General features: G+C 45.1%; 7 protein-coding genes and 2 pseudogenes across 7 annotated transcripts in view; 5 read left to right on the forward strand and 4 right to left on the reverse strand.

Annotated features, from left to right (window-relative positions):
• Window positions 1-4,774: 4,774 nt before the first annotated feature.
• On the reverse strand, window positions 4,775-17,814 carry LOC132765288 (zinc finger protein 791-like). Its single transcript, XM_060759556.2, has 5 exons — window positions 17,727-17,814; window positions 14,941-15,534; window positions 10,707-10,789; window positions 8,894-9,014; window positions 4,775-6,932 (listed from the first exon to the last, which is right to left on the reverse strand). Exons 2-5 carry the CDS (start codon window positions 15,509-15,511, stop codon window positions 5,134-5,136), a joined length of 2,574 nt encoding a protein of 857 aa, XP_060615539.2. The 5' UTR covers window positions 15,512-15,534; window positions 17,727-17,814; the 3' UTR covers window positions 4,775-5,133.
• A 4,380-nt stretch (window positions 17,815-22,194) lies between these two features.
• On the forward strand, window positions 22,195-42,090 carry LOC132765300 (zinc finger protein 436-like). The gene is made up of 5 exons (XM_060759578.2): window positions 22,195-22,299; window positions 28,394-28,993; window positions 30,417-30,499; window positions 33,050-33,170; window positions 34,995-42,090. The coding sequence occupies exons 2-5, from the start codon at window positions 28,441-28,443 to the stop codon at window positions 36,353-36,355; spliced, it is 2,118 nt and encodes a 705-aa protein (XP_060615561.2). The 5' UTR covers window positions 22,195-22,299; window positions 28,394-28,440; the 3' UTR covers window positions 36,356-42,090.
• Window positions 42,091-45,189: 3,099 nt separating this feature from the next.
• LOC137095990 (zinc finger protein 850-like) lies at window positions 45,190-135,646 on the forward strand (annotated as a pseudogene).
• Window positions 135,647-144,056: 8,410 nt separating this feature from the next.
• Window positions 144,057-154,987, forward strand: LOC132765286 (zinc finger protein 420-like). The gene is made up of 5 exons (XM_060759554.2): window positions 144,057-144,165; window positions 146,579-147,137; window positions 148,428-148,501; window positions 149,770-149,890; window positions 152,262-154,987. The coding sequence occupies exons 2-5, from the start codon at window positions 146,579-146,581 to the stop codon at window positions 154,271-154,273; spliced, it is 2,766 nt and encodes a 921-aa protein (XP_060615537.2). The 5' UTR covers window positions 144,057-144,165; the 3' UTR covers window positions 154,274-154,987.
• Window positions 154,988-160,673: 5,686 nt separating this feature from the next.
• Window positions 160,674-176,781, forward strand: LOC132765287 (zinc finger protein 665-like). Its single transcript, XM_060759555.2, has 5 exons — window positions 160,674-160,848; window positions 166,900-167,502; window positions 168,513-168,595; window positions 169,890-170,010; window positions 171,801-176,781. Exons 1-5 carry the CDS (start codon window positions 160,674-160,676, stop codon window positions 173,678-173,680), a joined length of 2,862 nt encoding a protein of 953 aa, XP_060615538.2. The 3' UTR covers window positions 173,681-176,781.
• A 3,856-nt stretch (window positions 176,782-180,637) lies between these two features.
• LOC132765315 (zinc finger protein with KRAB and SCAN domains 8-like) lies at window positions 180,638-197,692 on the forward strand. The gene is made up of 6 exons (XM_060759599.2): window positions 180,638-180,788; window positions 183,271-183,793; window positions 184,839-184,965; window positions 187,709-187,779; window positions 191,016-191,142; window positions 193,446-197,692. The coding sequence occupies exons 2-6, from the start codon at window positions 183,398-183,400 to the stop codon at window positions 194,288-194,290; spliced, it is 1,566 nt and encodes a 521-aa protein (XP_060615582.2). The 5' UTR covers window positions 180,638-180,788; window positions 183,271-183,397; the 3' UTR covers window positions 194,291-197,692.
• A 3,717-nt stretch (window positions 197,693-201,409) lies between these two features.
• Window positions 201,410-235,309, reverse strand: LOC132765795 (zinc finger protein 721-like). Its single transcript, XM_067463333.1, has 10 exons — window positions 235,037-235,309; window positions 234,288-234,454; window positions 232,766-232,852; window positions 228,655-229,664; window positions 219,959-220,151; window positions 216,853-217,325; window positions 215,377-215,497; window positions 212,246-212,334; window positions 211,934-212,054; window positions 201,410-210,433 (listed from the first exon to the last, which is right to left on the reverse strand). The coding sequence occupies exons 2-10, from the start codon at window positions 234,322-234,324 to the stop codon at window positions 208,890-208,892; spliced, it is 3,675 nt and encodes a 1,224-aa protein (XP_067319434.1). The 5' UTR covers window positions 234,325-234,454; window positions 235,037-235,309; the 3' UTR covers window positions 201,410-208,889.
• A 41,987-nt stretch (window positions 235,310-277,296) lies between these two features.
• LOC132765310 (zinc finger and SCAN domain-containing protein 30-like) overlaps window positions 277,297-288,358 on the reverse strand; it is a 12,619-nt gene continuing 1,557 nt past the window's right edge. Inside the window, exons 2-5 of the mRNA XM_060759591.2 lie at window positions 286,737-287,324; window positions 283,919-283,983; window positions 281,430-281,550; window positions 277,297-278,554 (exon numbers count right to left, since the gene is read on the reverse strand). Coding sequence (XP_060615574.2) covers window positions 277,575-278,554; window positions 281,430-281,550; window positions 283,919-283,983; window positions 286,737-287,301 — 1,731 coding nt within the window. The 5' untranslated portion in view covers window positions 287,302-287,324 and the 3' untranslated portion in view covers window positions 277,297-277,574. The remainder of the gene's footprint in view (window positions 278,555-281,429; window positions 281,551-283,918; window positions 283,984-286,736; window positions 287,325-288,358) is intronic.
• LOC132769544 (U6 spliceosomal RNA) lies at window positions 286,379-286,437 on the reverse strand (annotated as a pseudogene).

A 288,358-nucleotide genomic window follows, 5' to 3' on the forward strand; every position in this document is an offset into this window, starting at 1 on the left:
TGGGATTTATAGTTCACCTACAATCAAAGAGCATTCTGAACTCCACCAATGATGGAATTGAACTAAACTTGACACACAGAACTCCCTTGACCAACGGGAAATACTGGAAGGGTTTAGTGGGCATTGACCTTGAGTTTTGGAGTTGTAGTTCACCTACATCCAGAGAGCACTGTGGACCCAAACAATGATGGACCTGCACCAAACTTGGCACAGATACTCAATATGCCCAAATGTGAACACTGGTGGAGTTTGGGGGAAATAGACCTTGACATTTGGGAGTTGTATTTGCTGGGATTTATAGTTCACCTACAATCAAAGAGCATTCTGAACTCCACCAATGATGGAATTGAACTAAACTTGACACACAGAACTCCCTTGACCAACGGAAAATACTGGAAGGGTTTAGTGGGCATTGACCTTGAGTTTTGGAGTTGTAGTTCACCTACATCCAGAGAACACTGTGGACTCAAACAATGATAGATCTGGACCAAATTTGGCACGAATACTCAATATGTTCAAATATGAACACTAATGGAGTTTGGGGGAAATAGATCTTGACATTTGAGAGTTGTAATTGCTGGATTTATAGTTCACATACAATCAAAGCACGTTCTGAACCCCGCCAATGAGAGATTTGGGCCAAACTTAGAATCATAGAATCTTAGAATCAAAGAGTTGGAAGAGACCTCATGGGCCATCCAGTCCAACCCCATTCTGCCAAGAAGCAGGAATATTGCATTCAAATCATCCCTGATAGATGGCCATCAAGCCTCTGCTTAAAAGCTTCCAAAGAAGGAGCCTCCACCACACTCCGGGGCAGAGAGTTCCACTGCTGAACGGCTCTCACAGTCAGGAAGTTCTTCCTAATGTTCAGATGGAATCTCCTCTCTTGTAGTTTGAAGCCATTGTTCCGCGTCCTAGTCTCCAAGGAAGCGGAAAACAAGCTTGCTCCCTCCTCCTCCCTGTGGCTTCCTCTCACATATTTATACATGGCTATTATATCTCCTCTCAGCCTTCTCTTCTTCAGGCTAAACATGCCCAGCTCCTTAAGCCGCTCCTCATAGGGCTTGTTCTCCAGACCCTTGATCATTTTAGTCGCCCTCCTCTGGACACATTCCAGCTTGTCAATATCTCTCTTGAATTGTGGTGCCCAGAATTGGACACAATATTCCAGATGTGGTCTAACCAAAGCGGAATAGAGGGGTAGCATTACTTCCTTAGATCTAGACACTATGCTCCTCTTGATGCAGGCCAAAATCCCATTGGCTTTTTTTGCTGCCACATCACATTGTTGGCTCATGTTTAACTTGTTGTCCACGAGGACTCCAAGATCTTTTTCACACGTACTGCTCTCGAGCCAGGCATCATCGTCCCCCATTCTGTATCTTTGCATTTCATTTTTTTCTGCCAAAGTGGAGTCTCTTGCATTTGTCACTGTTGAACTTCATTTTGTTAGTTTTGGCCCATCTCTCTAATCTGTCAAGATCGTTTTGAATTCTGCTCCTGTCCTCTGGACTATTGGCTCTCCCTCCCAATTTGGTGTCGTCTGCAAACTTGATGATCCTGCCTTCTAGCCCTTCATCTAAGTCATTAATAAAGATGTTGAACAGGACCGGGCCCAGGACGGAACCCTGCGGCACTCCACTTGTCACTTCTTTCCAAGATGAAGAGGAAGCATTGGTGAGCACTCTCTGTGTTTGTCCACTTAACCAATTCCAGATCCACCTCACCGTAGTTTTGCCTAGCCCACATTGGACTCGTTTCCTTGCCAGAAATACTATTTTCTGATGGTCTTTGGTGACCCCTCTGACACCCCCTCGCGACCCCCCGAGGGGTCCCGACCCCCAGGTTGAGAAACACTGCTTTACTGCATAGCCATAGCAATAGCAACAAACATGCACACAAGGAGTGCATTCAAAGGGTTTGTCGCAATCCCCAATGGGGCTGCAGAGCTTTCTGCCAGTTAACTGAATATACATTCTCATTGGTTCCCAAAGACAAATCAGGAACACCTAATCACCTCTCAACAAAAGATTCTCCCAGGCAGTAAGAAGCCAGACCTTGAAACTGCTGGGCCACTAAATGCTAATCTCCCTGGGGAGGGAGTTCCAGAGACGAGGGGCCACCACCGAGAATGCCCTTTCCCTCGTCCCCACCAGCCGTGCCTGAGACGGGGGTGGGAGCGAGAGAAGAGCATTCCCAGAAGATCTTAAGGACCGTGTGGGCTCATAGGGGAGGATGCGGTCTTGAAGATAGGCAGGCCCTGAACTGTTTAGAGCTTTAGAGTTGAGAACCTGCACTTTGAATTGGGACCGGAAACTTATCGGCAGCAGGAGAAAGAAGAGAGAGGAGTCCCTCACAAAACAGCCCTATTGCCAGGAGAGGGAAGGAGGGTAGGGGAAAGGGAGCCCATGTTTCTGTCTCCATGAGGCATCCTTCCAGGTCCTACCTGGTTCAGAGGCCAAGCAGTGCCAGTCCTGGATGAAGATGGATGGGAGGCCAGCACTGCGTCCCAGGGTGGGAGGGAGGTCATTGTGCAAAAGAAGGAAGGAAGGAGCTGCAAAGCCATCACAGAAAAAACCTACAACAACCCAACTAGATGTATTGTTGAAGGCTTTCATGGCTGGAATCACTGGGTTGTTGTTTTTTTCAGGCTATATGGCCATGTTCTAGAGGCATTCTCTCCTGACGTTTCGCCTGCATCTATGGCAAGAATCCTCAGAGGTTGTGACCTCACAATATCTCAGGATGTTTGCCATAGATGCAGGCGAAACATCAGGAGAGAATGCTTCTAGAACATGGCCATATAGCCCGAAAAAACCTACAACAACCCAATTAGATGTATGTTGGAGAGAGGAAAATGAAGCAGCAAGGGGATGAATGCCTGGTTTTTGGGTACCCACCATTTGAAAAACTATTCAGGATATGAGGGGCATCAAAGCAGATACACCAGTGGTTCTCAGCCTGTGGGTCCCCAGATGTTTTGGCCTTCAACTCCCAGAAATCCTAACAGCTGATAAACTGGCTGGGAATTCTGGGAGTTGTAGGCCAAAACACCTGGGGACCACAGGTTGAGAACCACTGAGATACACCATTAGATGTTCAGGACTTCTCAAGGTTCACTGTGAAGTCTAAGTTTCTTCTGTCAATAGACTGAGTAAAGATATTCACTGAAACTAGAGCATATTTCCATGCTGGAGAAAAGGTATGTTCACAAGATACACTAATTTCATGCCCTTAAGACCTGTATCCATTTTGTGGCTCTTTCCATACTCACAGGATTGATATGGCTTCATGTCTACCTGAAGGCAAAGGTAAATGAAATCCCAAGGTGAGGAAACCTTCTTCCATCCGCCAAGCATTTCTGCAAGGGGAGGGGAACACAGTCCTTGCTGCAGGTGAAGCTTAAATAGCCAGGGAGGCCAAAGCTCCCCCTTATCACTACAGATACATTTTATTTTATAATAATTTATAATATTATAATGTAATGCAATATTACAAAGCCATGGTCTTCCCTGTAGTAACCTACGATGTGAGAGCTGGACCTTAGGGAAGGCGGAGCGAAGGAAGAGAGATGCTTTTGAGCTGTGGTGTTGGAGGAAAGTGCTGAGAGTGCCTTGGACTGCGAGAAGATCCAACCAGTCCATCCTCCAGGAAATAAAGCCCGACTGCTCATTGGGGGGAAGGATACTAGAGACAAAGTTGAAGTACTTTGGCCACATCATGAGGAGACAGGAAAGCCTAGAGAAGACAATTATGCTGGGGAAAGTGGAAGGCAAAAGGAAGAGGGGCCGACCAAGGGCAAGATGAATGGATGGCATCCTTAAAGTGACTGAACTGACCTTGAAGGAGCTGGGGGTGGTGACGGCCGACAGGGAGCTCTGGCGTGGGCTGGTCCATGAGGTCACGAAGAGTCAGAGACGACTGAACGAATGAACAACAACAACAATGCAATATAATAATATGATATTATAATTATATATTTATATTACATGTAATATAAATAATATTACGATATAGCGGTATGGTGCAATATAGCAATGTTTAATGCTGATATTGTACTATGCTAACAATACAATATATTGTATGTAATATATACCTTGTAAGCCACTCTGTGTCCCCTTCAAGGTGAGAAGGGAGGCATATAAATGTCATAAATAAATAAAAAATAAATAAATACGGACTTCCATTCTCTAACTGTATTGGATTGGGAGGCTCTCTTTCCAGAAGATTAAACCAAAGGGTAGGTAACATTTGGCTCATGGCTTGCATGTTGTCCTTGATGGCCAGGAAGCCTCTACCTCAAGTTTTTAAAATGTCCTTTTCAGGGTTGTTGTTGTTTTGTTTTTTTGCCCCCAAACCAGCCAAGGCACCCCAAACAACCTGAAGTTGTGGAAGTGTGAGTCTCCTACCTGGCAGAGCAACCCAGTTCTTCTCAACAAACTTAATAGGCTTCATAGGCCAATTAGGACAAATTGGTTTAGGCCCAGGAAGTCTGAAGATTTTGCCATGCTGCTGGATCAGGGATGGAGATTTTGCCTATTGAATGACAGAGGATGCCTATTTATCTGACTGAATCTGTAATATGTCTCCCCAAACATAATATTCTTTGCCTTATAAGTTGTTTCAGCTGTATATGGTTGGCTTGGCAGGGTTTGTCCACCTTGCCATTCGTAACGACAGAATAAAACCTGCTCACAGCCAAGTGGTGGGCTTCCAGAGTCAAGTAGGGCTTCAAGCTCTGATTTCAAATGCTCAAATAATTACACCACAAGGCCATAAAATAGCTTTATTACACTATAAAAGAGATAGAGGAAGCTGAGGAAATTTCAGTGGACATTCTAAAACAAGCACAAAAGAGAACTTACATCTAAAAAGGAGGAAAATTATTTATTTATTTACAATATTTCTATCCCGCCTTTCTCAAGCCCGAAGGCGACTCAAAATAGTGTGGATACCACATCATATTAGCTGGTGAGGCATCAACAATTCCAGAAGGCCAGTACTATTCCTTAAAGTGTGCCAAAAAAAGATCCAAGATACCTTGAATAAACTGTTCGACACTGACCACAAGGGAATAAATACAAAGACCAGAACGGCCTTCTGTCCAAATGTGTTTTCTTCATCGTGTGACTATTTTGAAGACTGAACTCTCCCCACACTCTTGGCATGCGCATGCTTTCTGTCCTGGTGACTTTTGAGACCTGATTTGAACATAAAACTCTTCCCACATTCCAGACATTGATAGGGATTCTCTCCTCTGTGGTGCCTTTCGTGCCCCGTGAGATATTTCCTCTGAGAAAAGGCTTTCCCACACTCCAGGCATTTATATGGCTTCTCTCCTGTGTGGGTTTTGAGGTGGTACCTGAAGCTTTCTATCCAACTGAAACTCTTCCCACATTCCAGGCACGTGTGTGGCTTTTCTTCTACGTGAGTGTTCTGGTGATTTTTGAGGACCGATTCGCAGTTAAAGCTCTTCCCACATTTTAGGCAACAATAGGGTTTCTCTCCTCGGTGATTCATCTCATGCAGGAAGAGACCTCTCTTGTGGATGAAGCCCTTGCCACACTCCAGGCACTTATAGGGTGCCTCTCCCCTGTGGTTCATTACATGACCAATGAAACTGATCTTGTCAATATAGCCCTTTCCACACTCCAGGCATTTATACGGCTTTTCTCCAGTGTGAATTTTTTCGTGTCTACTTAGGGCTTCCTTTCGATTAAAGCATTTCCCACACTCCGGGCATTTATACGGTTTCTCTCCTGTGTGAATTTTTTCATGCGAGCTTAGGGCTCCTTTTTGATTAAAGCATTTCCCACACTCCAGGCATTTATACGGCTTCTCTCCGGTGTGTATTTTTTGGTGTGATCTTAGGGCTCCTTTTTGATGAAAGCATTTCTCACACTCTAGGCATTGGTATGGCTTCTCTCCTGCGTGAATTTTTTCGTGTCTGCTTAGAGCTCCTTTTTGATGAAAGCATTTCTCACACTCCAGGCATTTATATGGCTTCTCTCTCGTGTGAATTTTTTCATGTATGCTTAGGGCTTCTTTCTCACAGAAGCATTTCCCGCACTCCAGGCATTTATAGGGTGTCTCTCCTCTGTGATTCATTTCATGTCCAATAAGACTTCTCTTTTCCGTAAATCCTTTTCCACACTCCAGGCATTTATATGGATTCTCTCCCAAGTGGGATTTTCGGTGTCTTCTCAGGCTTCCTTTATGATGGAAACAGTTCCCACACTCCAGGCATTTATATGGCTTCTCTCCAGTGTGAATTTTTTCGTGTCTGCTTAGAGCTTCTTTCTGACAGAAGCATTTCCCGCACTCCGGGCATTTATAGGGTGTCTCTCCTCTGTGATTCATTTCATGTCCAATAAGACTTCTCTTTTCAGTAAACCCTTTCCCACACTCCAAGCATTTATATGGTTTCTCTCCCAAGTGAGATTTTCGGTGTCTTCTCAGGCTTCCTTTACAATGAAAACATTTTCCACACTCCAGGCATTTATGTGGTTTCTCTCCCGTGTGGGTTTTTTGGTGTGTGTTGAAGACTCCTTCATGATGGAAACATTTTCCACACTCTGGGCATATATATGGCACGTCCATAATTTGTGATTTCTCATAATTTATAAGGTGTATACTAGATTCAAAACTTTCTTCAAATTGCTGGTATTTATCTTGTTCTTCCTCTGTAATGTTTGTGATATCATCATTCAAGCATGATGACTTATGGAAGAAGCCATTCTCAAAGACAAAGCTGTTTTCGTCAATAGATTCTTGGATTGTGATTTCCCTGGTGTCAGCAGAGCGCTGGTTCTTTGTATATTTTTCAACTTCCATTTCCAGGTTTCCTTCTTCCCCCTCTTTATATCTTGAGGTTTTCAACCACACTTTACATGGTGCTCCCCCACTTTCACTCTCTTTTCCAGCATCATCTTGAAGAAAAGAGAGAACAAGAAAACAGAAACACGAAATCAGTCAACTAGCTAGCAGCCCAGACCATCCTAACAGGCCCGTAGCCAGGATTTCGATTGGGGGGGGGTGAGTTTTTTCGGGGTGGGGGGGGGTGGGGGGGTGAATTTCCGGGGGGGGGGGCTGAGTCTGAGAGATAGAGGGTCTACCCTAGCAAACCTTTTGTATCATTACCCCAATACCCCCATGCATATGGGATATATTGAGTATGGTGATCAGATCATGATATGAATAAACATAACAATTTAAACAATGCACCAGTAAGGCCTTTTCGCGAACCACCATGAGAATTTGGGGAGGGGGGGGGCTGAAGCCCCTCAAGCCCCCCCCCCCCCCCCCCCCCCGGCTACATGCCTGCATCCTAATCTCAGTCTCCTTATGCATACTCCCTTCAAAAATAAATGTAACTGATACTTTTCTCATCATGTAACAACACTTTCAATTTTCCAATTCAATGGCCCTGTTGTTAAATGTTAAACAACACCAGAGCAACTGGATTATGATACAAAACTGTTTTGCATAAAAATGTCATGTTTCTTAATTTAAGTTATAGATTTAGACATCAAAAACATTTTAGTTCTGGATAATTTCTCCCTGTTGAAATTCTCAGAAATATTAAAAAATTAACTAGGTATTTTTAATTACAAAAGTGTGAGTCAAGCACTGAAAGGGTTAAATGAATGCAACAACTCAGCAAAAGCTGTAGTTCAGTATAAGCAGGTGTGCCTGTTGCATAGCAATGCCTCAGTCTGAGAGAAGCCTATGTGAGAGAAAGCCTCAGTGGGAGAATAGGTTTCAGTGTTATTAGGCCTCACAGTGTGAGGTAAGCCTCGTTCTTGTAAATAGTGCAACTATATTATTTTACTACAAAGAAAAGCTTCTTGAGGAAGAGATAACATTGGTCGGTGCATTTTTGTTCTTTTTAAGCCAACTTGAGTCCTCATTCGGGGTGTAGAGAGACAGAAGGATAGTCAATTTTATTGGGGGGGGGGTACTTGAAGGAGGAAAACAGTTCCTGCCCCCACCCTGCCCCCCCCCCACCCCAGTTTTCATTAGTTATTCCCCTTCCCCACTTCCCATTTCATAAACAAGGGTTGTTTCCATGACTGGGGCATGGGTGGGGAGAATAACAAAAACAGGAGGAAATGGTTTTCCTCCTTCAACCCACCCTTCAACTCCATAAAATGGACTATACTTCTCTCTCTAATCATAGAATCAAAGAGTTGGAAGAGACCTCATGGGCCATCCAGTCCAACCCCATTCTGCCAAGAAGCAGGAATATTGCATTCAAATCACCCCTGACAGATGGCCATCCAGCCTCTGTTTAAAAGCTTCCAAAGAAGGAGCCTCCACCACACTCCAGGGCAGAGAGTTCCACTGCTGAACGGCTCTCACAGTCAGGAAGTTCTTCCTCATGTTCAGATGGAATCTCCTCTGTTGAAGTTTGAAGCCATTGTTCCATTACGTCCTAGTCTCCAAGGAAGCAGAAAACAAGCTTGCTCCCTCCTCCCTGTGGCTTCCTCTCACATATTTATACATGGCTATCATATCTCCTCTCAGCCTTCTCTTCTTCAAGCTAAACATGCCCAGCTCCTTAAGCCGCTCCTCATAGGGCTTGTTCTCTAGACCCTTGATCATTTTAGTCGCCCTCCTCTGGACACATTGTGGTCTCTGCCCAGATAATGGAACAGTACCAAAGTGCAAATTTATTTCAGGGAGTGATCATTTGATACAACATGGAGGAAAAACATGAGAAAGACTGTATGATTAAATGGCCTCAAAATATAGATACACAAATTCATCTGGAACAATGGAAAAAAGTTTGGATGAAGAATCATGATCCTAAGCTACGTAGCAAGACTGCGGAAACAGATGACATTTCTGAAACTGATTTCTACGGACCAAGACTCAGAGGGATCCTTACCGAAAGAGGCCAACATCTTATAATTCTCTCCCATGACCTCCCAGTGCAGGGTCCGTTGATCCGGATCCAGCAGGACCCACTCTTCCTCACTGAAAAGTACAGACACATCCTCAAAAGTCACCTGAAAGAGGAGGATTAGGATACACAGATCAGCAATGCCTTTTGCAGTCCTAGGCGGAATCGGATGTAAATCAAAGCCATCTAATAGAAGTCAGAATTCAGCATTTGAAGAGAGGGTTTGGGATTTTTGGAGTAGAATTCCCAGCATTCCTAAGCAGAACATTTAAATATTATTAAAATGGAAAGCACAATGGACACAAATTACTCTTTTTCTGTTGTCGTTCCTATTTTCATCCCTGTTGGGGAATTAAGAAAGTTTACAGCCGATTAAAACAGCTCTAGTTAACATTCACAAATCCAGTAGTTAAAAAAAGAGCTATCAAATAAATCAATCAATAAATAATAAAACTGATCGTGCCATTACTGCTCAAGCAGGGAGCTTTGAGACGGTAGAACAGAAGCTCTCCGAAGCTCTAGGTGCTCTTACTGCCTACTACAGGGGAAACCAGCTGATCCCCAACCCATCTAAAACACAGACATGTGCTTTTTATCTCAAGAACAGAGAAGCATCCCGAGCTCTGAGGATGACCTGGGAAGGAATCCCACTGGAGCATTGCAGCGCACCCAAATACCTGGGAGTCACTCTGGACCGTGCTCTTACCTACAAGAAGGACTGCCTGAACATCAAGCAAAAAGTGGGCGCTAGAAACAATATCATACGAAAACTGACCGGCACAACCTGGGGATCACAACCAGATACAGTGAAGACATCTGCCCTTGCGCTATGCTACTCTGCTGCTGAGTATGCATGCCTGGTGTGGAACACATCTCACCACCTAAAACAGTGGATGTGGCTCTTAATGAGACATGCCGCATTATCATGGGGTGTCTGCGCCCTACACCACTGGAGAAATTACACTATTTAGCCGGTATTGCACCACCTGACATATGCCAGGAAGAAGCAGCCAATAGTGAAAGGACCAAGGCAGAGACATCTCCAGCTCATCCCTTGTTTGGGTATCAGCCAGCACGTCAATGACTTAAATCAAGAAATAGTTTTCTAAGATCTACAGAGACACTCGCTGGAACACCTCAGCAAGCGAGAGTCCAAAAGTGGCAGGCTCAAACCCAGAAGCTCAACCAATGGCTGATACCAAATGAGAGACTCTCTTCTGAGCACACAGAAAACTGGGCGACTTGGAAGGCGCTGAACAGACTGCGCTCTGGCACCACGAGATGCAGAGCCAACCTTAAGAAATGGGGCCACAAAGTGGAATCCTTGACATGCGAGTGTGGAGAAGAGCAAACCACTGACCACCTGCTGCAATGCAACCTGAGCCCTGCCACATGCACAAGGGAGGACCTTCTTGCAGCAACACCAGAGGCACTCCAAGTGGCCAGATACTGGTCAAAGGACATTTAACCAACTACCAAGCTTGCAAACTCTGTTTTGTCTCTTTGTTAAAAATTTGTTTAAAATGTAATACAATTATCTGGTTGATACTGACACGATAAATAAACCAAATAAACTCTGCTACTCCGATTAGGTTGTGATCCTAACAGTTCGTGATCTATATCCCAATGGTCAGTGATCCTAACAGGTCATGATCCATTATCCCCAATAAAGATCTCTTAAAAGGAAACTTGGGCAGAATTGGAAAACAAACCAATGAAATAACCTTTCCTGACCCATGATGCAGCCCTGGACAATTCCAGAATTATCTCTACTTCATTTCTACTTCCATCCTTTTACCTGATCTTGTTCGACTGAGGCCATTTCACCTGCTTCAGAAAGAGATATGCTATTGCGGCTTCCCAGCATCCTTGGCTCCTCCCCTGTGAAGTGCCAAAGAAAGGAAGGAAAGAGAAGCATAAGTGTCCATTCAATGCAGTCAGTTTCATACAATACCAACTTGGATGTATATATTCTTAAAACTATTCTTAAAAACATTGAAACAGTCCAGCTACTGAAGACAAGTCTTACTGGGGACATAATAATAATAATAATAATAATAATAATAATAATAATAAGTCAATAATCGGAAACTTCTCAAAGCACAGCAGACAAAGAGTCAGTACAAGAAAACTGCACTACAAACCAGAGCTGACAGCTGGCACAACAAAGCCTTGCATGGGCAGTTCCTTGAGAAGACTGAAGGAAAAGTTGATGAGAAGAAGACCTGGTGATGGCTCACAAATGGAACACTGAAGAAGGAGACAGAAGGCCTGATTCTTGCATCCCAGGAGCAAGACATCAGGACAAATGCCATTAAGGCCAGGATTGAAAAATCAGCAGATGACCCCAAATGCAGACTGTGCAAGGAAACGGATGAAACCATAGGCTATATCCTCAGCTGTTGCAAGAAAATCACACAGACGGACTACAAACAAAGAAACAACTCTGTGGCCCAAATGATTCATTGGAACTTATTTCACAAGTACCACCTGACACCAGTAAAGAATTGGTGGGATCATAAACCCACAAAGGTCATGGAAAATGAACATGCAAAAATACTGTGGGACTTTCGAATCCAGACTGACAAAGTTTTGGAACACAACACACCAGACATCACGATTGTGGAAAAGAAAAAAGTCTGGATTATTGATGTTGCCATTCCATTGAGGAAAAACAACAGGAAAAACTCAACCGCTATCAAGATCTCAAAATCGAACTGCAAAGACTCTGTCATAAACCTGTACAGGTGGTCCCAGTGGTGATCGGCACACTGGGTGCCGTGCCAAAAGACCTCAGCTGGCATTTGGAAACAATAAACATTGACAAAATCACAATCTGTCAACTGCAAAAGGCCACCTGACTTGGATCTGCGCACATCATTCGAAAATACATCACACAGTCCTAGACGCTTGGGAAGTGTTCGACTTGTGATTTTGTGACATGAAATCCAGCATATAGATCTCGTTTGCTGTGATATACTGTGTATAATAATAATAAAATATATTTCTTGCTACCTTTCCTCATGACTCAAGGCAGGTTACAACACTGTAAAACACACATTCCCCTAAAAACATTCTTTAAAATAAACATTAAAACATATTTCCACAAGATATATATTAAAATTCATAAAACAGAGATTGAACATAAGATGCAGGTTTAAAATTTGTCATTAAAACTGTCTGGGTAGGCCTGCCAGAAGAGATAGGTCTTCACTTGTGTCTGAAATTATGACCGTTGATCTAGCTGCTGGAGCTCTTCCTGCAGGTCGTTCCACAGTCTTGGGGTGGCCAATGAAAAGGTCCTCAGAGTGAAGGTCACCAGTTGGACGGGGTTCGCAGCTTGGGAGTGATCCTGGACTCATCGCTGAGCCTGGAACCCCAGGTCTCAGCGGTGGCCGGGAGAGCTTTCCCACAATTAAAACTTGTGCGCCAGCTGCGCCCGTACCTTGGGAAGTCGGATCTGGCCACGGTGGTCCATGCTCTTGTCACATCCCGGTTGGATTACTGCAACGCACTCTATGTGGGGTTGCCTTTGAAGACTGCTCGGAAACTACAATTAGTCCAGCGAGAAGCAGCCAGATTGCTCACTGGAGCGATGTACAGGGAGCACACCACCCCCCTGCTACATCAGCTCCACTGGCTGCCGATCCAATTCCGAGCACAATTCAAAGTGCTGGTTTTAACCTACAAAACCCTATACGGTTCCGGCCCAGTGTATTTGTCCGAACGGATCTCCCTCTACGCCCCACCTCGGAGTTTAAGATCATCTGGGGAGGCCCTGCTCTCGACCCCGCCTCTATCTCAAGCGAGGCTGGCGGGGACGAGGAGCAGGGCCTTCTCGGTGGTGGCCCCTCACCTATGGAACTCACTCCCCGGGGAGATCAGATCAGCGACCTCCCTTCTGTCGTTCAGAAAAAACTGAAGACCTGGATCTGGGACCAAGTTTTTGGACATTCTGGCAGCTAAAATAAGGACCCATTGATGAGCAGGAATTGTTGGAATGAATGGACATTTCGGAACTCTGAATTTCACTGTGCATGAAATTGTTTTTATTATATGATGTAGTGATGTGTTTTAATGCTGTTAAATGTTTATACTGTTTTATATATGCTGTATATTTTGACAGGCATCGAATTTGTGCCTTTGTTTGTAAGCCGCCCTGAGTCCCCCCTCGGGGGTGAGAAGGGCGGGGTATAAGTAACTGCAATAAATAAAATAAATAAATAAATTGGGTTCTGGCTGGTGGGAGTACCTGCCCTCCAGAGGGTTCTGGGTGGATTGTACAGAAGAAGGTGATCCTGTAGGTAACCTGGACCCAAACCATGTAGGGCTTTAATGGTCAAAACTGACACTTTGCACTTTGTCCAGAAACTAATTGGCAGGCAGTGAAGTCACTTTAGGATAGGTGTGCTATTTTCACTCCTGGATGTTCCTGTAATCAATCTGGCTGCTGTATTTTGAACCAGCTGGAGTTTCTGAACTTGGTACAAAGGTAGCCCAATGTAAAGCGCATTGCAGAAGCCAAACCTTGAGGTTACTAGCACACGCACTACCATCTTTAGGTCCTCCAAACCTAGGAAGGGGCACAACTGGCATATCAGCCAAAACTGATAGTGCTCCTGACTGCCACATCTACCTGGGCTGACATTTTGAGAGACGGATCCAGGAACACAGTCTTTCAGGGGGAGTGTAATCCCACCCAGATGCACCTCTACACCCAGATGAGGGCCCTTGATGGCCACTGACTTGTCTGGATTCAGTTTCAATTTGTTTTTTCTCATCCAGCCCATTGCCTCCTCCAGGCATTCATTCAGAGGAGACACACTGTCCTTAGCAGAAGCTGTTTTTGAAGGCACGGAGAAATATATTTGGGTGTCATCAGCATACTGATAACACCCCACCCCATGTTTACAGATGAACTTTCCCAGCAGTTTCATGTAAATATTAAAGAAGATTGGGGATAGAACAGCACCTTGTGGGGCACCATGTAACAGCTCCTTTTTTGAGGAACAGCTATCCCCAAGCAGCACCATCTAGAACTTGCCTGAGAGGTACAACCAGAACCACTGCAGTACAGTGCCTCCAATACCCATCCCACCCAGGCATTCCAGAAGGATACCATGGTCAATGGTATCAAAGGCTGTTGAGAGGTCTAGAACAGGGACACAAACCCCTAGTCAGTTTTGAGACGGAGATCATCCACTAAGGCAACCATAGCAATCTCAACTCCATATTCTGCTCTGAAGCCAATTTGAAATGGGTCAAGGAAGTGTGTATCAACCGAAACTGCCTGGAGTTGGAGGACAACTTCCTTCTCAATCACCTTGCCCAAAAAAGGGAGGTTAGACACTGATCTGTAATTATTAAGGTCCAGGGAACTGCATCTCCTTCCTGGACAAAGAGCAAAGATGGACAGGGATCAAGAGAGAAAGTTGTCTTTGTTACTTGCCCCAGCACCTTGTCCACATCAACAGTACTCGCCAATTTAACTGATCCAGTGTAATCCCACTCAAAGAGTTGTGGGACACCTCATTGTTGGCTTCTGCTCCAATGATAACATTTAAGTCGGCTCTTATGCGAGGAATTTTGTTTAAAGCACCACAGTGAGCTACTGAAGGTTCTAATAATGGGTTTTGAGGGAAGGGCACCTGGTTTAAGCCTCTTATTATAATGAACAGCTCAGCTGGATGTGAATCTGCAGACACAATGCGTGCGGAGAAGAATGTTTTCTTTGCTGTATTATAGGAGTGTAGGTGCCCCTTTATACCGTGTCTTGTTGAATAGAAGTTGAGTTTTATGCCATCTGCACTCTAGTCGCTGTGCTTCCCATTTCATTTCTCTGAGAGTCTCTGTATACCAGGGATCCTGTTTTGTCATGGGTCAAAGTGGACATTTGTAAGCAATAGTATCAAAAGCCCTGGTTAGATTTTAGTTCCACTTTTTGACCAGGGATTGAACAGTATAGTTGGTGATGCCAGCCATAGACCCAAAGACCATATATTTGGGGAACAAAGCAAAAGAAAGGTTCTTACCCACTGAAGCAATCCCTCTATCCTCCTCCAATTTGATCCACCTGGAAGGGAAGCCCTGGCTGGTGCCTGGTGGGGCCTCCTGGGCCTGAAGGACCTCTCTCTCCTGCCGCTCTTCCTGCAGCACCTTCTCCTCTTCAGCTCGACTCAGGAGAAAGCCTTCAGCCAAGGCCACGGCCTGGGCGCTGGTCTCTGCCCCACATTCCCTCACCCAGCGCTCCATCTCCGCAGGAAGGACGGCCAGGAACTGCTCCAGGATGACCAAGTCCAGCATCTCCGCCTTGGAGTGTTGCTCAGGCTTCAGCCACAGGCGGCAGAGAGAGTGGAGGTGGCTGCAAACTTCTCGGGGCCCCAAGATCTCCTCATAATGGATATGCCGGAAGCGCTGGCACTGAAGGGCTGCGCTGAAGGCCTTCTCACCCAAGGCATGCTGACCCATTCTGCCTGGGAACCCAACACTTCTCCTGCCCCACGTTTCATAGGAATCTCTTCCCCCTTCAGGGCTGGTCTGGTCTGGCTCCTCCATCTTCACTCTTGGCTCCATCAGGACAGAAGAACCTCTTCCCTTCTCCATCTGAAGATGTCACGAAGCAAAGGCTACATAGACAAAGGGAAGGTGAAGGCCAGGTTAATGATCTACTACCGTCAAGAGAAAAGGGGTCTTTATCACCCACTACATGGCTTCCCTGAAAAAAAAGCAGAGTCCTGGTGGTTTACAGCAAAGTTCATGAAGTAACACTATGGGAATCCCCTCGCATTGCTCTTCCCTTCCCCTTCCTCTCACTCTCACCTTCAGCCCCACTCCCCTGGTTTCCCTGTATATACAGTACTGAAACTGAGAGGAATCCTGGTAGTTGTGGGGTGACACAGTCCTTCGTCTTCTCTGCCAAAAAGTGCTGGTTCTATGGCTGGCATCACCAACCGGTGCCTCACCAACCTGCCCCCTCCCCTCCCAGGATGGCAGACAATTCAGACAATACAGTCCAAGTGGCCCCAAAATGCATTCATTCTATAAGGCAGATGCCTCATATGAGAAAATAGCATTTTTCATTGTTGGGATTCAATCCCACACTGCCCAAGTCTCAAGTCTTGGACAACAAGTTAAACATGAGCCGACAATGTGATGTGGTGGCAAAAAAAGCCAATGGGATGTTGGCCTGCATCAAGAGGAGCATAGTGTCTAGATCTCGGGAAGTCATGCTACCCCTCTATTCTGCTTTGGTTAGACCATACCTGGAATATTGTGTCCAATTCTGGGCACCACAATTCAAGAGAGATATTGACAAGCTGGAATGTGTCCAGAGGAGGGCGACTAAAATGATCAAGGATCTGGAGAACAAGCCCTATGAGGAGTGGCTTAAGGAGCTGGGCATGTTTAGCCTGAAGAAGAGAAGGCTGAAAGGAGATATGATAGCCATGTATAAATATGTGAGAGGAAGCCACAGGGAGGAGGGAGCAAGCTTGTTTTCTGCTTCCCTGGAGACTAGGGCGCAATGGAACAATGGCTTCAAACTACAAGAAAGGAGATTCCACCTGAACATGAGGAAGAACTTCCTGATTGCGAGAGCCGTTCAGCAGTGGAACTCTCTGCCCCGGAGTGTGATGGAGGCTCCTTCTTTGGAAGCTTTTAAACAGAGGCTGGATGGTCATCTGTCAGGGGTGATTTGAATGCAATATTCCTGCTTCTTGGCAGAATGGGGTTGGACTGGATGGCCCATGAGGTCTCTTCCAACTCTTTGATTCTATGATTCTATGAATGAAGGGCAAAAGAGAGAAATGTGCCAAGAGGAAGGCGTGTCAAGCCAACCCTGACCGGGACCACCTTCCACCTGCGGGAGAACATGCAGGTCAAGAATAGGGTTCCACAGTCACCTACGGACCCACTGACAGGACACCGACCTTGGAGGACAATCTTACTCGGACAACGAGGGGTTGCCTAAGTAAGTAAAAGTAAGTAAGTAAAGGAGCCTTAGGGTCCCAGACTGAAAGGGAAGGAGAGGAGGGGAAGGGAAGGGAGGGTGAATGAGAACCATGAGGAAGGAAGGAAGGAAGGAAGGAAGGAAGGAAGGAAGGAGAGGGAATGGCCTGGTTAGGTGGGAGGGTCAGCTGCAGAGTCCACCTCCCTCCTGGACAGCTTCTTGTCTCCTGAGCTTCCTGGGAGTTGTAGTCCGCAGCCCTGCTCCATGTTCCTTGGTGGGCCTTTGTTTCCTCTCCCTCTTCCCTTCTTCCTTGGGGCAGACCACCATTCCCTTCCCTCCAAGCAGGGTAATGAAAAGGGGGGGCTCCTCCTCCATCCCCCTCCAGTTCTGGGGTCTCCCCAAAATCCACCCCTCTTTCCTCGGATGTGTTCCAACAGCACTGGGCTCCTTTCCCCCTTTTGTCTGTCTGCATCTCTTGCAATTGTATCTCTCCCCCTTTTCCTCCAGCTCTGACCAGGCTCTGGCTCCACCTCGGAGGGAGGGGGATGTTTTGCCTCTCTGGATGCCCTGCCTCCACCCCCAGCTCCTTGCCCATGGCTCAGGTTTTCCTCTCCCATTGGAGACTTACAAGCCCTTCTCCTGGCCAGGCTCAAAGGGGAGGAGGAAGAGAAAGGGAATGGAGGCTGAAGGAGGAAGGAAGAGAAGAAAGGGAGGGATGGAGGAAGCAAGCAAGCTGGAAGGGGCACCTAACGAGCCCTCCTCCCTCCTTGGGTTTTCTAACAGAGGGTCTCCTGTCTCCCCCTCCCCTCCATATCTGGGTCCCCCCCCCCATAAAACCCCAAAGAAGGGGGGGGGGGAAAGAGGCCTCACCGTGTGGCCCTGCCAGGCAAGAGGCGGGGAAGATTAGCTTCTGCTTCTTCTCCCTGCAACTCTTCTCTGCTGGGGGTGGGACCTCTGCTCCCTGGCCACTCCCCTTTCCCCCTCCCTCTCCCTCCCTCTTTGGGATTTAACTCTTTGGCCCTTCCTGTCCTCTGGCAGGCCTTGCTTTCCCACTTTGGGGCCCTAGAGGGACAAGCAGCCTCTTCATCCTCCTTGGCCCCTCACAAACCCTATGAGGAGCGGCTTAAAGAGCTGAGCATGTTTAGCCTGAAGCAGAGAAGGCTGAGAGGAGACATGATGGCCATAGATAAATATGTGAGGGGAAGCCATAGGGAGGAAGGAGCAAGCTTGGTTTGATCTTGCAGTCCAAGGCACTCTCATCACTTTGCTTCAGCACCACAGTTCAAAAGCATCTCTCTTTGCTCAGCCTTCCTTATGGTCCAGCTCTCACATCCATAGGTTGCTATGGGGAATACCATTGCTTTAATTATGCGGATCTCTATTACCATTTTGATGTCTCTACTCTTCACTATTTTACTGAGATGGGTCCTTGCTCTCCTCCCAAGAAGGAAACATCTTCTGGTTTCCTGGCTGCAGTTTGTGTCTGCAATCATCTTTGCACCTAGAAATACAAAGTCTGTCACAGCCTTGCATTAGTCAAGCCCCAGCATGATGTGCTCTGCATACAAGTTGAATAGGTTGGGTGGGAGGATACAACCCTGCTGTACGCCTTTCCCAATCTTGAACCAGTCTGTTGTTCCGTTGGTCAGTTCTGACTGTTGCTCCTTGGTCTTTGTACAGATTCCTCAGGAGAGAGACAAGGTGGCTTGGGATGCCCATCCCACCAAGAACTTGCCACAGTTTATTATGATCCACACAGTCAAAGGCTTTAGAATAGTCAATGAAGCAGAAATAGATGTTTTTCTGAAACTCCCTGCCTTTCTCCAATATCCAGTGGATATTGGCAATGTGGTCTCTCGGTCCTCTGCCTTTTCTAAACCCAGTTTGAACGTCTGGCCACTCTCTCTCCATGTATTGCTGGAGTCTTCTTTGCAGGATCTTGAGCATTACCTTCCTTGCATGAGAAATAAGTGCCACTGTATGAAAGTTTGAGCAGTCTTTTGCATTTCCCTTTTTTGATATGGGGATATAAGTGGATTTTTTCCCAGTCTGATGGCCATTCTTGCTTTTTCCATATTTATTTATTTCTTTGGCATATTTGTACCCTGTCTTCCTCACCCCTGGAGGGGGACTCAGGGCGGCTTCATAACAGGCATTCATTCAATGCCAACAACAGTAATAAATGATAAAAGCAATTAAAACATAAAATTCCCAAAACTCGCGCAGGTTCGAAATCATAATCCAGGTCAGTCCATTGTCATTAGCACAAATTGGGACTCATTCTAAATTGCTACCTCTACTGTTTGAACACTTGGTTCCATAAGCAGCTTTTGAGTTTCATTCTGAAGGACGGGGGGGGGGGGGGGGTGGGGTGTCAATCTAATGTCATATTTCCATATTAGCTGACATGTGGCAGCAAGATTTTAAACAGCTCAGCTGGGATCCCATCGTCTCCTGCTGCCTTGTTGTTAGCAATGCTTCTTAAGGCCCATTCAACCTCACTCCTCAGGATGTCTGGTTCTAATTCACTCACCACACCATCAAACCTATCCTCAATATGATTATCCTTCCTATACAGGTCTTCTGTTTAGTCTCGCCACCTTCTCTTGATCTTTTCAGCTTCTGTTAGGTCCTTGCCATATTTGTTTTTAATCATGCCCATTTTTGCCTACAATTTACCTCTGATATTTCTTGTCCTTCCTATTCTGTTGTCTTCTTCCACTTCCATGCATTGTTTGTTTAAAAATAGTTCCTTATCTCTTCTGGCTAACCTCTGAAATTGTGCATTTAACTGGGCATATCTCCTCCTATCACTGTTTCCTTTTGCTTTCCTTCTTTCTTGGGCTACTTCCAGTGTCTCAGCAGACAACCATCTTGCCTTCTTGGTTTTCTTTTCTTTCTTTTTTTGAATGTACTTTGTTGCCATCTCCTGAACAATGTTGCGAACTTCTGTCCCTATAGTTCTTCTGGGACTCTATTCACAAACTTCTTCTTGTACAACTAGCCATCCCCTGCCACGGGTTGCTGTGGCCCACATGGGGGTTCTGTGTGGGAGGTTTGGCCCAATTCTATCCTTGGTGGGGTTCAGAATGTTCCGTGATTGTAGGTGAACTATAAATCCCAGCAACTACAACTCCCAAATGTCAAGATTCTATTTTCCCCAAACTCCACCAGTGTCCACATTTGAGCATATTGAGTATTCATGTAGAGTTTGGTCCAGATCCATCATTGTTTGAGTCCACAGTGATCTCTGGATGTAGGTGAACTACAACTCCAAAACCAAAAAAACACTGCCCACCAAACCCTTCCAGTATTTTCTGTTGGTCATGAGAGAACTATGTGTCAAGTTTGGTTCAATTCCATCGATGGTGAGGTTTAGAATGCTCTTTGTTTGTAGGTGAACTATAAATTCCAGAAACTACAACTCCCAAATGACAAAATCTTTTTTTTTTTTTGAGTGAAGGACATTGGGTTGTTGGGTTGTTAGGTGTCTTGTGTCCAAATTTGGTGTCAATTCATCCAGTGGTTTTTGAGTTCTGTTAATCCCACAAACGAACAGAACATTTTTATTTATATAGATTTCGAGTCATATTAAAGAGAATAGGTCTCCTATTCCTAGTGAATATGCCGTGGAGGTGAAGAGTAAAATTAAGAGACTAGATTTAATAACTAGAGTCCCAGAAGAACTATGGATAAAAGTTTACAACATTATTCAGGATTTGGCACAGAAACTATCTCAAACATATCTGTAAATGACCGATAAGTTGTGTACCTGTGTATGCTGAACACATGAAGGTCGTGAGTAAACCAAATATGTTTTTTTAACCAAAGTCTATTTTTAAATATTGTTTATTGTATTCATATGTTTTGTACTTTATTGCGATGTTGTTTATTTTATTGTAACTTGTATCTTATTTTATTGTAATTTGTTGTTTGGGTAACAAACAACATGTAAGCCGCCCTGAGTTCCCGTTAGGGGAGATGTGGTGGGGTATAAATAAAGCTTATTATTATATTATTATTATTTTTTCTGTATTGTCAAAAGCTTTCATGGTTGGAATCACTGGGTTGTTGTAGGTTTTTTCGGGCTATATGGCCATGGTCTAGAGGCATTCTCTCCTGACGTTTCGTCTGCATCTATGGCAAGCATCCTCAGAGGTAGTGAGGTCACATATGCTAGCCAGGCAGGATCTATTGATGCCCTGTGTTTCCTCCACTTTGGAGCTCAGGGCAGCCCTTGGCCTCTTCTACACTTCCCTATATCCCAGGATCTCTTCCCAGATAATCTGTTTATCCCAGATTATCAACAGCAGAGACTCATATAATCCAAAGCAGATAACCCGGGTAGTGACCTCACAATCTCTGAGGATGCTTGCCATAGATGCAGGCAAAACATCAGGAAAGAATGCCTCTAGACCAGTGGTTCTCAACCTGGGGTCCCCAGAAGTTTTTGGCCTACAACTCCCAGAAACTCCAGCCAGTTTACCAGTTGTTAGGATTTCTGGGAGTTGTAGGCCAAAAACTTCTGGGGACCCCAGGTTGAGAACCACTGCTCTAGACCATGGCCATATAGCCCGAAAAAACCTACAACAACCCATTATTTTGTCTCTTTAATGCATAGTTGTTTTAAGGGAGAGTAGACACCGTATATATATTTTGGACACTGAAAAACACTTCTGAAGAGTGGCTATTTTTATGCAGTGGCATCTGTCCTAACAGATCAAAGACAACAGGTTGTTCAGTCTAACAACTGAAGCCAATGGCCTTGCATAATTACATTTGGTTGTATAGCACTTGAGGAGATTCTACTCAAGCAGGTTTGTGGCTCTTCTCCAAAAGGTTACAATCTCGAAAAGATCATGTTTTTTGTAAAACATCTATGGGTCCTCCCTAGTTGGGAGAGCTTCTGTGACTCTATGGGCCCACCAATCTCAAGTCACAGGGCCACGAAGCATTCACAAGGGCCCCTTCTGTACTATCCTTCTGCCCCAGGATGGGATTCCGGGTTATCTGCTTTGGATTATATGAATCTCTGCTGTTGGTAGTCTGGGATAAACAGATTATCTGGGAAGAGATCCTGGTGTGTAGGGAAGTGTGGAAGGGGCCAAGATCTGAGCTCCAAAGTGGAGGAAACGCAGGACATGCAGAGATCCTGCCTGGCCAGCCTATTGTCGCCCTGCCTGGCCCAACTGGTTTCCATGGCTGTAGGTCTTGTGTGAAACAAGGCTGGGTTGTGGGCTCCATTGGGTTGGAGGCAACTGGGAGGGGCTGTGTGGAGGAGGCCAGGGCTGGCACAGAGAGGCCCCTCCCTCCTTCCCTCCTTCCTCCCTCCCTCCGCCCTGGAAAGGAGTCCGGAAGAGAAGAAGCAGAGCCTACAAAGAGAGGAAGGAAGGGCAGGCGGGCTGCTCTCGCTCGTTGCCTTTGCTGCCTTCCAGGCCATGGGGTGAGTCCTCCTCCCACCTTCCCCGCGCTTTGGGGGACCCAGATCTGCCCGAGGAGAGGGGTGAGCCTTGGGGAGAAGGGGAGGGGGAACAAAGGCCCACCGGTGCCCATGGGGCAGGGCTGGAGGGGCACCCCCCACTCTCCCTGGCCAGGAGGGAGGCTCAGCCGAAGGACTACTGGGGGGCCAAAGGGGTTCCCTCCCTAAGCTGTCCAGGAAGGAGGTGAGCCTCTGCAGTTGGCCCTCTCTCCTACCTGGGCCCCCTTCCTTCCTTCCTTCCTTCCTTCCTTCCTTCTCTCTATCCTCCTTCCCTCCCTTCTCTCCTTCCCTTCCTTCCTTCTCTCTATCCTCCTTCCCTCCCTTCCCTCCTTCTTTCCTTCCTTCTCTCCTTCCTTCCTTCCTTGCTTCCATCCTTGCTTCCATTCTTCCTTTCTTCTCTTCTTCTTTCCTTCTCCCCTTCCTTCCTTCTCTTCCTTCCTTGCTTCCATCCTTCTCTCCTTCCTTCCTCCTTCGCTTCTCTCCTTCTCTACTTTGTTCCCTCTCTTTTCTTCCTTCCTGCTCTTTCCTTCTCCTTCCTTCTCTCCCCTCCTCCTTCCTCCCTTCCTTTCTTCCTTCTCTCCATTCCTTTCCCTCCCTTCTCTCCTTCTTCCCTTCCTTCTTTGCTTCCATCCTTCCTTTCTTCTCGCCTTCTTTTCTTCTCCCCTTCCTTCCCTCCTTCTCTTCCTTCCTTGCTTCCATCCTTCTCTCCTTCCTTCTAGCCTTCCTCCCTCTTTCACTTCTCTCCTTCCTTCCTTCTCTTCTTTCTTCCCTTTCATTTCTTCCTTCCTGCTCTTTCCTTCTCCTTCCTCCTCTCCTCTCTTCCTTCCTCCCTCCCTTCCTTCTCTCCATTCCTTTCCCTCCCTTCTCTCCTTCTTTCCTTCCTTCCTTGCTTCCATCCTTGCTGCCTTCTTTCCTTCTCCCCTTCCTTCCTTCCTTCCTTCCTTCTATCCTTCCTTCCTCCTTTGCTTCTCTTCTTTCTTCCCTCTCTCATTTCTTCTTTCCTTCTCCTTCCTTCTCTCCTCTATTCCTTTCTTCCTTCTTTCTCTCCTTTCTTTCTATCCTCCTTCCCTCCCTTCTCTCCTTCTTTCCTTCCTTCCTTCCTTCCTTCCTTATCTCCTTCCTTCCTTCTTTCCTTCCTTCCTTCCTTGTCCTCTTTCTTGCTTCCTTCTCTCCTTCCTTCCTTCTTTGATTCCATCCTTCTTGCTCTTCTCCATTCCCTTCCTCCTTCTCTTTGAGCCTGGCCTCCCTCGCAGGAGGAGGAGTGACAAGACCCCAGTGGAAAGGTTCCAATGAGTCCTGTGCAGTTGGGTCAAACTTGAGGAAGAAAGGCATGTAGAGGCATACAAAATGAAATATCAGTCTCTCTACAGTGGAGCAAAAGTCAAGCTTTGGGACTCTTCGGGGCTTGGAGATGGGGATTTGAAGTTGGAGGAAACCCTTTGGGACTCAGACTTCAAAACAGAAAAAAAACTCAACATTTTGTATCAATATATGTTTTAAAACTATTAATCTCATAACGATATGGTGTAAACACAATGTTTTTAATGAGCAGGGGATGAGGGGCATGTTGGGTTCTGTTAGTCTTGGCTTTTGTATATTCTTTAGGTTTACAGTCTATCCTATGTCTATGTATAAATCTGTGAGAGGAAGTCACAGGGAGGAGGGAGCAGGCTTGTTTCCTGTTGCCCAGGAGACTAGGACGCAGTGGAACAATGGCTTCAAACAGCAGGAAAGGAGATGCCACCTGAACATGAGGAAGAACTTCCTGACTGGGAACGAGAACTGTTCAGCAGTGGAACTCTTTGCCCAGGAATGTGGTGGAATCATAGAATCATAGAATCAAAGAGTTGGAAGACACCTCATGGGCCATCCAGTCCAACCCCATTCTTCCAAGAAGCAGGAATATTGCATTCAAATCACCCCTGACAGATGGCCATCCGGCCTCTGTTTTTCAAAGCTTCCAAAGAAGGAGCCTCCACCACACTCCGGGGCAGAGAGTTCCACTGCTGAATGGCTTTCACAGTCAGGAAGTTCTTCCTCGTGTTCAGATGGAATCTCCTCTCTTGTAGTTTGAAGCCATTGTTCCGCGCCCTAGTCTCCAAGGAAGCAGAAAACAAGCTTGCTCCCTCCTCCCTGTGGCTTCCTCTCACATATTTATACATGGCTATCATATCCCCTCTCAGCCTTCTCTTCTTCAGGCTAAACATGCCCAGCTCCTTAATCCGCTCCTCATAGGGCTTGTTCTCCAGACCCTTGATCATTTTAGTCGTCCTCCTTTGGACACATTCCAGCTTGTCAATATCTCTCTTGAATTGTGGTGCCCAGAATAGGACACAATATCCATAGTGTGGTCTAACCAAGGCAGAATAGAGCATAGGTAGCCTGACTTGCTTCCCTAGATCTACACACTAGGCTCCTCTTGATGCAGGCCAAAATCCCATTGGCTTTTTTTGCTGCCGCATCACATTGTTGGCTCATGTTTAACTTGTTGTCCACGAAGACTCCAAGATCTTTTTCACACGTACTGCTCTCGAATAACATGGTGGAGGCCCCTTCTTTGCAGGCTTTGAAGCAGAGCCTGGATGGCCATCTGTTGGGAGTGCTTTGAATGCAATTTTCCTGCTTCTTGGCAGAACAGGGTTGGACTGGATGGCTCATGAGGTCTCCTCCAACTCTGTGATTCTAGAGTTGGGAGTGACCAATTGGAAGAGGCCATCCAGTACTAACCCCCTGCCATGGAGGAAAAGCACACTCAAATCACCCCTGACAGATGGCCATCCAGCCTCTGTTTAAAAGTTTCCAAAGCAGGGGCCTCCACCACACTCCCAAGGCAGATAATTCCACTACTGAACAGTTCTTACTGTGAGGAAGTTCTTCCTAATGTTTAGTTGGAATCTCCTTCCCTGTAATTTGAGCCCACGGCTCCGAGTCCCGGTCTCCCGGGCAGCAGAAAACAAGCCTGTTCCCTCTTCCTTATGACACCCGTTCAAATATTTAAGCATGGCTATCGAGTCTCCTCCTAACCTTCTCTTCTGCAGGCTAAACATAGCCAGCTCTTTAGGCCACTCCTCATATCTCCTGCACAAGGCATTGAAACAGGGGTGAGAATCAAGCCGTTCACTGAATACATTGTATGAATCTCTTCTGAGCGTCCATTGAAACACATAACAGTTACTTTTATAAGGTCTCATTTCAGCTCCTTTGCTACATGAAGACTTCTGCTTTTGCTGAGCATAGCACCCAATACAGATTCTGCAAGTAGAATTCATTGTGAGATATATATATATAGATATTTATTTATTTATTATTTATTTAGCAGTTTTGTATACCGGTCTTCTCACCTCTGTCGAGGGACTTAGGCCGGTTTCCAACAGTAATATCACAAACAGTCATTAAAAAACATCATATTACATATTAAGCTAAAACATTAAAATAGTAATGCAGTCAAATAATTACAATGGTCAGTCGTCACAATAAAATTGTTGTTCGTCATTCGTCATCATCCATCCATATCACAGAATATTGACTCACTCGTCGAATGCCAATTTCCAGAGCCAAGTTTTCACCTGTTTTCTGAACATCAAGATAGAAGAGGCAGATCTGATCTCCAGTGGGAGAGAGTTCCAGAGCCGAGGGGCCACCACCGAGAAGGCCCTGTCCCTCGTCCCCACCAGACGCGATTGCGAGGGTGGTGGGACTGAGAGCAGGGCCCCTCCAGACGATCTTAACAATCTAGATGGTTCGTAGGGGAGGATACGTTCGGACAGGTAAATTGGGCTGGAGTCATTTAGGGCTTTATAGGTTAAGACCAGCACTTTGAATTGTGCTCGGAAGCTAATTGGCAGCCACTGGAGCTGGTGCAACAGAGGAGTAGTATGCTCCCTGTACCCCGCTCGTGTTAGTATTCTGGCTGCCGCTCGTTGGACTAATTGGAGCTTCCGGGCAGTCTTCAGAGGCAACCCCACGTAGAGAGCGTTGCAGTAATCTAAACGGGATGTAACCAAAGTGTGGACCACCATGGCCAAGTTAGACTTCCCAAGGTACGAGCACAGCTGGCGCACAAGTTTTAATTGTGCAAAAGCTCCCCTGACCACCGCTGAAACCTGGGGCTCCAGGCTCAGCGATGAGTCCAGGATATATTTGATTCTATATGTGGTAAACTTCCAGGAGAACATCTGTGACTCTCCTTTTCCCCACTTTATATTCTCCCTAATACACTGTTACTCAACCTGGGGGTTGGGACCCCTGTGGGGGTCGCGAGGGGGTGTCAGTGGAGTCACCAAAGACCATCAGAAAATGCTGTATATTTTTTTGGTTATGGGGATTCTGTATGGGAAGTTTGGCCCAATTCTATCATTACTGGGGTTCAGAATGCTCTTGGATTGTAGGTGAACTATAAATCCCAGCAACTACAACTCCAAAATGTCAAAATCTAATTTCTCCAAATTCCACCAGTGTTCACATTTGGGCATATTGCGTATCCATGCCAAATTTGGTCCAGATCCATTATTATTTGAGTCCACAGTGCTCTCTGGATGTAGGTGAACTACAACTCCAAACTCAAGGTCAATGCCCACCAAATCCTTTCAGTGTTTTCTGTTGGTCATGGGAGGCCTGTGTGCCAAGTTTAGTTCAATTCCGTCGTTGGTGGAGTTCAGAATGCTCTTTGATTGTCGGAGAACTATAAATCCCAGCAACTACAACTCCCAAGTGACAAAAGCAACTCCCCCTTCCAAACCCACCAGTATTCCAATTCGGGTGTTTGTGCCAAATTTGGTCCAGTGAATGAAAATACATCCTGCATATCCTATATTTACATTACAATTCATAACAGTAGCAAAATTACAGTTATGAAGTAGCAACAAAAATAATGTTATGGTTGGGGGTCACCACAACATGAAGAACTGTATTAAGGGGTTGCAGCATTAGGAAGGTTGAGGACCACTGATCTAGTAGGTCAGGCTGAGAAGTAAACTAACCAGAGATGACCAGGTGGGCTTCCTAACTGCACAGAGACCAGACTCTTGATCTCACGAATCCAAGCCCAGCTCTCCTAAACATTAAACCAGATTGGATTTCAGTATGCACACAGATGTCTAATAACAGATATGTTGGGCGAGTGGGCTTATTAACAAAAGATCCTCCTCATAAATGCTCAGCAGAGCAACTCAGCAGGAGCAGGACCCAGTACCAGCAGTCCAAAGTGATAAAAGAACATAAACACACAGACCTGTGTTATCTCTTCCATAGGAGGCTTTTCTTTAAAGCAAAACAATATGATTGCACTACTTACAAAACTAGGTTTCCATAACACAAAGTTCTTTACGCTTCCTTCTTTGCTTCCACATTGGGCTTCTTTCTAATGCAGATAAACAGCTTCGCTCTCACGGAGCCTCTTCTTACACCGATGTTACACAGGAACTCCACACAGTAGGTTTTTACACACAGCAGCCTTCACACTTGAGTGTCCTCTCACACTGAGACATTCTCATACTGAGAATACTAACACTCATACTAACACTGAGGCCCTCTCACACTGAAGAATCTCTCATACTGAGGCCTACTAACACACTGAGAGCTCTCTCATACTGAGGGTTCTCTCACACTGAGGCCTACCTCACACTGAGGGCTCTCTCTTACCGAGGCCAACTAAACCCTGAGGCGCTTCTCCCACAGAGACTTCTCACAGAGGCTACTAAACTACAGACACACACCTGCTTATATTGAACTACAGCTTTTCTGAGTCATTGCATCCATCTAACCATTTCAGTGCTTGACTCACATTTCTGTAATTTAAAATACCTAGTTATTTTTTAACATTTCTGACAAGTTAGATGCCATTTAAGCGAGATCTGATACCTCCCCTGAATAATTCTTAACTATTAGTTTGTTCGTTGACCGTACTCTAAATCAGTCATATCTTGGTGTTTCCTACAAGAAGTATCTACGGAAGCCACTCAAAAATGGATTATAAAATCGCTTCTTCTCTGGAGAGTGTTACGTGTATTACAGATCTTGTTAACTAACCTGGACTTAATTTCTCCATTACCTTCTGTAGCCTTTGATTCATGACATAATACGACGGGAAGAGGTTCTTCATCCGGAATGGAAACTAGTTTGGAGTCTAGAGTGAAGATGGAGGAGCCAAACCCACTCAGCTCTGATGGAGAAAAAGAGCCCAATGCAGCATGGGATAGGAAAAGGGTTCTTTCCTGCAAGAGAACTGCAGTGCATGTCCTGGATGAAAGAGCGTTGAACTCGGATGTCCAGTGCCAACGTTTCCGCTGCTTCCGCTTCCAGGAGGCCGAGGGCCCTCGCGAAGTTTGCAACCAGCTTCATGCTCTTTGCAGCCAGTGGCTGAAACCAGAGCAACACACCAAGGCGGAGATGCTGGACCTGGTGATTCTGGAGCAGTTCCTGGATGTCCTCCCCCCGGAGATGGAGAGCTGGGTCAGGGAATGTGGGGCGGAGACCACTTCCCAGGCGGTGGCCCTGGCTGAAGGCTTCCTCCTGACTCAGGCAGAGGTGAAGAAGATGAGGCAGGAAAAGCAGCAGGAAAGTCATCTCCTCCAGGCCCAGGAGGTCCCACCTGAAGTCGGTCAGAGATTCCCTTCCAGGTGGGTCAAGCTGGAAGGGGACAGAAGAGCCGCTCCACTGGGTAAGAGTCCTTCTTTCACTTGGTCCATCACACTCAAGGATTCCCCAAATATATGGTCTTCTGTTATGTCCACCAAAATATTTGCCTTCAATAGCCATTTTGCTAAAATGTCTTAAGCATAGTTTTGAGAATGTAAACATCTCAGATGGTCTTGTATGAAACTGGCTGCACCTCATGAATGCTTCTGCCACAGATTTTATTTATCGTATCAAGAGCGAACCGAGGATACAGTTGTAATGTATTTTAAAAGCACAAAGTTAAAAAAACTTGGCATTCTACTAAATGTCCTTTGGCCTGTGGCTGGCCACTTGGAGTACCTGTGGTGTTGCTGTAGGAAGGTCCATTGTGCATGTGGCAGGGCTCAGACAACATTGTAGTAGGTGGTCTGTGGTCTGCTCTTCTCCACACTCGCATGTTGTGGATTCAATTTTTTAAGGTTGGCTCTGCATCTCGTGGTGCCTGTTCAGCACCTTCCAAGTCGCCCAGTCTTCTGTGTGCCCAGGGGGGAGTCTCTCATTTGGTATCAGCCACTGATTGAGGTTCTGGGTTTTTGCCTGCCACTTTTGACCTCTCGCTTGCTGAGGTGTTAATGCAAGTATCTCTGTAGATCTTAGAAATCTATTCTTTGATTTAAAGCATTGGTGTGCTGGTTGATATCCAAACAGGAGTTGGGCTGGAGATGTCTCTGCCTTGGTCCTTTCACTATTGGCTGCCACTTCCCGGCGGATGTCAGGTGGTGCAGTACCGGCTAAACAGTGTAATGTCTCCAGTGGTGTAAGATGCAGACATCCTGTGATAATGCGGCATGTCTCATTAAGAGCCACATCCACTGTTTTAGCGTGGTGAGATGTATTCCACACTGGGCATGCAGAGTAGCAAAGCACAAGGGCAGATGCCTTCGCTGTTTCTGGTTGTGATCCCCAGGTTGTGCCAGCTAAACAATATAATTTCTTCAGTGGTGTAAGAGACAGGCATTCTGTGATAATGCGGCATGTCTCATTAAGAGCCACATCCACTGTTTTAGCATGGTGAGATGTGTTCCACACTGGGCATGCGTACTCAGCAGCAGAGTAGCACAGCGCAAGGGCAGATATCTTCACTGTGTCTAGTTGTGATCCCCAGGTTGTGCCAGTCAGCCTTCATATGATGCTGTTTCTAGCACCCACCTTTTGCTTGATAGGCAGTGCTTCTTGTAAGTCAGCACCCGGTCCAAGGCAACTCCCAGGTATTTGGGTGTGCTGCAATACTCCAGTGGGATTCCTTCCCACGTCATCCTCAGAGCCCGAGATTATAAAACCTTCTTTTGGTTCCTTCTGTTCCTCCCCTTGAGAATCTCCCAGAGTTCCTTTTTGTGTTGTTTAAATTGTCAACCACTTTGAAACTTAAAAACAGCATTTCTCTTCTTTTCTTTGGCATTTCACAGGAGACGAATTCAGGAAGCTGGAAAGATATAATAGCTCATCTCGTTATGAATCAGGAGAAATGGCCTCAGTGGAACAGGATCAGGTAAAAGGATGGAAGTAGAAATGAACTGGAGATAATTGTGGGATTGTTTGCAACACCTCATGTGGCCTGAAAGTTTGGTTTGGTTTGTTTGTTTTCTGTTTCTGACCAAGTTTTCTTTTAAGAAATCTCAAGAACGTTGTATTGTCAAAGACTTTCATGGTTGGTTGTTGTGAGTTTTCCAGACTGTATGGCCATGTTCCAGATGCATTCTCTCCTGACGTTTTGTCCACATCTATGGCAGGCATGCTCAGAGGTTGTGAGGTCTGTTGGAAACTAGGAAAATGGGGTTAAATACCTCTGGAATGTCCAGGGTGGGAGAAAGAACTCTTGTCTGTTGGAGGTAGGTGTGAATGTTGCAATTGGCCTTGCAGTTTCAAGGCCAGGCTTCTTACTGCCTGGGGGAATCCTTTGTTGGGTGGTGATTAGCTGGCTCTGATTGTTTCTTGTCTGGAATTCCCCTATTTTTTAGTGTTGCTCTTTCTTTACTGTCCTGATTTTACAGATTTTTAATGCTGGTAGCCAGATTTTGTTCATTCTCATGATTTTCTCCTTTCTGTTAAATTGCCCACATGGTTGGGGATTTCAATGTGTGTAGCCTGACCTGTTGGTTGTGAGAGCGGTCCAGCTTTTCTGTGTTCTCAAATAATATGTTGTGTTCAGGTTGGTTCATCCGGTGCAATGCTATGGTTGAATCTCTGACTGAGTTAATCTGCAGTGCCTTTCATGCGCCTTGATTCGTGTTTGGGTGCTGCGTTTGGTAGTCCCTATGTAGACCTCTTGTCCACAGCTGCATGGTCCATACCTCACAACCTCTGAAGATGCCTGCCATAGATGTGAGTGAAATGTCAGGAGAGAATGCTTCTGGAACATGGCCATACAACCTGGAAAAGTCATAGCAACCCAGTAATTCTGGCCCTGAAAGCTTTTGACAACACATTTTTCATCCTGTTTGTCATGTATTTCTGTTCCATCTGGTTTGTCCTTTCATTTCCCTGGGCAATACTTGTGGCAATGAGGAAAAGGAAAAGGAATATAGATCAACAGGGAAAGTGAGGTGACACATGAGGCCAGATCCTCTTTCATCCTCTTCCATTTCCTTTTTACGACCATGGTGAGTTGACCCCCAGATCCCACCCATGGACAGCAACAGCATTGCCCCATCTTCCTCATCTGAGATAACCATGTTTGTTTGTTTTTTGCAATTTTTCACAGAAAAGCTTCACCCATAATCCCTGCAAAAGTGGAAAGATGACTGTAGAGAGACTGTGCTGAGCTAATAATATAATGTATATACATATAATATTGATAATATTATAATGTTATACAACACAATACTACTACTAATAATATGATATTATAATTATATATTTTATATCACATATAATATTACTAATAATATTACAATATAATGGTATAGCACAATATAATAATATATAATACTAATATCATAGAATCAAAGAATCAAAGAGTTGGAAGAGACCTCATGTTGGAAGAGACCTCATGGGCCATCCAGTCCAACCCCCTGCCAAGAAGCAGGAATATTGCATTCAAATCACCCCTGACAGATGGCCATCCAGTCTCTGTTTACATATATACATTATATTATTTACATATATACATTATATTATTAGCTCAGCACAGTCTCTCTGCAGTCATATCTCCACTTTTGCAGGGATTATGGGTGAAGCTTTTCTGTGAAAAATTGCAAAAAACAAACAAACATGGTTATCTCAGATGAGGAAGATGGGGCAATGCTGTTGCTGTCCATGGGTGGGATCTGGGGGTCAACTCACCATGGTCGTAAAAAGGAAATGGAAGAGGATGAAAGAGGATCTGGCCTCATGTGTCACCTCACTTTCCCTGTTGATCCGTGTTCCTTTTCCTCATTGCCATAAGTATTGCCCAGGGAAATGAAAGCTTCCCAAGAAGGAGCCCCCACCACACTCTGGGGCAGAGAGTTCCACTGCTGAACGGCTCTCACAGTCAGGAAGTTCTTCCTCATGTTCAGATGGAATCTCCTCTCTTGTAGTTTGAAGCCATTGTTCCATTGCGTCCTAATCTCCAAGGAAGCAGAAAACAAGTTTGCTCCCTCCTCCCTGTGGCTTCCTCTCAAATATTTATATATGGCTACCATATCTCCTCTCAGCCTTCTCTTCTTCAGGCTAAACATGCCCAACTCCTTAAGCCGCTCCTCATAGGGCTTGTTCTCCAGACCCTTGATCATTTAATTGATGTAATTGATAATATTGTGCTAAGCTAATAATATAATATATTGTATTTACACATTACTTGTAAGCAGCTCTGAGTCCCCTTTGTGCTGAGAAAGGCGGCATATAAATGTCGTAAATAAATAAACAAATAACATGGTTCTTTCCACATTTTTGTGCAGATTCTGCTTAAGAAAGCTGTGGACGCTCCTACAGAGAGCACAAGTGCCCTCTTTGTATCATGTGTTCCAGCTTGCATGGAATCAGCTTTGGTATACATTGGATTCTGCTTAGCAGTGGAAGAAGCATTTTCAATCTGTGTGTATAAAATCTCTTCTTTCAGGTGACGTTTGAGGATGTGGCTGTACATTTCAGCGAGGAGGAGTGGGCCCTGCTGGGTCTGGATCAACGGAGCCTCCACTGGGAGGTCATGGAAGAAAATTATAAGATGGTGGCTTCTCTGGGTAAGAATCCCTTAGACTCTTCGGTCAGGGGAAATCATTTTTGGAATTTATTTCACCTTGTGTATAATTGTATCTTGTGATATCCTTTAGGGTTAAGAATCAAAGAATGTTGACAAGGAAGGTTGAGATTTTGACAAGCTGGAAAGTGTCCAGAGGAGGGCAACTAAAACAATCAAGGGTCTGTAGAATAAGCCCTATGAGGAGCGACCCAAAGAGCAGAGCATGTTTAACTTGCAGAAGAGAAGGCTGAGAGGAGACATGATGAGGGCCATGGATCAAGATGTGAGAGGAAGTCATAGGAAAGAGGGAGAAAGGTTGTTTTGTGCTGCCCTGGAAACTAGGATGCAACTAGGATGCAACAGGGCAATGGAGCTGTGTACAGGGAGCATACCACCCTTCTGCTACGTCAGCTCCACTAGCTGCCAATCTGCTACCAAGCACAATTCAAGGTCCTGGCCTTGGCCTATAAAGCCTTAAATAGTTCCGGACCAGCTTCCTTGTCCAACTATATCTCCCTCTACGACCTTCCTTGGAGACTAAGATCATCAGGAGAGGCCCTTCTCTTGATCCCACTCCCTCGCAAGTGCTGCTGGTTTTATAATTGATATATTAGCTGTTGTTTTAAATGTAAATTGTTATTATAATTGTCTTTGTTTGGACATAGAATCATAGAATGAAAGAGTTGGAAGAGACCTCATGGGCCATCCAGTCCAACCCCATTCTGCCAAGAAGCAGGAATATTGCATTCAAAGCACCCCTGACAGATGGCCACCCAGCCTCTGTTTAAAAGCTTCCAAAGAAGGAGCCTCCATCACACTCCGGGGCAGAGAGTTCCACTACTGAACGGCTCTCACAGTCAGGAAGTTCTTCCTCATGTTCAGATGGAATCTCCTCTCTTGTAGTTTGAAGCCATTGTTCCATTGCGTTCTAGTCTCCAGGGAAGCAGAAAACAAGCTTGCTCCCTCCTCTCTGTGGCTTCCTCTCACATATTTATACATGGCTATCATATCCCCTCTCAGCCTTCTCTTCTTCAGGCTAAACATGCCCAGCTCCTTAAGCCGCTCCTCATAGGGCTTGTTCTCCAGACCCTTGATCATTTTAGTCGCCCTCCTCTGGACACATTCCAGCTTGTCAATATCTCTCTTGAATTGTGGTGCCCAGAATTGGACACAATATTCCAGGTGTGGTCTAACCAAAGCAGAATAGAGCATGGGGAGCATGACTTCCCTTGATCTAGACACTATGCTCCTATTGATGCAGGCCAAAATCCCATTGGCTTTTTTTGCCGCAATCTTGTGGTTGCTGATTGTGAGGCCACCCTGAATCCCTCTCCAGGAGTGTGAAGGACAGGATACAAATGTATGAAGTAAAGAAATAATAAATACCTCACACTGTGGCTTCTCTCACAGGCTTAGACCTTTCTCCCACTGAGGTTTACCTCAGACTGTCAGCTACTAAGCTGCAGGCATACCTGCTTATATATAACTCCAGCTTTTGCTGAGTCATTGCATCCATTTAACCCTTTCAGTGCTTGACCCAAATTTTTGTAATTAAAAATGCCTAGCTAATTTTTAATATTTCTGACAAGTTATATTTCTGGATTGCATGTCGCATCATTCCCCACTTTGAACTGTACTATAATGGGAGCTATCTCCCAACAACGTCCAGAAGACCACAAGTTCCTCAAGCCTTAGATTAGACTGGTCTCTCTCCTCCATAACAAGATTCCCACTGCTCCTTTTTTCCTCATTCTCTTACAATATTTGCACTCATTTATTGATTTCCCCCTTCCATTTTCTCATGCATTCTTACTCTTCTTTTAAGGTGGTGATGGGCAGGGGAGTGAAAATGGAGAAGCGCCATATAAAGTGTGGATTAAAACAGAGAAATGTGAAGAAGAGGAAGAGGAGAACCTAAGAATGGAAGCAGAAGAAGACGGAATGAACCAGTGTTTTGTTGATATCTGGGAAATTCAAGAAAAATCAGATGAAACCAGGGAGATCTGGAACTACCTTGCCTATGAGAAAGGCTTCCTCCATGAGGGATCGCACATTAAAGATGACATCACAAACCACATAGAGGAAGGGCAACCTAATTGCTACCAGTCAGGAGAAAGCTTTGGGTGTAGCATATATCTTACGAACCATGAGGAATTCCATATGGTCGAGAAGCCATATAAATGCCTGGAGTGCGGGAAAGGCTTCTATCACAGTGCAAATCTTAGTAGACACAAAAAAACGCACATGGTTGAGAAACCCTATAAATGCCTGGAGTGTGGAAAGGGCTTTGCTGAAAAGAGGAATCTCATAGGGCATGAAATGAATCACAGGGGAGAGAAACCCTATAAGTGCCTGCAATGTGGGAAGGGCTTTAGCTACAAATCAGTCCTCAAGAGCCACCAGAACAGTCATATGGAAGAGAAATCATACACATGCCAGGAGTGTGGGAAGAGCTTCAGTTGGAGATCGACCCTCACGCGGCACCAAAAAACGCACTTGGGAGCGAAGCCATATGCATGCCTGGAGTGTGGGAAATGCTTTGCCGAAAAGAGAACTCTCCTTGGGCACGAAATGAACCACAGAGGAGAGAAACCCTATCAATGTTCGAAATGCGGGAAGTGCTTCAGCTTCAAGTCAGTCCTCAAAACTCACCAGAATAGTCACACGGAAGAGAAATCGTACACGTGCCTGGAGTGTGGGAAGAGCTTCAATCAGAGAGCAACTCTCAAGAGGCACCAAAACAGCCACTTTGGAGAAAAGCCGCACAAATGCCTGGAGTGTGGAAAGTGCTTTCACCAAAGAGGAGACCTCAGTCGGCACGAAAAGACCCACATCGGAGAGAAGCCGTTTAAATGCCTGGAGTGTGGGAAAGGCTTTGCTGAAAAGAGGAGCCTCCTTGGGCACGAAATGATCCACAGGGGAGAGAAACCCTATAAATGCCTGGAGTGTGGGAAGAGCTATAGTTACAAATCAGTCCTCAAAACTCACCAGGAGAGCCATAGAGCAGAGAAGGCGTACATCTGCCAAGAGTGTGGAAAGAGCTTTAGTAAGAGGTCGGCCCTCGCTAGACACCAGAATATTCACGCCATGAAGAAAACACAGACAGATGAAAAGCCACCATGGCTTTTGTGTAATTTCCCTCCAGCTGATGCAAGCAGTCTTGGATCATCTTTTGACACAAGTTGAGTACTGGTCTTGTGATACTATTTGTGCTTTTCTGACTGATATGATGTTTTCTTTTCTGCGGTAAGTTCTTTTGTTTGGTGCTTGTTTTGGAAACTTTGTTATGATTCGTTCAGTTTCTTCTCAGCTTTTGCAGATTTGGACAAATCAAGGTTTTATGTGGCCTCAGGGTGTAATGGTTTGAGCATTGGACTGCCACTCTGGAGACGAGGGCTCGAAGTCTCATGTGGGAATGGAAACTCACTGGATGACCTTGATCAAGTCGCCTTCTCTCAGCCTCAGTGGAAGGCAGAAGCAAAGCCCCTTGGACACATCCTGTCAAGAAGTTCCTGTGCTAGCGTTGCCTTAGAGTAGTATCTCTCAACCTTCAAAATGCCGCAACCCCTTAATACAGGTCCTCATGTTGTGGTTGTTGCACAGCAAGTGGATCTTAGCCACGTCCCAAGCACAAGACATACAGGCAAGAGTAGAAATGAATAGAAAATCTTTATTCTTAGTAGCAGCGATGAAACACAAACTTGTGCATACAAAAACAAACAGTGCAGGAAACTTGCATAGTCTTTGTAAGTAACACAAAATAAGGCATCTTCATCTTAAGTCAAATGAGAAAGCAAAACATAAACCTTGAGAAAAAGCTCTCCAGAACTGTATTCTAAAAACCCATACAGTTATACCCTATCAGGTGTGGTCCAAGATTGCTGGTTGACCTACATTACCAGCTGCACATGATAATTACCATCATAAGATTTTTCTTCAACACACACACACACACACACGGTCCTGCTACAACTTACTTTAACAGTGATGACTCCCAACCATGACATTATTGTCGAAGGCTTTCATGGCTGGAATCACTGAGTTGTTGTGTGTCCAAGATTGCTGGTTGACCTACATTACCAGCTGCACATAATAATTACCATCATAAGGTTTTTCTTCAACACACACACCCACACACACACACACTTGGTCCTGCTGCAACTTACTGTAACAGTGGTGACCCCCAACCATGACATTATTGTCGAAGGCTTTCATGGCTGGAATCACTGAGTTGTTGTGCGTTTTCTGGGCTGTCTGGCCATGTTTCAGGAGCATTCTCTCCTGACGTTTTGCCCACATTTATGGCAGGCACCCTCAGAGGTTAAGGGGTCTGTTGGAAACTAGGCAAGTGGTGTTTATATATCTGTGGAATAATGTCCAGGGTGGGAGAAAGAATTCTTGTCTGTTTGAGGAAAGTGTGAATGTTGCAGTTGGCCATCTTGATTAGCATTGAATGGCTTTGCTGCTTCAAAGCTTGGCTGCTTCCATCCTGGGGGGAATTCTTTGTTGGGAGGTAAACACACAACCCATAAAATTATTTCCATTGCTACTTCATAACTGTAATTCTGCTACTGTTATGAATTGTCATGTAAATATCTGAGATGCAGGATGTATTTTCATTCACTTGACCAAATTTGGCACAAATACCTGGTACACCCAAATTTGAATACTGTTTGGGTTGGAGAGGGGGATTGATTTTGTCGTTTGGGAGTTGTAGTTGCTGGGATTTCTAGTTAACCTACAATCAGAGGGCATTCTGAACTCCACCAACAATGGAATTGAACCAAACTTAGCACACAAAACTCCCACAACTAACAAAAAATATTGGAAGGGTTTGGTGGGCATTGACCTTGAGTTTTGGAGTTGTCGTTCACCTACATCCAGAGAGTACTGTGGACCCAAACAATGGCAGGAATAATCAATATGCCCAAATGTGAACATGGATGGAGTTTGGGGGAAACAGACCTTGACATTTGGGAGTTGTAGTTGCTGGGATTTATAGTTCACATGCAATCAAAGAGCATTCTGAACCCCACTGATGACAGAATTGGGCCAAACTTCCCACACAGAACCCCCATGACCAATGGAAAATACTGTGTTTTCTAGTGGTCTTTGGCATTCCTTCTGACACCCCCTCATGAACCCCGCCCTGGGGTCCCAACCCCCAGGTGGAGAAACGCTGCCTTTAGAATCACTGTAATTTGGCATTGACTTGGAAGGCATGGAATAACATGTTAGTGGAGATGTAATACAGGCTCGATCAGATTAATATATATCCTCTGTCGTTCAGTAAATGAAAGCGGCCCTAGGACAGTCCATAGAATCATAGAATCAAAGAGTTGGAAGAGACCTCATGGGCCATCCAGTCCAACCCCCCGCCAAGAAGCAGGAAAACTGCATTCAAAGCACATCCAACAGATGGCCATCCAGCCTTTGTTTAATAGCTTCCAAAGAAGGAGCCTCCACCACACTCAGGGGCAGAGAGTTCCACTGCTGAACGGCTCTCACAGTCAGGAAGTTCTTCCTCATGTTCAGGTGGAATCTCCTCTCTTGTAGTTTGAAGCCATTGTTTCATGTCCTAGTCTCCAGGGAAGCAGAAAACAAGCTTGCGCCGTCCTCTCTGTAGCTTCCTCTCACATATTTATACATGGCTATCATATCTCCTCTCGGCCTTCTCTTCTTCAGGCTAAACATGCCCAGCTCCTTAAGCCGCTCCTCATAGGGCTTGTTCTCCAGACCCTTGATCATTTTAGTTGCCCTCTTCTGGACACATTCCAGTTTGTCAATATCTCTCTTGAATTGTGGTGCCCAGAATTGGACACAGTATTCCAGGTGTGGTCTAACCAAGGCAGAATAGAGCATGGGGAGCATGACTTCCCTAGATCTAGACACCACACTCCTATTGATGCAGGCCAAAATCCCATTGGCTTTTTTTGCCGCTGCATCACATTGTTGGCTTATGTTTAACTTGTCCAAAGCAGAAATAAGTTGTCCTGGAGGCCACAGAGCTGTTCGTCTTCTGTTCCTGATCCAGCAGCTGTGGGGTAGAGTCTTTATGTCAGAACCAATTTGGCATCGTTGGACCATCGACCTTACCACTTTTTGTCATGGTTGCTGTTGCCAGACAGCCACAAAGCTCTGGGAGAACTCCTAGAAGTGGATGTACAATCCCTTCCCTGTGTGGTCACAGGGGCACCTTTTGTGATGTCAACAAAGGTTGTGTTGTCCAGAATCTCCTTTGAGTTCTGTGGCCACAGAAATGGGTGTGACATAAGTCCAATCAGTCACTTTTTCTCTGTACGGAAAAGTGAAGGGAAATGTGGTTGGTAGCATTGTCTCACTCTGGTTCTAGACTGGAAGTTCCTGGACATCATGTGGATTTCCAGAAGTGAGTTCTGGTCTGCTTTGAGGTTTAGGTTCAGTATAGATCACTTTAGTTTGCACATAAATCGTTGTCTTAAATCAGTATTTCTCAACCTGGGGGTCAGGACCCCTGGAGGGGTCGCCAGGGGGTGTCAAAGGACCATCACCAAAGACCATCAGAAAACACAGTATTTTCTATTGGTCATGGGGATTCTGTATGGGAAGTTTGGCCCAATTCTATCATTGGGGGGCTTCAGAGTGCTCTTGGATTGTAGGTGAACTATAAATCCCAGCAGCTACAACTCCCACATGTCAAGGTCTATTTTCCCCAAAGTCCACTAGTGTTCACATTTGGGCATATTGAGTATTGTTGCCTAGTTTCATCCAGATCCATCATTGTTTGAATTTACAGTGCTCTCTGGATGTAGGTGAACTACAACTCCAAAACTCAAGGTCAGTTCTCATCAAACACTTCCAGTATTTTCTGTTGGTCATTGAAGTTCTGTGCGCTAAGTTTGATTCAATTCCATCGTTGGTGGAGTTCAGAGCGCTCTTTAATTGTAGGTGAACTATAAATCCCAGCAACTACAACTCCCACATGTCAAGGTCTATTTTCCCCAAAGTCCACCAGTGTTCAAATTTGGGCATATTGAGTATTGGTGCCAAATTTGGTCCAGATCCATCATTGTTTGAGTTTACAGTGCTCTCTGGAAGCCACCTTGGCAGCCACCTCTCTACCAAAGTCAACATCGACACCGAAATACAACACTGCCTGAGCTCTGCAAGCGCAGCATTTTTCCGAATGAAGCAGAGAGTGTTTGAGGACCGAGACATCCGTAGGGAGACCAAGGTGCTTGTTTATAAAGCTATTGTCCTCCCAACCGTGCTGTATGCCTGCGAAATTTGGACTGTCTACAGACATCACATGCAACTCCTGGAACGATTCCATCAGCATTGCCTCTGGAAAATCCTGCAAATCTCTTGGGAGGACAGGTGGACAAACGTCAGCGTGCTGGAAGAAGCAAAGACCACCAGCATTGAAGCGATGTTCCTCCACCATCAACTCTGCTGGACCGGCCACATTGTCCGGATGCCCGACCACCGTCTCCTAAAGCAGTTGCTCTACTCAAAAACAAAAAACGGAATGTTGTGGACAGGAAAAGAGATTTAAAGATGGGCTCAAGTCCAACCTTAAAAACTCTGGCATAGACACTGAGAAGTGAGAATCCCTGGCCCTTGAGCGCTCCAGTTGGAGGTCAGCTGTGACCAGCAGTGCTGCAGAATTTGAAGAGGCACGAATGGAGGGTGAAAGAGAAACGTGCCAAGAGGAAGGCGCGTCAAGCCAACCCCGACCGTGACCGCCTTCCACCTGGAAACCAATGCCCTCACTGCGGAAGAAGATGCAGAGCAAGAATAGGGCTCCACAGCCACCTACAGACTCACAAGAATTCTGCTCCTGGAAGACTATCCGACTTGGCCAACGAGAGATCGCCTAAGTAAGTAAGTAAGCTCTCTGGATGTAGGTGAACTACAACTCCAAAACTCAAGGAAAATTCTCAAACTCCTCCAGTGTTCACATGTCAGCATATTGAGTATTTGTGCCAAATTTGGTCCAGATCCTCAATGTTTGAGTCCACAGTGCTCTCTGGATGTAGGCGAACTACAACTCCAAAAATTCAAGGTCAATGTCCACCAGATCCTCCCAGTATTTTCTGTTGGTCATTGAAGTTCTGTGTGCCAAGTTTGGTTCAATTCCATCATTGGTGGAGTTCAGAGCGCTCTTTGATTGTAGGTGAACTATAAATCCCAGCAACTACAACTCCCAAATGACAAAATCAATCCCCACTAACCCCACCAATATTCAAACTTGGGTGTATCGAGTATTTGTGCCAAATTTGGTCCAGTGAATGAAAATACATCTTGCATATCAGATATTTAGATTATGATTCATAACAGTGGCAAAATTACAGTTATGAAGTAGCAACGAAAATAATGTTATGGTTGGGGGGTCAACACAACAAGAGGAACTGTTTTGAGGGCTCGCAGCATTAGGAAGGTTGAGAAACCCTGTCTTAAGTGGAAAAGAAGAAAGGTGAAAGTATGAGAAATGGGTAAGTTCAAGAAGACACCAAAGAGTCTCCCCAAGGTAGAAACCGTCCTAGTGGAATGGGAAGACCTTTGATGTGATGAGGACATATCTCGGCCCACCCCAAAGCATCCAGACAGCAAGACCTAGCTTCAGCACATTTCTCCAGATCTCCTGCTGTGTTATGGCAACTCCATGAATTCCTCCCACCATTGCTCATTATGGACTTAGTAGAAATGGATTGCTGGGGATGTTGTGATTGGGGGTTTGGGCTGGCTATATAGTTTCTAATGCATTATTAATATTTTATGCTTAATTGTTTAACGATACAGAGGTTTGAATTGTATTTTAATTTTTATACTCCTATTTTAATGCGTTTGGTTTGCATTGTGCCCTATTTATTGCCAGCCCCCTTGAGGCCCTATACCAATGGAATTAAATATATCTATATATAAATAAAAATATAATGTTCTTTTGTGGGATTATCCTAACTCAAAAACCATTGGACGCATTGACACCAGGTTTGGACACAAGACACCGATCAAGCCAACGAGTGACCATCACTCATAAAAACACTGAAAAACACAGCGGAAAAGAATTAAAAAGCCAAGAAATAAATAATACATTAGAACGCATGCACAAAAACACATACACATACATACAGACACAAAACACATATACACAGACTGGGCCACAGAACGTGTAGCAGGGGATGTCTAGTATAAAATATAAATAAAATCATAAAATACTAGAGTTGGAAGTGACCTCATGGGCCATCCAGTCCAACCCCATTCTGCCAAGAAGCAAGAAAATTGCATTCAGAGCAAGTTCCAAAAGGGAGGCTCCTCCCACCGCACCGCCCCCGAAGGGTGAGTCCTCCTTTGCCTCCAGAGTCTTTGGGGTTTTGGGGGTCACTCAGCCAAGAAGGCAGGAAGGGAAGGGAATGCTGCCTCTGGGAGGAGGAGGGAAGAGGGAGAGGAAAGCAAGGCCCATTGGGGAGCATACTGGGACTGCAACTCCCAGTATGCCTGGCCAGGAGGGAGCAGGAGCCAAAGCACACGTGGAGGGTGATAAGCTCTATGGTGGGCCTCTTCCTTCCTCTCTTCCTTCCTTCCCCTTCTTGAGCCTTCAGTCCTTGCCTCTTCCTCCAATGGAGAGAGAAAACATCCAGGTGCTGCAGGAATACATTGCAGAAAGAAAGGGATGTCGAGAGAAGGAAGGCATCCTTACAATGTCACTCTCCAAACTGAAGCAAAGGCCAGGTTTGAATCCTAGAGTTGGGAGAGACCTCGTGGGCCATCCAGTCCAACCCCATTCTGCCAAGAAGCAGGAAAATCACATTCAAAGCACCCCCGACAGATGGCCATCCAGCCTCTGTTTAAAAGCTTCTAAAGAAGGAGCCTCCACCACTCTCCAGGGCAGAGAGTTCCATTGATGTTGTTGTTCATTCGTTCAGTCGTTTCCAACTCTTCGTGACTACATGGACCAGTCCATGCCAGAGTTCCCTGTCAGTCGTCAATCCAGTCACTTCAAGGATGCCATCCATCCATCTTGCCATTGGTTGGCCCCTCTTCCTTTTGCCTTCCACTTTCCCCAGCATCATTGTCTTCTCCAGGCTTTGCTGTCTCCTCATGATGTGGCCAAAGTACTTCAACTTTGTCTCTAGTCTCCTTCCCTCCAATGAGCAGTCGGGCTTTCTTTCCTGGAGGATGGACTGGTTGGATCTTCTCGCAGTCCAAGGCACTCTCAGCACTTTCCTCCAGCACCACAGCTCAAAAGCATCTCTCTTCCTTCGCTCTGCCTTCCCCAAGGTCCAGCTCTCACATCCGTAGGTGACTACAGGGAAGACCATGGCTTTAATAGGCAATTGATCTTGGTTGCCAGTCTGATGTCTCTACTCTTTACTATTTTATCGAGATTGGACATTGCTCTCCTCCCAAGAAGGAAGCGTCTCCTGATTTCCTGGCCACAGTCTGCATATATGCAAAACTCATATAGCAAACCAATAAACATTAAAGCAATAACAGTAAAACATCAAAACAATACATCGTGACACTTAAAACTAGGGCCGGGCCAAATGTAATGAATAAATTAAAAGTGCTAGACATGACAGGTTTGAATCCTAGAATTTCAAAACCTAAAATCCCATTGGCTTTTTTTGGAGCCAACAATGTGATGTGGCGGCAAAAAAAGCCAATGGGATTTTGGCCTGCATCAATAGGAGCATAGTGTCTAGATCTAGGGAAGTCATGCTCCCCATGCTCTATTCTGCTTTGGTTAGACCACATCTGAAATACTGTGTCCAATTCTGGGCACCACAATTCAAGAGAGATATTGACAAGCTGGAATGTGTCCAGAGGAGGGTGACTAAAACGATCAAGGGTCTGGAGAACAAGCCCTATGAGGAGCGGCTTAAGGAGCTGGGCATGTTTAGCCTGAAGAAGAGAAGGCTGAGAGGGGATATGATAGCCATGTATAAATATGTGAGAGGAAGCCACAGGGAGGAGGGAGCAAGCTTGTTTTCTGCTTCCCTGGAGACTAGGACGCAATGGAACAATGGCTTCAAACTACAAGAGAGGAGATTCCATCTGAACATGAGGAAGAACTTCCTGACTGTGAGAGCCGTTCAGCAGTGGAACTCTCTGCCCCGGAGTGTGGTGGAGGCTCCTTCTTTGGAAGCTTTTAAACAGAGGCTGGATGGCCATCTGTCAGGGGTGATTTGAATGCAATATTCCTGCTTCTTGGCAGGGGGTTGGACTGGATGGCCCATGAGGTCTCGTCCAACTCTTTGATTCTATGATTCTATGAGTTGGAAGAGACCTCATGGGCCATCCAGTCCAACCCCGTTCGGCCAAGAAGGAGGAAAATCGCATTCAAAGCACCCCTGACAGATGGCCATCCAGCCTCTGCTTAAAGGTTCCCAAGAAGGAACTCCATTCTGCCAAGAAGCAGGAATATCGCATTCAAAGCACCCCCGACAGATCGTTATTATTATTATTATTATTATTATTATTATTATTATTAAACTTTATTTGTACCCCACTAGCATCTCCCGAAGGACTCGATGCAGCTTACAAAGGCCAAGGCCTCAATACACAACATAACAATACAAAAACTAAAGCAAATTAAAAACAATTAAAGCAATATAAACAACAAGCAATAAACAATACATTAAGACACAATAAAACTGGGCCGGGCCAGAGTAATGGGCACTCAAGGGCTGGGCTTCTCAGTGTCTATGCCAGAGTTTTTAAGGTTGGCTTTGAGCCCATCTTTAAATCTCTTTTCCTGCCCACCAACATTTCGTTTCCCGTTCTTGAGTACTGATTAGAGTAACTGCTTTGGTTCTCCTTGTCTAAAAAACACTAAGGTGATGGTGTCTGTGTTCTGGGATAAGGAGGGCTTGCTGCTAGTGGACTACCTTCAAAATGGTTCCACCATCAATGCACGGTATTACATTGAACTTTTGGACAAATTGAAGGCAGCTTTGAACGCCAAAAGGTGTGGCAAGCTGTCCAAAGGAATATTGTTCCTACAAGACAACACCTCCACTCACACTGCACAATCAACCATGGCAAAACTGGTGGAGCTAGGCTTCCACCTGGTTGACCATCTACCTTATTCACCAGATCTAGTTCCATCCGACTATCATCTATTTCCAAACCTGAAGAAACACCTCAACGGTGCCAAATTTCACACTATTTCTGATGTTGTGGCTGCTACGGAAGACAGGTTTGAGGCACAACTGAATAGATTACTGCAACGCACTCTACATGGGGTTGCCTTTGAAACTGCAACTAGTCCAACAGTCGGCAGCCAGACTGCTCACTGAAGTGTCATACAGGGAGCATACCACCCCCTGTTACGTCAACTCCACTGGCTGCCAGTCCATTTCCGAGCACAATTCAAAGTGCTGGTCTTGGCCTATAAAGCCCTATATGACTCTGGACCAGCTTACTTGTCCAAACATATCTCCCTCTACGTTCTGCCTCGTAGTTTAAGATCTGCCGGGGAGGCCCTGCTCTTGGTCCAACCAGCTTCGCCAACGCGGCTGGTGGGGACAAGGGACAGGGCCTTCTCGGTAGTGACCTCCCACCTGTGGAATTCGCTCTCCAGCGAAATTAGATCAGTGTCCTCCCTCCTTTCTTTCAGAAGAAAACTGAGACGTGGTTGTGGAACCAGGCTTTTGGCTAATGGATATAACGGCACCTGAACAGTGAATTGGACCAGACAACGGTTGTTATAATGAAAATGTTTGTATGATTGATAATTAATGTTGTTTTAATGTGTTGATATGATTTTATTCTGCTTTTATAATTGTAAATATTGCAGCATCGAATCGCTGCCATTGTGAGCCGCTCTGAGCCCCCCTGCAGGGGTGAGAAGAGCGGAGTAAAAATGATGTAAATAAATAAAATCCTTCTTTTTGCAAGGCTTACAGAATGTGGAATATCGATGTAAGAAGTGTGTTGATATCAGTGGAGAGTGTTCCGTCTCCCAAGAAACGTGTTTTGTTTCAGAGCTGCTGCAGTTTTGCAAAGCCTAAAGAGCAGCCAGAGGTAGGAGAGCCAGTTTGCAAAGCCAGTCTGCAGGCCTTCTCTGCAATGATTGGCCCAGAGAGTAACTTTAGAGCCCGCCCTTCGTCCCGGGGAGAGTCTCCATTTTAGAAGCCTGTTCAGTTCTAAAGAAGCAATTGGATGTGCTGGAGGCCAAGAAAAGGTAGCTCTGACAAACCACTGCAAAAACAATTGAGAACAATTAAGAATTGAGTTAGAGAATTGAGATAGAAGCTAAATTGAGTTATAGAATTGGGAATTAGAGAAGACAATTGAGATATTAGTTAGATAAGCTTAATTGAGCTATAGACAGGAATTGAGAAGAGTTAGTATAGATAGTATTTTGTGTTTATGGTTATAGAGAGAGTTGACACTCATAGAATCAAAGAGTTGGAAGAGACCTCATGGGCCATCCAGTCCAACCTCATTCTGCCAAGAAGCAGGAATATTGCATTCAAATCACCCCTGACAAATGGCCATCCAGCCTCTGCTTAAAAGCTTCCAAAGAAGGAGCCTCCACCACACTCTGGGGCAGAGAGTTCCACTGCTGAACAGCTCTCACAGTCAGGAAGTTCTTCCTCATGTTCAGGTGGAATCTCCTCTCTTGTAGTTTGAAGCCATTGTTCCCTTGCGTCCTAGTCTCCAAGGAAGCAGAAAACAAGCTTGCTCCCTCCTCCCTGTGACTTGCTCTCACATATTTATACATGGCCCTCATCATATCTCCTCTCAGCCTTCTCCTCTTCAGGCTAAACATGCCCAGCTCCTTAAGCCGTTCTTCATAGGGCTTGTTCTCCAGTCACCCTCCTCTGGAGACATTCCAGCTTGTCAATATCTCTCTTGAATTGTGGTATTGACAAGCTGGAATGTGTCCAGAGGAGGGCAACTAAAATGATCAAGGGTCTGGAGAACAAGCCCTATGAGGAGCGTCTTAAAGAGCTGGGCATGTTTAGCCTGAAGAAGAGAAGGCTGAAAGGTGACATGATAGCCATGTATAAATATGTGAGAGTAAGCCACAGGGAGGAGGGAGCAAGCCTGTTTTCTGCTTCCTTGGAGACTAGGACGCAATGGAACAATGGCTTCAAACTACAAGAGAGGAGATTCCATCTGAACATGAGGAAGAACTTCCTGACTGTGAGAGCCGTTCAGCAGTGGAACTCTCTGCCCCGGAGTGTGGTGGAGGCTCCTTCTTTGGAAGCTTTTAAGCAGAGGCTGGAGAGTATGTGGAATAAATATCAAGTTTCATCTTCCTATCTCATTACTTTCTGGGTAAAGCCAAAGACTTATCAGCAGCCCCTCGTATTCTTTATTTTTGCCTTGGAGTATCTTGCAGAAGACATTGAAACAAGGTGGGAATCACACAGTATATGTCCAGTTATCTCTTCTGGGAGTCCAACTAGACACACAACAATTACTTTTAAAATGTCATTCCTCCAAGAAAACAATAAAGCTCTCCTTCTCTTCACTTTAAATCTAAAACCTCCTTGGGAGGGTCTGGCTTAAAGAAAAGGACCATTTAAAGGTGATGAGATGGGACTGATGGCTTCATAGAATCATAGAATCAAAGAGTTGGAAGAGACCTCATGGGCCATCCAGTCCAACCCCATTCTGCCAAGGAGCAGGAATATTGCATTCAAATCACCCCTGACAGATGGCCATCTAGCCTCTGTTCCAAAGCCTCCAGAGAAGGAGCCTCCACCACACTCCGGGGCAGAGAGTTCCACTGCTGAACGGCTCTCACAGTCAGAAAGTTCTTCCTCATGTTCAGATGGAATCTCCTCTCTTGTAGTTTGAAGCCATTGTTCCGTGTCCTAGTCTCCAGGGAAGCAGAAAACAAGCTTGCTCCCTCCTCCCTGTGGCTTCCTCTCACATATTTATACATGGCTATCCTATCTCCTCTCAGCCTTCTCTTCTTCAGGCTAAACATGTCCAGCTCCTTAAGCCGCTCCTCATAGGGCTTGTTCACATAGGGCTTCACAGAGACTGGACTCTGGATCCTTCAAATCCCAGCCCTAAGCACTAAAATGCAGTGGGTGTCGAAATGTATCCAAATCAATTAAAATTAGATTCCATTAATTTTTCATTTCAAAAGCATCCACTCCCTGTTAAATTCTGTTCCAGGAGGTTCTCATCCCCCTGCTGAGTGAAGACAAATTTTGTGAGTCCCGTAGAGGGAAAAGCTCAGGCCAAGATTGCTTTCCTGTCTCCCAGCTGCATATATAGCATAACAAGGGAAGTGAGGCTAAAGGCAAAGGGAGGGGAAAAGCAAGAGGAGTCCTTCCTTGCATTGTTTCACTCTAAAGCAGCCCCAGGACATTGTCTTTCCTGGCCAAAAAAACATACAGCAGCAACAGTAAGGACATCTCTCCTTGCGCTATGCTACTCTGCTGCTGAGTATGCATGCCCAATGTGGAACACATCTCACCACGCTAAAACAGTGGATGTGGCTCTTAATGAGACATGCCGCATTATCACGGGGTGTCTGCGCCCTACACCACTGGAGAAATTACACTGTCTAGCCGGTATCGCACCACCTGACATCCGCTGGGAAGTAGCAGCCAATAGTGAAAGGACCAAGGCAGAGACATCTCCAGCCCACCCGCTGTTTGGGTATCAGCCAGCACGTCAACAACTTAAATCAAGACATAGTTTTCTAAGATCTACAGAGACACTCACTGGAACATCTCAGCAAGTGAGAGTCCAAACGTGGCAGGCTCAAACCCAGAACCTCAACCAACGGCTGAGAGACTCCCCCCTGGGCACACAGAAGACTGGGCGACTTGGAAGGCGCTGAACAGACTGTGCTCTGGCACCACAAGATGCAGAGCCAGCCTTCAGAAATGGGGCCACAAAGTGGAATCCACAACATGCGAGTGTGGAGAAGAGCAAACCACTGACCACCTGCTGCAACACAACCTGAGCCCTGCCACATGCACAAGGGAGGACCTTCTTGCGGCAACACCAGAGGCACTCCAAGTGGCCAGATACTGGTCAAAGGACATTTAATCAACCACCAAGCTTGCAAACTTTGTGTTTTGTCTGTTTGTTTTTGTTAAAAATGTAATACAAATGTCTGGTTGCTACTGACACGATAAATAAATAGCAACACTAAAGGGTGACTGTAAAGTCCTTTTTCACTTGAAAGTGTCAGTGGTTAACGTATCTTGCTAATGAACCCAATTAATGTGTTGTCAAAGGCTTTCATGGCCGGAATCATTGGGTTGCTGTGAGTTTTATGGGCTGTTTTGCCATGTTCCAAAAGCATTCTCTCCTGACATTTCACCCACATCTACGGCAGGCATTCTCAGAGGTTGTGGGGTCTGTTGGAAACTAGGCAAGCGGGGTTTATGTATCAGTGGAATGTCCAGAGTGGGAGAAAGAACTTTTGTCTGTTGGAAGCAAGTGTAAATGTTGCAATTGGCCAGCTTGATTAGAATTGAATAGCCTGGAAGCTCCAAAGCCTGCCTACTTCCTGCCTGGGGGAATCCTTTGTTGGGATGTGTTAGCTGGTCCTTAAATCAAGAAATAGTTTTCTAAGATCTACAGACACACTCGCTGGAACACCCCAGCAAGCGAGAGTCCAAAAGTGGCAGGCTCGAACCCAGAGCCTCAATCAATGGCTGATACCAAATGAGAGACTCCCCCCTGGGCACACAGAGGACTGGGCGACTTGGAAGGCGCTGAACAGACTGCGCTCTGGCACCACAAGATGCAGAGCCAATCTTAAGAAATGGGGCCACAAAGTGGAATCCACGACATGCGAGTGCGGAGAAGAGCAAACCACTGACCACCTGCTGCAATGCAACCTGAGCCCTGCCACATGCACAAGGGAGGACCTTCTTGCGGCAACACCAGAGGCACCCCAAGTGGCCAGATACTGGTCAAAGGACATCTAATCAACTACCAATACAAATGTCTGGTTGCTGATGACACAATAAATAAGCTGGCCCTGGTTGTTTTATGTTTGGGTTTCCCCTGTTTCTGAGTGTTGTTCTTTATTTACTGTCTTGATTTTAGAGGTTTTTTTAATACTAGTAACAAGATTTTGTTCATTTTCATGGGTTCCTCTTTTCTGTTAAAACTGTCCACATGCATGTGGATTTCAATGGCTTCTCTGTGTAGTCCGGCATGGTGGTTGTTAGAGTTGTTCAACATATCTATGTTCTAATTGACCTAATTAACTTCATCTCCCCATTGTACAGTATTATGTAGCCTTGCTTCATGACACTATTTGAAGGTAAAGATTCCTCAGTCCGAATGGAAATCGTTTGGAGCCCAGACTGAAGATGGAGAAGCCAAATCCACCAAACCCTGTTGATGAAAGAGACAGCAATAAAGTGTGTAGAACAAGAAGTGTTGAATTTTGTGGAAAAATGGAACAAGATGCCCTGGAGGAGACAGAGTTAAGCGCAAACCTTCCGGGCCAACGCTTCCGGCGCTTCTGCTTCCAGGAGACCATGGAGCCCCGAGAGATTTGCAGCTGCCTCCACTCTCTCTGTGGACTGTGGCTGAAGCCTGAGCAACACTCCAAGGCGGAGATGCTGGACCTGGTGATCCTGGAGCAGTTCCTGGCCATCCTTCCTCCAGAGATGGAGCGCTGGGTGAGGGAATGTGGGGCAGAGACCAGTTCCCAGGCTGTGGCTTTGGCGGAAGGATTCCTCCTGAGTCGGGCAGAAGAAGAGAAGGCGCTGCAGGAAGAGCAGCAGGAGAGAGAGGTCCTTCAGGTCCAGGAAGTCCCATTGGAAGCCAGCAAGGCATTCCCTTCCAGGTGGATCAAGCTGGAGGAGGACGAGGACATAAGAGCTGCTCCACCAGGTGAGAGGTCTTTTACTTAGTTTTTCATTCTCAAGGATGTGGGTAAATTGTAGACTGCTTTGAGCAGTGTTTCTCAACCTGGGGGTCGCAACGGGGGATATCAGAGGGGTCACCAAAGACCATCAGAAAACACAATCTTTTCTATTGCTCATGGAAGTTTCGCGTGCCAGGCTTGGTCCAATTCCGTTGTTGGTGGAGTTCAGAATGCTCTTTGATTGTAGGTGAACTATAAATCCCACCAACTACAACTCCCAAAAGACAAAATCATTTATTGCGGGTGTTATGTTCCAGGATCACCCACGATAAGTGAAAATCCACGAAGTAGGGATGTTTGTGCGGGGAAGGAAGAAAAGGAAGCAAGCCCTCCTACTCCTTTCCCCCTCCTCCTTCCCCTCACGATCTTTTGGTGCAGTGGTTCTCAACCTTCCTAATGCCACTACCCCTTAATATGCTTCCTCATGTTATGGTGACCCCCAACCATAAAATTAGTTTCGTTGCTACTTCATAACTCATTTTGCTGCTGTTATGAATAGTAACAGACTGGGGGAGGGTATTGATTTTGTCCTGTGGGGAGTTGTAGTTGCTGGGATTTATAGTTCACCTACAATCAAAGAGCATTCTGAACTCTACCAGCGATGGAACTGAATCAAACTTGGCACACAGAATTGCCATGACCAACGGAAAATACTGGAAGGGTTTGGTGGGCACTGACCTTGAGTTTTGGGAGTTGTAGTTTACCTACATCCAGAGAGAACTGTAGACTCAAACAATGATGGATCTGGACCAAACTTGGCATGAATTCTCAGTATGCCCAAATGTAAACACTAGTAGAGTTTGGGGAAATAGACGTTGACATTGGGAGTTGGGAGTTGTAGTTGCTGCGATTTATAGTTCACTTACAATCAAAGAGCATTCAAACCCTACCAAGGATTGAATTGGGCCAAACCTCCCACACAGAACCTCAATGACCAACAGAAAACACTGTGTTTTCTGGTGGTCTTTTGTGACCCTCTGACACCCCCTCGCGACCCCTCCAGGGGTCCCGACCCCCAGGTTGAGAAACACTGTTTTGGTGCCTTCGGCTTGCACAACTCTGAACCTTTGGAAAGGAAGCAAGCTCTCCTCTTCCTCCTTTCCCCCCTCCTCCTTCCCTGCTTGCATTGGGAAGGGAAGGGAAGGGAAGTAAGCAAGCCTCCCTCCTCCTCCTTTTCCCTCTACTCTTTCCCCACATGATCTTCTGGTGGCTTCATCTTGCACAACTTCAAACCTTTGGAAAGAAGCAAGCCCTCCTTCTCCTTTTCCACCTCCTTCCCCGCAAAACAGCAAGAAAGCGAACCGCGATATAGCGAGGAAACACTATATCTGGTATTTGTGCCAAATTTGATCCAGTGAATGAAAACCCATCCTGCATATCAGATATTTACATTACGATTCATAATGTAAGAGTAGCAAAGTTACAGTTATGAAGTAGTGATATCGAGCTCTTTTGGGAGGGTCTTCCCAGCGGGGAAGATCCCTGGAGATCGCAAAAGGGATCTTTGACCTTGGTGAGCTGCCAGCAAAAGCCAATCCAAAGCGCAAAATATTAAGACTTAATCCCACCAGAGGCTGAAGAGGTATCCAGTGACCGAAGCGTTTATTTAGCGATTCAGCTGAAAAGGATGCATTACAGGGATATTTCCTCTATAAGCATGCAGTACAGTGAATTTCAGGTATATTTATACAGGCAAAACAAAGAAATCCCGGTTTGAATCTTCCGCCCGCCTCCTGTCAGTCCCCTCTGTCCTGATTGGCCGGCTCCAGAACAGCTGGGAGGAGGCTTGGCCGCTGGTCCCGCCTTCCCTCCAATCGCCGGCCGCTGTCGCTTCCAGGGGGCCAATCAGAGCCCTTGGAGCACCTCCGGAGATTGTCCAATCAGCGGCCAGGAGGCGGGACGTATCTTGACAGCGCAGAGGGGCGGATTGCCTGGAGGCGTCCGCCAGCTGATTGAACACCTTTTGTTCTTCGCATGGCAGGGAGGCGGAAGGGGAGACAAGGGATTTCCTGGGTTCCGATAAAAGATGTGTATAGGCAAAAAAAGGGTGGCTATGGGTGGTGTCTGGATCTCAACCCTGTGGCAAAGAGAGTCCTTTGTCTCAAGGGAGCGTACACAAAACACCATGATTGATTTAATCAGTCTGTTTTTCCGGGCTTTTTGGCTGACAAATCTCTGGCTTTTGTTCGTCTGACTCTGAAAACAAAGCCATAAGATTTGCCAGTACTGATCCATGCAATGTCAATATGAATGGAGTTTCTTCCAAGGAAATTGGATTTCCTTAACTGTAATCCCCAGGTCACATACTCTTTTATAGGGTAAAGTTCAAGAGGGGAGAAGCAAGGAAAGGGGCGAGGGTACATCTCATTTCATTTCATTACAGATCATATATTTCATATAGATATTCTTCATGGACTTTTATAACTCATAGATTTCATAGGAAAGATCCCCGTCCCATCCCCATAAAGTTTATTAGAAGAACACAGCAATTTAATAAGGGCAACCAGCAGAGTTCTTGAGGTTTGATCCTTTGCAACAAGAGCACGCACACACAGGCGGGGGGGCTCCTTTCCCCCAAGCGGCTTGGGTTTGAGTTCAGAAAGGAAGCCCGTGGAGCCAGGGCACCAAGTCAATCAGAAAGGGCAGAAAAGGTCCGCAGAGAGTCCGCAAATGGTGGAGAGTGGGGCAATGTCCTTTGGGGAACTGCATTTCCCTGATCAGGGGCCAGGGTCCAGTGCACAAGCCAGAGAATTCACAGAGAGAAAACAGGAACCCAGTTATGTGTGCTGGGTCAGGAAGCAGCAGAATCCATTGTCCGGCCCTTGGTGAACTACAAATGCTTGGGGGGGGGGGGGGGGAAGATGCTCTGCATCAGTAGCAATGAAAATAATGTTATCGTTGGGGGCCACCACAACATGAGGCACTGTATTAAGGGGTTGCAGCATTAGAAAGTTTGAGAACCACTGGCTTAGAGCCATCAAAATGAACTCTGAAAAACACATAAATTGACTTTCTCTATATTGTTTGGCCTTTTGCAGAAGATGAATTAAGGATGCTGGGAAGATGTGAAACAAGCAAAATGGCTTCCTTGGGCCAGGAACAGGTAAAAGGGTGGAAGTAGAAATGAACTGCATCCCACGACATTTGTTTTGTATAGCTCTGCGAAGTTTCTTCTCACAATATTTTTTGTCGTGTCAGGAGCGTCCTGTTGTGAGAGAATTGGCCGTCTGCAAGGACGTTGCCCAGGGGACGCCCGGATGATTTTTGATGTTTTATCATCCTTGTGGGAGGCTTCTCTCATGTCCCCGCATGAGGAGCTGGAGCTGATAGAGGGAGCTCATCCGCCTCTCCCCGGATTCGAACCTGCAACCTGTCGGTCTTCAGTCCTGCCTGCACAGGGGTTTAACCCACTGCGTCACAATATATTCCGTATCCATTTTGGCACATGCTGTCTTGACATCACGTCCTCTCCATAAATTGAAACGATTTCACGATGAATCACAGTGGCGTTCATGCCCTTAGCATTTAGGTAGCGTATTATAGCTTGAACTTCGTACTTGGAGGGAAAGGGAATGAGGACGCTCATCTCTAACCATCACTACAATGGCAGTTGATGAGCTACTGACGACTGGCACTGCTCGTTCACTTCCGCTGGGTTCTGTTGTATGTCAGCCCATTCAGCCTGTGATTGTGTCTAATGATCAGGCTGCTTTGGATGATGGGAATGACAATGTTGTGTCTAATGATCAGGTTGCTTTGGATGATGGGAATGACAATGTTAGGTTCTTGTGGGTTTTTTCGGGCTATAGGGCCATGTTCTAGAGGCATTTCTCCTGACGTTTCGCCTGCATCTATGGCAAGCATCCTCTGAGGTAGTGAGGTCTGTTGGAATTAGGACAATGGGTTTATATATCTGTGGAATGGCTGGGGTGGGGCACAGAGCTCTTCTCTGTCCTGAGTCCCCATGGGGTAATAGGGCGGGATAGAAATAAAGTTTCTTGTTATTGTTATTATTACTATTATTGATCTGTGTGTCCAAAATCTCTTCTTTCAGGAGATGTTTGGGGATGTGTCTATACATTTCAGTGAGGCGGAGTGGGCCCTGCTGGATCCATCTCAACGGACCCTGCATTGGGAGGTCATGGAGGAGAATTATAAGATGGTAGCTTCTCTTGGTAAGGAGCCCTCAGCCTCTTGGTTGATAAAACTCTGTTAAGCAGTCCCATCTCTTTTTACAATCTTGCTGCATAGAATGTCAAGTGATGAAGCTTCTTTTCTGCTGCTTTGCAGTAAGGGCCATTGGGCAGTGGAATATGCTACCAAGGAGTGTGGTGGATGGCCGTCAGTTGGACATGCTTTGATTATGTATTTTGGCAGGGCAGGAGGTTGGATTTGATGGATCTTGTGATCTCTTCCTGTTGGAAATTACAACCTTCTTCGAGTCTCTTTTAGTAATTCATTTATAATACCGTTGCTTATTTATTGTGCGTATGTTCTGGTATGCAGCTTTCTTTCCTTGCTCTATGTTTTTTCGTGAGAAGTTGTGGGAGGGGCTGCAGACCGCATGATCCACTCTGAGAAGAACACAGAGCACAGACTTCTTTAGACTAGACTTTGGAACTGCTCAGATCGCAGACTTGAAAAGACTTGCCTGCTGTTATTGTAAGAGATGGCACAGAAACTATCTCAAACATATCTGTAACTGACTGATAAGTTGTGTACCTGTGTATGCTGAACACATGAAGGTTGTGAGTAAACCAAATATGTCATTTTTACCAAAGTCTACTTTATTTTGTCTCTTGAGTGCATAATATAAAACAAGTTGTTTTATGGGGGAGTAGATATATTTTTGGGCACTAAAAAACACTTCTGAGGAACTGCTATGCTTTATGCCCTGGCAAATCTCTGTTTCCTAACAGATCAGACACAACAGGTTGGTCAGTCTAACAACTGAAGCCAATTGCCTTACATAATTACATTTGGTTGCCTACCACTTGAGAGATTCTACTCAAACAGGTTTTTGGCTCTACTCTAAAAGGTTATGATCTCTAAAAGGTCATGCTTTTTCTAAAACTTCCAACTTTATGATTCTAGGGAGGGAATAAACCAGTGGTTCTCAACTTATGGGTCCCCAGGTGTTTTGACCTACAACTCCCAGAAACCTCCGCCAGTTTACCAGGATTTCTGGGAGTTGGAGGCCAAAACATCTGGGGACACGCAGGTTGAGAACCACTGGAATAAACTATTCCCATCTGGGTGCTATTTCTGAGGAGATACTCTTCACAGGGAATGTTTTCTCAAAAACATAAGACGGTTGGACTGAATGGCCCATGAGGTCTCTTCAAACTCTATGATTCTAAAGAAGGAGCCTCCACCACACTCCAGGGCAGAGAGTTCCACTGTTAAACAGCTCTCAGGAAGTTCTTCCTCATGTTCAGGTGGAATCTCTTTTTCTGTAGTCTGAAGCCATTGTTCTGCGTCCTAGTGTAAGCTATGCTGTGATGGGAGTTATTACCCAAAAACTTCCAGAAATGCCACAGGTTCCCCATTCCTTGCATAAAGCAGGATTGCCTCCTCCATAGCAAAAATCTCATCTCTCCTACTTTATCATTCTCTCAGTCACAACATTTCTGGTAGGTGACTGAGGTCATGTATTTCTTTTCTAATGCTTTCCTACTGTTTTGTCTCTGTTCTCTCAAGGTGGTGATGGACAGGAGAGTAAAAATGGTGGAGTGTGGCTGGAACCATCAAGATGTTATGAGGAGGAAGAGGAGGGCATGAGAATGGAAACAGAAAACAAAAGAAACCAGTGTCCTTCTGATACCTGGGAAATCCCAATTCACAAAGAAACAGATCAAAGCAGGGATATCTGGGACTGCCTTGACTACGAGAGCGACTTCTTCAATCAGGCATTATATCTTGATAGTAATAGTACAAAACATATTGAGAGCGGACGGCCTGAATGCCATCAATTGGAAGAAAGCTTTGGATATAATATAGATCTTTCTGACAGTCAGAAATCCCATATAGTGGAAAAGTCCTGTGCTCGCCTGGAATATGGGAAAGGCCTCGTTCAAAATGGAGACCCCGACAGGCATCAGAATAGTCCCACAGAAGGAAAAACATACACAGGTCTGGCTTGTGTGAAGAGTTTCAGTGAGAAATCGGACTCTTTGCGCCATCAAAAAACCCACATGGATGAAAAGCAACATAAATGCCAAGAGTGTGGGAAATGTTTCCGTCATAAAGGACACCTTAACGTACACCAAAGAACCCACACAGGAGAGAAGCCATATAAATGCCTGGAGTGTGGGAAAAGCTTTCCTGAGAAAAGAAATCTTCCTAGGCATGAAATGAATCACAGAGGAGAGAAACCCTATAGATGCCTGGTGTGTGGGAAGAGATATATCTTAAAACCAGACCTTGAAACTCACCTGGAGAGTCACGGAGGATTAAAACCACACACATGTCTGGCGTGTGGAAAGAGTTTCAGTCAGAAAGGATGCCTCAAAAGACATGAAAGAACCCACACAGGAGAGAAGCCATATAAATGCCTGGAGTGTGGGAAAGGCTTTGCTGAAAAGAGCAATTTCACTGTGCACTTAAGGATTCATACAGGAGAGAAACCCTATAAATGCTTGGAGTGCGGGAAGGGTTTTCGCTTCCTATCATTCCTTAAAGGTCACCAGAATACTCACACAGGAGCAAAACCATATACATGCCTGGAGTGTGGGAAGAGTTTCAGTCTGAGAGAAAACTTCAACAGACACAAAAAAACTCCACGCAGAAGAGAAGCCATATAAATGCCTAGAGTGTGGGAAAGAATTTACTCAGAAGAGAAGTCTCATTGGGCATGAAATGAATCACCGAGGAGAGAAACCCTATAAATGCCTGGCGTGTGGGAAGGGCTACATTTTCAAATCGGATCTCAAGGCTCACCAGAAAAATCATAAAGGAGTGGAATTGTACATAATCCAAGAGTGTGGGACAGATTTCAGTCAGGAATCAGCCTTCAGTAAGCACCAAAATATTCACAAAATGCCAAAAACACGTAGACAAAAGTTGATCTAGTTTTTGTATGGATTCTCCTCTGTTTAATCTTAAAGTTGGTTCAAGATGTCTTGGGTCTTATTTCGGCAGACTTTAAGGAAGAGCCTGGCAAGTTCAGTTCAGTATTGGCCTTCTGGCACTGTTCATGCTTTACTGGCTGATATGATAGTCACGTGCATTCAGAACTTAGCTTGATCTATTTTGTGTCCTGGCTTTCGGTGGGGCCCCAATCCGTTTTGGGAGGTCAGATATTTGGGTTGTTGTAGGTTTTTTGGGTTGTATGGCCAAGTTCTAGAAATTGTTGCAACCCAGATCAGGAAACGAGACCATAAGATTAAGTCCATAAGATTAAATTAAACACTTGACTGTGGGAAAAAACAATAATTTTTTATTGATGAAAAATGGTTACAAAATAGAGGAAAATGCAAAGTCAAAAAGCCACAGTAAAATTCAGCAGTCAGGAATATCTCTGAACTAGATCAAAATTCCAAAAGCAACATTATAAAAACCTGGAACCTGTTAGCATCTCACTAACCGTACTTGGAAACTAGAAGCCTCTGGGAATGCAGGCCATGGGAAATGGGAACTCTGCCAAGGTAATGCCTCAGTCTAAACGATGCTTGATCTAACGAGACTGCGTGGGGGAATCATAGAATCATAGAATCAAAGACTTGGAAGAGACCTCATGGGCCATCCAGTCCAACCCCATTCTGCCAAGAAACAGGAATATTGCATTCAAATCACCCCTGACAGATGGCCATCCAGCCTCTGTTTCAAAGCTTCCAAAGAAGGAGCCTCCACCACACTCCGGGGCAGAGAGTTCCACTGCTGAACGGCTTTCACAGTCAGGAAGTTCTTCCTCATGTTCAGATGGAATCTCCTCTCTTGTAGTTTGAAGCCATTGTTCCGCGTCCTAGTCTCCAAGGAAGAAGTAAACAAGCTTGCTCCCTCCTCCCTGTGGCTTCCTCTCACATATTTATACATGGCTATCATATCCCCTCTCAGCCTTCTCTTCTTCAGGCTAAACATGCCCAGCTCCTTAAGACACTTAAAACTAAATAAACTGTTTCCAGACACGCCTCCAGGCTTGGAAGCCTCCTTTTCCTTTAATCTACTTGACCTTCGCAGACTCTGTGATTCACTCCTGTTTTTCCAAATCTGCCCTCTCCTATCCTCATTAAAAAAGGCAGGTGTTAGCTCCTCTGGAGAGTTATCACCACTTGATTCTGAAACATTCTCATCACTATGTCTAGTTTCACTTTCCCAGCCACTGCCCTCAGAATCAACAGTTTCCAAACCATCAGGGAAAAATACATGTTCAGTAGCCTGTTCAGTTGCATCAGGAAATACAATCAAAGAATCAGGTTCTGGTTCACACGGAGGCTGAGGGTCAGATTCACACGGAGGCTGAACCCCAACAGAAATATTCTCTCCTGATGTTTCACCTGCATCTGTGGCAGGCATCCTCAGAGGTAGTGAGGTCAGAATTTGTTTTCCATTTTCATTTTCAATTACATTATTTGGTGGGGAGGTGGAACCTCACTCATAGGCTCAAAACGCCTGGTCCTATGGTTGCAGGCCTTGGGTCTACGTACTGGGTCTTGCAGGGTCTGCAGCCAAATGTGTCGAGTTCGAAGCGTTCCTTACTTGGCGCTCGGTTGCAGACCCTGCAAGCCTGGGTGTGTAGGCCCGAGGCATGCACCCGTGGGCCTGGGTGCTTTGAGCCTACGGGTGCTTCTTCGTCTACATGTCCAGGCCTGGCAGGGCCTGCAGTTGAGCACCGAGTAAGGAGTGCTCCATACTTCCTTTCGTATTGATTGCATTTTTGTTTGTTTCCGTTTCGTGCCATCCGAATGAACGGAGCAGAACGGAAACATGAATGAAACGAATGGGGCAAATTTTGGGCCCATGACTAGTATCCACATTGGATTCTTCCTTATGTTTTATTTTTATTTTAGTAAAAGTTTACTGAAAGTTGCCTGCTTTCTTATATAACTTTGTACAATTATACAGACAAGGGTTGCATGCGGCTTTATGATATAATGGTTTGAGCTTGGGTGAATAGGGCTATAAGTCCCACTAGGCCATGGAAACCCACCTGATGACCTTGATGTAGTCATATTCTCTAAGCCTCAGAGAAGTCAAAAGAGAAAACCCTGCACTGGGGTCCCCTTAGGGTCACCATAAGCTGGAAATGGTTTTTAGACATAGAACAAAATCTCTGAGGAAACATACTATAGGCTCAGTCAGAGAAGTGTGCACCCTCTGTTAATCAGTAGACAAAAGGTGTCTTATTTACACCTGCCATATATACTGGAACCATCCAGAAACAAAACACTCCTGCGGGGAATGCCGTGGATGTAGCGTACCTGGATTTCAGTAAGGCCTTCGACAAGGTCCCCCATGACCTTCTGGCAAGGAAACTAGTCCAATGTGGGCTAGGCAAAACTACGGTGAGGTGGATCTGTAATTGGTTAAGTGGACGAACACAGAGAGTGCTCACTAATGCTTCCTCTTCATCTTGGAAAGAAGTGATAAGTGGAGTGCCGCAGGGTTCACCCCTGGGCCCGGTCTTGTTCAACATCTTTATTAATGACTTAGATGAAGGGCTAGAAGGCATGATCATCAAGTTTGCAGACGACACCAAATTGGGAGGGATAGCCAATAGTCCAGAGGACAGGAGCAGAATTCAAAACGATCTTGACAGATTAGAGAGATGGGCCAAAACTAACAAAATGAAGTTCAACAGTGACAAATGCAAGATACTCCACTTTGGCAGAAAAAAGGAAATGCAAAGATATAGAATGGGGGACAATGCCTGGCTCGAGAGCAGTACGTGTGAAAAAGATCTTGGAGTCCTCATGGACAACAAGTTAAACATGAGCCAACAATGTGATATGGCGGCAAAAAAAGCCAGTGGGATTTTGGCCTGCATCAAGAGGAGCATAGTGTCTAGATCTAAGGAAGTAATGCTACCCCTCTATTCTGCTCTGGTTAAACCACACCTGGAATATTGTGTCCAATTCTGGGCACCACAATTCAAGAGAGATATTGACAAGCTGGAATGTGTCCAGAGGAGGGCGACTAAAATGATCAAGGGTCTGGAGAACGAGCCCTATGAGGAGCGGCTTAGGGAACTGGGCATGTTTAGCCTGAAGAAGAGAAGGCTGAGAGGAGATATGATAGCCATGTATAAATATGTGAGAGGAAGCCACAGGGAGGAGGGAGCAAGCTTGTTTTCTGCTTCCTTGGAGACTAGGACGCGGAACAATGGCTTCAAACTACAAGAGAGGAGATTCCATCTGAACATTAGGAAGAACTTCCTGACTGTGAGAGCCGTTCAGCAGTGGAACTCTCTGCCCCGGAGTGTGGTGGAGGCTCCTTCTTTGGAAGCTTTTAAACAGAGGCTGGATGGCCATCTGTCAGGGGTGATTTGAATGCAATATTCCTGCTTCTTGGCAGAATGGGGTTGGACTGGATGGCCCAGGAGGTCTCTTCCAACTCTTTGATTCTATGATTCTATGATTCTGTGAATGCCATGAGCTGTTGCGAGGCGTAATTCCTAATCCAGCAGCAGCAAGGAGGAAAATTCATGGTCCAGCTGGCAAAACCTATTCAGCCCAACTGGACCTTCGGCCATACTTTTCCTGACACTGTCGCCATTGCCAGACTCCCTTCCCTTTGTTGGGCAAGGGGACTTATTAACAAAAGACCCTCCTCATAGATGTACAGCAGAGTGACTTAGCAGCAGCAGTGTGACCCAGTACCAGTAGCTCAAAGTGATAAAAAAGAAGAGAAACACACAGACCACTGTTATCTCTTCCCTAGGAGGCTTTTCTTTATAGCAAAATAATGTGGTTGCACTACTTAGAAGAACAAGGTTTCTATAAATAAAGTTCAACTTTCACACTGGAGCTTCATACGCAGGGGCGGCTCAACCCATTACGCAAAGTAAGCCTTTGCAGTATAGTTGGTTTTGCCCAGGGGCGCTCTTGAGGCGCTCTTGGGGGAAAATAGACCTTGACATATGCAAGTTGTAGTTACTGGGATGTATAGTTCACCTACAATCAAAAAGCATTCTGAACTCCACCAGTGATGGAATTGAACCAAATATGGCACACAGAACTCCCACGAAAAACAGAAAATATATATATCAGTGATTGGTTGTGTGGTCTGACCCACTTCCTGTGGTCAAAATACTGTGTGCTTACCATTGAAAATTACTTAGGGCCGCCTCTGTTCATATGTGACTTAGATGAAGGGCTAGAAGGCAGGATCATCAAGTTTGCAGACAACACCAAATTGGGAGGGAGAGCCAATACTCCAGAGGACAGGAACAGAATTCAAAACAATCTTGACAGATTACAGAGATGGGCCAAAACTAACAAAATGAAGTTCAACAGTGACAAATGCAAGATACTCCACTTTGGCAGAAAAAATGAAATGCAAAGATACAGAATGGGGGACGAGGCCTGGCTCGAGAGCAGTACGTGTGAAAAAGATCTTGGAGTCCTCGTGGACAACAAGTTAAACATGAGCCAACAATGTGATGTGGCAGCAAAAAAAGCCAATGGGATTTTGGCCTGCATCAATAGGAGCATAGTGTCTAGATCTAAGGAAGTAATGCTACCCTTCTATTCTGCTTTGGTTAGACCACATCTGGAATATTGTGTCCAATTCTGGGCACTACAATTCAAGAGAGATATTGACAAGCTGGAATGTGTCCAGAGGAGGGCGACTAAAATGATCAAGGGTCTGGAGAACAAGCCCTATGAGGAGCGGCTTAAGGAGCTGGGCGTGTTTCGCCTGAAGAAGAGAAGGCTGAGAGGAGATATCATAGCCGTGTATAAATATGTGAGAGGAAGCCACAGGGAGGAGGGAGCAAGCTTGTTTTCTGGAGACTAGGACGTGGAGCAATGGCTTCAAACTACAAGAGAGGAGATTCCACCTTGTATAGAAATGTTTATTATAAAGTGTTTATTATACTGTGTTTAAACTGTATTTATGTTTTACATTGGTTGCCGTGGCCTAGCTGTGAGAGATAGGTTGCCATGGTGACAAGGCAGAAGAGGAGGTGGGCGGAGCTTAAGGAGAAAAAGGTTTGAAAGTGACAGTTAATTTTCAGTCAGGAGGATGAGACCCTGAGAGGAGGAGCAGAGTCAGATAGGACTCTGGGAAAGTAGCAGAGTCAAGTAGGGACTCTGAGAAAGTAGTTCAGTCAGGAGGAAGAGACCCTGAGAAGAGGGCAGAGTCAGTTAGGGCTCTGTGGTGTGAAGCAGTATAGATTCAGTTAGTTCTTGGTATTTGTGAATATTTCTTCAGCAAGGGAGCTGAAGGAGAAACCTCGTTAGATTGCTTGAGTTAAAAAGAATCTAACAGAGGGGGTTTTAGGATCGCCAGTAGTGGAAGACTGGAGATCAGTGGTTTGATCCAGTATAGGACAAACAGTGAGAATATTCACAACAAGGAACACTGAAATAATAAAGCACTTCACTGAAGAAGGAGTTTATAAGATTGTAACATCAGAAGTCTGAATGTATCTCAACCAAGCCATATTGTAACCATCAAGCATATGCCAAGTTCAACATCTCAATATTGCAACAATACGCTCTGTTTAACAATAAACTTGTTCTCTTTGTATTTTAAACCTGCCTCCTCCATTGATTTTACGTTCGGTGCATTCCACTCTACCAAAGTTACCTTACAACGCAAATAGGGATAAACAGAGACTTTAAGACCAGTGTCTCTAAACATATTGGTGGCAGTTTAATTTAATAGCAGTCTCGGAACTTTCTTACATTTTTGGTGATCCCATTTGGTGGGATTAACGCACGACTTTACTTTTTATTGGTGGCATTGATACGTCTTTACACACCTGAACACGAGGAAGAACTTCCTGACTGTGAGAGCCATTCAGCAGTGGAACTCTCTGCCCCGGAGTGTGGTGGAGGCTCCTCCTTTGGAAGCTTTTAAACAGAGGCTGGGTGGCCATCTGTGGGGGGGGGGGGGGGCTGTGAATGGGGATGGCAGAAGGGGGTTGGACTGGATGGCCCATGAGGTCTCTTCCAACTCTTTGATTCTATGATTGTTCAGCAATGGAACTCTCTGCCCCGGAGTGTGGTGGAGGCTCCTTCTTTGGAAGCTTTTAAACAGAGGCTGGGTGGCCATCTGTCAGGGGTGATTTGAATGCAATATTCCTTCTTCTTGGCAGAATGGGGTTGGACTGGATGGCCCAGGAGGTCTCTTCCAACTCTAGGATTCTATGATTGTTCAGCAGTGGAACTCTCTGCCCCGGAGTGTGGTGGAGGCTCCTTCTTTGGAAGCTTTGAAACAGAGGCTGGATGGCCATCTGTCGGGGGTGCTTTGAATGCAATATTCCTGCTTCTTGGCAGATTGGGGTTGGACTGGATGGCCCAGGAGGTCTCTTCCAGCTCTTTGATTTGCAAGGGGAGGAGGTTGCCTCTTAGAGCAGAAAGGAGCCAAAGGGTTAAGTACCAGAGGGAGGGGCGTGGGAAGGGGCGTATCTTCCGCAGGAGAGAAGCTGGACCCGGCAAAGGAAAGAGAGAGCTGGGAAAGAGAGAGGAAGAGGAGAGACTTGGCTTTCCTTCTGCTCCTTGCTTCCCCTCCAGGGAGATGGGGTGAGTCATCCTCTCCCTACTGTCACATCTTTAGGGTTTTTGGGGGTCCCCAAATCTGGATGGAAGGGGGGTGAGGATGGCAGAAGGGGGAGAGAAGGGCAGAGAGGAAGGGGCACCCCACTCCCCAGTGGGTCACTCATCTAGGAAGCCAGGCTGCCTCTGGCACTGGAAGGCAAGTGGGAGAGGAGGAGGAGACAAAGGCCCTCCAGAGTCCATGGGGCAGGGCTGGGGACTACAACTCCCGGGATGCCTTTCGAGGCTGGAGGCGGGGCCTAAGGGCACGTGGGAAGGCAAAAGGGTGCTGGTGGACATTGCAGTGCCCCCCTCCCTTCCATTCAAGATTTCCCCTGACCCATTTCCTATAGACTGAGAGCAATGAAACTTGGCCCACAATGATGACTCTTTCTCTACCTAGGATGGGATATTTGTTTATCACTAGCCATCCCCTGCCATGCTTTGCAGTTGGTGGGGTTCAGAATGCTCTTTGATTGTAGGTGAACTAGAAATCCCAGCAACTCCAACTCCCAAAGGTCAAGATTCTATTTCCCCCCAAACTCCACCAAGGTTCACATTTGGGCATATTGAGTATTCGTGTGGAGTTTGGTCCAGATCCATCATTGTTTGAGTCCACAGTGAAGTTCTGTGTGCCCAGTTTGATTCAATTCCATCGTTGGTAGAATTCAGAGCGCTCTTTAATTGTAGGTGAACTAGAAATCCCAGCAACTACAACTCCCAAATGTCAAGATTCTATTTTCCCCAATCTCTTCCAGTATTTTCTGTTGCTCATGGGAGAACTGTGTACCAAGTTTGGTTCAATTCCATCGTTGGTGGGGTTCAGAATGCTCTGTGATTGTAGGTGTACTATAAATCCCAGCAACTACAACTCCCAAACGTCAAGATTCCATTTTCCCCAATCTCTACCAGTTTGGGCATATTGAGTATTCGTGTAGAGTTTGTTCCAGATCTATCATTGTTTGAGTCCGCAGTGATCTCTGGATGTAGGTGAACTACAACTCCCAAACCAAAGGACACTGCCCACCAAACCTTTGCAGTATTTTCTGTTGGTCATGGGAGAACTGTGTACCAAGTTTGGTTCAATTCCATCGTTGGTGGGGTTCAGAATGATCTGTGTTTGTAGGTGTACTATAAATCCCAGCAACTACAACTCCCAAATGTAAAGATTCCATTTTCCACAAACTCCACCAGTGTTCACATTTGGGCATATTGAGTATTCATGTAGAGTTTGGTCCAGATCCATCATTGTTTGAGTCCGCAGTGATCTCTGGATGTAGGTGAACTACAACTCCAAAACCAAAGGACACTGCCTACCAAACCTTTCCAGTATTTTCTGTTGCTCATGGGAGAACTGTGTACCAAGTTTGGTTCAATTCCATCGTTGGTGGGGTTCAGAATGCTCTGTGATTGTAGATGAACTATAAATCCCAGCAACTCCAACTCCCAAATGTCAAGATTCTATTTTCCCCAATCTCTTGCAGTATTTTCTGTTGGTCATGGGAGAACTGTGTACCAAGTTTGGTTCAATTCCATCGTTGGTGGGGTTCAGAATGCTCTGTGATTGTAGGTGAACTAGAAATCCCAGCAACTACAACTCCCAAAGGTCAAGATTCTATTTCCCCCCAAACTCCACCAAGGTTCACATTTGGGCATATTGAGTATTCGTGTAGAGTTTGGTCCAGATCCATCATTGTTTGAGTCCACAGTGACCTCTGGATGTGGGTGAACTACAACTCCAAAACCAAAGGACACTGCCCACCAAACCCTTCCAGTATTTTCTGTTGGTCATGGGAGAACTGTGTGCTAAGTTTGGTTCAATTTCATCGTAGGTGAGGTTCAGAATGCTCTGTGATTGTAGGTGTACTATAAATCCCAGCAACTACAACTCCCAAACGTCAAGATTCCATTTTCCCCAATCTCTACCAGTTTGGGCATATTGAGTATTCGTGTAGAGTTTGTTCCAGATCTATCATTGTTTGAGTCCGCAGTGATCTCTGGATGTAGGTGAACTACAACTCCAAAACCAAAGGACACTGCCCACCAAACCTTTCCAGTATTTTCTGTTGGTCATGGGACAACTGTGTGTCAAGTTTGGTTCAATTCCATCGTTGGTGGGGTTCAGAATGCTCTGTGATTGTAGGTGAACTAGAAATCCCAGCAACTACAACTCCCAAACGTCAAGACTCCATTTCCCCCAATCTCTACCAGTGTTCACATTTGGGCATACTGAGTATTCGTGTGGAGTTTGGTCCAGATCTATCGTTGTTTGAGTCCACAGTGATCTTTGGATGTGGGTGAACTACAACTCCAAAACCAAAGGACACTGCCCACCAAACCTTTCCAGTATTTTCTGTTGGTCATGGGAGAACTGTGTACCAAGTTTGGTTCAATTCCATCGTTGGTGGGGTTCAGAATGCTCTTTGATTGTAGGTGAACTATAAATCCCAGCAATTACAACTCCCAAATGACAAAATCATTTTTTTTTGAGTGAAGGACATACATTGGGTTGTTAGGTGTCTTGTGTCCAAATTTGGTGTCAATTCGTCCAGTGGTTTTTGAGTTCTGTCAATCCCACAAACGAACATAACGTTTTTATTTATATAGATATCAGGAGCGAACCAAGGGCACCGTTGGGATGTATTTTGAGGGTTGGCTCTGCATCTCGTGGTGCCAGAGCGCAGTCTGTTCAGCGCCTTCCAATTCGCCCAGTCTTCTGTGTGCCCAGGGGGGAGTCTCTCATTTGGTATCAGCCATTGGTTGAGGTTCTGGGTTTAAGCCTGCCACTTTTGGACTCTCGCTTGCTGGGGTGTTCCAGCGAGTATCTCTGTAGATCTTAGAAAACTATTTCTTGATTTAAGTTGTTGACGTGCTGGCTGATACCCAAACAAGGGATGAGCTGGAGATGTCTCTGCCTTGGTCCTTTCACTATTGGCTGCTACTTCCCGGCGGATGTCAGGTGGTGCAATACCAGCTAAACAGTGTAATTTCTCCAGTGGTGTAGGGCGCAGACACCCCGTGATAATGCGGCATGTCTAATTAAGAACCACATCCACTGTTAGTGTGGTGAGATGTGTTCCACACTGGGCATGCATACTCAGCAGCAGAGTAGCACAGCGCAAGGGCAGATGTCTTCACTGTGTCTGGTTGTGATCCCCAGGTTGTGCTAGTCAGCTTTTGTATGATATTATTTCTAGCACCCACTTTTTTGCTTGGTATTCCTGCAGTGCTTCTTGTAGCTCAGAGAACGGTCCAGGTTAATTCGTAGGTATTTGGGTGTGCTGCAATGCTCCAGTGGGATTCCTTCCCTGGTAATCCTCAGAACTTGAGATGCTTATCTCTTCTTAAGATGAAAAGCACATGTTTGTGTCTTAGATGGATTAGGAATTAGCTAGTTATCCCTGCAATAGTCAGTAAGAGCACCTAGAGCAGTGGTTCTCAACCTGTGAGTCCCAGATGTTTTGGCCTTCAACTCCCAGAAATCCTAACAGCTGGTAAACTCCTGGGATTTCTGGGAGTTGTAGGTCAAAACACCTGGAGACCCACAGGTTGAGAACCACTGACCTAGAGCTTTGGAGAGCTTCTGTTCAACCATCTCGAAGCTCCCTGCTTGAGTGGTGATGGCATGATCATCAGCGTAGATGAAACGTAGAAACACTATATCTTCTGGCAGTGGCTGATCATTTGTGTAAATGTTGAAACATTGATGGAGCAAGCACGCTCGCCTGAAGCAGACCGTTCTTCTGTTTTCGCCCTCTGCTTCTCTGGCCCTGGAACTCAACAAAAAAGCTCCTGTTTTGTAGCAGATTTCCTATGAGGCGGGTGAGGTGGTCGTCCTTTGTGATATTATAAATTTTCCTCAGGAGAAAGTGGTGATTTACAGTGTGATAGGTGGCAGACAGGTCTATGAAGACAGCTCCTGTAATCTGCTACCTTTTAAAACCGTCTTCTATGCGCTGAGTCAGGTTCAACACTTGTGATGTGCAGCTTTTGCCTTTTCTGAAGCCAGTTTGCTGTGGAATCATACATGGGTCTGTTTTTTCCATGATTCTCTGCTAGCTAGAGACAAACACTTCTCCCATTTTTTTAAGCAATTGAGAACACCTCGCTTGTAGAAGTCGACGGGTTGCGCCAAAAGCCACGTTGTGAGTTCGGAAATCACAGCCTCATCATCTGAAAAAGGCTTACTCTTCAAAAATAACGTCATGGACCAGCCCAGGCCAGACCATCACCACCTGCAGCTCCTTCAAGGTCAAGCCACTCTGTGCAGGTACAGCTGTACCAGGAGCTCCAATTTTATTTGCTTTGCACTGAATGTTTGTTGCAGTCCTAAGTTTCAGGGACTCTGCAGATAGGTGGCTTCTTTTGGCTGCAATCATAGGGCAAGCCGCCTGTCAAGCCGCCTGGTCCCACCCCCTTTTGGGTTTTTTGGAGGGAATAGGAGCCTTTTTGAGTTCAGTCCACACAGAGAAGCCTTTCGCACAGGACATAAAACGAAGAGCTCCTGTAGAAAGCTTCGTCTTCTACGGCTTGGCCGGGGAGATATACAGCCTACACCTTGGCCGGGGTTATACAGCCCACAGTTTGGCCGAGGATCATACAGCCTTACAGCTCCTTTGCTGAAGGACTTCAGCCAGCCATCACTGAAACCTGAACTCCTTCTTTTCCCCTGGCAGACTACAAAGCTCTGCTTGGTAAGGGTCGCTCGCGGAAGCCAGACGCAGTTGGTACCGGGTGCAGGGGCTCCACGCCAACAGAGGCAAAGACAGACTGCCCAGATTAGAAGTTAAGGATTTCCCCATTAGTTAATTACAGTTAAGAAGATAGTGCCTGTTCCCAGTGAACAAGATTGAGAGAGCCAATAGACTATTAAGAAAGTCTTGAAGTACCTGTTTGTTTTCATCAATAAAGAACTTTGTTGGACTTACTTTAAGCCTCTACAGAACTTTGTTTTGGGGAGGTCCAAGGGCCTTTAATCTGAGGCAGCCCCGGCATCCCGTTGGGCACACAGAATTTATGTCCTGTCTACAGTCATATGCACAGGCCCAGCATGCGACAGCACACACTCCCTTCAAGGATACCATCCATCCATCTTGCCCTTGGTCGGCCCCTCTTCCTTTTGCCTTCCACCTTCCCCAGCATAATTGTCTTCTCTAGGCTTTGCTGTCTCCTCATGATGTGGCCAAAGGACTTCAACTTTGCCTCTAGTCTCCTTCCCTCCAGTGAGCAGTCGGGCTTTATTTCCTGGAGGATGGACTGGTTGGATCTTCTCGCAGTCCAAGGCACTCTCAGCACTTTCCTCCAGCCCCACAGCTCAAAAGCATCTCTCTTCCTTCGCTCAGCCTTCCTTATGGTCCAGCTCTCACATCCGTAGGTTACTACTGGGAATAGTGTTGCTTTAACTATGCAGATCTTCGTTGCCAGTGTGATGTCTCTACTCTTCACCATTTTATCGAGATTGGTCCTTGCTCTCCTCCCAAGAAGGAAACGTCTTCTGATTACCTGGCTGCAGTCATCTTTGCACCTAGAAATACAAAATCTGTCACAGCCTCCATGTTTTCTCCCTCTCTTTGCCATCTCTTTGCCGTCATCTTGATTTTTGATGTTTAACTGCAACCCAGCTTTTGCCCTTTCTTATTTCACCTTGGTTAGAAGGCTCCTCCTCGCTTTCAGCCATCAGCTACTCCATGCTGGTCCCAAAATACTGTGAGCATGACCTTGCCTGCTGAGAGTTGGGCACGTTCCTTCTTTGGAGGCGGTGAGTCCTGATGCTTCCATTGCATCGACTGGACTTTAGTCTCAGGATCAGAGCGATGGACACAGCTTTCTTCCTGTGGGATCAGTCTGTTGAAAAGGTCCTCCTGGTTTCCATGGCACATCAGTGTCCAAGAGAGCCTGAAAATATTCGACTCGTTCCTACTTCTGGAAAGGTGTGAGCAGCTGGGGGACTCACCAAGCGGATACCTTATGCAGGTGAAGATGTTCTTGAATTATTTTCTTCCACGGACCCCACACTCATCTTGACATTTTGATCTAGGTGGTGAATGGTTACATGGTGATTTTCCAAAATGGTGTGTGTCAGAATATAATGTTTTCGGATGTGAGAATTGCTTATAGTTTAAACTGTATGGTGTCAGAAATGCATGGGTTAAAGCAATAGAGAGGTGTAGAATTGGTAGAGGGCCACTTTTGGACGTCCTGTGCAAACCGGAAAAGAAGGTCAGCAATGGAGCTGGGCATGTTTAGCCTGAAGAAGAGAAGGCTGAGAGGAGACATGGTGGTCATGTATAAATATGTGAGAGGAAGCCACAGGGAGGAGGAGGGAGCAAGCTTGTTTGAAGATTAGGACACAAAACAATGGCTTCAGACTACAAGAAAGGAGATTCCATCTGAACTTGAGGAAGAACTTCCTGACTGTGAGAGCCATTCAGCAGTGGAACTCTCTGCCCTGGAGTGTGGTGGAGGCTCCTTCTTTGGAGGCTTTGAAACAGAGGCTGGATGGCCATCTGTCGGGGGTGTTTTGAATGCGATTTTCCTGCTTCTTGGCAGAATGGGGTTGGACTCGATGGCCCACGAGGTCTCTTCCAACTCTAGGATTCTATTTGGGAGTGATTCTGGATTCATTGCTCAGCCTGGAACTCCAGGTTTCGGTGGTGGCCAGGGAAGCTTTTGCACAATTTAAACTTGTGCACCAGCTTTGCCTGTACCTTGGGAAGTCTGATCTGGCCACGGTGGTCCATGCTCTGGTTACATCCTGAATACATCAGTTTATTATGTGTGTGTATATATTGAGGAGGGCGACTAAAATGATCAAGGGTCTGGACAACAAGCCCTATGAGGAGTGGCTTAAGGAGCTGGGCATGTTTTGCCTGAAGAAGAGAAGGCTGAAAGGAAGCCACAGGGAGGAGGGAGCAAACTTGTTTTCTGCTTCCTTGGAGACTAGGACGCAATGGAACAATGGCTTCAAACTACAAGAGAGGAGGTTCCATCTGAACACGAGGAAGAACTTCCTGACTGTGAGAGCCGTTCAGCAGTGGAACTCTCTGCCCCGGAGTGTGATGGAGGCTCCTTCTTTGGAAGCTTTTAAACAGAGGCTGGATGGCCATCTGTTAGGGGTGATTTGAATGCAATATTCCTGCTTCTTGGCAGAATGGGGTTGGAATGGATGGCTCATGAGGTCTCTTCCAACTCTTGGATTCTATGATTCCGCCTTTGTCACCCCTCGGGGGACTCAGGACGGATCCCAATGTACATATACAACATTCCATGCCATAGACACACAACATATAGAATCATAGAATCATAGAATCAAAGAGTTGGAAGAGACCTCATGGGCCATCCAGTTCAACCCCATTCTGCCAAGAAGCAGGAATATTTCATTCAAATCACCCCTGACAGATGGCCATCCAGCCTCTGTTTAAAAGCTTCCAAAGAAGGAGCCTCCACCACACTCCGGGGCAGAGAGTTCCACTGCTGAACTAGACAGGGACACAGAAGCTATTTAACTTTCCAGCTTCATGAGGGAATGCTTTTTGAATTCTGGCCACCGGGGGAGCTGTTGCTTCACCATCCACATGTGACACCGTAGGAGTACTTCCTCATTCTTTTGCACGCTGCTGGAGTGTTTTATGATGTCGTAAATTAGTTATATCAGCTTCCCCGCATAAGCGGTACCTAAATTTCCTCCTTGACAGATGCAAAGGTTGACAGCAAGCAAGCAAATGGCCGGAAACTCACTCCGACTGGGTCTGGCTTTGCACTCATAAGCTCTTAGTCAGTAGTGATTTTAATGCAGCCAACCAGCTGTGCCACAACCCGGTCATAGAATCATAGAATCAAAGAGTTGGAAGAGACCTCATGGGCCATCCAGTCCAACCCCATTCTGCCAAGAAGCAGGAATATTGCATTCAAATCACCCCTGAGAGATGGCCATCCAGCCTCTGTTTAAAAGCTTCCAAAGAAGGAGCCTCCACCACACTCCGGGGCAGAGAGTTCCACTGCTGAACGGCTCTCACAGTCAGGAAGTTCTTCCTAGTGTTCAGATGGAATCTCCTCTCTTGCAGTTTGAAGCCATTGTTTCATTGCGTCCTAGTCTCCAAGGAAGCAGAAAACAAGCTTGCTCCCTCCTCCCTGTGGCTTCCTCTCACATATTTATACATGGCTATCCTATCTCCTCTCAGCCTTCTCTTCTTCAGGCTAAACATGCCCAGCTCCTTAAGCCGCTCCTCATAGGGCTTGTTCTCCAGACCCTTGATCATTTTAGTCGCCCTCCTCTGGACACATTCCAGCTTGTCAATATCTCTCTTGAATTGTGGTGCCCAGAATTGGACACAATATTCCAGATGTGGTCTAACCAAAGCAGAATAGAGGGGTAGCATTACTTCCTTAGATCTAGACACTATGCTCCTCTTGATGCAGGCCAAAATCCCATTGGTTTTTTTTGCCGCCACATCACATTGTTGGCTCATGTATAACTCGTTGTCCACGAGGACTCCAAGATCTTTTTCACACGTACTGCTCTCGAGCCAGGCGTCACCCATTCTGTATCTTTGCATTTCATTTTTTCTGCCAAAGTGGAGTATCTTGCATTTGTCACTGTTGAACTTCATTTTGTTAGTTTTGGCCCATCTCTCTAATCTTTCAAGATCGTTTTGAATCCTGCTCCTGTCCTCTGGACTATTGGCTATCCCTCCCAATTTGGTGTCGTCTGCAAACTTGATGATCATGCCTTCTAGCCCTTCATCTAAGTCATTAGTCCCTGCCAAGACACATTCCAGCTTGTCAATGGCTCTCCCTCCAGTAAGCTGTTAAGAATTGTGGGTGTTGAAATCCAAAACACTTGGAGGGAGGGCCGAAGTTGGCCCATGCCTGATCTACACCATAGAATGAATGCTTGTTAACTAATCTTGTTAATTCACCTATTGTCTTGTGTAGCCTTCGCTTCCTGACATATTAAGAAGGGAAGAGGTTCTTCAACCAGGATGGAAGATATTTTGGAGCCCAGGTTGGAGATGGAGGAGCCAGACCCACCCAGCCCCGAAAGAGGAAGCGAGCCCAGTAAAATGCTGGGTAGGAGGAATGTTCTATCCAAGGGAAGAACAGCGCAAGATGCTCTAGATGAGAAGGGGTTCAGCTCAGTCCTCCAGTGTCAACGCTTCCGGCGCTTCCGCTTCCAGGAGGCCGATGGACCCCGAGAGGTTTGCAGCCGACTCCATACGCTCTGCTCCCAGTGGCTGAAGCCTGAGGAACATACAAAGGCGGAGATGCTGGACCTGGTGATCCTGGAGCAGTTCCTGGCCATCCTTCCTCTGGAGATGAAGCGTTGGGTGAGGGAATGTGGGGCAGAGACCAGCTCCCAGGCTGTAGCTTTGGCTGAAGGCTTCCTCCTGAGTCGGGCAGAAGAGGTGAAGATGCAAGAAGAGCAGCAGGAGAGAGAGATCCTTCAGACCCAGGAGTCCCCATCAGACACCAGTCAGAGTTTGCCTTCCAGGTGGATTCAACTGGAGGGTGACAGAAGTATCGCACCACTGGGTAAGATGGATCTCTTCTTCTGCTTGGTTCCTTTCTATGCTGTTATAAGAATATATATGTACCCATGGTGGTATTGTATGGAATTGGCTGCATCCCATGAAAGCTTATAAAGCCTTCTCTTGGGTTCTTCTGATCCTTCCCTTGAGAACACCACAAAGTGCCATTTTTGTGTTGTTTACATTGTAAACCCTTGGATATTTATTTATTATTAGCCATCCCCTGCCACGCATTGCTGTGGCCCAGTCTGTGTATATGTGTTTTGTGTGTGTATATATTTGTGTAAATGTGTATATGTGTGTTTGCGTATATATATGTATATGGATTTTGAAGCATTTACTAGCCATCCCCTGCCACGCATTGCTGTCACGCATTGCTGTGGCCCAGTCTGTGCCTAGAGAAGACAATTATGCTGGGGAAAGTGGAAGGCAAAAGGAAGAGGGGCCGATCTAGGGCAAGATGGATGGATGGCATCCTTGAAGTGACTGGACTGACCTTGAAGGAGCTGGGGGTGGTGACGGCCGACAGGGAGCTCTGGCGTGGGCTGGTCCATGAGGTCACGAAGAGTCGGAGACGACTGAACGAATGAACAACAACAACAATGGATTTTTAAGTATTTACTAGCCGTCCCCTGCCACGTGTTTCTGTGGCCCAGTCTGTGTATATGTGTTTTGTGTGTGTATATATTTGTGTAAATGTGTATATGTGTGTTTGCGTATATATATGGATTTTTAAGTATTTACTAACCGTCCCCTGTCACGCGTTGCTGTGGCCCAGTCTGTGTATATGTGTTTTGTGTGTGTATATATTTGTGTAAATGTGTATATGTGTGTTTGCGTATATATATGGATTTTTAAGTATTTACTAGCCGTCCCCTGCCACGTGTTGCTGTGGCACAGTCTGTGTATATGTGTTTTGTGTGTGTATATATTTGTGTAAATGTGTATATGTGTGTTTGCGTATATATATGAATTTTTAAGTATTTACTAGCCGTCCCCTGCCACGCGTTGCTGTGGCCCAGTCTGTGTATATGTGTTTTGTGTGTGTATATATTTGTGTAAATGTGTATATGTGTGTTTTTGCGGCATTTATATGCCGCCCTTCTCATCCCGAAGGGGACTCAGAGCGGCTTACAATATATATTTTCATACACTATATTATATTATTAGCATAGTACAATATCAGTATATATTACTATATTGCACTATACCATTATATTGATTTATTTACACTACTTATATTCTGCCCTTCTCACCTCGAAGGGGACTCAGGGCAGATCACTGAACACATATACGGCATATGCCGATTATGCAATGACAAGACAGACAACAGATACCAGTATATATAGGCTTTCCTATCGTTCGGCATGATCAAAATGTCATGCCTAAATACCTCCCTGATTTAACGCGGTACCTGTTTATCTACTCGCATCTATTTTCGATCTGCTAGGTAGGCAGGGAGCTGGGTTAAAGGTCAGGAGCTCACCCTGACCCTGGCTTTGAATGGTTAACCTTCCGGTTAGCAAGATTTATTTAACCCCCCCAAAAAGAAATGAAGTTGATTGAAATGTCATGCCTAAATACCTCCCTGCTTTAACGCGGTACCTATTTATCTACTCGCATCTATTTTTGATCTGCTAGGTAGGCAGGGAGCTGGGTTAAAGGTCAGGAGCTCACCCTGACCTGGGCTTCGAATTGTTAACCTTCTGGTTAGCAAGATTTATTGCTAAAAAAGAAATGAAGTTTGAAAAATAAATAAAGAAATTGAACTTTATTTCTCTTCCCTTTCTTTGGCATTTCACAGGAGATGAAACGAGAATACCGGGAAGGCATGATAGCTCATTGCTTTCTGAAGGAAGAGAAACGGGCTTTCTGGAACAGGATCAGGTAAAAGAATTGAAACAGACGTGAACTAAACGTAATTGTGGAATTCTCCAGGGCGACTTCATGTTGCTTGAAAGCTTCTTTCGTTTGTGTTTTTGCTTCTGCCGGAGTTTCCTAAAAGGAAAGGTCAGAGAACTGCCCTAATAAGACTCAAAATGTGTTAAGTATTTAAGTAGGAACAAGAACACCACTAGAGTCTTGAAACTTGCAAATGCGAAGAGATGACTGTAGTAGCATTTTCTAGGCATGGGAAATCCGTGGTTGTAAATGGTTCTAAAGTACTTACAAAACTAGGGGGCTCTGGTGCTTTCCTTCTAAAGTGTTTCTAAAGTTCTAGTGGTGAAAATTTCAGAACTCTAACAAAACTTTCAAGATTTAGAATCATAGAATCAAAGAGTTGGAAGAGACCTCCTTGGCCATCCAGTCCAACCCCATTCTGCCAAGAAGCAGGAATATTGCATTCAAATCACCCCTGACAGATGGCCATCCAGCCTCTGTTTAAAAGCTTCCAAAGAAGGAGCCTCCACCACACTCCGGGGCAGAGAGTTCCACTGCTGAATGGCTCTCACAGTCAGGAAGTTCTTCCTCATGTTCAGATGGAATCTCCTCTCTTGTAGTTTGAAGCCATTGTTCCTTGTCCTAATCTCCAAACAAGCTTGCTCCCTCCTCCCTGTGACTTCCTCTCACATATTTATACATGGCTATCATATCTCCTCTCAGCCTTCTCTTCTTCAGGCTAAACATGCCCAGCTCCTTAAGCCGCTCCTCATAGGGCTTGTTCTCCAGACCCTTGATCATTTTAGTCGCCTTCCTCTGGACACATTCCAGCTTGTCAATGTCTCTCTTGAATTGTGGTGTCCAGAATTGGACACAATATTCCAGGTGTGGTCTAACCAAAGCAGAATAGAGGGGACTCACACTTTTGTAATAAAAAATACCCAGTTATTTTTAATATTTCTGACAGAACATAGATACATAGCACACATACATGTTACCCTTCTATTCTGTCTTGGTCAGACTAACCAGGAATACTGTTGTTCAAGTCTGAACACCACAACTTAAGGGAGATGTTGACAAACTTGAATATGTCCAGAGGAGGGTGACTAAAATAACCAAGGGTTTGGAGAACAAGCCCTATGAGGAGCGGCTTAAAGAGCTGGGCATGTTTAGCCTGCAGAAGAGAAGGCTGAGAGAAGACATGATGATGGCTAGGGATCAAGAGGTGAGGGGAAGTCATAGGGAGGAGGGAGCAAGCTTGTTTTTTGCTGCCCTGGAGACAAGAACGCAATGGAACAATGGCTTCGAACTACAGGAAAGGAAGGAGATGCCACCTAAACATTAGGAAGAACTGGGTTGTTGTAGTTTTTTTCGGGCTATATGGCCATGTTCCTAGAACATGGCCATATAGGGCGAAAAAACCTACAACAACCCAGTGATTCTGGCCATGAAAGCCTTCGACAATGCATTAGGAAGAGCTTCCTAACTGTGAGATATGTTCAGCAGTGGGACTCTCTGCCCTGGAGTGTGGTGGAGGCTCCTTCTTTGGAGGCTTTTAAGCAGAAGCTGGATGGCCTTATGTTGTGTTGCTTTAATGACCTCTGAGCGTCTGCTCAAAGGCACAAAAGCAAATAATGAAGCGAACTATCTCAGTGAGTTCCAAAGCCCAGAGCGGCTCTTATCTTTTATTGCAGTTAACACTTTATACAGGAGCAGAATAAAATACGTCCATTCACTTAGCTGTACGTCGCTGGAAGCAGGAACACATGGTTATCTGATTTCTGTGGAATGTAAACACATCACCGGAACACTCCAAAGTTATGCTCTAGGAATCAAGCACAGCTCTGTGCATTTAACTCTTACATTGCATTGCTACACCACACAGATTAAACTATTACAATATTTCGTTTCATTTAAACCACCATATTCCGACATGTTTGGGGGTGCTTTGAATGTGATTTTCCTGCTTCTTGGCAGGGGGTTGGACTGGCTGGCCCACGAGGTCTCTTCCAGCTCGGTGTTTTTATGATTCTACTAGCCGTCCCCTGCCACGCGCTGCTGTGGCCCACTCTGGTAGTCATGGGGGTTCTGTGTGGGAGATTTGTCCCAATTCTATGATTGGTGGAATTCAGAATGCTCTGTGATTGTAGGTGAACTACAAATCCCAGCAACTACAACTCCCAAATGTCAAGATTCTATTTTCTCCAAACTCCACCAGTGTTCATATTTGGGCATATTGAGGATTCGTGTAGAGTTTGGTCCAGATCTATCCTTGTTTGAGTCCACAGTGCTCTCTGGATGTAGGTGAACTACAGCTCCAAAACCAAAGGACACTGCCCACCAAACCCTTCCAGTATTTTCTGTTGGTCATGGGAGAACTGTGTGCCAAGTTTGGTTCAATTCCATCGTTGGTGGGGTGAACTATAAATCCCGGAGCCCCGGTGGCGCAGTGGGTTAAAGCCTTGTGTTGGCGGGACTGAAGACCGACAGGTCGCAGGTTTGAATCCCGGGAGAGGCGGATGAGCTCCCTTTATCGGCTCTAGCTCCTCATGCGGGGATATGAGAGAAGCCTCCCACTAGGATGATAAAACATCAGAAATCATCCGGGCGTCCCCTGGGCAACGTCCTTGCAGACGGTCAAGTCTCTCACAACAGAAGTGGTTGCTCCTGACACCACAAAAAAACCCCCACAAAACTATAAATCCCAGCAACTACAACTCCCAAATGACAAAATCAATTTGTTTGAGTGAAGGACATATATTGGGTTGTTAGGTGTCTTGTGTCCAAATTTGGTATCAATTCGTCCAGTGGTTTTTGAGTTCTGTTAATCCCACAAATGAACATTACATTTTTATTTATATAGATTATTTTAAGAAGAGGAGGACACAGGCAACTATAGGATGAATTACATTGTGGAAGAGTATGAATGGGGCCAATTTCTCCTACTCATTGTTGCTGTGTGTTTCCATTTTGCCCGCTTTCTTTCTTTTTAATCCTGTGTTCAGACTTCATAGAATCATAGAATCAAAGAATTGGAAGAGACCTCCTGGGCCATCCAGTCCAACCCCATTCGGCCAAGAAGCAGGAATATTGCATTCAAATCACCCCTGACAGATGGCCATTCAGCCTCTGTTTAAAAGCTTCCAAAGAAGGAGCCTCCACCACACTCCAGGGCAGAGAGTTCCACTGCTGAACGGCTCTCACAGTCAGGAAGTTCTTCCTCATGTTCAAGTGGAATCTCCTCTCTTGTAGTTTGAAGCCATTGTTCCTTGTCCTAATCTCCAAACAAGCTTGCTCCCTCCTCCCTGTGGCTTCCTCTCACATATTTATACATGGCTATCATATCTCCTCTCAGCCTTCTCTTTTTCAGGCTAAACATGCCCAGCTCCTTAAGCCGCTCCTCATAGGGCTTGTTCTCCAGACCCTTGAATGAAACTTGCTGAACGAAAGGACGGGGGTTCGAATCCAGGGAGCGGGGTGAACACAGGAAGTTCTTCCTCATGTTCAGATGGAATCTTCTCTCTTGTAGTTTGAAGCCATTGTTCCATTGCGTCCTAGTCTCCAGGGAAGCAGAAAACAAGCTTGCTCCCTCCTCCCTGTGGCTTCCTCTCACATATTCATACATGGCTATCATATCTCCTCTCAGCCTTCTCTTCTTCAGGCTAAACATGCCCAGTTCCCTAAGCCGCTCCTCATAGGGCTTGTTCTCCAGACCCTTGATCATTTGAGTCGCCCTCCTCTGGACACATTCCAGCTTGTCAATATCTCCCTTGAATTGTGGTGCCCAGAATTGGACACAATATTCCAGATGTGGTCTAACCAAAACAGAATAGAGGGGTAGCATGACTTCCCTAGATCTAGACACTATGCTCCTATTGGATTGACTGTGGTATATATTGGAGTCTGCTTAACAGCAGAAGACACATTATTGATCTGTGTGTCTAAAATTCTCTTCTTTCAGGTGTTGTTTGAGGACGTGTCTGTCCGTTTCAGTGAGGTGGAGTGGGCCCTGCTGAATCCTGATCAACAGATCCTGCACTGGGAGGTCATGGAGGAGAATTATATGATGGTGGCTTCTCTTGGTAGGGATCCTTTGCCTCTTGTTTATCATTTATTTCTCTTCTGTATTTGTATACCGCCTTTCCACAGGCGACTCTTGTTGGTCAGTAGACTAGAATAACTTTATTGGCATTGTACAACGAAATTAAATTCTTCCCTAGCACATCTCACAAAACAACACACCCTTCCCTCCACACTCCCACCACCACTGCACAGCCCCCAATGCCACATCAATGTGAGTTCAATATACCATATATAGTTGAATATAAGCCGAGATTTTCAGCCTGAAAAAGTCTCCCTTGGCTTATATTGGAGTCAAGCCTGGAAGAGACGCTCTGAAGCTGGCTGGCCTTCGCTTCCATGGAGCAACCTGTGTGCAACCTCCAAGTGTGCAACCTGCCTTTCTGCCTGATTTCTGGGTTTCTGCTGGAGGGAGTCAGGGCTGGTTATGTCACGGGTCACCTTAAAGCAGGGTTCCTCAACCTGGGTGTTGGAACCACTGGGGAGGGTCACGAGGAGGTTTCAGAAGTGTCACCAAACACATATTTCTGATGGTCTTCTGAACCCCTTTGGCAGAGACAGCTGGAGATCTCCCCATCTGTCCTTCTCTTACTTTTTGGAAACAGAATGTGAATCCTCCCACCCTCCTTCTCCTGAATTATAAATCCCAGCAACTACAACTCCCAAATGTCAAGTCTCTCCCCCCCCCCCCCCCATACTCCACATTTGGACATATTGAGTATTCGTGCCAAGTTTGGTCCAGATCCATCACTGTTTGAGTCCACAATGCTCTCTGGGTGTAGATGAACTACAACTCCAAAACTCAAGCCCAATACCCACTAAACTCTTCCAGTATTTTCTGTTGGTCATGGGAGTTCCATTATTTACTCTATTGTTATTTTTATCACATGTTATTACATTTATTATTTTATTCTATCATTATAGGTAATGGGTAAGCACATTTACATTGAAGGAGGTTAGAATAATGGTTGAATCAGAGTTGGGCAGTCTTATCTTAAATTACAGTTTGGTGTAAATACGCAAAAACATTTAACCTACTGACGATTACCAGTAGCAGCTACATTTCTCACCCTCGGCTTATACACGAGTCAATATGTTTTTCCAGTTTTTTGTGGTAAAATTAGGTCCCTCGGCTTATACTCGGGCCGGCTTATACTCGAGTATATACGGTATGTCTATTTTATTATTATTATTATTATTAAACTTGTACCCCGCTAGCATCTCCCGAAGGATTCGATGCGGCTTACACAGGCCGAGGCCTCAACACACAACACAACAATACAATCTAAGCAAATCAAACAATTAAAAACAGAATAAAGCAAAATAAACAGGCACAATACACTAAAACACAATAAAACTGGGCCGGGCCAGAGAATGGGTACAAAGATTAAAAGTGCTGATGTGACAGGAGGTGTATATAAGGCTTCTAGGGCAAGTACGATGTGCGATGTGCAGCAATCATTGGTTCTGATAAAGTGCTTATGGGACTTGGTGGTGGAGATTTCCTAATCTGGGAAGGCGCATCGGAAAAGCCAGGTCTTCAAGTTCTTTCTGAAGACTGCCAATGTAGGGGCCTGTCTAAGGTCTTTGGGGAGGGTGTTCCAGAGTCGGGGGGCCACCACGGAAAAGGCCATGTCCCGCGTCCCCACCAAGCGCGCTTGCGACGCCGGTGGGATCACGAGCAGGGCCTCTCCAGATGACGGAAGTGAACGTGTGGATTCGTAGATGGAAATGCGGTCACGCAGGTAGCTTTTGGGACATATACAAAACAGTTTTGTTTTGTTTTTTTGATAGCAGGAGAAATTAACACATTCCCAGATGTGCCAACATTTTGTGTATTACCATAAGTGGGGAAATTCTGGGCACTTTTTCCTTTATTGGTACGTTTGTCCCCTTAACATTATTGCTCAAAGTTGCATTTAGATCCATCTCAAAAAGGGTACTGTATATTCGCCAAGCCCTTCGGGCATGACCTTGGAAATATCTGGCTGTAGAATTATTATTATTATTATTATTATTAACTTTATTTATACCCCGCTAGCATCTCCCGAAGGACTCGATGCGGCTTACAAAGGCCAAGGCCTCAAAACACAACACAACAATACAACACCTAAAGCAAATTAAAAACAGTTAAAAGCAATATTAACGACATGCAATAAACAATACTACAAGACACTATAAAACTGGGCCGGCCAGAGTAACGGGTACAGAAATTAAAAGTGCTGATGTGGCAGGTGGTACATGAGGATTATAGGCAAGTGCAGTGTGCAGTGTGCAATAATCATGGTACTACTAAAGTGCATCTGGGACTTGTTATTGGAGATTCCTATTCTGGAAAGGCGCATCGGAACAGCCACGTCTTCAAGTTCTTTCTGAAGACAGCCAATGTAGGGGCCTGTCTAAGATCTTTTGGGAGGGTTTTCCAGAGTTGGGGGGGCCACCACAGAAAAGGCCCTGTCTCGTGTCCCCACGAAACGCGCCTGTGGTGCAGGTGGAATCACGAGCAGGGCCTCTCCAGATGACTGAAGTGAACATGTGGGTTCGTAGATGGAAATGCGGTCACGCAGGTAGCTTTTGGGACATATACAGAACACGTTTTTTGTTTTGTTTTGTTTTGGTTTTTTTGATAGCAGGAGAAATTAACACATTCCCAGATGTGCCAACATTTTGTGTATTACCATAAGTGGGGAAATTCTGGGCACTTTTTCCTTTATTGGTACGTTTGTCCCCTTAACATTATTGCTCAAAGTTGCATTTAGATCCATCTCAAAAAGGGTACTGTATATTCGCTAAGCCCTTCGGGCATGACCTTGGAAATATCTGGCTGTAGAAGGCTGCCTTGGATGTTAGGAAAGGGCAGCCGTCTTGGATATTGGGAGAGGAAATAAGGAGTGGAGAACATACTTTTTTCAAAATCTTTTCTTTATCCTGTTAGAAATGGAGCCCTGGACTTCTGCCTGTAATCCTGGAGCGAAACAAAAACGCAGGTCATACGAAGCCGGTTTCAAACTTAAGGTTGTGGCGAGAGCGGAAGAAAGCAATAACAGTATTGCAAGTAGGGAATTCTGTGTGGACGAAAAGCAAGTGAGGGAGTGGCGGAAGAGGAAAGCTGACTTGGAAAAGATTCCAAAGTCGAGGAAAGCTCAACGCGGCCTAACAACTTCGTTTGGGGCTCTGGAGACTGCATTGAGCAGCTGGGTTATGGAATGTCGACAAAACGGTTACGGCGTAACACGCATGGAAATTCGCTTACGTGCCCTTGAAATGGCTAAAGATGACCAATTTAAAGCACCGGGCATTGAAAATTTTGTGGCGTCCGCAGGATGGTGTACCCGCTTCATGAACAGGTTTGCCCTATGTTTGCGGCAAAGGACCAAAGTTTCACAAAAGTTGCCAAAATACCTTGATGAAAAAGTGATGTCCTTCCATTCATTCGTCATGCAACAAAGAAGGATCCATAACTACGACTTGGGGGATATTGGGAATATGAACGAGACCCCGATGACCTTTGATCTTCCAAGCAAAAAAACTGTGGCAAGCTTGGGAGACAACGCTATTTTCCTCAGAACCACCGGAAACGAAAAAAACCATTTCACGGTCGTTCTGTCCTGTTTGGCGAATGGGACGAAGCTGCGGCCTGTCGTCATTTTCAAAAGGAAGGCCTTGCCTAAAAAGGTCAAATTCCCGCCACGAATTACAGTGCGCGCACATGTTAAAGGCTGGATGGATGAAGACGGAACCAAAAAATGGATGGAAGAAATTTGGAACGGACGACCGGGAGCAGACTTGGAGAAAAAACCATCATTGCTAATTTGGGATATGTTCAGAGCCCACACCTCTGATGACGTCAAACAATTGGCAATGTCTTCTCAAGTTACTTTGGCCGTCATTCCAGGTGGGCTGACGTCTGTATTGCAGCCCCTCAATGTGTGCTTAAATAAACCTTTCAAAGACCGCGTGCGAAAGATGTGGCATGAATGGATGGCGTCTGGTCAAGCCCAGCTGACCAAAGGTGGGAATCTGATGAAGCCCGACCTAGAACTGATAGCGAAGTGGGTTCGCGATGCATGGGAAGAGATTCCAGAGGACATGGTGCAATGCGCCTTCAGGAAATGTGGCATTGTCAATTCCATGGGTGGCAGTGAAGACATCGCTTTGTACGAGAACAACAGCAGTGATGGGGATGACTGCGAAATCAGCGATGATGACAATGTCTATGCTGATAACCTCACACCAGCTACAGCCGAAGCTCTGTTTGGACAGACAGATGAGGAGGAGGAACCCGGCTTTGAATGAGTTCAACTCTTGTGTTCAGCTTGGTTGCTGGTGGAGCTAAGGTTTTTGTACCTTTAAATGGAAAGGGAACTGATGTGACACTACCTCTGCTGTTTTTTTTAAAAAAATAATTATTTAATGCAACTGTTTGTTTTCACTTACTGTAAAATGTTTAGTATAGTCTTATGTTCAATTTTTTATGGTTTGATGTTTATGTAGGCATTGAATGGAGTGTGGTGGAGACTCCTTCTTTGGAGGCTTTTAAACAGAGGCTGAATGGCCATCTGTCATAGAATCATAGAATCAAAGAGTTGGAAGAGACCTCATGGGCCATCCAGTCCAACCCCATTCTGCCAAGAAGCAGGAATATTGCATTCAAATCACCCCTGACAGATGGCCCCGAAATAGGAACTGCTCCGGTAGGAAGGTAACAGCGGTCATGTCAGTGGCCACATGACCTTGGAGGTGTCTAAGGACAACGCCAGCTCTTTGGCTTAGAAATGAAGATGAGCACCACCCCCTAGAGTCATAGAATCATAGAATCAAAGAGTTGGAAGAGACCTCATGGGCCATCCAGTCCAACCCCATTCTGCCAAGAAGTAGGAATATTGCATTCAAATCACCCCTGACAAATGGCCATCCAGCCTCTGTTTAAAAGCTTCCAAAGAAGGAACATCCACCACACTCCGGGACAGAGAGTTCCCCTGCTGAACGGCTCTCACAGTCAGGAAGTTCTTCCTCGTGTTCAGATGGAATCTCCTCTCTTGTAGTTTGAAGCCATTGTTCCATTGCGTCCTAGTCTCCAAGGAATCAGAAAACAAGCTTGCTCCCTCCTCCCTGTGGCTTGCTCTCACATATTTATACATGCTATCACATCTCCTCTCAGCTTTCTCTTCTTCAGGCTAAACATTCCCAGCTCCTTAAGCCACTCCTCATAGGACTTGTTCTCCAGACCTTTTATCATTTTAGTCGCTCTCCTCTGGACACATTCCAGCTTGTCAATATCTCTCTTGAATTGTGGTGCCCAGAGTTGGACACAATATTCCAGGTGTGGTCTAACCAAAGCAGAATAGAGCATGGGGAGCATGACTTCCCTAGATCTAGACACTCGGCTCCTCTTGATGCAGGCCAAAATCCCATTGGCTTTTTTTGCCGCCACATCACATTGTTGGCTCATGTTTAACTTGTTGTCCACGAGGACTCCAAGATCTTTTTCACACGTACTGCTCTCGAGCCAGGCATTGTCCCCCATTCTGTATCTTTGCATTTCGTTTTTCCTGCCAAAGTGGAGTATCTTGCATTTTTCACTGTTGAACTTCATTTTGCTAGTTTTGGCCCATCTCTCTAATCTGTCAAGATAGTTTTGAATCCTGCTCCTGTCCTCTGGAGTATTGTCTGTCCCTCCTAATTTAGTGTCGTCTGCAAACTTGATGATCCTGCCTTCTAACCCTTCACCTAAGTCATTAATAAAGATGTTGAACAGGACCGGGCCCAGGACAGAACCCTGCAGATGGCACTCCACTCATCACTACTTTCCAAGATAAAGAGGAAGCATTAGTGAGCACCCTCTGCGTTCGTCCATTTAACCAATTACAGATCCACCTCACCATAGTTTTGCCTAGCCCACATTGGACTAGTTCATTGGATCTGTTGGGGGTGCTTTGAAGGTGATTTTCCTGCTTCTTGGCAGGGAATTGGCCCGGATGGCCCACGAGGTCTCTTCCAATTCTATGATTCCATAATTCTATGAATGTTTGCCTTTTACTATGTTGGAAGCCGGCCTGCGTACCCTTGGGAAAATAGGGCAGGAAATGAATTATTATTATTATTATTATTATTATTATTATTATTATTGTTATTAGTATTTGAAAAACAACAAGATTAGCACACAGCAGTCATAGAATCATAGAATCAAAGAGTTGGAAGAGACCTCATGGGCCATCCAGTCCAACCCCATTCTGCCAAGAAGCAGGAATATTGCATTCAAATCACCCCTGACAGATGGCCATCCAGCCTCTGCTTAAAAGCCTCCAAAGAAGGAGCCTCCACCACACTCCGGGGCAGAGAGTTCCACTGCTGAACGGCTCTCACAGTCAGGAAGTTCTTCCTCATGTTCAGATGGAATCTCCTCTCTTGTAGTTTGAAGCCATTGTTCCGCGTCCTAGTCTCCAGGGAAGCAGAAAACAAGCTTGCTCCCTCCTCCCTGTGGCTTCCTCTCACATATTTATACATGGCTATCATATCTCCTCTCAGCCTTCTCTTCTTCAGGCTAAACATGCCCAGCTCCTTAAGCCGCTCCTCATAGGGCTTGTTCTCCAGACCTTTTATCATTTTAGTCGCTCTCCTCTGGACACATTCCAGCTTGTCAATATCTCTCTTGAATTGTGGTGCCCAGAACTGGACACAATATTCCAGATGTGGTCTAACCAAAACAGAATAGAGGGGTAGCATTACTTCCCTAGATCTAGACACTATCAAGACACAGTCAAGATCACTCTGCTGGTTGTTGTATTGGATCACACGACAGACACTTCCCAAGTGTCTAGGACTATGTGAATTATCGGCAAATAATGTGTGCAGATCCCAGTAGGGTGGCCTTTTGCAGCTGGCAGATGGTAATTTTGTTGGCGCCAATTGTGTTTAAGTGCAGGCCAAGGTCTATAGGCACTGCACCCAGTGTGCCAATCAACACTGGGACCACCTTTACTAGCTTGTGCCACAGTCTTTATTATTATTATGATTTTATTGTTGATACCATATTGTTTTTGTTGACCTTCCTTTTCCACCGACAGAGCTAGTTTTCTGTTTTTCTTTGAAATACAGTAAATATTAAAAAAAACATATAAACTATCAATGCCTCAATTAATATTATTTTATTGGTATCTATTTTTATTTTTGAAATTTACCACCCTCGGCTTATACTCGAGTCAATAAGTTTTCTCAGTTCTTTGTAGTAAAATTGGGTGCCTCAGCTTATATTCGGGTTGACTTACACCCGAGTATATACAGTAGGATAAAAGCTGTCTCTCAGTCTGTTTGTCCTTTCCTTTGTCGCCCTGTACTGTCTGCCAGGCAGTAATAATTATTTTAAAAGAATATGTTGGGTGAGATGGATCCCCAGGAATGCTCTGAACTTTCTTAAAGCTTAATCTATGTCAGCCCACGGTAGCGCAGTGAGTTAAACCCCTGTGCTGGCAGGACTGAAGACCGACAGGTCGCAGGTTCGAATCCGGGGAGAGGTGGATGAGCTCCCTCTATCAGCTCCAGCTTCTCATACGGGGACATGAGAGAAGCCTCGCAGAAGGATGATAAAAACATCAAATCATCCGGGCATCCCCTGGGCAATATCCTTGCAGACGGCTAAGTCTCTCACACCAGAAGCGACTTGCAGTTTCTCAAGTTGCTCCTGACAGGTCAGCGTTTTTCAACCTGGGGATTGGGCCACCCAAGGAGTTGTGATGGGGTGTCAGGGGGGTCGCCAAAAACCATCAAAAATACAGTATTTTCTGTTGGTCATGAGGGTTTTGTATGGTAACTTTGGCCTAATTCTACTCTTGGTGTGGTTCAGAATGTGCTTTGATTGTAGGTGAACTATAAATCCCAGCAACTACAACTCCCAAATGTCAAGGTCTAATCCCCCTTAGACTCCACCAGTGTCCACATTTGGGCATATTGAGTATCCGTGCCAAGTTTGGTCCAGATCCATCATTGTTTGAGTCCACAGTGATCTCTGGATGTAGGTGAACTACAACTCCAAAACTCAAGGTCAATACCCACCAAACCCTTTCAGTATTTTCTGTTGGTCATTGGAGTTCTGTGTGCGAAGTTGGGTTCAATTCCATTGTTGGTGGAGTTCAGAATGCTCTTTGATTGTAGGTGAACTATAAATCCCAGCAACTACAACTCCCAAATGTCAAGGTCTAATTCCCTTAGACTCCACCAGTGTCCACATTTGGGCATACTGAGTATCTGTGCCAAGTTTGGTCATTGTTTGGGTCCACAGTGCTCTCTGGATGTAGGTGAACTACAACTCCAAAACTCAAGGGCAATGCCCACTAAACCCTTCCAGTAATTTCTGTTGGTCATGGGAGTTCTGTGTGCCAAGTTTGGTTCAATTCCATTGTTGGTGGAGTTCAGGATGCTCTTTGATTGTAGGTGAACTATAAACCCCAGCAACTCCAACTCCCAAATGACACAATCAATCCCCCCAACCTCATCAGGATTCAAATTTGAACGTATCATGTATTTGTGCCAAATTTGGTCCAGTCATTGAAAATACATCTTGCATATCAAATATTTACATGACGATTATAACAGTGGCAAAATTACAGTTATGAAGTAGCCATGAAAATAATGTTATGGTTGGGGGTCACCACAACATGAGGAGCTGTATTAAGGGGTCACGGCATTAGGAAGGTTGAGAAACACTGGTGTAGTTATTGCCACCTCTTTTTACAGTCTTGCCGCATAGAATCATAGAATCAAAGAGTTGGAAGAGACCTCCTGGGCCATCCAGTCCAACCCCATTCTGCCAAGAAGCAGGAATATTGCATTCAAATCACCCCTGACAGATGGCCATCCAGCCTCTGTTTAAAAGCTTCCAAAGAAGGAGCCTCCACCACACTCCGGGGCAGAGAGTTCCACTGCTGAACGGCTCTCACAGTCAGGAAGTTCCTCCTCATGTTCAGATGGAATCTCCTCTCTTGTAGTTTGAAGCCATTGCTCCATTGCGTCCTAGTCTCCAAACAAGCTTGCTCCCTCCTCCCTGTGGCTTCCTCTCACATATTTATACATGGCTATCATATCTCCTCTCAGCCTTCTCTTCTTCAGGCTAAACATGCCCAGCTCCTTAAGCCGCTCCTCATAGGGCTTGTTCTCCAGACCCTTGATCATTTTAGTCGCCCTCCTCTGGACACATTCCAGCTTGTCAATATCTCTCTTGAATTGTGGTGCCCAGAATTGGACACAATATTCCAGGTGTGGTCTAACCAAAGCGGAATAGAGCATGGGGAGCATGACTTCCCTAGATCTAGACACTATGCTCCTATTGATGCAGGCCAAAATCCCATTGGCTTTTTTTGCTGCCACATCACATTGGACACTACTAGACTTAATGTCAGGGGAAATCTTTACTTTTTCTTTGTCCTTTGGTTTGATTTGAATTATCATTGCAGATTGCGCCAAATAATGTTAGTATTTGTTTCCTGATTATATTGGTCTGAAATGTGTTTAAGTGCACCAATTGTCACCAAGATGGAGTAATTGGCTTTATTTTCACATTGTTCCATCTGAATAGGTTCTACTAATAAAAATAAACCATTACTTGTATAGATCCCTTTCTCTTTCCTTAAATGGACTATATTTATTTCCATGCTTGATATTCTAAAAATGGACAGAGAGGTGATGGAGATGGAGCAAGAATGTTCTCATATTGGGATCATATACTAATTAAGTCCTCGACAAAAGGGTTGTCTAACTTTGCTTTGGTTTTTCCTCCTTTGCTTTTTCTTGTCATAATACCTTTCAGTGCTTTGCTTCTTTCCATTGGTATCCTTAAAATAGAGTTGTTATGCTTAATTGATTTCCCTAGGTGAACTAGCTGAAATAGATCATAATATAGGGTTGTTGTAGGTTTTTCGGGCTGTATGGCCATGTTCTAGAAGCATTTTCTCCTGACATTTCGCCTGCATCTATGGCAAGCATCCTCAGAGGTAGTGAGGTCTAGGAAAATGGGTTTATATATCTGTGGAATGGCTGGGGTGGGACAAAGGACTCTTGTCTGCTGGAGCTAGGTGTGAATGTTTCAACTGACCACCTTAATTAGCATATAATTATAGAATTTAGAATTATAGAATCATAGAATTGGAAGAGACCTCATGGGCCATCCAGTCCAACTCCCTGCCAAGAAGCAGGAATATTGCATTCAAATCACCCCTGAAAGATGGCCATCCAGCCTCTGTTTAAAAGCTTCCAAAGATGGCTTGGCAGTGCCTGGGGGAATCTTTTGTTGAGAGGTGATTAGATGTGCCTGATTGTTTCCTCTCTGTTGTTTTGCTGTTGTAATTTTAGAGTTTTTTTTAATACTGGTAGCCAGATTTTGTTCATTTTCATGATTTCCTCCTTTCTGTTGCAATTGTCCACATGCTTGTGGATTTCAATGGCTTTTCTGTGTTGTCTGACATGGTAGTTGTGAGAGTGGTCATTCCACAGATATATAAACCCATTTTCCTACTTCCAACAGACCTCACTACCTCTGAGGATGCTTGCCATAGATGCAGGCGAAACGTCAGGAGAGAATGCCTCTAGAACATGGCCATATAACCCAGAAAAACCTACAACAACCCAGTGATTCCGGCCATGAAAGCCTTCGACAATATAATATAGGGTTGTTGTAGGTTTTTCAGGCTGTATGGCCGTGTTCTAGAAGCATTTTCTCCTGATGTTTCACCTGCATCTATGGCAGGCATCCTCAGAGGTTGTGAAGTAAGGATGCCTGCCATAGATGCAGGTGGAACGTCAGAAGAGAATGCTTCTAGAACATGACCATACAGCCCAGAAAACCTATAACAATCCAGTGATTCCAGCAATGAAAACCTTCGAGAATACATCATAATATACCCTGTTTCCTCAAAATTAAGACATACCCATAAAATAAGCCATAGAAGGATTTCTGAGCATTTGCTAAACATAAGTCATATCCCGAAAATAAGACATAGTGATAGGCATGGCTCCCCCTGTCAGGTCATAGAATCATAGAATGAAAGAGTTGGAAGAGACCTCCTGGGCCATCCAGTCCAACCCCCTTCTGCCAAGAAGCAGGAATATTGCATTCAAATCACCCCTGACAGATGGCCATCCAGCCTCTGTTTAAAAGCTTCCAAAGAAGGAGCCTCCACCACACTCCGGGGCAGAGAGTTCCACTGCTGAACGGCTCTCACAGTCAGGAAGTTCTTCCTCATGTTCAGATGGAATCTCCTTTCTTGTAGTTTGAAGCCATTGTACCATTGTTTGAAGCCAAGGTCCCGGTTGTTCTGTGCGTGCTGCAAACTGAGGCATAGAGGGAGACATAGAAAGTGGAAGTAAAAGTCTCCTTAGTGAAGTGAGGAGCAGGACACTCTGCTTTAGGTATTGTATGTCCTCAGAGGAAAGAAGTAAAGCTGTGGCTGCTGTTTAACTCACCACTGTGGGTCTCTCTCCCCCAGCACCAAACAGCAACACTCTGTGGGGTTCACTCACCCCTGCAAACACCATTAAAGCTGCTGCTCCCCAGCCCAGACCAGCAACAGTCTGTGTCTTTCTCACCCCACACAAACACCAGTGGATAGGGAAAAGCTATACTCCGAACATAAGACATAGTGATAAGCGTGCCTTCCCATGTCAGGTCCCAGTTGATTTGTTCGCGCTGCAAGCTGAGGCATAGAGGGAAGCATAGGAAGTGGAAGTAAAAGCCTCCTCAGTGAAGCGAGGAGCAGGACGCTCTGCTTTAGGTATTGTGTGTCCTCAGGGGAAAGAAGTAAAGCTGGGCATGAATAGAATCATAGAATCAAAGAGTTGGAAGAGACCTCCTGGGCCATCCAGTCCAACCCCATTCTGCCAAGAAGCAGGAATATTGCATTCAAATCACCCCTGACAGATGGCCATCCAGCCCCTGTTTAAAAGCTTCCAAAGAAGGAGCCTCCACCACACTCCGGGGCAGAGAGTTCCACTGCTGAACGGCTCTCACAGTCAGGAAGTTCTTCCTCATGTTCAGATGGAATCTCTTTACTTGTAGTTTGAAGCCATTGTTCCATTGCGTCCTAGTCTCCAAGGAAGCAGAAAACAAGCTTGCTCCCTCCTCCCTGTGGCTTCCTCTCACATATTTATACATGGCTATCATATCTCATTACTAAGAGAAGATATGAAATCTACCTAAAACTGTATTAATCTAAGTTTGAGGCAGAGAGTTCCACTGCTGAACAGCTCTCACAGTCAGGAAGTTCTTCCTCATGTTCAGATGGAATACGGGAAAAGTTTCAACAAGCAGTCTGCTACTGAGCCCAGAGATATGATCTCATAAATGCAGATTGTTGTATCTTCTATATAAATAAAAATGTTGTGTTCGTTTGTGGGATTAATACAACTCAAAAACAACTGAGTGAATTGACACCAAATTTGGACACAATACACCTATCAGGCCAACGAGTGACCATTGTTAGAGACTGGGAGTTTTTGGGGTGACAGACCAGAAGGCAATCAGGAGATGAGATCCGATGAGGTTTTCAACAAGTCTTTTATTTCAAGCTGATCAGCATGAGACGGTACAGCCCTTGGCCATTTTAGGCCAGAGAACAAAGACTGCCCGCCCAGATCTCGTTTCAAACAAAGCCTTTATACTCCAGCAATTAAAAAAACACTCAAGCAACTTCTGATTGGATACAATTTACCTATGCTTACTGTCTATGAGTATATGCGCTCATCTTACATGAATGCAGTAGCCTAGCGACTATCTCTTCTGTGCTTCGCCTCCCTAAGAAGGGGAGGGGTAACTCTACTTTTGGTTTCTTGGTCCCTATATTCCCTCCTCTTCTAGTTGCTAAGCGAAGCCTTTTAAGCAAGCGTTGCAATCCTTTATTATTCTTGTCATGTGATCTCTGACACTGTCTCTATCTTTGTTCTATTTTATCATGTGAGCTTGGCAGTGTTGACATTCGCATGTATAGGGTTCTATGCAGGGACATCATATTTTTAGCAGTTATTGAATCTACAAGGCTTTGAATATATTTTCTAATTATTGGAACTATACAGGGGATTATAAGCATTGCAATCAGTAGTATAAACAATATCATCGTTCCAGTTATCAAGACTTCTTTTAACCATGAAATATTTGGGAGCCATGAAGTCAACCATGAGAATGGGGATGGGCTTTTCACATTATTTTGTATCATATGTTGTAATTTTTCTAGCTCATCTTCTATAGTCTGGTTTAGGTTATGAAAATATACTAGGCAGTTTCCTTTTATCATTGCACAGAATCCCCCCTTTGCAGCCAACAAATAGTCAAGAGCCAATCTATGTTGCATCATCATCTGGCTTAGTTCTTCAATCTCAGTTTGTAAGGCTCTAACTATCTCTCCAGTGGCATTAATGGACTTTTCTAGGCGGCAGGTAAGCCCCAATATGCTTTTACGGTTCTCTTGGGCTATTATTCCTGGGTAGGACCCTAGGGTCAGGGTTCCTGTGATGGCTCCAGCTCCTACCCTTTGAGCTTTGGTGGCAGACAGTTGATTCTCGATGATAACGGTGTCATCACATCCGGTACCCAAGACTCCGGCTGGTAATTCTCTCTTTCGTCTTCTTCCGAGTTGGGTTGTCTTCTTTTTGATGACACGCACCGGCAGGGTCAGGTAGCCTACACCAACACATTGATAGCTTCCAGGATGATAATTGGTTGCCCATTTGTCAAAGAAAAACCACATATTGGGATCTCTTATCTGCCAACCCGAGCACACACTGCCACCAGAGAGAGAAGTAGTGTTGGTTTCGAACATTGGGTATTCGGGGTATAATTCTTTCCACTCAGTATCTGATAAATTCTGACTTGTGGTATAGCTAACATTGTAACCATCATGTAAATAAAAATGGTCTGTGCAATGAGTATAATTCTTGAGTCTTAAAAAGAATTTTTGGTGTTTGTCCCACTCTTTCCACTTCTTATTCCAAGTTTGTTTGTTTCCACAACAATAACACATACCCGGGGTTGTTGTTTTATATCTCATTTTACGAAATCGAGTATGGTTTAACCCTTCTGGTACCGTTGAGAACATTTTAGGTGGACCGTGTATGGTTGACTGCAGCCCTCCTAGTATTACCTGAGGGTCTTTGATTAAGGCTGGGAGAAAAGAAAATGATCCTATTGTTTCTGGATGAGCATATACTAGTATACTCTCCTTTCCGTGTTGTTTGAACATATGATATGCATGAGTTTTTATCCAATTGGCTCCTTCTGTGTATGTCATTCCCCATATCACACAAAGCAATATAATGTTCATTATGACCTGTTGGCGGAGGCCTATAAAGGATCTCCTTATACCACCAACAGGTTATGATATCTCCAACAATTTAAACAATATCCAAATCACCCAATCTTCCCCCCACTGTTTAACTGTCTATGTATTTATTTCTGTGAAGTTCTCGACCAGTTTATGTAGGGGAGGCTCTAGGTGGCCTGGTCCCCTTCCTCTTCGCAAGACTGTTCCTCTTCGCAAGACTGTTCCTCTTCGCAAGACTGTTCCTCTTCGCAAGACTGTTCTGGAACCACTGGAACAGGTGGAAGCCTCGTAATACGCACCTTTAATGGATTGTCTGGATCATGATGTACTTGCCACTCAGGCTCTTTATCTTCAGTTGTATCTCTCTTAACACGAGTATAATGGACCCAAGGCTTGACTCCCACGAGCTTTACTGCAGTAGGGGTTGTCAACAAGATCTCATATGGTCCTTTCCATTTAGGTCCTAGCGGATCGGTTTTCCAGTCTTTCAGCCACACTGAGTCTCCTGGGGAAAAAGAATGCAAGGCAGTAATAGGGAAAGGGTATCTCAGCACGCCGGTATATTGGAACAAGTTTTTAAGGACTGTCCCTAACACTTGTACTTCTTTCATCAATTCTCTCTTCCCTATCTCATTTGGATCTCCCCGCAGCGGTCTCAACCCCAATGGTGGTCTTCCATACATTAGTTCATAAGGGGAAAGCGCCAACATTCGGGTAGGTGTACATCTGATTTTTAGCAGGGCCATTGGGAGCACCTGTAACCAATTTAGGTCAGTTTCTTGACACATCTTTGATAGAGTTCCTTTTAAGGTTCTGTTCATCCTTTCTACTTTTCCTGACGACTGGGGTCTATAAGCACAATGTAGCTTCCAGGTGGTTCCTAAGAGTTGAACTAAGGTCTGTATCACTTGTTGTACAAAGGCTGGTCCGTTGTCAGTCCCAATGTGTAGTGGGATGCCATATCGAGGAATAATGTCTCTCATAAAGGCTCTGCTCACCTCTATTGCCTTTTCTGTGGCAGTAGGATAGGCCTCTACCCATCCAGTATAGGTACAAACCATTACCAACAAGTAGCGAAATCTTCTGACTCTTGGCAGTTCGGTGAAATCGATCTCAAGTGATTCAAAAGGAGTGGTCCCTGTATATTGGACTCCAGGTGGCAGTAGAGGTCCCACTCTCGGATTGTTTTTTGCACATATGTCACATCTGGCCGCTGCCATCCGAGTGAGGCCATCTAGTCCATTGATGTATATCTGTCTTCCAATTAATGTTGCTAATCCTGTCGCTCCCAAGTGGGCCTGATGATGCATTTCTCTAATCAGTTCCCATCCTAACTGTTTAGGCAAAAAGATTCTATTATCTGGTAACACGTATGCTCCTCTAGTGAATTTTGCTCCTTCTTCTTCAGCCCAATTTTTTTCTGCGTTGGAATATGTAATGTGTTTTGGCAACAAGTCTGTAGTGTTTAACACTTGTTCTCTGCTAGTAGGCAACTTCTTTTTGGCTGCTTCCTTTGCGGCCTTGTCCGCCCATCGATTTCCTTGTGTCACCGGATCCTCTCCTTTTTGGTGGCCTTTGCAGTGCATCACTGCTAACTTGTGTGGTTCCCATACCGCTTCCAATAGGTCAGTAATTTCTTCTGCATTTTTGATTTGCTTTCCTGACGAGGTCAACAGTCCTCTTTCTTTGTATACTGCTCCATGGGCATGTAGAGTAGTGAAGGCGTATCTAGAATCTGTATATATATTTGCAGTCTTTCCTTTTGCAAGTCGCAAAGCTCGAGTCAATGCAATGAGTTCTGCTCTTTGGGCTGAAGTTCCTGGGTCCAGGGGTTCTGCTTCTAATATTTTCCCTTTTTCATCCACTATGGCATATCCTGCTTTTCGGACTCCTGTATCAACATAACTGCTGCCATCTGTAAACAGGACCATATCTGGTTTCTTCCAGGGTGTGTCTTTTAAGTCAGGTCTGCTTGAATAAGTTTCATCCATTATCTCTAAACAATCATGCTGAATCAGGGTCCCATCTGCTACTGGGAGCAAGGTTGCTGGATTGAGGGTTGTAGAAACAGATAAGGTAATATTTGGATTATCTACCAAGATACTTTCATATTTTAGCATACGGCTATTTGTGAGCCAATGATGTCCCTTCTGTTCTATCAGGGTTATAACTGAATGGGGACATCTAAGTTCCATGGGCTGTCCCAGTGTCAACTTAGAAGCTTCTTCTGCAAGCAGTGCAGCAGCTGCTACCGCTCTTAGACAGGAAGGCCATCCTTTTGCCACCATATCCAGTTGTTTGGAAAGATAAGCCACAGGTCGTGGCCAACTTCCAACCATCTGTGTGAGTACTCCTATTGCAGTCCCTTCTCTCTCTCCCACGTATAACGTGAACGGTTTATCCAAGTCAGGTAATCCCAAGGCTGGTGCCCGCATCAAGGCTTCTTTTAGTGCTTCAAAACTCTTTTGTTGTTCCTCTCCCCAATGGAAGGGTTCTTTACTGCTACCCTTGGTAGATTCATAAAGAGGCTTTGCTAGTAAGGCGAAACCCGATATCCAAAGTCTGCAAAACCCCGCACAGCCTAAAAATTCGCGTGTCTGTTTTCTCGAACTAGGTACAGGTATTGAACATATAGTCTCTTTTCTCTCTATGCCCAAGCTCCTCATTCCCTGGGATATTCGAAATCCCAGGTATCGGACTTCTCTCTGGACCAATTGGGCCTTTTTCTTGGATACTCGATATCCCTTTTGCTCCAGATGTTTTAATAACATTTCTGTTCCTTCTATGCACTCTTCTCTAGTTCCAGCAGCTAATAATAGGTCATCTGCATATTGCAGAATCATCCAAGTCTGATTTCCTTGTTGTAGTGGCAGCAGATCTTGGGCTAGGGCTTGTCCAAATATTGATGGTGAATGGGAATAACCTTGAGGAAGTCGACACCACGTTACCTGTATTTTTTGTCCAGTATCTGGGTTTTCCCACTGGAAAGCAAAAATGGGCTGACTCTGAGGGGCCAACCTTAAACAGAAAAACGCATCCTTAAGGTCCAAGACTGAGAACCACGCTGCTTTAGCTGGTATCAAGCTCAATAAGGTATATGGATTTGGAACAACTGGATGGAGGGGGACCACTAACTTGTTGATGGCTCTCAGGTCCTGAACGGGCCTAAAATCATCCGGGCCTTTCTGGACTGGAAGCAAAGGAGTATTCCAAGGAGATTGACATAAAGTCAAAATGTGATGTTCATATAACCGTTGCAAATGTTTGTGTATCCCTATGATGGCTTGTCGTGGTAGAGGATACTGTGGAATGCGCACTGGGGTGGCCCCTGGCTTCAGTTCTATATAGATTGGTGGTATATCAATTGCCAAGCCAGGTGGGTTGTCTTCTGCCCAGACTCCGGGGACGTTGAAAGTAGCCCAATCTTGCCGGGTTTCTATTACTGTGTACAGTCTCCATTCTTCTTCCATAGGTGCTGTCAAAGTTAATAAATGCTGTTGAGATTGTGGTCCTCTGAAGTTTAAATGTGTCATTCCATCTTCTTCAAATGCCAAAGTAGCTCTCATTTTACACAACATATCCCTTCCCAACAGAGGCAATGGACATTCTGGCACATATAAGAACCTATGTATCACTTCATGTTGTCCTAATTTACATTCCCTTTCTTCTAGTATAGGGTAGGTCCGTCTTTGTCCCGTTGCTCCTATTACATTTATCTGTTCTTTTGTCTTTGGTGCCAATTTCTGACAGACAACTGATCGATCTGCTCCAGTATCAATTAAGAAATTAGTTGGATGGCCCCCTACATCAATACAGACCATTGGCTCCCTGGGGCCTGTCATTATCAAAGTGTCCACTTGGGGGCCAGGAGCCGGTCTGTCCTAATTATAATTTAATTCTTCCATTACAGCCATTCCATACATGCATTCTCCTGATCCACCAGCTGGTGGCACACTAGCCCAAGGAGAGGGCTGGGCCGCTCCTCGGCCTCCTCTTTCTCCCCAACTTTTCTCTGGACCGCCTCTGCCACGTCCTCGCCTTTCACTTCCGCCTCTTCCCTCACTCTGCTGTATGCCTCTGGGCTCGCCTGATCCTCCTTGTTGCCGCTGCATACAATCTCTTTTCCAGTGACCCATCTGTCCACAGGAAAAACATGGATCACGGTGCCGGCCTCTGCCTCTTCCCCATCCTTTCTTTTGCCCTCTTGCAACCGTTCCTCCTCTCTCTGGGGACTGGTTATTTGCAAATGCAGCAGCTAATACTTTTGCCTTCTTCTTTGTCTTTTCCTCTTCTTCCTTCTTCTCTATATCCTCCCTCTCAATATAAGCCCTTGAGGCTATCTCCATAACTCTTCCCAACGTCATATGTTCCAACCCTGGCTGTTTCTGAATCTTCCTTCTAATATCTGGGGCACACTGACTGATAAAACTATTTTTCAATGCTAAATTACCGACATCTTTTTCATCTGTAGATTCCATATTATAAGGTGAATATTTTCGGTACGCCTCTCGCAGTCTCTCTAGATATGTCCCTGGGGTTTCTTCCCTTTCTTGTTCAACCTTATAAATCTTTCGCAAATTAATTGCCTTGGGGGGGCCCTTGCGAAGTGCTTTTATCAATAGTTGCTGAAAGTTCCTCAAGGCTTGGAGACCTTCTGCATCATTTGGATTCCATCTTGGGTCTATAGAAGTAGGGAACTTTTCATCCTGGTATGTTACTGGATCATTACCTCTATAATTTTCTAAGGCCAAATTTCTCCCCTCAGTGTATACTTGAGTCCGCTCTTCAGGAGTTAGTAACACAATTAATAACTGACGACAATCTCCCCAACTGGGATTATGTGTTCCCATTATCCCTTCCATAAACATGGCCATTCCGGATGGATCCTCTGACCATGGGAGTCTAGAACTCTTCCAATTAAGCAGATCTGAACTGGTAAAAGGCACATGCTGATATACAGTCTGAGTCCTATACGTAGGATCCCCAGCTGCATTAGGCCTTCCAGGTAATAATTGGGGCACCTCTCTGAGAGGATTTAAATTTATTGTCTTTGTTTCCTTCCTTTGTCTCATCTCGTATCTCTTAGATCCCTCTGGAGTCTTTTGCCATATCACTTCCTCATCCTCTTCCTCATCTGTCTCAGGGTCTCTTAAATCTGGCAACCCTGAAGGGGATGATGGAACCTGAACTTCAATCTTTACTCCTTTTCTTTCCTCGGGTGTGGGGCCTCCCCCTTCTGCCCCTTGTATAGGCGGTAATGCCGGATACAGAACTGCAGGGGGCACATAGGGAGGGGGTCTTGGTTCATCTTCTGGAGACCCCGAATCTGGCAGGATTGGATTTTTGGACTTTTTAACCTCTTCCTGCCCCTTTTTCTCTACTGGGGCGGTTGGATTCGCCTGCATAGTCATGCAATAACCCTTTGAACATTTTTGAAGCCAACTCGGCTGTGCAGTAACAACAGAACACCATGCAGATGCATACCCAAACTCATCCGGATGGTTTTGTGCTACATATCGTTCTAATTGCTCAACTATAGAACGGTCATATGTTCCCACATCAGGCCAACGATGATTGAGGTGGTAGGTTGGCCAATCCAGTTCACATAGACTTTTTAATTTATTTGGATTGTTACACTTCCCTGACGCAGCAAACCGTTTAAACTTAGAAAAATGAGTGAGCATGCATTTCAAGGGGGTGAACTCCCCCCCCTCTTCTTTAAACTTTCCCTGTCTGTTTCCCATTTTTTCCACTAGGGGGCACTGCTGACCCGGTATAGGGGCACCCTCACGGATCAGCTATCTGGGGGAATGTCTGTTCCTTCCCCCTCCCTGCCTCCCTCTTTAGCTAGCTTTTTCTCCAGGAAGATAGGCCTTATATTCCCCACACTCGCCTGTGTATTTGGAAACGCCTCCTTCTCCTTCCTCCTCCGACCGGTCGGCTGTCCTCTAATAAGAGTTGTTGAACCTCTTTCTCGGCAGAGACAGACAGGACACACCTGGGGGCTGCGACAAGCAGAGCCACTGGTCAGTCAGTGGGGGCCCCCTTTTCTCAGCGCACTCCAATAGCCGCTGTCACCAGATGGGTGCTGCTGCTCTGGGCCTCCAAAGGCCACCTCTTGTCCTCCAGCCAATGGCAATCACCACCCAGATCTCGGTGGAACCTCCAAAAATGTTAGAGACTGGGAGTTTTTGGGGTGACAGACCAGAAGGCAATCAGGAGATGAGATCCAATGAGGTTTTCAACAAGTCTTTTATTTCAAGCTGATCAGCATGAGACGGTACAGCCCTTGGCCATTTTAGGCCAGAGAACAAAGACTGCCCGCCCAGATCTCGTTTCAAACAAAGCCTTTATACTCCAGCAATTAAAAAAACACTCAAGCAACTTCTGATTGGATACAATTTACCTATGCTTACTGTCTATGAGTATATGCGCTCATCTTACATGAATGCAGTAGCCTAGCGACTATCTCTTCTGTGCTTCGCCTCCCTAAGAAGGGGAGGGGTAACTCTACTTTTGGTTTCTTGGTCCCTATACCATCACTCATAAAAACACTGAAAAACACAACCGAAAGGACTTAGAAAGCCAAAAAAGAAAAAATACATTACAACGCATGCGCAAAATCACATATATACACACACAAAACACATATACACAAATTGGGCAACAGCAACGCGTCGCAGGGGGTGGCTAGTAATAGTAATAATAATAATAATAATAATAATAACAACAACACTTTATTTATACCCCACTACCATCTCCCCAAGGGACTCAGTGAGACTTACATGAGGCTGAGCCCAAAATACAACAATACAATCAATAACAACAACAATACAAGCAATTTAAAACAACAAAACAATAAAACAATAACATAGCATTATCAAATAGGACACATACTTTAAAATCTATGGGTAGGCCAAAAGTAATTAAAATTAAAAATTCCTATTTTAGTTGTTTTGGACAGTGTTTTTGGATTTCCCTCATCTCTAGTTTTGCATATCTTGTTGTTTTTCTTCCACCCCGACATTGCCTTCCCAACTCTGATTTTTCCTTCACTTCTGTCAGTGAAATTGCTTCCATCTTCCTTATTTACTTTCCTTTCTTACCTTTTGTTCGTGGTTTTTATTGCTTTGCATCTTGGCCAATTTCCTTGCTGATTATTTCTTGTCATGCTCCAATTTATTATTCTTGAAATTGATTCTTAATCCAGCGGAAAAGCAGAGCTTATTCTTCCATCTCCCAGAATACGCCCCCCACCCAAGATATGATGAAAGTTATGCTGGCAAAAGAATGATTTAGCACCCATAACAAATAAATATAAATAGACTTCGTTCAACACAGCGCACATTTAAATAACAATAAGAGAAGTTGAATTAACTGAAGAATGTTTTACTACATTTTTGGATTGTAAGTAGTGCAGCTATCTGGGAGTCAGCTACATTAAATCACCACTGACCGAAAAGACATGAGTTCGAAGCCAGCCTGAGTTTGAGTAAGCTCCTGACCATTTGTCTAGCTTGCTGTTGACCTCTGCAGCCTGAAAGACAGTTGCATCTCTCAAGTAGAAAATGTAGGTACCGCTTATGCGGGGAGGCTAATTTAACTAATTTATGATGCCATAAAAATCTCCAGCAGCGGGCGAAAGAATGAGGAAGTACTCCATCAAGGATTCTGTGTTGCAATTGGACGGTGAAGCAACAGCTCCCCCAGTGGCCAGAATTCGAACATACCTTCGTGAAGCTGGAAAGTTAAATAGCCTCTGTGTATCTGTCTATATATGTTGTGTGTCTATGGCATTGAATGTTTGCCATGTATATGTATATTGTAATCTGCCCTGAGTCCCCTGTGGGGTGAGAAGGGCGGAATATCAATACTGTAAATAAATAAGTCACATCATGCCCCATACTATTTTGTGTACTTCCAAAAGACCACAGCTTCCCCACCTCTTGGATGAGACAAGGTTCTCTCCTCCATAGCAAGATCTCACATCTTCTTTCTCACTCTCTCCCATTGGAGCATTGCAGCACACCCAAATACCTGGGAGTCACTCTGGACCGTGCGCGGACTTACAAGAAGCACTGCTTGAATATCAAGCAAAAAGTGGGTGTTAGAAATAATGTAGTACGAAAGCTGACTGGCACAACTTGGGGGTCACAACAGGATACAGTGAAGACATCTGCCGTTGCGCTTTGCTACTATGTCCAGTATAGAATACATCTCAACAGTGAATGTGGCTCTTAATGAGACATGACGCATTATCACAGGTAGTCTGCGCACTACACCACTGGAGAAATTATATGGTTTAGCTGGTATTGCACCACCTGACATCCGCCAGGAAGTAGCAGCCAGCATTGAAAGGACCAAGTCAGTGACATCCGCTGTTCGGATATCAGCCGGCATGCCAATGGCTTAAATCAAGAAACAACTTCCTAAGACAGAGAGAGATAATCGCAGGAACACCTCAGCAAGTAAGAATCCAAAAGTGGCAGGCTAAAATCCAGCACCTTAATCAATGGCTGAGACCGGATGAGAAACTCCCTCCTGCGCACACAGATGATTGAGCGACCTGGAAGACATTGAACGGGCTGTGCTCTGGCACCACGAGATGCAGAGCTAACCTTAAGAAATGGGGCTACAAAGTGGAGTCCACAACATGCGAATGCGGAGAAGAGCAAACCACAGACCGCCTACTACAATACCGCCTGAGCTCAGACAATTGTGGGCACCACAATTCAAGAGAGATATTGACAAGCTGGAATGTGTCCAGAGGAGAGTGACTAAAATGATAAAAGGTCTGGAGAACAAGCCCTATGAGGAGCGGCTAAAGGAGCGGGGCATGTTTAGCCTGAAGAAGAGAAGGCTGAGAGGGGATATGATAGCCATGTATAAATATGTGAGAGGAAGCCACAGGGAGGAGGGAGCAAGCTTGTTTTCTGCTTCCCTGGAGACTAGGACGCAGTGGAACACTGGCTTCAAACTACAAGAGAGGAGATTCCATCTGAACATGAGGAAGAACTTCCTGACTGTGAGAGCCGTTCAGCAGTGGAACTCTCTGCCCCAGAGTGTGGTGGAGGCTCCTTCTTTAGAAGCTTTGAAACAGAGGCTGGATGGCCATCTGTCAGGGGTGATTTGAATGCAATATTCCTGCTTCTTGGCAGAATGGGGTTGGACTGGATGGCCCATGAGGTCTCTTCCAACTCTTTGATTCTATGATTCTATGATTCTACATGCACAATGGAGGACCTTCTTGCAACAATACCAGAAGCACTCCAAGTTGCCAACTTCTGGTCAAAGGACATTTAGCATAGGGTTGTTGTAGGTTTTTGGGGCTGTATGGCCATGTTCTAGATGCATTCTCTCCTGACGTTTCACCTGCATCTGTGGCAAGCATCCTCAGAGGTTGTGAGGTCTGTTGGAAACTAGGGAAATTGGGTTGATATATCTGTGAAATGTCCAATTGGCCACCTTGATTAACATTCGATGGCCTGACAGTTTTAAGGAGTGGCTTGTTTTTGCCTGGGGGAATCCATTATTGAGAGGTGATTAGGTGTTCCTGATTGTTTCTTGTCTGGAGTTCTCCTGTGTTTGAGTTTTGTTTTTTATTTATTGTTATAATTTTAGAGTTTTTTTAGTAGCGGTAGGCAGATTTTGTTCATTTTTATGGTTTCTTCCTTTCTGTTGGAATTGTCCACATGTTTGTGAATTTCAATGGCTTCTACACACCTCACAACCTCTGAGGATGCTTGCCACAGATGCAGGTGAAACATCAGGTGAGAATACCTCTAGAACATAGCCATACAGCCCCAAAAACCTACAACAACCCTGTGATTCTGGCCATGAAAGCCTCCGACAAGACATTTAGCATAATGCCAAGTTTTGCTTCTGACACAATAAATTAACAAATCCTAACATTAGGTTCTTGTGGGGTTTTTCGGGCTATAGGGCCATGTTCTAGAGGCATTTCTCCTGACGTTTCGCCTGCATCTATGGCAAGCATCCTCAGAGGTAGTGAGGTCTGTTGGAATTAGGACAATGGGTTTATATATCTGTGGAAAGGCTGGGGTGGGGGAAAGAGCTCTTCTCTGCTGGAGCTAGGTGTGAATGTTTCAACTGACCACCTTCATTAGCATTTGAAGGCCTGGCTGAGCCTGGGAAAATCTTTTGTTGAGAGTTGTTTTAATACCAGTATTAAAAAAACTCTAAAATTACAACAGCAGAACAGCAGAGAGGAAACAACCAAGCACAGCTTAACACCTCTCAACAAAAGATTTTCCCAGGCTCAGCCAGGCCTTCAAATGCTAATGAAGGTGGTCAGTTGAAACATTCACACCTAGTTCCAGCAGGGAAGAGCTCTTTGCCCCACCCCAGCCATTCCACAGATATATAAACCCATTGTCCTATTTCCAACAGACCTCACTACCTCTGAGGATGCTTGCCATAGATGCAGGCGAAACGTCAGGAGAAATGCCTCTAGAACATGGCCCTATAGCCCGAAAAAACCCACAAGAACCTAGTGATTCCAGCCATCGACAATACACAGTACTTTCTGTTGGTTCTGGGGGTTCTGGGTGGGAAGTTTGGCCCAATTCTATCGTTGGTAGGGTTCAGAATATTCTTTGAATGTAAGTGAACTATAAATCCCAGCAACTACTACTCCCAAATGTCAAGGTCTATTTTCCTCAAACTCCACTAGTGTTCGCATTTGGGCATATTGAGTATCCGTGCCAAGTTTGGTCCAGACCACCTTCATGAGCATTTGAAGGCCTGGCTGAGCCTGGGAAAATCCCCTGTTGAGAGGTGTTAAGCTGTGCCTGGTTGTTTCCTCTCTGCTAAAAATCCTAACATTTTTGCTAATTGACTGATTTCGTGCTCCCTTTTCTCACTGCTTCTTTGTGTTTTTCTTTCAAGGTGGTGATGGACCGGGAAGTCAAAATGGGGAAGCGCCTTGTGAAGTGTTGCCGCAAGTTGAGAGATGTGAAGAGGAGGAAGAGGAGAGCACGAGAACGGATGCAGAAGAAGAGAGAATGCGCCCGCTTCCTTCTGGTACCTGGGAAATCCCAATCCAAGAAATAACCGTCGAAAATGGAGATATCTGGAACTGCCTTGTCTACGAGAACGACTTCTTCCACCAGGCATTATATCTGAACGATCATGTCGCAGATAATATACAGAAAGGACAGCCTACATGCCATCAAATGGAAGACGGCTTCGGATATAGTATACACCTTATTAACTGTGAAGAATCCCATATGGTAGAGAAGTTGTATAAATGCCTGGAGTGCGGGAAAACTTTCCATCATAGCGGCAACCTTAGTCGACACAAAAAAACACACATGGGGGAAAAACCGTATAAATGCCTGGAGTGTGGGAAAGGCTTTGCCGAAAAGAGGAATCTCATCGGACATGAGATGAATCACAGAGGAGACAAACCTTATAAATGCCTGAAGTGCGGGAAGGGTTTCAGCTACAAATCAGTCCTCAAGAGTCACCAGAATAGTCACACGGAAGAAAATTCTTACTCGTGCCTGCAGTGTGGGAAGAGTTTCAGGTGGAGATCAACTCTCACACGGCACCAAAAAAAACACATAGGAGCGAAGCCATATGTATGCCTCGAGTGTGGGAAAGGCTTTGCCGAAAAGAGAACTCTCATAGGGCATGAGATGAATCACAGGGGAGAGAAACCCTATCAATGCCTGAAGTGTGGGAAGAGCTTCAGCTTGAAATCGGTCCTCAAAACTCACCTGAATAGTCACACGGAAGAGAAATCGTACACATGCCTTGTGTGTGGGAAGAGTTTCAATCACAGCTCAGCCCTCAAGAGGCACCAAAACAGCCACTTCGGAGAGAAGACGCATAAATGCCCCGAGTGTGGAAAGTGCTTCCATCAAAGAGGAGACCTCAGTCGGCACCAAAAGATCCACACCAAAGAGAAGCCACATAAATGCCTGGAGTGTGGGAAAGGCTTCCATCAAAAAGGAGAGCTCTGCAGGCACCAAAAGAACCACATGGGAGAGAAGCCACTCAAATGCCTGGAGTGTGGGAAAGGCTTTCATTACAATGCAGACCTCAGCAGACACCTCACCACGCACATGAAAGAGAAGCCATATAAATGCCTGGAGTGCGGGAAAGGCTTCACCCAAAAGAGAAGTCTCCTTGGGCACGAAATGAATCACAGAGGCCAGAAACCCTATAAGTGCCTAGACTGTGGGAAGAGCTTTAGCTTGAAATCGGTCCTCAAAAACCACCGAACTAGTCACATCGAAGAGAAACCGTACGCATGCCTGGAGTGTGAGAAGAGTTTCCGTTGGAGCGCAAGCCTCAAGATGCACCAGAAATCCCACAGAGGAGAGAAGCCACATAAATGCCTGGAGTGTGGGAGAGGCTTTACGCATAAGAGAAATCTCATTGGGCATGAAATGTATCACAGAGGAGAGAAACCTTATAAATGCCTGGAGTGTGGAAAGAGTTATATTTCGATCACAGGCTTCAAAACTCACCAGGAGAAAAATCATCCAGTGCCAAGAGTGTGGGAAGAGACCCAATCACATCAGCCCTCGGTAGACACCGAAATATGCCCACAATGAAGGAAATACACATGGACAGAAAGATGTTACAGCTTTTGTATAGTCTTACATTTGTTTCAAGACATCTTATGTCTTCTTTTGACACGCTTTTGGCAGGTTCGTCAGCTGATATGATGTGGTATCCACACTGGACTTTTTTTTTTCCCTTTTCAGCTGCAAGTTCTTATGTTTTGTGCTTGTTTTAGAACAGGGATCCTCAAACTTTTTAAGCCAAGGGCCGAATCAAAGTATCTCAGACTATTGGGGGGCTGGACTGTAGTTTGAAAAAAAAAATCAACAAATTCCTATGCACATTGCACATCTCTTATTTGTAGGAACAATAGTAACCAACCGAAATGTACCAGTATTTCAATGGGGAGTGTGGGCCTACTTTTGGCTGATAATAATAATAATAATAATAATAATAATAATAATAATCTATATAAATAAAATTGTAATGTTCATTTGTGGGATTAACATAACTCAAAAAAACCACTGGGTGAATTGACACCAAATTTGGACACAACACACCTGTCAGGCCAATGATTGACCATCACTCATAAAACACTGGAAAATACAAAGGGGCAAAAGTATGATAGCTGGGACCCTACACTATGCTACTTGTGCAACGCAGGTCAGAATTAACGAAGGGAAGACGTGCACAACGCAGGTCAGAAAGGGGGGACAGAAAAGGGGTGGGGGACAACAAACAGCCAAGCATTATGCTTAAGGCAAGTGAAGTGATGTTAGAGTTATTTACTGTTAAAGGATAAACAATGGCTTACCAAGACGATAAACGGGATAGAAATGTTTTGTCTCCCCCTTTATGGCAAACAATGTTCCCAGGACTCTGACGCAGTTGCGTCTCTAACTCGCTGTGCTGTCTCACGCACATGTTCCCCTCATTAATGCAAAAAAACCTACAACGCATGCACAAACCACATATATACACCTATACACAAATATATACACACATATATACACATACAAAGCACATATACAAAAGTATCTCAGACTATTGGAGGGCTGGACTATAGTTTGAAAAAATATATCAACAAATTCCTATTACTTTATGATAATAAAGCTGATAATAATAATAATAATAATAATAATAATAATAAACATCATCATCTATATAAATAAAATTGTAATGTTCAATTGTGGGATTGACATAACTCAAAAACCACTCGGTGAATTGACATCAGATTTGGAGACAACACACCTATCAGGCCAATGATTGACATCACTCATAAAAACACTGAAAAATACAATGGGGCAAAAGTATGACAGCTGGGACCGTACACTACGCTACTTGCGCACTGCGGGTCAGAATTAATGAAGGGAAGACATGCACAACGCAGGTCAGAAAGGGGAGGACAGAAAAGGGGTGGGGGACAACAAACAGCAAAGCAAGTGAAGTCATGTTATTTACTGTTAAATGATAAACAATGGCTTACCAAGACGATAAACGGGATAGAAATGTTTCATCTCCCCCTTTATGGCGAACAATGTTCCCAGGACTCTGACGCAGCTGCATCTCTCACTCGCTGTGCTGTCTCACACAGATGTTCCCCTCATTAATGCAGACCCACGTTGCGCAACCAGTGTAGGGTCCCAGCTATCATACTTTTACCCACAGCGGAAGAGACTTAAAAAGCCAAAAAAAAACCTACATTACAACGCATGCGCAAAACCACATATATACACCTATACACAAATATATACACACATATATACACATACAAAACACATATACACAGACTGGGCCACAGCAACGTGTGGCAGGGATGGCTAGTCTATACATAAAAACATGTAATGTTCGTTTGTGGGACGCACATAACTCAAAAGGCACTGGATGAAATGACACCAGATTTGGCCACAAGACACCTACTAATCCAAGGAGTGACCTTGACTCAAAAAAATCACCCCAAAACAGCGAAAGAAGTATTAAAATCCAAAAAAGGTAGAGTACAACACAACGCATGCACACAAATGAATTCCATGGCCCCGGCCCCTCCTGCGCAAGGACACAGCATGTACGAGAGGCACTGCTGACCATCCTCCCTCTTCCGGCCAGAGCAGGAGCTAGAAACAGGGCAAAATGGTGGGTCTGGTGAGGGAGGGAGCTTCATCCGCTACCAGGGAAGAAAGAAGAGAAGGAAAGAATGAGAGAGAGAAGGAAGAAAGGAGAGAAAGAAAAGGGGTGGGAAAGGAAGGCAAGAGGTAGAAAAGGAAGGAAGGGAAGGAAGGAGAGAAAGAGGGAAGGTTGGCCACAGCAATGCATGGCGGGTACAGCAGCTTCTTTTTTTTTTTTTTAGTCATGTCAGGTGTGACCTGAGAAACTGCAAGTCGCTTCTGGTGTGAGAGAATTGGCCGTCTGCAAGAATTGGCCGTTGTCCAGGGGACGCCTGGATGATTTTTTGATGTTTTTATCATCCTTGTGGGAGGCTTCTCTCACGTCCCCGCATGAGGAGCTGGAGCTGATAGAGGGAGCTCATCCGCCTCTTCCCCATTCGAACCTGCGACCTGTCGGTCTTCAGTCCTACCGGCACAGGGGTTTAACCCACTGCACCACCGGGGGCTCCTTACAGCTAATAATAATAATAATAATAATAATAATAATAATAATAATAATAATGTTATTTCTTACCTGTCTCTCCTTGTAGCTTGAAGTGGGTTACAGAATAATTAAAACACATAAACTTTGAAAAAAAATACTACCAATACACATAATAAAATGTTTTTCTATAAAAGCCTGCAAGTCCTTTCAGACTTACGGCAACCCTAAGTCTAAAGTTTAGGGTGGGGGCCGGGTAAATAACCTTGTAGGGCCTCATCTGTGCCCATGGACCATCGTTTGGGGACCCCTGTTTTAGAAAGCTCACTGAAACTTCTGCAGCTTCTTCTACTTCAGTTTTGTAGATTTTGAGAAACAAATAAAGTTTTCACGTGGCTAAATGGTGTAATGGTTTGAGCATTGGACAACCTCTTTGGAGAACAGAGCTCAAAGCCCGACTTGGCACTAGAAACACACTGGACGACCTTGAGCAAATCACATTCTCTTAGAGCAGTGGTTCTCAACCTGTGGGTCCCCAGGTGTTTTTGCCTACAACTCCCAGAAATCCTAACAGCTGGTAAACTGGCTGGAATTTCTGGGAGTTGTAGGCCAAAACCATCTGGGAACCCCAGGTTGAGAACCACTGTCTTAGAGGAAGGCAAAAGCAAAGCCCCTCTGGATAAATCCTACTAAGAAGGTGTGAAGAAGACCGTTTTAATGCCACCGAATACCACCAATTTGTGAAGAAGTGTGGTTAAAGCTTACTGCTACCTAATCTGTGAGGAAAGCCGGGCAACAATCAATATCGGCTTAGGAGCTATTTTATAAAGGGACTATTAATTACAGAAGGCTTTATTCATTTGATAGCGTAGCGCCCACTGTCCCTGGCTTGACCTTACTTCTTATGTAGGCTTTTTGCCTTGAGAGAAACTGTATCAGGCAAGGCTTGAGGAAAACAGTAACAAGTTTATTTTAAACAGGAGTATAACATGTTTAACTGTTTCTTCACAAGAGGCACAAATCTTGACTGGTTACATGAGTAATCTCAGGCACAGACTTCAAGAGGTTTCTATAAGCAGATGTAACTCTTCTGGACAACTGTCCTAATAAAACAAATAAGCTAAAAGGCTTATTAACAGAATTGGCTCCCAGCCAAACCTTGATTCTTAACTCAGAATCAATAACCCCCTGTAGTTTTATCACTACTGGGTCCTTTTCTGTAACCCCTTTGGTCACCAATTAATTCCCTGAATCTCCACCCAGAGATTCAGTCTTCCCTATAGCACACCGGCTACAGACACATTCCCTGAATCTCCACCCAGAGACTCAGTCTTCTCAGTAGCTCACCGGCTTACTGACTGACTTTCAAAACAGCTGCCTCCTGAAGAGGCAGTTGGCTCCGCCCCTGTTGCTATGGCAACCCAGCTAACGCCAAGTCACCATCTCCAACAAAATATATTCCTTCATACTTACCATCCATAAACTACTGTTTAAATTACACATAACCAAAGGAATAAAATTTACACATCGTCACAGAAGGGTTGCCTTCAAGTTGCCTTCAAGTCACCATTAATCAGAAATGAAGTCATAGCATAACTAGTTTGAGAAGGCACAGACAGATAAATATGCACATAGGCAGCAGCTCCTGGGAAGAGCTGAGTAATTCACATTGTCTTAATAATAAATAATAATAAACTTTATTTGTACCCCACTACCATTTCCCCAAGGGACTTGGTGCGGCTTACATGAGGCCAAGCCCAAAGTACATCAAACAAAACATCAATAAACAAAATATCAATATTAACAATCAATTAAATACAAATCGTATAAATCACATAAACAAAAAACAATCAGTTGTGACATAAACAATTTTAAAAATGGCCGGGCCAAATGTAATAGATTAAAATTGAAAATATGCTGAGGTGAACAAGGTAAAATAGAACTAGGATAGGATTTTCTGGAGAGAAATGAGGGAGCACAGTCCATCCTAAGTCAGTATTAAAGTGCATTGTGAGGAGGACATATTGCTGAGAGTTCTCCTTATTCTGGGAAGGCACACTGGAACAACCACGTTTTCAGGCTCCTCCTAAAGACATCCTCTTCCAAGATTTTAAACAGTTCAGCTGGGATCCCGTCGTCTCCTGCTGCCTTGTTGTTAGCAAGGAGAGGGGCATTAAAGTGGAGTCTCTCTAAAAGAGCAGGGGGCTGGACTGGATGGCCATGATGGCCCCTTCCAAGGCTATGAGTCTAGGAACCAATCAGAGGAAGGGGCGGGGAAGCGAGGGAGGGAGGCCCCTCCCACCTCCGCGAGAGAGCAGCCTGGACCCAGGAAAGGGGCGCCTGGCCTGGAAAGAGGAGTTCCCCCCTCTCTGGACAATGGGTGAGCCCTCTTTCCCTGTCTTTGGGCTTTTGGGGAGCCCGGATCTGCAAGGAAAAAGGGGAGGTGAGGCATAGCAGAAGGGAGAGGGGAGGGAAGATGGGGAGGCTCCCCCTCCCCCGCTTTGATCACTCATTTAGGAGGAGAAAGGAGGAGGGAGGGAAAGGGAGGCCCACCTACTGGGCTTGGGACTACACCTCCCAGTATCCCTGGCCAGGAAGGGAGGATACATCAGGACACATGAAATGCCTGGGGGGGGGGGGGGGAGATGACCCTCTTCCCCCAAACCTGGCCAAGAGGGAGGGATCTCTGCAGTTCCTCCTCCCTTCCTTCCTATCTCCCTCCCTTCCTGCCTGCTTTGCCTTGAACCTTGACTTGGAGGTCCAGCCTTGGGCTTTTCAGGGTCAGATTGGTTGAAAGGAGGTCTCTCCATGCCTTCCTCTGCGGCTGAGAAAGTGTGGCTTTCAACAGGAAGGAAGAGACCTTGAAAATGAACAAAATCTGGCTACCAGTATTAAAAAAAACTCTAAAATTACAACAGCAAAACAGCAGAGAGGAAACAACCAGGCACATCTTAACACCTCTCAACAGGGGACTTTCCCAGGCTCAGCCAGGCCTTCAAATGCTAATGAAGGTGGTCAGTTGAAGCATTCACACCTAGCTCCAGCAGAGAAGAGCTCTTTGCCCCACCCCAGCCATTCCACAGATATATAAACCCCTTTTCCTAGTTCCAACAGACCTCACTACCTCTGAGGATGCTTGCCATAGATGCAGGCGAAACGTCAGGAGAGAATGCCTCTAGAACATGGCCCTATAGCCGAAAAAACCCACAAGAACCTAAAGTGTGGCTTGTCCAGTGTTATGCCATAAACGAGCAGGGTTTTCAACCCCGGTCCCAAATTCGCACAACACTGTTGCAGCTAGGAATCAAAGTCACTTTGTATCCCCACAGTTTCCCTTTTTAAACCAGTACTCCAAATTGGAAACAGTGTGGCTTACTGGAATATGCTGGGGATCAAGACACATCTCTCTCCTTGTGAAAATCGCATTCAAAGCACCCCCCACAGATGACCATTCAGCCTCTGTTTAAAAGCCTCAAAAGAAGGAGCCTCCACCACACTCTGGGGCGGAGAGTTCCACTGCTAAACAGCTCTCACAGTTAGGAAGATCATAGAATGTTAGAGTTGGAAGAGACCTCGTTGGCCATCCAGTCAAACCCCATTCTGCCAAGAAGCAGGACAATCGCATTCAAAGCACTCCTGACAGATGGCCATCCAGCCTCTGTTTAAAAGCCTCCAAAGAAGGGGTCTTCACCACACTCTGGGGCAGAGAGTTCCACTGCTGAACAGCTCTCACAGTCAGGAAGTTCTACCTAAGGTTCAGGTGGAATCTCCTTTCTTGTAACCTAGAATCATAGAATAAGACTTGGGAGAGACAACAGGAGCCAACTTGTCAAACTCTCTGTCACGCAGGAAATATAATATAATGTATATCACATAGTTGGCTCATGTTTAACTTGCTGCCATGAGGACTCCAAGATCTTTTTCACACATACTGCTCTCGAGCCAGGCGTCCCCCATTCTGTCTCTTTGCATTTCCTTTTTTCTGCCTTAGTGGAGTATCTTGCATTTGTCCTCATTGAACTTCATTGTGTTAGTTCTGGCTCATCATCTCTCTAATCTGTTCAGATCGTTTTGAATTCTGTTCCTGTCTTCTCAAGCATTGGCTCTCTCTCCCAATTTGGTCCTGTCTGCAAATGTGATGATTATGCCTTCTAACCCTTCCTCTAAGTCATTAATAAAGACGTTTGAACAGAACCGGGCCCAGGTGCCCCATCATGACTCCAGGCTGATCATGCAAACCACCGTGGCTTACTAGTTTGAGCGCCCAGATATGGATGAGCAGGTAAGTGTCCAGAGAAGGGCAACCAAAACGATCTTAACATATTAGAGAGATGGGCCAAAACTAACAAAATGAAGTTCAGCAGGGACAAATGCAAGATACTCCACTTAGGCAGAAAAAAATGAAATGCAAAGAGACAGAATGGGGGACGATGCCTGACTAGACAGCAGTACATGTGAAAAAGATCTTGGAGTCCTCGTGGACAGCAAGTTAAACATGAGCCAACAATGTGATGCGGCAGCAAAAAAAAGCCAACGGGATTTTGGCCTGCATCAGTAGGAGTCTAGTGTCTAGATCCAGGGAAGTCATGCTACCCCTCTATTCAGCATTGGTTAGACCACTTAACCTGGAATCACACTGTGTTCAATTCTGGGCACCACAATTGGAGCGAGATATTGACAAGCTGGAATGTGTCCAGAGGAGGACAACTAAAATGATCAAGGCTCTGGAGGACAAGCCCTATGAAGAGCGGCTTAAGGAGTTGGGCATGTTTAGCCTGAAGAAGAGAAGACTGAGAGGAGACATGATAGCCATGTATAAATACGTGAGAGGAAGTCATAGGGAGGAGGGAGCAAGCTTCTTTTCTGCTGCCCTGGAGACTAGGACTTGCAAGAATGGCTTCAAACTACAAGAAAGGAGATTCCATCTGAACATGAGGAAGAACTTCCTGACTGTGAGAGCTGTTCAGCAGTGGAACTCTCTGCCCCAGAGTGTGGTGGAGGCTCCTTCTTTGGAGGCTTTTAAACAGAGGCTGGATGGCCATCTGTCGGGGGTGCTTTCCTTCTTCTTTGCAGGGGGTTGGACTGGATGGCCTTTGAGGTCTCTTCCAACTCTAGGATTCTATTTGAAAAGATGTCACCTTTCAAATATTTGGACATTGAGCAATGGGTTTAAACTGCAGGAGAAGAGACTCCACCTAAACATTGGGAAGATATCTCTGGAGTTGGAACATTTCCGCATGGGATTTGATGCCACTTGGGAGTGTGGTGGAGTGTCCTTCTCTGGAGGGCTTTAAGCAGGATGGCCATTTATTGGGACTGCTTGGATTATGTATTTCTGCTGCAGAAGGGGGTTGGACTGGATGGCCCTTGGGGTCTCTTCCAACACTATCATTCTGATTCCTTCTCTGTCCTATTGTTCAGTGTATTGTGGGAATGACCTTCTTCTCTCTGACTGGGCATGTTTGGGGAAGAGTGTAATCTCCCCAATGGGCACCTCTGTCACTTTGCATGGAGGGAACCTGCAAAGTTGGAAGGAAATTTTGGGTAAGATATCATCTAGGGAGCTAAGAGAGGAATTGGTAGGAGTCAGGTTGTAAGCCACCCTGATGGGCTAGGAAGTTTTTCAGTCATCTTAGGATCGCTTCTCTTCTCTTTCAGCCTAACTTGCCTCACAGGGAGGTTGTAATGTTATTTGAATATATTGGAGGCAAGATGGGATACAGATCAAACTCATAAATACATAATGAATAGATCTCCTAGATCAGTGGTTCTCAACCTTCCTAATACCGCAACCCCCTAATAGAGTTCCTCATGTTGTGGTGACCCCCAACCATAAAATTACTTTCATTGCTACTTCATAACTGTAATTTTGCTACTGTTACGAATCGTAATAGAAATAACTGATATGCCGGATGCATTTTCATCCACTGAACCAAATTTGGCAGAAATACCTGACACGTCTAAATTTGAATACTGGTGGGGTTGCAGGGCAGGGACTGATTTTGTCATTTGGAAGTTGTAGTTGCTGGGATTTTTAGTTAACCTACAATCAAAGAGCATTCTGAACTCCACCAATGATGGAACTGAACCAATCTTGGCACACAGAGCTCCAATGACCAGCAGAAAATACTGGAAGGGTTTGGTGGGCATTGACCTTGAGTTTTGGAGTTGTAGTTCACCTACATCCAGAGAGCCCTGTGGACTCAAACAAGGATGGATCTGGACCAAACTTGGCACAAATACTCAATATGCACAAATGTGAAGGTTAGGGGAAATAGACCTTGACATTTGGGAGTTGGGATTTATAGTTCACCTACACTCAAAAGACCATTCTGAACCCCACCAACGACAAAATTGAGCCAAACTTCCTACACAGAACTCCCACGCCTTGAAGGAATTCGCTGGCATGAGCCTCCCTCCAACCTTGCATTATCTCCCTTGCCCAAGCAGGCGTACCATGCTGCCATGCGCCAAGCATGCCTGCTCTCCTCTCCCCACTTGGAGTCTCAGAAACAGACTCCCAATGATGGATCTGGACCAAACTTGGGATATTCAATATGCCCAAATGAAAACACTGGTGGAGTTTGGGGAAAATATACCTTAACATTTGGGAGTTGTAGTTGCTGGGGTTTTTTGGTTTACATGCAATCAAAGAGCATTCTGAACCCCACCAACAATAGAATTGGGCCAAATTCCCATACAGAACCCCAATGACCAAGAAAAAATACTGTGTTTTCTGGTGGTCTTTGGTGACCCCTCTGACACTCCCTTGTGACCCCCCTAGGGGTCCCGACCCCCAGGTTGAGAAACACTGTCCTAGATGGAACAAAAGCTAGGATTGGTGTCTGGCCAAGGCCTAGAGCAGAGCTTTCCAAACTGCACGTTGCAACATGTTAGTGTGTCACTTGCAGTGTGTAGGTGTGGTGCCGTAATGAGAAACCTCTGAGTCTATGTAAAATAAGCAATAAATCATATATTCTTTTAAAAAATGAATGAATGGTTTTCACGAGGTATGTTGTGTCCCCATACATTTCATTATTGAAGTTTATGTATGCGTCTGGATCTCTTGTAAAGGGTTGGTTTACTAGTAAAACGGAATTACTGTATTGCAAAATGATGCAAGACTAAAGCGTGTGCCGACAACAGGAAATGTTTGGAAAGCACTGGCCTAGAGAGAAGGCAAGGCTGTGGTGCCAGAGTTGGATTTGGAGAGCTGCAGATTTAGGTGGAGCTACAGTTGGTGGAAATGTACCCACTATGGCAGTGGTTCTCAACCTGGGGTCCCCAGATGTTTTTGGCCTACAACTCCCAGAAATCCCAGCCAGTATACCAGCTGTTAGGATTTCTGGGAGTTGAAGGCCAAAAACATCTGGGGACCCCAGGTTGAGAACCACTGCACTATGGCTTCAAAATAAAAAAATCATACTATTATACGCTCCATAGAAAAATGCTCTGTTGATGGCCACTGCATATCATAGAATCATAGAATCAAAGAGTTGGAAGAGACCTCGTGGGCCATCCAGTCCAACCCCATTCTGCCAAGAAGCAGGAATATTGCATTCAAATCACCCCTGACAGATGGCCATCCAGCCTCTGTTTAAAAGCTTCCAAAGAAGGAGCCTCCATCACACTCCGGGGCAGAGAGTTCCACTGCTGAACGGCTCTCACAGTCAGGAAGTTCTTCCTCATTTTCAGATGGAATCTCCTCTCTTGTAGTTTGAAGCCATTGTTCCATTGCGTCCTAGTCTCCAGGGAAGCAGAAAACAAGCTTGCTCCCTCCTCCCTGTGGCTTCCTCTCACATTTATACATGGCCCTCATATCTCCTCTCAGCCTTCTCTTCTTCAGGCTAAACATGCCCAGCTCCTTAAGCCACTCCTCATAGGGCTTGTTCTCCAGACCCTTGATCATTTTAGTCGCCCTCCTCTGGACACATTCCAGCTTGTCAATATCTCTCTCCAATTGTGGTGCCCAGAATTGGACACAATATTCCAGGTGTGGTCTGACCAAGGCAGAATAGAGGGGTAGCTCTACTTCCCTAGATCTAGACACTATGCTCCTCTTGATGCAGGCCAAAATCCCATTGGCTTTTTTTGCCACCACATCACATTGTTGGCTCATGTTTAACTTGTTGTCCACGAGGACTCCAAGATCTTTTTCACACGCTCAACATAATGCTCAACATAACTCCCAATCTGCAAATATAATAGCGCTGTGAGATATATGTGGTGGAGACTTCTTCTGTGTGGTGGAGACTCCTTCTTTGGACCCTTCTAAACATTAGGAAGAACTTCCTGACTGTGAGAGCTGTTCAGCAGTGGAACTCTCTGCACCGGAGTGTAGTGAAGGCCCCTTCTGTGGAGGCTTTGAAACAAGCTGGATGACTATCTGTTGGGGGTGCTTCGAATGCGATTTTCCTACTTCTTGGCAGGGGGTTGGACTGGATAGCCGACGAGGTCTCTTCCAACTCTATGATTCTATATGTATGTAAATACACCAGTTGTAATTACATTGCTCCTGTGGGTCTCCCAGTCTCTATTTTATATCCATAATTTCCCTTGTAGGCAAGAATGGGGGAAATGAATAAGCTAAAAGTGACTGGGTTGGAATGGGGGCTCCAAATTGGATTCTGGAACCTCCAGATCTCAGCCTAGCACTCTAAGGACTAAAACACATTGAGTCTCAAAATGCATCCAAACATTATGTTGTTGTTTTTGTTGTTTATGCCCTGCTTTTCTCTCTTGATCAAGACCCAAAGTGGTTCATAATGATTACAAAATGCAATTTAAAATCCACCAAGGCGACTACAGCAGTCTCAACTGCGTATCCTGCTCTGAAGGTGGTTTGAAATGGGTCAAGAAAGTGTTTGCCATCCAAAAATGCTTGGAGATGGAGTGTAACTGCCTTCTCAATTACTCTGCCCAAAAAAGGAAGCTGAAACTTGTCTATAGGTCCTTGTGGGTTTTTTCGGGCTATATGGCCATGTTCTAGAGGCATTTTCTCCTGACGTTTCGCCTGCATCTATGACAAGCATCCTCAGAGGTAGTGAGGTCTGTTGGAATTAGGACAATGGGTTTATATATCTGTGGAATGACTGGGGTGGGGCAAAGAGCTCTTCTCTGCTGGAGCTAGGTGTGAATGTTTCAACTGACCACCTTCATTAGCATTTGAAGGCCTGGCTGAGCCTGGTTGTTGGAGTGGTCCAGCATTTCTGTGTTCTCAAATAATATGCTGTGTCCAGCATATTATTTAAGATATAGGGACCACCAAACGCAGCACCCAAACACGAATCAAGGAACATGAAAGGCACTGCAGACTACTTCAACCAGAGAAATCAGCCATAGCAGAGCACCTGATGAACCAACCTGGACACAGCATATTAGTTGAGAACACGGAAATGCTGGACCACTCCAACAACCACCATGTCAGACTACACAGAGAAGCCATTGAAATCCACAAGCACGTGGACAATTTCAACAGAAAGGAGGAGAGCATGAAAATGAACAAAATCTGGCTACCAGTATTAAAAAACTCAAAAATTACAACAGCAGAACAGCAGAGAGGAAACAACCAAGCACAGCTTAACACCTCTCAACAAAAGATTCTCCCAGGCTCAGCCAGGCCTTCAAATGCTAATGAAGGTGGTCAGTTGAAACATTCAGACCTAGCTCCAGCAGAGAAGAGCTCTTTGCCCCACCCCATCATTCCACAATATAAACCCATTGTCCTAGTTTCAACAGAAATCACTACCTCTGAGGATGCTTGCCATAGATGCAGGCGAAACGTCAGGAGAAAATGCCTCTAGAACATGGCCATATAGCCCGAAAAAACCCACAAGAACCTATTGATTCCAGCCATGAAAGCCTTCGACAATATATTGAAACTTGTCTGTTATTATTAAGGTTCAAAGGACCAAGGAAAGTGGGTTGCTGTGAGTTTTCTGAGCTGTATGTCCACCTTCCAGAACCATTCTCTCTTGATATTTTGCTCACGTCTATAGCAGACAACCTCTGAGGTTGAGAGCTCTCAACCTCTAAGGATGGCTTCCATAGCCATCCGCAGAGGGACTCAGGAGTCAAGAAAGAAGAGAAAGAGGGAGGGAAGGTTGGCCAAAGCAACGCGTGGCGGGTACAACTAGTAAATAAATACAAATAAATAAATTAGATGAATTTGTTGGCTAGTTCCATCAGCCAACAAGATGCTTATATCTGACTGGATGACTCCCTCTCACAGTTGATGATGAGTGAGGAGCTCTCAAAATGTGCTTTTGAAGGGTCTTTGCTTTCTCTATGGGAAAAAGACTTGCAGACCCCCCCCCCCCCCCAAATTGCAAATAACTCTTTTCTCTTGAGACTGGTAGTTTATTAACCTGGACTTGATATATCTATTGCATTGTGTAGCCTTCGGATGAAGAAGGAAAGAGGTGCTTCAGCCCAGATAGAGCCCAGAGTGAAGATGGAGGAAGCAAACCAAATCAGTCCTGAAGGAAGAAGAGGGCCCGTTGAAATGTGGGACAGAAGAAGTGCTGGATTTTGGGGGGGAACAAGGCAGGATGCTCTAGATGAGAAGGCATTCAGTTCAGATGTTCTATGCCAACTCTTCCGGCGTGCCCATTTCCACAAGGATAAGGGTCCTCGAGCACTTTGCAGCCAACTCCACGCTCTCTGCCATCGGTGGCTGAAGCCAGAGCGCCACTCCAAGGCGGAGATGCTGGACCTGGTGATCCTGGAGCAGTTCCTGGCCGTCCTTCCTGCCGAGATGGAGAGCTGGGTGAGGGAATGTGGGGCAGAGACCAGCTCCCAGGCTGTGGCTTTGGCTGAAGGTTTCCTCCTAAGTCAGGAAGAAGAGGAGAAGACACTGCAGGAAGAGCAGCAGGAGAGTGATATCCTTCAGGCCCAGGATGTTCCTCCATATACCAGCAGGAGCTTGCCTTCCAGATGGATCAAACTGGAGGAGGACACGGGAGGAGCTCCACTAGGTAAGATGTCTTTATTCACACCCAAAGATCTCCTAAAGGTAGAATATTTTGTCATGTCTCCCCAAATATGTGTTTCCATTGCTGTTTTCTTATAATATTTTGAGAACAGTTTTAAGAATGTATACATCTAATGCAGTCATGCCAGCCACATGACATTGGACAACACCGGCTCTTCGGCTTAGAAATGGAAATGAGCACCAACCCCAGAGTCCAGAGGAGGGCGACTAAAATGATCAGGGGTCTGGAGAACAAGCCCTATGAGGAGCGGCTTAAAGAGCTGGGCAGGTTTAGCCTGATGAAGAGACAGCTGAGAGGGGACATGATAACCATGTATAAATATGTGAAAGAAAGGCATGTTTAGCCTTCAGAAGAGGAGGTGTGAGGGGAGACACCATAGCCATGTATAAATACATGAGAGGAAGTCATAGGGAGGAGGGAGCAATCTTGTTTTCTGCTGCCCTGGAACAATGGCTTCAATCTACAAGAAAGGAGATTCCATCTGAACTTTAGGAAGGACTTCCTGACTGTGAGAGAGAGCTGTTCAGCAATGGAACTCTCTTCCCCAGAGTGTAGTGGAGGCTCCTTCTTTGGAAGCTTCCAAACAGAGGCTGGATGGCCATCTGTCAGGGGTGATTTGAATGCAATATTCCTGCTTCTTGGCAGAATGGGGATGGACTGGATGGCCCATGAGGTCTCTTCCAACTCTTTGATTCTATCATTCTATGATTCTAAGAACTTCCTGACTGTGAGAGAGAGCTGTTCAGCAATGGAACTCTCTTCCCCAGAGTGTGGTAGAGGCTCCTTCTTTGGAAGCTTTCAATAAGGCTGGATGGCCATCTGTCGGGGGTGCTTTGAATGCTTCTTGGCAGGGGGTTGGACTGGATGGCCCAGGAGGTCTTTTCCAACGCTATGATTCTGAGTTGGATACGACTGGACTTAATGTCAGGGGAAAACCTTTACTTTTACCTAAGATGGCACTTATAATATTTTGAGAACAGTTTTGAGAATGTATACATCTAAGATGGCATTATATGAAACAGTCTGCATTTCATGAAAACTGATACCAGAAAAACCTTTCTGGCAATTCCTTATTTGCTTTCACTTGACAATCCCTTATACAGCCAGTCTTCCATATTTTCACGTTTGGCTTTTTGCAGATTTGATTTAATGTTATCTTTGGGAGACTTTAGCTCCTCCAGCTTGATTAACCATCTGTCAGGGGTGATTTGAACGCAATATTCCTGCTTCTTGGCAGAATGGGGTTGGACTGGATGGCCCATGAGGTCTCTTCCAACTCTTTGATTCTATGATTCTAACCATTGTCCTAGCAAAAGACCTAGAGCAGGTCTGCACAACTTTTGGCTCTCCAGGTGTTTTGAACTTCAGCTCCCAGAACTCCTGAGTATTGAAACAGCTGGCTGGGCCTTCTGGGAGCTGGAGGCCCAAACACCTGGAGGACTGCTAGTTGTGCAGGCCACAACTATGCAAGATACTCCACTTTGGGAGAAAAAATGAAATGCAAAGATACAGAATGGGGGACAATGCCTGGCTCGAGAGCAGTACGTGTGAAAAAGGTCTTGGAGTCCTCGTGGACAACAAGTTAAACATGAGCCAACAATGTGATGTGGCGGCAAAAAAAGCCAATGGGATTTTGGCCTGCATCAAGAGGAGCATAGTGTCTAGATCTAGGGAAGTAATGCTACCCCTCTATTCTGCTTTGGTTAGACCACACCTGGAATATTGTGTCCAATTCTGGGCACCACAATTCCAGAGAGATATTGACAAGCTGGAATGTGTCCAGAGGAGGGCGACTAAAATGATCAAGGGTCTGGAGAACAAGCCCTATGAGGAGCGGCTTAAAGAGCTGGGCATGTTTAGCCTGAAGAAGAGAAGGCAGAGAGGAGATATGATAGCCATGTATAAATATGTGAGAGGAAGCCACAGGGAGGAGGGAGCAAGCTTGTTTTCTGCTTCCTTGGAGACTAGGACGCAATGGGACAATGGCTTCAAACTACAAGAGAGGAGATTCCATCTGAACATAAGGAAGAACTTCCTGACTGTGAGAGCCGTTTAGCAGTGGAACTCTCTGCCCCGGGGTGTGGTGGAGGCTCCTTCTTTGGAAGCTTTTAAACAGAGGCTGGATGGCCATCTGTCAGGGGTGATTTGAATGCGATGTTCCTGCTTCTTGGCAGAATGGGGTTGGACTGGATGGCCCATGAGGTCTCTTCCAACTCTTTGATTCTATGATTCTATGATTCTATGACTTAGAGGTTCCTATGGAGAACAGTTGTTGGCCATTTATAGGTTCTCCAGTGCAATCTTAATGGCCAGCTTTCGATAATAATAATAATAATAATAATAATAATAATAATAATAATAATACTTTATATTCTGCTCTGTCTCCCCAAAGGGACTCAGGGCAGATTCCAAACATAAAAGGCAAACATTCAATGCCCGAATACAACAACAATACATCCATAGAGTTGTTGTAGGTTCTTTTGGGCTATATGGCCATGGTCTAGAGGTATTTTCTAGACCATGGCCATATAGACCATAGAGAAAATGCCTCTAGACCATGGCCATATAGCCCGAAAAAACCTACAACAACCCAGTGATTCCGGCCATGAAAGCCTTCGACAATACATCAATACATCCATACTAACAAAATTTGTACAACCCAACAGATAAATACGAATTATAACTTAACAAACTAAAATTAAATAAAAAGCACAGCTTGTTATAACAGACATAAGACAAAACATCAAATGAGAGCAATAATTTCCCATTTCTTTGGGGCAAATCGATTAATCATTGCTCAAGGTATCTATTGAGCTGGTGGGGTGAGCAGGGCACGGATACGGATGGAGGTATAAGGGTGGTATTACCAACTACTATTTCTCCTTCTCATAAGCCAGTGAGCAAAGGTATGTCTTCAGCGGGGAGGGAGGGGGCCATCTTTAACTCCTTAGGAAGGTAGTTTCAGAGGTGGGGGGCAGCCACAGAGAAGGCCCTTTCTCTCGTTCCCACCAGCCATGCTTGGGAAGGGGGTGGAACTGAGAGGAGGACCTCCTCCGATGACCGCAGTGTCCAAGTTGGTCTGTATAGGGAGATGCAGTTTGTCAAATAGTCTGGACCTATGATATTTAGGGCTTTAAGGGTAAGAACCAGCACTTTGTATTTAGCTCGGATGCAGACTGGCAGCCAGTGGAGCTGGTTCTCTCCCTGAATGGTGCTCCAGTTAATAACCTGGCTGCTAATCTCTGGATGGAAGGTCACCTTAGAGAAATATAGAAATTCCTAAAGAAATGTTCTCTGAGATTAAAACAAGTAGAATCATAGAATCAAAGAGTTGGAAGAGACCTCAGGGGCCATCCAGTCCAACCCCATTCTGCCAAGAAGCAGGAATATTGCATTCAAATCACCCCTGACAGATGGCCATCCAGCCTCTGTTTAAAAGCTTCCAAAGAAGGAGCCTCCACCACACTCCGGGGCAGAGAGTTCCACTGCTGAACGGCTCTCACAGTCAGGAAGTTCTTCCTCATGTTCAGATGGAATCTCCTCTCTTGTAGTTTGAAGCCATTGCTCCATTGCGTCCTAGTCTCCAGGGAAGCAGAAAACAAGCTTGCTCCCTCCTCCTCCCTGTGGCTTCCTCTCACATATTTATACATGGCTATCATATCCCCTCTCAACCTTCTCTTCTTCAGGCTAAACATGCCCAGCTCCTTAAGCTGCTTCTCATAGGGCTTGTTCTCCAGACCCTTGATCATTTTAGTTGCCCTTCTCTGGACACATTCCAGCTTGTCAATATCCTTCTTGAATTGTGGTGCCCAGAATTGGACGCAATATTCCAGGTGTGGTCTAACCAAAGCGGATTAGAGCATGGGGAGCATTACTTCCTTAGATCTAGACACTATGCTCCTATTGATGCAGGCCAAAATCCCATTGGCTTTTTTTGCTGCCACATCCCAATGTTGGCTCATGTTTAACTTGTTGTCCACGAGGACTCCAAGATCTTTTCCACACGTACTGCTCTCGAGCGAGGCGTCACCCATTCTGTCTCTTTGCATTTCGTTTTTACTGCCAAAGGGGAGTATCTTGCATTTGTCACTGTTGAACTTCATTTTGTTAGTTTTGGCCCATCTCTCTAATTTGTGAAATGCAGACTGGCAGCCAGTGGAGCTGGTTCTCTCCCTAAACGGTGCTCCAGTTAATAACCTGGCAGCTAATCTCTGGATGGAAGGTCACCTTAGAGAAATATAGAAATTCCTAAAGAAACTAGCTGTGCCCTGCCACGCGTTGCTGTGACCTATAGTAAAACTTATCAAAGTTGAGGTAGATATCTGGACTATTATGAAAGAGAGGTCCCTACCTATTCCTTCCCCCTTTTCCTCCCCCTTTCTCTCCTTTCTTCCTTCTCTACCTCTTTCTTTCTTTCTTTCCTTCTTTCACTACTTGGTTTCATCCTTCTCTTTCCTTCATTCCCTCCCCCTTCCTTCCTTTGCCTTTCTTCCCTCCCTGTTTGCTTCCTTCTTTCTCTTTTTATTTCCTTTTATTTCACCACCATCATAACAATAACAATAATGCAATGCATTGCCTCTGGGACCTGACACCTCTCCCATTCCCCCTAAAAGGGTCTCATAGGAAGAATAATAGCATCATAATAATCATAGAAATAACAACCTTTACCCGCCACGCGTTGCTGTGGCCAACCTTCCCTCTTTCTCTCCTTCTTTCCCTCCTTCCTTCCTTCCCTCCCATCTTTCCTTCTCCTCTTCCTTCTCTATCTCCTTCCTTCCCCCTTTTTCTTTCTCTTCTGGCCTCTTTCCTTCCTTCTCTCTTTCCTTCTTTCCTTCCCTCCCTCTTTCTCTACATCTTCCCCCTTCCTTCACTCCCTCTTTCCTTCCTTCATTCCCTTTTTTCTTTCCTTCTCTCCTTCCTTCTTTCCCCTTTTTTCTTTCCCTCCCTCTATCTTTCATTTCTTCCTTCTCTACCTCTTTCCTTCCTTCCCCCCTTTTCTTTCTCTTCTGCTGTCTCTCTTTTCTTTCCTTCCATCTTTCCTTTTCTTTCCTTTTCTTCTTCCTTCTTTCTCTAACTTTCCTTCCTTCCCCCTTTTCTTTATCTCCCTTTCTCTTTCTTCCTTCTTTCCTTCCCTCCTGTCTTTCCTGGATTTTGACAGGGCGGGAAGGGGCGGGGTGGGGTTTGGAGGTGGCGTGAAGTAAAAGGAGGTAAGATTGGGGCAGGCGAGTGATGGAGCGTGAGGTTGTGTGTGTGTGTGCGGCAGCGGGGGGAGTGATGGAGTGTGAGGTTGCGTGTGTGTGTGCGGCAGCGGGGGGGAGTGGGGTTGCACGTGTGTGTGTGGCGGTGGGGGGAGTGATGGAGTGTGGGGTTGCGTGTGTGTGTGCGGCAGCGGGGGGAGTGGGGTTGCGCGTGTGTGTGTGGCGGTGGGGGGAGTGATGGAGCGTGGGGTTGTGTGTGTGCGTGCGGCAGGGGGTGTGTGTGTGCGGGAAGCGGCGCGGCGGGGCTTGGAGTGGGCATGGCTTCCACAGAGGGAACTGTGTGCGCACGCCAGGGAACTTGTGGCTGGGCACCAATGCGCATGCTCAGTTGTTTTGCCATTTTGTGAGTGTGTTGTTGTGTTGTTTTTCATTTTGAGTAGATATGTTCGTACCTTATGGGTTGTGTTATGGGCATGGGAATTTTGGTTAAGTTTCGTTGGGGGGTTTGTGAGTTTTGTTGATTTGCCCTTTTGTGAGTGTGTTGTTGTGTTGTTTTTCATTTTCAGTAGATATGTTTGTACCTTGTGGGTTGTGTTATGGGCATGGCAATTTTGGTTAAGTTTCGTTGGTTTTTTTTTTAGTTTTGTTGTTTTGCCGTTTTGTGAGTGTGTTGTTGTGTTGTTTTTCATTTTGAGTAGATATGTTTGTACCTTGTGGGTTGTGTTATGGGCATGGCAATTTTGGTTAAGTTTGGTCGGGTTTTTTTGAGTTTTGTTGTTTTGCCGTTTTGTGAGTGTGTTGTTGTGTTGTTTTTCATTTTGAGTAGATATGTTTGTACCTTGTGGGTTGTGTTATGGGCATGGCAATTTTTGTTAAGTTTCGTTGGGGTTTTTTGAGTTTTGTTGTTTTGCCGTTTTGTGAGTGTGTTGTTGTGTTGTTTTTCATTTTGAGTAGATATGTTTGTACCTTGTGGGTTGTGTTATGGGCATGGCAATTTTGGTACAGTTTCGTTGGGGGGTTGTGGAGTTTTGCTGTCCGGTTGAACCAACCTAACAGATTTATATATATAGATGTTCTCTGAGATTAAAACAAGTACTTTTAAATTTGTGGTGTTCCCAATTTTGCAGGGGTCCTGTGCCACTAACCCTAGAATATGTGGAGGGCTGGTCATCTGTTCTTTTTGTGTTGTTTGAATTGTAAACTTCTTTGGGGCTTAAAAATAGACTTCAAAAAACAAAGAAATTAAGCTTCCCCTCCCATCTTTGGCGTTTCACAGGAGATGAGCCAAGGATGCTGGGAAGACGTTCATCTCTTTGTGGTGCAGGAGAAATGGCTTCGGTGGAACAAGATCAGGTAAAAGAATGGAAATGGAAGTGAACTGGATGTAATAGTGAAAGTCTCCATGGTTGACAAGCTTGGATTTTTGTTGTTTGTTTGTTAAGAAGTCTCAGTTCGCTGTCCTTGAAGGCCTTCATCTTCCACTAGGAGCCAAATGGTGCATTCTGCTCCAGTCCTAATCCTGTATTTAGTATTTCATTGGCTCAACCTGGAGTAAACGTGCACATTATTGCAGTTTGACACTATTGTAACTGCCATGGTTCAGTGATGTGCAATCCTGGGATTTGTAGTGTGACGAAACGCCATCACCCTTTGGCAAAGAGGGCTGACGAACTTGTAAAATTACAATGCTATTGCCTTGAGACATATAACCTTGAGCCTAAAGTGCTGATAGACCTGAGAAGATTAATTATTTATTTACTTACTTACTTCATTGCTTTTCTCAGCCCTTAGGCGACTCAGAGCAGTTAACAATAGCAGTTAACAATAGCAAAATTAGGTTCTTGTGGGTTTTTTTGGGCTATAGAGCCATGTTCTAGAGGCATTTCTCCTGACGTTTCGCCTGCATCTATGGCAAGCATCCTCAGAGGTTGTGAGGTCTGTTGGAAATGGGAAAAATGGGTTCGTATATCTGTGGAATGGCTGGGGTGGGGCAAGGAGCTCTTCCCTGCTGCAGTTAAGTGTGAATGTTTCAACTGATCACCTTCATTAGCATTTGAAGGCCTGTCTGAGCCTGGGAAAATCTGTTGCTGGAAGGTGTTAATCTGTGCCTGGTTTTTTCCTCTCTGTTGTTTAGCTGTTATAATTTTAGAGTTTTTTAATACTGGTAGCCAGATTTTGTTCATTTTCATGGTCTCTTCCTTTCTGTTGAAATTGTCCACATGCTTGTGGATTTCAATGGCTTCTCTGTGTAGTCTGACATGGTGGTTGTTGGTGTGGTCCAGCATTTCTGTGTTCTCAAATAATATGCTGTGTCCAGGCTGGTTCATCAGGTGCTCTGCTATGGCTGACTAAAATTATAACAGCTAAACAACAGAGAGGAAAAAACCAGGCACAGATTAACACCTCCCAGCAACAGATTTTCCCAGGCTCAGGCAGGCCTTCAAATGCTAATGAAGGTGATCAGCTAAACATTCACACCTAACTGCAGCAGGGAAGAGCTCCTTGCCCCACCCCAGCCATTCCACAGATATATGAACCCATTTTTCCCACTTCCAACAGACCTCACAACCTCTGAGGATGCTTGCCATAGATGCAGGCGAAACGTCAGGAGAAATGCCTCTAGAACATGGCTCTATAGCCTGAAAAAACCCACAAGAACCTAGTGATTCCAGCCGTGAAAGCCTTCGACAATACAATAGCAAAATTCAATGCTCCACATCATAAAAACAGTTAAAAACGATTAAAACAATAAAATAATAAACAAACATCAATATAACATCTCATTAGTGTCTCATAAGTAGAATCAAGATCCAATCTCATCATCCGTTGTTTCCTGTATTCCTATATTCATTACACTGCCTATTCAAATGCCTGCTCAAACAACCAGGTCTTCACCTTCCTCCGAAATGCCAATAGGGAGGGGGCCGATCTAATATCTGTAGGAAGGGTGTTTCACAGCTGAGGGGCCACCACTGAGAAGGCCCTGTCTCTCGTCCCTGCCAGACGTGCCTGTGTTGCAGGCGGGACCGAGAGCAGGGCCTCCACAGATGATCTTAATGTCCTAGCTGGTTCATAGGAGGAGATGTTTTCGGACAGGTAAGTTGGGCCAGAACTGTTTAGGGCTTTATAGACTAATGCCAGCACTTTGAATTGTGCCCGGTAGCAGACTGGTAGCCAGTGGAGCTGGCGCAACAGAGGAGTTGTATGCTCCCTGAGTGCCGCTCCTGTTAGTATCCTGCCTGATGAGCGTTGGACCATTTGAAGCTTCCGAGCAGTCTTCAAAGGCAACCCCACGTAGAGCGGTTGAAACTATTTGCTAAGAAGAGAGTGTCTGTATCCAATAACATCAACAATACGCATCCACTCCATCCCACACAGTGCTCCTCACTTTTAGCATTTTTTAAGATTATGGATAGAAAGGTCACAAATCCTACTCCAGAAGGCCCATCTTCTCCCTTTGAACCCTGGGTTCACACTTTCATTGAGATGGCTTGTGTATATGTTGGCATGGAATGAGCGGTATCAATCTCTATATCCAAACTCTCTTCTTTCAGCTGACTTTTGAAGATGTGGGTGTGAATTTCAATGATGCGGAGTGGGCTCTGCTGGATCCGGGTCAACGGGCCCTGCACTGGGAGGTCATGGAGGAGAATTATAAAATGATGGTTTCTTTGGGTAAGGATCCTTCTGTTACTTGGTCATAAAAATCAGTTTAGGAATTGCCATTTCTTTCTACAGTGTTGCTCAGGGTCATGGATCACCTGTGAACCTGAGTCCCCCCTCGGGGGTGAGAAGGGCGGGATATGTAGTTGTTGTTCATTCGTTCAGTCGTCTCCGACTCTTCGTGACCTCATGGACCAGCCCACGCCAGAGCTCCCTGTCGGCCATTACCACCCCCAGCTCCCTCAAGGTCAGTCCAGTCACTTCAAGGATGCCATCCATCCATCTTGCCCTTGGTCGGCCCCTCTTCCTTTTTCCTTCCACTTTCCCCAGCATCATTGTCTTCTCTAGGCTTTGCTGTCTCCTCATGATGTGGCCAAAGGACTTCAACTTTGTCTCTAGTCTCCTTCCCTCCAGTGAGCAGTCGGGCTTTATTTCCTGGAGGATGGACTGGTTGGATCTTCTCGCAGTCCAAGGCACTCTCAGAACTTTCCTCCAGCACCACAGCTCAAAAGCATCTCTCTTCCTTCGCTCAGCCTTCCCTAAGGTCCAGCTCTCACATCCGTAGGTGACTACAGGGAAGACCGTGGCTTTGACTAGGCGGATCTTTGTTGCCAGTCTGATGTCTCTACTCTTCACTATTTTATCGAGACTGGACATTGCTCTCCTCCCAAGAAGGAAGCGTCTTCTGATTTCCTGGCCACAGTCTGCATCTGCAGTCATCTTTGCACCTAGAAATACAAAGTCTGTCACGGCCTCCACATTTTCTCCCTCTATTTCCCAGTTGTCAATCATTCTTGTTGCCATAATCTTGGTTTTTTTGACGTTTAGCTGCAACCCGGCTTTTGCGCTTTCTTCTTTCACCTTGATTAGAAGGCTCCTCAGCTCCTCCTCGCTTTCGGCCATCAGAGTGGTGTCATCTGCATATGTGAGGTTGTTAATGTTTCTTCCAGCAATTTTCACCCCAGCTTTGCATTCATCCAGCCCCGCACATCCTCGCATGATGTGTTCTGCATACAAGTTGAAAAGGTTGGGTGAGAGGATGCAGCCTTGCCGTACGCCTTTCCCAATCTTGAACCAGTCTGTTGTTCCGTGGTCGGTTCTTACTGTTGCTACTTGTTTTAAGTTGTTTTACTTGTTTTAGGGTGGGGTATAAGTACACAAAATAAAAAAATAAAATAAATTTCTGGTTTCTGATCAAAGTGGTAAAACTCCACTTGCGCTATATGGCTGCCACGATACATCTTAAAGGAACACCAGCGCCAGCCATTTTTAATGTAACTGCATTTTGAACTGCTCTGAGAGTATTCATTATAATGTTTATTTATGTTTCAGTTAATTATGACTCACTGACTGTGTTATAGTTTTATCTTAATGCTTAATCCTTCGTGGTAAATTTACTGTTATTATTGTTCTCTACTGTAGTGAGGTCTGTTGGAATTAGGGCAATGGGTTTATATATCTGTGGAATGGCTGGGGTGGGGCAAAGAGCTCTTCCCTGCTGGAGCTAGGTGTGAATGTTTCAACTGACCACCTTCATTAGCATTTGAAGGCCTGGCTGAGCCTGGAAAAATCTTTTGTTGAGAGGTGTTAAGCTGTGTCTGGTTGTTTCCTCTCTGCTGTTTTGCTGTTGTAATTTTAGAGTTTTTAAATACTGGTATTAAAACAACTCTCAACAAAGGATTTTCCCAGGCTCAGCCAGGCCTTCAAATGCTAATGAAGGTGGTCAGTTGAAACATCCACACCTAGCTCCAGCAGAGAAGAGCTCTTTGCCCCACCCCAGCCATTCCACAGATATATAAACCCATTGTCCTAATTCCAACAGACCTCACTACCTCTGAGGATGCTTGCCATAGATGCAGGCGAAACGTCAGGAGAAATGCCTCTAGAACATGGCCCTATAGCCCGAAAAAACCCACAAGAACCTCGAAAGTACTGTGTTTTCTGATGGTCTTTGGTGACCCAAGAAGAAGAGAAGGCTGAGAGGAGACATGATAGCCATGTATAAATATGTGAGAGGAAGCCACAGGGAGGAGGGAGCAAGCTTGTTTTCTGCTTCCTTGGAGACTAGGACACAGAGCAATGGCTTCAAACTACAAGAGGGGAGATTCCATCTGAACATGAGGAAGAACTTCCTGACTGTGAGAGCCGTTCAGCAGTGGAACTCTCTGCCCCGGAGTGTGGTGGAGGCTCCTTCTTTGGAAGCTTTTAAGCAGAGGCTGGATGGCCATCTGTCAGGGGTGATTTGAATGCAATATTCCTGCTTCTTGGCAGAATGGGGTTGGACTGGATGGCCCATGAGGTCTCTTCCAACTCTTTGATTCTATGATTCTATGACCCCTCTGACACACCCTTGCTACCCCCCCCCCCCCCCCTCCAAGGGTCCCGACCCCCAGGTTGAGAAACACTGGCTTAGATGATGGTTCTCTCATCCATTGCAAGAATTCACAACTTCTTTCTCATGCTCTCTCATTGTATTTGTGCTAGTTGATTGATTTCCTGCTCTTTTTTTCACTCCTTCTTACTGTTTATGTCTCTTCTTTCAAGGTGGTGATGGGCGAGGGAATGAAAATGGAGAAGTGCCATGTGATGTGTTGCTACAAACAGAGGAATGTGAAAAGGAGGAAGAAGCGAGAATGGAAGCAGAAGAAGGTAGAAGGGACCAGTGCCCTGCTGACACCTCAGAATTGCCAATCCAAGGAGTAACAGACAAAAGCAGGGAGTTTGGGGACTGCCTTGTCTATGAAAATGACTCCTTCAATCAGGCAACATACCTGATTGATCATATCACAGACCATATAGATCAACCACAACCTAAATTCCATCAATCGGAAGAAAACTTTGGAATTAGCGTACACCTTACTAGCAACGAAGAATGCAATAATAGTAAGACTATTGACATTGATAATAATCCATATAAATGCCTAGAGTGTGGGAAAAGCTTCCATCATAACGGAGCCCTCACCAGACACCAGAAAACCCACATGGCAGACAAACCGTATAAATGCCTGGAGTGTGGGAAAGGCTTTATTGACAAGACAAGCCTCGTAGGTCATGAAATGAATCACAGAGGAGAGAAACCCTATAAATGCCTGCAGTGTGGGAAAAGTTTCAGCTACAAGTCAGTCCTTAAGAATCACCAGGATAGACACACAGAAGATAAACCATTCAAATGTCTGGATTGTGGGAAATGCTTCCATCATAACGGAGCCCTCACGAGACACCAGAAAACCCACACAGGAGAAAAACCATACAAATGCCTGGAGTGTGGAAAAGGCTTTATTGACAAGACAAGTCTTGTGGGTCATGAAATGAATCACAGAGGAGAGAAACCCTATAAATGCCTGCAGTGTGGGAAGAGTTTTAGCTTCAAATCGGTCCTTAAAAATCACCAGGATAGGCATACAGAAGAGAAACCATACAAATGCCTCGATTGTGGGAAAAGCTTTCATCATAACGGAGACCTTAGTAGACACAAAAAGACCCACATCGGAGAGAAACCATATAAATGCCTGGAGTGTGGGAAATGCTTTACCGAAAAGAGAAGCCTCATAGGGCATGGCATGATTCACCGAGGAGAGAAGCCCTATCAGTGCCTGGAGTGTGGGAAGAGTTTCAGCTACAAATCAGGCCTCAAGAGTCACCAGAATAGTCATACAGAAGAGAAGTCATACACGTGTCTCGAGTGTGGGAAGAGTTTCAGTCAGGGAATACTCCTCAAGAGGCACCAAAAAACGCACACGGGGGAGAAGCCATATAAATGCCTGGAGTGTGGGAAAGGCTTCAGTCAAAAGAGAAGCCTCATAGGGCATGAAATGAATCACAGAGGAGAGAAGCCCTATAAATACCAGGAGAGTCACACAGAAGAGAAATCTTACACGTATCTCCTTGGAGATTTGGCAGAGGCCATTCCATGTGCTGATTCTTCCATAGGCACCTGCACATTCCCTGACGACAACTTGCGTTGCACCACTCCTTGTTCTGATACAGGAGAAACCCTCAAGTTGATTCTGTAGCTCCAAATTACAGAATTATTCCTGGTCTACCTCCTGTGTTTGCACAGTCACCTCCTCTCCAGAGAGATCCCATGTGTGTTTTTCACCTGCTTTGCTGAATCCAAGAGGAAGTCTCCCTCCCCAATACGTATAAATATGTGAGAGGAAGCCACAGGGAGGAGGGAGCAAGCTTGTTTTCTGCTTCCTTGGAAACTAGGACGCGAAACAATGGCTTCAAACTACAAGAGAGGAGATTCCATCTGAACATGAGGAAGAACTTCCTGACTGTGAGAGCCGTTCAGCAGTGGAACTCTCTGCCCCGGAGTGTGGTGGAGGCTTCTTCTTTGGAAGCTTTTAAACAGTAGCTGGATGGCCATCTGTCAGGGGTGATTTGAATGCAATATTCCTGCTTCTTGGCAGGGGGTTGGACTAGATGGCCCATGAGGTCTCTTCCAACTCTTTGATTCCATGATTCTATGATGGAGTGTGGATACCTGGATCTCTAGACACTGAACCTTCTCTTCCAAGAAGGCCACTATCTAACTTGCTTTTGGTGCAAATCTAGATACCCACATTCTCATACAGTCACCTGCATGAGTTCCCTCACCTTCCCATTCTAAGAGAATTAAGACGAGAATTGGGTAGAGAAAGGAACAGAGATCTGGGCCTCCTCCACACTCTTCCCTGCTAAATATCCCCATAAGCATCCTAGTTTGTGCGTTGTTGTAGGTATTTTTAGGCTGTATGGCCATGTTCTAGAGCAGGGGTCCTCAAACTAAGGCCTGGGGCCAGATACGGCCCTCCAAGGTCATTTACCTTGCTCAGGGTCAACCTAAGTTTGAAACCACTTGAAAGCTCACAACAACAACAACAATCCTATCTCATGAGCCAAAAGCAGACCCACACTTTCCACTGAAATACTAATCTATATATATAAAAATGCTTTGTGCGTAATGAGTACCTTAAAAACAAAAGAACTAATGAACGAAATCACACCAAATTTGGCAACAAAAAGTCTTACAACACAAGGAGTGACCATCACTCAAACAATTATGATATTGTCATTTGAGAGTTGTAGTTGCTGAGATTTATAGTTCACCTATAATCAAAGAGCATTCTGAACTCCACTAACAATGGAATTGATCCAAACTTGGCACACAGGACTCCCCTGACCAACAGAAAACACCAGAAGCATTTGGTGGGCATTGACCTTGAGTTTGAGAGTTGTAGTTCACCTACATCTAGAGAGCACTGTAGACTCAAAACAATGATGGATCTGGACCAAACTTGGCACAAATACTCCATATGGCCAAATGTGAACACAGATAGAGTTTGGGGAAAATAGACCTTGACATTTGGGAGTTGTAGTTACTGGGATTTATAGTTCACCTACAATCAGGGAGCATTCTGAACCCCACAAATGACAGAATTGGGGCAAACCTCCCACACAGAACCCGCATACTTAAGGCCATCCAGTCCAACTCCCTTCACCAGGACAAGAAAACGTAATCAAAGCCCTCCTGACAAAGGGCCATCCAGTCATAGATATAGATAGATATATATGATTCACACACACATATATGTATATGACAGATATAGTATCATAGATTTGAAAGGGACCCCTAAAGAAGGACAATTATATGTTGCATGTTCCAGATTAGGCAAACCAGACAATATCTACATCAACACTGACAAAGAAACAACAGGCAATATTCTTTACCCACAAGCATAAAAAATTACATATATTAGAAACCAACACTTTCTCAGTACTTTATTTTCCAGATCACCAGACTGGGCCACAGCAAGGTGGCCAATTGAAACATTCACACCTAGCTCCAACAGACAAGAGTTCTTTCTCCCACCCTGGACTTCCCATAGATATATAAACCCAGTTTTTCCTAGTTTCCAACAGAACTCACAACCTCTGAAAATACTTGCCATAGATGCAGGTGAAACGTCAGGTGAGAATGCTTCTAGAACATGGCCAACAGTCCCAAAAAACCAACAATCACCCAGTGAATCTGGACATGAAAGCCTTCGACAATACATCCTAGTTTGTCTCGCCTGTTTATCTAGTCCTGAATGCCGAGATTCAGAAACTTGTAGTGTAGCAGGAATTTCAATTGGCGATCAACCCTCACATTGCACCCCCCTCAAAAAAAAAACCATCACAGGAGAGACGCCATATAAATACATGGAGTGTATTGTAAATACTTTGCTGAGAGGAGAAGTTTCATTGTGCATGAAATGAATCAGAGGGATTAAACCAGGGGCGGCTCGTCCATTACGCGAAGTAAGCGGTTGCAGAACACTTTTTTTTGCCAGGGGCGCAGAGGTGCCTCTGTAAATGCCCTCGACTGCCACTTGAGGAGCGCCCCTCAGCTCACAACAGCCCTAGCAGTCTGGGGGGAGCCTCGGCTTTCTTGCCTGGCTGCCGGGCGATCCCCTTCCCAAAGGGGCCGGGCCCTTGAGCCTCGCCTAGCCCCTCTCGTTCCTGCTCCACCCGGCCACCGGGTGCACAAGCAGAGCCGGCGCTCAATCGTTCTCCGCGTTCGATCCCTTCCCCATGACCGGCTCCCTTTCCTGTTCCCCCGGTGCTGCACCCACCTCCTCTCCCCAATCCGTGGGTGGGCCAAGGGGCGGAGCCGCCGCGCCTGGCCCGCTTCGGGTCCGGAGGCGTGTCTGAAGACCCCAGCATGCGTACCAAGAGTCGCCTCTTCTCCTGACTTTCTCTTCAGCCATTGGGACCAAGAGAGAGAGAGAGAGAGAGAGAGACCCTCCGGCTGGAGGTATCTGCCACCTCCGCTCCCTCCTTTGTTTTTGCGCCTACCTTCAGGAAAGGTGGGCATCTCCACCTCTCTCTCTCTCTTGGTCCCAATGGCTGAGGAGAAAGTCAGGAGAAGAGGTGACTTTTGGTGCACACGCCGGGGTCTTCAGGCACGCCTCCAGACCCAAAGCAGGCCAGGCAAGGGAGCAAATGTGGCAAGTGTAGTTACTGGGATGTATAGTTCACCTACAATCAAAGAGCATTCCGAACTCCACCAATGATGGAATTGAACCAAATATGGCACACAGAACTCCCACGACAAACAGAAAATATATATCAATGATTGGTTGGGGGGGGGGGGCTTGCTTACCGTTGAAAATTACCTAGGGCCGCCTCTGGATTAAACCATATAAATGCCTGGAGTGTAGGAAGAATTATATTGATATCAGGCTACAACATTCTCCAGGTTAGAACTCACACTAGTGCCACGATTATGGGAAGAGCTTCAGCTTTTGAATCACTTCCAATAGACACCTAAGTATTCACACAATGAAGAAAACATCTGGACAAAAAACTCTGTATCTTTTGTATAAATCTTTTGTATATATTCCCTCCCATTTAATAACAATAACAATAATAATACTTTATTTGTATTCTTCCCAATCTCCCCAAAGGGACTTTTATTTGATCCAAATTACCTTGGGTCATCTTTTGATACTCTTTCAAGAAGAACCTAACAGGTTCAGCTTAATACAGGCCTTGTGGTGCTCTTGATGCTTCACCGACTGATATGATGTGGTATCCACACCTTGTCCCACCTTTTCAGCTGCATGTTCTTATGTTTTGTGCTTGTTTTAGAAAAGTGACTGATTTTTTAAATTTTTTTGCAATTTCTTCTACAGTTTTGCGGATTTTGACAGACAAATAAAGTTTTCATGTGGTCACATGGTGCAATTGTTTGAATATTGAATTTGGTCCAACCTGAGCTTTCCTGTCACTGCTACTGATGCCTCTAGGAGAGCTAATCATTGATTGTTGAGACTAGATGGCCATCTGTCAGGGATCCTGAAAAGAAGCAAGGGAGCGGAGGGATGATTTATTGTTGCCACCAATTTGAAAGGAACCAGTATTCAGGAGATTTTACCCCAGTTCCCAATTTTAAAAGAACTGGCCGATTTGCAATGGAGGTTGCCGATTAGGAACCAAATTTATCATCAAGTTGGAAGGGAGGCTGTTCAATTGCACCTCCTCATTATTAAGAAAGTAATAACTTAGTAGTAATTACACTGTATATACTGTAGCGTGACTGGAGAGAAGAATGTAGTTTTATTTGGTTACTTTTCCCTGCGTTTCTGCCACCACATGAGGTAAGTTGTAATATTGTGAGAAATTGCACTTTGGACACAGAATAGACGGAGCTGAGGCAATTCAAATAAAAGTTAACAATTTTATTAAGTACACAGCGTGTGGTTGCAAGACGTAACTTTTCCTTGTTGCACTTGGAATAATACTTGTAACTTTAACAGTTCATTCTTTCAAGTAACACAGTATCTTTCTGATGTAGAGCACTTGTTTCAGACAAAGTTTCAATACAGGGATGTTTCCCTTGTTTGATCCTCCCTAGATCAAATTCTAAGTAAACTATTCTTTAGCCTCTCCTTAGACTAAAAGAATACCAGCTCTGTTTCACCATTTGGCTGCACTAGCCTGATAAACTTTCAATAGCCAAACCCAGCTTTTCAAAGCCTCAAAGCTTTGCTTCACAAGTCACTCCGCCACCTTTCCTTTCCTTCTCTCCCAACTCCTACCTCCTCACTCCTCTGAACCTAAGTCCTCTAAACCTAAACCCTAACTGATTTTTAACTGTCGTTTTTTCAAACTCTCCTCTCTAAGCTCCTCCCACTTCCCTCTCTCCTGCATCGGTCTCCATGGCAACACACATGGAGGACTCCTCTGACTTAGGCCGCTCCAGCATTACTGCAGCCAATCTAAACACAAATACAGTTAAAATCATACAATTTATAATCAACTCCTGTACAGATCCTTTTGTTGTGCAAGTAAGTGTAAGGAATGTGCCCTGAGGTGAATTTGTTGACTAGTTCCATCAGCCAACAAGATGCTGTTGGTAGCATATATACCCCCTTGTTGAAGGAGCTCCACTGGCTGCCATTTATTTTTCGGTCCCAATTCAAGGTTCAGTTTATCACCTACAAAGCCCTGAATTGGTTTGGGACCTGCCTACCTTCGTGACCGCATTTCCTTCTACGCACCTACACGATTCCTTTGATCTTCCAGGGAGGTCCTCCTCTCGCTTCCACCTCCATCGCAAGTGCGACTTATGAGGATGACGGAGAGGGCCTTCTCGGTGGTTGCCCCTCGACTCCGGAACTCACTTCCCGGAGATATTAGGCAAACACCCATCTTGGCAATCTTCAGGAAGAGCCTAAAAACCTGGCTGTTCCAGTGTGCCTTTGAACAATGAACAGTTCCCCATACCGTGTGTGCTGTCGCACGCTGGGCCTGTGCATATGACTGTAGACAGGACATAAATTCTGTGTGCCCAACAGGACGCCGGGGCTGCCTCAGATTAAAGGCCCTTGGACCTCCCCAAAACAAAGTTCTGTAGAGGCTTAAAGTAAGTCCAACAAAGTTCTTTTCCCCTGAAAGTCTTGAAAGCTCTGCTTGGTAAGGGTCGCTCGTGGAAGCCAGACGCAGTTGGTATCGGGTGCAGGGGCTCCACGCCAACAGAGGCAAAGACAGACTTCCCAGATTAGAAGTTAAGGATTTCCCCATTAGTTAATTACAGTTAAGAAGATAGTGCCTGTTCCCAGTGAACAAGATTCCAAGAGCCAATAGACTGTTAAGAAAGCTTGAAAGTACTTGCTTGTTTTTCATCAATAAAGAACTTTGTTGGACTTACTTTAAGCCTCTACAGCAGTGGTTCTCAACCTTCCTAATGCCGCGACCCCTTAAGACATTTCCTCATGTTGTGGTGACCCCCAACCAGCAAATTATTTTCATGACAACTTCACAACTGTAATTTTGCTACTGTTATGAAGCAGAATGTAAATATCTGAAATGCAGGATGTATTTTCATTCAGTGGACCAAATTTGGCAAAAATACTCGATACACCCAAATTTGAACACTGGTGGTGTTGGGTGGGGGATTGATTTTGTCATTTGGGAGTTGTCGTTGCTGGGATTTATAGTTCACCTACAATCAAAGAGCATTCCAAACTCCACCAATGATGGAATTGAACCAAACTTGGCACACAGAATTCCCATTACCAACAGAAAATACTGGAAGGGTGGGATGGGCATTGACCTTGAGTTTTGGAGTTGTAGTTCACCTACATCCAGAGAGCACTGTGGATTCAAACAATAATGAATCTGGACCAAATTTGACATGAAAATCAATATGCCCAAATGTGAACTCTGCTGGAGTTTGGGGAAAATAGACCTTGACATTGGAAGTTGTAGTTACTGGGATTTATAGTTCACCTACAATCGAAAAGAGCATCCTGAACCCCACCAAGGTTAGAATTGGGCCAAACTTCCCACAAAGAACCCCCATGACTAACAGAAAATACTGTGTCTTTGGCGACCCCTCTGACACCCCCTTGCGACCCCTCCAGGGGTCCCGACCCCCAGGTTGAGAAACGCTGACGTAGAGCTTTGGAAAGCTTCTGTTCTACCATCTCAAAGCTCCGTGCTTGAGCGGTAATGGCATGATCATCAGCATAGATGAAGCTCTCTGTCCCTTCTGGCAGTGGCTGGTCATTTGTGTAAATGTTGGACATGGATGGAGCAAGCACACTCCCCTGAGGCAGACCATTCTTCTGTTTCCGCCATCTGCTTCTCTGGCCCTGGAACTCAACAAAAAAGCTCCTGTTTTGTAGCAGGATTGATACTGTATGGTAACCAGTGAGTCATACTTGGAGACCTAGACATGCACACAGAGGTGTTCTCCTTGGTTTCAAAACAAATCAAATTTCCAAAACATACCCATCATCAACAATGTCCAAAACATACCCATCATCAACAATGAAAAAATCTTCAAAATTTGGCAAAAAGATATTTCAAAGTTTATTTGGGCTGGGAAAAAACCAAGAGTAAAAATGAAGATACTTAATGACGATAAAACAAGCGGCGGCCTTTCTCTTCCAAATCTCCAACTCTATTTTCACGCATGCTGTTTTGATTGGATTAAAGAATGGGTGACCTTAGAAGACAATGAACTACTCGATCTAGAAGGTCTAAATCTCCCAATCGGATGGCATGCATATCTGGACATACAAAAGGCCAAACCAACAGGCATATTTAATGATCACTATATACGGAGACCAATTCTAAATACCTGGAACAGATATAAAAACAGAATTTACACAAAGACACCGGAGTGGATGTCCCCGCATGAAGCATATTATAAAAAGGAGAATATCCTCCAAGGGAAATGGCTAACCTACAGGGAACTGATCCAGACTGATTTAGAAAAACCAGAAATGAAATCCCTAGACCAGTGTTTCTCAACCTTCCTAATGGCGCGACCCCTTCATACAGTTCCTCCTGTTGTGGTGACCCCCAAACATAAAATCATTTTCGTTGCTACTTTAAACTGTAATTTTGCTACTGTTATCAATTGTAATAATAAAATCTGATGTATTCACTGGACCAAATTTGGCATAAATATCCAATACACACAAATTTGAATACTGGTGGAGTTGGAGGGGGTTGATTTTGTCATTTGGGAGTTGTAGTTGCTGGGATTTATAGTTCACCTACAATCAAGGGGCATTCTGAAATCTATCAATGATGGAATTGAACCAAACTTAGCACTTAGAACTTCTATGACCAACAGGGAAAAAAAACTGGAAAAGTTTGGTGGGCATTGAACTTGAGTTTGGGAGTTGTAATTCACCTACATCCGGAGAGCACTGTGGACTCAAACAATGATGGATCTGGACCAACTTGGCACAAATACTCAATATACCCAAAAGTTAACACTGGTGGAGTTTGGAGGAAATAGACCTTGACACTTGGGAGCTGTAGTTGCTGGAATGTATAGTTCACCTACAATCAAAGAGCATTCTGAACCCTACCAACGATAGAATTGGGCCAAACTTCCCACACAGAAACCCCATGACCAACAAAAATACTGTTTTTTCTGATGGTCTTTGGTGACCCCTCTGACACCCCCTTGCGACCCTTCCAGGGGTCCCGACCCCCAGGTTGAGAAACACTGCCCTAGAAGAATTGAACCAAAAGGGCCTTAAATGCAATTGGCTTCTGCATAGACAACTGCGAGAGAAATTTAAAGAACAACTTAGAACCTCAGGCTTCCAGACAGCGAAAACATGGTTTGATGTGGCAATGTTTCAGAAACCAAAAGGTCTTATATCATATATATACAAAAATTTACTGACTTGGCACACGGAAGAGGAAATAGTAAAGGATTCTATGGTTAGATTTGCCCAAAATATAGGCCAAGAGATAAAAATGTCCCAGTGGGAAAAGACATGGAGGAGAAGAATGAAATACACGGCATGTCAAAACTTAAAGGAAAATGTTTATAAAATGCATTTGCGATGGTATCTCTCTCCAGAGAGACTAGCTAAGATGTACAATTGTTCCAACAAATGTTGGAAATGTGGGAAAGAAAAAGGTACATTCTACCACACATGGTGGTCTTATAGCAAAGTAAAAAATTACTGGAAACAGATCCACGTATATCTTGAAAAAATGTTAAACACAAATTTCAAAATGACACCTCAAATGTACCTTTTGAATATGCCCGAGGAAGAATTAGAAAGAAAATTTGGAAAAAATTTGTTTTACACAACAGTGGCAGCTCGAATAGTATATGCTAGATATTGGAAAACCCCAGAGATACCTCCTTTAGAAGAATGGGGAAAATATGTGATAGATATCCTGATAATGGACAAAATAACTGTATTATTAAGAGGAGAAATACTAGACAACTCAGTTCTTGTGGGTTTTTTCGGGCTATATGGCCATGTTCTAGAGGCATTTCTCCTGACGTTTCGCCTGCATCTATGGCAAGCATCCTCAGAGGTAGTGAGGTCTGCTGGAGCTGGGAAAAAAGGGGTTTATATATCTGTGGAATGGCCAGGGTGGGACAAAGGACTTTTGTAAGTTGGGCTAGGTGTGAATCTTTCAACTGACCACCTGATTGGCATACAATGGGCTGAATGTGCCTGGAGCAAACTCTTCTTGAAAGGTGATTAGATGTCCCTGGCTATTTCCTCTCTGCTGTTTTGCTGTTGCAATTTTAGAATTTTTTAAATACTAGTAGCCAGATTTTGTTCATTTTCATGGTTTCTTCCTTTCTGTTGAAATTGTCCACATGTTTGTGGATTTCAATGGCTTCTCTGTGTAGTCTGACATGGTGGTTGTGAAAGTGGTCCAGCATTTCTGTGTTCTCAAATAATATGCTGTGTCCAGGTTGGTTCATCAGGTGCTCTGCTATGGCTGACTTCTCTGGTTGAAGGAGTCTGCAGTGCCTTTCATGTTCCTTGATGCGTGTCTGGGCAATGCTGCGTTTGGTGGTCCCTCTGTAGACTTGTCCACAGCTGCATGGTATACGGTAGACTCCTGCAGAGGTGAGAGGATCCCTCTTGTCCTTTGCTGAACGTAGCATTTGTTGGATTTTCTTGGTGGGTCTGTAGATTGTTTGTATGTTGTGTTTCCTCATCAGCTTCCCTCTGCGGTCAGTGGTTCCCTTGATGTATGGCAGGAACACTTTTCCTCTGGTTGGATCTTCATCTTTACTCTTGTGGCTTGTTCTTGGTCTTGCAGCTCTTCTGATGTCTGAGGTGGAGTCTCCATTGGCCTGGAGAGCCCAGTTGAGGTGGTTCAGTTCATCTTGGAGGAGGTGGGGTTCGCAGATTCTTTTTGCACGGTCTGCCAAGGCTTTAATTGGGCTTCTTTTTTTGACTTGGGTGATGGTTGGAGTTTCTATGTAGATATCTATCTGTGTGTGTGTGGGTTTTCTGTAGACAGTGTGACCCAATTGTTGATCTGGTTTGCGGATGACTAGGACATCTAGAAAAGGCAGTCTCCCTTCATTTTCTTTTTCCATGGTGAACTGGATGTTTGGGTGGATGCTGTTCAGATGGTCCAGGAACCTGTTGAGTTCTTCTTCTCCGTGGCTCCAAATGGTGAAGGTGTCATCCACATATCTGAACCATATCATGGGCTTTTTGGTTGCTGTCTCCAGAGCTTGTTCTTCAAAGTGTTCCATGTAGAAGTTAGCTATGACTGGGCTGAGAGGGCTCCCCATCGCTACTCCCTACTTCGACAATACAATACTAGACAACTTCGTTAATGAATGGCAACCAATGATTCAACACCTTAATGTAAAGCTAAATTAAAAATGTATATAGAGGATCCTATAAGACTGTAGACAAGGAAGAAGTGGATGCAAAGTAAGAATCTATGATATCTTTTTATGTAATACAGGGTTAGTCAAAATGCATAGGCCAATAAGCCATTCAATTGAATGGCTTATTGGCCTATGCATTTTGACTAACCCTGTATTTAGATAGTAGACTGTCACCCCTTAATAGAAAAATACTATGAGATAAAGGATTATAGAACATTAATAGATAGAAAGTATTGCACTATATGCAACAAACACTTGCAAATGTATGTTTACTTAAATAATAATAATAATAAAAAAATCAAATTTGAAAGAAGTTTGCCCAGGCCTAGAGTAGAGGGTGAGCTGGATGGCCCTTGTGGTCTCTTGCAAGGCTATGAGTCTATGAACCAATCAAAGCAAGGAAGGGAGGGGAAGGGGCGTGTCTTACGAGGGCGAGCCCCCTCCCACTTCCTCGAGAAAGAGCCACCTGGACCCAGGAAAGAGGGAAGCCTGTCCTTTTCCCTCTCCTAGATCAATGGGTGAGCCCTCTTTCCACGTCTTTGGGGTTTGGGGGTTTCCCACGTCTTTGGGGTGCAGGATCTGCAAGGAAAAAAGGGCGTGAAGCAGAGCAAAAGGAAGGGAGGAAGGAAGATGGGGAGACCTCCCCTACTCCCATTGATTACTCATCTAGGAGGCAAGGAGGAAAGGCAAGGCTACCACTGGGAAGAAGGGAAGGGGGAGGAAAGGACTGGGTTTTGGACTACACCTCCCAGTATCCCTGTCCAGGAGGGAGGGGGAGCCTCAGGACACATGGGCCCCCATCTTATTCTGGTTGACCCACAGCTTCTAAACCAGACATGGGCCAACTTGGGCCCTCCAGGTGTTTTGGACTTCAACTCCCACCATTCCTAACTGCCGGTAGGCAGTTAGGAATGGTGGGAGTTGAAGTCCAAAACACCTGGAAGCCCAAGTTGGCCCATGTCTGGTCTGAAACCTTCGGTCACCTACTAGTGACCGAAAGGCAACCAAGTCATAGTTCTGGAATACTGTGTCCAATTCTGGGCACCGCAATTGAAGAGCTGGAATGTGTCCAGAGGAGGGTGACTAAAACGTTCAAGGGTCTGGAGAACAAACCCTATGAGGAGCGGCTTAAAGAGCTGGGCATGTTTAGCCTGCAAAAGAGAAGGAAAGAGAATTATTATTATTATTATTTATTTCAGAGTTTTATATACCAACCTTCTCACCTCCTTTGAGGGACTCAGACCGGTTTCCAACCATAAAAACACATACAATCGGTAAAAACATCATAGTTCTTATTACAATAACACATTAAAACAACAAATATATCCAAAACTACAGTGGTCAGTCGTCATACTAAAAAACAATTATACATCATCTTCCATCCATGTCTTAGGGTGTTGTCTCACTCATCAAAAGCCTGTCTCCATAACCACGTCTTCACTGTTTCCTAAAAGTCAGGATAGAAGGGGCGGTTCTGATCTCCGGTGGGAGAGAGTTCCAGAGAGTCACGGGGCCACCACCAAGAAGGCCCTGTCCCTCGTCCCCACCAGACGCACTTGTGAGGCCGGTGGGACCGAGAGCAGGGCCTCTCCAGACGATCTTAATAATCTTGATGGGAGCACGGTCCCGTTTAGAGAAGGCTGAGAGGAGACATGATAGCCACGTGAGGGGAAGTCATAGGGAAGAGGGAGCAAGCTTGTTTTCTGCTGCCCTGGAGACTAGGACACAATGGAGCAATGGCTTCAAACTACAGGAAAGGAGATTCCACCTGAACATGAAGAAGAACTTCCTGACTGTGAGAGCTGTTCAGCAGTGGAACTCTCTTCCCCAGAGTGTGGTAGAGGCTCCTTCTTTGGAAGCTTTTAAACAGAGGCTGGATGGCCATCTGTCGGGGATGCTTTGAATGCGATTTTCCTGCTTCTTGTCAGAATGGGGTTGGACTGGATGGCCCATGAGGTCTCTTCCAACTCTAGAATTCTATGATTCGTTCAGGTCCAGATGGTTCAAAGAAGGTCTGCCCTTGCAATCCTCTGTTGCAGAAAGAGAGTGACCAGTCCAGTTTTATGCCATTGATGAGCCAGATTATGAACCCCAGCCCCAGCTTGCACAACAGGGCTATAGTGATGAAACAGGCCAGGCTGCATCCCCCAGTTTCCCTTCCAGCACTTTTAACCAGTACTCCAAACTGGAACGAGTGTGACTCCTCATAGGGCTTGTTCTCCAGAATCATAGAATCAAAGAGTTGGAAGAGACCTCATGGGCCATCCAGTCCAACCCCATTCTGCCAAGAAGCAGGAATATTGCATTCAAATCACCCCTGACAGATGGCCATCCAGCCTCTGTTTAAAAGCTTCCAAAGAAGGAGCCTCCACCACTCTGAGGCAGAGAGTTCCACTCCTGAACGTCTCTCACAGTCAGGAAGTTCTTCCTCATGTTCAGATGGAATCTCCTCTCTTGTACTTTGAAGCCATTGTTCCGCGTCCTAGTCTCCAGGGAAGCAGAAGACAAGCTTGCTCCCTCCTCCCTGTGGCTTCCTCTCACATATTTATACATGGCTATCATATCTCCTCTCAGCCTTCTCTTCTTCAGGCTAAACATGCCCAGCTCCTTAAGCCGCTCCTCATAGGGCTTGTTCTCCAGACCCTTGATCATTTTAGTCGCCCTCCTCTGGACACATTCCAGCTTGTCAATATCTCTCTTGAATTGTGGTGCCCAGAATTGGACACAATATTCCAGATGTGGTCTAACCAAAGCAGAATAGAGGGGTAGCATGACTTCCTTAGATCTAGACACTATGCTCCTCTTGATGCAGGCCAAAATCCCATTGGCTTTTTTTGCCACCACATCACATTGTTGGTTCATGTTAATCTGTTAACCTGGACTTGATCTCCCCATATTTATTCTGTAATCTTTGCTTCATGGCATAATCAGATGGAGAAGGGAAGGGATTCTTCAGCCCAGATGGAGCCCAGAGTGAAGATGAAGCATCCAAACCAGACCAGCCCTGAAGGGGGAAGAAAGCCCCATGAAATGTGGGGCAGGAGAAGTGTGGGGTTCCCAGACAGAATGGGTCAGGATGGCCAAAATGAGAAGGCCTTCAGCGCAGATCTTCAGGGCCAACGCTTCCGGTGCTTCCGCTTCCAGGAGGCCTTGGGGCCCCGAGAGGTCTGCAGCCGCCTCCACTCTCTCTGCCGCCTGTGGCTGAAGCCTGAGGAACACTCCAAGGCGGAGATGCTGGACCTGGTCATCCTGGAGCAGTTCCTGGCCATCCTTCCTGCGGAGATGGAGTGCTGGGTCAGGGAATGTGGGGCAGAGACCAGCTCCCAGGCCGTGGCCTTGGCAGAAGGCTTCCTCTTGAGTTGGGCCGAAAATGAGAAGGCATTGCAGGAGAAAGAGATCCTTCAGACCCAGGAGGCCCCATGGGATACCACCCAGGGGTTCCCTTCCAGGTGGATTGAACTAGAGGACAACAGAGGAGAGTCTCCACTCGGTAAGATGTCCTTATTCGCTTGGTCCCTTGCTCTCAGGAGTCCCCCAAATTTTGGGTCTACTGTTATGTCCCCAAATACATGTTTCCATTGTTATTTTATTAAAATATTTTAAGAACAGTTTTAAGAATGTACAGGCAGCCTCCAAGTTATGTAGAAGATAGGTTCTATAGGTGTGTTCTTAAGTTGAATTGGTATGTAACTCAGAAGGAGTACAATTTTAAATGTAACTGCAGCCAATGTATATATCCCTGTCCTTGTGACAACTGGATTTTGCTATCGGCTTCCCAAGCAGATAAAATTCATGTTTCATTTCAAATATGACTTTTAATAATATAGAATCATAGAATAATAGAATCAAAGAGTTGGAAGAGACCTCATGGGCCATCCAGTCCAACCCCATTCTGCCAAGAAGCAGGAATATTGCATTCAAAGCACCCCTGGCAGATGGCCCTCCCGCCTCTGTTTAAAAGCTTCCAAAAAAGGAGCCTCCACCACACTCCGGGGCAGAGAGTTCCACTGCTGAACGGCTCTCACAGTCAGGAAGTTTTTCCTCGTGTTCAGGTGGAATCTCCTCTCTTGTAGTTTGAAGCCATTGTTCCACGTCCTAGTCTCCAAGGAAGCACAAAACAAGCTTGCTCCCTCCTCCCTGTGGCTTCCTCTCACGTATTTATACATGGCTATCATATCCCCTCTCAGCCTTCTCTTCTTCAGGCTAAACATGCCCAGCTCCTTAAGCCGCTCCTCATAGGGCTTGTTCTCCAGACCCTTGATCATTTTAGTCGCCCTCCTCTGGACAAATTCCAGCTTGTCAATATCTCTCTTCAATTGTGGTGCCCAGAATTGGACACAATATTCCAGGTGTGGTCTAACCAAAGCAGAATAGAGGGGTAGCGTGACTTCCCTGGATCTGGACACTATGCTCCTATTGATGCAGGCCAAAATCCCATTGGCTTTTTTTGCCGCCACATCACATTGTTGGCTCATGTTTAACTTGTTGTCCACGAAGACTCCAAGACCTTTTTCCCACGTACTGCTCTCGAGCCAGGCATTGTCCCCCATTCTGTCTCTTTGCATTTGATTTTCCTGCCAAAGTGGAGTATCTTGCATTTGTCCCTGTTGAACTTCATTTTGTTAGTTTTGGCCCATCTCTGTAATCTGTCAAGATGGTTTTGAATCCTGCAGGTGAAATGTCAGAAGAGAATACCTCTAGAACATGGCCATATAGCCCGAAAAAACTTACAACAACCCAAAGAAATTAATCTTCCTCTCCCTTCTTTGGTATTTCACAGGAGATGAGCCAAGGATGCTGGGGAGAAGTCATGGTTCATCTCTTTGTGGTGCAAGACAAATGGCTTCTGATCAGGTAAAAAAATCATAGAGTTGGAAATATTTACATATTGTGTTTACATATTACTTGCAAGCCGCTCTGAGTCCCCTTTGGGGTGAGAAGGGTGGCATATAAATGTTGTAAATAAATAAATAAAAGACCACATGGGCCATCTAGTCCAACCTCCTGTCATGCAATAAAAGCACAATCAGAGTATCCCTGACAGATGGCCATCCAGCCTCTGTTTAAAAGCCTCCAAAGAAGGAGCTTCCACCACACTCTGAGGCAGAGAGTTCCACTGTTGAACAGCTCTTCTTAGTCAGGAAGTTCTTCCTAACGTTCAGATGGATTCTCCTTTCCTGTCATTTGACCCCGTTGCTCTGAGCCCTAGTCTCCAGGGCAGCAGAAAACAAGGCTGCTCCCTCTTCCTTATGACGTCCTTTAGCATATTTATATATGAATCTCATGTCTCCTCTCAACCTTCCCTTCTGCAGGCTAAACAGACCCCGCTCTTTAAGACACTCCTCATAGGGATTCATAGTCTCCAGTCCTTTAGTTGCCCTCTGGACACCTTCCGGTCAATATCTCTTTTAAGTGGTGATGCCCAGAGTTAGACACAGTGTTTTTCCAGGTGAGATCCAACCAGTGGATCAAATTTGGAGACTGAATTACTTGGGGAACTATATAGTCGAAGGCACAATGGAACATCCACATCTTACGTTCTTTCCGGAAGGTGGACAAGGTGGGTACCAGTCTAATCTCCCTGGGAAGAGAATTCCAGAGCCAGTGGGCCACCACTGAGAAGGCCCTCTCTCTCCTCCCCACCAGCCGCATTTGTGATGGGGGTGGAAGCAAGAGAAGGGCCTTCCCAGAAGATCTTAGAGATCGTTTAGGTTCATAGAGAAATATACGGTCATGAATATAACCTGGTCCTGAACCATGTAGGCCTTTACAGGTGATAACCTGCACCTTGAATTGGGACCGGAAAGTTATCGGCAGCCAGTGGATAACTGGACCACTCCCTGTAGTTCGCTCCAGTTATCAACATGGCCGCTGATCTTTGCACTAACTGTGGTTTCAGGACTGTCTTCAGGGGCAGCCCCATGTAGAATGCATTGCAGTAATCCAATCTTGAGGTAACTAAGGCGTGGACCACCATAGTCAAGTCAGACTTCTTGATGTACAGTTGCAAGTCTCAGTTGCACAAAGGTCCTCCCAGCCACCGCCGACACCTCAGCATCAGATTCTTCTTAGCAGTAGAAGGAGCATTCTTAATCTGCATTGCCGAAATCTCTTCTTTCCAGGTGACTTTTGAAGATGTGGCTGTAACTTTCAGTGATGCTGAGTGGGCTCTGCTGGATCCAGATCAACAGGTCCTGTACAAGGAGGTCACAAAGGAGAACTATCAGATGGTGGTTTCTTTCGGTAAGGATCCCTCTGCCCCTTGGTCATAAACATCAGTTTAGGAATTTCCACCTGTTTGTTTCTACTTATTTATTAGTCGTGTCAGAGCAACCAGTCCATTATATTACATTTCTAACAGAACAAAGCAAACAAACAGAAAAATACACAACTTGTGAGTTTGGTAGCTGGTTAAATGTCCTTTGACCAGTATCTGGCCACTTGGAGTGCTTCCGGTGTTGCCGCAAGAAGGTCCTCCATGGTGCATGTGGCAGGGCTCAGGTTGCATTGCAGCAGGTGGTCAGTGGTTTGTTCTTCTCCACACTCGCATGTCGAGGATTCTACTTTGTGGCCCCATTTCTGAAGGTTGGCCCTGCATCTTGTGGTGCCAGAGCGCAGTCTGTTCAATGCCTTCCAAGTCGCCCAGTCTTCTGTGTGCCCAGGAGGGAGTCTCTCATTTGGTATCAGCCATTGGTTAAGGTGCTGGGTTTGAGCCTGCCACTTTTGGACTCTTGCTTGCTGAGGTGTTCCAGCTAGTGTCTCTGTAGATCTTAGAAAACTATGTCTAGATTTAAGTTGTTGGCGTGCTGGCTGATACCCAAAAAGCGGATGAGCTGGAGATGTCTCTGCCTTGGTCCTTTCACTATTGGCTGCTACTTCCCGGCGGATGTCAGGTGGTGCAATACCGGCTAAGCAGTGTAATTTCTCCAGTGGTGTAGGGTGCAGACACCCCGTGATAATGTGGCATGTCTCATTAAGAGCCACATCCACTGCTTTAGTGTGGTGAGATGTGTTCCACACTGGGCATACATACTCAGCAGCAGAGTAGCACAGCACAAGGGTAGATGTCTTCACTGTATCTGGTTGTGATCCCCAGGTTGTGCCAGTCAGCTTTTGTATGATATTGTTTCTAGCACCCACTTTTTGCTTGATGTTCAGGCAGTGCTTCTTGTAGGTAAGAGCACAGTCCAGAGTGACTCCCAGGTATTTGGGTGCGCTGCAATGCTCCAGTGGGATTCCTTCCCAGGTGATCTTCAGAGCTCGGGATGCTTCTCTGTTCTTGAGATGAAAGGCACATGTCTGTGTTTCTACAGTGTTGCTGCATAAATTCATTGTCATGACTCACCTGTGTCCAGTACCTCTGGTTTCTGATCAGAGTAGTAAGAAAGGATTCCCCTCTGAATCATTTCTTGTAAAGGGACACTCAATGTTTACTTGAACATGCCGATTAATATTTTGCTCTCAGATATCTTTGTCATGTCATCCTCCAGTGCAGATGATACCCAACAACGTCCAAAAGACCATGTGTTCCCCATGACTTGGATGGCGCTCTCCTCCATAGCAAGAATTCATTTGAAATCAATGTGAATAGATGTATTGTCGAAGGCTTTCATGGCTGGAATTGCTGGGTTGTTGTAGGTTTTCAGGCTGTATGGCCATGTTCTAGAAGCATTCTCTCCTGATGTTTCGCCTGCATCTATGGAAAGCATCCTCAGTGGTTGTGAGGTCTTAACCTCTGAAGATGCTTGCCATAGATGCAGGTGAAACATCAGGAGAGAATGCTTCTGGAATCTGGAACATTGCCATACAGCCCAGAAAACTTACAACAACCCAGACAGGAAAGGAGATTCCACCTGAGCATGAGGAAGAACTTCCTGACTGTGAGAGAGAGCTGTTCAGTAGTGGAACTATCTGCCCTGGAGTGTGGTGGAGGCTCCTTCTTTGGAGGCTTTTAAGTAGAGGCTGAATGGCCATCTGTCAGGGATGCTTTGAATGTGCTTTTCCTGCTTCTTGGCAGAATGGGGTTGGACTGGATGGCCCACGATGTCTCTTCCAAGTCTAGGATTCTAGGACTAACAAAAGACCCTCCCCATGAATGTATAGCAGAGTACTCGGTTGAGCGGGCTGCATTAGCCAGCTGCATTAAATCACTACTGACCGAGAGGTCATGAGTTCGAAGCCAGCCCGGGTCTGAGTGAGTTTCCGGCCATTAGTCTAGCTTGCTGTCAACCTATGCAGTCTGAAAGACAGTTGCACCTGTCAAATAGGAAATTTAGGTACCTGTGTTGTTGTAGGTTTTTCGGGCTGTATGACCATTTTCTAGAAGCATTATATCCTGACATTTTGCCTGCATCTATGGCAGGCATCCTCAAAGACCTCACAACCTCTGAGGATGCTTGCCATAGATGCAGGCGAAACATCAGGAGAGAATGCTTCTAGAACATGGCCATATAGCCTGAAAAACCTACAACAACCCAATGTGGATAAAGATAGTTCTCCATAGCAAGAATTCTTATCTTCCTTCTCATTCTCTCTCATAGCATTTGTGGTATTTGGCTGATTTCATGCTCTCTTTTTTCATTCCTTTTTTACTGTTTCTGTCTCTTCTTTCAAGGTGTTGGTGGGCAGGAGAGTGAAAATGGACAAATGCAATGTGATGCATTACTGCAAACAGAGAAATGTGAAGAGGACAAAGAGGAGAGCATGAAAATGGAAGCAAAAGAAGATAGAAGGACTCCGTGCCCTGCTGACATCTCTGAATTGCCAATCCAAGACCTCACCCGACACCAGAAAACCAATACGGTAGAGAAACCATATAAATGCCCAGAGTCTGGAAAATGCTTTATTAACAAGACAAGTCTCGTAGGGCATGATATGAATCACAAAGGAGAAAAACCCTATCAATGCCCGGAGTGTGGGAAGAATTTCAATTTGAAATCAGTCCTTAAAAATCACCAGGTTAGTCATAAAGAAGAGAAACCATACAAATGTCTGGATTGTGGGGAAAGCTTTCATTATAATGGATCCCTCACCACACACCAGAAAACCCACACTGGAGAGAAACCATACAAGTGCCTGGAGTGTGGAAAGAGTTTCAGCTACAAATCAGTCCTTAAACATCACCAGGTTAGGCATAAAGAAGAGAAACCATACAAGTGCCTGGAGTGTGGGAAAAGTTTCAGCTACAAATCAGTCCTTAAAAATCACCAGGTTAGGCATAAAGAAGAGAAACCATACAAATGTCTGGATTGTGGGAAAAGCTTTCATCTTAACGGAGCTCTCAGTCGACACCAGAAAACCCACACGGGAGAGAAACCATATCAATGCCTGGAGTGTGGGAAATGCTTTACTCAAAAGAGAAGCCTCATAGGGCATGGAATGATTCACAGAGGAGAGAAACCCTATCAATGCTTGGAGTGTGGGAAGGGGTTCAGCTTGAAATCAGTGCTTAATAATCACCAGGCTAGGCACACCGCAGAGAAATCATACAAATGCCTCGATTGTGGGAAAAGCTTCCATAATAACGGAGCTCTCCGTCGACACCAGAAGATCCACACTGGAGAGAAACCCTATAAATGCCTGCAGTGTGGGAAGGGTTTCAGCTACAGATCACTCCTTAAGAATCACCAGGTTAGACATAAACAATACAGATGTCTGGATTGTGGGAAAAGCTTTGATCACAACGACTCCCTCATTACACACCAGAAAACCCATACGGGAGAGAAGCCCTATCAATGCCCAGAGTGTGGGAAGAGTTTCAGCTCGAAATCAGTCCTTAAAAATCACCAGGTTAGGCATAAAGAAGAGAAACCATACAAATGTCTGGATTGTGGGAAAAGCTTTCATCTTAACAGAGCTCTCAGTCGACACCAGAAGACCCACACGGGAGAGAAACCATATCAATGCCTGGATTGTGGGAAATGCTTTACTCAAAAGAGAAGCCTTGTAGGGCATGGAATGATTCACAGAGGCGACAAATCCTATCAATGCTTGGAGTGTGGGAAGGGGTTCAGCTTGAAATCGGTGCTTAAGAATCACCAGGCTAGGCACACAGCAGAGAAATCATATAAATGCCTCGATTGTGGGAAAAGCTTTCATAATAACGGAGCTCTCAGTCGACACCAGAAGACCCACACAGGAGAGAAACCATATCAATGCCTGGAGTGTGGGAAATGCTTTACTCAAAAGAGAAGTCTCGTAGGGCATGGAATGATTCATAGAGGAGAGAAGCCCTATCAGTGCCTGGAGTGTGGAAAGAGTTTCAGGTACAAATCAGTTCTGAAAAATCACCAGGATAGCCACACAGAAGAGAAACCATACAAATGCCTGGACTGTGGGAAAAGCTTTCATCATAACAGTGCCCTCAGTAGGCACAAAAAAACCCACACAGGGGAGAAGCCATATAAATGCCCAGAGTGTGGGAAAGGCTTTACTAAAAAGAGAAGTCTCATAAGGCATGGAATGGATCACAGAAGAGAGAAACCCTATAAATACCAGGAGAGTTGTGCAGGAGATCTTCTTGGAGATGGTGACTCTTCCAATGGCGCCTGCACATTCCCTGACGACAACCTCTCTTGCACTTCTCCTTGCTCTAATACTGGAGAGATCATCACGTTGATTCTATAGCTCCATGTTCATCCGTTCAGTCGTCTCCGACTCTTCGTGACCTCATGGACCAGCCCACGCCAGCGCTCCCTGTCGGCCGTCACCACCCCCAGCTCCTTCAAGGTCAGTCCATGAGTCCAGTCACTTCAAGGATGCCATCCATCTTGCCCTTGGTCGGCTCCTCTCCATACCTACAGAATAATTCCTGGTTCTTCTACTTCTATGTATAGCAATCCTCCAGAGGTCTGTTTATTTCGCATATTTGTATCCCGTCCTTCTCACCCCTGAGCTCAGGGAAGCTGTTGTGACTCAGCTGGAGCCACAGAGTGATGCTGTTGTTGCTCTGATGGGATCTCAAGGTGATTCTGATTAGGATGATGGGATTCAGGTTCACAATCAGGTTCAAGATGTCCCTGTTGTAGACAATGAGGAACAGGGTGTGCAAGTTCAGTTTCCCACAGCAGGGAATGATGTTGTTGATACTGAAACTAGCCAGGTGCAAAGTGACTCAGAAAAGGAGGACAGTTCTCAGCCTGATAGTAAGCAGGAAGGCATTCGGTCTGAGACTAACAAGCAGCCTGGCCTTGACAAAAAGGGAACCTTAGATCGGGCTGATCGTTTGGAATTCAGAGTTCGAAGGAGTGTGAGAATAGCTAACAGGAAGAAGGTGCGACAAGGCCAAAGAAATGCTTTCATGTTTTCCAAAGGGTATTAAACAGAGTGTTTGAAAACAAACCTTTGTCAGAGTATCTTTTCACTTAGAATCATAGAATCAAAGAGTTGGAAGAGACCTCATGGGCCATCCAGTCCAACCCCCTGCCAAGAAGCAGGAATATTGCATTCAAATCACCCCTGACAGATGGCCATCCAGCCCCTGTTTAAAAGCTTCAGAAGGAGCCTCCACCACACTCCGGGGCAGAGAGTTCCACTGCTGAACGGCTCTCACAGTCAGGAAGTTCTTCCTCATGTTCAGATGGAATCTCCTCTCTTGTAGTTTGAGCCAAGAAACTTGTGCTAGTTTGCCTGGATTATCTTGCAGTTCTTGTGTTCATGGTCTCAGGACTTTGTCATGTTCTCATGGGATTTTGCTTTTCTGGTGCCTTTTTAAAATCATGTTTCATAGTCCTATTTTGTATTGATCTTTTGGAACATTACTTTTTCTTTTAAGAACTTTTTTATATTTTACTTTTTAATACACTACAAAGACTTCAACCTGTGTCCAGTTTGGTGTTTTCAGCAAAGTGAATCTATTCTGAGGTGCGACAGCAGCTTACAACAGGCAAGTATTTGATACCATCATGCAAATTTATAAATAAAAATTACAGTTAAAACAGTTAATTAAATCAATTATTAAAACATTCATTTCTGTGTTATCGAAGGCTTTCATGGCCGGAATCACTGGGTTGTTGTGTGTTTTCCAGGCTGTATGGCTGTTGCAATCCAGAGCAGGAAACGAGGCCCTAAGATAACTATCCACCACACTTGACTGTGAAAAAACAATCCTTTTTTATTGAAGAAAAATGGTTACAAAATAAAGGAAAAATGCAAAGTCAAATGCCACAGCAAAATCAGCAAACATGAATTTCCATGAACAAGATCAAAACCCAAAGCCACACTGTAAAATACTGGAACCTGTTAGCAATCCAATAACCGTACTTGGTGTCCTAGAAATCTTTCAAGACGATGGCCAGGGAAACCGGGAGAACTGCCAAGGTCTTCATCAATCTAAAACGATGCCTGAACTGAGAAAGTCAGCCCGGCGAAAGGCACTTAAAGCCGAGGAATTGGTTTCGTGAAACACCTCCCTGCTTTGAAGCTGTTGTTTGTATTTCTTTTAATCGGGAAGACCTTCGCAAGCTGAGTGATTTACTCCTGTCTTGCCAGATCTGGCCCCTTCTATTCTCATGAAGGTTCCCAGGTGCAGAAGGGAGTGAAAGGTCATGGCTTCCCTCTGAAACATTCTCATGAACACTGGTACTTTCATTTTCCAAATCTACAGAAGTTTCTTCTTCAATAATTTCAGGAGCATTGACATCAAGAAGTACATTTTCATTAGCATCAGGAAGTACATTTTCATTAGCATCAGGAAGTACATTTTCATTAGCATCAGTAAATATATTTTCATTAGCATCAGGAGGAACAAACAGAGAATCAGGTTCAAGTTCAAACTCAGGCTGAACCCCAACACTGGCCATGTTTCAGCAGTATTCACTCCTGACATTTCGCCTGCATCTATGCCAGGCATCTTCAGAGGTTGTGAGGTTTGTTGGAAACTAGGGAAGCTGATGAAGAAACACAACCTAGAAGCAATCTACAGACCCACTAAGAAAATCCAACAAATGCTATGTTCAGCAAAAGACAAGAGGGATCCTCTCACTTCTGCAAGAGTCTCCCATATAGCATGCAGCTGTGGACAAGTTTACATAGGGACCCCCAAATGCAGCAGCATTGCCCAGACACAAATCAAGGAACATGGAAGGCAACCAGAGAAGTCAGCCATAGCAGAACACCTGATGAACCAACCTGGACACAGCATATTATTTGAAACACAGAAATGCTGGACCACTCTCATAACTATCAATTCATGCTACACAAGAGAAGCCATGTGGTCAATGTCAATAGAAAGGAAGAAACCATGAAAATGAACAAACTATGGCTATTGGTATGAAAAAAATGCTAAAACCTTAACAACAACAACAATCATAATAATAATAATAACAACAACACTTTATATTCTGCCCTTCTCACCTTGAAGGGGACTCAGGGCGGATCACAGTACACATACGCAGCAAACATTCATTGCCACTTTGTATAGACAATACACAGACAGAACAGAAGGAGGGGGTTTGTTTCAGCTGTTTTTGGTGCCATGGGCTTGAGTCCAAGGGGTGCTGTTCCTCTATCCTCTGTGACGAGCTGTCAGGACTTCCTCCTTCCTTTTGATCGCCCAGCATTTTCTGATCTTCTTTATGGCATAAAACACCTGTCCCACTTTTAGCGGTACCTTATTTCTCTAATCGCAGCTAAAGCTCAGGTAAATAATGAGCTAGGCTGACAGTTGGCAGCTCACGCCAACCTGGGGCTTTGAACTTGCCACCTTTTGGTTGATAGATCTTATAATTGCTGATGATTTATCAGCTGTGCTAAACCTCTGGCCCACAAATACATAAAGCAAATAAAGAACAACATGGGAATTCCAGACAAGAAACAATCAGGGCCAGCTAATAACCTCCCATCAAAGGATTCCCCCAGGCAGTAAGAAGCCAGACGTTGAAAACTGCCAGGCTATTAATTGTTAATCAAGGTGGCCAATTACTACATTCACACCTACCTTAAACAGACAAGAGTTCTTTCTCCCACCATGGACATTATGTATATATATTACCCTCATTTTCCTAGTTTCCAACAGACCTCACAACCTCTGAGGATGCCTGCCGGAGATGCAGGTGAAACATCAGGAGAGAATTTTATTTATTTATTTATTTACAGTATTTGTATACTGCTTTTCTCACCCCGAGGGGGACTCAAAGCAGTATACACATAATGCTTCTTCTTCATCCTGGAAGGAAGTGACAAGTGGAGTGCCATCCGCAGGGTTCCGTCCTGGGCCCGGTCCTGTTCAACATCTTTATTAATGACTTAGATGAAGGGCTAGAAGGCAGGATCATCCAGTTTGCAGACGACACCAAATTGGGAGGGATAGCCAATACTCCAGAGGACAGGAGCAGAATTCAAAACGATCTTGAGAGATTAGAGAGATAAATGGCCAAAACTAACAAAATGAAGTTCAACAGTGACAAATGCAAGATACTCCACTTTGGCAGGAAAAACGAAATGCAAAGATACAGAATGGGGGACAATGCCTGGCTCGAGAGCAGTACGTGTGAAAAAGATCTTGGAGTCCTCGTGGACAACAAGTTAAACATGAGCCAACAATGTGATGTGGCGGCAAAAAAAGCCAATGGGATTTTGGCCTGCATCAAGAGGAGCATAGTGTCTAGATCTAGGGAAGTAATGCTACCCATGCTCTATTCTGCTTTGGTTAGACCACTTTACCTGGAATATTGTGTCCAATTCTGGCACCACAATTCAAGAGAGATATTGACAAGCTGGAATGTGTCCAGAGGAGGGCGACTAAAATGATCAAGGGTTTGGAGCACAAGCCCTATGAGGAGCGGCTTAAGGAGCTGGGCATGTTTAGCCTGAAGAAGAGAAGGCTGAGAGGAGATATGATAGCCATGTATAAATATGTGAGAGGAAGCCACAGGGAGGAGGGAGCAAGCTTGTTTTCTGCTTCCTTGGAGACTAGGACGCGGAACAATGGCTTCAAACTACAAGAGAGATTCCATCTGAACATTAGGAAGAACTTCCTGACTGTGAGAGCTGTTCAGCAGTGGAACTCTCTGCCCCGGAGTGTGGTAGAGGCTCCTTCTTTGGAGGCTTTTAAGCAGAGGCTGGATGACCATCTGTCAGGGGTGCTTTGAATGCAATATTCCTGCTTCTTGGCAGAATGGGGTTGGACTGGATGGTATCAAATACTTGCCTGTTGTAAGCTGCTGTCGCACCTCAGAATAGATTCACTTTGCTGAAAACACCAAACTGGACACAGGTTGAAGTCTTTGTAGTTTATTAAAAAGTAAAATATAAAAAAGTTCTTAAAAGAAAAAGTAATGTTCCAAAAGATCAATACAAAATAGGACTATGAAACATGATTTTAAAAAGGCACCAGAAAAGCAAAATCCCATGAGAACATGACAAAGTCCTGAGACCATGAACACAAGAACTGCAAGATAATCCAGGCAAACTAGCACAAGTTTCTTGGCTCAAACTACAAGAGAGGAGATTCCATCTGAACATGAGGAAGAACTTCCTGACTGTGAGAGCCGTTCAGCAGTGGAACTCTCTGCCTTGGAGTGTGGTGGAGGCTCCTTCTTTGGAAGCTTTGAAACAGAGGCTGGATGGCCATCTGTCAGGGGTGCTTTGAATGCAATATTCCTGCTTCTTGGCAGAATGGGGTTGGACTGGATGGCCCATGAGGTCTCTTCCAACTCTTTGATTCTATGATTCCATGATTCTAAGTAATGGCAAAAATTCAATACCAGTACAAACAATTACAATTCTACACTACATAAATTAAATTAAAAAATACATTCATGAGCAATAAAACAATCATTAAAACAATAAAACAAGCTCCAGGAACCAATGGTGTAGATCAGGCATCCTCAAACTGTGGCCCTCTGACCGTTTTGCCCTTCCACTCCCAGAATTATAATCATAGAATCCTAGAGTTGGAGGAGACCTCATGGGCCATCCAGTCCAACCCCATTCTGCCAAGAAGCAGGAATATTGCATCAAAGCACCCCCGAGAGATGGCCATCCAGCCTCTGTTTAAAAGCCTCCGTAGAAGGAGCCTCCACCACACTCCAGGACAGAGAGTTCCACAGAGGAGTAATGTAGTATATGAAGACTTATGTGGATATTAGGCTTACCTGTACCTTTTGTATTCCGGTATTCATTACACATAAATCCATGTCCATCTATTGCACTGTATTATTTACCAAAGGCTTGATCCCAAAGCCATGTTTTCACCTCTCTCTGAACTTCAGGAGGGAAGGGGCTGATCTGATATCGCTGGGGAGGGAGTTCCATAGCCGAGGGACACCACTGAAAAGGCCTCTCTCATTCCCACCAACAAAAGATTTTCCCAGGCTCAGCCAGGCCTTCAAATGCTAATGAAGGTGGTCAGTTGAAACATTCACACCTAGCTCCAGCAGAGAAGAGCTCTTTGCCCCACCCCAGCCATTCCACAGATATATAAACCCATTGTCCTAATTCCAACAGACCTCACTACCTCTGAGGATGCTTGCCATAGATGCAGGCGAAACGGCAGGAGAAAATGCCTCTAGAACATGGCCCTATAGCCCGAAAAAACCCACAAGAACCTAGTGATTCCAGCCATGAAAGCCTTCGACAATACATTGAACAAGAAATACTGTTTACTCACAAGCATAAAGGAATTACATATTTTTAGAAACCAACACTTTCTCATTACTTTATTTTCCAGATCACCAGACTGGGCCACAGCAACGCCTGGCAGGGGACGGCTAGTAGTCAATAAAACAGAAATACCGTAGATGTTTTTTTTCTGAAACTCCCAGCCTCTCTCCATTATCCAGCGGATGTTGGCAATGTGGCCTCTCCTTCCTCTACCTTTTCTAAACCCAGCTTGTCCATCTGGCCACTCTCTCTCCATGTCTTGCTGGAGTCTTCCTGGCAGTATCTTGAGCATGACCTTCCTGGCATGTGAAATGAATGCCACTGTACCAAAGTTTGAGCCTTCTTTAGCATTTCCCTTTTTTGGTTTGGGGATAGAAGTTGAATGGAAGTTGAGTCTCCCTAAAAGAGGAGGGGGCTGGACTGGATGACCCTGGGGGTCCCCTTGCAAAGCTATGAGCCTATGAACCAATGGAAGGAGAGAAGGGGCGTGGAAAGGGGAGGCCCCTCCCACCCCGCGAGAGAGCAGCCTGGACCCAGGAAAGGGGAGCCAGGCCTGGAAAGAGGGGGGCCTGCCCTGTTTCCCCCAGTTTGGGCAATGGGTGAGTCCTCCTTCCCTGCCTTGGGGATTTTGGGGAGGTCCTGGATCTGCAAGGAAAAGGGGGAGGGGAAGCATAGCAAAAGGGAGGGGAGGGAAGAAGGGGAGACCTCCCATTGATTACTCATGGAGGAGGAAAGAAGGAAAGGCTGGAGAGGAGGAAAAAGGGAGAGGAGACAAAGGCCCACCAACTGGGTTTTGGACTACACCTCCCAGTATCCCTGGCCAGGGGGGACACAAGGAGGGCCTCAGGCATCCTCCACCCCTTCTCCCAAATGTTATTTGTTCTTAAACCTGGGGGAACACCTCTGTGTGCATGGCTAGGTCCCCAAGTATGACTCACTGGTTCCCATACAGTCTCAATCCTCCAAAACTAAACCCACCCAATGTGCAGGACCACCTGTGTCCCTCTGCCTTGGAAAGCCCACCTTGGGCAAGGCACACACTCCCAGCCTCAGATCAGCAGAGCTTTCCCAATGTATTGGTGTGTTGCAACAATGTATTGGTGTGTTGCGCAAATGTAACAAGCAACCTCTAAGTCTATGAGAAATATACAATGTTGTTGTTGTTCATTCATTCAGTCGTCTCCGACTCCTCGTGACCTCATGGACCAGCCCACGCCAGAGCTCCCTGTCGGCCGTTACCACCCCCAGCTCCCTCCAGGTCAGTCCAGTCACTTCAAGGATGCCATCCATCCATCTTGCCCTTGGTCAGCCCCTCTTCCTTTTGCCTTCCACTTTCCCCAGCATCATTGTCTTCTCTAGGCTTTCCTGTCTCCTCATGATGTGGCCAAAGGACTTCAACTTTGTCTCTAGTATCTTTCCCTCCAGTGAGCAGTCGGGCTTTATTTCCTGGAGGATGGACTGGTTGGATCTTCTCGCAGTCCAAGGCACTCTCAGCACTTTCCTCCAACACCACAGCTCAAAAGCATCTCTCTTCCTTCGCTCAGCCTTCCCTAAGGTCCAGCTCTCACATCATAGGTTACTACAGGGAATACCATGGCCTTGACTAGGCAATGGATCTTTGTTGCCAGTCTGATGTCTCTACTCTTTACTATTTTATCGAGATTGGACATTGCTCTCCTCCCAAGAAGTAAGCGTCTTCTGATTTCCTGGCCACAGTCTGCATCTGCAGTAATCTTTGCACCTAGAAATACAAAGTCTGTCACGGCCTCCACGGTTTCTCCCTCTATTTTCCAGTTGTCAATCATTCTTGTTGCCATAATCTTGGTTTTTTTGACATTTAGCTGCAACCCGGCTTTTGCGCTTTCTTCTTTCACCTTGGTTAGAAGGCTCCTCAGCTCCTCCTCGCTTTCGGCCATCAGAGTGGTGTCATCTGCATATCTGAGGTTGTGAATGTTTCTTCCAGTAATTTTCACCCCAGCTTTGCATTCATCCAGCCCCGCACATCCTCGCATGATGTGTTCTGCATACAAGTTAAAAAGGTTGGGTGAGAGGATGCAGCCTTGCCGTACGCCTTTCCCAATCTTGAACCAGTCTGTTGTTCCGTGGTCAGTTCTGACTGTTGCTCCTTGGTCCTTGTACAGATTCCTCAGGAGAGAGACAAGGTGGCTTGGGATGCCCATCCCACCAAGAACTTGCCACAATTTATGATGATCCACACGGTCAAAGGCTTTAGAATAGTCAATGAAGCAGAAGTAGATGTTTTTCTGAAACTCCCTGCCTTTCTCCATTATCCAGCGGATATTGGCAATCTGGTCTCTCGTTCCTCTGCCTTTTCTAAACCCAGCTTGAACATCTGGCAACTCTCGCTCCATGTATTGCTGGAGTCTTCCTTGCAGGATCTTGAGCATTACTTTACTGGCATGAGAAATATACAATACATTGTATATTTTCAAATGTATAAATGAAAGGTTTTCATGAGATACATAGTATCCTCATATATTTCATTATGAGTTGGCTGTGGCACAGCTAGCTGATGGTCAGCTTCATTAAAATCACTACTGACCAAGAGGTCATGAGTTTGAAGCCAGCCCGGGTCGGGGGGAGCTTCCGGCCATTAGTCTAGCTTGCTGTCGACCTATGCGGTCTGAAAGATAGTTGCACCTGTCAAGTAGGAAATTTAGGTACCTGGGTTGTTGTAGGTTTTTCAGGCTGTGTCACCATGTTCTTGAAGCATTATATCCTGACTACTGACCGAGAGGTCATGAGTTTGAAGCCAGCCCTGGTCAGAGTGAGCTTCCGGCCATTAGTCGACCTATGCTTGCTGTCGACCTATGCAGCCTGAAAGACAGTTGCACCTGTCAAGTAGGAAATTTAGAATCATAGAGATGGAAGAGACCTCATCAGCCATCCAGTCCAACCCCATTTGGCCAAGAAGCAGGAAAATTGCATTCAAAACACCCCCGCCAGATAGCCATCCAACCTCTGTTTAAAAGCTTCCAAAGACGGAGCCTCCACCACACTCCGGGGCAGAGAGTTCCACTGCTGAACGGCTCTCACAATCAGGAAGTTATCTATTCCGCTGCATTCTCAAAAGCTTGCTCAAAGAGCCAGGTCTTTACTTTTTTTTTGGGAAGTCAGGAGGGAGGCGGCCGATCTTATATCCCTGGGGAGGGAGTTCCATAGCTGGGGGGCCACCACTGAGAAGGCCCTGTCCTTCGTCTCAACCAATCGCACTTGCGAGGCAGGTGGGATCAAAAGCAAGGCCTCCCCAGACAATCTTAAGCTCCTAGATGGTTCATAGGAGGAAATACATTCGGACAGGTAAGCTTAGGCTCTTAGGCTTGTCTCTTTTCTCACAGGGAGGTTGTAAAGCTCAAGTTGGAAGCAGACAGGAACTGCATGCTGTTTGAATAAATTGGAGGCAAGATGTGATAGAGATCGAAGTCACAAATACATAACAGACAAGTCTCCTAGGTGGAGCAAAAGCTTGGATTGGAGTCTGGCCAAGGCCTAAAGCAGAGCTTTTCAGACGGCGTGTTGCAACATGTTAGTGTCAGCTGCAGCGTGTAGGTGTGTCATGCAAATTTTACGAGAGGTCTCTGAATCTATGTGAAATAAGCAATAAATCATTAAAAAACAAACAAATGAAAGGTGTGCTGCATCCTCATATGTATGTACTGTATTTATGTGACTGTATCTTGTGTAAAGGGTTGGTTTAACTTCAGGTTTTACTGTGTTGCAAAATGATGGAATACAGAAACATTATAAATGAAAGAGTTTCATGTGATATGGTGTATGGCCATAAATGTCATTACTTACTTAGGCAACCCTAACAGTCCAATGAGTGTTCATCACCCCTAAACTCTCTCTCTCACACACACACAACCCAGCAGGATGGACTTAAAACCCCCAAAATACACCATATATACATATACACTCATATACATATACACATGCATACATACATACACACACACATATATACACAAGCACACACAAATATACACACATACATATACATAGACACATATTGTTGTGATGGAGTCTTCGAGTAGTGATACTACTGGGAGTATTAAGAGGGGAAGAAAGACTACTCATGAGCAAGACTCCGATGAGGGGCAACAGAGAAAGTGGTTCAGGGAAATACATATGGAATCCAGTGATGATGAATCATTTGAGGGCTTCGCAGGGAATAATGGGTCTGAGACTGAGGAGAGTGGTATGGCAAGTTCAGAGGATGAAGAAATGGATTGGACTAAAGTGCGGGAGGTTCAGAACGTTTGTGAAGAGACCACAAGTAGCGACACGTTTGTGGTGTTCTCTTGTTGGCACAGTGGGGATCTGGCTGAGTCTTGGGGAGTTATGGGTCTGGATAGAAGATGGAGAGATTGGAGAGATCAGTAAAGGGCTTCAGGTGAAAGGAGGTCTGGTGGGGCAGGCATTGTCTGATTCCAGTTCTGAGGAGGAATTGGGGCAAGAGGTTTCAGCTGATAACAGGGTGTCGGCTGGTTCCAGTTCAGAGGATGATTTGTGAATAAAAGTGGGGTTGGGAGATGGGGTTCCTTGCAGTCGGCAAGGTGTTGATGGGTATTTGTGTGTCCTTGAGAGCTGTTTCAAAAAAACATGTTTGGGAAGACTTCTGTGGACCTGCTGCACGGCCGTTCTTCGTTTTGGCTCTGTATATGACCTAGACTAGATTATCATGTTTGCTGCCTTCTCCTTCCTCGACCTGGATTGGATTCGCAACGACAACTACATCACGTTTGGATTGACTTGGTAGACGACTTCGGCCTTGCTGTTCAACCCTTCATATTCGCTAATGTCCTGCTGCAGATTGGAGTGCCCTTTTCCTGCTGATTGCATAGCTTTAAGTTTAAACCGGATTATATTCCTGTTTAATCTGGGTTATTTTCCAGGTCCTGTTTTTTGGGTTAACTGTGGGTAATACTGTGTTTCACACTGAAGAATAAGTGTTTTGAGCCTTTTGGTTTGTTTTTTGGACTTTCTTGGTTGTGAACTAATAAACTTTACTTTTATTAAATACTGGTCTGGCACTTTAAGGGGTACACATGCACAATACATTCACACATATATACACACAAATATGCATATAGACAAGCACAGACATATACACAATATACATATACACACATGAACACACAAATATACACACACATATACTCATATATACACACACATATGCATACCTATATATATGTGTGTGCAAACACACATATATACACATATACACAAAAATATCCACACATATATACACACACAAAACACATATACACAGTGGAGCTGGGACGCCTCTGCTGTCCCAGCTCCACTGGCTGCCGATTCGCTACCGGGCCCAATTTAAGGTGCTGGTGTTATCCTACAAAGCCCTAAACGGTTCCGGCCCAAAGTACCTTGCAGACCGCATCTCGGCCTACGAGCCCACGAGGGCCTTGAGATCATCCGGGGAGGCCCTTCTCTCGGTCCCGCCTGCCTCACAGGCTCGTCTGGCGGGGACGAGAGAGCGGGCCTTCTCGGTGGTGGCCCCCCGGCTGTGGAACACCCTCCCTGCTGAAGTTAGACAGGCGCCCTCCTTGATGGCCTTTCGTAGGAGCCTGAAAACATGGCTCTTCGAGCAGGCCTTCAACTGAGTGTATCTTGGAATGACATTGGAATGAACTAGGACTATGAATTTTCGGCTATGACCCCAGGACTCGACGAAGCGGATTTTTAGTATAAGTATATGTTATGTTGTATCTGTCTGGTTTGTATTGTCGTGATTTACTGTACACTGTTTTTCCTTGTTGCTGTTCACCGCCCCGAGTCGCCCTCGGGCTGAGAGGGGCGGTCAATAAATGCAAGAAATAAATAAATAAATAATAAATAAATATATGCAGACTGGGCCACAGTAACGCATGGCAGGGGATGGCTAGTGAATAATAAGATGGAATTAAATTAAAATAGACTTACTGTATATAAATGAGACTTACCTCATTCCCCCTTTAAAAAGAATCCAAACTTAGATTAATACAGTTTTAGGTAGATTTCATATCTTCTCTTAGTAGTGAGATTTGATAGCCATGTATAAATATGTGAGAGGAAGCCACAGGGAGGAGGGAGCAAGCTTGTTTTCTGCTTCCCTGGAGACTAGGACGCAGTGGAACAATGGCTTCAAACTACAAGAGAGGAGATTCCATCTGAACACGAGGAAGAACTTCCTGACTGTGAGAGCCGTTCAGCAGTGGAACTCTCTGCCCTGGAGTGTGGTGGAGGCTCCTTCTTTGGAGGCTTTTAAACAGAGGCTGGATGGCCAGCTGTCAGGGGTGATTTGAATGCAATATTCCTGCTTCTTGGCTGAATGGGGTTGGACTGGATGGCCCCTGAGGTCTCTTCCAACTCTAGGATTCTATGATTCTATGACTATGCAATGTGTTGCTTACTGGAGAGGGGAAGAGATTTAAGACAGGATTCTTACCTCCTTCTCAACTCGCAGAGTGGTGCTTCCCAAAATGTACATTAAACCAGCCAGGGCTTTGTTTTTCCTACAGGAAAGACATGCAGAACCCATGTAAAAAATGAATTTCAATGTCCCCTTTTCTCTTGAGAATGGTAATTAATTAACCTGGACTTCATCTCGCTTTTGTCTTGCCTAGACTTTGCTTCACAACATCTTCAGATGGAGAAGGGAAGAGCTTCTTCAGTCTTGATGGAGCCAAAGATGGTGAAGCCAGACCAGGCCAGCCCTGAAGGCGGAAGAGAGCCCAATGAAATGTGGGGCAGGAGAAGGGTTGGGTTCCCAGGTGAAATGGGTCAGGATGTCCTGGAGGAGAAGACCTTCAGCGCAGACCTTCAGTGCCAACGCTTCCGGTGCTTCTGGTATGAGGAGGCCTTGGGTCCCCGAGAGGTTTGCAGCCACCTCCACTCTCTGTGCCGCCTGTGGCTGAAGCCCGAGCGACACTCCAAGGCGGAGATGCTGGACCTGGTCATCCTGGAGCAGTTCCTGGCTTTCCTTCCGGCCGAGATGGAGCGCTGGGTGAGGGAATGTGGGGCAGAGACCAGCTCCCAGGCCGTGGCCTTGGCTGAAGGATTCCTCCTGAGTCGGGCGGAAGAGGAGAAGGTGCTTCAGGAAGAGCGGCAGGAGAGAGATGTCCTTCAGGCCCAGGAGGCCCCACCAGGCACCAGCCAGGGCTTCTCTTCCAGGTGGAGCAAGCTGGAGGAGGAGGAGGAGGAGGAGGACACAAGGGCTGCTCCACCAGGTGAGAGGCCTTTTGTTTGTTCTCTTGCTCTCAAGGGTCCATCAAATGTAGGGTCTACTGTTATGTCCCCACAAATACTACTTTCCATTGCTGCTTTGAGAACATTTTTAGGAACATGCAGTATGCATTGTAGAATCATAAAATCATAGAATCTTAGAGTTGGAAGAGACCTCGTGGGCCATCCAGTCCAACCCCATTCTGCTAAGAATCAGGAAAATTGCATTCAAAGCACCCCTGACAGATGGCCATCCAGCCTCTCCTTAAAAGCCTCCAAAGAAGGAGCCTCCACCACACTCCGGAGCAGGGAGAGAGTTCTACTGAAGTTCTTCCTCATGTTCAGGTGGAATCTCCTTTCCTGTAGTTGGAAGCCATTGTTCCATTGCGTCCTAGTCTCCAGGGCAGCAGAAAACAAGCTTGCTCCCTCCTCCCTAGGACTTCCCCTCACATCTTGATCCATGGCCCTCATCATGTCTCCTCTCAGCCTTCTCTCCTTCAGGCTAAACATGCCCATCTCTTTAAGCCGTTCCTCATAGGGCTTGTTCTCCAGACCCTTGATCATTTTAGTCGCCCTCCTCTGGGCACATTCCAGCTTAGAGTCAACATCTCCCTTCAAATGCGGTGCCCAATCAGCCTACCACAATTTCAAATTTCACTTTTTGCAAAATTGATTAGAAGCAAAACTTCTATGTTATCTTTAGGGGTCTTCAGGTTCTCCAGGATGATACATTCATAGTGCGGGACCTAGAGATTCTCATTGAGAACAGTTCTCAATGTGTGATTTTACATATATTGTGCTGGAGGATTTAGAGACATCTAGAGACACGCTCTCCCAGATTAGAATGAATGGTGTGTTTCTACTTTGCAGGGGTTCTGTGCCCCTCACTCTAGAGTCTAGATTATGCAATGACTGCAACAATCTGTATTGTTCGGATTGCAAACCTCTTGAGGACTTAAGGAAGTTTGAGAAACAAATAAATTAAACTCCCATTCCCTTCTTTGCCATTTTACAGGCAATGAGCCAAGGATGCTGGAAAGAAGCAATAGTTCAGCTCTTTGTGGTGCAGGAGAAATAGCGTCTGTGGAACAGGATCAGGTAAAAAGATGGAAATGGATTTGAACTAGACATAATAGTAAACGTGTCCATGGCCCAAAAGCTTGGGGTGTTGTTGTTTTATGCTTAATAAGTAGTCTCAGAATGGCAATTAAAGCAGTGTGAAACTTTCCTGGATATTCCACAGATATATAAACCCCATTTTCCTAGTTTCCAACAGACCTCCCAACCTCTGAGGGTGCCTGCCATAGATGCAGGTAAAACATCAGGAGAGAATGCTTCTGGAACATGGCCAGACAGCCTGGAAAATTCACAACAACCCAATGATTCTGGCCATGAAAGTACTGGCAGTGGGTCAGTAGGTGACTGCGAAGCCCTGTTCTTGACCTGCATCTCCTCCCGCAGTGAGAGCATTGGTTTCCAGGTGGAAGGCGGTCCCGGTCGGGGTTGGCTTGATGTGCCTTCCTCTTGGCACATTTCTCCCTTTCGCCCTCCATTCGTGCCTCTTCAAATTCTACAGCACTGCTGGTCACAGCTGACCTCCAGCTAGAGTAGTCGAGGGCCAGGACTTCCCAGTTATCTGTGTCTATGCCAGAGCATTTAAGGTTGCTTTGAGCCCATCTTTCAATCTCTTTTCCTGCCCACCAACATTTAGTTTTCCGTTCTTGAGTTTGGAATAGAGCAACTGCTTTGGGAGACGGTGGTCGGGCATCCGGACAGCGTGGCCGGTCCATCGGAGTTGATGGCGGAGGAGCATCGCTTCAATGCTGGTGGTCTTTGCTTCTTCCAGCACGCTGACATTTGTCTGCTTGTCTTCCCAAGAGATGTGCAGGATTTTTCAGAGGCAGTGCTGATGGAATAGTTCCAGGAGTTGCATGTGACATCTGTAGACAGTCCACGTCTCGCAGGCGTCTAGCAGGGTTGGGAGGACAATGGCTTTATAAACAAGCACCTTGGTCTCCCTACGGATGTCCTGGTTCACAAACACTCTCTGCTTCATTCTGTTGCACGTTTATGGTTTTATCTTATTGATATATTCATTTAATTTTTTAACTTAAGTATTTTGTGAATACAGTGTTTTTTAATCCTTTGTGACTTGTCTCAAACTGGGATAAGGCTGGATATAAAAAACAATATCATCAACAATATACATCCACCAAGACCTATACAGTGCTCTCCATTTCAGGCATATTTACAGTTAGGAAGGCTGGAAATACACTGCCAGAAGGCCCATCTGTCTTTAGAATTTCATTGAGCTGGTTTGTGTATACATTGGATTCTGCTTAGCAGCAGAAGAAGCATTATTGATCTCTGTGTCCAAATTCTCTTCTTTCAGGTGACTTTTGAAGATGTGGCTGTGACTTTCAGTGATGCTGAGTGGGCTCTGCTGGATCCGGATCACCAAGTCTTGTACAAGGAGGTCATGGATCAGAATTATCAGATGGTGGTTTCTTTCGGTAAGGATCCCTCTGTCCCTTGATCATAAAAATCAGTTTAGGCATTTCCACCCATTCCTACAGTGTCACTGTATAAGTTCATGGTCATGACTCACCTGTGTGAGTCACTTCTGGTTTCTGATCAGAATGGTAAGAAACGATTCTCCTCTGGGCTTCAAAGTGACACTTAAGGCAATTCAATACTACATAACTCATGGCGTCTCTTAGTTAAAATCAAGATTCAATCTCGTCATCCAGTCGTTTCATGTTCCAATATTTGCTACACTGCCTTTTTGAATGCCTGCTCGAATAACCAGGTTTTAACCTTCCTAAGAAATGCTAACAGAGAAGGGGCTGATCTAATATCTCTGGGAAGAGCATTCCATAGCTGAGGGGCCACCACTGAGAAGGCCTTGTCTCTCGTCCCCGCCAAACGTATTTGTGACGCAGGCGGGATCGAGAGCAGGGCCTCCCCAGACAATCTTAACATCCTATCTGGTTCATAGGAGGAGATACGTTCGAACAGGTAAGTTGGGCCAGAACCATTTAGAGCTTTATAGGCTAGAGCCAGCACTTTGAATTGTGCCTGGTAGCAAACTGGTAGCCAGTGGAGCTGGCGCAACAGAGGAGTTGTATGCTCCCTGAGCGCCCCTCCTGTTAGTAACCTGGCTGCCGCCCGTTGAACTATTTGAAGCTTCCAGACAGTCTTCAAAGGCAAGCCCACGTTGAGACTGTTGCAGTAGTCTATATGGGATGTAACTAGAGCGTGGACTACCGTGGCCAAGTCAGACTTCCCAAGGTACAGGTGCAGGCTGGCACATGAGTTTTAACTGTGCGAATGCTCCCCTGCTCACCACTGACACCTGGGGTTCCAGGCTCAGGGATGAGTCCAGGATCACACCCAGGCTGCGAACCTGCGTCTTCATGGGGAGTATAACCCCATCCAGCACAGGCTGTAACCCTATACCTTGTTCGACCTTATGAATGACCAGGAGGACCTCTGTCTTGTATGGATTCAATTTCAATTTGTTCGCCCTCATCCAGTCCATCACAGTGGCCAAGCACCAGTAAAGGACCTGGACAACCTCCTTAGTAACAGGTAGGAAGGAGTGACAGAGTTGGACGCCATCTGCATACAGGTGACACCGCACCCTGAAACTCCGGATGAGCTCCCCCAGCGGCTTCATGTAGATGTTAAACAATATGGGAGACAGTATTGATCCCTGAGGAACCCCACAAGACAATGGTTGTGGGGTTGAACAGGTGTCTCCCAATAACACCTTCTGGGTGCAACCCTCCAGAAAGGACCGGAGCCACTGTAAAATAGTACCTCCAAGGCCCATTCCAGAGAGGCATCCCAGAAGGATACCATGATTGACAGTATTGGCCACTGAGAGGTCCAGCAGAACCAACAGGGACACACTCCCACTGTCCAACTCCCGGCATAGATCATCAACTAAGGCGACCAAGGCTTAGTGTTGAGTATTGCTCTCAAATATTTTTGGATTGCAAGTCTCATCATTCCCCACTGTGGATTCTGCTATGCTGGTAGTTGTCACCCAACAACTTCTGAAAGACCACATCCCACAACTTCTCAGGAAAAAATAAGAGCAAGGAAAGAAAGCTGCATACTAGAACATACATACAATAAGTAAACAATAGGATTATAGCTAAACAAATGACTTGAGGAGGCTTGAAGGAGGTTGTAATTTCCAACACTTTCTCATTCTCTCTCTTGACATTTCTGCCTGTGGACTGATGCCATGCTCCCTTTTCTCGCTTCTTCTTATTCTTTGTGTTTTTCTTTCAAGGTGGAGATGGGTTGCAAACAGACAGATGTGTAGAGGAGAGCATAACAACGGAAGCAGAGGAAGATAGACGGAGCCAGCACCCTGCCAACTGTGATTATATCACAAAACACATAGAGCAAGCACAACCAAAAAGCCATCCATCAGAAGAAACATTTGAATTTAGTAAACATGACAAGTACAATCATCATCACTATCCATATACACACCTGGAGTGTGGGAAAAGCTTCCATCAAAACAGAGCCCTCAGTAGGCACCACAAAACCCACACGGGAGTGAAACCATATAAATGCCTGGAGTGTGGAAAAGCCTTTGTTTACAAGACAAGCCTCGTAGGGCATGAAATGAATCACAGAGGAGAGAAACCCTATCAATGCTTGGAGTGTGGGAAGAGTTTCAGCTACAAATCAGTCCTTAAAAACCACCAGGAGAGGCATAAAGAAGAGAAACCATATAAATGTCTGGATTGTGGGAAAAGCTTTCATCGTAATGGAGACCTCAGCAGACACCAGAAAATCCACACGGGACAGAAGCCATATAAATGCCTGGAGTGTGGGAAATGCTTTACCGAAAAGAGAAGCCTCATACGGCATGGAGTGATTCACAGAGGAGAGAAACCTTATCAATGCCTGGAGTGTGGGAAGGTCTTCAGTTACAAATCACGCCTCAAGAGTCACCAGAATAGTCATACGGAAGAGAAATCCTACACATATCTTCAGTGTGAGGAGAATCTCGAACCAGTCCTTAAAAATCACCAGGATAGGCCTACAGAAGAGAAACCTTTCAAGTGTTTCGACTGTGGGAAAAGCTTCCATCATAATGGAACGCTCACTAGGCACCAGAAAACCCACACGGGAGAGAAACCACATAAATGCCAGGTGTGTGGAAAAGCTTTTATTGACAAGACGAGTCTCGTAGGTCACGAAATGAACCACAGAGGAGAGAAACCCTATCAATGCCTGGAGTGTGGGAAGAGCTATAGCTTTAAATCAGTCCTCAAAAACCACCTGGATAGGCATGCAGGAGGGAAACCATACACATGCCTGGATTGTGGGAAAAGCTTCCATCATAATGGAGACCTTAGTAGACACAAAAAAACCCACATCGGAGAGAAACCATATAAATGCCTGGAGTGTGGGAAAGGCTTTACTAGAAAGAGAAGTCTCGTACAACACAGAATGACTCACGGAGGAGAGGAGTCGTATCAATGCCTGGAGTGTGGTAAGAGTTTCGGCTGCGAATCACACCTCAATCGTCACCAGAAGAGTCATAGAGAAGAGAAACCATACATATGTCTGTATTGTGGGAAAAGCTTCAATCATAATGGAACCCTCCTTAGGCACCAAAAAACTCACACAGGAGAGAAACCATATAAATGCCAGGTGTGTGGAAAAGGTTTTATTGACAAGACGAGTCTCGTAGGTCACGAAATGAATCACAGAGGAGAGAAGCCCTATCAGTGCCTGGAGTGTGGGAAGGGTTTTAGCTTCAAATCGGTCCTTAAAAACCACCGGGATAGACATACAGAAGAGAAACCATACACATGCCTGGATTGTGGGAAAAGCTTTCATCGTAACGGAGACCTTAGCAGGCACAAAAAAACCCACACGGGAGGGAAACCATATAAATGCCTGGAGTGTGGGAAAGGCTTTAGTCAAAAGAGAAGTCTCATCGGGCACGAAATGAATCACAGAGGAGAGAAGCCCTATAAATACCAGGAAAGTAATACAAAACAGAAATCTTACACATACCTTCTTGGAGATTCGGCAGAGGCTGTTCCATGTGCTGAGTCTTCCATGGGGACCTGCACATTTCCTGATGACAACCTCTGTTGCACCTCTCCTTGTTCTGAAGCTGGAGAGACCTTCAAGTTGATTCTGTAGCTTTAAACTTATAGAGTTATTCCTGTGTGTAATATTCCTCCAAGGGTCTACTCCTGGGAAGCCCTGGCCATTGAATGTGCTAACTGGAGGTCAGCTGTAACCAGCAGTGCTGCAGAATTCGAAGAGGCACAAATGGAGGGCAAAAACATGCAGATCAAAAGGGAGAAATGTGCCAAGAGGAAGGCGCTTCAAGCTAACTTTGACCGGGACTGCCTTCCTCCTCAAAACCAATGTCCTTACTGCGGGAAAACATGCAGATCAAGAATAGGGCTCCACAGTCAGCAACAGACCTACCGCCAAGACACAATACTTGGAGGACCATCATCCTTGAGCTACGAGGGATCGCCTAACTCAACTCATAGAATGCTGACATGGGTGGGATGCATTGGGAAATATGGAGGACCACAGTTTGTGGATGCCTGGTCTACACTATATGTAAAACCGAAGTAGACCAGAAGTCCTGCCTTCCACCTGGAAACCAATGTCCTCACTGCGGGAGAAGATGTGGATCAAGAATAGGGCTCCACAGACACCTGTGGACCCATCGCCAAGACACTACATGTGGAGACCATCATCTTCAGGCTACGAGGATCGTCTAATGCAACGTAACATAACTACTCCTGTGTTTGGGGTATGACCTCCTCCTCAGACAGATCCGATGTGTGTTTCTCCTGTAAGACAGTCTGCTCTGCTAGATTCAAGGCAACCTCTTCCTTCCGTCCTAGGCCCAATGTTATTCCACATCCTCATTCATGGTTTGGATGAAGGTTTAGAGTAGGCATGTGCCATGGTTCTAAATGGTTCTAAAGTACTTACAAAACTAAAGTTCTGATGGTGAAAACTAGGGGATGCTGGTGCTTTGCTTCTACAGTGTTGCTAAAGTTTTGGTGGTGAAACTTTCAGAACTCTTAACACAACGTTCAAAATTTCATTATAAATGGCAGTTCCTAATAGGTTCTGTCATAAAGATCACCAATAATGAAATAATGACATTTTGAAAGTTTTGTTAAAGTTCTGAAATTTTCACCACCAGAACTTTAGCAACACTGTAGAAGCAAAGCACCAGCACCCCCTTCTCCCTTCTTCCTAGGCATAACCCAACCAATCAGCTTCGTGCATGCTTCTCTCTCCTTCACTCTCTACTGCTCCAAGCACCTGCATAGCTCAAGCCTGAACAAAAATGTAACCGTATCCAAAATCCCAGGCTCAGCCTTCGCCCTGGGCAAAACCCAACCAATCAACTTCATGCATGCTTCTCTCTCCTTCACTCTCTACTGCTCCAAGCACCTGAATAGCTCAAGCCTGAGCAAAAATGTAACAGTATCCAGGCTCAGCCTTCTACCCAGGCATAGCCCAACCAATGGGCTTCATGCATGCTTCTCTCTCCTTCACTCTCTACTGCTCCAAGCACCTGCATAGCTCAAGCCTGAACAAAAATGTAACAGTATCCAAAAGTTCCAGGCTCAGCCTTCTCCCCGGGCATAGCCCACCAATCAACTTCATGCATGTTTCTCTCTCCTTCACTCTCTACTGTTCCAAGCACCTGCATAGCTCAAGCCTGAACAAAATGTAACAGTATCCAGGCTCAGCCTTCTACCTGGGCATAGCCCAACCAATCAGCTTTATGCATGCTTAGCTCAAGCCTGAACAAAAATGTAACAGTATCAAAAAGTCCCAGGCTCAGCCTTCTCCCCGGGCATAGCCTAACCAACCAGCTTCATGCATGCTTCTTTCTCCTTCACTCTCTACTGCTCCAAGCACCTGCACAAAAATGTAACAGTACCAAAAGTCCCAGGCTCAGCCTTCTCCCCGGGCGTAGCCCAACCAATCAGCTTCATGCATGCTTCTCTCTCCTTCACTTTCTACTGCTCCAAGCACCTGCAAAGCTCAAGCCTGAACAAAAATGTAACAGTATCCAAAAGTCCCAGGCTCAGCCTTCTCCCCGGGCATAGCTCAACCAACCGGCTTCATGCATGCTTTTCTCTCCTTCACTCTCTACTGCTCCAAGCACCTGCACAAAAATGTAACAGTACCAAAAGTCCCAGGCTCAGCCTTCTCCCTGGGCATAGTCCAACCAATCAGCTTCATGCATGCTTCTCTCTCCTTCACTCTCTACTGCTCAAAGCACCTGCATAGCTCAAGCTTGAACAAAAATGTAACAGTATCCAAAAGTCTCAGGCTCAGCCTGCTCTCCGGGCATAGCCCACCAATCAGCTTCATGCATGCTTCTCTCCACTCTCTACTGCTTGAAGCACCTGCATAGCTCAAACCTGAACAAAAATGTAACAGTACCCAAAAGTTCCAGGCTCAGCCTTCTCCCCAGGCATAGCCCAACCAATCAGCTTCATGCATGCTTCTCTCTCCTTCACTGTTCCAAGCACCTGCACAAAAATGTAACAGTATCAAAAAGTCCCAGGCTCAGCCTTCTCCCCGGGCATAGCCCAACCAATCAGCTTCATGCATCTTATTTTACAGTTGACACACACACACTCACTGATTCCTTGAATGCTCCAACAGTATCCACACTGTTTCTTTCCTTTTCAGGTCCAAGTTCTTATGTTTTGTGTTTGTTTTCGAAAGTTCAGTGAATTTTTTGCACTTCCTTTTAAAGATTTTGGCAAAGTTTTCATGGGGCCACATGGTGTAAAGGTTTGAATCTTGGATTTGGTCCATTTGGACTGTCAGTTTGAGCTTTCCTATCATTGCCACTGATGCCACACAGCCATAGAGTTCCAGGAGAGCTCATCATTGATGGGCAATTCCTTCCCCTCTTTGGTCTTTCTGCCAAAGTTTCCTTAGAGTTCGGTGGTCCTTTGTCAGAAGTTACCGTCCTGCTCCTCCTCAGCCATTGGAGGGTGGGAATCTGCATTGGGAGTGGGGAACACTCTCCCATTGGCTGACGAGTGGTGAGGTCCCGCCTCTGCAGGGAATCCTCATGACGTCAACAGAGCCTAGCCAATCATGGTGAAGCCAGTTCCAGCTGGGGTGGCCGCGGGGAATTTCAATGGATTGTATAAACATGTCTGTTTTGCAATGTATGGTATCTCAGCTTACTTTGGTGGACTACTGAATTGAATAAAATACCTCGGTAGCTTCTTCAACTTGGTGAGATTATTCATTGGGAAATTATTGGGTTGTAGCTTCTTCATCTCACCAAGTCCATGGATGGCCCATTGCTGGTGCCGGTATCCACTTATTAGGACTCGGTATCCGCGTTTCGGGTTTCATCATCTGCAACTTGGATCTCGCCATCCACGGTCAGTCTAAATTGCTTTATTTCAGTGGAGCCCCCGGTGGCGCAGTGTGCCGGCAGGACTGAAGACCGACAGGTCACAGGTTCGAATCCGGGGAGAGGCGGATGAGCTCCCTCTATCAGCTCCAGCTCCTCATGCAAGGACATGAGGGAAACCTCCCACAAGGATGATAAAAACATCACAATCATCCCAGCGTCCCCTGGGCAACGTCCTTGCAGACGGACAATTCTCTCACACCAGAAGCCACTTGCAGTTTCTCAAGTCGCTCCTGACACGACAATAAAAAGTGAATGTTTTCGCCACTTGCTGACTTACTGCATCACCCTAAATTTGATAGGATCTTAGAATCGTAGAATCAAAGAATCATAGAATCATAGAATCAAAGAGTTGGAAGAGACCTCATGGGCCATTATCCAGTCCAACCCCATTCTGCCAAGAAGCAGGAATATTGCATTCAAAGCACCCCTGACAGATGGCCATCCAGCCTCTGTTTCAAAGCTTCCAAAGAAGGAGCCTCCACCACACTCCAGGGCAGAGAGTTCCACTGCTGAATGGCTCTCACAGTCAGGTTCAGATGGATTCTCCTCTCTTGTAGTTTGAAGCCATTGTTCCATTGCGTCCTAGTCTCCAGGGAAGCAGAAAGCAAGCTTGCTCCCTCCTCCCTGTGGCTTCCTCTCAGCCTTCTCTTTTTCAGGCTAAACATGCCCAGTTCCCTAAGCCGCTCCTCATAGGGCTTGTTCTCCAGACCCTTGATCATTTTAGTCGCCCTCCTCTGGACACATTCCAGCTTGTCAATATCTCTCTTGAATTGTGGTGCCCAGAATTGGACACAATATTCCAGGTGTGGTCTAACCAAAGCGGAATAGAGCATGGGGAGCATTACTTCCCTAGATCTAGACACTATGCTCCTCTTGATGCAGGCCAAAATCCCATTGGCTTTTTTTGCCGCCACATCACATTGTTGGCTCATGTTTAACTTGTTGTCCATGAGGACTCCAAGATCTTTTTCACACGTACTGCTCTCGAGCCAGGCCTCGTCCCCCATTCTGTATCTTCATACCAAAGTAAAGCCTCCATGGGTTGTTTTTCTGGGCTATATGGCCATGTTCTAGAGGCATTTTCTCCTGATGTTTCGCCTGCATCTATGGCAAGCATCCTCAGAGGTAGTGAGGTCTGTTAGAAGTAGGAAAATGGGTTTATATATCCGTGGAGTCACCTGGGTGGGACAAAGGACTTTTGTCTGCTGGAGCTAGGTGTGAATGTTTCAACTGACCACCTAGCTCCAGCAGACAAGAGTTCTTTGTCCCACCCTGGTCATTCCACAGATATATAAACCCTTTTTCCGACTTCCAACAGACCTCACTACCTCTGAGGGTGCTTGTCATAGATGCAGGTGAAACGTCAGGAGAAAATGCCTCTAGAACATGGTAGTTGTGAATCCTGTAAACACAACACAAATACAAACAGCTCCCAAGCCCTGTAACACACAACTGAGCACCTTCGGCAATACATTAGACACACTTTGATTTAATGGTGGGACAGGCAGGCTCTTGTACCTGGTAGTTGTGAATCCTGTAAACACAACACAAATACAACCAGGTCCTTGGTTACCAATCTGAAAATTGGCACAACAACCCCTCTTCCACACAGCCATCGAAACAAAGGCGCCTTCTACACTGCCATATAATCCAGAGTATCAAAACTGGATTATCTGCTTTAATAATCTGGTTAATTATATAGTAGTGTAGAAGGGACCTAGAGCCAGCATCAGATTGGATGTACACCGCCATATAATCCATATTATCAAATAAGATAATGCAGATAATGAAGTCAGATAATCCAGATTGTCAAATCAATTAATCCAGATTATGAAATCAGATAATCCGGATTGTCATATCAAATAATCCAGATTGTCAAATCAGATAATCCATATTGTCAAATCAGTTAATCCAGATTGCCAAATCAGATAATCCGGATTATGAAATCAGATAATCCAGATTATCAAATCAGATAGTCCAGATTGCCAAATCAGTTAATCCAGATTGTCAAATCAGGTAATCCAGATTATCAAATCAAATAATCCAGATTGTCAAATCAAATAATTCAGATTGTCAAATCAGATAATTCAGATTGTCCAATCAGATAATCCAGATTATCTGCTTTGAACTGGAATATATGAGTCTGGATCTACACTGCCATATAAAATCCAGATTATCTGCTTTGAACTGGATTATACGGCAGTATAGATTCATATAATCCAGTTCAAAGCAGATAATGTGGATTATCTGCTTTGATAGTCTGGATTATATGGCAGTGTAGATCCAGCCTGAGGCCTCTTCTACACTGCCATATAATCCAGGTTGTTGTTGTTGATGGTTTTGTTTTTGTTTTTTTTTGTTGTTGTGTCAGGATTGACTTGAGAAACTGCAAGTCACTTCTGGTGTGAGGCCTTCAGTCCTTCCGGCACAGGGGTTTAACCCATTGCGCCACCAGGGGTTCCTATAATCCAGTCAAAGCAAACAATTCACATTATCTGGTTTAACTGGATTATATGAGTCTACACTGCCAGTCTACACTGTCTACAAACTGTCTGTCTGTCTGTTTTGTTAAAAATGTAATACAAATGTCTGGTTGCTCCTGACATGATAAATAAATAAAACACTGCCAAATAATCTGGGATAAGAAGATAACCTGGGATCAGATCCTGGGATATAGGGCAGTGCAGATACTCAGGTCCTGTCCCTAAGATATCTCACAGTAAAGGTAAAGTTTTTCCCCTTTACATTAAGTCCAGTCGTGTCCGACTCTGGGGTGTGTTGCTCATCTCCATTTCTAAGCCGAAGAGCCGGTGTTGTCTGTTGACACCTCCAAGGTCATGTGGCTGGCATGACTGTATGGAGCACCGTTACCTTCCTGCTGGAGCAGTACCTATTGATCTACTCACATTTGCATGTTTTCGAACTGCTAGGTTGGCAGAAGCTGGGGCCGACAGCGGAAGCTCAGGCTGCTCCCTGGATTCGAACCTGCGACGTTGTCTGTAGACACCTCCAAGGTCATGTGGCCAGCATGACTGCATGGAGCGCTGTTACCTTCCCACCGAAGCGGTACCTATTGATCTACTCACATATGCATGTTTCCGAACTGCTAGGTTGGCAGAAGCTGGGGCCGACAGCGGAAGCTCACACCGCTCCCCGGATTCGAACCTGCGACGTTGCCTGTAGACACCTCCAAGGTCATGTGGCCAGCATGACTGCATGGAGTGCCATTACCTTCCTACCGGAGCGGTACCTATTAATCTACTCACATTTGCATGTTTTCGGACTGCTAGGTTGGCAGAAGCTGGGGCCGACAGCGGAAGCTCACGCCGCTCCCCGGATTTGAACCTGCAATCTTTCAGTCCAAAAGCTCAGCAGCTCAGCACTTTAACCCACTGCGCCATGGGGGGGGGGGGGGGGGGGGCTCACAGTAGAAATGCAAATATTCCCAAATCTGGGGGGATGGCCTAGGAAAACCCTGAACCCCAAGCATTTCAGATCCTCAGAAGGCAGGGCCAAGGGTGGAGAGCAAGATCAGGAGGAGCGCTGTCCATCCTTTCCCTTTGATCTGCATCTCCCTGTTCCTCTTTCTTCCCTGATGTGGATACATTCTAGCCTGTGGCAGGGCATCCTTCCTTCCTTCTCTTCCTTGTGTTGCCTGCCTGCCTGTCCTGGCCCAGCGAGGGTTAAAGGCAGGGAGCTGCAGCTTCCTAGAGGCTCTCCTTCCTTCCTTCCCATTTGCCTTGCCTGCCTCCCTTCAGACCCACTCACTCCAGGCTGGGATTGATTGGAGCTTTCCCCCCATTGCAACCCCATCAGGTGAGTGGGAAGGGGTCTTTGGTGTGGATGAATGGTGCAAAAGTGGGGAGAAGGCGGGGGTCCAAGCAAGGGCAGGAAAGCAATCCCTGAACAGAGCCAGAGCCCTGGAGAATATGATGCTCTGCAAGACCCCAAAGCACTTCCTGCATATTAGGATTTTTCAGTATGGGATTCACTTTTACGCAGAGATACGGCTCTGTGGATTCAATGGGTCTAAGCATCCTATTCATCTAACTCTCCAAAATCCAGAGGATTTGGGTGGAAAGGCACATTGCATTTTCTCCCAGGATGGGGATAGTATCTGCCGTTGGCCTATCTAGATCACATCTTCCAAGATTTCGGGAATGGCAGGCCCTTGGTGCCCATTGCGGTTTGGTGAAGTCCCATCCAAATACGGAGGAATTCGATTTGGTTCCAAAGGTGCAAAGCGGTGGAGATGGGATTCGGGATTTGGGGGAAAACCCAAGACATTCCCAAACTTGTTTGGCATCAACGCAGTGGGTCAATAGGAGGTTCTCATGGCTGGAATCACTGGGTTGCTGTGAGTTTTCCGGGCGGTATGGCCATGTTCAAGAAGCATTCTCTCCTGACGTTTCGCCCACATCTATGGCAGGCATCCTCAGAGGTTAAAGCAATTTGTTGTTCATTCGTTCAGTCGTCTCCAACTCTTTGTGACCTCATGGACCAGCCCTGTTGGCCGTCACCACCCCCAGCTCCTTCAAGGTCAGTCCAGTCACTCCAAGGATGCCATCCATCCATCTTGCCCTTGGTCGGCCCCTCTTCCTTTTACCTTCCACTTTCCCCAGCATCATTGTCTTCTCTAGGCTTTGCTGTCTCCTCATGATGTGGCCAAAGGACTTCAGCTTTGTCTCTAGTCTCCTTCCCTCCAATGAGCAGCCGGGCTTTATTTCCTGGAGGATGGACTGGTTGGATCTTCTCGCAGTCCAAGGCACTCTCAGCACTTTCCTCCAACACCACAGCTCAAAAGCATCTCTCTTCCTTCGCTCAGCCTTCCCGAAGGTCCAGCTCTCACATCCGTAGGTGACTACAGGGAAGACCATGGCTTTGACTAGGCAATGGATCTTGGTTGCCAGTGTGATGTCTCTTCTCTTTACTATTTTATCGAGACTGGACATTGCTCTCCTCCCAAGAAGGAAGCGTCTTCTGATTTCCTGGCCACAGTCTGCATCTGCACTCATCTTTGCACCTAGAAATACAAAATCTGTCACGGCCTCCACGGTTTCTCCCTCTATTTCCCAGTTGTCAATAATTCTTGTTGCCATAATCTTGGTTTTTTTGACGTTTAGCTGCAACCCGGCTTTTGCGCTTTCTTCTTTCACCTTGATTAGAAGGCTCCTCAGCTCCTCCTCGCTTTCGGCCATCAGAGTGGTGTCATCTGCATATCTGAGGTTGTTAATGTTTCTTCCAGCAATTTTCACCCCAGCTTTGCATTCCTCAAGCCCCGCACATCCTCGCATGATGTGTTCTGCATACAAGTTAAAGAGGTTGGGTGAGAGTATGCAGCCTTGCCGGACGCCTTTCCCAATCTTGAACCAGTCTGTTGTTCCGTGGTCAGTTCTGACTGTTGCCACTTGGTCCTTGTACAGATTCCTCAGGAGAGAGGGAAGGGGGCTTGGGATGCCCATCCCACCAAGAACTTTAAAGTATTAAAGCAATACTTTAACTAAAAAATAAAACAAAAACACAGGGATCACTGTTCCCTCTTTCATAGGTTTTTTGAAGTAAAATAATATGGTTGCACTATTTACAAAAAAAAAAAAAAAGGTTTCCATAACACAAAGAAACAAATACATAGTATCTTGACTCACAACAGCCTTCAAACTGGAGCCTTCTCACACAAAGCTTCTCTCACACTGAGGTCTACCTCACACTCTTATCTTTGGCCCAGTGACTCTCACAGGCTTCAGCCTACTCACCCTTTCAGTGTTTGACTCACAATTTTTTAATCAAAAATATCTAGTAATTTTTTAATATTTTTGACTGATCCACCCTTCATTAGCTGGAAGCGGGTAATGATGGAAATCTGACGTAACAATATTGGACAGCGTAAATCGGGCATCGACAAACTTGGGCCCGTCTTCCAGGTGTTTTGGACTCCAACTCCCACAATTCCTAACAGCCTCAGGCCCCTTCCTTTTCCCCCTCAGCTGCAAAGGGCCTGAGGCTGTTAGGAATTGTGGGAGTTGGAGTCCAAAACAGGCCCAAGTTTGCCCATGCCTGAATTAAAACATCTTCCTCAATTTGGTTGAGTCCTATCAGGAGTTTGATCCGTTCAAACAGTTTGTAAACATTGTGTAGAGACCAAGGTTCAAATCCCCACCAGCAATGAAGTGGTATCAATCTCCATTACTTTGCCGGTGTAAATGCACTCTCGGTCTGTAATTTCTTTTCTTGTCATCTTGTTTTCTGCTTCCTACAGGCAGAACTATCTCTGAGTAAAATACTATCTCTTTTTCTCAAGGGTGCAATAGTTCCCGCATCGCAATACCCCGCTTGCTTGGTGGGAGTCCTCCCAAAGTCTCCGTCCAAGTGCAAGCCTCCATTCAAGAAAGGCGGTGTCTGAAGTCGACTTAGAGACTGGGTCAGAAATGGAAGGCTTGCACACAGTTGACTCTGATGTGATCAAGATTGAGATCAGTGATGAAATCTGGGATAAGATGGCACCCCAGAGCCAGAGTGAGGACAGCCTGGGCTCCGATGCCTGCTGTCGGCGCTTCCGGCACTTCCGGTATCATGACGCCAAGGGACCCCGAGAGGTTTGCAGCCAGCTCCACGCTCTCTGCCGACTGTGGCTGAAACCGGATCAACACACCAAGACGCAGATCCTGGACCTGGTGATCCTGGAGCAGTTCCTGACCATCCTTCCCCTGGAGATGGAGCGCTGGGTGAGGGAATGTGGGCCGGAGACCAGTTCCCAGGCCGTGGCCTTGGCTGAAGGCTTCCTCCTGAGCCAGACGGAGGAGAAGAAGCAGAAAAAGCAGCAGGTGAGAATGGATTTTTCGTAAAATTTCAAAGTTGCTGAAAATAATTCCAAGTACAGTAGAATCTCGCTTATCCGACATAAACAGACTGGCAGAATGTCATATAAATGAAAATGTCACGTAATATGGAATCTCCTACTGTTACCCGTCCAATGTGGGGCACTAGACTCATAGAATACTAACAACAAGGACTCAAAGGTTATGCCGTTGCACCTGGAGGCTATAACTCTTAGTGGAGTCCCCAGATGTTTTTGGCCTTCAACTCCCAGAAATCTTAATAGCTGGTAAACTGGCTGGGATTTCTGGGAGTTGTAAGTCAAAAACATCTGGGGACCCCAGGTTGAGAACCACTTGAGTAGCTGCAAAGTTAATCAGTGAGGGTATCTGCATACAGGTAGGCCAGGCAAGAGAGGACAGGCTACTGCTAAGGTGGGTAGTAAGCTAGGCTTAACAGTCAGGTGCTCAATCTGACTCGGGCTTCAAACTTACCACCTTCCTGTTGGCAGTGATCTGTTGCAGCTGGTGATTAACCAGTTGTGCTGCAGCCTGGCTTCTTTGCATGCTTTTTTGCATGTCCCTTCTATTATTATTATTATTATTATTATTATTATTATTATTATTACTTTATTTCTACCCCGCTAGCATCTCCCGCAGGATTCGATGCGGCTCACAATTCGATGCGGCTCTGTTCCACATTATCATCCGCTTAACACTTTAGTAAGTGTGTGACCACATGTCCATTAGAACTGTATTTTCCAACCAGTTTTGCACAATGGAGTTACAGTCAATGCATTCCTATCTAACAGTGCTTCATCTATCTATGTTTTTAAACTGAGGTTGGATAGGCATTTGTCGAGTGGGCTTCAGCTGTGCCTTACCGCCTGCCCAAAGAGAGTTGGATGGATGGTCTTCTAATTCTATTTTCTTTCCTAAGTAGCCAGTCTAAAATGTGCTTCACTCAGGATCACATCTATTTCATTCAAGGAGGTATCTTTGTCCTGTTCCTTTTCCAATCCCTCGGTGTTTATACACGTTCCTTTTGGGGCAGATGCTGTTTGGAGGGGTGCCCAATGATTTTCCCGAGATCAAGTTCCTGCATTCCCCATTTGACATCAACTGTCGGCTGTCACCCTGCTGGAGCCTGAAGCAGGATATGGAAAGGTTCACCTCACTAGGTAAGGAGTCATAAGATCTATTCCAATCGAGCTTTGGAACGGACTTAAATTAAGTGGGCTGCATTTATGTTCCTCTGCTCCAGGCACGGGCCAACTTCGGCCCTCCCTCCAGCTGTTTTGGTGGGCTGTTAGGAATTGTGGGAGTTGAAGTTCGAAACACCTGGAGGGCCAAAGTTCCCGCTCGGCATGGTTTCCTCTGGTTTAAAAAGTTCAAAGTATCTATTTTCCGTAATCCTTAGAAGCCTTCATTCTGGCTGGATAACTAAATTAAAAACAATTGAACATAATGTATGAGGAGTACAGAAAACAGCTCCTTAAAAGCCTCTTCTTCTGCTGCCACTCTGTTGCTCAAAGTCTCCATAAATAAATAGTGCATTTCCCTTCCAGAAGAATGACGACAGGAAGTGAACTCAGAGCGTCCGGCAGGAAAAGGAGAAGAGAATTGACCACAAACTTCCATTCACCACACCCCAAATTTCTATTCATTCTTCCCCCAATTGTTATTACTTGCTGTGAGGACAGATTTGTCACATAAGGACGTATCTAGACTGAAGAATTATATATAACAATTTGACACAACTTTGTTGTGGAATGAAAATCACACGTAGTTCAAGTCTTTACCAATCTACACACTGTCTTGCTAGAGAAAAGATATGCCACACAGATGTTCAGCCTCTCAGGCGTGGCCCAACTAATCAGAAAATATTCTAACTTGTCTTGGCAAGCTCCTGCACAGAAAAGCTAAACATGTAACTGTTGACAAAACTCCCAGGCTCAGCTAAACCTCTCAGGCGTGACCCAACCAATCAGCTTGGTGCTTTGCATTTTTCAGTTAACAGTAAATAATAAGTTGTTTACTCTTTGTTATGCAGAGCAAGATATATACAGTCATGTGAACAGTTGCATTGACTCACACAATGTCCACAGAGAGAGATTCAAATGTTCCTTGAGTGTCCATGTGAAAGATCTCTTTCCAGCAGCCCAGAAGCAGAAAATATACAAACTTGTCTTGGCAAGCTCCTGCACAGAAAACCTAAACAAGTAACTGTTGCCAAAACTCCCAGGCTCAGCTAGCCTCTCAGGCATGACCTAACCAATCAGAAAATATTCTAACTTGTCTTGGCAAGCTCCTGCACAGAAAAGCTAAACATGTAACTGTTGCCAAGACTCCCAGGCTCAGCTAGGCTCTCAGTTGTGGCCCAACCAATCAGAAAATATTCTAACTTGTCTTGGCAAGCTCCTGCACAGAAAAGCTAAACATGTAACTGTTGCCAAAACTCCCAGGCTCAGCTAGCCTCTCGGGCATGGCCTAACCAATCAGAAAATATTCTAACTTGTCTTGGCAAGCTCCTGCACAGAAAACCTAAACATGTAACTGTTGCCAAAACTCCAGGCTCAGCTAGCTTCTCAAGTGTGGCCCAACCAATCAGAAAATATTCTAACTTGTCTTGGCAAGCTCCTGCACAGAAATCTAAACATGTAACTGTTGCCAAAACTCCAGGCTCAGCTAGCCTCTTGGTTGTGGCCCAACCAATCAGAAAATATTTTAACTTGTCTTGGCAAGCTCCTGCACAGAAAACCTAAACATGTAACTGTTGCCAAGACTCCCAGGCTCAGCTAGCCTCTCGGGCGTGGCCCAACCAATCAGAAAATATTCTAACTTGTCTTGGCAAGCTCCTGCACAGAAAACCTAAACATGTAACTGTTGCCAAAACTCCCAGGCTCAGCTAGCCTCTCGGGCGTGGCCCAACCAATCAGAAAATATTCTAACTTGTCTTGGCAAGCTCCTGCACAGAAAACCTAAACATGTAACTGTTGCCAAAACTCCCAGGCTCAGCTAGCCTCTCGGGCATGGCCTAACCAATCAGAAAATATTCTAACTTGTCTTGGCAAGCTCCTGCACAGAAAACCTAAACAAGTAACTGTTGCCAAAACTCCCAGGCTCAGCTAGCTTCTCAAGTGTGGCCCAACCAATCAGAAAATATTCTAACTTGTCTTGGCAAGCTCCTGCACAGAAAACCTAAGCATGTAACTGTTGCCAAAACTCCCAGGCTCAGCTAGCCTCTTGGACGTGGCTCAGCCAATCAGCTTGGTGCTTTGCATTTTAACACACTCACCAACTGATTTTTTCATGTTCCAATGAACTCTTCAGACATTTCTCTCTATAAAAGCCAAAGGCCCCTTCCACACAGATGAATACAATCCTAGGTAATTGCTAGGTTCTCCAGTATATCTCTGTGGCCAATTTCTGTCATAGAAGTTGACCACAGAGTCACATGTAGAGGTTTCCTGCCACAACATTGTGATCAAACTCATGGATAATCAAATCCACAAAAGTAGAACCCCCCCCCCCCGGTGGTGCAGCAGGTTAAACCGCTGAGTTGCTGAACTTGCTGACTGAAAGGTTGATAGTTCGAATCCAGGGAGCAGGGTGAGCTCCCACTGTTAACCCCAGCTTCTGCCAACCTAGCAGTTCGAAAACATGCAAATGTGAGTAGGTCAATAGGTACCGCTCCATCGGGAAGGTAACGGCGCTCCATGCAGTCATGCCGGCCGCATGACCTTGGAGGTGTCTATGGACAACGCCGGCTCTTCGGCTTAGAACTGGAGGGGAACATCACCCCCCAGAGTCAGACTCAACTAGACTTAATGTCAAGGGGAAACCTTTACCTTTTTAGAACCTGCAAATGTGAAGGGCTGACTTCATATAAAGAGAATCAAGCCCCTTTCCCTTTGCTCACAGGTGGGGAGATGACCTCAGTGGCCCATTCACTTCACGATGGAGTTGAAACGGCTTTCATGCAACTCGATCAGGTAGGGAAGTGAATCGGTCAGAAGAACAGGTAAGATCGTGTCTCTGGGTATTTCTCTGGGCCCATCCCTTTCCATTGGGAGTGTATTGTTGTCTTTGTGAATTGGAAGCTGAAAGGGGTCAATGTCATTAAATACAGCAATATGAGAAAATCCTTATATTTGTGGGGCCAGGACTTGTGGTTTCGCTCTGACAAATAAATCCTCTCTAGGGATTTTCTAGGCCTGACTGTATAATATGCTTCATCCGAAGTATTAGGCTTCAGGATTATCAGTATTCAGTATTATATAAGCAATATATTCATTTCCAAGCAAATCCGGCTTGTGAGTGATCATTTAATATTGCTATATAAAACCTTTGTGTTGTTGTTGTTCAGTCATCTCCGACTCTTCGTGACCTCATGGACCAGCCCACGCCAGAGCTCCCTGTCGGCCGTCACCACCCCCAGCTCCTTCAAGGTCAGTCCAGTCACTTCAAGGATGCCATCCATCCATCTTGCCCTTGGTCAGCCCCTCTTCCTTTTGCCTTCCACTTTCCCCAGCATCATTGTCTTCTCTAAGCTTTGCTGTCTCCTCATGATGTGGCCAAAGGACTTCAACTTTGTCTCTAGTCTCCTTCCCTCCAGTGAGCAGTCGGGCTTTATTTCCTGGAGGATGGACTGGTTGGATCTTCTCGCAGTCCAAGGCACTCTCAGAACTTTCCTCCAGCACCACAGTTCAAAAGCATCTCTCTTCCTTCGCTCAGCCTTCCCTAAGGTCCAGCTCTCACATCCGTAGGTTACTACAGGGAAGACCATGGCTTTGACTATGCGGATCTTTGTTGCCAGTGTGATGTCTCTGTTGTTGTTGTTCATTCGTTCAGTCGTCTCCGACTCTTCGTGACCTCATGGACCAGCCCACGCCAGAGCTCCCTGTCGGCCGTTACCACCCCCAGCTCCCTCAAGGTCAGTCCAGTCACTTCAAGGATGCCATCCATCCATCTTGCCCTTGGTCGGCCCCTCTTCCTTTTGCCTTCCACTTTCCCCAGCATAATTGTCTTCTCTAGGCTTTCCTGTCTCCTCATGATGTGGTCAAAGTACTTCAACTTTGTCTCTAGTATCTTTCCCTCCAGTGAGCAGTCAGGCTTTATTTCCTGGAGGATGGACTGGTTGGATCTTCTCGCTACTCTTTACTATTTTATCGAGACTGGACATTGCTCTCCTCCCAAGAAGGAAGCGTCTTCTGATTTCCTGGTCACAGTCTGCATCTGCAGTAATCTTTGCACCTAGAAATACAAAGTCTGTCACAATATAAAACCTACAGTCTTACATTAAGACCCTACTGACTTTTCCCCACCACCACTTCCTTTTATACACCTTTCCTGCCCATCTCCCCCCCCCCCCCCTCTTCTCAGTTTCCTTATTAGAGCTTGTTGCTTCCCAAATTCCAATACAAGGTTTCCAGCGTCCTCTGCTGGCTTCAAAATGTCACAGAGAGAAAACTGAGGCAGCCAGGATGATTCAGTCAGAATGCCACGGAGGGAATTTGTGATGTCTTCAGGCTGTCAGAAATTGACTCCTGACACCTGTGTTTTCAGGCATTATTTATTTACTTATTTATACTACTTATATTCCGCCCTTCTCACCCCAAAAGGGACTCAGAGCAGATCACAGAACACATATACGGCAAACATTAATGCCGGTATACATTGACAAGACAGACAGCTGTACGTAGATAGAGGTATATATATAGGTTTTCTCATATTCGGCATATTGGAGGCTTGTGCTTGTTTCTAGCCACAAGGGAGTGCTGTCGCTCCATCTTCCTTGCGGAAGAGCTTCGTTCAAAACTTCCTCCTTGATTGAATTGCCGGTATTTTTGTGGCATTTCCTAAATACCTTCCTGCTTTAAAGCGGAACCTATTTATTGTGGTAGGATGAAAATCACACATCACGTTTTACCAGTCCACACACTCTTGCCAGAGAAAGAAAATATGCCACACAGTTCAGTAAAAAACCAAAAATTTTACTTGTTGTAATGCAGAGCGACATATATACAATCATGAGAATAGTTGCGTTGACTCACACAATGTCTTTTGAGAGAGATTCAAATGGTATCTCACCCCAGGGGTGAGAAAGGAGATATATAAATACAGTAAGTAACTAAGTATTTAGGTGTCCATGTGGGGGATCGTCTTCCTGCACCTCATGAAGCTAGAACGGTCTCTCTCTGTAAGCTCCTGCACATGTAAAACCTAAACATGTAACTGTTGCCAAAACTCCCAGGCTCAGCTAGCTCATTTGGCAATGGGACGATGGGACATACTGCCTTGGAGTCTGGTGGAGTCTCCTTCTCTGGAGGTTTTCAAGCAGAAGTTGAATGGCTATCTGTCAGGAGTGCTCTGATGTTGTATTTCTGATTGGCAGGGGGTTGGATTGGCTGGCCCTTGGGGTATCTTCTAGCTCTGTGATTTTGTGATTCTAATTACCAAACAGTAATATAAATAATCATCAAACACATACAAGACAAACTCCAGAATTTTATTTGCTGTAATTGATAGATGGGCAACATGGAGAAAGGAAGAAAAAAAACCATGGAAGAAATCCGCAATATATGATCATGGTTGCAAGATTACTCTATGCACAAAAATGGAAAGCTCTTGAAGAAGCATTACATTGCAGAGATGGATACAGGCAGAAGCTAGGGCTGGCAGCGGGAGCTCACCCTGACCCATGGCTTTGAATTGCCAACCTTACGGTTAGCAGTATTTTCTGCAGCTGGCGGTTCAAACTGCTATGTCACCGCACAGCGGGAACAAACTTACAAAATCGATATTGTTTGCAACTGAGAGACTGCCTGTATATGAAGATACAGGTATTCCCAAATCTGTATACTCTTGGTCCTCCATATAAAGCAAGTTTCACTTTGATTATTTGTGGTTTTGATTCATATGTTCTCTTAAGGAATTGCTCACTCCTCCAGTGCAATGCCAAGTCGTGGAGGAGGACATAGAAACTCTCCAGGTGCTTGTATGTCATCTAGATCATGCAAGATGTTCTGGAGGACCTAGACCAGGCCTGGGCCAACTTGGACCTTCCAGGTGTTTTGGACTTCAACTCCCACAATTCCTAACAGCCGGTAGGCTGTTAGGAATTGTGGGAGTTGAAGTCCAAAACACCTGGAAGGCCCAAGTTGGCCCAGGCCTGACCTAGACTAGAGATTCATGACTTGACTTCCCAATGATTCCCTCCTTCTTCCAGGGTCTGTTAACCTTTGAGGACGTGGCTGTGTATTTTGATGAGGAGGATTTGGTGCTGTTGGATCCGGACCAAAGGGCCCTCCATCGAGCAGTCATGGAGGAGAACTTCTGGAATGTGGTCTCCCTGGGTAAGCCCTGCCATTTTTCCCCTCTTGGTTGAGTGTTCATGGCACACTTGTGTGTATTATAGGCTACAATGGGTATTATAATCTTTGTCATGCTACTGAGATCTGCGTGAAGCACCTAAACTAATTATTTATACATTAATTAACCAGACAATCAATTAGTTAATTATTTTGACCACACCTTTCCCCCAAATTGGGACTCCAGGAGGCTTCCAAATTAAGATGATTACAACATACCTAAAAACATGCTGCAAGTCACTTCTGCTTCCATCTAAAACACAGACGTGTGCTTTCCATCTTAAGAACAGACAAGCTTCCCGAGCTCCGAGGATGACCTGGGAAGGAATCCCACTGGAGCATTGCAGCACGTCCAAATAGCCAGGAGTCACTCTGGATCGTGATCTGACTTACAAGAAGCACTGCTTGGATATCAAGCAAAAAGTGGGTGCTAGAAACAATATTGTATGAAAGTTGACTAGCACAACCTGGGGATCACAACTAGACACAGTGAAGGCATCTGCTCTTGTGCTTTGCTACTCTGCTGCTGGAATATATCTCACCACGTGTGGAATTCGTTTCACCACGTTAAAACAGTGGATGTGGCTCCTAATGAGACATGCTGCATTATAACAGGATATCTATGTCCTACACTGCTGGAGAAATTACACTGGTTAGCTCAGTGTTTCTCAACCTTCCTAATGCTGCGAACCATTAAATTATTTTTGTTGCTACTTCACAGCTGTAATTTTGCTACTGTTACGAATTATCATATAAATATCTGATATGCAGGATGTATTTGATACAAATACGTGATATGCCCAAATATGAATAGTGGTGGGGTTTGGGTGGGGATAATTGATTTGGGAGTTGTAGTTGCTGGGATTTATAGTTTACTTACAATCAAAGAGCATTCTGACCTCCACCAATGAGGGAATTGAACCAAACTTGGCACACAGGACTCCCATGACCAACAGAAAATACTGGAAGGGTTTGGTGGGCATTGACCTTGAGTTTGGGAGTTGTAGTTCACCTACATCACCTACATCACCTACATCCAGAGAGCACTGTGGACTCAAGCAATGATGTCTTGTATGTGTTTGATGATTATTTATATTACTGTTTGGTAATTAGAATCACAGAATCACAGAGCTAGAAGATGTTGTTGTTCATTCGTTCAGTCGTCTCTGACTCTTCGTGACCTCATGGACCAGCCCACGCCAGAGCTCCCTGTCGGCCGTCACCACCCCCAGCTCCTTCAAGGTCAGTCCAGTCACTTCAAGGATGCCATCCATCCATCTTGCCCTTGGTCGGCCCCCTCTTCCTTTTGCCTTCCACTTTCCCCAGCATAATTGTCTTCTCTAGAGCTAGAAGATACCCCAAGCCAATCCAACCCCCTGCCATTCAGAAATGCAACATCAGAGCACTCCTGACAGATAGCCATTCAACTTCTGCTTGAAAACCTCCAGAGAAGGAGACTCCACCAGACTCCAAGGCAGTATGTCCCATTGCCAAACAGTTCTTACTGTCAGAAAGAGCTTCCTAACGTTTAGGTGGAATCTCTACTATAGTTTGACTCCATTGCTCCGTGTCCTGCTCTCCAGAGCAGCAGAAAACAAGCTTACCTCCTCCTCCATGTATATCCTTTCTGCTTCCCCACATAGTCTCTTAACACACTGTATTGTCGAAGGCTTTCATGGCCGGGATCACTGGGTTGTTGTAGGTTTTTCCGGGCTATATGGCCATGTTCTGGAGGCAATTTTTCTCCTGACATTTCGCCTGCATCTATGGCAAGCATCCTCAGAGGTAGTGAGGTCTGTTGGAAGTAGGAAAAATGGGTTTATATATCTGTGGAATGGCCAGGGTAATGTTTCAGCTGATCACCTTGATTTGCATTCAATGGCCTGGAAGCGCCTGGGGGGAATCTCTTGTTGAGAGTGATTTTATGTGCCTGTTTGTTTCCCCTCTGTTGTTTTGCTGTTGTAATTTTTGAGTTTTTTAATACTGGTAGCCAGATTTTGTTCATCTTCATGGTTTCCTCCTTTCTGTTGAAATTGTCCACATGCTTGTGGGTTTCAATGGCTTCTCTGTGTCGTCTGACATGGTGGTTGTGAGAGTGGTCCAGCATTTCTGTGTTCTCAAATAATATGCTGTGTCCAGGTTGGTTCATCAGGTGCTCTGCTATGGCTGACTTCTCTGGTTGGAGTAGTTTGCAGTGCTTTTCATGTTCCTTGATGCGTGTCTGGGCGCTGCGAGTGGTGGTCCCTTAACACCAAACACACTTTTAACACACTCTTTTATTTCCACAGGCACCGAAATCCTGAGGACCACAAAAGAGATGGAAAATGAGTCAGAAATCCACGGGATGGTGTTGGAAAGAGCCCGATGCAGAGGGACCAAAGAGCGGAGGAGGAAAACGGAAGTAAAGCAGAAGCGAAGGAAGAAACCTGTGTTTTGTCCGGAGGGCGGCTACCAGGAGATCTCAATCCATGACCGAATGGACAAAGGAAAGAAAAGGTACAAGTGCCCGCTGTGCGCGAAGGGCTTCAGCTCCAAATCCACGCTGAATCTCCACTGGAGGATCCACACCGGGGAGAAGCTCTTCCAGTGCTTGGAGTGTGGAAAGAGCTTCAGCTGCAACTCCAGCCTGAAGACCCACAAGCGAACCCACACCGGGGAGAAGCCTTTCAAGTGCCCTCTGTGTGGGAAGGACTTCAGCCAGAGCATCAACCTCACTTGCCACCTGAGGATCCACACAGGAGAGAAACCCTTCAAGTGCTTCGAGTGCGGGAAGCGCTTCAATAAGAAGGGGGACCTCAGCAGGCATCAGAGGATCCACACCGGGGAGAAGCCCTACTCGTGCCTGGACTGCGGCATGAGTTTCCGCCACAAGGAGAGCCTCAAGAACCACCAGAGACTCCACACGGGGGAGCAGCCCTACAAATGCTTGGAGTGTGGGAAGAACTACTCTAGCGCCACGAGTTTAACGAAGCACCAAAGGATCCACACCGGAGAAAAGCCGTACAGATGCTCAGAGTGCGGAAAGAGCTTCCAGGCAAACGGGGACCTCACGAGACACCAGAGAGTCCATGTTGGGGAGAAGCCCTATAGATGCCTGGAGTGTGGCAAGACCTGCAGTCAAAGTGAAGTCTAACCTTTCCATTGGAGTATCTGCACCAGGGGTGTCAAACCTGTTGCACAGCAGTGAATATTAGCCAACATCACATTCAAAAGACACACAGGCAAGAGGAAAAAATGAACAGAAAAACTCTTATTAGCAGAGGCAAAACATAAACTGGCAGTGTTGCATACAAAATAAACTGTACAACAATCGTCCTTGTAAGTAACACAAAATAAGGCTTCTTCATCTTCAATCAAATGAGAGAGCAAAACATAAACCTTGAGTAAATACCTATTCCACCATAGCCTCCTTCAGAGCAACGTATTACTTCTCCAAACTGCTCCCAAAGCTCTCCAAACTGTATTCTAAAAACCATACAGTTATATCCCACCGGATGTGGCCCAAACATGCTGGCTGACCTACATTACCAGCTGCACGTCATAATTTCTTTAACACACACACTTGATCCTGCTGTGACTTACAGTAATAAAACCCATTTCTAGTGAGGCCACATCTGCATCATGGTTGCCTTCAAAGGGCCACTGACTCCATTGACGGAGAATCCGTGGATACAAGAGGGCCAACTATAATATTTTTACATAGTGGTCACTGCTCTGCAAAACATAAACCTTGAGTAAATAGCTATTCCACCATAGCCTTCTTCAGAGCAGCGTATTCCTTCTCCAAACTGCTCCCAAAGCTCTCCAAACTGTATTCTAAAATCCATACAGTTATACCGCACCAGGTGTGGCCCAAACATGCTGGCTGACCTACATTACCAGCTTCACATAATAATTAACATCATAAGGTTTTTCTTTTAACACACACACTTGATCCTGCTGTGACTTACTGTAACAAAACCCATTTCTAGTGAGGCCACATCTGCATCATGGTTGCCTTCAAAGGGCCACTGACTCCATTGACAGAGAATCTGTGGATACAAGAGGGCCAACTATAATATTTTTACATAGTAGTCACTGCTCTTAAGTTCTTACCCAGTTTGGTTACCCAGATGTTGTTGAATGATAGCTCTCATCACTTTTAATTATCTGCCATGCAGGCTGGGAATGGTAGGAAGTGCAATCCAACAGCACTTGTGGATCTGAGGTTGGGGAATGGTTGAAGGACAGTTTGAAGTCCAACATCACATCCATAAGTGTAGTATCTAAATTCAGACCACACTCTCCTGACTCAACAGACCAAACAGCAGTCTTCTATTTTCCATCAGGTCTAGTCATGATATCCAATGATGAAGAATACAGGAACTATAGCCCAGCATCTGAAGGGTCGCATAAAATGACATGATGGATCGAATTTGGCCTGCAGAATGTGATCTAGGTAAAGGTAAAGGTTTTCCCCTGACATTAAGTCCAGTCGTGTCCAACTCTGGGGATTGGTGCTCATCTCCATTTCTAAGCCGAAGAGCCGGTGTTGTCCTTAGACACATCCAAGGTCATGTGGTCGGCATGAGTGCATGGAGTGCCATTACCTTCCTGCCAGAGTGGTACCTATTGATCTACTTACATTTGCATGTTTTCTAACTAGGTTGGCAGAAGCTGGGGCTTACAGCAGGAGCTTATGCTGCTCCCCGGATTTGAACCTGCGAGCTCTCGATCAGCAAGTTCAGCAGCTCAGCAGTTTAACCCACTGCGCCACTGGAGGCTCCATAGAAGGTGATCTACAGATATCAATTATGCCTTTGTCTAGAAGTATACAAAGAAGTACAATCCACCTTCTACATTTATTGAGGTTAGGGAGAGGGGCCCCCACGAAAGTGGGAAAAGCACATTAAATTGCTGTTTTCTTAACATTTCTAGCAATCTCTGTATCTCATAGAGTAACTCTGTGGTCACATTCTAATGGATGTTAACCATAGAATTGTGCCAGATGGCCTAGAGATTTTGTGAGAAGCATTCTTTCTAGGAATCTTTAGATCAGCAGTTTCCAACCTTTTATTTGACCAGGGACCACTCTCCAATATGAGTACCAAAAGGGTTACGAATCAGTTTTTGATCAACTTTAGATTTGGTTTGGTAATTTGGGGTTATGATTCAGAAAATTGAATTGGATAGACCACATAAGCTCATTCAGAAAATTACATTGGATAGACCACACCAGCTGATTCAGAAAATTGCATTGGATAGACTACATCAGCTGATTCAGAAAATTGCATTGGATAGACCACATCAGCTGATTCAGAACATTACATTGGATAGACCACATCAGCTGATTCAGAAAATTGCATTGGATAGACCACATCAGCTGATTCAGAAAACTGCATTGGAGAGACCACATCAGGTGATCCAGAAAATGGCATTGGATAGATCACATCAGTTGATTCAGAAAGTTGCATTGGATAGATCACATCAGTCGATTCAGAAAGTTGCACTGGATGAACCACATCAGCTGATTCAGAAAATTACATTGGATAGACCACATCAGCTGGTTCAGAAAATTGCATTGGATAGACCACATCAGCTAATTCAGAAAATTGCATTGGATGAACCACATCAGCTGATTCAGAAAATTGCATTGGATAGGCCACAGCTGATTCAGAAAATTGCATTGGATAAACCACATCAGCTGATTCAGAAAATTGCATTGGATAAACCATATCAACTAATTCAGAAAATTGCATAGGATAGATCACATCAGCTGATTCAGAAAATTGCATAGGATAGACCACATCAGCTGATTCACAAAACTGCATTGGATAGACGACATCAGCTGATTCAGAAAATTGCATTGGATAGACCACATCAGCTGGTTCAAAAAATTGCATAGGATAGACCACATCAGCTCTAGTTTCTGATACAGAACATAGGCCACCCAGTAATCACCATCTGCTCACTCACAGAAAATCATATTTAATAATCTAGAGTTGATGTGGTAGTAAGAGTCTTTCCTGGGTAGTCAGCCTCTCTCCTCCCGACATCCCTGTTGCCTTGGCACAGTAAGAGGGTTTCTTGAGACCAGTTGCTCTCGTTACCACGTGGTTTCGAGACAACGGTGTAGTAATGGTGAGTAATGGTGAGGACCACTGGTGGTCCACGGAGTACAGGTTGGGAACCACTGCTTTAGAGCCTCTTGCACATCTCTGTCATCAGTGTCTTCTGCATTTGACCAGATAGTTGCAACAGAGGACTACAGATTCCTATTAACCAAATCCGTGAATAATCAAATCCACAAAAGCGAAATCCACAGATGTGGAGGGTCAACTCCATATGTGAAAACTCTTTCAAAGACTCTTTTTATTTCCAGCCCAGAATCTTGAAGAGTAAAACATTGCAATTTTTGGATATTAAGGCAACAATTGATATTGCAATAGCTTCAGCTAGTGGTGAATGTGTGTCTCGAACCAACGCCTTTTGTACGCTATGCAGCACTTACAGTTGTGTTATTTATTATTAAAGTATTGTATCTTCCAACTCAAAAGACCTACTCTCCATTTGTTCTCATAAATTATGCATTAATAATATACTTAGGCAAAGGTAAAGGTTGTCCCCTAACATTAAGTCCAGTCGCGTCCGACGCCTGGGTTATTTGAGAAAGGAATTGTGTATCAAGGTTGGTCTTTATCAATTATTTATATGGCTTGCAGTGGTCTCAGGTAGTTAGTGAAGGTATTGAAGTCCCATCATCTGTGGTTCATCATCCTCCAAACTGCACCAGGATGGAGAGTGGGTCATGGGGGCTCTGTGTGCCAAGTTTGGTCTTGATCAGTCATTGGATGAGGGTCACAGTGGTCTCAGAAAATGAGTTAAGGTACTGCAAGTCCCATCATCCATAGTCTGTTCTTCCCCAAACCTCACCAGAATGTTGAGTTGGCCATGGGGGCTCTCTGTGCCAAGTTTGGTCTTTATTGGTAACTGGATGAATGTTGCTGTGGTCTCAGGAAGTGAGTGAAGGTACTGAAAGTCCCATCATCCATGGTCCATCTTCCTCCAAACAGCACCAGATGTAGAGTGGGTCATGGGGGCTCTGTGTGCCAAGTTTGGTCTTGATCAGTCATTGGATGAGGGTCACAGCGGTCTCAGAAAGTGAGTGATGGTACTGCAAGTCCCATTATCCATGGCCCATCCTCCTCCAAACTGCAGTAGGATGTAGAGTGGGTGTTGCAGGCTCTGTGTGCCAAGTTCGGTCTGTATTGGTAATTTTCTGACACAGCCTCAGGCCTCTTCCTGTCCTCTCTGTCACCTCAGAATCTTGGAGCTTTGAGGATGTCCAATCAGAGACCATATGCAAATTGTACCACAGTGGCAGCCAATCAGAAAGCTGCCACATACACCTCCACTATACGTCCTCCCTCCATCCGCTGCACTTCCGCCCTCCACATACAAACACCGACTTTTATTATATACATAGATTTGCAGTATTTATATCCTGCCCTTCTCACCCCGCAGGGGACTCAGGGTGGATCACAATGCACATACACATGGCAAACATTCAATGCCATAGACACACAACATATATAGACAGACACACAGTGGCTACTTAACATTCCAGCATCATGAGGGTATGCTTTGAATTCTGGCCACCAGGGGAGCTGTCGCTTCACCGTCCACTTGTGACGCCGAAGGAGTACTTCCCCATTCTTGCTGCTGGAGAGTTTTATGGCATTGTAAATTAGTTAAACTAACCTCCCTGCATAAGCGGTACCTAAATTTCCTACTTGACAGATGCAACTGTCTTTTGGGCTGCAAAGGTCAACAGCAAGCTAGACAAATGGTCAGGAGCTTACTCCAACCCGGACTGGCTTCGAACTCATGACCTTTCAGTCTGTACTGATTTTAATGCAGATGCGCCACAGCCTTATGGCCGACCTATCAATATAGTGTGGCTTCAGCCTTGCTATAAGTATGTGTGACCATAATGGATAGCTTGAGAGAAGAGAAGAATAGGGCAAAGCTTGAAATATATGTATATATATGTGTGTGTGTGTGTATATATATGTGTGTGTGTGTGTGTGTGTGTGTATATATGTCTGCCTTGATTTAAGATTTTGAAAGGGAGCTTGCCCTAGAGTTATTATGCTGTGGAACCTGAAATACACTCATAGCGCTCATCTACATTGTAGAATGAATGCAGTGCATTGTGTACAAACTTACCTTCAGACGATGTATGCGATGGGTATAGGGAGCATACAGGAATTTAATGGAAGCATAAAGGAATGGGGGAATTTGTACCTCTGAGATACAAATCCCAAAGAGGCAATCAGGTTCTCCAGACCCTGATTATTTTAGTCGCCCTCCACGCTAAAACAGTAGATGTGGCTCTTAATGAGACATGCCGCATTATCACGGGGTGTCTGCGCCCTACACCACTGGAGAAATTACACTGTCAAGCCGGTATGGCACCACCTGACATCCGCCGGGAAGTAGCAGCCAATAGTGAAAGGACCAAGGCAGAGACATCCCCAGCTCATCCCTTGTTTGGGTATCAGCCAGCACATCAACAACTTAAATCTAGACATCATTTTCTAAGATCTACAAAAACACTCGCTGGAACACCTCAGCAAGCGAGAGTCCAAAAGTGGCAGGCTCAAACCCAGAACATCAACCAATGGCTGACACCAAATGAGAGACTCCCCCCTGGGCACACAGAGGACTGGGCGACTTGGAAGGCGCTGAACAGACTGCGCTCTGGCACCACGAGATGCAGAGCCAACCTTCAGAAATGGGGCCACAAAGTGGAATCCACGATATGCGAGTGTGGAGAGGAGCAAACCACTGACCACCTGCTGCAATGCAACCTGAGCCCTGCCACATGCACAAGGGAGGACCTCCTTGCGGCAACACCAGAGGCACTCCAAGTGGCCAGCTACTGGTCAGAGGACATTTAATCAACTACCACGCTTGTTAACTTTGTGTTCTGTTTGTTTGTTTAAAAATGCAATGCAACTGTTTGGTCTGCTCCTGACAGGATAAATAAAATAAGTTTGTCAATATCTCCCTTTAATTGTGGTGCCCAGAATTGGACACAATATTCCAGGTGTGGTCTAACCAAGGCAGAATAGAGCATGGGGAGCATGACTTCCCTAGATCTAGACACTATGCTCCTCTTGATGCAGGCCAAAATCCCATTGGCTTTTTTTGTCGCCACATCACATTGTTGGCTCGTGTTTAACTTGTCCGACCCAAAGATCTTTTCCACATGTCCTGCTGTCGATCCATGCATCCCCCATTCTGTCTCTTTGCATTTCATTTTTTCTGCCTAAGTGGAGTTTCTTGCATTTGTCCCTGCTGAACTTCATTGTGTTAGTTTTGGCTATTCATCTCTCTAATCCAGTGTTTCTCAACCTGGGGGTTGCGACCCCTGGTGGGGTCGCGAAGGGGTATCGGAAGGGTCGCCAAAGACCATCAGAAAACACAATATTTTCTATTAGTCATGGGGGTTCTGTGTGGGAAGTTTGGCCAATTCTATCAACAGGGTTCAGAATGCTCTTTGATTGTAGGTGAACTATAAATCCCAGCAACTACAACTCCCAAATGTCAAGGTCTATTTCCAAACTCCAGCAGTGTTGAGTATTTGAATATTTGTGCCAAGTCTGGTCCAGATTCATCATTGTTTGAGTTCTCTCAGGATGTAGGTGAACTACAACTCCCAAACTCAAGTCCAATGCCCACCAGACCATTCCAGTATTTTCTGTTGGTCATGGGAGTTCTGTGTGCCAAATTTGGTTCAATTGCATTGTTTGTGGAATTCAAATGCTCTTTGATTGTAGGTGAACTATAAATCCCAGCAACTACAACTTCGAAATGATAAAATCAACCCCCACCCCCAACCCCATCAGTGTTCAAATTTGGACGTATCAGGTATTTGTGCCGGATTTGGTCCAGTGAATGAAAATACATTCTGCATATTGGATATTTACATTACAATTCATAACAGTAGCAAAATTACAGTTATGAAGTAGCAACGAAAATAAGGTTATGGTTGGGGGTCACCACAACATAAGGAACTGTATTAAGGGGTCACGGCATTAGGAAGGTTGAGAACCACTGCTCTAATCTATTAAGATCGTTGTGTATTCGGCTCCTGTTTTTTGGAGTCTTGCCTCTCCTTTCCAATGTTGGTGTCATCTGCAAACTTGATGATCCTGCCTTCTCACCCTTCCTCGAAGTCAATCATAAAGACATTGAACACCTAGTATTATTGATTTGTTATTACTTTATTTATGTATATCCCGCCTTTTCCCCGCAACCGGGACTCAAGGCGGCGTACAAAGTTAAAACAAGTACAGACTGAGGACACATACAGATTGAAAACAGAAAAAGACTGGCAAGTTTCATGGCTTCGTAAGGACTTCAGCCTCACTCTCTTCCGTTTCAGTCCTTCATTCCCATTGCTACGGGACATTGTTAGCACCAACAAGACCACGGCAAGGCAGCTCTGATACTCCTTCCAGAGAAAGAGTGTTCCCTTTCTGAGATCCATGCTCAAGCAAAAATCAGGGAAAATATTCCTGCTAATCAGGTGGGACCCACCAAGTGTCTTTTTCCAAGCCTTGATTCCCCCTTTTCTTGCTCCCTACTTCAAAAAGCAAAATCCCAGAAATCCCCAGCAGTGAAAGTTTACCCTTCAACCAAACCAGATGCCAGTTTTTCAAAACGAGAAGCTGATTTCTGGCCTTTTCTACTTTTTCATTTGCTTGGAGGTTGTTTTGGGCTTTTTTGGTGGCCCGTGGGATCCCTGGAAAGTGCCAGAGAAGTAGTCCTGATGTTGTTCATCCCTTTGCTAAATTGTGGCAAACTTAAAAGATTTGGAAGACACCACAAGGGCTGTTGCAGTGGGTTGAACCGCTGAGCTGCTGAACTTGTTGACCAAAAAGTCACAGGCTTGAATTCAGGGAGTGGGATGAGCTCCCACTGTTAGCCCCAGCTCCTGCCAACCTAGCAGTTCAAAAACATGCAAATGTGAGTAGGTCAATAGGTACCGTTGCGGCAGGAAGGTAAGGACGCTCCATGCAGTCATGTCGGTCACATGACCTTGGAGGTGTCTATGGACAACGGCAGCTCCTGGGCTTAGAAATGGAGATGAGCACCAGAATCCCAGAGCTGGACACAACTGGACTTAATGTCAGGGGAAAACCTTTACCTACAAGTGTAAATCCAACTTTTGGTTAATCTTAGCCCAGACCTGTTAAGTCATTTTGGATACTGATCCTGTGTCTGGGGCATTGGCTCTCCCTCCCAACTGACCTGATCAGCATGTCCTCTAAAATCAGGAGAGAGTGCTACTTCAACAGGTCCATGCAGCCCAAAAAACTCACAGCAACTCAAAAAATATACTTAGAAATGCTGTTTACCTACTGAGTTAGGGACTGGAACATTTTCAGAAAATGGAACTGGATGAAAAGTGGCACCCCAAGTTTCGTGGTTTTTATAGATGTGAGACTGAACAATCGAACTTGGGGTTGAAAGTGTGAACCATGGCTATAATTCAGATCTGCTGAAACAGCAGAAAGTCCAAAAGCCACCAAAAAGTGGGGGACACCTCCAACTGTTCGGAAGTATATCAGAATGACTTCTTTTCCAGAGACAGAATTGCACAATGAGAAAGGAGCAACAAGTAAGGGATAGCGTCACTGGTCCAAAAAAAACCCAGGTAATTCAAAGCTAGAATCAACACGGTTCTCTTTTGAAGGCCCACGGGACACTTTCTTGGCACTTCTGAAGGTTAAGGTAGAGCTGTGGGAGAAGCGGCATAAAAAGAGAAAAGCATTTTCGTAGCTCTAACTTTGCAACTACAGTGCAATCCTTGATACAGTTACCTAGGAGAAAGTCATGTTGAACTATACATTGAATACATACCACAGCCTGAATTTCACTCTATTTTGTGGGCCCTTCCAAAGTCATTTAAAGCTAAATAGAGGCCTTTAAAACCCCAGCAAGGACTGACTTCCAATAACTATCAGCTTCTCTGGGTTTCAAATGGACCTGGGAGATGTCCACAAGCATGGCAAAATCCCCCAAATTCCCTAAAAATTCTTTCGGGCCCATTTCCTATATTAGAGATGTGCAAATTGTTGTGTGTGTGGCCCTTAAGTCTCCCAAAGAGGTCATATGTCCACTTATCCTCCCAAAGCGGCCTGCTCCAACGTATCCCACCCAAAACCTCCTTAACAGCTTTGAAGCCCTCATTTATGAATTTCCCTTTAGTGGATCTGATAATTTTCCCTCTCTAGGATTTTCCAAGTCCTCCAGTGCACTTGAGATTCTAGACAGAATACTTCTCTAGGAGTTTGTTGATCCTCCAGTGTGATTCTACGACCAAAGTATGGTGGAGTGCTTAGAGAATACTAGGAATGTGTCAACTCAGGCTGAAAAAATTAAGTGTTTTGTTAATTAGGTAAAGAAGGGAGTTTGTGTCAGGAGGGACTTGAGAACTTGCCATGTGATAGAATAAATAATGTTTCAGTTCTTGTGGGTTTTTTCGGGCTATATGGCCATGTTCTAGAGGCATTTCTCCTGACGTTTCGCCTGCATCTATGGCAGGCTTCCTCAGACCTCTGAGGAAGTCTGCCATAGATGCAGGCGAAACGTCAGGAGAAATGCCTCTAGAACATGGCCATATAGCCCGAAAAAACCCACAAGAACTGAGTGATTCCAGCCATGAAAGCCTTCGACAATAAATAATGTTTTTTTATGTGTGTCAGGAGTGACCTGAGAAACTGCAAGTGTCTTCTGGTGTGAGAGAATTGGCCATCTGCAAGGACGCTGCCCAGGGGATGTCCGAATGTTTTGATGTTTTACCATCCTTGTGGGAGGCTTCTCTCATGTCCCTGCATGGGGAGCTGGAGCTGACAGAGGGAGCTCAACCCGCTCTCCCCAGATTCGAATCGCTGACTTGTCGGTCATCAGACCTGCCGGCACAAGGGTTTAACCCATTGCGCCACTGGGAGCTCCTAAAGAAGTAGTAAACCGGGGTTACTAAATAAGTAGTAAACAGGAAAAGAAGTATTTAACTACTCTAAATAAATTCAAGTTTCCAGTCTGCTAAGAAACCGAGATGGAGTCAACATATTCCAGGATGGAAGACATCTATCATTAATTTACAACTTTGGGACTACATCAGCAGAATATTCCTATAAAAGACTCAATCTAATAATTCTCAAGTGTGGCAGACCAGAGCATGTCTACCCGCCATGCTCTATGGAGAGAGATGGTGTATTTGTGGAGTGGCAGATTTGCAAGGGAGCAGTTTGTTCAATTGCCTCTTTTTCTCAAGGGAAGAGAAAAGAGTGTGTTTTGGAGTCGTGTTCTTAGGGGATTTGGCACTATGGAAATTTTGGAACCATGCGTTGGCAGGTCGCAAGGAAGCAGGGTTTTGTCCAATAGGTGAAATAGGTGTCCTTCTCCAAGGTGGGAGAAAAGGACATGGTGATATTTGTATGCATGTGAACATTGCTTGAAAATGTAAACCCCGCTTTGTTTGTTAGCCAATATAACTAAGTTATTAATCCAATGTAGTTACATAGAATCTGTATGTCCAATGTCGTTCTTTGTGTAAATGTCTAAAAGATCTGATATAACTTCTCACAATGAAAATTGCAATAAGGGTGCTAAAACAGTGACAAATGCAGGATACTCCCACTTTGGCAGAAAAAATGAAATGCAAAGATACAGAATGGGGGAAGCCTGGCTCGAGAGCAGTACGTGTGAAAAAGATCTTGGAGTCCTCGTGGACAACAAGTTAAACATGAGCCAACAATGTGATGTGGCGGCAAAAAAAGCCAATGGGATTTTGGCCTGCATCAATAGGAGCATAGTGTCTAGATCTAGGGAAGTCATGCTACCCATGCTCTATTCCGCTGTGGTTTGACCACACCTGGAATATTGTGTCCAATTCTGGGCCCCACAATTGAAGAGAGATATTGACAAGCTGGAATGTGTCCAGAGGAGGGCGACTAAAATGATCAAGGGTCTGGAGAACAAGCCCTATGAGGAGCGGCTTAGAGAACTGGGCATGTTTAGCCTGAAGAAGAGAAGGCTGAGAGGAGATATGATAGCCATGTATAAATATGTGAGAGGAAGCCACAGGGAGAAGGGAGCAAGCTTGTTTTCTGCTTCCTTGGAGACTAGGACGCGGAACAATGGCTTCAAACTACAAGAGAGGAGATTCCATCTGAACATTAGGAAGAACTTCCTGACTGTGAGAGCCGTTCAGCAGTGGAACTCTCTGCCCCGGAGTGTGGTGGAGGCTCCTTCTTTGGAAGCTTTTAAGCAGAGGCTGGATGGCCATCTGTCAGGGGTGATTTGAATGCAATATTCCTGCTTCTTGGCAGAATGGGGTTGGACTGGATGGCCCATGAGCTCTCTTCCAACTCTTTGATTCTATGATTCTATGAAAACTGGGAAGTTTGACATATGGAACACAGGAGGAACTGAAATAATTGTAGCTCTCAAAAAACTCCTGCATTAAAAAAAACGTATTTACAGCTCAAAAAATATTTTTTGTCAATCGCCATGTCTTGCAGAAACCCTCGTGACTTCTAACCGAAGCCTCAGATTTCCAGGGAACCCTGGTTGAGAAACTTGCAGAACTACAACTCCTATGATCCACTCCCCACTAGCAATATTGGTTAGGGCTGATGGGAAGGACAGTTAATCTGGAGGTTAAACCTTAGGAAGTCTCTAACTCTCAAGTAGGTACGTATAGGATTGCACTGTAGCAAGACAATCAAGTTCTTCCATTCATTTTCATCATCCCAGCTTCCACAGTTTTACAACATCAAAGGGACTAACAATTAAGAATTAAAAGAAGATACGACACTGTACAACCCACAAGAATATAGCATAGAGCAGCAGTCAGGATAGGCAGAAAACTGTGCCAATGAGAACACTGACACCAATTGGAAAAGACCATTGGAAAAAAGATGCCCGTTGAGAAGAGACGAAGCTGGGTTAACTTGCTTCCGCTGGGCTTGCCATTATTTTTGGCACCACCATCTCCGGCTACCTCTCCAAACATGGAGAAGGAGGTGACCTGACGTTTGGCACACTTATGGTGTTAGAAGTCATTCATTATATAATACTGACTGTTCATGGTATTAAAGGCCTAGATCTACGCTTTCAGCTAAAATCAAACAGGCGGCCAAAGCGACGACATAATGAGAATTACAACCTCTGATTGGGCTGGAGCAGTCATGAGCACGGCCAATTGCAGCGTCCAAAAAGTCCTATGTTGAGTATATGCTGCAATAATCCAGTCTGCATGGGACTTGGGCATGAGCTACAAGTTCGTTTTGCAATGAGAGGAGGTTGCTGCCAGAAACTTCTAGACACTACCATCGCTATCTATTTCATCAGGGACAGGGCTGGATCTAGCAAGTCTCCAAGCTGCAGACCTGACACCTAAAGGAAGTGCAACTCTGCGCAAAGCAGACCGAACTACGTTTACATCATTGAAATGGTGGACTCTTACGACCTCCGTCTTATAGGGCATTTCAATCCCCGTCGGCTCCAATGCTACATTCTGCACAAAACTCCTTCAACGTTCAAATGAACAAACATTTAAGGTCTCCTCTCTGGATTCTTTGTGGCCCGTTGAGGCTCTGAGGGATGTTCACAACCACTTCAATGCCTCCCTCTCGTCTAAGTTTTTCTTTGTGAATGCAAAGGGAGATTTGAACTTGAAATGAACCTCTTGTGACATTCCTGTGGTTCCCCCCCTACATCAAAGTCTTTCCAGGTTCTTGTGCGGCAATAGTACATGTCTGTGTATGTTTTTAAATTTGTCTAGCTTATCTAACATGGAATGAGGTCTTTGTCCAGAGGAAAGCTCTTTTTGAAACTGTGCTGTCGAAGGCTTTCATCGCCGGAATCACTAGATTGCTGTGTGTTTTCCATGATGTATGGCCATGATGACCTATAAAACCCTATACGGTTCCGGTCCAGCTTACCTGTCCGAACGTATCACCTTCTACGTTGGAGCCTAGTTGACCTATAAAACCCTATCTGGCGTACCTGTCTGAACGTATCTCCTTCTACATCCCACCTTGGAGCTTAAGATCGTCTGGGGAGGCCCTAGTCTTGGCCCCGTCTTTGTCTCAAACACGCTTGGCGGGGACGAGGGACAGGGCCTTCTCGGTGGTGGCTCCCCGCCTGTGGAATTTGCTCCCTGGGGAAATTAGGTCATTGTCATCCCTCCTCACCTTTAGAAAAAAGGTTAAAACATGGCTGTGGGACCAGGACTTTGGGCAATTAGGTTCAAGGACAACTGATAATGTTTGACTATGGCATGGAAGAGGATTTGGATAAGTTAAGCGGAGTAATCATTAGTAGATGGCTAGCTAAACAGCCACCAGATGGGCAATAGCTAATCAGAGTGTAAGTATACTGTTTTAATCTTTATTTATTAATGTTCATGTTTTATTGTTATATTTCTTATTCTGTATTTTATGATGCGCCATTGAATTATTGCCAATTGTAAGCCGCCCTGAGTCCCCCCAGGGCTTGAGGAAGGGCGGGGTAAAAATGTTCGAAATAAAATAAATAAATGTTCCTGAAGCATTCTCTCCTGACGGTTCGCCCACATCTGTGGCAGGCATCCTCACAGGTTGTGAGGTCTGTTGGAAACTAGGCCAGTGAGTTTTTTATATCTGTGGAATACAGATATTTACATCCAATATTATCCAACTGTAGGTCTCCCAACGGAAATGATCTTCTGACATCCCTCTTGCAAGGACAGGAAAGATCCATCATAATCAGAGTAAGCCTTTTTATTCTGAAAGCTATCAAGAAAAGAGCAGATTTCCTGAAAGAAGAGCCAGGAAAACAAGATTTTGACTGTAAATAGGTCAGCTGCTTTTTTTTTTTTTTGCTTTTTTTTTGTCGTGTCAGGAGCGACTTGAGAAACTGCAAGTCACTTCTGGTGTGAGAGAATTGGCCGTCTGCAAGGATGTTGCCCAGGGGATGCGCAGATGATTTGATGTTTTTATCATCCTTGTGGGAGGCTTCTCTCATGTCCCCATATGAGAAGCTGAAGCTGATAGAGGGAGCTCATCCGCCTCTTCCCGGATTCGAACCTGCAACCTGTCGGTCTTCAGTCCTGCCGGCACAGGGGTTTAACCCACTGCTCTACCGGGGACTCCTAGGTCAGCTGCTGCCCTCATCTTTTTGCCTTTTTTACTCGTGTTCTATTTTGAAATGGTCATATGACTGGTCTACTTATTTATTTATTTATTTACTTACTTACTTGCTTAAAGTATTTATATACCGGAGAGAATGCCTCTAGACCATGGCCATACAGCCCGAAAAAACCTACAACAACCCAGCCTCTGTGTGTCTGTCTATATATGTTGTGTGTCTATGGCACTGAATGTTTGCCATGTATAAGTACATTGTAATCCACCCTGAGTCCCCTGCGGGGTGAGAAGGGCGGAATATAAATACTGTAAATAAATAATAAATAAATTTCACAGATATATTACCCCCACTTGCCTAGTTTCCAACAGACCTCACAATCTGAGGATGCCTACCATAGATGTGGGCAAAATGTCAGGAGAAATTGCTTCTGGAACATGGACATACATCCTGGAAAACTAACAGCAACCTGGTCTTTGCAACTCTTACTATGGTTTCTCCTCTGTGTACATTCTTTGACAAGAAGGTCCTTTCCTTTGACATGCCTAGGCTTTCAATGGCTTCTCTCCTGTGTGGTTTCTCTGGTGCAAATGAAGGGAGTTGGCCCAGCAGAAGCTCTTCCCGCACTCCAAGCACTGGTACGGCTTTTCTCCCGTGTGGATTCTCTGGTGGCAAGTGAGGTATCGGCTGGTGCTGAAGCTCTTCCCGCACTCGGTGCACTTGAAGCCCTTTTCGGCTATGTGGATCCGCTGATGGCAAGCGAGGTAGCGGCTGGTGCTGAAATTCTTGCCGCACTCCAAGCATTTGTAGGGTTTCTCGCCCGTGTGGACCCTCTGGTGAGAATTAAGGCTGGTGCTCCTGCTGAAGGTCTTCCCGCACTGCAAGCACTTGTACGGTTTCTCCCCAGTGTGGATGATTTGATGCAGCGCGAGGGAATTCGCCCAGCAGAAGCTCTTCCCGCACTCGGCGCAGGTGAACGGTTTTTCTCCCGTGTGGATCCTCTGATGGGAAAGGATGTACTTGCTGGTGGTGAAGCCCTTCCCGCACTCCAGGCATTTGTAGGGCTTCTCTCCCAGGTGCATCAGCTGGTGCGAGGCAAGGCTGGTGCGCCGGCTGAAGCTCTTCCCGCACTCCAAGCACTTGAAGGGGTCCTCCTTGGCGTGGATCCTCTTGTGGCAGGTGAGGCATTGCTTGGAATTGAAGCACTTCCCGCACTCCAAGCACTTGAACCGCTCCTCCCTGGTGTGGAGGCGCTGGTGATAGTTGAGGCTGGTGTTGTGCATAAACATCTTCCCGCACTGCAAGCATTTGTAGGGTTTCTCCCCGGTGTGGATTCTCTGATGGCAGGTGAGATACTGCCGGGTGCTGAAGCTCTTCCCACACTCCAGGCATTTGTAGGGTTTCTCGCCCGTGTGGTGCTGGAGGTGGTAACTGAGGCTCGTCCGGTGGCTGAACCGCCTCCCGCACTGCAAGCACTTGTAGGGTTTCAGCCCCGCATGATGGCGCTGGTGGTACGTGAGGCTGGTGCTGTGGATGAAGGTCTTCCCACACTCCAGGCACATGTACGGCTTCTCTCCCGTGTGGATCCTCCGGTGGCAGTTGAGGCTGCCGCGCCGGCTAAAGCTTTTCCCGCACTCCAAGCATTTGTAGGGCTTCTTCCCCGTATGATTCATCTGGTGCAAAGTGAGGGAGTTTGGCCAACAGAAGCTCTCGCCGCACTCCAGGCATTTGTAGGGCTTCTCCCCCGTGTGGATTCTTTGATGGGAGCTGAGATACTTGCTCGAGCTGAAACTCTTCCCGCACTCTAAGCATTTATAGGGCCTCTCGCCGGTGTGCCTCTCCCAGTGAGCCATCAGGCTGGATTTACACGTGAAGGTTTCCCCGCACAGAAGGCACTGCCTCCAATCCGTCCACTGGTCCATTTTGTCCTGGGACGGGATTTCCCACATGTCTCCGAGGAAAGGGACCGGGGGCTCGTCGGCCCACTGCTCCTTCACTTCCGGCTTTCCCGTCCACCCTTCGGCCCAGAACCGTTCCCACAACATCCTGCCTGGTTCAGCCTCGTTCTCAATCACTTGCCATTCACCTCCTAGGAAAGAAAACAGACAATTGGCAAGGGCCCAAGGAGAAAAGGGAAACTCAAAATCTGATATAAGGAATAAACAGTGGACCAGATGAGGCCCCGTAAGCTGTTTTGGAGCCCTTCCACACTTTTTTGTGTGTGAAGATGAACCCCATGCTCTCAGTAAACATGAGGCTCGGGTACAAGCGGGGTTTTTCAGCCCCCTTTTATGGCTGAAAAATCTCCACTCTGCTTATACTTGGGTGAGGGTCTTTCCTATTTCCTCCTCTTGTGCACGCGCTCACCTTTCTCTTCCCCTCTGGCGCGCCTTCTTTCCTCTATCTCTCCTCGCGCGCGCTTGCCTTACTCTTCCCCTCTCTGATGTGACTTCTTTCCACTTCCCTCCTTGCGCGCACTTGCCTTTCTCATCCCATCTCTGGCGTGCCTTCTTTCCTCTTCCCTCCTCACGCGCGCTTGCCTCTCTCTTCCCTCCTCACGTGCGGTTGCCTTTCTCTTCCCCTCTCTGGCGTGCCTTCTTTCCTCTATCTCTCCTTCCGCGCGCTTGCCTTACTCTTCCCCTCTCTGGTGTGCCTTCTTTCCTCCTTGCGTGTGCTTGTCTTTCTCTTCCACTCTCTAGCATGCCTTCTACCTTCTTCCCTCCACGTGCGCACTTGCCTTTCTCTTCCCCTCTCTGGCATGCATTCTTTCCTCTTCCTTCCTCATGCATGCTTGCCTTTCTCTTCCCTCCTTGCACGCACTTCCCTTTTTCTTCCCCTCTCTGGTGTGCCTTCTTTCCTCTTCTCCCCTCGCATGTGCCTGCCTTTCTCTTCCCCACTCACTAGAGAAGGGAAGATAAAGGCATGCACACACATGTCTTTCCTCTTCCCTCCTCATATGAGCTTGCCTTTCTCTTCCCTTTGCTAGAAAGAGGAAGAGAAAGGCAAGTGCGAGCTAGATAGGGGAAGAGGAAGATAAGCGCATGTGTCTTTCCTCTTCCCTCCTTGTGTGCGCTTGACTTTCTCAGCTCCTCACTAGCGTGCCTTCTTTCCTCTTTCCCCCTAGTGTGTGCCTGCCTTTCTTTTCCCCTCTCTCGCATGCTGAAATGGGAGAGGAAGGGGCATATTGCCACCACCCTTCTCCTTTGTAAAGGCAGCAGATCCTCAGAAGTGGCGTCTCCCCATTGATTCCAGAGCGCACTGTACAGAGTGTTGGAGTTATAAGGAGAAAAAGAAGGAAGGAATGGGAGAAGGAAGGAAGGAAAAGAGAGGAAGGGAGAAAAGAAGGTGTGAGGAAAGTTAGGGGAAAAGGAAAGATGAGCAAGAAGGAATGGAAGAGAAAAAAAGAAAGGAAAAAGAAGGAGGGAAAGAAAGAACAACTGGCTTGTTGTGATGAGAGGGGCATCTTCCTCCTTAAGCAGCTGAGGGGGAAAAGGAAGGGGCCTGAGGCTGTTAGGAATTGTGGGAGATGAAGTCCAAAAGACTTGGAGGGAGAGCCAAAGTTTGCCCCATGCACAAGAATCTGCCTTACCAAGAGAGGCCACTAACTCCAAGTTCTCCTCCATGATCTCTGCATGCAGAGCCCTTTGCCTTGGATTCAGCAGGGCCCACTCTCCGTCAGTGAAATCCACAGCCACCTCCTCAAAGGTCACCTGGAAAGCAGAACACACCTTCTTACTCCTGGAAGAAATCAGGAGCGGAGGATTCAGGACTTTGAAAGCAACTGTTTCAGATGGAAAAACCGAGAGAAGTAAAAGAGACTGCTGAGGCCGAGGGAGGGCCTGTAGTCAACAGTGGAATCCAAACTATCTCCTACCTAGCTGCCTGGTGATTTTGCCCCTACCTGATCCAGTTGCCCAGAACTGGTTTCCTTTGCATCGCAATGGAGAAGAGGCAAGCGGGTAGGTGCTGCTGGCATTCTCGATCTGCCTCCTGTAAGGGAGAAGGAAAGCATACAATCGACCATTTACATTCATTAGTATTAGGTGCACAGGACATCCCACAAAACTGGGTAAAATCAAAATAAGAAACCACCAGAGAAAACATCTCTTTAGGAATGTCTAGGTTCCCCCAAAATAATTCTATAATTCAACTGAGTCTTGTTGAGGGCTTTCACGGCCAGAATCACTGGGTTGCTGTGAGATTTCTGGGCTGTCTGGTCATGCTCCAGAAGCATTCTCTCCTGATGTTTCGCCCGCATCTATGGCAGGCATCCTCAGAGGTTGAGGGGTCTGTTGTTTTAGTCATCCACAAACCCAATCAATTGGGCCACACAGTTTACAGAAAATCTATGCACATGGATAGAAACCTACATAAAAACACCAACCATCACCCACGTGAAAAAGGAAGCACAATTAAAGCCCTGGCAGACCGTGCAAAAAGAATCTACGAATCTCACCTCCTCCAAGGTAAACCAAACCACCTAATCTGGGCTCTACATGCCAATGGAGACTCCATCACATACATCAGAAGAGCTGCAAGACCGAGAACAAGCCATGAGAGGAAAGACAAAGATTCACTCAGAGGAAAAATGTTATTGCCATACATCAAGAGAACCACTGACCGCATAGGGAAGCTGATGAAGAATCAAAACCAACAAACTATTTAGAGACCCACTAAGAAAATTCAACAAATGCTACGTTCGGCAAAGGACTCTTCTGCAGGAGTCTACTGTATCCCATGCAGCTGTGGACAACTCTACACTGGGACCACCAAACGCAGCAGCATTGCCCAAACATGAATTAAGGAACATGAAAGGCACTGCAGACTCATCCAACTAGAAAAGTCAGGCATAGCAGAGCATTTGATGAACCAACATGGACACAGTATATTTGAGAACACAGAAATGCTGGACCACTCTGACAACCACCATGTCAGGCTACACAGAGAAGCCATTGAAATCCACAATCATGTGGACATTTTCAACAAACAATGAAAATAAACAATATCTGAACAGTATTTTAAAAATTCTAAAATCAGGACAGTAAATAAAGAGGAACAGTCAAAAAGCATGGGAATTCCAGACAAGAATCAATCAAGGCCAGCTAACACATCCAAAGGATTCCCTCCAAAGAAGCAGCAAGGCTTCGAAGCTGCAAGGCCATTCAATGCCAATCAAGGTGGCCAGTTGCAACATTCACACCTTTCTCAAACAGACAAGAGTTTTCTCCCACCTTGGACATTTCACATATTTATTTGTTTGTTTGTTTGTTCGTTTATTTCTGGTATTTATATCCCGTCTCTTCTCTATCCCGAAAGAGGGACTCAGGACGGCTTACATAGGCAGCAATTCGATGCCGTTACATGAACAATTAATAAAAACCATTAAACAAAAACCATCAAACCATTAAAATACATAAGCCATTAATTAAACAGTATAAAATCGTAATTACCAATGAAACCGTAACCTCATGTAAATCGTCTTTCCAGTCCATTTCAACCCAAGAGCTGCTATATAAACCCCACCTGCCTAGTTTCTAATAGACCTCACAACCTCTGAGGGTGCCAACAGATGTGGGAGAAACGTCAGGAGAGAATGATTCTGGAACATGGCCAGACACAACAGAAAAAATCACAGCAACCCAGTTATTCCGGCCACAAAAGCTTTCAGTAACACAGAGGCTAGATAGCCATCTGTTGGGGGGTGCTTTGATTGCCTTCCTACATGACAGAATGGGTTTGGATTAATTGGTCCTTTTGGTCTTTTCCAAATCTATGATTCTATGAACCTTTGCCTAAAACTAATCACAGAATCTCACTGGAAGACCTTTAAATGCGTAGAGGAGTGTTCTGTCTAGGAATCTCTAGGTCCTTCAGCCCAACTCAAGTCGTACAGTCAACCCTCCTCATTCATGGATTCAACCATACACACATTCCATTTTATATAAGGGACATCATTTTACTACACCACTGCATATAATGGAATGGAATATGAGCATCCATGGATTTTGTCATTCACAAAGAGTCCTGGAACCAAACCCCAGTGGATGACACAATATTTTGTGGGTGGGAAGAGGAAAAACACAGGTGCCACATTTTTTAAAAAAACCCACACATTAAAAAGTATATCATTTTATTCGTGCAAAGGTGAAGTCACATTCCACCAAACTAATATATTGAAAAATGCCTGCATATCCTTTAAGGCCTAGGTTGGGCAGCTGTGTGAGATTCAGACCCCAATTTTCACCCAAAGGTTGCACATCTGATTAGGATTCTGGAAGAGCAGAGTTTGAATTCCTACTTAGTCACAGAAACCCACTGGACCACACCAGGCAAGCTGCATTCTCTCAAAGTCAGAGAATGTGACTTGAGGACATCAGGAAACCTTTCCCAAATATTTATTTATTTATTTCATATTCTTCTATCCCGCCCTTCTCCCCACAAGGGGGACTCAGGGCGGCCTCACATAGGCATCAACGATGCTTGCAATGTATACATCATAAAAATACAATTAAAACAGTAAACACATCTTTAAAACATCATACAAATCAGCCAATAAATTCATTTAACAATAATATTAGTGTGCCAGTAAAACCAAAAATCAAGTCGGGAAATCCAATGTCGCAAACCCAAATTCCTTTCCTATTGTCACTTCATCTAATCAAATGCCTGGCCCCAGAGCCAGGCCTTCAGTTATCTTCTAAAGGACAGGAGGGAGGTAGCCAACCTGATATCCTTAGGGAGGGAGTTCCACAGATGGGGGGTCACTGCCGAGAAGGCCCTGTCTCTGTCCCCACCAATCATGTTTGCGAGAGTGGTGGGATTGAGAGCAGGGCCTCTCCTGATGATCTTAAACTTCGTGCTGGTTCATAGCAGGAGATACGTTCAGACAAGTAATCTGAGTCAGAACCATTATACATCTTTTCATATAAACTCTTGATGTAACATGACTCATCTTGAAGGTAAATAACAAGAGTTGTTATGGGGTGATAAAAGGGGAAGAGATCAATGTGAATGGGTCCTACGAAGCCTTACTCAGTGAGGCGAGTCCTTCATCGCTCTCTTCTTTAATCTGCAAGGGCTGCAACCTCTGCCTGGAGTCTGATAGAGACGTCTGGGTCTTGGAGGATTCAGTGCCCTTTTCTGCCAGGCAGGCCTGCATGACAAAGAGCAAGCAGAATCAGAGCAGGGAAGGGACTACGGAAATACATTGACCCAACAAGACCTGTCCATCACTGACTCTGCCTAGAGAAAAATAGCCAAACTTGTCAGAAATATTAAAAATTAACTAGATATTTTTAATTACAAAAATGTGAGTCAAGGACTGAAAGCATTAAATGGATACAATGACTCAGCAAAAGCTGCAATTCAATATAAGCAGGTGTGCCTGTAGCTTGGTAGCCCTCAGTAATAATAATAATAATAATAATAATAATAATAATAATCTTCATTTATACCCTGCCACCATCTCCCCCAATGGGGAATTGGAGCGGCTTGCATGAGGCCAAGCCCGAACAACAAATTACAATACAATAAGATTGCAATAAATAAAATTGCAATAAAATAAACAACATAACATTAAAATATAAAACATATAAGCATATAAACAATATACACAAACATTTTTTTAAAAAAGTAAACCAAACATAATGACAGTGAGCAGGCCACATGTACAGTCTCTGAGAGGTCTCTGTAGGAGAAGGGCTTCAGTGTGTCGGCAGGCCTCAGTATGAGAAGGCCTCAGTGTTAATTCATTTCAGTGGGAGAAAGGTCTCAGTCTGAAAGCTGTAGTTCTATATAAGCAGTTGTGCCTATAGCTTAGTAGCCTTTAGTGTGAGGTAGCCCTCAGTCTGTGAGAGGTCTTTGTGGAAGAAGGGCCTCTGTGTGTTAGTATACCTCAGTATGGGAAGGCCTCAGTGTTAGTTCGCTTCAGTATGTGAGAGGCATCAGTCTGATATATATAAATATAATATAATTGACTGGCTGCCCTGACACGAAATAAAAAAAATATCAGTCTGAGAGCCCTCGGTGTTAGCGGACCTCAGTGGGAGAAAAGCATCAGTGTGAGGTAGGCCTCAATTTAGTAGGTCTAGTGTGAGAAGCTTTGGTGAGAGAAGCCTCAGGTTGAAGGCCATCATGTGTGAAGCTTCAGTGTGTGAAGGCTACTGTGTATAAAGCTACTGTGAGAAGAGGTTCTGTGAGAGCAAAGCTGTTTATCTACCTGAGAAAGAAGCCCAACAGGGAAGCAAAGAAGGAAGTATAAAGAACTATGGAAACTTTTAAAGAATAGTGCATGTTATTTTACTACAAAGAAAAGCCACTTAAGGAAGAGATAACATTGGTCTGTGTGTTTTTGTTCTTTTTATCACTTTAGGCTACTGGTGCTGGGTCACGCTACTGCTAACTTACTCTGCTGTGCATTTATGGTCTTTTGTTGTTAAGTCTAGTTGCCCAACAAAACTGTTTCAGAGCACAGAATTCTTTGAAATAGCCAAGAGGAGCTGCTCTCACCTGCTGCCTTTTCTCCTTCCTCTCTTCCTCCTCGCTCAGGAGGAATCCTTCCGCCAAAGCCACTGCCTGGGAGCTAGTCTGTGCTCCGCATTCTCTCACCCAATTCTCCATCTCCGGAGGAAGGACGGCCAGGAACTGCTCCAGGATCACCAGGTCCAGCATCTCTGCCTTGGAGTGTCGCTCTGGCTTCAGCCACCGATGGCAAAGAGCATGGAGTTGGCTGCAAACCTCCCGGGGCCCATCGGCCACTTGGTAGCGGAACTGTCTGAAATGTAAGCCATGGACCCCGGTGCTGGCGCCATCCTCCTCTTGAGTCCTCTGCACTGCCTTCCCCCAGAACCTCCCACTCCTCCCAGCATGTGCGGCATGGGGCTTTTTCCTGGCACTTAATCCAGCTGATTCACGCCTGTCCATCGTGGATCTCTTATTCCCTGAAGAAGCCTGAAGGGAGTCCTCTTTTTTCCTGGCAGTTCCTGTCAAAGCACACAAAGGAATGAACTGAGTAACTGAAGGTACATTTTAGTACGAGGCATGGGCAATCTTCAGCCCCCTGGGTGTTTTGAACTTCAGCTCCCACTGAACGGTTCTGGCCCTACTTACCTCTCCGAGCACGTCTCCTCCTATGAACTGACTAGGACATTAAGATCATCTGGGGAGGCCCTGCTCTCTGTCCCGCCTGCATCACAGGCGCACCTGGTGGGGACGAGAGACAGGGCCTTCTTACTGGTGACCCCTCGGCTGTGGAATGCCCTGCCTGCAGATATCAGATTGGCCCCCTCCCTGCTGGCGTTTCGGAGGAAAGTGAAGACCTGGCTGTTCGAACAAGCATTTGATTAAACAGTGTAATTGAACATAGGAATACGGAATAATGGATGATGAGACTGGATTCTGATGTTACTGTTAAGGCGCTAATGATTGTTATACTGATGTTTAATTGTTTATGCTACAGTTGTTTTTAACTGCTATATACTTGTCTCGTGATGTTTTGTATTGATGTTGTTAACCGCTTTGAGTTGCCTGAGGGCTGAGAAAAGCGGTATATAAATAAAGTAAATAAATCTATATATATAAAAATGCTCTGTGCACAATGAGTACCTTAAAAACAAAAAAACTACTGGGCCAAATGACCCCAAATTTGGCAACAAAACTCCACAAAATCCAAGGAGTGACCATCACTGAAAAAACCCCCCACAAAAATACCTTTAAATTCAATATATTAAATAGACTCATAGAATAGAATTAGAAGGGACTCTACCATAGTATTGCGGGAGGACAGGAAGGAAGGAGAGAATAAAGGAGGGAGGGAAAAAGGGAAGGAATGTAGGAGGGAAAGGGGGAAGGAAGGAAAGAGAGAAGGAGGGAGGGAAAGAAGGAAGGAGGGAAGGGAGAGAAAGAGGTACAGAAGGAAGAATACAAAGTAGAAAGGAAAGAAAAGGGGGAGGAAAGGCAGGAAAGAAGTAAAGAAGGAAGGAAGGAGAAAAGGAAATAAATAGTGAAAGAAGGAAGTAAATAGGAAGGGAAGAAAGGAGGCAAAGGAAGAAGTAGAGAAAGGGGAAGGGAAGGAAAAAAAGAGAGAAGGAAAGATGAAACCAGAGCAAAAGAAGGAATGAAAAAAGAGGTAGAGAAGGAAGAAAGGAGGGGAAGGGGAAGAAAAAGGGGGGGGGGGAGGAATAGGTAGGTACCGCTCTTTCATAATATCTACCTCTACTTCAAAAATTCTTACTACAGGCTACAGCAACGCGTGGCAGGGCACAGCTAGTAAATAATAAATTCAATGTATTGTCGAAGGCTTTCATGGCTGGAATCACTAGGTTCTTGTGGGTTTTTTCGGGCTATAGGGCCATGTTCTAGAGGCATTTCTCCTGACTTTTTGCCTGCATCTATGGCAAGCATCCTCAGAGGTAGTGAGGTCTGTTAGAATTAGGACAATGGGTTTATATATCTGTGGAATGGCTGGGGTGGGGCAAGGAGCTCTTCCCTGCTGCAGCTAGGTGTGAATGTTTCAACTGATCACCTTCATTAGCATTTGAAGGCCTGCCTGAGCCTGGGAATCTAAAAACCCACCAAGAAAATCCAACAAATGCTCCGTTCAGCAAAGGACAAGAGGGATCCTCTCACCTCTGCAGGAGTCTACCGTATACCATGCAGCTGTGGACAAGAAGTCTACATAGGGACCACCAAACGCAGCGCCCAAACAAGAATCCAGGAACATGAAAGGCATTGCAGACTACTTCAACCAGAGAAATCAGCCATAGCAGAGCACCTGATGAACCAACCTGGACACAGCATTTTATTTGAGAACACAAAAATGCTGGACCACACCAACAACCACCATGTCAGACTACACAGAGAAGCCATTGAAATCCACAAGCATGTGGACAATTTCAACAGAAAGGAAGAGACCATGAAAATGAACAAAATCTGGCTACCAGTATTAAAAAACTCTAAAATTACAACAGCAAAACAGCAGAGAGGAAACAACCAGGCACAGATTAACACCTCCCAGCAAGAGATTTTCCCAGGCTCAGCCAGGCCTTCAAATGCTAATGAAGGTGATCAGTTGAAACATTCACACCTAGCTCCAGCAGGGAAGAGCTCCTTGCCCTACCCCAGCCATTCCACAGATATATAAACCCATTGTCCTAATTCCAACAGACCTCACTACCTCTGGGGATGCTTGCCATAGATGCAGGCGAAACGTCAGGAGAAATGCCTCTAGAACATGGCCATATAGCCCGAAAAAATCCACAAGAACCTAATAATAAATTCCTTATAGGCCCCTCAGGGAGATAGGATGGGTTATAACTAAAGTATTATTATTATAGCCAGTAGGCTGTTAGGAATTTTGAGAGTTGAAGTTCAAAACACCTGGAGGAAGGCCCAAGTTGGCCCATGCCTGCTCTAAACCTTCATCCAAGACCTTGATCAAGGTGCTGAATGGCCCTGAAAGGCCCAGGCCAGGCTCAAGTGGTGGTCCCTTCTCTCCAAGTGGAAGAAGAGACTCTTAAGGAGGTCTCCATTCAAGGGGAGAGGCCCATGCTCCCCCCAAGCCTGGCCTTTCCTCTTTCCACCTTCTCTTTCCCCTCCCAGGCCTTCCCTCACCCACCTTCCCTGTCAGTCCTTCTGAGGAGGGCCCAAAGGCACCATATGGGGGGGAGAGGCAGCCCCAATCCCTTTGCCGAGGACACCAAGGCCTCTTCTGCTTCCAGGCAGCCTTCACAAAGGAGGAGGAGGAGAAGGATGCAGGCCTCCTCCTTCACTTCCTTCCTGCTCCTCTGCTCCGCAGGAAGGTAGCCCCCTTAAGGCAGGAACAGGAAGGGGTTTTATCCCCCAACTTCCGTTTCCGCCAACTCCATTTGCCGCTCTGCTCTAGGAAAGCACCAACTCGCTCGTTCGTTCGTTTGCTCCTCGCTTGGAAGTTATGGACTTCCACTCCCAGCATGCTTTGCCATTGGAGTCAGCGGCTGAGGCTTCTGGGAGTGGAAGTCCAGGAGGCTTTTCCCTGTTTTCCTGCTTTTAGGACCCATCATAAGGGAAAACAATGTATAAACATATTTCCTGGCATTGTAATTTATTATTATAGTATGTTCTCTACTCTCTCTCTCTCTCTCTATATATATATATATATAATATATTTCATGCTATTTTATATATATATATAGATAGATAGATAGATATAGATATATATATAGATATATATATAGATATATGTTCTCTACTCTCTCTCTCTTTCTCTCTCTCTATATATATTTAAATATATTTTTAATATATATATATATATTATATTTAAATATATTTCTTATATATATATATATAATAGATATGGATATATATAGCATTATATATATCTATATATAATAGATATGGATATATATAATAGCATTATATATATGTATGTATTACATTATAGCATTATACATGTATGGATAGGATATATATATAGTATATATACGCAAATATATATACACTGCGTATATATGTGTATATAATAGTATGTATATATCTATATATACACACATACACGCATATATACATTTATATGTATACATGTATATTATATATATTATAGTATGTATATATACATTCATAATGCATATACATCTATATATGTGTATATATTGTAATATTATATAAACAATAATATATATACATACACACATATATACATACACACATATACCTATAGATACACCTATGTATATGTGAGGAGCCCCCGGTGGCGCAGTGGGTTAAAGCGCTGAGCTGCTGAGCATGTTGATCTAAAGGTCGCTGAGAGGAGAAGGCTGAGAGGAGATGTGATAGCCATGTATAAATATGTGAGAGGAAGCCACAGGGAGGAGGGAGCAAGCTTGTTTTCTGCTTCCTTGGAGACTAGGACGCGGAACAATGGCTTCAAACTACAAGAGGGGAGATTCCATCTGAACACAAGGAAGGACTTCCTGACTGTGAGAGCCGTTCAGCAGTGGAACTCTCTGCCCCGGAGTGTGGTGGAGGCTCCTTCTTTGGAAGCTTTTAAGCAGAGGCTGGATGGCCATCTGTCAGGGGTGATTTGAATGCAATATTCCTGCTTCTTGGCAGAATGGGGTTGGACTGGATGGCCCATGAGGTCTCTTCCAACTCTTTGATTCTATGATTCTAGGTTTGATTCCGGGGAGCGGCGTGAACTTCCGCTGTCAGTCCCAGCTTCTACCCACCTAGCAGTTCGAAAACATGCAAATGTGAGTAGATCAATAGGTACCGCTCTGGCGGGAAGGTAACAGTGCTCCATGCAGTCATGCTGGCCACATGACCTTGGAGGTTATGGATAACACCAGCTCTTCAGCTAGGAAATGGAGATGAGTACCAACCCCCAGAGTATATGTATATGTGTATATATTATGATATTATATAGACAATATATATACACATACGCTATAATATATATCATATGCATATATATACATACACACATATATACATACACACATATACATATATAATGCTAGTATATATATTATTAAGATATATGGATATAATTCATGTATATTAATTATAATATCTTAATGGATAGTGTATATATATAGTATATTATATTCAATACACATAATTGATAATATTATATATATATATATATATATATATATATATATATATAATATTATGGTAAAGGTTTAGGTTTTTCCCTTGACATGAAATTTAGTGGTGCCTGACTCTGGGGAGTGGTGCTCATCTTTCTAAACCAAAGAGCCGGCATTATCCGTATATGCCTCCAAGGTCATGTGGCATGACTGCATGGAGCACCACTGCCTTCCCACAGAAGCAGTACCTATTGATCTACTCACATTTGCATGAGGTCATCCCACTCCACGGATTTGAACCACTGACCTTTCAGTCATCAAATTCAGAGCTCAGTGGTTTAACCCGCTGTGCCACCAGGGGCTCCATGTGCGTATGATGTATCTATTATAGTATGTGTGTGTGTGCGTGTATAGACACACACACACTTCTATGTATAACAACTGCCCCCCCCCCCCCCCCCCAGTTTCACAGTAGGCAATCAATCAGCTCTCCCAATATTTGGTTATCAATATTTTTCAGTATCATTTATGCATGATTATTTGGTGTTTTGATGGCACATAAAGGTGTAATACACTGCTGCTTAAACTGTGGAACCAGACCTCAAATGGGGTCCCCTTACCATTAAAAAACATCCAGGCATCTCCTGGGCAACATCCTTGCAGACAGCCAATTCTCTCACACCAGAAGCAACTTGCAGTTCCCCAAGTCACTCCTGACATGGGAAAAAAACCCTCCATGTTGCCAATGGGAAAAGTTTAAGAATCTTTCACCTCTCTCATGTATGGTTAATGTGTATTTTATAGAAATGCTTTGATATGGATCTGTTATGGAACTGCATTTTAATATGTGCGTTTGTACAATTTTATAGTATTTGTGTGTTTCTTTACTGTGCTGTGACCCGCCTTGAGCCATGGAGAAAGGCAGGTAAGAAATAAAATTAATAATTATTATTATTATAATAATAGACTCTGGCACAAGCCAGTCAAGGTGGTCCCAGTGGTGATTGGCACACTGGGTGCAGTGCCTAAAGACTTCAGCCTGCACTTAAACACAATTGGTGCTGACAAAATTACCATCTGTGAGCTGCAAAAGGCCACCCTACTGGGATCTGCACGCATTATTCACCGATATATCACACAGCCCTAGACACTTGGGAAGTGACCGATGTGTGATTCAATACAACAGCCAGCAGAGTTATCTTGTTTGCTTTGGATTCACCTTGTTGCGTTTCTAATAATAATAATAATAATAATAATAATAATAATAATAATAATGGGTCTGGGCTAGCACAGCAGTTAAATCACCAGCTATAGAAGAACCTGCCGACTGGAAGGTTGGCAGTTCAAGTTCAGGTCGGGGTGAGCTCCTGCCATCAGTTCAGCTTCTGCTCACTTAGCAGTTCAAAAACTACAATGTAAGTAAATAAATGCGTATCACTTTGGCAGGAAGGTAAAAGGTGTCCTGAAAAGAATGCCGGCAAAAATCCAATCAGGAAAGGTGTCCATGGACGACAGGCTCTTTGGCATGGAAAATGAAACATGTGGGGAAAGGGTTTGGATTTTCCTTTCTGCCAAGAAGCAGGAAAATCACATTCAAAGCACCCTTTCCTGCATGGCAGTATGGGATTTTATTTATTTGTCGTGTCAGAGCAGCCAGTCCATTATATTACATTTCTAACAGAACAAAGCAAACAAACAGGAAAATACACAACTTGTGAGTTTGGTAGCTGGTTAAATGTCCTTTGACCAGTATCTGGCCACTTGGAGTGCTTCCGGTGTTGCTGTAAGAAGGTCCTTCATTGTGCATGTGGCAGGGCTAAGGTTGCATTGCAGCAGGTGGTCAGTGGTTTGCTCTTCTCCACACTCGCATGTCGAGGATTCCACTTTGTGGCCCTATTTCTGAAGGTTGGTTCTGCATCTCGTGGTGCCAGAGCGCAGTCTGTTCAGTGCCTTCCAAGTTGCCCAGTGTTCTGTGTGCCCAGGAGGGAGTCTCTCATTTGGTATCAGCCATTGGTTGAGGTGCTGGGTTTGAGCCTGCCACTTTTGGACTCTTGCTTGCTGAGGTGTTCCAGTGAGTGTCTCTGTAGATCTTAGAAAACTATGTCTAGATTTAAGTCTTTGACGTGCTGGCTGATACCCAAACAGGGGATGAGCTGAAGATGTCTCTGCCTTGGTCCTTTCACTATTGGCTGCTACTTCCCGGTGGATGTCAGGTGGTGCAATACCGGCTAAGCAGTGTAATTTCTCTAGTGGTGTAGGGCGCAGACACCCCGTGATAATGCACCATGTCTCATTAAGAGCCACATCCACTGTTTTAGTGTGGTGAGATGTGTTCCACACTGGGCATGCATACTCAGCAGCAGAGTAGCATAGCGCAAGGGCAGATGTCTTCACTGTATCTGGTTGTGATCCCCAGGTTGTGCCGGTCAGCTTTCGTATGATATTGTTTCTGGCACCCACTTTTTGCTTGATATTTAGGCAGTGCTTCTTGTAGGTAAGAGCACGGTCCAGAGTGACTCCCAGGTATTTGGGTGCTCTGCAATGCTCCAGTGGGATTCCTTCCCAGGTGATCTTCAGAGCTTCAGAGAATGGGATTGGACTAGATGACTGTTGTAACCCTTCCAATTCTAAATATCACTCATACATGCTCTCCAGCTTCTCTTGGACTCATCAAAATACTTTGACACTTCACTTTGTAGAGCAATCATGAGGAAACTTCAGCCCTCTGTGTGTTTTGGACTTCAACTCCCATAATTCCTAAGGCTGTTAGGAATTATGGGAGTTGAAGTCCAAAACACACAGAGGGCCAAAGTTTGCCTATGCCTGTCGTAGAGGAACACCCAGGTTGATGAAGCCTTCGACAGTCATCTCCAGCTGCCACTGGTTCATAGAGCCAGATTTTGCCCAGATCTTTGGACTCAAAATTTCCCCAGACATCAAACAAGTACATGGGTTTCCAAGCTATTTTCATTATTTTAAGAATACTAGGTTCATAATGTTAAAAGATTACAAAAGTGAGGAAATGAGGAAACACACAAATCACTCAACTAGCATGAAAAACAAACATGGAAAACTACAAAAAAGGAGGCAAAAGATAAGTCAAGGGTGCGTATAGAGATTACAGTCGGCCTTCCACATCTGCGAGAGTGACTTCTGCGGATTTGATTAAAAGGTTCTCTGTAGGAACTTTTAGGTCCTCCAGGACTAGGCCAACTTTCTAGCTTGGGGGCCACAGGCTAGCATTCCCTGCTAGGAGGACTGGCTGCCCAGTGATGGAAGGAAGGAAGGGAAAGAGGAAGGAAAGAGAGAAGGAAGGAAGGACAAAATAGAGGAAGGATGGAAGGAGAAAGAGGGAGAGAGGGAAGGAGGTAGGGAAGAGGGAGTGAGGGAAGGAAAGAAAAGAAAGAAGAAAGGGAAGGAGGGAGAAAAGAGGGAAGGAAGGAAAAATGCACGGAAGGAAAGAAGGAAGGAAAAGGAGAAGGAAGGAAGGGAAGGATAGAAGGAGAAAGATAGGGGGAAGGAGGGAGGAAAGAGGGAAGGAAGGAAAAATGGACAGAAGGAAAGAAGGAAGGAAAAGGAGAAGGAAGGAAGGGAAGGATAGAAGGAGAAAGATAGGGGGAAGGAGGGAGGAAAGAGGGAAGGAAGGACAAAAGGCTGTAAGGTAAGAATGGGAGGAAGGAAACAGAAGGAAGGAAGAATGAAAGGGTGGAAAGGAATGGAGGGAGGGAGAAAGGAAAGAGAGAAGGAAGGGAAAACAAAAGGGGAGGAAGGAGAATGGGAAAGATGGAAGGGAGGGAGGGACGGAGGAAAGAGAGAGAGAAGGAAGAAAGGACAAGGAAGGAGAAAGAGGGAGAGAGGGGAGAAGGGAAGGAAGGAAAGACGGAAAGACAAAAGGATGGAAGGGAAGGATGGGAAGAAGGAAGAGAAGGCAGAAGGAAAAAGAAGGAAGGAAGGATGAAAGGGTGGAAGGAAATGGAGGGAGGGAGAAAGGGAGGACAGAGGGAAGGGAAGACAAAAGGGAAGGAAGGAAGGAGAAAAGGGTGGAAGGGAAGGATGGAAGGAAGGGAAAGAGGAATAAAAGAGAGAAGGGAGGGAGGGAGGACGAAAGGGAGGAAGGGAAGGATGGAAGGAGAAAGAGAGAGGGAAGGAGGGAGAAAAGAGGGAAGGAAGGAAGGAAGGGAAGGAGGAAGAAGCAGAGAAGGAAGGATGAAAGAGTGGAAAGGAATGGAGGGAGAGGGAGAGGGAAGGAAGGGAGGATAAAAGGGTGGTAGGGAAAGATGGATGGATGGAAAAGAGGGAAGGAAGGATGGAAGGACAAAGAGGGAGGGATGGAAGGAGGGAGAAAAGAGAAAAAAGGATAGGATGTTGAGAGGAGGACCTGAGAAAAGAGCCCAAGGGGCCACATCCATAGAAATTACTAGAGAACTCCAAAAGTGGCAACTCCATTATCCGTTCAAGTGTTGAGGAACTACAACTCCCAGGAGCCTGAAGAAGCAGAGCCAAAGCATGCTGGGAATTACCGGCCCACATCTAGAGGGCTACGCCATTCCTACCCTTGAACTTTTGAGACTTCAAGCACCAAGCCTTGTTGCAAAGAGGTCTTACAAGACCACGGCACGTCTCTCAACCATCATACTTGAGCAAAGGACATACAAATATTTCAGTTTGGTAGAATAAAACAAGATGCAGGAAACGTTCCATAAGAAAGAGACTGAACAGTGCATGGCCATATCATCTGAACTCATTTTAAAAAGCTTGCATTGCATGTTTGGCATTAATATAAACTGGTCTACTTAAAATATACTGAGTGGAGAATTATTTGCTCCATGAAATTAATTATTTTAGACTGCAGACAATACATACAGAAGCAGAGGAGTCACTTGTTGTTTGTGTGTTTTCCTTTTCGGACATATACTGCAGGATATCCCCATTTCCTTCAATTAGGGGCACGGGATCTTCATGGAAATAGAAAAACCACAAATTAAAATAAACATTGTTTTTCATCTATACACATAATAGAAGTGAAAATCTGTATGTGTGCATGTGGCGGAGGTGTCCATTTACACAGACAGCCTCCAGCCTTCACAAACTGCTTTAACCCACAGTGCTGAGGAGCCACCAAAGTCCTCCCTCCAAAGACATTGCAGGTTACAGCGAGCCACATCCCAGTGTTCCTTTCTATCTCCATTGGTGTGGAATTTGCATGACCCCACCCAGTGCCTCTCCCTTACCCCTTCCCTGTTCTCTTCTATGGCACACAGCAACTGAACATACTAGAGAGAGAGGTTTGGGGAGAATTCACCATGATTTATAGGAGTTATAAGGACTGGGATGTATAGTTCACCTGCAATCTGAACACTGCCAACAATGGACCTGGAACTAGCTTGGGACAGAACCAACACAGTCAACTTTGCATACTGACAGGGTTTGGGGGTGATTGACCTTGACATCCAGGAGTTATAGTTCACCTGTATTCAGAGAACACTGAACCCATCTGATAATGGATCTGGGCCAAACGTGGCACACAAATTCAACATGGCTGACTGGGACTACTGGTGGATTTGGGGTGATAGATCTTTAACTCTGGGAGTTATAGTTCACCTGTATTCAGTGAGACCTCTGAATCCCACCAATGACGGATCTGGACCAGATTTGGCACACAGACCCAACATGGCCAACTGTGAATACTGACAGGTGTTTCTGAAAGGGAGTTGTAGTTCACCCTAATCCAGAGAGCACTAAACTCAACCAACAACGTATCTGGACGCCAGAAAAGCACAATCAAAGCTCCCCTGACAGATGTCCATCCAGCCTCTGTTGAAAAGCTTCCAAGGGTGGAGCTTCCACCACACTCCACTGTTGAACAGCTCTTCTTTCAGTCAGGAAGTTCTTCCTAATGTTCAGGTGGAATCTCCTTTCCTGTAGTTTGAAGCCATTGCTCCACTGTGTCCTAGTCTCCAGGGCAGCAGTAAACAAGCCTGCTCCCTCCTCCCTATGACTTGCCCTCATATTCTTATATATGACATCCTTTCCATAATAGAATAATATAATCTAGAATCATAGAGTTGGAAGAGATCTCATGGGCCATCCAGTCCAACCCCATTCTGCCAAGAAGCAGGACAATCACATTCAAAGCACCCCCAACAGATGGCCATCCAGCCTCTGTTTCTGTTTAAAAGCCTCCATAGAAGGAGCCTACACCACACTCCGGGGCAGAGAGTTCCACTGCTGAACAACTCTCACAGTCATGGCTGTCATGTCTCTTCTCAACCTTTCTACGCATCTCTAAATTCACCAGGCTGACTCTATGGTCAACCTCTGATGGAAACTCTTCATAGAGTTGTCCTAAGGGACCCAGAGAGAACACATTAATCAAATCCACATATATCCAAACCAGAGAATCATAGAGTTGGAAGAGATCTTGTGGGCCATCCAGTCCAACCCCCTGCCAAGAAGCTAAATTCATAAATGCGGAGGACCTGACCAAATGGATGCTTATGTCACCCAGCTTTGAAGCTCTGTCCACATGTGAGACCTTTAGAATCACAGAAATACAAGAGCAATGGTCCATCTAGTCCAACTCCCTGCCATGCAGGAAAAGCACAATCAAAGCTCCCCTGATAGATGTCCAACCAGCTTCTGCTGAAAAGCTTCCAAGGGTGGAGCTTCCACCACACTCCACTGTTGAACAGTCAGGAAGTTCTTCCCAATGTTCAGGTGGAATCTCCTTTCCTATCGCTTAAACCCCAGCGTGTTTCTTCTGGTGCAAAATCAGGAGGGTCTTCTCCGCGTAGCACTTTCCGCACACAAAGCAGGTATAGGATTTCTCCCCCGAGTGGATCATCTGGTGTCTGTTGAGGTTGGACCTCTGGTTAAAGCTCTTCCCGCACTCCAGGCACTTGAAGGGTTTCGCGCCGGTGTGGATCAGGATGTGCGCGTTGAGGGTTGACTTCTGGCTGAAGGTCTTCCCGCACTCCAGGCAGATGTAGGGCTTGTTCCCCGTGTGGTTGATCTGGTGGGCGTTGAGGCTCTTCTCCTCCATGAAGCTCTTGCCACACTCCTGGCACTTGTAGGGGTTCTCCCAGGCGTGGATGGTTTGGTGCCGCTTGAGGTTGGACTGGTTGTTGAAGCTCTTGCCGCACTCCTTGCATTTGTAGGGCTTCTCCCCGGTGTGCTTGACTTGATGCAAAATGAGGCCGGAGCTGTAGCTGAAGCCCTTCCCGCACTCCTTGCATTTATAGGGTTTCTCTCCGGTGTGGGTCGTTTGGTGCGAGCTGAAGATGGTCTTCCGGGTGAAGCTCTTCCCGCACTTGTCACACTTGAAGGGTTTGTTCCCGGTGTGGTTCATCCGGTGGTCCACGAGGTCCCTCTTCTCAGAGAAGCCCTTCCCACACTCCTCGCATTTGAAGGGCTTCACCCCCGAGTGGATCATTTCGTGCCGCTTGAGGTGGGAGGGCTGGCTGAAGCTCTTCCCGCACGTCTGGCACTTGTACGGCTTCTCTCCGGTGTGGTTCATCAGGTGCGCCGTGAGGTTCCTCTTCTCGGTGAAGGCTCGCCCACACTCCTGGCATTTGAAGGGCTTCTCTCCCGTGTGAACAATGTGGTGCCTCTTGAGGTGCGAACGCTGGTTGAAGCTCTTCCCGCACTCCTCGCACTTGTAGGGCTTCTCTTCCGGGTAAGCAATTTGGTGGGTAACGATGGTGAATCCATCGCCCAAGACCGCTCCGCTTTCCAAGCCATCATCAGGCTTCTCCCCTGTGAAAAGAATGGACTCTCATTAAGGATGGCAGAAGGAAAAAGTAAGCAAAAGCAGGACTCTTGTCAAGTAGTAAACCAGGAATGTAAATAGAGTTGCCAGATAATCATCATCATCATCTATATAAATAAAAATGTAATGTTCGTTTGTGGGATTAACAGAACTCAAAAACCACTGGACGAATTGCCGCCAAATTTGGACACGACACCTAACAACCCAATGTATGTCCTTCACTCAAAAAAATTGATTTTGTCATTTGGGAGTTGTAGTTGCTGAGATTTATAGTTCACCTACAATCAAAGAGCATTCTGAACCCCACCAACGATAGAATTGGGCCAAGCCTCCCACACAGAACCCCCATGTGGGCCCCAGCAACGCGTGCCAGGGGACGGCTAGTAATAATAATAATAATCTATATAAATAAAAATGTAATGTTCGTTTGTGGGATTAACAGAACTCAAAAACCATTGGGCGAATTGCCACTAAATTTGGACACAAGACACCTAACAAACCAATGTATGTCCTTCACTCAAAAATATTGATTTTGTCATTTGGGAGTTGTAGTTGCTGGTATTTATAGTTCACCTAAAATCACAGAGTATTCTGAACCCCACCAACGATAGAATTGGGCCAGGTCTCCCACACGGAACCCCCATGTGGGCCACAGCAACGCGTGCCAGGGGATGGCTAGTCATAATAATAATAATCTATATAAATAAAAATGTAATGTTCGTTTGGGGGATTAACAGAACTCAAAAACCACTGGGCGAATTGACACCAAATTTGGACACAAGACACCTAACAAACCAATGTATGTCCTTCACTCAAAAATATTGATTTTGTCATTTGGGAGTTGTAGTTGCTGGTATTTATAGTTCACCTAAAATCACAGAGTATTCTGAACCCCACCAACGATAGAATTGGGCCAGGTCTCCCACACGGAACCCCCATGTGGGCCACAGCAACGCGTGCCAGGGGATGGCTAGTCATAATAATAATAATCTATATAAATAAAAATGTAATGTTCGTTTGGGGGATTAACAGAACTCAAAAACCACTGGGCGAATTGTCGCCAAATTTGGACACAAGACACCTAACAACCCAATGTATGTCCTTCACTCAAAAAAAAATTGATTTTGTCATTTGGGATTTGTAGTTGCTGGGATTTATAGCTCACCTGCAATCAAAGAGCATTCTGAACCCCACCAACGATGGAATTGAACCAAACTTGGCACACAGTTCTCCCATGACCAACAGAAAATATTGGAAGGCTTTGGTGGGCAGTGTCCTTTGGTTTTGGAGTTGTAGTTCACCTACATCCAGAGAGCACTGTGGACTCAAACAATGATGGGTCTGGATCAAACTCTACACAAATACTCAATATGCCCAAATGTGAACACTGGTGGAATTTGGGGAAAATAGAATCTTGACATTTGGGAGTTGTAGTTGCTAGGATTTGTAGTTCACCTACAATCACAGAGCATTCTGAACCCCACCAATGATAGAATTGGGCCAAACCTCCCAAACAGAACCTTCATGACCACCAGAGTGGGCCACAGCAATGCGTGGCAGGGGACGGCTAGTAATAATAATAATACTTTATTTATACTCCACCACCATCTCCCCAGAGGGGACTCAGCGTGGCTTACATGAGGCGAAGCCCAGCAATGGAGCAGATAAAGTCTCTCTATCTTTAAAGGATGTTTAGAAGGAATTGTGGTAGCTAATACTGGTCATGTATCCAGGTAACAAGCCACAATTCTCTCTTCTGCATTAATATTAAAAATTCAGGAGATGTATCTGTTTTTTAACCCTAGTCACATGATGTTTTGGTACCTGCAATTCCCATTGGTCTTTAGGTGTACCTACACTGCTGAATTAATTCATTAACATCATTTTAACTTCCGTGGCTCAATGTTATGGAACTCGAAAGTTGTAGTTTTACAATGTCTGTAGCCTTCCCTGCCAAAGAGACCTGGTGTATCGCCAAACTACAAATCCCAGGATTCCATAGCATTGAGCAATGGCTGTTAAAGTGGAGTCAAACTGTCAGAAATATTTAAAATTAAATAGGTATTTTTAATTACAAAAATGTGAGTCAAGCACTGGAAAGGTTAAATGGATACAATGACTCAGCAAAAGCTGCAGTTCAATATAAGCAGGTGTGCCTGTAGCTTAGTAGCCTCAGTCTGTAGAAGAAGGGCCTCAGTGCGTTAGCAGACCTCAGTGTGAGAAAGCCTCAGTGTTAGTTCGCCTCAGTGGAGAAAAGGCCTCAGTCTGAGAGACCTTTAGTGTGAGAGAACGCCTCAGTGGGATAAAGGGCCTCAGTGTTAGTAGGAATCAATGTGAGGTAGGCCTCAGTATGAGAAGGCCTGGTGTGAGAAGCTTCTGTGAGAGAAGCCCCAGGTTGAAGGCCATTGTGTGTGAAGCTCCAATGTGAAGGCTGCTATGTGCAAAGCTACTGTGTGAAGCTCCTATGTAACTTCTATATGAGAGGAGGCTCTGTGAGAGCGAACCTGTTTATCTGCATGAGAAAGAAGCCCAGCGTGGAAGCAAAGAAGGAAGTATAAAGAATTTTATCTGTGTTATGGAAACCTTGTTCTTGTAAATAGTACAACCATATTATTTTGCTATAAAGAAAAGCCTCCTATGAAAGAGATAGCATTGATGTGTGTGTTTTTTATTCTTCCTTTCCTTCCTTCTTTCCTTGCTTTCCCTCATACACCTTACTCCAATTCTTTCTTTCTTTCTCTTCTCTCTTTTTCTATTTCTTTCCTCCTTTCTACCTATAAATTCCCTCCTCCTATAAATGTGGCAAATAATAAATAAATTGCTCCCTTCCCCTCATACACGTCACCTAGCAGAAGCCAAAACACCTCCCTCCCTTTCTTTCATAGTGACATCACAAAGGGCCACTTTACCTAGCCACAGCCAATCTCTCGCCTAGCACCATCCAATCCACTTTGTTCCTTTTCTTTCCCTCTGCTCTGGGCCTGAAAGAGGTGATTCCTTTTGTTCAAACCACTCAATGATTTTAAGTTGGATAATGCAGGGTCCGTGCGCCAGGGCTAGTCAAGCATTAAGAGATTGGGGAAGCTACCTGTATCCAGAGAGCTGGAACTCAGCTCCGCTCCTGTGGGCGAAGTCGACTCTGCTTCTTGGTCAAGATGGCAGTCAGTATCTGTACCTGGAAAGAAGGAGACATCATACAATCATAGAATCCTAGATTTGGAAGAGACCTGGTGGGCCATCCAGTCCAACCCTATTCTGCCAAGAAGCAGGAAAATTGCATTCAAAGCACCCCTGACAGATGGCCATCCAGCCTCTGTTTCAAAGCCTCCAAAAGAGAAGCCTCCCTTTACCACACTCTGGGGCAGAGAGAGAGTGCCACTGCTGAACAGCTCTCACAGTTAGGAAGTTCTTCCTAATGTTCAGGTGGAATCTCCTTTCCTGTCATTTGAAGACATAGTTCCATTGAGTCCTAGTCTCCGGAGAAACAGAAAGGAAGCTTGCTCCCTCCTCCCTATGACTTCTCCTCACATATTTATACATGGCTATCATGTCTTCTCTCAGCCTTCTCTTCTGCAGCCTAAACATGCCCAGTTCTTTAAGCCGCTCCTCATAGGGCTTGTTCTCCAGACCCTTGATCCTTTGAGTCACCCTCCTCTGGACACATTCCAGCTTAGAGTAGACATCTCCCTTAAACTGCACTGCCCAGAATTTAACACAATGTGATTCCAGGTTTGGTCTAACCAAAGCAGAATAGAGAATGGGGAGAATGGCTTCCCTGGATCTAGACACTAGACTCCTATTGATGCAGGCCAAAATCCCGTTGGTTTTTTTCACCGCTGCATCACATTGTTGGCTCATGTTTAACTTGTTGTCCACGAGGACTCCAAGGTCTTTTTCACACGTACTGTACTGCTGTCGAGCCACGCATCGTCTCCCATTCTGTATCTTTGCATTTCATTTTTCTGCCTAAATGGAGTATCTTGCATTTGTCTGAGTCTGTCTCTGTTAGTTATAGCAGGTAGAACATGAAGCACACAATCATAAAGAGACCACAAGGGTCACCCAGCCTAACCCCTACTGTCAGGCACAGAATATTCGATGCATGGAGAACTCTCTTGTCATTTTTTAAAATAAAAATACAGTTAAAATTCAGCCAGTTTAAAAGAGAAACTGAATTAAAAGAAAGTCAAACTAAAATCTAACTAGTCTCTAACTACAGAATTTGGGTCAGATAAGGCCACCAGGCTGTTATTGAAACAGATTTTCATTAATTAATTAATGTGATTTAATGTTTTAAATGTATGTAATTATTGGATTATATTATGAATTTTATTATGTGTACATTGGAGGCATCAAATTGTTGCTGGCTGGAGTTGTCCCCCCAAAGGGGGGGGGGGGGGTTTGAGAAGGCCAGGGTACAAATATCTGAAATAAACCAATACTCAAATTAAAGCAAAAACATGAGTAGTGTTCCTCATATTAACAATTTCTGGTTTTGGACAGCACTCTGGTCCCTAAGCTGTTGGATAAGTGGGAGACACCTGTCAAAGTAAGGGAAACATCTTCTCCCACTTGCAAATTAATCCTTATGAAGTACATGGAAGGCTTACCGAGAGGGACCACCATTACATCCTCTTCTTCTTCCATGATTCGCTTGTGAAGGGTGCTCTGGTCCAGATGTGGCAAGGTTTACTTCTCTTCAGAAAAGCACCCAATCACTTCTTCTAAGGTTGCTTCAAAGATGATCGGCTTGTAGATCAAGATTGCTCATGCCACACTAAGCAGGACGCAATACAATTCATAAAAAACATTTTCAATAGTCTAAAAACAACCATACATAATACAAAATATAACAGCCATCTAACAACCATTAGTGGTCTGAGTAGTGCACAATTCTGAGCTCAGATAGACGGGTTGGTGGAATTACTTGCAAAGGACAGGGCTGATGGATAAACGAATATATACACAAACCCACACACACTCCACTTGCGTCGTTTCTAACAGACCTCTGATGATGCCATTAGCCACAGATGCAGGCGAAACGTCAGGAGAGAATGCTACCAGAACATGGCCAGCCAGCCATTATTATTAGCAACATTATTATTGTTGTTGTTCTGTTTTATTTGTTACCCACCTCTCATGGCTTAAGGCAGAGTATAGCTTTATAAAAGCACTACAAATTACAATTGAAAGCCTATAAACATGAAAGCAATGGGGGAGAGGAAGGCCCAATGGAGGCCCCATAGAAGCAGGCCTCTTTCCCAGTCCCTGGCTGGGATCCACTGGGGAGGAGGCCCCTCCCTCACCCCTCCCTCTCCCTGCAGCTTAGTAGATCCCACAACAATAGATCCCGGCTCACCAGATTCCCTGGAGAGGAAAGGAATCCCCTCCAAAGCCAGAGGGGCCTCTCCCCTTCCTCCTGAAGGCCTCTCGCCGGAAGCGGAAGTGCCGTGGCTTGGGGAAAGGCACCTTTCTCCCCCCCTCTCTGTGTGCGTTCTCTCTAGGAAGAGGCGCCTCTTTGGCCTTAACCCTTTGGAAGACCAAGCATTGCAGCTGCTTGACTCTCCAAAGCAAGGGCTGTCCATTCAGCACTGCAGCAGATGCTGAGAGAAGCCTGCTGCCACAACTATTTTTGTATTGGTATTGTTGAATGAATGAACATATTAAAGGGCCTGCTATGATCATGCATTATAACTTCATTAAGATTTTTTATTTTTTTTTTGGCAGCAAGACCGTTTAAAAATACTCAAATTCCTACCGGTTGTTAGGAATTGTGGGAGTTGTAGTCCAAAACACCTGGAGGACCCAAGAGATGGTTGGCTAAAACTAACAAAATGAAGTTCAACAGTGACAAATGCAAGATACTCCACTTAGGCAGAAAAAAATGAAATGTAAAGAGACAGAATGGGGGACAATGTCTGGCTCGAGAGCAGTACGTGTGAAAAAGGTCTTGGAGTCCTCATGGACAACAAGTTAAACAGCTGTTCCAGGGGCTCCAATTTTATTTCTTTGAATTTAATGTTGGTTTGCAATCCCAGGCTTGGGATTTTGCAGCAGGGTGGCTTCCTCTTATAGTCTGCATTCATAGGACAAGCCACCTGTCAATAATAGTTAGGTTCCCTGGTCCTGCCCCTCTCTGGATTTTTTGAAGGGAAAGGGCCATTTTTCAATTAGTCTCAAAAAGGAAGTCAATGCAGAGGATGTACACAAACATCCTCCTGTGCAAAGGCTTCGTCTCTTAAGACTTCCCCAGGGAGAACAGTTTTAAGAGCCTCTACAGATTCCCAAAGGGTTCCAGGGAAAAAGCTTTACAGCCCTGAGGACTTCCGGAGGGAATAACAGCTCTGCTCATCAACCAGCTAAGTGACTACAGGCCTGTTGGTACATCTGCTAGCTTCTGAGATGCAGTTCAGCTGGTAGTAGACTCAAATCAGTCAGGTTTATTTATTTATTATTTATTTACTTTGCTTATATACTGCTGTATCTCAATCCCGAAGGCGACTCACAGCGGTTCACAAACAGTAAAAACAGTAGAAACAGCAGTGGTCCCATACAACATATAACACATTATCCATAAATTACCAATAAGCAATTACATCAGCCTGAGAGGAGCTAAAAAGGGGAATTTTCTTCTGAGCAAAGTTTTTGAAGATAGTGCCTGTTTCCTGTAAACAAGATTGCAAAAGCTAGTAGACTGTTAAGCCTGTTTGTTCATTAATAAAGAACTGCTATACTTAAGCTCAAGCCTAATAAAGACTGCTTAATAAGGGGAATTTTCCTAAAGGCTTCTTTTCAGGCCCCCTGACTTCCCGCTGGATGCAAGCCTAACATCCTTTCTTAAAAGCACCTCACTTCGGCTCCAGCGGCGACAGAACAGACGGCAAAAAAAGCCAATGGGATTTTGGCCTGCATCAATAGGAGCATAGTGTCTAAACGGTTTGGGACCTGCCTACCTGCATGACCGCATCCCTTGGTGAGATGGTAGCGGGGTACAAATAAAGTATAACAACAACAACAACAACAACAACAACAACAAGCCATTAGAACCAATGCTATCAAAGCCAGAATTGAAAAGTCAACAACAGATCCCAAATGTGGACTCTGCAAGGAAGCAGATAAAACAATAGATCCCATCCTCAGCTGCTGCAAGAAGATTGCGCAGACAGTCTACAAGCAGAGGTACAACACCGTTGCTGAGATGATTCATTGGAACTTGTGCCACAAACACCATCTGCCTGCGACAAAGAACTGGTGGGATCACAAGCTGGAAAAAGTTACAGAGAATGAACACATCAAGCTACTCTGGGACTGCCGAATTCAGAGAGACAGAACTTTGGAGCACAACACTCCTGACCTCACGATCGTGTTAAAAAACTAAGTATGGATTGTTGATGTCACAATCCCAGGCGACAGCAGGATTGCAGAGAAACAACTGGAAAAGCTGACACAATACGAGGATTTAAAGATCGAACTGCAAAGGTTCTGGCACAAGCCAGTCAAGATGGTCCCAGTGGTGATTGGCACACTGGGTGCAGTGCCTCAAGACCTTGGCCTGCACTTAAACACAATCGGAGCTGACAAGATTACCATCTGCCAGCTGCAGAAGGCCACCTTACTGGGATCTGCAAGCATTATTCGCCAATACATCACACAGTTCTAGACACTTGAGAAGTGTCTGACATGTGATCCAATACAACAGCCAGCAGAGTGATCTTGTCTGCTGTGGACTCATCTTGTTGTGTTTCAAATAACAACAACAACAACAACAACAGTAATAACACTGTATTTGTACCCAAGTGGATTCCAGCATATACACAAACACAGGCAAACATTCAATGCTTTTGAAACACAAATACACAGAGAAAGGCAAAGTCTTCCCCTTTCACCTCCGGCTTTGGAGGTGGTACTTATCTCTGGCTCTGGGGGAGGTGCTCACCTCCATTTCCAAGCTGAGGAGCCTGCATTGTCCGTAGACACCTCCTGGTCACGTAGCCAGCATGACTTCATGGGGCACCCTTTTACCTTCCTGCTGAGGCAGTACCTATTGATCTACTCACATTTGCATGTTTCGATGGGTTGGCAGGAGCTGGGGCTGACAGCAGGAGCTCATCTCACTTCGCAGATTCGAACTGCCAACCTTCAGGTTAAAAAGCTCAGCAGCTCAACGGTTTAACCCATTGAGCCACCGCGGCCCCTAGTAAAACTGAATGACTGTGTTGTAAAATGATGCACACCTTGAAAGTGTGCCATCAATATAAAGCTCTGTTCTAGAACATCAACATTAGACATTTTTGCTGATGTGTTCTAGAGCAAAACATGTGAAACGTAATGTTGAAGGCTTTGATGGCTAGAATCATTGGGTTGCTGTGGGTTTTCCGGGTTGTAGGGCCCTATTCCAGCAGCACTCTCTCCTAACATGCCCTGGACATTTCACAGGTATATATGCACTCCACTTGCCTCACTGACAACAGAACCTCTGAAGATGCCAGCCACAGATGCAGGAGAAACGTCAGGAGAGAATGCTGCTAGAACATGGCCAGACAGCCCCAAAACCTCACAGCAACCCATACACAATGCAACCTCAAACCCCAAAGAAAGACACTACAGGTGACAACTGCACCATATAATCCAGGTATGGGCAAACTTTGGCTCTCCAGGTGTTTTGGACTTCAACTCCCACAATTCCTAACAGCCTCAGACCCCTTCCATTTCCCCCTCAGCCGCTTAAGTTGTGTGTCCCTTTTCATCAGTCATTTCAAATGTCAGAATCAATTCACAAAGCATTTAACTCCCTAGAGTGGAAATCTTCAGCCCTCTGGGTGTTTTGGACTTGGCTGGTGCCTAATGAAATTGGCTGGTGCCTAATGAAATACCATTTTGGTTTTCTCAATGTTCTATGAGAGGCCGAGCTTCTTGTATGCTTCTACAAAGGTCTTTAGAGTGGCTTGTAGGTCTTCTTCTGAATAGGCATAGACTACGCTATCATCAGTATATTGGAATTCTATAACAGATGTTGATAGAACAGGCCTGGACAAACTTTGGCCCTCCAGGTGTTTTAGACCTTCAACTCCCACAATTCCTAACAGCCTCAAGCCCCTTCCTTTTCCCCCTCAACTTCCCATTCATAGGTGCTTCTTCCCCTGTGGAAATAATCCTGTGCCTGGTCCCTGAATGTAACTCGTTCTGACTTCCAAGCATTGATGCCTGGTGTGACCCATCTGATGGGCAATAAAGCTCCTCTTCTCGCTGTAGCTTTTCCCACACTCTGCACATTTATAGGGTTTCTCCCCCGTGTGCGTTGCGTGGTGTTTATTCAGCTTCGATCTCTGGCCGAACCTTTTGTCACAAATTGGGCACTTGAAGGGTTTCTCTCCAGTGTGGATGATTTGGTGCCGGACGAGGTGGGACTGCCAGCTGAAGCTCTTCCCACACTCCAGGCAGGCGTAGGGTTTCTCTCCCGCCGGGGCATCCTGGTACGTCCGGAAGACGGCGTTGGGGCTGCTCTGGTTTCCAAACCCCTGGCATCCGTCCCCCGCGTGGTGCCGCTGGTGCGCAATAAGATTGCGCTTCTCGACGAAGCCTTTCCCGCAGTCCAGGCACGTGTGGGGCTTCTCCTCTTTGTGGATGATCTGGTGCCGCTTGAGGGCTCCGTGCTGGTTGAAGCCTTTCCCGCACTCCAGGCAGGCAAAGGGTCTCTCTCCCGTGTGGATGATTTGGTGTCTCTTGAGGGACCCGCTCCGACCAAAGCCTTTCCCACACTCCAAGCAGGTATACGGTTTCGTACCCTTCTGAAAGTGTGGTGTCCATTTGAAGCTTTCGCCCCACTGGCATTTATGGGTTTCCTTCCCTGGATGATCTACCACATTCAGGCCTGGTCTCCAGCGGAAGTATTCCCCGCGTCGGAAGCACCACCTGCTCTCCTCGCTTTCCCCTATTTCATCTTCGAAAAGGATTTCCCAAATGTTGCCTCGTTGTAAAGAAGGGGGTGGGCTCTGCTTTGCCTCTCTTGTTTCTGTTACTGGGGTCCCTTCGTTCCCCTTTTTAGATCTGGCTCTTTCCGACCACGCTACGAGTGGGGCTTCTTCATCCTTTCTTTCCAGTTTATCACCATCTCAAAAGAAGAAACACAATTAGTAAGAGATGACACTCTGGCAAAGTAAAAACTTTCTGTATATATTTCAGATTTATTTATTTATTTGTTTACTACACTATATACCTCCCCTCTCAGCCCAAAGGTGACTCAGGGTAGTTCACAACTGGCAACAATTTGATGCCTCCACAACTTAAGCGTGGGCCACGGTGGTCCACGCTCTGGTTACATCCCGTATAGACTACCGCAATGCTCTCTACGTGGGGTTGCCTCTGAAGACTGCCCGGAAGCGCCAACTAGTCCAACGAGCGGCAGCCAGATTGCTAACAGGAGTGGGGTACAGGGAGCATACTATTCCTCTGTTGCGCCAGCTCCACTGGCTGCCAATTAGCTTCCGAGCACAATTCAAAGTGCTGGTGCTGACCTATAAATCCCTAAACCACTCCGGCGCAGTTTACCTGTCCGAACGGATTCTCCCCTTTGAACCATCAAGGTTGTTAAGATCTTCTGGAGGGGCCCTGCTCTCGGTCCCACCATCTTCACAATCGCGTCTGGTGGGGACGAGGGACCGGGCCTTCTCAGTGGTGGCCCCTCAGCTCTGGAACTCTCTCCCATTGGAGATTAGAACTGCCCCTTCTCTCCTGACCTTTAGAAAGTTGGTGAAAACTCTGGCATTTGATGAGTGAGGCAATGGCTTTTGACCACATGCATGGATGGGGATGAATAGTGATTTTTATGCTAACGACTGTACTTTATATAATTATATGATAGTACTTTAATGTGTTTATATTAGTGTATTATTGATGTGATGTTTTTAAATCATTGTGTATGAATCCCTTGTTGTAAACCGGCCTGAGTCCCTCGTTGGAGGTGAGAAGACCGGTATATAAAAGTTCTAAATAAATAAATAAATAATATAAAATGCAAGTTAAAACAAATTATAAAAACAATTAACATTAACATCTATCAAGAAATAGTTTTCTAAGATCTTTAATCAAGAAATAATTTTCTAAGATCTACAGAGACACTCGCTGGAACACCTCAGCAAGCGAGAGTCCAAAAGTGGCAGGCTCAAACCCAGAACCTCAACCAATGGCTGATACCAAATGAGAGACTCCCCCCTGGGCACACAGAAAACTGGACGACTTGGCACTGAACAGACTGCGCTCTGGCACCACGAGATGCAGAGCCAACCTTAAGAAATGGGGCTACAAAGTGGAATCCACGACATGCGAGTGTGGAGAAGAGCAAACCAGTGACCACCTGCTGCAATGCAACCTGGGCCCCACCACATGCACAATGGAGGACCTTCTTGCATTGACACCAGAGGCACTCCAAGTAGCCAGCTATTGGTCAAAGGACATTTAGTACAATGCCAAGTTTTTAACTTTGTTTGTGTTTCTAAATACATTACAACTGTACCCTCAATTCGCTTCTGACATGATAATGAAAAAAAATGAAAGAAATGTTTAAAATGCAAACAGATCGAAATTACTTTTCCCTGATTTTCTAATTTATTTATATATTTATATTTATTTATTTACTATATTTATATACTGTCATGCTCAGCCCGAGGGCAACTCAGGCCCAGTTTTATCTTGTTGATGTATTGTTTATTGCTTGTGGTTTTGTTGTTTTAATACTGCTTTAATTGTTTTTAGTTTGCTTTAAGTGTATTGTTGTGTTGTGTATTGAGGCCTTGGCATTTGTAAGCCGCATCGAGTCCTTCGGGAGATGCTAGCGGGGTACAAATAAAGTTTAATAATAATTAATAATATCAATCGAATATCAAGCATTTGTGGCTTCTTACCAAGAGAGAACACCATCCCATAATTCTCCTCCATGACCTCCTTGTGCAGAGCCCTTTGGCCCAGATCCAGCAGGGCCCACTCCTCCTCGGTGAAAGACACAGCCACCTCCTCAAAGGCCACCTGGAAAAGAGAGAGACAAATAGCTAGTAGTTACTAAACCACATCTGAAAGGGTCTGGAGAACAAGCCCTATGAGGAGCGGCTTAAAGAGCTAGGCATGTTTAGCCTGAAGAAGAGAAGGCTGAGAGGGGACATGATAAGAAGATGGCAGGCTCATCCCAGTCTGTTTCTATTCATACCTGTTCCAGTTTCACGTAAACTGCTTCCGGTGCATCAGAAGCAGGAGACAAAGACGGACATATCTGTGGGTCATTTTCTAGGAGACATAAGATAAAAAAGGTTAGTAAAAACACTTTGTTAAGCCAAGATGGTTCCTAAAGGAGGTTATGATTTAAACCAGGAATAACAACAACAACAGCAATGCACTCTACGTGGGGCTGCCTTTGAAGACTGTTCGGAAGCTCCAAATAGTCCAGTGAGCAGCAGCCAGGTTACTAACGGCAGCAGCGCTCAGGGAGCATACAACTCCACTGTTACACTAGTTGCACTGGCTCCCAGTTTGCTACCGAGTACAATTCAAAGTGCTGGCTTTAGCCTATAAAGCCCTAAACGGTTCCGGCCCAGCTTACTCGTCTGAACATATCTCTGCTTACGAACCATCCAGGAATTTAAGATCGTCTGGGGAGGCCCTGCTCTCGATCCTACCATCCTCACAGGCGCATTTGGCAGGGACGAGAGACAGGGCCTTCTCAGTGGTGGCCCCTCAGCTGGGGAACTCCCTTCCTGGGGATATTAGACCAGCCCCCTCTCTTCTGACTTTTTGGAAAGAGTAAAAATTTGGATCTTTGAGCAAGCTTTTGGAAACACGCATAATCAGATAAACACAGTATGATGAAATAATGAATACGGAATGGCATAAACCATGTAAAAAGTTCTGGTCCAGATTACCTGTTTGAACGTATCACCTGTTACAAACCATTACGAAATTTAAGATCGTTAGGAGAGGCCCTGCTCTCAATCCCACCACTTTCGCAACACACGGTTGGTGGGGACAAGAGTCAGAGCCTTCTCAGCAGAGGGGGGGCCCAAGTGTGTATGTGACAGAGGCGAGGTCGAGAGCAGAGCCTTCCCAGAAGATCTTAAACTTCGAGGTGGGACGTAGAAGGAGATACGATCGGACAGGTACGCTGGGCCAGAACCATATAGGGTTGTGGGTGTTGACTTCCAAAACACCTTGCCTGGCATAAGCTAAGGAACTGGAAACAAAACTTTCCAAAGGCATCATAAATTCTTACCCTCTGAGGCAATCCTTTTATTGCTCTCTTGCTTGTTCCATCCGGTCCATGACTTCTGATGGACATCAAGTGGAGCATTTCCTGCCTTTGGAGTCTTCCTGTCCTCTTTGACGGAGAGGTCCTGCACCAGAAAGAGCAACCGGAGAGATGAGAGGATGGGTGGGAAAGAGGAACTAGAGAAGGAATTGTTATATTACAAAGGAGGAGAGTGACCTGCAAGAGGTGCAGGGGCACACTTTGCTGGCCCATGACCCCAGAACCTCAAAATTCACAATGTTGGTAGTGATTTCTCAGAGAAAGACAGCTAAAAATAACTCATAGTCACAACATTTCACAACTTCCCAAGACCTTCTTTGGATAGATGTGACCAACCATCATTCTCAGTTCCTTGCAATGACAAGCATGCAGTGCTCTCACCTGTTGCTCTTCTTCCTGAAGCACCTTCTCCTCTTGGGCCCGACTCAGGAGGAATCCTTCAGCCAAGGCCACGGCCTGGGAGCTGGTCTCTGCCCCACATTCCCTGACCCAGCGCTCCATCTCGGCAGGAAGGACGGCCAGGAACTGCTCCAGGATGACCAGGTCCAGCATCTCCGCCTTGGAGTGTCGCTCGGGCTTCAGCCACAGGCAGCAGAGAGAGTGGAGGCGGCTGCAAACCTCTCGAGGATTGCTGCCCACATCATAGCAGAGCTGCCTGAAGCTCTGCTGTTGGATGTCCAAGCTCAGCATCTCCTCCCCATAGAGTTTCCATGTGTGTTTCCCCCAGAATTCGCCCTCCTGAGTGGTAACCGGGCCGCTTTTTGCCACAGTGCCAGGCGAATCTTGTCCAGGTCCCAAAGGCACTGATGGGAATCCTTCTTCCTCCATTAGATGATGTGATGGTGAAGGAAAATCAGCACAAGGCAGTGTGTCCACCTGCTCCTGGAATTCCAAAGAGAAGATCTATGAATCAAGCAGTATTGACTCTTGAGAAATGGGCCAAGGGTTTCTAGACAAATTTTATATTTTCACTGGTTCTTTTCCCTGTAGAATAGTCACTTACTTTACTTACTTAGGTGAGCCCTCATTGTCTGAGTAGGATGATCTTCCAGGGTGGGTCCGTAGGTGACTATGGAGCCCTATTCTTGATCTCCATCTTCTCCCGCAGATGGGGGAGTTGGTCGAGGTTGTCTTGACGCACCTTCCTTGTGGCACATTTCTCTCTTTCGCCCTCCATTCGTGCCTCTTCAAATTCTACAGCACTGCTGGTCACAGCTGATCTCCAGCTGGAGCGCTCACAGGCCACGGCTTCCCAGTTCTCAGTGTCTATGCCACAGTTTTTAAGGTTGGCTTTGAGCTCATCTTTTCCTGTCCACCAACATTCCGTTTTCCATTCTTGAGTTTGGAGTAGAGCAACTGCTTTGGGAAATGGCATCTGGACAACGTGGCCAGTCCAGCGGAGTTGATGGCGGAGGACCATCGCTTCAACGCTGGTGGTCTTTGCTTCTTCCAGCACGCTGACGTTTGTCTGCTTGTTTTCCCAAGAGATTTGCAGGATTTTAAGGAGGCAACACTAATGGACTGGTTCCAGGAGTTGCATGTGATGTCTGTAGACAGTCCACGTTTCACAGGCACATAGCAGGGTTGGGAGGACAATAGCTTTATAAACAAGCACCTTGGTCTCCCTACGGATGTCCTGGTCCTCAAACACTCTACTTCATTCAGAAAAATGCTGCACTCGCAGAGCTCAGGCGGCGTTGTATTTTGGTGTCAATGTTGACTTTGGTGGAGAGGTGGCTGCCAAGGGAGCGGAAATGGTAAACATTTTCTAATGTTCCACCATTAAGCTGATTCTATGATTCTATGATTCTTAAGTCGCATTGACCGTCCATCTGCGCAGGGTTCCATACTTCACACTTTTAACAACACAACCGTTCAATGCTAAGGCTTCCCACCAGAATGGAACTGTAGAAGAGAGTCTACTGAACAAGCCAGTCCCTGCCGCATACCAGTACTGCCATCTGTTGAGGAGTTACGAAGGTGGAGGCATTACTTTTCATTCAACCCTCATAATAATAATAATAATAATAATAATAATAATAATAATAACTTTAAGTTCTTGTGGGTTTTTTCGGGCTATATGGCCATGTTCTAGAGGCATTTCTCTTGATGTTTCGCCTGCATCTATGGCAAGCATCCTCAGAGGTAGTGAGGTCTGTTGGAATTAGGACAATGGGTTTATATATCTGTGGAAAGACCAGGGTGAGACAAAGGACTTTTGTCAGTTGGGCTAGGTGTGAATGTTTCAACTGACCACCTTGATTAGCATACAATGGGCTGACTGTGTCTGGAGCAAACTCTTCTTGAAAGGTAATTAGATGTCCCTGCCTGTTTCTGCTCTGCTGTTTTTGCTGTTGCAATTTTAGGATTTTTTAATACTGGTAGCCAGATCTTGTTCATTTTCATGGTTTCCTCATTTCTGTTGAAATTGTCCACATGTTTGTGTATTTCAATGGCTTCTCTGTGTAGTCTGACATGGTGGTTGTGAGAGACGCCTCTGCAGGAGTCTACCGTGTACCATGCAGCTGTGGACAAGTCTCCATAGGGACCACCAAACGCAGCATTGCCCAAACACGAATCAAGGAACATGAAAGGCACTGCAGACTACTTCAGCCAGAGAAATCAGCCATAGCAGAGCACCTGATGAACCAACCTGGACACAGCATTTTATTTGAGAACACAAAAATGCTGGACCACTCTCACAACCACCATGTCAGACTACACAGAGAAGCCATTGAAATCCACAAACATGTGGACAATTTCAACAGAAAGGAGGAGACCATAAAAATGAACAATATCTGGCTACCAGTATTAAAAAATTCTAAAATTGCAACAGCAAAAACAGCAGAGAGGAAACAGGCAGGGACATCTAATTACCTTTCAAGAAGAGTTTGCTCCAGGCAGAGTCAGCCCATTGTATGCTAATCAAGGTGGTCAGTTGAACCATTCACACCTAGCCCTACTGACAAAAGCCCTTTGTCTCACCCTGGTCATTCCACAGATATATAAACCCATTGTCCTTGTTCCAACAGACTTCACTACCTCTGAGGATGCTTGCCATAGATGCAGGCGAAACGTCAGGAGAAAATGCCTCTAGAACATGGCCATATAGCCCGAAAAAACCCACAAGAACTTAGTGATTCCAGCCATGAAAGCCTTCGACAATACAATAATAACTTTATTTTTATACCCCACCACCATCTCCCGGGGGGACTCGGGGCGGCTTACAAGGGACAAGCCCAAAAATACAAATCACAACACACACAAAATACATAGAAACAACTAAAATCAATAGCAAGCATCAGAAAAACATTACAATCAATGCTACAATACACATTTTAAAAACAGTATCATGGCTGAGGGATTAAGTACAAATCCCAGGATTCTATAGCAATGCACCATGGCAGTTAAAGTGGCATCAAACTGCATTAACTCTGTAGTGCAGATGCATCTCAGGTCTTTCTGCTCTACTTCCCATCCCAAAAATCCACATTATTAGTATGCTTGCAAAAATGGGGAAAACATCCCCAAGGGCAGCTCAGGAGACTCACCATCTCTTTCTGCAAAGACTCTTCTTGCAGCCTCTTCTGAAGGCTTGGTATCCACAGCACCTCCAGCCTCTTCCTTGCTCTCCTCCCTTCTGAGCATCAACTTCCGGGTTTGACTCCTTGAAGTCATGTCACATGACACAAGGGGGCGGAGCCTATGCTCCTCTAGTCTGCATTCTAGGGATCTAGGAATGAGAATGCATGAGCCTTCTCTCTCTGCAGGGTGGATGCAATGGGATGCCACTTTCACTGCCATGGCTCAATGCAATCATAGAATCAAAGAGTTGGAAGAGACCTCATGGGCCATCCAGTCCAACCCCATTCTGCCAAGAAGCAGGAATATTGCATTCAAATCACCCCCGACAGATGGCCATCCGGCCTCTGTTTCAAAGCTTCCAAAGAAGGAGCCTCCACCACACTCCAGGGCAGAGAGTTCCACTGCTGAACGGCTCTCACAGTCAGGAAGTTCTTCCTCATGTTCAGATGGAATCTCCTCTCTTGTAGTTTGAAGCCATTGTTCCGTGTCCTAGTCTCCAGGGAAGCAGAAAACAAGCTTGCTCCCTCCTCCCTGTGGCTTCCTCTCACATATTGATACATGGCTATCGTATCTCCTCTCAGCCTAAACATGCCCAGTTCCCTAAGCCGCTCCTCATAGGGCTTGTTCTTCAGACCCTTGATCATTTTAGTCGCCCTCCTCTGGACACATTCCAGCTTGTCAATATCTCTCTTGAATTGTGGTGCCCAGAAATGGACACAATATTCCAGGTGTGGTCTAACCAAAGCGGAATAGAGCATGGGGAGCATTACTTCCTTAGATCTAGACACTAGGCTCCTCTTGATGCAGGCCAAAATCCCATTGGCTTTTTTTGCCGCTACATCACATTGTTGGCTCATGTTTCACTTGTTGTCCACGAGGACTCCCAAGATCTTTTTCACACATACTGCTCTCAAGCCAGGCATTGTCCCCCATTCTGTCTCTTTGCATTTCGTTTTTCCTGCCAAAGTGGAGTGTAAAGATGTGTTTATTATAAAGTGTTATTTATAATGTGTTTAGACTGTATTTATAGTGTTTATTATAAAGTGTTATTTATACTGTATTTAAACTGTATTTATGTATTACATTTATTGCCATGGCCTAGCTGTGAGGGATAGGTTGCCATGGTGACAAGACAAGGCAGCAGAGGAGGTGGGCGGAGCTAAAGGAGTAAAAGGTTTGAAAGTGGCAGTTAAGCTCCAGTCCGGTGGAAGAGACCCGGGGAAGAGGATAGCCAGTTAGGGCTCTGTTGTGAAGCTGTGAGAATTCAGTAGTTCCTAGAATTTGTGAATATTTCTTCAGCAAGAAAGCTGAAGGTGTTACCTTGTTAGATTGCTTAGGTTAAAGGAATCTAACAGAGGGGGTTTTCAGGATTGCCAGTAAGGAAAGACTGGTGATCAGTGGTTTGTTCCGAGTATAGGGCAAACCGTGTGGATATTCACAATAGGGAACTCTGAAGTAGTATAAGCACTTCATTAAAGAAGAAGTTTGTAGAATTGTATCATCAGAAACATGTATCTCAAACCAGCCATTTTGTAGCATCAAGCCTTGTGTCAAGTTCAAATTCTCAAAACTGCAACAATTACGTTCTGTTAACAATAAAACTTGTTCTCTTTATATTTCAAACCTGCCTCCTCGATTACTTTCATGCTTGGTGAATTCCACACTACCAAAGTCACCTCACAACACAACTAAAGATAAACAGAGACCTAAACCAGCGTCTCTAAACATATTGGTGGCAGCTTAATTGATATCTAAAAGAAGGTTCCTCACAGAATATTAGTGGCTATAAAGAAGATTAATACTTCCTCACATAATTTTTGGTGGCATTCTAGTGAGATTAGCGCTGCTTCTTTACATTTCTGTTGACAAGCGGTGGGATTAACGCTTCTTTACATAATTTGGTGGCAGACGACGGGATTCGTGTAACAACTAATCGAGTGCCTTAAGTTTAATTTAGGAATAAGTTGTGAGGTAAAAGTTGCTGAAAAATGGCTACCAGGCGGCAGAGAAAGCTGGCTGAAGAAAGAGAGGGAGACATAGGGGAAAGTTCGGGCTCTGAGGCAGAGACAGAGCCAGTGCCTATGTCAGAAATGGCTTATAAATACAAACTGGAGATGGAGGAAAAACGATTAGAGATGAGACGATTAGAACTAGAGATGGAGGAAAAACAAAGAGAGAGAGAACAGGAGTTAGAATTAAAGAGAATGGAGTTTGAGCTAGAAAAACAAAGATTGACTTTGTCTCAAACATCCAGTGTTGTCCAGGAAGGGAGATCTGGAGTGGATACCCCAGATTTGACAAAGAAATTCCCAAAATTTACCAAAGGAGATGACCCAGAGAAATTCCTTATATCTTTTGAGAGATGTTGTCGAGATTTTGGGTTGGCTAAAGACAAATGGATGATATACCTAAGGCCTCAGATAAATGAGAAGCTTTTACAGATTTATGGACAGATGCCGGAGGAGTCTTGTAGAGACTATGATCTGTTTAAGAAACAGGTTCAACAGGAATATAGATTGACTCCTGAATATTATAGATTTAAGTTCAGGACGTTGAAGAAAGATAAAACACAAAGTTTTGCTCAGGTGGCCTCTAGATTGTCTCAACTGTTTGATAGCTGGATAAAGACGTCTGAGGTAGAAGATTATCATCAGCTGAGGGAACTTTTGAAATTGGAACAATTTTTCCAATTAGTTCCTTATGAAATTCGTTGGGTGATTCAAGATCGCAAGCCATCCACGATTGTAGAGGCAGCGGGTATGGCGGATCAAATAACAACCTTGAAAGAAGGATTTAAAAGGGAAGATCTGCCAGGGGACAAAAGAACAAACAGGCAGCCATTTTATTCACAACAAAAGCGCCCACAGCAAGAAAAGGGTGCTGACTTAGAAGACACCACCTATAGGAGGCAGAGTGTAATAAGACCAACTGCTCCTGAGGTAAAACGTCGGTGCTATCAATGTGGAAAATTGGATCATATAAAATATCAATGTCCTCTGTTAAGGAATGAGAAAACAACCCTCTTTATAAATAAAATGAAAGAAACACCAAAGGCAGAACCGGTTACTGTTGCAAAGGAGAGTTCAAGCTCAGAGCCTGGAGAGAAACAATGTTTGTTCATCCTGTCAGGCAGCCCATCTAAGGACTACTTAGAAACCATTTCTATTGATCACAAAGACAGGAAAGGACTCAGAGATACAGGTTCCGAAGTATGCATCGCGCACCCTGAAATAATACCTCAGAAATTTCAACAGCCAACCTCTGAAATAAAATTAAAAGGTTTAGGTCCCGCGATCCCGACACCCGTGGTGACCTTGCCAATAGAATATAAAGGATGGAAGGGTATGTGGGATTTTGCAGTCAGTCCTGACATACCATATCAATGTTTAATTGGAAATGATTTGGCTGAGGAGATTAAATTCTGTAAGATGGCGTGTGGGGAGAAAGAATGTAACAATGAAAGCCCTGAACAGAAAGCCCTGTGTTTTGCCATACAACAAGATGGGGACGAGAGTCCAGAAACCAGCGCTACAGTGGCTGAGCTTGTTAAGAAGACGGGAGGAGTTGAGGAGATTCGGCAGGAACAGAGAGCCGATGGATCTCTGAAGCCTCTATTTGCTTTAGCTCAAAACCCCACAGTATTGCCAGAAGAACAGCCCTCCGAGTTTATACTGAAGAATGGTGTCCTATATAGGGAATCCAAAAGTGTAAACTCGACAGAAAGATCAGTGACATGTAGTCAAATTGTAGTGCCTCAAGGTTTTAGAGAACAGCTGATGAGGGTGGCACACGAAAACCCTCAAGGTGGTCATTTGGGCATAAGAAAAACCACGAAAAGGATCACTAAAAACTTTTATTGGCCTGGCATGTTCCAGAGGATCAAAGAGTTTTGCCAATCCTGTGACATCTGCCAGAGATTGAGCACTGGAAGGGATAAAGTTAAAGCTCCATTGATCCCTATGCCAATAATTGGGGAACCATTTTACAGAGTAGGCATTGACATTGTAGGTCCTCTCTGTAAACCAAGCAGACGTGGTTACCGTTACATTTTAACCATGATTGACTACGCCACAAGATATCCAGAGGCTGTAGCTCTGACTAACATCGAAACAACTACAATTGCAAATGCCCTGCTGTCCATTTGGGGAAGAACTGGATATCCCAGAGAACTGGTCTCGGACTTGGGAACCCAGTTTACTTCCAAGCTTCTGTCAAAGTTGCTGGAGTTATGTGGAATTAGACACCTGACTTCCACAGCATATCATCCGCAAACAAATGGACTGGTTGAGAATATGAACAAGACTTTAGTCAAAATGATAAAGTCTTACAGTCAGGAAAGGCCTTATGACTGGGACGTCAAGTTACAACAACTGCTGTTCGCCTACAGGACCGTCCCTCATGACAGCACCGGCTACAGTCCATTTGAATTGCTGTATGGAAGGAAAGCTCGTGGTCCGTTAGATCTGTTGAGAGAATATTGGGAAGAAAGTCCGGCGAAGGATCCTGTTCCAGTGACGGAGTATTTAAGAGATCTTCAAGCAACAATGCAGCTGGCTAGAGATATAGCTCAAGAACATTTGCTTGCGGCTCAGCAGAAACAGAAAGACTATTATGACTCTACTGCTAAGCCAAAGGTCTTCGACATCGGAGATGAAGTTTTATTTTTATCTCCCAACAAGGCCAACAAGCTTCAATTGGATTGGTCTGGACCATGGAAGGTCATCAGGAGACACAACCACATAAACTATGATATTTTTGATGAACAATCCAATGTAGAGAGAAGAGTCCATGTAAATATGTTGAAGCCTTATGTTGTAAGATCTGCAAATGTATGTTTTGTTGTTTCAGAAGAGGAATCCGGTCCCTTTTCTTTTTGGGATGGTGATCGTGAACAGTACAGGAATTTAGATCGGGTAGATGTGAATGTAGAATTGTCCCTACCTCAGAAAAGAGAGGTTGTAGAGGTTTTAAATAAATATAGGGACATATTTTCGGACTTGCCAGGAAAGGTCCAAGGAGTCCAGCATCGAATAAACACCGGTGATGCTACTCCTATTGTATCTCCACCCTACAGGGTTACGGGGAGAATTAATGAATGTATTGAAAAAGAAATTAGGGAAATGTTGGACCTAGGGATTATTGCTCCATCGGTTAGCTCTTGGGCTTCACCTATAGTTTTAGTGCAGAAGCCTGACAAAACAATTAGGTTTTGTGTAGACTATAGGAGGTTAAATAAAGTGACCCAGACGGACACCTATCCTATGCCACGTTTAGACGATCTACTGGAAAGGATGGGGAAGGCCAACTTTATTAGTAGCATTGATTTGACCAAGGGGTTTTGGCAAGTGCCCATGGCACCACAAGACCGTCACAAGACCGCTTTCCGGACCCAAAATCGATTATTTGAATTTTATGTCCTTCCTTTTGGCCTAAAAAATAGCCCGGCCACATTTCAAAGATTAGTGGACAGTGTTTTGAGTGGACTGGGGTCTTTCTGTGTAGCCTATATTGATGATATAGGGATTTTTAGTAATTCATGGAGAGATCACCTTAATCATTTAGATCTGGTGCTAAACAGGTTGAGGGAAGCAGGGTTAACCGTTAAAGCTTCCAAGTGTAGGATAGGATATAAGGTTACCAAATATTTAGGACATTTAGTGGGAGGAGGTCATATTCGACCTGATCCTACTAAAGTGGCAGTTATACACCAGTGGCCAGTGCCCAAAACGAAAAAACAGGTTAGGGCATTCCTTGGATTGGCGGGTTACTATCGAAAATTTATCCCATCCTTTAGTAATCTGGCAGCCCCTCTTTCGGATCTTACTAAAAAGAAGAACCCGAACCAGGTAATTTGGACTCCAAATTGTCAGACTGCCATGGATCAATTGAAGAAATCCATTACTTCAGATTCTGTCCTAATGGCACCAGATTTTGACAAGCCCTTTATTTTGACGTGTGATGCTTCAGATACTGGGCTTGGAGCTGTCCTAAGCCAATTGGATGTAGAAGGAGAAGACAGACCCCTATTGTTCTTAAGTAAAAAATGGCATTCTAATGAGTATAGTATGTCAACAATTGAGAAAGAATGCTATGCCATTATCTGGTCAGTCAAGAAACTGAAACCGTATTTGTGGGGTAGGAAATTTACTTTGCAAACAGACCATGCTCCCTTACGATGGCTAGATAATGTAAAAGGTACCAATAACAAACTGTTAAGATGGAGTTTGGGTTTACAAGATTTCATATTTGACATAAAACATGTTTCAGGTAAACAAAATGTAGTTGCGGACGCCTTATCAAGGATTCCATAGGTTAAAGGTTTGTATATATGTATAGTTGAAATGTACCTAACTATGATGCGTTTCCCTTTCAGAATTGATATATGTATATTTATTGTTAAATGTTATGTAGGATTATTTTTGCTATTCTAGGATTAAGAAATGTGCAAAAATATATTTCTGGGGAGGAAGGTGTAAAGATGTGTTTATTATAAAGTGTTATTTATAATGTGTTTAGACTGTATTTATAGTGTTTATTATAAAGTGTTATTTATACTGTATTTAAACTGTATTTATGTATTACATTTATTGCCATGGCCTAGCTGTGAGGGATAGGTTGCCATGGTGACAAGACAAGGCAGCAGAGGAGGTGGGCGGAGCTAAAGGAGTAAAAGGTTTGAAAGTGGCAGTTAAGCTCCAGTCCGGTGGAAGAGACCCGGGGAAGAGGATAGCCAGTTAGGGCTCTGTTGTGAAGCTGTGAGAATTCAGTAGTTCCTAGAATTTGTGAATATTTCTTCAGCAAGAAAGCTGAAGGTGTTACCTTGTTAGATTGCTTAGGTTAAAGGAATCTAACAGAGGGGGTTTTCAGGATTGCCAGTAAGGAAAGACTGGTGATCAGTGGTTTGTTCCGAGTATAGGGCAAACCGTGTGGATATTCACAATAGGGAACTCTGAAGTAGTATAAGCACTTCATTAAAGAAGAAGTTTGTAGAATTGTATCATCAGAAACATGTATCTCAAACCAGCCATTTTGTAGCATCAAGCCTTGTGTCAAGTTCAAATTCTCAAAACTGCAACAATTACGTTCTGTTAACAATAAAACTTGTTCTCTTTATATTTCAAACCTGCCTCCTCGATTACTTTCATGCTTGGTGAATTCCACACTACCAAAGTCACCTCACAACACAACTAAAGATAAACAGAGACCTAAACCAGCGTCTCTAAACATATTGGTGGCAGCTTAATTGATATCTAAAAGAAGGTTCCTCACAGAATATTAGTGGCTATAAAGAAGATTAATACTTCCTCACATAATTTTTGGTGGCATTCTAGTGAGATTAGCGCTGCTTCTTTACATTTCTGTTGACAAGCGGTGGGATTAGTGCTTCTTCACAGGAGTATCTTGCATTTGTCACTGTTGAACTTCATTTTGTTAGTTTTGGCCATTCATCTCTCTAATCTGTCAAGATCGTTTTGAATTCTGCTCCTGTTCTCTGGAGTATTGGCTCTCCCTCCCAATTTGGTGTCGTCTGCAAACCTGATGATCCTGCCTTCTAACCCTTCATCTAAGTCATTAATAAAGATGTTGAACAGGACCAGGACCAGGACGGAACCCTGCGGCACTCCACTTGTCATTTCTTTCCAGGATGAAGAGGAAGCCTTGGGGAGAATCACCCTCTGGGTTCGTCCATTTAACCAATTACAGATCCACCTCACTGTAGTTTTGCCTAGCCCACATTGGACTAGTTTCCTTGCCAGAAGGTCATGGGGGACCTTGTCGAAAGCCTTACTGAAACCCAATGGGATAATAGGAGTTGTAGTTTTGCAAGGTCCCAAGCCTTCCCTGCCCCCCTCCAAACTACAAATCCCATCAAACATAGTTTGTGTGCATTGAACCATCAGGAAGCAAAGGTGTCACTTATGTGGTACGTTTTGAAATACTTTTGGATTCCCCAATTAGTATTATTGTGCTGGTTTGGCTGTACCAGGAGCTCCAACTTCTTTTCCTTTCTATTGCATGTATTCCAAAGTTCCATGCATTTTGCAATAAGGTGGCTTCCCTTGGTTTGCAATCATAGGGCCAATGACCCATTGTTCTGTCGCGTGCTGGGCTTGAAATGAATTGCTTTTAAGACAGGACGTGCAACTTTAGCCCAGCAGGAAGCCAGGGGGACTGAAGAGAAATTCGTAAGGATTTTCACCATAAACAGTCTCTAGAGGGCTTGTAAATATAACAAAGTCTTTTATAGGTGAACAATCAACAGCCTGGACACAGCTTATTATTTGAGAACACAGAAATGCTGGACCACACCAACAACCAACATGTCAGACTACACAGAGAAGCCATTGAAATCCACAAGCATGTGGACAATTTCAACAGAAAGGAAGAGACCATGAAAATGAACGAAATCTGGCTACCAGTATTAAAAAAACTCTAAAATTACAACAGCAAAACAGCAGAGAGGAAACAACCAGGCACATCTTAACACCTCTCAACAAAAGATTCCCCCAGGCTCAGCCAGACCTTCAAATGCTAATGAAGGTGGTCAGGTGAAATATTCACACCCAACTCTAGCAGAGAAGAGCTCTTTGCCCTTTGCCCTTTGCCCCACCCCAGTCATTCCACAGATATAGAAACCCATTGTCCTAATTCCAACAGCCCTCACTACCTCTGAGGATGCTTGCCATAGATGCAGGCGAAACGTCAGGAGGGAATGCCTCTAGAACATGGCTATATAGCCCGAAAAAACCCACAAGAACCTAGTGATTCCAGCCATGAAAGCCTTCGACAATACAATCAACAGAAACTTCTTTTGTCTTCAAAAGGTTAAACAAATACTTCCAGGCTTTGTGCAACTGGTGGCTTCTAACTGTTACTTTACTCTAAAGGAAAATAAATCCCTTTCCAAACTTCTCCCAGGCTAACTGTGAACCTAAACCTAACTGATGTGGGCTCCACTACCGGGTTGGACTGCGTCTCAGAGCACCAAGTGGACCTACCAGTAGGCCTGTATTCACTTCAGCTGGAGTTCTTAGATGTTCAAAGCTGTTTTTCCCTCCGAAATTCCTCAGAGCTTTAGGGCTGTTTTCCCTGGGAATCTTTGGGAATCCTTTTGCTCTTAAGACTGTTCTCCCCTGGGAGGTCTTAAGGGTTGAAGCCTTTGTACAGGAGAAGTCTGTACACGTCCTGTACATTGACTTTCCTTGCTGAGACTGACTGAAAATGGCTCCTTTCCCTTCTCAATTGTCCTGAATTATTATTATTATTATTATTATTATTATTATTATTATTATTATTATTATTATTATTGAAGGGGGCTTTGGGTAAAATTAGCAATAGCTAAGCAAGGGACTTTGAGTTAAATTAGTAATAGCTAAAGCCTTTAGCAACAAAGGAGAAATGTACCCCTCCCTGTAAAAAGGAGAAGCTCCACAGTGTGAAGATTGAACTTTATTTGTGTCATGGAAACCTTGTTCTTGTAAATAGTGCAACCATATTATTTTGCTATAATTAAAAGCCTCCAAAGGAAGAGATAACATTGGTCTCTGTGTTTTTGTTCTTTCTTTCTTTCTTTCTTTCTTTATTTACTTTGCTTCTATACCGCTGTATCTCAAGCCCGAAGGCGACTCACAGCGGTTCACAAACAGTAAAAACAGTAGAAACAGCAGTGGTTCCATACAACATATAACAATTGACTTAACACATTATCCATAAATTACCAATAAGCAATTACAATGCACAATTATTACAAAAAACAACTGTACCCAATCTTCTCATCATCCAAGCGTAGTCCAGGTTCGTCGTCCATTGTTCCATTCCTATGTTCCATTACCAGATTGCACTAAATTACTCAAACGCCTGCACAAACATCCAGGTCTTCACCTTTTTGCGGAATACCATTAGAGATGGTGCTAGTCGAATGTCCTTAGGAAGGGCGTTCCACAGCCGAGGAGCCACCACCGAGAAGGCCCTATCTCTTGTCCCCGCCAGCCGAGCTTGAGAAGCAGGCGGGATCGAGAGCAGGGTCTCCCCGGAAGATCTCAAACTCCTGGTGGGTTCATAGGCAGAGATGCGGTCAGATAGGTAGCTTGGGCCGGAACCGTTTAGGGCTTTAAAGGCCAACGCCAGCACTTTGAATTCAGCCCGGTAGCAGATCGGTAGCCAGTGGAGTTGGCGCAACAGGGGGGTTGTATGCTCCCTGCGCTCCGCTCCTGTTAAAATCATGGCTGCCGAGCGTTGGACTAGTTGGAGTTTCCGAGCTGTCTTCAAAGGCAACCCCACGTAGAGAGCGTTGCAGTAGTCTAAACGGGATGTAACCAGAGCGTGGACTACCGTGGCCAAGTCACTTTCTATCACTATTGGCTACTGGTGCTGCAGCACGCTGCTGGTGGTAAGTTACTCTGCTTTCTATCACTTTTGGCTACTGGTGCTGCAACACGCTGCTGGTGGTAAGTTACTCTGCTGTGCATTTATGAGGAGGGACTCTTCTTAAAAAGCCCACTTGCCCCACAAATGTCAGCAAATGTGGAGGAGGGCTGAGTATATATATATATTCCTCCCAATGGGAATATTTCAATGCTGGTTCAGTTGTGCTTTGCCCGAGGCCGTCGGGGTGTCCAAGCCCTTCTCGTTTTCCGCATGTTCTCTTGCCCGATGGGACGCGAGGGTAGCGGCGTAGCGGTAGCCCTTCCCGCAGATGCCACAGGGGAACGGCTTGACCCCGGTGTGGCTGGCTTGGTGCCCCACCAGGCTCCGCTTCTCTAGGAAGTTCTTCCCGCACTCCAGGCACTTGAAAGGCCTCTCCCCCGTATGGGTGTAGAGGTGCCGCCTCAGGCTTCCCCGCTGGTTGAAGCTCCGCTCGCACTCCCAGCACTGGTACGGCTTCTCTCCTGTGTGGGTCCTCTTGTGCACCACCAGAGCGTAGGAGTAGGTGAAATCCTTGCCGCACTCCTTGCAACTGTAGGGCCTCTCTTCCGCGTGGATGCATTGGTGGGTAACCAGGTTGGACTTGCAATCGAAGACTTTGCCACACTCCTGGCAGGTGAACACTTTCTCCGCCGCAGGGATCTTCCCATTTTGCAGGAAATGGCACGGCTTCTCCGCCTGGTTAGCCTCCAAGGTTATGCCGTTGCGCTCTCCCTACGCTCCAGCCTTTGATATGTTTCCTTTTCTTGCGTGTTTCTGGTTGGCTCTTGAATGAGGTTCCCCGGGAAATGGTTTGGCTTCTTCCCTGAACAAATAAAGAATAACATCTTATTGTGAATCTGTCAGGTAGAAAAATGCTGTTTTATTTATTTACTAGCCACCCCCTGCCACGTGTTGCTGTGGCCCACTCTGGTGGTCATAGGCGTTCTGTGTGGGAGGTTTGGCCCAATTCTATCGTTGGTGGGGTTCAGAATGCTCTGATTGTAGGTGAACTACAAATCCCAGCAACTACAACTCCCAAATGTCAAGATTCTATTTTCTCCAAACTCCACCAGTGTTAACATTTGAGCATATTGAGTATTCAATGAGTCTGACTTGGCCACGGTAGTCCATGCTCTGGTCACATCCCGTATAGATTACTGCAACGCGCTCTACGTGGGGCTGCCCTTGAAGACTGCCCGGAAGCTTCAGATGGTCCAGCGCTCGGCAGCCAGGTTGCTAACAGGAGCTGCTCTCAGGGAGCACACCACTCCTCTGTTGAGCCAGCTCCACTGGCTGCCAATTTGCTACCGGGCACAATTCAAGGTGCTGGCGCTAGCCTACAAAGCCCTAAACGGTTCCGGCCCCACTTACCTCTCCGAACGTATCTCCACCTATGAACCGACACGGACATTAAGATCGTCCGGGGAGGCCCTGCTCTCGGTTCCGCCTGCGTCACAGGCACGGTTGGCGGGGACGAGAGACAGGGCCTTCTCGGTGGTGGCCCCTCAGCTATGGAACGCCCTACCCATTGACATCAGACAGGCCCCTTCGCTACTGGCATTTCGGAAGAAGCTTAAAACCTGGCTCTTTGAGCAAGCGTTTGGCTAATCAGCGCAATTAAACATAGGATGACGGTAAACTGAACATAGGAACGGCTCAAGGATTATGAGATTGGATTTCATTTGTGATCGAGGCATTATGTATGACTGTTGTGTGTTGTTTCTGTGTATGATGTGTTTTAACTGTTATTGCTATGTTAATTAATATTGTGTAAACCGCATTGAGTCACCTAATTTAGGTTGAGAAACGCGGTATAGAAATAAAGCAAATAAATAAATAAATAATAAATAATTCATGTAAAGTTTGGTTTTGGTCCAGATCCATCATTGTTTGAGTCCATAGTGCTCTCTGGATGTAGGTGAACTACAACTCCAAAACCAAAGGACATTGCCCACCAAACCCTTATAGTATTTTCTGTTGGTCATGGGAGAACTGTGTGCCAAGTTTGGTTCAATTCCATCGTTGGTGGGCTTCAGAATGTTCTTTGATTGTAGGTGAACTATAAATCCCAGTAACTACAACTCCCAAATGGCAAAATCAATTTTTTTGAGTGAAGGACATACATTGGGTTGTTAGGTGTCTTGTGTCCAAATTTGGTGTCAATTTGTCCAGTGGTTTTTGAGTTCTGTTAATCCCACAAACGAACATTACATTTTTATTTATATAGATTTATTTCAAACATTTGTACCCCCGTCCTTCTCGACTCCTGAGGGGGGAATCAGGGCGGCCTACAAAGGCAGCAATTTGATGCTGGCAACATACAAAACACATTACAATACATTACACAGTAGATAAAACATTAGGTTAAAAACCATTAAAAACATGATTGCCATATCCAAGTTTGATTCAACAACCAACGACCCAGTCCAACACCTGTCCGTAGTCAAATCTCAAAAACATTACTATGAAACCTTCTGCCCGAAAGCCTGGTCCCAAAACCATGTTTTGAACTTCTTCCTAAATGAGAGGAGAGATGGTGCTGACCCAATTTCGCTGTGGAGCGTATTCCACAGGTGGGGGGCCAACACCGAGAAGGTCCTATCTCTCATCCCCGCCAAACGCGTATGTGAAGATGGTGGGATCGAGCAGGACCTTCTCCAGATGATCTTAGATTTCGAGGAGGGACGTAGAGCGAGATACGTTTGGACAGGTAAGCTGGGCTGGGACTGTATAGACCGGGACCATATAGGGTATTAGGTAGGAATGCATTGCATATTTATTTATTTGTTTACAGTATTTATATTCCATCCTTCTCACCTCAAAGGGGACTCACGTAGAATCAAAGAGTTGGAAGAGACCTCATGGGCCATCCAGTCCAACCCCCTGCCAAGAAGCAGGAATATTGCATTCAAATCACCCCTGACAGATGGCCATCCAGCCTCTGTTTAAAAGCTTCCAAAGAAGGAGCCTCCACCACACTCCGGGGCAGAGAGTTCCACTGCTGAACGGCTCTCACGGCGCATCACAATGCACACATACACGGCAAACATTCAGTGCCATTTTTAGACATACAAGACAGACAGACAGACAGATAAAGGTATTTCGGCATTTTTCAACTTCGGCGAATGGAGGTTATGCTCAATTCTAGCCACAGGGGAGTGCTGTTGCTCCATCTGCTATGACAATGAGCTCTTTCACTGTAGTATTTCCTCCTTGTTCTTTGATCTCTGGCATTTTTATGGTGTCATAAAATACCTTCCCCGCTTGGCTGATTTCAAACTGGTTAGGTGGACAGTAAGCTAGACTTAACAGTCGGTTACTCAATTCTACTCAGGTTTTGAACTCTCCACCTTCCGGTTGGCAGTGATCTATTGCTGTTGGTGATTAACCAGCTGTGCTACAGCACGGATATATCCTTACATATACCTTCAGTGTGTAAAAAAATACAGTTCTAATGCACATGTGTTCACAGCATAGTACAATGAAGGGTTAAGATGTGAACCTAGGGAAGCAACTGAGGGAGATATGGGAGTGGCATGTATGTGAACTTCCTCTTTGCCATGTGCTTGTTCTCAGCTATCTTGGTATTATCTGTAATCCATCGCCATCCTCACGGTGTGCATGTCTTGCTATGGTTGTGAGTATCTCTATATATTGACAGCAGACCTGTAAATAGTTGTATGTAGCAACGACTGAAGAATAAAACTCCGAAGGAGTTTGGATGAAAGTCAGAGCTCAAGTGTGCTTATTCAAGCAGTGAGCTAATAAGCAAGGTCAAAGGCTGTGCTATAAAATCTCTGCTAACTGTGATCAGGACTCTGCAATGTTTCGGATCAGAACTAACTGCTTGCCTTGGAGACAAACAGTCCCACTATGTGACTAGAGGAGGCCATGAGAGGAGGAATTTGCGTGCCTACCTAGCAGGGGTGTTGTATGTGTTACTTTCCCTTCTACCTCCATGGCAGCATGTACACCAACATGGGCCAACTTGGGCCCTCCAGGTGTTTTGGACTTCAACTCCCACAATTCCTAACAGCCTACCGGCTGTTAGGAATTGTGGGAGTTGAAGTCCAAAACACCTGGAGAGCCAAAGTTGGATCATGCTTGGTGCACACTATAGAACGAATGCAGTTTGACCCCACTTTTACTGTCATGGCTCAATGCTATGGAATCATGGTGATTGTAGTTTTATAAGGTTCAGAGCTTTCTCTGCAAAACAAATGCTGGTGCCGACAACTCCCATGATGGTATAACATTAATCCATGAGGTCTATCTGCATTCATTCTTCAGTGTAGAGATAACCTTGGTGGACCATTTTGGAAGGCAAAGAGATTCCTTACCAAGGGAGGTCAGTATGCCGTAATTCTCTTCCATCACTTCCCTGTGCAAGGCCCTCTGGTCTGGATCCAGCAGAGCCCACTCCTGCTCATCAAAAGGCACAAACACCTCTTCAAAGGTCACCTGAAAGAAGAACATGTTAGATAGATAATGCATTGTTAGGCAGGAATGATTGGCTGGCACCCTATGGTATAAAACTGGTGGAAAATACAGTTCGAATGGACATGTGGTCACACATTTGCAGCATGATTAAGTGGGTGGTGATGTATAACTTATGGGATATGCTGAAGAAGCTGAGTTGTGACCATGTGACAAGTCATGACAAGGGTTACATCATTCACTTTTGTTCCTGGCTAATGACTAATAGCAATGGGTATAAAAGAGGGCATGAAGTGTGTATTCTTCTCTCTTGCCATACATCTGTTGCCAATATCTGTTACCTACGTCATGAGTATATCGCTGTATATTCTATTGACTGATAGGAGATCAGGGGATCCTGATCTGTTTGTGTATATTTTGTGCATAGAGTAATGTGTCAAGATTAAAAGCCTCCTACGAGTTTGGATGAAAACCGAACAAGAGTTGTCTTAAAAAGGGTGCAGAATAAGATCAAATTGTGCAGTTATACTCTGCTGACAATTGATAGCACTCTGCTATGTATGGGTTCATTTCGGCTTGCCTCTGAGACATTCAGTCCAATGCGCAGCGTATACAGGGAAGGCATGATTGGAAAAAACGTGTAGCTCAGCAAGCGGCTGAGGATTTCTCTGACTTTTCTGTCTTGTCGCAGGACGCGGGGCCTGATAGGTTTCAAAGTGATGAGTCTGTCAGTGCTAGGACAGATGGCATTTTGAATTCCTGTGATGGTTCCCAAGCAACCAGGGAAAGTGAAACCAGTTCTTTTGGGAAACAGCCTTTGGCTGATGGGGTTTTCCTGAGAAGCCAGATTAGGTTTGAGAATGGAGGGAGTGAAAAATAGACTAATTATACAGTCTGAGAGATTCCGTGAGAAGACTTTGAAGCCCAGGTGCATTCCAGGGTGGGACAAAGAACTCTTGTCTGTTGGAGCTAGGTGTGAATGTTTCATCTAATCACCTCTCAACAAAAGTTTGCCCCAGGCACTGCCAAGCCATCAAATGCTAATCAAGGTGGTCAGTTGAAACATTCACACTTAGCTCCAACAGACTGGTTATTCCACAGATATATAAACCCACTTTCCTAGTTCCAACAGACCTCACTACCTCTGAGGATGCTTGCCATAGATGCAGGCGAAACGTCAGGAGAAAATGCCTCTAGAACATGGCCATATAGCCCGGAAAAACCTACAACAACCCAGTGATTCTGGCAATGAAAGTCTTTGACAATAAAGTGATTTCTTGATTCGTGCTTTTTCACTTTCACAGGCGCTTTGTGCTTCAGGGAATGTGGATGGTTGAGTGCAGTTAGCAAAAAGGTTTAGACAGAAGCAAAAGAAGGGGATTACATGGTTTCAGGGAAAGAGAGAATTGTAATTGAGAGCAGATTGTTTCTGGTACATCTTTTCTGCCATACCTCCTCCACCTGCACCAAACTCTTTGGAAGAGTTGAATAACTATATCTTGCTGCCAACTGTGCTCCATCTCCTGCAAAAGGGACATAACATGTAAGGGAGATTCAATTAGTTGCCTCAAACTAGGTGGTTCACATTTTGCAATGGATTTCGGAGAGAACCAACATGGAGATAGAAGGGCACGCAACATGGGAAGGCATGCCACAAACATGTCCAGATAATCCTTGCCTTGCATGAGTACATGTAGATATATACCGCTGGTGAGAAGGTTGACTCAAGCATGTTTTTAACTCTTCTCAGGAAGATCATACTTTACAAAAGGTTATGATCTTGAACATAACCAAATGTTATGATTATTCCAAATACTATGAATGCCAATTAATCTCCAAAAGGGTCACGTTTCCAAAAACCTGTGGAAATTCCTGGTTTTCCCAAATGGTTCTGAATAGCCATTTCCCAAAATATTTGTTGTGAAATAGCACAGCAACAAATAAAGCTATTCTATTCTAATCCTCATATTTCAAGGGTACTTGATGGTGGGAAGCATGGAAAACCTCTACCTGAATCATCACGCTGCAAGTTGCATCTTTCGTGACCTTCCTGCCTTAAGTTAATCCAATGCCAGCTTGAAATGGCGCAAGACCCAGAGCCTGTGTCCGCAATGCGGCCCTATGGCAAAAAGAACAGGGAGAACTGCACGAGGGGAAAGAACAGCACTACAGGAGACTTAGGGTGCATCTACACTGCAGATAACAACAACAACAACAACAATACACTACAATAATATTATAGTATTACAATAATATTATTATATTATTATAATAAAGAACAGCACTACAGGAGACTTAGGGTGCATCTACACTGCAGATAACAACAACAACAACAACAACAATACACTACAATAATATTATAGTATTACAATAATATTATTATATTATTATAATAAAGAACAGCACTACAGGAGACTTAGGGTGCATCTACACTGCAGATAACAACAACAACAACAACAACAATACACTACAATAATATTATAGTATTACAATAATATTATTATATTATTATAATAAAGAACAGCACTACAGGAGACTTAGGGTGCATCTACACTGCAGATAACAACAACAACAACAACAACAATACACTACAATAATATTATAGTATTACAATAATATTATTATATTATTATAATAAAGAACAGCACTACAGGAGACTTAGGGTGCATCTACACTGCAGATAACAACAACAACAACAACAACAATACACTACAATAATATTATAGTATTACAATAATATTATTATATTATTATAATAAAGAACAGCACTACAGGAGACTTAGGGTGCATCTACACTGCAGATAACAACAACAACAACAACAACAATACACTACAATAATATTATAGTATTACAATAATATTATTATATTATTATAATAAAGAACAGCACTACAGGAGACTTAGGGTGCATCTACACTGCAGATAACAACAACAACAACAACAATACACTACAATAATATTATAGTATTACAATAATATTATTATATTATTATAATAAAGAACAGCAGTACAGGATACTTAGGGTGCAACTACTGTTGTGATGGAGTCTTCGAGTAGTGATACTACTGGGAGTATTAGGAGGGGAAGAAAGCATACACAAAAATCCAATCTGTCTTGCAACAACTACACTGCAGATAATAATAATAATAATAATAATACACAATAATATAATAATATTACAATAATATAATAATATTAATATAATATTATAATATTATTGTAATATTATTATATTATCATAATAAAGAATAGCAGTACAGAAGACTTAGGGTGCATCTACACTGCAGAGAATAATAATACACTATAATAATAATATTACAATAATACAATAATACAATAATATTATTATAGTAAAGAAGAGCAGTATGGGAGACTTAGCAGTATGGGAGACTTAGAGAGCATCTACAATGCAGATGATGATGATGATGATGATAATAATAATAATACACTATAATAATATTATACATTATAATAATATAATAATATAAAGATAATATAATAAAGAATAGCAGTACAGGAGACTCAGGGTGCATCTACACTGCAGATAATAATAATAATAATAATAATAATAATAATACACTATAATAATATTATAAAATAATATTATTGTATTATTATAATATTGTTATAATAAAGAACAGCAGTACGGGACACTTAGGGTGCATCTACACTACAGAAAATAATAATAATAATAATAATAATAATAGTAATAATAATAATACACTATAATAACATAATAATAGGACGCGGAACAATGGCTTCAAACTACAAGAGAGGAGATTCCATCTGAACATGAGGAAGAACTTCCTGACTGTGAGAGCCGTTCAGCAGTGGAACTCTCTGCCCCGGAGTGTGGTGGAGGCTCCTTCTTTGGAAGCTTTTAAGCAGAGGCTGGATGGCCATCTGTCAGGGGTGATTTGAATGCAATATTCCTGCTTTTTGGCAGAATGGGGTTGGACTCGATGGACCATGAGGTCTCTTCCAACTCTTTGATTCTATGATTCTATAATATTACTGTAATATTATATTATTATAATAAAGAACAGCAGTATGGGAGACTTAGGGTGCATCTACACTGCAGATAATAATAATAATACAATATATTATAATATTACAATAATATTATAATAATATTATAATATTATTAATATTGTTATAATAAAGAACAGCAGTACAGGAGACAGGAGACAGCTACACTGCAGATAATAATAACAATAATAATGCACTATAATAATATTATAATATTATTAATATTATTAAAATATTTGTATTATTATTAATAATAATAATAATACAATAGCCAGCAGAGTGCTCGTTGTTTGCTCTGGGCTCATCTTGTGTTTCAAATAATAATAATACACTTTATTTATATTCCACTATCTCCCCAGGGGGACTCAGAGCAGATTATAATATACACATGAGGCAAACATTCAATGCCTTTTACACACAACGAGCAACGACATACAACATAGACAAAGGAAAAGGCCTTCCTTTTTTCCCCCATCTCCGGCGTCTGGAGGCAATGCTCAACTCTGGCCACGAGGAGGTGCTCTTGTTCCATTTTCCCATGCCGAGGAGCCTGTTGTCCATAAACATCTCCAATTGTAATGTCGGCATGTCTGCAAGCAATAACTATTGATCTACTCGCATGACATGCTTTCGAACTGCTAGGTTGTCAGAAGCTAGAGCTGACATTCGGGAGCTCACCCCAACTCACGGTTTTGAACTGCTAGGGTCAGCAGATTTTCTGCAGCTAGCGGTTTAACCCGATTTGCTACCATATCAAACTGCATTAATTCCGATGTGTAGATGCACCCATGGATTAGATGGATATCGGGTCCAAGGACAAAATGCTTACCTGTTGCTCTCCCGGCGTCTCGTCCTTCGTCTGGTTTGGAAGGGCACCTTTAGCCAAGGCCTCCGCCTCAGAACTGGATTGGGGCCCACATTCCCTCACCCGGTTCCCCATTTCCACTGGAAGGGTGGAGAGGAACTGCTTCAGGATCACCTGTTCCAGCATCTCAGCCATAGTGGGATGGCTCTATACCCAAAACAAAACAATATGTCACGTTCTGGGAATGCAAGGAAAAGGTGTGCACTTTCATTTTCACTGTCATGGAGATCCTATGCCCCTAACCCTAGTGAATGTGGCTTGATGTTGAATGTTTTGTGCACAACTTTTTAAAAAGTTGTGTAAACTTACCTTCAGGCCATATATCATTGCTTGGATATGAAACACAAATGGATTGTATTGTTTGGAACTGAGTTGTGACTACTTAACCAAGGTGGGGGGGGGGGGGCATCTACATTGCAGAAATAATGCAGTTTAGCACCACTTTAACTGTTATGGCTCCTTGCTAGGGATTCATAGGAGTTGCAGATTGGTGAAGCATCTATATCAGAGTTTCTCAACCTGGGGGTCGGGACCCCTGGGGGGGGGTGTCAAAGGGGGAGTCAGAGGGGTTGCCACAGACCACCAGAAAACACAGTATTTTCTGTATTGTCAACCTCTGAGGACGCTTGCCACAGATGCAGGCAAAATGTCAGGAGAGAATGCTTCTAGAACATGGCCTACAACAACACAGTATTTTCTGTTTTTCATGAGAGTTCTGTGTGGGAAGTTTGGCCCAATTCTCTCATTGGTGGGGTTCAGGATGCTCTTTGATTGCAGGTGAACTACAAATCCCAGCAACTATAACTCCCAAATGTCAAGGTTTATTTTCCCCAAACTCCACATTTGGGCATATTGAGTATTCATACCAAGTTTGATTCCAGATCCAACACTGTTTGAGTTCACGATGCTCTCTGGATGTAGGTGAACTACAACTCCCAAGCTCAAGGTCAATGCCCACCAAACCCAATATTTTCTGTTGGTTTGGCAGTTGTGTGTGCCAAGTTTAGTTCAATTCCATCGTTGGTGGAGTTCAGAATGCTCTTTGATTGTAGGTGAACTACAAATCCCAGCAACTATAACTCCCAAATGTCAAGGTTTATTTTCCCCAAACTCCACATTTGGGCATATTGAGTATTCATACCAAGTTTGATTCCAGATCCAACACTGTTTGAGTTCACGATGCTCTCTGGATGTAGGTGAACTACAACTCCCAAGCTCAAGGTCAATGCCCACCAAACCCAATATTTTCTGTTGGTTTGGCAGTTGTGTGTGCCAAGTTTAGTTCAATTCCATCGTTGGTGGAGTTCAGAATGCTCTTTGATTGTAGGTGAACTACAAATCCCAGCAACTATAACTCCCAAATGTCAAGGTTTATTTTCCCCAAACTCCACATTTGGGCATATTGGGTATTCATGCCAAGTTTGGTCCAGATCTATCATTGTTTGAGTCCACGATGCTCTCTGGATGTAGGTGAACTACAACTCCCAAACTCAAGGTCAATGCCCACCAAACCCTTCCAGTATTTTCTGTTACTCATGGGAGTTGTGTGTGCCAAGTTTAGTTCAATTCCATCCTTGGTGGAGTTCAGAATGCACTTTGATTGTAGGTGAACTATAAATCCCAGCAACTACAACTCCCAAATGACAAAATCAATCCCCCTCCCCAACCCCACCAGTATTCAAATTTGGGCGTATTGGGTATCTGTGCCAATTGTGGTCCACTGAATGAAAATACATCCTGAGGTTCCATCTTCACTACCATATAATGCAGTTTGAAATATACTATATATACTAGCATATCATAGAGTTGGAAGAGACCTGGTGGGCCATCCAGTCCAAGAAGCAGGAAAATTGCATTCAAAGTACCCCCGACAGATGGCCATCCAGCCTCTGCTTAAAAGTCTCCAAAGAAGGAGCCTCCACCACACTCTGCGGCAGAGAGTTCCACTGCTGAACAGCTCTCACAGTCAGGAAGTTCCATTGCTGAACATAATTCAGTATCTGCGGAAAGGACTTAAAAACCCAAAAAAGCTAAATGACAACACAGAACAAATGGGAAGGAAGAGGGAGGGAAGGAAAGGGAGAAAGAGAGAGAGAAAGAGGGAGGAAGGGAAAGAAAGAAAGAAAGAAAGAAAGAGAGAGAGAGAGAAAGAAGCATGGAAGCAAAGAGTAAAGGAAGGAAGGAATGAAAGAAAAAAGGGAAGGAAAGAGGAAGGAAAGAAGGAAAGAGAGAAGGAAGGATGGAAGCAAAAGGCGAAGGAAGGAAGGAAAGAGGCAGAGAGGGAAGAAAGGAGAGAAAGGGAAGGAAAAGAAAAAGGGAGGAAGGAAGGAAAGAGTTAGAGAAGGAAGGAAGGAGGGAAGGAAAGAAAAAAGGGCAAGAAGGAAAGAGGGAACGAAGGGAGGAAGGAAAGAAGGAGAGAAAGAGGGAGGGAAGGAAAGAGAGGAAGTAAGTATGGAAGCAAAAAGCGAAGGAAGGAAGGAGAGAGGTAGAGAAGGAAGAAAGGAGAGAAAGGGAAGGAAAAGAAAAAGGGAGGGAGGAAAGAGGTAGAGAAGGAAAAAGAGAAGGAAAGAAAAAAGGGCAGGACGGAAAGAGGGAGCAAAGGGAGGAAGGAAAGAAGGAGAGAAAGGGAAGGAAAAGAAAAAGGGAGGGAGGAAGGAAAGAGTTAGAGAAAGAAGGAGAGAAGGAAAGAAAAAAGGGCAGGAAGGAAAGAGGGAGTGAAGGAGGAAGAAGGAGAGAAAGAGGGAGGGAAGGAAGGAGAGAAGGATGGAAGCAAAAAGTGAAGGCAGGAAGGAGAGGGGTAGAGAAGGAAGAAAGGAGAGAAAGGGAAGGAAAAGAAAAAGGGAGGGAGGAAGGAAAGAGGTAGAGAAGGAAGGAGAGAAGGAAAGAAAAAAGGGCAGGACGGAAAGAGGGAGCGAAGGGGGGAAGGAAGGAAAGAGAGAAGGAGGGAAGGAAAGAGAGAAGGAAGGATGGAAGCAAACAGCGAAGGAAGGAAGGGAAGGGGTAGAGAAGGAGAGAAAGGGAAGGAAAAGAAAAAGGGAGGGAGGAAAGAGGTAGAGAAGGAAAGAGAGAAGGAAAGAGAGAATTGAAGGAAAGGAGGAAAGAGAGAAGGAAGTATGGAAGCAAAAGGCGAAGGAAGGAAGGAAAGAGGGAGGGAGGGAAGGAAGGAGACAAGGAAAGAAAAAAGGGCAGGAAGGAAAGAAAAAAAGGGCAGGAAGGAAAGTGGGAGCGAAGGGAGGAAGGAAAGAGAGAGTGAAGGGAGTAAGGAAAGAAGGAGAGAAAGAGAGAGGGAAGGAAAGAGAAAGAAGGATGGAAGCAAAAAGCGAAGGAAGGAAGGAAGGAAAAAGATAGAGAAGGAAGGAGAGAAGGAAAGAAAAAAGGGCAGGAAGGAAAGAGGGAGTGAAGGGAGTAAGGAAAGAAGGAGAGAAAGAGAGAGGGAAGGAAAGAGAAAGAAGGATGGAAGCAAAAAGCGAAGGAAGGAAGGAAGGAAAAAGATAGAGAAGGAAGGAGAGAAGGAAAGAAAAAAGGGCAGGAAGGAAAGAGGGAGCAAAGGGAGGGAGGAAAGAAGGAGAGAAAGAGGGAGGGAAGGAAAGAGAGAAGCAAGGATGGAAGCAAAAAGCGAAGGAAGGAGAGAGGTAAAGAATGAAGAAAGGAGAGAAAGAGAAGGAAAAGAAAAGGGGGAAGGAAAGAGAGAGAAGGAAGGAAGGAAGGAAGGAAGGAAAAAAGGGAAGGAAGGAAAGAAGGAGAGAAAGAGGGAGAGAAGGAAAGAGAGTAGGAAGGATGGAAGCAACAAGCAAAGGAAGGAAGGAAAGAGGTAGAGAAGGAAGAAAGGAGAGAAAGGGAAAAGGGGAAGTAAGGAAAGAGGGAGCGAAGGAAGGAGGGAAAGGAGGAGAGAAAGAGGGAGGGATGGTTGGCCACAGCATCGCGTGGCGGGTAGAGCTAGTATTATATATAATAGTATATATTTTATATACTAGTATATATGTCTCTTATCCAAGGGATGGGAAATCAATAGGGAAAACAAAATGGGAGTGGGGAAAGAAATAATGTCCTTTTAATTCTATTTCATTCACAGAAAAAGATGACAAATATCTATACCGCAATAGTAAAGGCAATTTAATAAAAGAAAGACTTACAACTTCCTCCTTACCACAGATTTCCAGTGTTGACTCTCCGCCTGTCTTCTGGGAATGATGCAGAGAGGGCTCCAACCAACACAACCCAGGAGTCCTGCTCAAGTGAGGGATAGTTTGCAAAGGCAGCTCCCAAAAGACCACCCTTTCCTTGCCCCAAAGGGCCCAGGGATCAAGATGGGAAGGGAAACAAGTCAGGGCAGAAAGCAACAGCATTTGCACATGAAAAAAGTGAATGGAGGCAGGAGAAGCTGCTGGTTTTGCCACAATGGTCACACTAGGAAACAGATCAAGCCTTGCAAATCTTTCTTTTGTTCAGGAAATGCCTGGCTGATGGCTCCTTAGCCAAAAAAAGCATAATATCTCCCCTGGCTTAAAGATATCCTCATCTCCATCTCTATGCAGCTGCTAAATCCTACTCTGGTGCATCTACACTGCGGAATTAATTCAGTTTGGCACCACTTCAACTGCCATGGGAGTTGTAGTTTGGCTTAAGCAGCTGAGGGGGAAAAGGAAGGGGCCTGAGGCTGTTAGGAATAGTGGGAGTGGAAGTCTGTGTGCCCTGTGTGAAGTCTGGAGAACAAGCCCTATGAGGAGCGGCTTAAGGAGCTGGGCATGTTTAACCTGAAGAAGAGAAGGCTGAGAGGAGATATGATAGCCATGTATAAATATGTGAGAGGAAGCTTCTTTGGAGACTAGGACGCAATGGAACAATGGCTTCAAACTACAGGAAAGGAGATTCCATCTGAACATGAGGAAGAACTTCCTGACTGTGAGAGCCGTTCAGCAGTGGAACTCTCTGCCCCGGGAGTGTGGTAGAGGCTCCTTCTTTGGAAGCTTTTAAACAGAGGCTGGATGGCCATCTGTCAGGGGTGATTTGAATGCAATATTTCTGCTTCTTGGCAGGGAGTTGGACTGGATGGCCCATGAGGTCTCTTCCAATTCTATGATTCTATAATTCTATGAAGTCCAAAACACCTGGAGGGCCCAAGTTTGTCCAGGCCCGTTCTCATAACATCTGTTATAGAACTCTAATATGCTGATGATAACATAGTCTATGCCCATTCAGAAGAAGACCTACAAGCCAATCTAAACAAGAAGCTTGGCCTCTCATTGAACGTTGGGAAAAGCAAAATGTTCTTCCGTGGTGGGAGTTGAAGCCCAAAACACCTGGAGTGCCCAAGTTGGCCATACCTGGTCTATGCTGTAAATATCCCAAGCAGGGGTATGTTATTACCCCAACCTTATTTTCCATCTCCAGCCCATCCCCTGTTCAGATATCAGCCAGCACACCAACGACTTAAATCAAGAAATAGTTTTCTAAGATCTACAGAGACACTCGATGGAACACCTCAGCAAGCGAGAGTCCAAAAGTGGCAGGCTCAAACCCAGAACCTCAATCCATGGCTGATACCAAATGAGAGACTCCCTCCCGGGCACACAGAAGACTGGGAGACTTGGAAGGAGCTGAACAGGCTAGACTCAAGTTGGTCCATGCCCAGCCTAGAATTATTTTATTTATTTATTTATTTATTTACAGTATTTATATTCTGTCCTTCTCACCCCGAAGGGGACTCGGGGCAGGTCACAATACACATATACAAGGCAAACATTCAATGCTGTTTTTGACATACAAGACATATAGACAGATAGAGGCCATTCAGCAGTTCTTCCACTTCGGATCCTGGAGGTTGCTCAATTTGGTCACAGGGTGAGCTGTCGCTTTATCCACTATGACGCTGAGCTTTTTTGATCGTAGTGTCTCCTCCTTGCTCTCCGGCATTTTTATGGTATCATAAATTAGCCTCCTCGCTTTGAGCGGTCCCTAATTTTGGGTTTTTGTAGGTTTTTTCGGGCTATGTGGCCATGTTCTGGAGGCATTCTCTCCTGACGTTTCACCTGCATCTATGGCAAGCATCCTCAGAGGATGCTTGCCATAGATGCAGGCGAAACGTCAGGAGAGAATGCCTCCAGAACATGGCCATATAGTCCGAAAAAACCTACAACAATCCAGTGATTCCAGCCATGAAAGCCTTCGACGGTCCCTAATTTTTCTATTCACAGCTGTTTTCGAACTGCTTAGGTCGACAGTGAGCAGGGCAGTTTTTTTAACAACTATTTTTTAAAACAGCTATTAACATTCGGGTGCTCAACCCCAACTTGGGCTTCGAACTTGCCACCTTTCGGTCGGCAGTGATTTATTGCAGCTGATTAACCAGTTGTGCTACCAGCCCAGCCCTTGTGCTACCAATCCCACTCTATTTTAGTCGCACTTCCACTCTCTATTCCACTTCTCATACAGTATGCTTTTTTCCTCCATCTTGAACAGAAGCTCTCTGAACCTCTAGGTGCTCTTACCGACTATACCAAGGAAAATCAGCTGATCCCTAATCCATCTAAAACACAGACATGTGTTCCATCCATAGATCCGCCTCCTAGGAAACCTGCTACAAAACAGGAGCTTTTTTGTTGGGTTCTAGGGCCAGAGAAGCAGATGGCGGAAACAGAAGAACGGCCTGCCTCAGGGGAGCGTGCTTGCCCCATCCATGTTCAACATCTACACAAATGACCAGCCACTGCCAGAAGGGACAGAGAGTTTCATCTATGCTGATGATCGTGCCATCACTGCTCAAGCAGGGAGCTTTAAGATGATTGAACAGAAGCTCTCCGAAGCTCTAGATCCTCTTACTGCCTACTACAGGAAAACCAGCTGATCCCTAATCCATCTAAAACAGACATGTGCCTTTCATCCCAAGAACAGACAAGCATCCTGAGCTCTGAGGATGATCTGGGAAGGAATCCGACTAGAGCATTGCAGCACACCCAAATACCTGGCAGTCACTCTGGACCATGCTCTGACCTACAAGAAGCACTGCCTGAACATCAAGCAAAAAGTGGGTGCTAGAAACAGTATCATACGAAAGCTGACTGGCACAACCTGGGGATCACAACCAGACACAGTGAAGACATCTGCCCTTGCGCTGTGCTTCTCTGCTGCTGAGTATGCATGCCCAGTGTGGAACACATCTCACCACACTAAAACAGTGGATGTGGCTCTTAATGAGACATGCCGCATCATCATGGGGTGTCTGCGCCCTACACCACTGGAGAAATTACACTGTCTATCCCAAGGGTCCTCAAACTTTTTAAACCGGGGGCCAGTTCACTGTCCTTCAGACCATTGGAGGGCTGGACTATAGTTTTTTTTAAAAAAAATCAATAAAGTAATTCCTATGCATATTGCACATATCTTATTTTGCTGTGTGGAAGGGCCCTTAGAGGGTGTTCTTTCTAGCCCTCCTTAGGCAGTAATTCCAGGAGTAAAGAATGGGAAATCTTCCTATTTCTAGTCTGAACAAAATCTGGCTACCAGTATTAAAAAAAACTCTAAAATGATAACTGTAAATAAAGAACAACACTCAAACACAGGGGAACTCCAGACAAGAAACAATCAGGGCCAGCTAATTACCTCTCAACAAAGGATTCTCCCTAAAAACTGTCAGGCTATGAAATTGGATGTTGTTATTGGTGAGATGTCAAGACTAAAGATAGACATTCTGGGGGTCAGCGAACTGAAATGGACTGGAATGGGCCACTTCACATCAGATGACCACCAGATCTACTACTGCGGACAAGAGGAACATCGAAGAAATGGAGTAGCCTTCATAATTAATAAGAAATTCGCTAAAGCGGTGCTTGGATACAACCCAAAAAATGACAGAATGATCTCAATTCGAGTGCAAGGAAAGCCTTTCAACATTACAGTGATCCAAATATACGCCCCAACCACAGCTGCAGAAGAAGCAGAAGTAGATCAGTTCTATGAGGATCTGCAGGACCTACTGGATAATACACCAAAAAGAGACATTATTTTCATTACAGGAGACTGGAATGCCAAGGTGGGAAGTCAAATGACAACTGGCATCACAGGCAAGCATGGTCTGGGAGAACAAAATGAAGCGGGACGCAGGCTGATAGAATTCTGCCAGGAAAACTCGCTGTGTATAACGAATACTCTCTTCCAACAACCTAAAAGACGGCTTTATACATGGACCTCACCAGATGGTCAACACCGAAATCAGATTGACTACATCCTTTGCAGCCAAAGGTGGCGGACATCCATCCAGTCGGTGAAAACAAGACCTGGGGCTGACTGTAGCTCAGATCACGAACTTCTTATTGCCCAATTTAGAATAAAACTAAAGAGATCAGGGAAAATACACAGACCAGTTAGATATGATCTCACTAACATTCCTAGCGAATATACAGTGGAAGTGAAGAACAGATTTGAAGGACTAGATTTAGTAAACAGAGTCCCAGAAGAACTATGGACAGAAGTCCGCGACATTGCTCAGGAGGCGGCAACAAAGTACGTCCCAAAGAAAAAGAAAACCAAGAAGGCAAAATGGTTGTCTGCTGAGACACTGGAAGTAGCCCAAGAAAGGAGGAAAGCAAAAGGAAACAGTGATAAGGGGAGATATGCCCAGTTAAATGCGCAATTCCAGAGGTTAGCCAGAAGAGATAAGGAACTATTTTTAAATAAGCAATGCACGGAAGTGGAAGAAGACAACAGAATAGGAAGGACAAGAGACCTCTTCCAGAAAATTAGAAACATTGGAGGTAAATTTCAGGCAAAAATTGGTATGATAAAAAACAAAGATGGCAGGGACCTAACAGAAGCTGAAGAGATCAAGAGAAGGTGGCGAGACTATACAGAAGATCTGTATAGGAAGGATAATAATATTGAGGATAGTTTTGACGGTGTGGTGAATGAATTAGAACCAGACATCCTGAGGAGTGAGGTTGAATGGGCCTTAAAAAGCATTGCTAACAACAAGGCAGCAGGAGACGACGGGATCCCAGCTGAACTGTTTAAAATCTTAAAAGATGATGCTGTCAAGGTGATGCATGCCATTTGCCAGCAAATATGGAAAACACAAGAATGGCCATCAGACTGGAAAAAATCAACATATATCCCCATACCAAAAAAGGGAAATGCGAAAGACTGCTCCAACTTCCGTACAGTGGCCCTTATTTCTCATGCCAGTAAGGTAATGCTCAAGATCCTGCAAGGAAGACTCCAGCAATACATGGAGCGAGAGTTGCCAGATGTTCAAGCTGGGTTTAGAAAAGGCAGAGGAACGAGAGACCAGATTGCCAATATCCGCTGGATAATGGAGAAAGGCAGGGAGTTTCAGAAAAACATCTACTTCTGCTTCATTGACTATTCTAAAGCCTTTGACTGTGTGGATCATAATAAATTGTGGCAAGTTCTTGGTGGGATGGGCATCCCAAGCCCCCTTCCCTCTCTCCTGAGGAATCTGTACAAGGACCAAGTGGCAACAGTCAGAACTGACCACGGAACAACAGACTGGTTCAAGATTGGGAAAGGCGTACGGCAAGGCTGCATCCTCTCACCCAACCTTTTTAACTTGTATGCAGAACACATCATGCGATGTGCGGGGCTTGAGGAATGCAAAGCTGGGGTGAAAATTGCTGGAAGAAACATTAACAACCTCAGATATGCAGATGACACCACTCTGATGGCCGAAAGCGAGGAGGAGCTGAGGAGCCTTCTAATCAAGGTGAAAGAAGAAAGCGCAAAAGCCGGATTGCAGCTAAACGTCAAAAAAACCAAGATTATGGCAACAAGAATGATTGACAACTGGAAAATAGAGGGAGAAACCGTGGAGGCCGTGACAAACTTTGTATTTCTAGGTGCAAAGATTACTGCAGATGCAGACTGTGGCCAGGAAATCAGAAGACGCTTGCTTCTTGGGAGGAGAGCAAGGTCCAGTCTCGATAAAATAGTCAAGAGTAGAGACATCAGACTGGCAACAAAGATCCGCCTAGTCAAAGCCATGGTATTCCCTGTAGTCACCTACGGATGTGAGAGCTGGACCTTAGGGAAGGCTGAGCGAAGGAAGATCGATGCTTTTGAGCTGTGGTGTTGGAGGAAAGTGCTGAGAGTGCCTTGGACTGCGAGAAGATCCAACCAGTCCATCCTCCAGGAAATAAAGCCCGACTGCTCACTGGAGGGAAAGATACTAGAGACAAAGCTGAAGTACTTTGGCCACATCATGAGGAGACAGGAAAGCCTAGAGAAGACAATTATGCTGGGGAAAGTGGAAGGCAAAAGGAAGAGGGGCCGACCAAGGGCAAGATGGATGGATGGCATCCTTGAAGTAACTGGACTGACCTTGAGGGAGCTGGGGGTGGTAACGGCCGACAGGGAGCTCTGGCGTAGGCTGGTCCATGAGGTCACGAAGAGTCGGAGACGACTGAACGAATGAACAACAACATGAAATGGTAATCAAGGTGGCCAATTGAAACATTCATACCTACCTCCAACAGACAAGAGTTCTTTCTCCCACCAGCTCATCCCTTGTTTAGGTATCAGCCAGCACGTCAACGACTTAAATCAAGAAATAGTTTTCTAAGATCTAGAGACACTCGCTGGAACACCCCAGCAAGCGAGAGTTCAAAAGTGGCAGGCTCAAACCCAGAAACCAATGAGAGACTCCCCCCTGGGCACACAGAGGACTGGGTGACCTGGAAGGCGCTGAACAGACTGCGCTCTGGCACCACGAGATGCAGAGCCAACCTCAAGAAATGGGGCTACAAAGTGGAATCCACGACATGCGAGTGTGGAGAAGAGCAAACCACTGACCACCTGTTGCAATGCAACCTGAGCCCTGTCACATCACAATGGAGGACCTTCTTGCAGCAACACCAGAGGCACTCCAAGTGGCCAGATACTGGTCAAAGGACATTTAATCAACTACCAAGCTTGCGAACTTTGTGTTTTGTCTGTTTGTTTGTTTTGTTCTGTTAGAAATGTAACACAATGGTCTGGTTGCCCCTGACACGATAAATAAATCCTCCATCTTTTATTATTTTCAGATTAACACGATAACAATTTTTCCCTAACTACTTAATGTACCGACTAAAATGGGGGGATGACGGGAGAGGAACGACTTCGACAAACAAAAAAGGTACAACATGACATCAACAAGGGTAAGAAACGTAAAGAAAGGGGTATGCAGGTCGGGTGCAGAGCGAAGGACTAAAATGTCGCACCGACCTGTTAGATATACATATTTATCTTTAAAGCATGCCGGAAAGAGTATCAAGATATTTTTTTTGGGCTGACTTAGATGGGAGGGATTGTGCAATATACAAAATCGAGAGGCGGCACTTTCTGTCCCTGTGCGTTTTCCTTCCAGGTGTGGATATTCTGGTGCCGGTTGAGGGCCGATCTCTGGCTGAAGCTCTTCCCGCATTCGGGGCAGACGTAGGGTTTCCGCTCGGTGTGGCTCTCCTGGTGGCTCTTGAGGACCGACTTGTAGCTGTAGCTCTTCCCGCACTCCAGGCATTTGTAGGGCTTCTCTCCTCGGTGGTTCATCTCGTGCGCAACGAGGCTCTTCTTTTCGGCGAAGCACTTCCCGCACTCCAGGCACTTGTAAGGCTTCTCTCCCAAGTGGGATTTCCGGTGTCTGTTGAGGTGGCCCTTGTGGTGGAAGCTCTTCCCGCACTCCATGCAGGTGTACGAGTTCCCTCTCGCGTGGACTTCCCGGTGCCGATAGAGCGCCAACGGGTACCGGTAGCTCTTCCCGCACTCCAGGCATTTATGGGGTTTCTCTCCCCTGGGGTTCATCTCGTTCCCAATCAGATTGGACTTTTCCGCAAAGCCTTCTCCGCACTCCAGGTACTCGTACGGATATTCCTCTATGTGGGATATTTGGTCGTAGGGGATTTCCTCTACGTGGGATATCTCGTGGCTACCAAAATCTACTCCATGATGGAAGCTGTTTCCAAATCCCACGTTCTCGTGCTTAGTGAGTTGTATATTGCATTCAAAGTTATCTCCCAATTGGGGGCATTTAGGTTCTCCTATGTGGTTGACGTTATCGCCGTCCTGGAGAGAGACGTCTTCCTCGTCGACAGGACACTCCTCGACCTCCCTGCTCTCATCTCCGATTTCTTGGACTGTGATTTCCCAGGTGTCAGCAAGCCATTGGTTTCTTCTATTTATTTCTGCTTCCGTGACCATGGCCTCCTCCTCTTCCTCCTCTTTACATCTCGCTGTTTGCAGCCACGCTTTACGTGGCGTTCCCTCGTTTTCATCATCACCTTGAAAGAAGGAAGCAGAAAGCAAGCATGAGAAAAGAGAGGCATGGAATCAGCTGAAGACATACCTTTATTCACAGGCTTACGAGGAGGAGGAATAGTAGGTCACACATACTACCATAATAATAATAATTATGCTGGTGGTGCTGTGGGTTAAAGCACTGAGCTGCTGAGCTTGTTGATCAAAAGGTCGCAGGTTCGATTCTGGGGAGCAGCGTAAGCTTCTGCTGTCAGCCCTAGCTTCTGCCAACCCAGCAGTTCGAAAACATGCAAATGTGAGTAGATCAATAGGTACCGCTCCGGCAGGAAGGTAACGGCGCTCCATGCAGTCATTCCAGCCACATGACCTTGGAGGTGTCTACGGACAACGCCGGCTCTTCGACTTAGAAATGGAGATGAGCACCACATCCCAGAGTCAGACATGACTGGACTTAATGTCAGGGGACAACCTTTACCTATCATCTCCCCAAGGGACTCGGTGCGGCTTAGGTAAAGGTAGTCCCCTGACATTAAGTTCAGTCATGTCTGACTCTGGGGTGTGGTGCTCATCTCCATTTCTAAGCCGAAGAGCCAGCGTTGTCCGTAGACACCTCCAAGGTCATGTGGCCAGCATGACTGCATGGAGCGCCGTTACCTTCCCGCCGGAGCGGTACCTATTGATCTACTCACATTTGGATGTTTTCGAACTGCTAGGTTGGCAGAAGCTAGGGCTGACAGCGGAAGCTCACGCCGCTCCCCGGAATCGAACCTGCGACCTTTCGATCAACAAGCTCAGCAGCTCAGTGCTTTAACCCACTGCGCCACCGGGGGCTCCACCAGGAAGGTAACGGCGCTCCATGCAGTCATACCGGCCACATGACCTTGGAGGTGTCTACGGACAACACTGGCTCTTCAGCTTACAAATGGAGATGAGCACCACACCCCAGAGTCAGACATGACTGGACTTAATGTCAGGGGATTACCTTTACCTATCATCTCCCCAAGAGACTCGGTGCGGCTTACATGAGGCCAAACCCATAATACAACAATACAAGCAATAACAAGAACAGTACAAGCAACTAAAATCAAACAAAGACAATAAAACAATAACATAAGACTCTGATTGATAGTTGCCATCCATATCCGTGCCCTGCTCACCCCACCAGCTCAATAGATATCTTGAGCAATGATTAATCGATTTGGGTTGTTGTAGGTTTTTTTGGGCTATATGGCCATGGTCTAGAGGCATTCTCTCCTGACGTTTCGCCTGCATCTATGGCAAGCATCCTCAGAGATAGCGAGGTCTGTTGGAACTAGGAAAAAGCGTTTATATATCTGTGGAATATATAAAGGGTTTATATATCTTGTCTCAACCTGGTCATTCCACAGATATATAAACCGATTTTCCTACTTCCAACAGACCTCACTACCTCTGAGGATGCTTGCCATAGATGCAGGCGAAACGTCAGGAGAGAATGCCTCTAAAACATGGCCATATAGCCTGAAAAAACCTACAACAACCCAGTGATTCCGGCCATGAAAGCCTTCGACAATACATTAATCTGTTGAGGTCTGTTGGAACTAGGAAAATGGGTTTATATATCTGTGGAAAGACCAGGGTGGGACAAAGAACTCTTGTCTGTTGGAGCTAGGTGTGAATGTTTCAACTGGCCACCTTGATTAGCATATAATGGCCTGGCAGTTGTTTGGTGTGGTTTATTAGTGCCTGGGGCAATCTTTTGTTGAGAGGTGATAAGATGTCCCTGATTGTTTCTCCTCTGTTGTTTTGCTGTTGAAATTTTAGAGTTTTTTAATACTGGTAGCCAGATTTTGTTCATTTTCATGGTTTCCTCCTTTCTGTTGAAAATGTCCACATGCTTGTGGATTTCAATGGCTACGTTCAGCAAAGGACAAGAGGGATCCTCTTACTTCTGCATGAGTCTACGGTATACCATGCAGCTGTGGACAAGTCTACATAGAGACCACCAAACGCAGCAGCATTGCCCAAACACGAATCAAGGAACATGAAAGGCACTGCAGACTACTTCAACCAGAGAAATCAGCCATAGCAGAGCACCTGATGAACCAACCTGGACACAGCATATTATTTGAGAACACAGAAATGATGGACCACTCTAACAACCACCATGTCAGACTACACAGAGAAGCCATTGAAATCCGCAAGCATGGCCCTTGAGCACTCCAGCTGGAGGTCAGCTGTGACCAGCAGTGCTGCAGAATTCGAAGAGGCACAAACGGAGGGAGAAAGGGAGAAACATGCCAAGAGGAAGGTCCGTCAAGCCAACTCCAACCGGGATCACCTTCCATCTGGAAACTGATGTCCTCACTGCGGGAGAACATGCGGATCAAGAGTAGGGCTCCACAGTCACCTACAGACCCACTACCAAGACACCACATCTGGAAGACAATAATCCTCGAGCTACGAGGGATCGCCAAAGTAAGTAACTAAGAAGGAGCACCCTATGCAGGTCAGAAAACAGCAGTGCTGGACCTACAGTTGACCCATAAGTATGCAGCAAGACTGCTGGCAATTCCTACCTGATAGAATCATAGAATCATAGAATCAAAGAGTTGGAAGAGACCTCATGGGCCATCCAGTCCAACCCCATTCTGCCAAGAAGCAGGAATACTGCATTCAAATCACCCCTGACATATGGCCATCCAGCCTCTGTTTAAAAGCCTCCAAAGAAGGAGCCTCCACCACACTCCGGGGCAGAGAGTTCCACTGCTGAACGGCTCTCACAGTCAGGAAGTTCTTCCTCATGTTCAGGTGGAATCTCCTCTCTTGTAGTTTGAAGCCATTGTTCCGCGTCCTAGTCTCCAAGGAAGCAGAAAACAAGCTTGATGTTTATTGACCAAGAGGCAGAGGAATCCTTACCAAGAGAAGCCACCATCTTATAGTTCTCCTCCATGACCTCCCAGTGCAGGGTCCATTGATCGGGATCCAGGAGAGCCTGCTCCTCCTCATTGAAATGCACAGACACATCCTCAAGCGTCACCTGAAAGGAGAGAATTTGGACACACAGATCAATAAGGCTTCTTCCATTGTGAAGCAAAATCCGATATGCACCCTTTCCAGTGCAATAAAGGGACCTTGAGAATCTGTGAAGCAGTGGTCCTCAACCTCCCTAATGCCACGACCCCTTAATACAGTTCCTCATGTTGTGGTGACCCCCAACCATCACATTATTTTCGGTGCTAATTCATAACTAATTTTGCTACTACTATGAATCGTCATGTAAATACCTGATATGCAGGATGTCTTTGCATTCACTGGACTGAATTTGGCACAAATACCCAATGCGCCCAAATTTTAATCCTGGTGAGGTTGGGAGTGGGGATTGATTTTGACATTTGGGAGTTCTAGTTGCTGGGATTTATAGTTCACCTACAACCAAAGAGCGTTCTGAACTCCACCAACAATGGAATTGAACCAATCTTGGCACACAAAACTCCCACGACCAACAGAAAATACTGGAAGGGTTTGGTGGGCATTGAACTCAAGTTTGGGAGTTGTAGTTCACCTACATCCAGAGAGCACTGTGGACTCAAACAATGATGGGTCTGTATTGTCGAAGGCTTTCATGGCCGGAATCACTGGGTTGTTGTAGGTTTTTTCGGGCTATATGGCCATGTTCTCTCCTGACGTTTCGTCTGCATCTATGGCAAGCATCCTCAGAGGATGCTTGCCATAGATGCAAGCAAAACGTCAGGAGAGAATGCCTCTACAACATGGCCAAATAGCCCAAAAAAACCTACAACAACCCAATGACTTATCTGGACCAAACTTGGCACGAACCCTCAATATGCCCAAATGTGAACACTGGTGGAGTTTGGGGGAAATAGACCTTGACATTTGGGAGTTGTAGTTGCTGGGATTTATAGTTCACCTACAATCAAAGAGCATTCTGAACTCCACCAACGATGGAATTGGGCCAAACTTCCCACACAGAACTCCCATGACCGATAGAAAATATTAGAAGGGTTTGGTGGGCACTGACCTCAAGTTTTGGAGTTGTAGTTCACCTACATCCAGAGAGCTCTGCAGACTCAAAAAATGATGGATTTGGACCAAACTTGGCACTAACCCTCAATATGCCCAAATGTGAACACTAATGGAGTTTGGGGAAAATAGACCTTGACAGTTGGGAGTTGTAGTTGCTGGGATTTATAGTTTATCTACAATCAAAGAGCATTCTGAACTCCACCAACGATGGAATTGGGCCAAACTTCCCACACAGAACTCCCATGACCGATAGAAAATATTAGAAGGGTTTGGTGGGCATTGACCTCAAGTTTTGGAGTTGTAGTTCACCTACATCCAGAGAGCTCTGCGGACTCAAACAATGATGGATCTGGACCAAACTTGGCACTAACCCTCAATATGACCAAATATGACCATTGGTGGAGTTTGGGGGAAATAGACCTTGACATTTGGGAGTTGTAGTTGCTGGGATTTATAGTTCATCTACAATCAAAGAGCATTTTGAACCCCACCAACGATGGAATTGAACAAAACTTGGCACCCAGAGCTCCCATGACTAACAGAAAACACTGGAAGGGTTTGGTGGGCATTGACCTTGAGTTTTGGAGTTGTAGTTCACCTACATCCAGCACTGTAAACAATAATGGATCTGGACCAAACTTGGCATGAATCCTCAATATGCCCCGATGTGAAGAGTGCTGGAGTTTGGGGGAAATAGGCTTTGATATTTGATATTTGTTTTGATATTTGATAAAATAGGCTTTGATATTTGATATAGTTGCTGGGATTTGTAGTTCATCTACAATCAAAGCACATTCTGAACCCCATCAATGATAGAATTGGGCCAAACTTCCCATACAGAACCCCCATGACCAATAGAAAATACTGTGTTTTCCGATGGTCTTTGGCAACCCCTCTGACACCACCATGTGACCCCCCCAGGGGTCCCGACCCCCAGGTTGAGAAACACTATTGTAGAAGGAATGTCCCGACCAAACCATCAGTCCTTTATGGCTGTGTTTGCAGAAATAGAGCAGGGCAATCTCCCCACTTTGGGAAAGGAGCCTTGGAGCAACCACCCAGAAGGTTCCTCCAGTGCCATTTACCATATGTATTATTTATTTATTGGTTTAGTGTACATACCGCCTTTCTCCCAGAGTTTAACCCAAAACAGCTAAGGAGGATCTCAAGGTACAGTTGATCCAATCAAGGTTTGAAAACAGGGTCCATCCAATCCAATGTGGAGAGAACCGTATGGGCCCGAATGGAAGATGAAGGCCTTCAAGAACCTCAAAACTTGGGCTGGGGCAGAAAACAAGCCTTGAGGCCATGCAGACAATGCCGTAATTGTTGCCAGTTCATCTCTGCTTCCATCCTTTTACCTGTTCCTGTTGTCTGGATGCCGTTTCTCCCGCAGCACACGCAGATGAGCGATGAGATCCACCTTCTGTGAAATGCCAAATAAACAAACTTAATTTCTTTGTTTACATATATCAGAAAGGAATGTTCAGCCTGTCAATTGGAAGTGTATAAGGTTAAAAATCTGAACACAGTTGAGTATTATTATCTATATATATAAAAATGCTCTGTGCATAATGAGTACCTTAAAAACAAAAGGACCAATGAACGAAATCACACCAAATTTGGCCACAAAACGTCTCACAACACAAGGAGTGACCATCACTCAAAAAATTATAATTTTGTCATTTGGGAGTTGTAGTTTCTGGGATTTATAGTTCACCTACAATCAAAGAGCATTCTGAACTCCATCAACGATGGAATTGAACCAAACTTGGCACACAGAACTCCCAACAGAAAATACTGGAAGGGTTTGGTGGGCACTGACCTTGAGTTTGGGAGTTGTAGTTCACCTATATCCAGAGAGCACTGTGGACTCAAAAAATGATAGTTCTGGACCAAACTTGGCACAAGCACTCAATATGCCCAAATATGAACACAGATGGAGTTTGGGGGAAATAGACCTTGACATTTGGGAGTTGTAGTCACTGGGATTCACAGTTCACCTACAACCAAAGAGCATTCTGAACCCCACAAATGACAGAATCGGGGCAAACTTCCCACACAGAACCCCCATGACCAACAGAAAATACTTAAGGCCATCCAATCCAACTCCCTTCACCAGGGCAAGAAAACATAATCAAAGTCCTCCTGATAAAGAACCATCCAGCCATAGATATAGATGGATAGATGGATGGATGGATGGATGGATGGATGGATAGATAGATAGATAGATAGATAGATATGATTCTCACACAGAGAGATATAGTATCATAGATTTGTTGGATGTTCCAGGGTGTGCAAACCAGACAAGCTCCACATCAACACTGACAAAGAAACAGCAAGAAATACAGTTTACCCACAAGCATAAAGAAATTACATATATTGGAAACCAACGCTTTCTCATGATTTTCCAGATCAACAAACTGGACCACAGCAACGCATGGCAGGGGACAGCTAGTTATTATTATGTTTATTTATACTCCACTTTATCTCCTTCAAGGTAAAAGTTTTTCCTGACATTAAGTCCAGTCGTGCCAGACTCTGGAGGTTGGTGCTCATCTCCATTTGTAAGCCGAAGAGCCGGCGTTGTCCATAGACACCTCCAAGGTCATGTGGACTGCATGACTGCATAGAGCAACATTACCTTCCTGCAGAAGCAGTATCTATTCATCTACCTTCCCGCAGAAGCGATACCTATTGATCTACTCAGATTTGCATGTTTTCGAACTGCTAGGTTGGCAGGCGATGGGCCTAACAGCGGGAGCTCATGCTGCTCCCCGGATTTGAACCGCTAACCGTTTGGTCAGCAAGTTCAGCAGCTCAGCGGTTTAGCCTGCTGCGCCACCAAGGGGGCCTTATTTATGTATACTTTCTTAAAATTATTGTTAAACCTAGAGACAGGGCCTTTTCTGTGGTGGCCCCCCAGCTATGGAATTCCCTCCCGAATGAAATTAGATCTGCCCCCTCCCTCCTGACCATTAGGAAATTAGTGAAAACCTGGTTGTGGAACGAGGCCTTTGCAGAATGATGAGTGAGACCGGTATTGACCACAATACATGGACTGAATATACGGACTGAGTTGGACATGTTTTCTATCTTGGCGAATGGCTTTTATGTATTTATTTTAGATGTATTTTTTAATTTACTGTTGATATTTGATGTTTTAGATTTTTACTGTTAGTATTGATTTCTTGCTGTCAGCCGGTCTGAGTCCCTCTACAGAGGTAGAAAAGATCAGGATATAAAAGTTTTAAATAATAATAATAATAATAATAATAATAATAATAATAATAATAAAAACATTTTTAGACTAAACAGCTATTGTAGATACATATTTGTAGGGATGGAGCAGAAGACTATATGACCGGGTTGTGGCACAGCTGGTTGGGAGTCAGTTGCATTAAAAATCACTACTGACTGAAAGGTTATGAATTCGAAGCCAGCCTGGAGTAAGCTCCCAACCATTTGTCTAGCTTGCTGTCAACCTTTGCAGCCCAAAAGACGTTTGCATCTGTCAAGAAGGAAATTTAGATACGGAGGCTAATGTAACTAATTTATGACGCCATAAAACTCTCCAGCAGCGTGCAAAAGAATGAGGAAGTACTTCATCGGCATCACAAATAGATGGTGAAGCAACAGCTCCCCCGGTGGCCGGAATTCAAAAAGCATACGCTCATGAAGCTGGATCATAGAATCATAGAATCAAAGAGTTGGAAGAGACCTCATGGGCCATCCAGTCCAACCCCATTCTGCCAAGAAGCAGGAATATTGCATTCAAATCACCCCTGACAGATGGCCATCCAGCCTCTGTTTAAAAGCTTCCATGCTAATCTTCTCTGTATCGTTCCAATTTTAGTATATGTGCTGCCGAAGCGAGCACTGTTTAAAAGCTTCCAAAGAAGGAGCCTCCACCACACTCCGGGGCAGAGAGTTCCACTGCTGAACGGCTCTCACAGTCAGGAAGTTCTTCCTCATGTTCAGATGGAATCTCCTTTAACTGGAAAGTTAAATAGCCTCTGTGTGTCTGTCTACACATATTGCGTGTCTATGGCATTGAATGTTTGCCATGTATATGTACATTGTGATTCGCCCTGAGTCCCCTGCAGAGTGAGAAGGGCGGAATAGAAATACTGTAAAAAAAATACTTTATGGTTCCTCACAACAGAGATGACCTCTTACCTGGTGGAGCGAACCTTCTGTTGCCCTTCAGCTTGATCCGCTCAGAAGAGAACATCTGGCTTTTGTCTGATTGCATGACCTTAAGCTGGAGAAGATCACTGCCTGGCTGCTCTTTCTCCTTCTCCTCTTCGGCCCGACTTAGGAGGAAGCCTTCCGCCAAGGCCACGGCCTGGGAGCTGGTCTCTGCCCCACATTCCCTCACCCAGCGCTCCATCTCTGGGGGCAGGATGCTCAGGAACTGCTCCAGGATCACCAGGTCCAGCATCTCCGCCTTGGAGTGTCGCTCGGGCTTCAGCCACAGGCGGCAGAGAGAGTGGAGGCGGCTGCACACCTCTCGGGGTCCTGCAGCCTCATTATAGGAGAATTGTCTGAAGAGTTGGCGCTGAGCTTTCGAGCTAAAAATCTTTGCCTCCAGGGCCCCCGAGGCCGCTCTCCTCCAGAACTGGACATTTCTCCTGCCCAAAACTGCATTGGGCTCTCTTCCGCCTTCAGGGCTGGTCTGGTTGGGCTTCTCCATCTTCACGCTGGGCTCCATCAGGACTGAAGGACCTCTTCCCTTCTCCATCCGGTTATGTCATAAAGCAAAGGCTGCAGAATGCAATGGGGAGATCAAGTCCAGGTGAATTAAAAAGATCTGCTCACTACTACCGTTTCCAGAGAAAAGTGGTAGATGGGGAGTAGTAGTAGTAACAACAACAACAACAACAATGCATGCTGTCTTCATCCTTTGCACCACTTAGATCTTGGTTTCCAGAGGAAAAAGTCATACAACAATAACAACAACAACACATGCTGTCTACATCCTTTATACCACTTAGTTCTTGGTTTCCAGAGGAAAAAGTGGTACAACAACAACAACATAATAGTAATGCATGCTCTCTACATCCCTTATATCACTTAGGGCTTTGTTTCAGGAGATAAAAATAGAGTAATAATAATGTGAAGAAAGGAAAGCTTAGCGAAGACAATGATGCTGGGGAAAATGGAAGGAAAAAGGAAGAGTGGCCGACCCAGGGAAAGATGGATGGATGGCATCCTTGAAGTGACTGGCTTGACCTTGAAGGAGCTGGGGGTGGTGACGGCCAACAGGGAGCTCTGGCATGGGCTGGTCCATGAGGTCACGTAGAGTCGGAAACGACTGAACGAATGAACAACAACAATACTAATAATAATAATATGTGTTGTCAAAGGCTTTAATGGCCGGAATCACTTGGTTGCTGTGAGTTTTCCGTGCTGTCTGGCCATATTCCAGAAGCATTCTCTCCTGACGTTTCGCCCACATATATGGCAGGCATCTTCAGAAGTTGTGAGGTCTGTTGGAAACTAGGAAAATTGGGTTTATATATCTGTGGAATGATGTCCAGGGTGGGAAAAAGAACTCTTGTCTGTTGGAGCTTGGTTTCGAGAGAGAAAAGTGGTGAAGAAGTAGTAACAACAACAACATCAGCAATAATAATAATAATAATAATAATAATAATAATAGTAGTATTCTGCCTACATTCCTTATACTGTTTGGGTCTTAGTTTCTGGAGATAAAAAGTTGGGTTGTTGTTGTTGTTATTATTATTATTATGTAGTCTGACTACTTAATTTTTATTGGTCTATTTTTCTGGAGACAAAAA

This window comes from Anolis sagrei, chromosome 2 (genome assembly GCF_037176765.1).
Source record: "Anolis sagrei isolate rAnoSag1 chromosome 2, rAnoSag1.mat, whole genome shotgun sequence".
NCBI lineage: Eukaryota > Metazoa > Chordata > Lepidosauria > Squamata > Dactyloidae > Anolis > Anolis sagrei.

Bases quoted from the DNA above. Each gene is read 5' to 3' on its own strand.
- LOC132765287 (XM_060759555.2), top strand. From the start codon at position 160,674: ATGACCCTGGGGGTCCCCTTGCAAAGCTATGAGCCTATGAACCAATGG. The intron at 167,503-168,512 runs GTGAGAGGCCTT...GCCATTTTACAG, and splicing joins CACAAGGGCTGCTCCACCAG to GCAATGAGCCAAGGATGCTG. The intron at 170,011-171,800 runs GTAAGGATCCCT...TTTTCTTTCAAG, and splicing joins TCAGATGGTGGTTTCTTTCG to GTGGAGATGGGTTGCAAACA.
- LOC132765300 (XM_060759578.2), top strand. From the start codon at position 28,441: ATGGAAACTAGTTTGGAGTCTAGAGTGAAGATGGAGGAGCCAAACCCA. The intron at 30,500-33,049 runs GTAAAAGGATGG...CTCTTCTTTCAG, and splicing joins CCTCAGTGGAACAGGATCAG to GTGACGTTTGAGGATGTGGC. The intron at 33,171-34,994 runs GTAAGAATCCCT...TCTTCTTTTAAG, and splicing joins TAAGATGGTGGCTTCTCTGG to GTGGTGATGGGCAGGGGAGT.
- LOC132765315 (XM_060759599.2), top strand. From the start codon at position 183,398: ATGGAAGGCTTGCACACAGTTGACTCTGATGTGATCAAGATTGAGATC. The intron at 183,794-184,838 runs GTGAGAATGGAT...CTTTTGGGGCAG, and splicing joins AGAAGCAGAAAAAGCAGCAG to ATGCTGTTTGGAGGGGTGCC. The intron at 191,143-193,445 runs GTAAGCCCTGCC...TTATTTCCACAG, and splicing joins CTGGAATGTGGTCTCCCTGG to GCACCGAAATCCTGAGGACC.
- LOC132765795 (XM_067463333.1), bottom strand. From the start codon at position 234,324: ATGGAAGAAGAAGAGGATGTAATGGTGGTCCCTCTCG. The intron at 229,665-232,765 runs GTAGCTTCCCCA...TTCTTTTCACAG, and splicing joins TTCCAGCTCTCTGGATACAG to GGGAGAAGCCTGATGATGGC. The intron at 212,055-212,245 runs GTAGGGGCAAAA...TCTGCTTTCCAG, and splicing joins GTTCTGGGCAACTGGATCAG to GTGACCTTTGAGGAGGTGGC.
- LOC132765288 (XM_060759556.2), bottom strand. From the start codon at position 15,511: ATGGAGAAGGGAAGAGGTTCTTCTGTCCTGATGGAGCCAAGAGTGAAG. The intron at 10,790-14,940 runs GTAAGAACCTTT...GGCACTTCACAG, and splicing joins TAGAGGGATTGCTTCAGTGG to GGGAGGAGCCAAGGATGCTG. The intron at 6,933-8,893 runs GTAAGGATCCCT...CTTTTCTTCAAG, and splicing joins TAAGATGTTGGCCTCTTTCG to ATGATGCTGGAAAAGAGAGT.
- LOC132765286 (XM_060759554.2), top strand. From the start codon at position 146,579: ATGGAGAAGGGAAGGGATTCTTCAGCCCAGATGGAGCCCAGAGTGAAG. The intron at 148,502-149,769 runs GTAAAAAAATCA...TCTTCTTTCCAG, and splicing joins GACAAATGGCTTCTGATCAG to GTGACTTTTGAAGATGTGGC. The intron at 149,891-152,261 runs GTAAGGATCCCT...TCTTCTTTCAAG, and splicing joins TCAGATGGTGGTTTCTTTCG to GTGTTGGTGGGCAGGAGAGT.